Here is a 288,358-nt window from a genome sequence, read left to right as displayed (position 1 = left end):
CCATATACTATCTAATATCCATACAAATTCCCTTCTCCCTTTTCATTACGAAATCCTAGTATCATCATATCAGACAATTCGAAGATCCACTCAGGGGTAAGTTGTCAACACTTGCATAATTGTGATGGTGACACTTCATGTCAGTCAGTGGTCTTATAACTGTAGTGTATTGATAGGCTGTATTGGTGATATTGAACCTATGTGATATTTTGGTTTCAGTTGGAGTCTGTCTTGAAGCAACTACAAATAGATGAAGTGAATTTTAAAGATTGTAGCTACATACTTAGTTCTGTGGCTTGATTAATATGAAAAGTACGAAGAAAAAAAATTACATAGGTAGGTAACTTATATTACCGACTCTACATTTCTACATTTATGTTAAAAATATTTTATTTTATCAATGATGAGGTACGTAGTAGTAATAGGGAACTCCTTGAACCAAGTAGTTGCTGCAAATGTCAACAGTTACCTACTTCTCAAACCTTAGTAAGACCCACCGGAAAAAAAAACGTTCAAAGAGATCCTATCTGAGCATACCCTAACACTAGTTAGTACATTCTACACATTATCGAGGTAATATAATAACCATCGACCATCGGACATCGGCTGCGCTTCCTAATCATATCAACTTGATACTTGCTTCAACCTATCCTAAATAATAAATAGACTGGGAATCTTGGCCATTTGGACCTTTAATATCGCCTTTATCTTGCATCTCTTGAAATCTGCCGTAACCTTTATTTAAAATCTATCTAACTTAACATTATCGCTGTCAACGAATATCATTAAGAAGTTTTTTTTTGTTTCTTTGTAATGGTTACAAAAATACTAAACCGATTTGTTAAGAGTTAAAAAATCTCACTGTTTAGAAGCAACACTTTCGACGATTCGTCATCATATCGTCTGCCAAGCGTATTCTCGATTATGTCGGAATCAACTTCCAGTCTCAACAGATGAACCCTGGGTTGAAGAGATCAGATAAGCAGCCGCTCCATGTAAAACAGTCACACTCAGCTGCATCTGGTTAGAAGGAAGCCGACTCCAACATTTGAGAAAAGTGGCCTTTTCAGCAGATGATGATGTAGTGAAAAGTTTTAAACATTACCTAGTTAGTAAAATGGAAACTATTCCAAGATGCTCCAGATAGACATTTTTATTCGATTCTACCAAAAATGACTACTCAAATATACTTTCCGACCACCAAAGAACATCTAAAACAGCAACACCAAATCGATTTAAAAATAAATCGCAACAAATCGCGTCAAAGAATCGAGACATCGTCTCAGGTAACGTCACTTACGTAAATAGCTGAATGACGTCACAACTTCAAATCCGACCAACTTGCAGCGGACGAAAGTTGCCAATTCGATTAATAATTGATAACGACTGAATATTACGTGTTGCGTTTTCTTTGGTGATGGATTGCTATCAGATTTGTGTGGGGATGTTGTGATCAGCGGGTAAGCGTTCAATTACTGACTTAAAATTTGGTTGTTTACTATAACTGAATTTATGATGTCTATACAGTTAAAGAACAAGTTATTTTATATAACCAGTCCATTTTGGCGAAAAATATATTGAAATAAAAGTTACTCCCAATGGAATTTGTATTTCCCATAATCAGCCAGCAGCTGCTAATAAACCATCTCAAGAAAATATTTTTTTCTCGATCTTCTTATAGGTACATGACGAGAATCTAAAGTTATTTTCAAAAAATATAACTTACTCCCAATATATTTTTTCCAGTAATGAGCTAAGATCTATTAAAACAGCAGTTCATAGAAATAAAGTTTATTCTCAATCTTCTAGTCCACACCGAGAATCAAACCCACACGTACCCAGCATAATACGGTCCCACACAATCTGGGTCATCAGCCTCCCAGTGCACGCATAATCTTTAATTCAACAGGTCATATGCACGTTCAAGTTTAAAATCAACCCTTTGCTGGCTTTTGCATGGCCCTTCCTGCAACGGTGCCTTTTAGTGACAGAATAAACTGTTTTATTGAATTTTTTGTTAGGTATTTATTAATTAAAGTGGTGTTACCCTTGTGGAGTGATAAGCAACAATATCTTTATCGCTTTGGTACTCCAATATCAATGTTGTCCTTTTTTTTTCTAAGTTGTCAACATTTTTAACCGACTTCCCAAAAAGGAGGAGGTTCTCAATTCGGCCGGTATGTTTTTTTTTCTATGTATGTACATCGATTACTCCGAGGTTAATAGACCGATTTTATTAACATGTGTATTTACAGAACAAACTACATTTTGTTCGTGAAAAAATGATGTATGGTTTTACGCCAATATACAAATATCCTGTGGAAAGGAATTGTAACGTTCTATTCAAATAGATCCATCCACAAATCTCATAAAAAAAAATAAGTCTTTAAAGATTTATTTTTCAGTGATATGTTATTTAAAGTCTGAAAGCACCAACCTGCATTGAGCATCAATCCTTCTCGGTGTGAGAGGAGGCCTGTGCCCAGCAGTGGGACGATAAAAAGGCTGATATACTTTAGTATTTTGATAGCAATAGCCTCTACAACACGGAATAAGTATAAGTGTTACATCTATGTATTGTATTCTGTCTGGGTCGAGCTAAAAATTAACTAATCCGCTACAGACGTGAGTGATGTTGACTCTTGTTTGTACAAGACAGTTTCATTTATTGTGACTGCTTCTATAAACTGTTTTGGTGTTAACCACTAATATAGGTAAGAACGTACTAACTGAAAGATGGTGAAGTATGGATACTTATTTATTATAATTTAAAGGACAATCTTAAAATTATAATTATAAAATACCTACTTGTTTACTTTAGTACAAAGGTATTAAACATATTTTAGTTCAAGATTGTGAGTATTCTTCCATATTATTTTACTTTTTCCTCAACTAAAATATTTACACTAGATGTCACATGGAATAATTATAAATTGTTGATTTAAAATAATTACCACCCACCCCAAATAACAACTTACAACATTGACTTCTCAAACAGATCTGCTTATCTGTGTTAAGCAAATCTTGAAAAACACAATATTTAATTTAAAAAATTAAGTCAATGTTAAGCATAACCAAAAAGAAAAAACGCGGGAACAAGAAAAAAAATGGCAACCACGACCCAAAAACTTATAGAATGGGGTAGCGAAACATGAATAAATTATGAGCGACGTTCAAAAAAGAAAAAAATCTTTTAAACAACTCGAGAACAAAAAGTTTTTATTCGATCCTAGTGTTTACAATGCGTAATTATTATTTTAAAATTTGTAACTTAATAAAAATCGTCCGTGGATTTGCATAAATGGCAAAAGGATTTTTCTGGGAAATTGAAATTTTGTTCTATTGTTTTTTATAGGTTATTTTAGTGATGCGGTTTTGCTAGCGAAATAACAACAATTATGTTAGATGTAAATAAATAAAAATATTTAGAGCGTAATCCGTAGGTTTTAAGCTGTTTTGACCGATGCAATAATGTGTACCTAGTTGATGTTAACTGTTTCAAACGTCATCATGAAAATAATGCGATCGGCGGAATCTACTACAGTTAGATATCCACTAGCCTCTGGAATCGCAAATTCCTATTAACTAAGAAGTTCATAATCTTTACTAATATTAAGAATACGAAAGTAACCTTATCTCTCTATCAAGCTAAAACTACTGAACCTACCAACGGCAACGTATGAATGGTATGAACTACTTACCTATTTCTAACTGATGGTTGACCTGAGAAAAGACATACGAGTAGACCAATTTTCAAACTAGAAGCAGGAAGCAGATCCCTCACAACGTAAGTCGAACCACAGGAAACAACTAGTAAATCAATATCTAAGACTTTTCAACCTAGGAACAAAAAAATCAATCTCGAACTTCAAAGCTTTACAAAAAATGAATTGTTTATGCTCCCGGGAAGCTAATCAAAAAGAGCAATGTTTGAACACTATAAAATTCCCGGTACAGCCTAAGCAGCTAAACGGATTTGGCCAAATCGGGGAAAGACAAATCGAACGAGGCTTTTCCATTGCAAACTCGCTGGCCAGTTAAAAGTTTTGAAATACGAGTGTAGATAGTGCAAAACTAAATGAAGTTCTGTTTAATGAAAAAGGTTTTATGGAACATTTTAACTATATTTTTTTTTTGTTTTATAATTTCAGTAGGTCATTTCAATTTAAGTTTATTGTTGCGGTACGTATTTTGGAAGCCAAGGTATTGGTGGTCGCTGCGGGTTGTTCGAAAGAGTTACCGCAGCCCTGGTACATAAAAGGCCCACGACGGAACACGACGGTTTTTAGTCAGTAAGAGTCTGACACTCCCTCACCGCTGCTAACTCACAGCGGGAGGGGTCATTTGATGATTTTTGACGTCGGAAAAAAAAAGGTATTGGTGGTCAAGATAGGTACTTTTTACAAAATGAGCATCGTAGAATGGATGTCGCAAGTTACCGTTACTAGTGCACTAAGATTGCTATAAGAGCACAGTGTAGATATACCTTATCTATACATAATCCAAGAGGAAATAATATGTTGCGATCCAACCTAATTGAAACGCGTAGAGTAGGCCATAATATGAATACCTATCCTAATAACACTAACCGAATTCCTAAGCTTTTTACAACAACACAAAAACAGAAACGATCTAAACAAAAAACAGCGAACAATCACTAAAAACTTCGACCATCCATCAAAATAAATAAATTGGCGAGTTCTCAGTTAAGATATAAATACTTACCTACTTTAAAACGCAACGGGCATCAGATAAACTTGATTAATCTCCCAAGAAAGTTCGTTCTTATTATAATAAACTAATTAATGATGGAAGCGAACAATTCATTATCGAAGCAAAACTGCCTTCCAAACAATAATGATAATGAGTGTAATTAATTATGGGAACTTGGTTCAAGACGTACGTACCTAGGGGGTGAGGGGTGGCACTAGATAGCGGGAAGGAATGGAGAAGGCATTGTCATCTGAAGGTCAGTTATTGTAATTGCTTATGTGTATATGCCAGTAAAGGATTATATGGCTTCAAAAGACTGAAAAAATATGCTGATATGAGATTATAAAGTAAAACATAAAGCTCTCCAGTCTCATGGAATAAAACAATGTTCAAAAATGCATTTATTTCGCTTACAAAATGAAATCATGACATATATTTTTATTGCCCTGTATATTCTTATTGCGACATTGCGGGGCAAAGTCCTATCCATCTTGTCTCCACACATCCCGATCCTTTGAACGAACCTACCAGTCTCTATGGTCGGTATCCAGGTCATTCCGCCATCTCTTCCAGAGCCTATCCCGCTCATATGTTCATCTAGGAGTAGGCGGTGGGTATACAAAATAAAAGATGACGATGAATTGAAAACCTCTTCCTTTGGGAGCCGAAAATGTACAAACCAAAATGCCGCATCAACGCTTACTAGTTCGTTGTGAGAGGGGGTGCGAGACGCTAGGTCAACCCGTTGTCGCCCTGATGGCTTTAATCATTATTACTTATAATTAAAATTTGGATAGAAGTGTCTATTGTACTTCATAGAGACTCTTGTGTTGTGGTGTGCTTGGCCAGATGATGTTCAATTGTATTTTTAAGCTATAGTTGCTAAGAGCAAAGTATGCGTGGAAGTCTGTATAGATGCTCTAAAGGCTTTCGTATCGAGAAGCAGTGCCAGTTACGTTCAGATAGGTCGACTAGCTCTTTTCGATACATGGATGACTTATCAAAATAGTGTCCCCCTTAGTGTCTAATCGCGATCGTTCTGAAGCGACTCAATGAACTGTATGATAGGAAGTTATGGGTAGAAAGACATTGAGATTATAAGTATTTTAGCCTTACCGGTACTTTGGTTGACTATGGAGATTATGTGACGGTATCTTTACGTTAAAAACTTCGGCACTGAGAACAAGATACTTCTATCGAGGCTTGATTCTTCTTACAACTTTATTTGCATTTATCACATCATTTTCATAAGGGGTAAGACAGGTCTAGTTTTCAACAATAATATCATCAACCTAGTAACTACGTTCATAGCAACATACCAAAGCCAGCTCAAAACTCACCGCGCCTAGAACTGCCCTTAACCCTAAAACGCAAACGGTACATTATCTAACGTATCCTAACCAAATCTAAGTACAAGGGTCGCGTAAAGAGGCATAGGTTCGCTCATTAGGCCCGTGGTATCGTCCATAAATACATTATCGCGGGGCAGACGGGGTACGGGGCCAGGGGCCGTGGCCAGCCGGTGGGTTATCGAATTAAAACTTCACTAGCAATAGTTGAGTTGAACAGCGTATTAATACACCATGTATAATTCGTGCGCCCTGGACAAACTTAAGAGTTTTCCAGTGGGTGCGACACGGGTTGAGTTGGTGTTCGATTATTGTTGAATGTTTATTGATTTACTGTGTGAGTCAGTCAATTGTCAACAGACATATCTATTATTAAAAGCTAAAAGATATAAACATAACTCGGTTTTTATATGTAATGAAATTAATACAATCATCTGAAAGAAACACGACAAGACTGTAATGACCGCATTGCCAACTAATTTACACAAAATTTAATACTTTCTCATACGACAAGTACTTAATTAAAATAACACTTCCCTGTACCATTCCAAAAAATCTGTTATTCTCCAAAAATGTTGTTGTGTCGATAAAACGACCCGGGTAAATCGTCACCAGTGGACCGCGCGCCGTGGGCGGCCGACTGGGCGGCGCGAAGGAGCGATCGAGGTAAGGGTACCGGCTACGTAATTAGATTTTCAAAGTCCGAATACACTGCTCGTACTTGTCTTCATAATAATGTGAGCGGATTTAGAGGTTTTGATACTTTACATTTTTTTTTTGTTGTGGGTAAATTATGTAGATCATGCTGCATGGGAAATGTGTTTCAAGTGATCGTTTGTCCTCAATAACATACCCAGCTTGCTAGTTTATTTTTACCTAGAAAACCTATCCACTAGGTTGTGAAAAGGTAAAGAACATGCTGAACTTATCATCTTCAAACTATTTTTTTATATATGCAAGCATTTTGACACAGAAATACTGATATTTGTTTATATTATTTTTCGACACTTTTGCATGTCAATCATCTTACAAATTAAGAATTCCTCACTAAACTAGAAATATAAGGTGAAAGTTAAAATCTAAGCATATCTATTATAAGAGTTCTGGTTGAAAACGTGCAATGGTATTGGAAACAAACAAACCAATATTGGAATTCTCCACACTGCATGCATTGCAGCGTCATAACATGTACTATTGTCTTAATTATGAGAGTTTTTGTCTATTTGCGTCATCAGGTGACTTGTAAAAAACTCAAATAATGCTCATAAAACAACTGTCACGGTCATTGTACGACTAAATTGGGTAAAAATCATTAATTATATTTTAATTATTTTGTCTAAGTTTTATCATTTTCGCATCAAATTAAAGATTCTTAGCTCTTAATTTATGTATCATATGTTCTATTGATAGAATTGTCTGTTTTAAAATTAGCAAAAAATATGAAAAATCTAGCGCAAGTTACGATAGAAACTTAATTTTTTGCTCTATCTCGATTTTTTCTCTAGTGCCGAAAAACGAATGTTATATTTTCAGTATATTACGTACAAACAAAGATACTTCATAAAAAAATATTTTACATTAATCCTTATTTTATACTTAGTATATAATAAAATAATAAAATACATATAATTATACATATAATAAAATAGTTCAAGTATCAAGACACGCAACTCAGCAGTCAACATCGAGGTATTGGATATTTAGTTTGCTTTGGGCCGGCGGGGCGCGGGAGGCGGGGTGCTTAAGTCCAACTATAAATTAGGTAGGGTACAGTTTCATTAATCACCCATACGCCGTTATTATTAATTAACCCCCTTCGAAGTACCGACAGTATTAACTATCGACCCTTCCCCTCCCTCGATGTCAACTTTTAAGTTTCAACTAAAAATTTTTGTTCGTTTAATCGGTGACTCTTTGACTTTGACATTTTTCTTTAAGTTCGTTTTCAGTTACAAAATTTTAAGATTAAAAATGAGTTAGACTTTAAAATGTTACAAGTTTTAAGCCAAAGAAAGTTACCTAGTATGCTACGTTCTAACATGAAAAAACCATGTCGTTAATTACAAAGTTCTCTCTCACAAAATTAACCTTGAAAAAGCGAATAGAAAATAACATCAATTCTTAGTTCATCAACACTTGTTAATCGTTACGGTATTTCTTTCTGACGTCACGTGCGTTACCTAAGCAATTATCATATAAATATTACACCGTGTTAATTCCTCATAATTTTTTAATGTGAGCTATAAAAATTCTATTAACAATATCCATATAATGTTACAGGTGCCTTTGACTTTGCCGACTTAGTTTTCAATACAAGTTTAAAATTACGTTAAAAATTACCGAGCCAGTTTTACTAGTTCACATGTTGTAGAATAATAATTTCACGGCTATCTAATTACGGAAGTTAATGTCTCATTACGAGTGTTTCCATTGTGCTACGTTCTTTTGTTTGGAACGAGTTGAAATATCGTGCAACTTTGTTGGAGGTGACAACCCTAGGAGATTGCGTGAAGATTTTCCGCCACTTTTCGTTGTGAAAGGGGCTTCGGATCGGGTAAAAAGTGATTTTAGAAGAAATTTTGATAGGTGGGATAGATATGATAAAAAAGTTGTTCATTATTATTTTTGAAATTTGATGATTTCTGATTTTTATTGGAACGAAAGAACTTTTTTACAGGTTTTACTATCTGATACGAAACGATTTCAATTACATATCCAAAGAATAATTGGGTATCTTTTCCTTAAAAATTTTTAACAGCCTTCTTTTAATTATTTTCACCAATGAGGCACCACACAAAAACCCATCACTTGCCTTAGTAAACTAACACAAAGTTTGGGCATCGTCATCACATGACCGGTTCTAGCCGGCGATTTGTCGCCATACTGCCGATGTAAATCATTCGGAGCGCCAATCAATCAGTAAGCAAGGCGCTATCGCGTTGACGCCGATTTATCTAACGCATGCTACGATATTATTTTTGTGTAAAAGAGTGTAAATTTTTGGACATCTTTAAGGCATCAATGACAACTAAATATTAAAAATATACTTACCTCCCCACTCAGAGACATTTAATGATTACTTAAGTCACGGAATGTCATACAAATCCTTCACTAAGGAATGGCTTAAGTAACCATTAAATGTCTCTGAGTGGGGAGGTTAATGTTAAAGTTAATAGAGAGACAATATAATTTTTTTTAGAGAAGCGGCACTCTCGTATTCGGAGATTGTGTTTCGTATCCCGTGGTGACTGAATTATTTCTAGACGCATATAGCTGTGCGTGATATACTTGCTTACAATATGAAGCTGCCCCTCTTTTTTATGGGAAATCATCAAATGATCCCTTCCGCTGTGGGTTAGCAGCTTGAGGGAGTGTCAAACTTTTACTGACTAAAACCCACCACCATTTCTTTCAAAAAGTCCCGCACCCCGGCCGGACGATGCCCTCTTAGTTGATGCAAACTATAGAAATGAAATCTAGGTCTAAGATCTAAATCTAGGTGTAAGTGTTGGCGTAAGTATACTGGGTTTTTTCGTCCTGTTTCATGTTTATAGTACCTATATGTGCAAGGTTGCCTAATAGCTGCTGTTTATCGATTAAAATATGATAGATTTGATATATCAAAGATAAGCCTTATTATCATGTCAATCACCTAGCTTACATTGTAACTAAATGAGCAATCAATTTAACAGATAATAAATCATTAAGTAGGTCCATAATTCACAAAATTACAGGATCTTTGTGTTAAGACATCCGTTAAACAATGGAAACTACTACCAAAAAAAACTTGAACGTTCACATTAAATCTACTTAACTCTCAATGTTAGAATAATTAGCATAAATTACGCATAATCGGTGTACTTGTTTTTAATTTGATGGCTGGTAATAGGGTTACCTCAAAAATGTACAAACTCAAACATAGACATAAGTTATTTGACAGTTATTATATGGTGTTCTTATATAGTAGATAGTGTTTTGTTTGTTAATTCATTGCTTTTTAATTGTTAATGATAAGGTGCTTACTAGAGCTGCCGTTGCAATGTTACCTTTTCTTTTTTTAACGTATAATTTGGACGTTTCTAACAGTATGAGTATGACGTGGTAGCAAGGCGTATGTTTTTTGCTAGTAGTAGTAGTTTTAATTTACGTCATATTTGCAATGAGATTATTTAAATGAAAATGGGTTAGTATTATAATACGCTATAGTGACGCACGTAGGTATTATTGAAAGAACTATGTTGCTCACCTAGTCCAGTCTGGTAACACCATCTCTGTTACTAGGATATGGGCTTTAACTTTTTTCTTGGCCTTTCGTAAAATTGTAAATCTCTTTGGAAATCTCAAAGTTTTTTTTTTAGTTTTAAAAGCTTTAGAAAGGGTTACATTAAGTAATCATAATCATTATCAGAAAACAGTCTTTTCTCCGATTATACGTCACTCTTTTCCTGCCTATTGATATACAATTCATCCTGTCATCTAGATCAAAACCGGTATGACCTAGAGTCCACAATGTCTGAAGACGCACAGACTTGCGCCACAATGAGCAACTTCCCTCGATTACCTCACTATTCAGGGGTGGCGATCAGGACACGACTGACCCAGTAACGGACACTTCGTTTATTTAGCAAACATTATTGCTGTGTAAGATAATATCAGTAGGTATTATGTTTTAATTTGTTTACATATATGTGTGATACAACGAATATTGGACATGGTGTTATAAAGGCTGAATTGATGTTGATGTTTTTTTTTTCATTATCTAGAGTGATTTAAATGTCCTGTACACTCTAAGTGCGTGGGTACCTTTTTGGGCCGGTAAATGAGTATCCGAAATCCTCATACAAAAGTTTATTCCGGCAAGTTAGTTCCACACTAACGAAGCTCTCCATCAAAAGCAGACAAAGTACAGCATCAGCTCAAAACAATCCTCTAATATTATTTATAATTAATTAGAAGTTCCGAGCAGCCGTAAACATGGCGAGTGCATTCCTAACTCGTCGACATCAATATTCAACTGAAGCGTTTATTATCATATCTCATTATACAAGTTAGTGCTTGAGCACGGAGATGGTGCCTCCTTGGGTTATGACCTGACGACTAAACACTCAATCCTTGTCTCAAAAACAATCGATAAACAATCCTGATACAAGGAGCTTAAGGTGCAATTTTGGGTGGTGGTGTCCAGATGTAAGGTCGAGATTCGGTTTCGAAATGCAATTTGGAAATGAGATCCGGAGGGTACCCTTTAAGGGGGTAGGAGGTACGGATGGGCGCCTTGCCACTATTATTTATAAGGGTGGGTCAGTCTGCGATAGTCGGCTATGTAGGTACGTTTTGCTAACTGCAACCGCTTACGTTTTAAGCTTATTCGTAGATTGTTTTGTTATATTATTAATTAGCATATCCTGGAGGATTGCTAGTTTGTTTTTGATGTTAACTGTGGGAATAATTAGGACAGTTGGTAGATTTGAGTTGAAGGATTTCGTATTTTTGCTGAAGAGGTCATTCACACGGTGTTTATAAATGGAAATGGACAAAGATTTCTGTGTGTATATTAAATTTGTTTTCATCAGGTTTAAGTAACATAACGTTGAGTTGGGTGCACATTTAAACTTTACCCTTATTATAAAACTTGGTTTTAAGAAGACCCGCTTTAGTCCACTGATTTTGGTCAGGACGGTGGTGGTTTAAAGGTAAGCCGGTACTTTTTTTAAACCACGTTTTATAATAAGGTGGTAAGAACATCATAATGACAGTCTCAGTAGCCTTCGAGTAAGATGGAAGACAGCTAGTGTCAAATAATTTTCTTAAAATACTCTTGCTTTCATAGAAGCGTTACTCTTATGTTTTCTAAGAGGCTGTTAAACATAAACAAAGGGTCTTTTACTGCATCAACAAATATAGAAACTGAAACGATATCAGTGTCATTAAGTGCTGTCTGCAGTTTAATTAGAATTGTGACTGCAACAATCAGACTTAACATAAAGATGCATTAATCCTGTATGAACAATGATCATAAAATGTTCCAAGATTACATTGGAAGTAAATAGGATATTGTGGTCAGCGCCTATATTAAAAGGATTTGCTCTATTCTTCGTTATGATGAATGATTCTAAATACCTACCATCTATGTATAAGTGGAGTGGATAGGTGGAGATTACTAAGTATAAGTCATGGTAGGTAAGTAAAAAATTCAGTGTGCTTAACTAAACTTTCTGAATTTAAATAATAGGTAACATATTTTCTACACGTTTTCCTTATTACAGAAATTGAAATCGTGCTATATTCAAACCAATAACGGCTATAAATACAATAGTGATTATTTATAGTTTACTAGTTTATTAATTAACTGGGTTATTTAGTTTACAAGATACCATAGTTAATCTTGCAATATTCTTCTAAATTCAGATCCACCCAAACAAAACGAGTTCATAACCCTAAAATGATGGACGTTGCACCAAACTCCCACTGTTCCGATGTTTAGCCGAAATCTATCGATTGCCTAATCGATTTATTGGTACATAAAAAGAAATGTCTGCGTGTTAAAGGTCGGTGTCATAGCGGCATCGAAGCGAATCGACTAATACCTCAATACGACCAGCATCGTGGGAATCGAGAAAACTTTTCGAATAATATAATCGAATCACTTACACGTGGTGTACAGGTGTTTAGGTTAAGTGGTCTTGATGATAATAAACTGAGAATTGTTAGCGTGGTGTAATTTTGTGCGAAAGATGATGGGATATAAGGAAGAAATCGAATAGTTTTGCAAACGTTTTTATAAGATAAGCGAAATGTCCTTATAGACTTAATTGTTAGTTATTTAAGTGAATAGTGATAAGGCATTGTTTTTCTATGTCTTTAATGCGCCCCAGGCAGATTTCAGCTAACGCGGTTATCTCATACAAGGAGATCAGCCAGCTCCGCAGGACATAATAATATTGTAGTGCACAAGTATTTGCGCAGACACAGGTGCACTCTCTATTCCTACACTCTCATAGCCCGATGGGACGGTAATCGAATACGACAGGAAGTACCTAACTATCTTACAATAACTGGCAAATGATGAACCACGACCAAATATTTTCAATAAGCTTACGCAATCATGATATCACAGGTAACAATCACACTTAAAACAAATGAAATCAACCACCGACAATAAATTCGTTTTGTAACATGAAACTCAACATAATCTAGAATCTGACTAAATATAATCACACTTATAATAATTGCTATGACATCATTAATTAATAGGATAGTGTGACTCACCCGCAGCTTCGCAGTACAATTATCGGGCCAAGCCTGGTACTTATGCCAATTAATTGTTACGACTTATTTGTGAGTCGGCTAAGACAATGGATAGGCGAGGAGTGTGGAAGCAAATGTTAGTTTTTTTTTAAATTTTTTTGTGTTTTTGAGGATGTTGGTTTACCAGGAACGTAGGTGCCTAATCATACTCCTGTTCATAGTCTTTAATTAATCAAATCATTGTTTTGGGATCACAGTTGCAGTTGTGTCCTGGAATGGGTCTCCTCCTATACTTGATCATAAGATATTACGTTGCAACTGATAAGTAGCTTAAAAAAAAACTTCGAGAAAATATCATGAAAATTCAACTCATGATTTTTTTCCGTTGAGAGATCTTGCTTGCGCGATGCAGACATTACAAAATTCAAAGAATTTCAAAGTGCAACCAACAGATGGCACTCAAAACAATAAATTCACAAAATATATCATGAAAAAAAAGCTTCATATTATTGTCAGCTCTAAATCCCTCGATACACTGCATTGCAACAACAATGGGCGAGCTATTAACACTTTTATGGTGGCGCCTAAACGCGGCTGAGTATAGACCGCGAGGGCTATTGTGATCGAGCTGTTTAAGGCCTGATGATAGGAATTAGTGGCTGATTCAGAGGTGTTGGATGACTCATCTGTGTGTTTGTTTCAGTGTTTAGAGGTTTGAAAGAAATGGTTTTATGGAGGGAAAATTACGGCAGACTCTGATATACGGGCTACTTTTTATCCAGGTTGGGTGCAAGGCAGTTAGAATGGGATGCAGCTGAGACCGCTGGCAGAAGAAATTTTTTAATTTACCTAATTATAAAGCTAAGTGAGGTTCAAAGTTTTATAGTATCGATTATGCTAGCTTATGCAGACAATCTTGATCTAGGGCTCCGAAACAGTTTGCAAAATTCAATAAGTAGTTTTACTTATGTATGCTAAAGCTGTAATAACCTATATCAGTAGTACGGAATAATATGAAACTGTAATGTAAAAACAAACACAATAAAATATTACATTCCTCACTTTACGTCTATTTCCTTTATTTATTTAGGCAAACATACCAGACAAACCACAAGGGTCCTTAAAGCGGCTAGACTCTAGACGAATAACTAACAAATGAAGCGCTTTTAACGTGTCATATCGCTTTGCTGCCAAAAACATCGAATGTTGTTCAGTTTTTGTTCGCGAGACGTCTGATTCGAACAATTAAGCGATTCAAGCGCTGCTTACAGCTATAACCTCTCGTAAAATCTGCATAAGAAGCCAGCCTTAAGGCGGACGACTTGCGGTACGGTCTCTACAATGGGCGCAGATTGTTTGTAGAAATTAATAATTATTTTGGTTCCAAAATTCTATATTTATATTCTATATTTTGCTTGCTTTTATTTATAATTTGGTTAAACTTTGAGACATGTGTAGATTCGTTTATAAACTTACTTACTTTTCCAGGCTCCAAAACACTGCGCCCTGGAATATTACGATCGTACCTATGGATCGAAGGATGTAAGTTCTTATTTAGAAAACTTAATAGATGCAAATATTTTACAAAAATTGTATTTTTTTCCTGAGGCAGGGCAATTAAAGCATATCTTTGTGATTACAAAAACTCACGAAATCACAGAAATATAAAAAAACTTCCACATTGAAAACAGTATGTGACAAGAAATTATAATTACAAAGAAAGCTCGCGACCATTATAAAACAGCCTTTGGCTCGTCGACTCATTACTACGGTTCCAGATTATTGTTTCAAGTCCACACAATAGGATGGGACACAAGTTCGCGCCCCGTCTACGCTCGCTCCACTGTTGTCGACACAGATTCCTGTCGTGTAGGCATTGTGCTTGTCCTTGAGTTTGTCCGATTGTGTCCTCGAGTCGATATGTGGAAATTATCAGTGCAGGCTGTGTCAGGGATATTTTTAGATCCTTGGTTGTATCGATATGTGCCTAGCATATTACATAGATATGCTTCGCAGATGTGTTTTAAGAGTGTAATCTGATGAACTACGGGAATTGTAGTGTGCACCAGCTGTAAAAGTGATACTAGTTGTACCTGTGTTTGATCTCCACGTTTCCATAGAAACCCAAAAGTAGTGATACATGGGGATGATTTGAACTATGAACATGTAAAGCAATTCGTAGAAGGATATCAATAGTTTATTACTTCCGAATTCAAACTTGCATGAAATACTTCAAAATGCATACCTACTTGCATAGGTATCATTGCTGAAATCATTTGACTATTCTGTCATATGGTCTCTCAGATGTATTTGTCAAAAATTAACACTAGTTACTTGTATTGTTACGGCTTAGTTGTGTCGTACCCAGTGGAAATCGCGAACTATTCACTGATGCGCTATTTGGCGACAGTAAGTAATTTACAGTTGTAGCTACATTGTGTCTGTACGGGAGTAATGTGTCGCTTTATTACGCACGCATTTAATGAGCCCTTGTTTTATTGTAATAACTTCTACTGACATGTGACTTTGTTGCGGAGGTTTGGGTCGAAGTTTTCAGTTGCGTTCGTTCAAAGTTGTGTCGTGCGGTAGTTATGTAGTTTTTTTTTTTGTAACTAGTGTAGGTAATATGTTTAATGTTCTGTGTGTGGTTATTTTTGATTGTCATTAGAAATAATACATATAAGTAATTTTATTGTACCAGTAATCAAAAGTTCTTACACATGATACGGCGTTCATTATTTACCTTGGTACAATATCATGCTCAAAAAGTAAGTGCCTTTTTATCCAGTTTCTGTTATTTTTCTTCTTCAAAGAATAAATCTGCACCTGCATTACTGATAATTTTATGCGATTACGATGCTAGCACAAATGAAGAGAGAAGAAGAATGAGCGGAACCTCTAAATATCAACTACATTCTAATATTAAATTAAAAAAAAAAACCCAACATTGAAACTACATACCAGCCAGCAACAGCAATAAAAACAAAAGCCAGCAACAAGGAGTATGACTAGCGGCTATCATCGTCGCGTTAACTATAGAAGACTGGAGGTGGCGCCTGATATGTGCGACCACCGGACTTACGCCGCCCGCCCTACTCACTGGAATTATATAGAGTTGTTCAACTATGTGCTGGGGGAATTTAATGTGTTAAAATTAATGTATTAGTAGTTGTTGATATTATGCTAAAAAAGTCATTAAACTTATTCTCTACAAGATTTTTTATCTAGTTCCTTACGTACGTTCCTTACGTATAAACTAAATTATGTATTTTATTTCACAGAATGTGAGTTAACATAACTCATATTACACTATTATAGCATAGTTAGTATTTTTGATATAAAATAGTAGTAAAGTTCCAAAAAACCAAGCCTCCGAATAAAGAACTTTCTCCTTTTTCGAAAATCGGTTAAAAATCTTCAGACAAAGGACATATTTTTTATATCCTAGCAGACATTTTTTGGCAGAGATATTTTTCAGCACAAAGAGTATAATAATGAACTTAAACTTCATAATTTAAGATGAAAGATTGGTAACTTCTTCTTACCAAACATTCCATTACATCAAAATCATTAAATAATAATCACCACATTAAAACCAACTCAACAGCTCTATAAAATTCTTAATTTCTCCCAAACACGTTTTTATTTGGTCCGTGTAAGTGAGTAGCGTTGTACCGTCCATCTGAGCATGTATGCCGTGTATGTATGCATGCATGAATGTATGCATGTATGCACGTATGCATGTATGCATGCTCGCTCCGTCTTTGTGGTGTGACCTTCACCTCGCGACGTTTGTTTTGCTCGCTCTTATGTTGTTCTGGTTGTTTTATGAGCGATTTGTTGACCTTTTCGAGTGGTGAATGGGATTTTGTGGGGTAGGGAAATGCTTGAATGGGATGGTAGTACTTTTCTTTATGGGATGAGTAAAGGTTGTTTTACTTGGTCATGGGTACGCGAATTTTTGGGTATGGTTTTATTTAGATAATCATTTTGAGGCAAGTAGTTTTTAAGATTTTTGACTGAAACTTTTCAAAGAAACGTGACCCTCTCAATATATCAATCCTGACAAAGTCAGAACACAACCAAACGCTAACCAACGCGTAGGAGATCCGGTTTCAATAAAAAAAAAAAACTGTCACAGCAAACCATTCACACAAACCCGCAACACAATATTACAGTTCAAAACAAATTACGTTCAAGCACAACAATAAAATCATAAAAGCTCACTTCCTGGCTTAGCCATTAAATCAAGGAGTACAGATAGCAACGTCTAGCCATAACTTACATTCAGTCTCACATTACAATTTGCACTAAATTTATCATACAATAACGTTTGTATCAGAAAATTATTATTCAAATCAACCAGCATTAATCAATGCGTTGATAAAAGAAAATGCGAGCGGCGATGCTCCTGCACAAAGTAGGGGTGGGATGCTGTCGATATTTCTTCTTATCGATAGATTTAAAAGTTGTGAAGATTGCTTACTTTCATGATCTCAAAACTTAGCTTGACCCAGATATCAGAATGCTTCAGTAGCCTGTAAATAAATACATTGTTCTTGAAATAAATTAAGCCAAGTTTAAGTTTAACCGAATAACTTTTTAACTATTTTTTTTAATATATTTAGATCTGTAAGGGTTTTTAATAGGCTATCTATATATCTATAGCTTGAAATATGACCTAGATACCAAATGACTCAACACCACATTACTTCACAATGACTCACAAATATCGATATAAATCCATCGACATCCCAACACTAGATAAACCCGATGCGTCTCGCGTGGTCCGACACCAGTGTGCGTGCGCAAGATAATGAACTATCTGCACTAATATATTATAAAGTTCATTATAAACAATTATTTATTGTTAGCGTATGTTTATTAATAAGGCGGCCGATACGACTACTGTGCATGTGTTGGTACCCTTAGGGCTGTTAAGGATTTGATTGGGATTGTGATAAATTTCTTCCTTAAGGATCGGGTTAGTATGAGGTTGTGGTTAATAGAAAACAAGATTCAAGCCTCTGGTTAGTGTTTAGTGGTAAATATCGATAGTTTCCGAAAAGTAAATGAGAGCGTCACTATTTATTTCATTTTTATTATACTTAACTGGATATTTGTGACCAAATCACATTACTTGTTCTATTATCTTAGCTATAGTTATATTGCTCATATATTCTATTGATTATACTAAAATCCATTAAAACTGAATGAAGGTAAATCTGTACGTCCAATAATTAAATTATTTTTTCTGGGGAATCTTTATATTTTCCCTAGTGTATCTTCTGATATCAGGCTACTACTGAAAAAAAAAACACACAAACGCACTATGAATAATCTTATTATAGAACCCACTACTATTGACTTTTTTAATAAAGCAGTCCCACTAAACGAAAAAGAAAATGAAAAATTACCAGCTTACAAAATCTGTCTTAACCCGTTCCCACCTAATCAACTTTACCTCCCTCAATAAAACCTCCTTCATAAAAAGTTACCAGATTAAAAAATCTTCTAAGTGATGCTAATTTAAATTGCTGGCAACCCTAACCCGTCCTTTGGCTGTCAATGCAGCGAATATGAAAGTAAGCACAAAGCCGTTGGCTTAGATTGTGCTACTCAGATTGCAGCCAGTTTTGAACCGTATACAAAATGTTGTACATTGCGTGTTTTGTATGTAACCTGACGTAGTGTTGTGTTGTTTTGGCAGCTATAGTTAGGTAAGGAAGGAGACCCCAACGTATGTAGTTGGGAAAAGATTGGGAGATGATAAGTTAAGTCATTAGGTGGAAGGTTCTGGAAATTGGGATGATGATAGTTGCGTAGTTTAGATAAGTTCGTGTCTCTATGAATTACTTCAGCATAATTCTTAAATGCTGAAGTCATATTAGTGGAAGATAATCGAAGATGTTTAGATACTCTTTCAATCTTAGTGGGAGTAAGGCAGTTTTAAAGCAAAACTTTGTTTTTATCATCACTTTTGTACTCCAAAGTTTTATTGTTCAACACCTTTCAGGTACTTATTCAGGTTTTCAATCAATCAATATTAATGCTGTTACCTTAAAATGTATGTGATAATATCTAAGAAAATTGACAATATGCATTTACATAGTAGACACCTACTTTTAATACGCATCTCTGTAATATTTTCCTCTTAATCAGACATCAATTACATAGGTGTAGCCACGAAACAAATCGTTCTACATTTGAATAGTAATAACCTAATTAAAAATGAAAAGATTAATTTCAAAATTCGAACATAAAATTAGCCAGACACCTTATTAAAAACAGAACTTTCGAACGCAACACCATTCAAAATTCATTCAGCCAATCACACATTCGGATTAGCAATTAACCGTTTTAATAACGGAATAACATCATAAAACATATGAGTACGGACGAGTACGTAACAAAGCGTAGTTTTCGTTGCACAGACAGTTTAACCCTGCATTGGAGTGGTCCATTCGAAGCGTTCGATAAAAAATAAGACCAAAAAACGCGCACCACCCCTAGGCTCGGGCAAAAAAAGCAGATAAAAATGTGCCTGCCCCGTAATTTAAGCGTCCTACCAGTTGTCGATAACCCGAGGTACAAAATTTTGAAAAAATATTTTCCACATTCTCATAATCATTGCAGTTTTGTTAACTAAATGTTGTTGAGCACTAAACTGTGCGTGGTTTTAGTGAATTTGCGTTTGGGTTCTTCATATCGTTTGAAGTTGCGGCGGGAAATGATGCATAACTTTTTCATAAGATCAGGCCCGCTCGCTCTTGTATCTGCTAATACGATTCGGTTGATGTAAATGAGTCCTTTATGTCTCATTTTCACTTTTCAGTTTACGTCTTTCAGTGACGTTGTGGTTTCTATACTTTGACTAAACAGTAGTATTATATACTTTCTTAACTGATCTTCTATTAATAACCAAATTAGTTATGTGAACTTGTGATTAGCTATTGCATTACTATTGACAAGTATTTAAGCAATATTAAGACATTTATGTTCGTCAGCATATTTTTTCGATGTCAGTATTAAATTCCCTCTATAATCCAAAATTCTACCGACAGGCTAGAGTAATACTCACTCCCCTTTGTCTCACTTCATTCGCAACGTAGTACCCAAAAAGCGTAGACCACTGTAGCTAGTTTAACCAGAGTTCTTTTAACGGTAAAAGTAAAAATTTTCACCTGAAAATAGCACTACCTGCAACCTTAGTACCTAGTGCTGATATTTTTTCTAAAAATCCATTCCAATTTCTACTTTCAGGAAACTGTGTTATTACTAAGCCTTTGTTTGTTTCTATCACGTTTGACTCTTCAGGCACAATACAGGTTTCCTGAAACTTCAAGTTCCAAAAATTTCATATATTTTTCTGTTATATTTTTTTATTATTCTGCGTTTCTTTTGTTTAGCAATGCCACTCTCATTACATTATTCTAAATCATGTTACAGTAATTTGGGTTTTTCATAGGAAATCTCCTGAAATGTAATTTGATGATGTACTACATAATTATATAGTGCTGATGTCATCATTTTGTAGAGACTCAAAAAAAGGATCTCTAGGATAAACATCAACTACCAACTGGAAACCGACCCCAACGTAGTTTGGGAAAAGTGCTCGGAGGATGAGGATAAACATCAACTAAATCAAATCAAATCAAATCTCTTTATTTTCAGGCTGCATAGGCCCATAGAAATATAATATACTAAAATACATCACAACATACAACTAAACTCATTGCATCAAACCATACCATAACGAGAACCATTCTCATTTCAAACACCACAAAATCTGACGTTCTAAATCAAAAAACAAAACAAATGATTTAAATAAATTGCCAGCGCGAAAAATGTTGACAACTATGCAGAGACCCGTTGTCTATAGTAATGTACACATAGATTATAGAGTGCTAGTCGCGACGGTGTTTGGACAGATGATAATATTGATATTATGCGTATGCAAGCTCGTGACGGGTTGTCAAGGAAAAGCAAAAAAAGTATTTGGCATTTTCTGTGATGTTAATAAGCCATGGTTGCTAAGTTATTGGTTGTAAGCAAAAGAAAATGATATAGTTTGTGCAACTAATCGCTGGCAGCGGTAATCATCTGGATGAGGACTGGTTAACTTTAAGTATATGCTAGATTTATACGAAAAGCTATCTAATTACAAATTAATCATGGAAAAAATTACCTTAAGATCTGATTTATGTACTGTTCTGAAAGGTTTCCATCCTTACAGCCTTCCTACAGCAGCCTTCTTCCAGCATCCTTACAGCAGTTATACAAACAAAAATCGCCGTTTGTTTTCAAAACTAAAAAATAAACGTCTAATAATTTCTTCTAAGACCCTCACGTGTTTCTAACTCAGATGATCCATCAAATAGACATATCCTTACCCACCAAATGACATACAAAAGCGCTACTTATCTAATCCTCTCATAAAAAACATCCTAAACGCAGCGTGCAAAAATCTTCCACGCCAAATCTAAGACCGATTACCAGCCGTAGATGCTCATAGTGACCCAATAACCGCCGATCCCAATAACTTATCTATCCATTAATTTGATTACTGGAGATATAATTTTGACATGCGAGTAATGACAAATTCCAATCTCCAGTAAGTTATAAAATAGATGGATAGCTTATTGGGTTCGGCCATAAGTGAACTAACATCTCAATAAGTGGATGAAATAGAGTCCAGAGCACCTATCCAGACATTATATGCAGGAACTCTAAACATAGTCACAATGACTAGTCATCATTCAATTGTGCCAGTGGAAATGGCCCGTTTATCTACAATGGAGCGATCATTTTATCATTTCATTGCATTTCTTTAAGTTTCATACATTATGTATGGGGAGCGCGCGGTCTTGTTCTATTTGGCACTTTGGATTGGGGCTAGGTTTTCTTGTGTGTGATGAATAGAACGTGATGATTCGAAGGCAGATACTTACTCAGACTATAACGGATGATTTGCAATGTAAAAAAAAATAATGTTGTAAAGTATTAGCCCTTTAAGTTGCTACAAGGATATCCACTGTCCTGCTGCGGTTTGTATTTTTAAGCAATTCATCGCACTTTATGAAAATGGTGAAGAAAACCACATGCGTCAAAAATCCAGATGCAGTATATAGTTTTCAATCTTTTGAAATAATATTGATCTTTTGTAACTTTTAACAAAAAAAAAAAATTAAAAAAATAGCTCTAAGTAGTATTATTTTCTTATTTTTTTTGAGTTATCGTGACCAAATACCAACTCCCGAACCAAGAACAGCCCAAGATCTAGTCCTGAGTACAGAGCCAGAGAGAGACGGAGCGCCCCACTTAGCTGCAACTCGCTAGCAACGGTAGAAGGTCAGTAGGAAATCGCAGCGACCTTACCCATCCGTCGTGATTGAGCCGAGGGTCCTTAAGAACCGTTGCACGTTGCTGCAAGGATTCGTCTGACGTTCTTCTTTCAAATATTTGAATGTGCTTTGTTTTAAATATAGAATAAGGAATTTAATGTAATAATTTCATAATTATCGAATACCCATCCGTCGTATTTGAGCCGAGGGTCCTTAAGAACCGTTGCACGTTGCACGTTGTTGCAAGGATTGAAGGATGGTGACGTTCTTATTTTGAATATTTGAAAATCGAATGTGTTAAAAGAAGTTTTGTTTTGAAAATGTAGATGTTTATTGTCTTAGGGATAAAGCTATTTCGAGAATTCGGGTTTCCCATCGTGATTGAGCCGAGGGTCCTTAAGAACCGTTGCATATGATGCACGTTGTTGCAAGGATTCGTCTGACGTTCTTCTTTCAAATATTTGAATGTACTTTGTTTTAAAAATATAATAAGGAATTTAATGTAATAATTTCATAGTTATCGAGTACCCATCCGTCGTGATTGAGCCGAGGGTCCTTAAGAACCGTTGCATATGATGCACGTTGTTGCAATGATTGAAGGAAGGTTACATTCTTCTTTCAAATATTTGAAAATCGAATGTGTTAAAAGAGGTTTGGTTTTGAAAATCGAAGAGAGGATTTTATGAATGAAGTTGACAGCGATGCGGATGAATATTTTGATACCTAGTTTTAATATTTCCCTATAATAAGATCATTTTGTAAAATTAAAATAGTAAATATTAGTGAATGAAGTTAAGGAGTAGAGAGTTTGTTGCGATTTTGTTTTAGTAAGTCCCTGAATGCTCTGTAGAAGTTTGTTTTCTTAGGGATAAAGCTATTTCGAGAATTCGGGATTACCATCCGTCGTGATTGAGCCGAGGGTCCCTAAGAACCGTTGCATATGATGCACGTTGTTGCAAGGATTGAAGGAAGGTGACGTTCTTCTTTTAAATGTTTGAAAATCGAAGCTTGCGAATGTGTCAGAAGAGGTTTCGCTTCAGAAAGAAAATGAAGTCAAGAAGTAGACAATTTATTACCATTTTGTTTGTTGATTGTTTTCGGAATTGAATGTTAATTCTTTAGTCTTTAGTGAGTCCTAATAAGATGAATATAGTATTCCGAGCTGTGTAATCGCCAATAGTGAAAGAAAAATGGTTTAAAATCGACAAAATTATTAAATTAAATGGAAAAAAAACATGTTTTGTAATAAGGGAAATGGAATACTACTTTATTTGAACTGAAACAGTTTTGTCATGCATGTTGTTTCGATGAATTCTGGAGGTAAGGAGTTTATGAAAATAATATTAAATAACTGGCAATACATTCGTTCTTACAATTTGCACAACAAGCTCTTCGGAGCGTTCATTAATTTTGCAACTTTTCAAATACAGGCCCAGGTAATACGTGAAAAATAAAATTTGAATTTATAATAAATGACCCGATTACCAACTCGCACTCACACATTCTAACATAATCGAGAATTTTATCGCTCCCTATCATTCGTTTCCAAATAAGTCTCATTTATAACGCGTGGGGGATGAACAAAACAAAAATTTGAATAAGGAGGGCATTATTTATCGCCGCCCCAATGAAGGCCGTTAATGTGATTTTTTTTTAATAAAAAAAAATGCTCGCCAGCCAGCCAAACGAGGATCATGTATCATCGCTTTTTTCGGACAGTCATTGTCCCCAAAAAAATATATTTATTTTTTTATTTATTTACAATCCAGAGACACGGGAAACGGCGAAAGTATACATCAAATTAATTACGCTGTAAATTATGTGGATTGAACTGTTTTAGGCCAATGATGAGGTACCTAGTTAGCTGTTTTTCTTTCCAATGCCAAATTTTTCGTTTGATACTTAAACTGTATTTTAATTGAGTTACCAAATATATTTAAGTTTATAAAAATTATACTGTACCAAAGGTATTTTTAACTCCCAATATAAGGTGTCAACAGAAAGTTGTTATAATAATTTAAATCGATACGAATGATTTGCATACTAAAACCATTATAATTTATTCATTATAATTTAAATTCGCTTGCTATAACTGGACTCATAACAACAAAATAATAAAAAGCGAACAAAAACAAAACACCGAACTCAACCCTTCGTGTGCCTAATTAAAAAAATTAAAAAAAAATCGCTCCCTCAGAACGCGCGTTGTCACGTTCCATATTCGCGCGTTAATTACACGTCATTCTTTTTTCAAAAAGCGCGCCAATGACGCGCGCAATTAAAGCCGTGTACAGACAACGGGAAGACGCGACATAAAGCCGGCACACACAATGCGTCCTCGGCGAAATTCGCCGCAGGGCTAGTGAAATTAACAAGGCGATTTACACTTGACACTAGGCGCCTGTTTTTCATTACTTTTCACGGCGCTGCAGTCTCTGAGCGTCTACATTTAAACAACCTATTTTTAAAATCTGTACATGCGGGGAACGTTCTTCTTAACATGTTGGTGAACTGGTGGGGTAAGCTTGTTTGTGTTCGAAGATTTGTTACTCTGTGGCGCGTTGTGTGGAAAAGCGACTAATTGTGTATGTTCAACGGGTCGTCTCCTCCACATATCGCTGTAATTGTGTGAAATAAAGAGCTTTGTATCATTATTTTCCTGCGTTTTCTTTTTGTTCTAAGAGTTTTTGAACGTATTGTTGGTGTAGTTATTATTTTTGTACTTGAACAATGAAGTTCTTGAAGAATAATAGATGATACCGCACTAAATAAAACTTTGTAATATAATCTAAGTAGTATATTACCAATTTTTAATCCTCCATTTGTAGAAACATTAATCGAACATTCAGGAAAACTTCATCACAAACTTAAATTATATCTTTAAAAAAATCAACATCCCCTGTCATTCCATTTAAAACACACGAGATACGAACACTTACCCAATTATCACTACCGTACAATTTATTTTAATGAAACGCAATAAAACCTCCGTGGTATCAAGCCACAGCCTAACATAATCGCAAATGAGATGGCTTCACACCTCGAACGGGTCCACAGATAATATAATTGATTACGTAAACACACGCGAAGGTAAAACATCAAGATTGTACCTCCTTGATATATTTATAGGCTGTTAAATAGTTTTGTTGTAATTGAAATTAATAGAGGCAGGTGTTTTTTGATGGAATTGTTTCTTAAAATTTAATTTGGATGGTGATATGAAGCTATATATTATAATTATACGTATAAATTCAAGACATTTAAATTGCCCTAGTGTCTGAAATTACAATTACAAAAAAAAATTCAATTACAATATTTTGTTAGATATTTATCATCGACACATCGAATACCTACTTCTAGTAATCTACCATTTAAAATTTACTTTACTTATTAATAGCACTCAATGCTATATACCTAACTTGGTTTAACTTAAATGCCCATAAACCTAAAAAAAAGTAGAGGAAAAAGGTCCTAATAATATTAGGTAGCCAACCTCCTTCTTAAAAAGTTACACAGCTGTCCTTCCTTCATTTTCAAAAATTCAAAAAAGGAACTTTTAAACCATCCATCAGTCCTTATAAATATCACATTCGCATCTCTATTCGTAAAATTAGTGTAGCGCAAGCAACAAAGCGTAGCCGTCGGCAATTCGCTGTTACTTTTAGTTCCTTTTAGTTCCTTTAGCTACAGTTCTCGTCACTGTTCATTATTTATTCCTGTTCCGGACAATGGACTTCACTAGTGATGACAAAACATTTGTGTCAAGATATAAGTAGTTACGTAGTGGTGTCTTATGCTGTTCTTATTAGGGATGGAAGTTTTAAGAGTTTTTTTATCAAAAAGTTTAGGTAATATTTTAAGAGCTACTTATACAATTCTTGCTAATTATGTAGGAATGGTGAAAGAAGCAGAGCAGTAAGGAGTATGTGGTAAGACCTCTGTGGTCTATAGTTAATTTTATGCACATACCTACCTAAATGAAAAACGCTCTACCTAATGGAGTTTTTTTAATATGAAATCTTGTTTGAAATGACGATTTTCAATAAGTTAACTCCTAAAAAGTTGAGCCATTTTCGTAAAATTTTGATGGTTAATGGCAAGCCTAAACTGAAATGTATTTTAAACCTGAAAAAGCTTCTATGAAACAATTGTCTGTTATTCCTAATTATTTGTTAACAAAACTTATCCAAGCTGTTTAATTCCATCTACCCTCATTATGCATAGCCTCAGACTGCAACAGACAAAATCGTTATTGTCAAAACATAAACAGGCCGAACTTATACAATTATGTAAATTTTATGTTACCCCTAATTGCTATCTTATTTAAAGAACTTTCAGTTAATACCCTCAAAGGAGGGTTATCTGAAAAAATATCCTCCCTTCTGTAATCTCATGTAAATGTTGTTAAAAAATCCTTGGGGGTTGGTCAAGCAATAACATTTTAATTAACTTCACTTATTTGATTTAAATTAAGAATTTAATTTTTCTTCTTTTGAAATTCTGATTTTATTTTCTTAGATTTTTTTTTTAATTTGACTGTCGATATATTTAGATTTCGTTCAAGAAAATGACAGAGAAATCTCAAAGAATCTTGATGAATATTGATTGGATGCATCGAAAACGTGCCTACCTATAGTTTTATTTTATAACTACATCTTAATATATGTTTTATAATTACAATCAAAACCAATGAAGGGCTACAATTTTAAAGATTAAGTAACATTTCAAGCAAAATATAAAAAAAATATTTTAAAATTTCAGTTCTTATAAAACATGTCTACCATATCAAGTCTAATTAGGCACTAAACACGTGTAGTGCTTGTAAAGCTTTTACACGGCACTTGTAGGAACTTGACGGCTGGCAGGAGCTGGATGCGAGAAGCCGAAAATCGATCTAAGTGGCGTGCACTTGGAGAGGCCTATGTCCAGCAGTGGACTGCGATAGGCTGATGATGATGATGTAGGAACATTGTGATACCTCTGTATATACGTCAAACGTAGGTAGGTAAGTACGTCAATCATCGTGACTAAGTTTGCAAGGGATGAACATAAGTTGACAAACAATAGCTTACCTATTTATATAATGAGGAAATCTTTCATAAAATAAGCAAAAAGTCACGTGTTTTCTTCTTGTAGGGTGATTTCTGTATTTAGGAATTTTCCTTCCTATTGCTAGAAAGATACATCTATGGCGCAGCGTTAGTTGGTTTTAAAGGAATATAATGGAGTTCGATATTCAACAACGAAACAACGTGTTCTTTTATAAAATTGCCTACCTATTTTAAAATAAAAATGCATATTTAGATTTAACTATTAGGACAAACAATAAAATAATATCAAGCACAACAGCAAATTATTTACATCAAAATTATCGGCGATATTGTAACCAACCTAATTTTTAAATACCGACGCCGAATTATTTGAAATCAAATAAAAACATTTTCATTTTCACTCTCAAGCCGACGAATTAAAAATCGAACGTCAAATTCGAATGTTCCAAATTTCAAATTTCAAACTATCGAATTAACAGGAGGGAGGAGGCGCTAAGGTCAGGGGTACACCACCCTCCCCCGCTTGATCATTTATAATGCCAAAATGTTTTAATTAAGATGCTGTAAAATGTAATTTACATGCAAATTCGGTTTATGTTAATGTGGCGCGTATATCTGTTTGGGTGCGTGCTTGCTATCTAATTTTGCGACAGTGTGTACCGTCATTATCTTGGCTCTAATGAGAAATCTGGCGACGGCTTGATGTTTGCATAATTAAACTTGTGGTTGGGAACGTACGTTTTGATTGTCGCAGTGATAAAACACACGCTTCTAATACTTATAATGCGCACAATACATGCGTTGTATTGTCAATACGAGGTTTTTACTTTTTTGTATGTAGTACAGGAGTAAAAACCTGTAGTTTCGTTACTGTTTACACTAATTATGTGGGTTAATATTGTAATTGAAAATGTATCTCCATTACGCGTCTAGTCACATTAACTTGCCTATCACTTAATTTACATTTAATTAGGTGCCTATTTAAATTTCAAGTACACCAAAACAAACCAGACGGAATGAAATTAACTTTTTTGCCCAAATGACTGTTCGTAGTGATAAATTCTTAGAATTCTCATTAAAATCAATTAATTAAATGCGAAATTAATTCAGGGCTGACATCGAGTCCACAAGACATTCATTAGCACAAGAAAGAACACAATTCCGCTAATTTATTTAAAGAAAAAGGTTTTGACAACCCTTCCAAATCACCCTTTTACTTAAGAGGAATGGGGACGGAGGGATGAGCCAAGAGACGTATTTCACGAAATTCAAATAAGTTTTGAAAAATCAGGTATTAATTACGGCTTTAGAACAATAAGTCTGATTATTTGATTTTTCGTTTGAAGCTGAGCAAATTATAATGATGGAACTCCGATGGTCTGTCCTTAGCCTTAAATGAGGTTGAAATGTTTTCTTTATATAAATCACTGGCCGTTTTCTCGCGGTTTCACTCGCGTCCCGTGAGTACTACTGCTAGTACGGGGATAAAATATAGCCTATGTTACTCGGGAAGAATGTAACTTTTCAACAGTTAAAAAAAAAATCAAATCGATTCAGTAGTTTTGGTTCCAAGTTTCATCTTATATTAGTATACTAGCCGTTTTCCCGCGGTTTCACCCGCGTCCCGTGGTAACTACTGCCCGTACCGGGATAAAATATAGCCTATGTTACTCGTGGATAATGTAGCTTTCGAATGGTGAAAGAATTTTTAAAAACAGTCCAGTACTTTTTGAGCCTATTTATTACAACCAAACAAACAAACAAATTTTTCCTCTTTATAATATTAGTATAGATTAGTATTATTATATTAGTATAGATATTTTGACAGGATTCCATTTTTAAATGACACATACAAACTTTTTCAGGCCTGTCATGTAACCATGTAACAGAATGCATATTAAATAATGATGCTCAGGAATCGATACTGATCGTTTTTCTCGATTCATAATGCTAGTTCTCGTAAGCGATGAATCAATTTGATCGCTAGTGCGAATAAAGCTTGATCCACTTATCGTCGCGACGTTGATCAGATCCTTCCTTTCGCTAGCCATTCATCTAAGGACCGTAGATTTGTTGAGTACTGGATATGAAACGTAAGTTCTACATAACTTACGCTTCAATATAAATATATATCAGGTGCACTCACTATTCCTTCACTCTCATAGTCCGATGGGACGGCAATCCGACACGACCGGATAGAGATCAGGCGTAGGACCGACATTTACTTCCAGACTCTGGGCTGATTTGAGTAAGTTGCTAAACCCCAAAAAGTTACATAATACACGTTATACAATGAGATTTTTTGTCCCAAAATTAATTGTAAACTTGACTATGACGGTGGAATTCAAACTTTTCAAATATAAAAGTGTTTTGCCTATCCATCCGCAATGTATTCTAAATATGTATTTTACACTACAAAAATCCTATTATCATCTCCCGAGCCTTTTTCCCAACTGTGTTTTGGTCGGCTACCAGTCTAACCGGATGTAGCTGAATACCAGTGCTTTACAAGAAGCGACTGCCCGATCTGACCCCCTCAACCCAGTTACCCGGGCAACCCAATACCCCTTGGTTAGACTGGTGTCAGACTGGCTTCAACTGACTATAAAAAAACCTTAACGGTAGTTTTTCCCTTCCAGTTAGTAACAGGTCTATGATCTCCCATATAGAACGTCGCTTCGCAGTCAGTATAATGAACATCTATTTAAGTCTAGATATATGAGAACTTACCTATTTTTCTTTGACTTTACAAAGTTAGCTACATTGGAAAGACATCATATTTTTTATTGGTTTTTAAGGTTGAACATCTTTTTGACTATTAAATGTGGTTGAAATTTGAGTGTCCGGATATTTTCTCTAAATACATACTTACTGAGTGTTCGAATACCTTTAATGCCATGTGCTCTAACTAGAATACTGAGAACTCCGATTGGAATGCTATTTGCACCAATTAGAATATCCGGATAAAGGGTTTTTTTCCTGAGATTAGCGCCTTCAAACATACAAAATTTACAGCTTTATAATATTAGTTAAAATTCAACATAACAATTAATATTAAAATGAATCATTCAAATCATTCTATCCGCAAAAACAACATCACTTACTTATCTCCTATACATTTCCACCCCTTCGTCTTGGTGATTGAATTCGGCAAAATAAACTAAATTATATGCTACTTAAATGAGTGTCAAGTCTGGTGGGGTGGCCTGCAACCCCAGGGTTGAGTCACTTGAAGTTCTCCCCGAGATCCTTCGAAGATTGGCGATGAAACAAAGAATAGGGATAGATTGGGAGTTTCTTTAGGAATAGGGGTATTTTCTGTTAATTTTTTGCATTATTAAGATTTCAAGTCGAAAAATAAATAAACAGCTAACCAATATGTACTTCACTGTAGGAAATCTCCACTTTTACCTACGTTATCTATACTAATATTATAAAGAGGAAAACTTTGTTTGTTTGGTTGTAATGGATAAACTCAAAAACTACTCGACCGATTTTAGATATTCTTTCACCATTAGAAAGCTGTATTATCTGCGAGTAACATAGGCTATATTTTATCCCGGTGCGGGCAGTAGCTCCCACGGGACGCGGGTGAAACAGCGGGAAAACGGCTAGTATCTTCATAAAACTCAAACCACGAATACTTTGATGAAACCTGTAATAAACAATTTTCCATACACAAAACATCAACCACTTCTCAACACAACTCTCAATAAAACAATTAACCCTAAAACATCTAACCCGCACACTCGCAAAACTCGCAAAGAAAACTCGTAAAAGTCAGGGGGAAATCTTGTAAAATCTCGACTTACCCGTTTTGGGTCGGCGACAGCTAAGACAAAAGTAGACGGCCGCCCTCACTGAAACGAATAGGCTGGGCGGCGAGCTTTTCTCACTCTCTTAAATGCTCTCCGTGAATGTAGCGCGGTTCAGAGGGCTTGATACTTGGGGAGTTTATTTAAATTGAATTTTGATGTGTTATTTTTATTTATCGTCGTTTAAATGTCGTTGTATGTGATTAGTAGGTGTGACACATGCTACAAAGAGTGTTAAGTGTGAATGTGGATGGATGAGAGAAGGATTGATTCTATAAAACATTAAGTAGGTAGGTACATATTTTTCTTGTAATAAATTTAAGTTGTTTCCTTATCAATCTTTTAAGAAAATGTGAAGAAACTTACAGATGAGGTTTTATGCGTGCTGAAATACGTTTAATATAGTATCGATGGTAATTTTTATATATAAAATTGGGTAAGTACTTATAAATACACGTACCATTTACCTACGTCTATCGAAAAAAACTTAAAGTCATTTATAAAAATCCACTGCATAGCTTATACAAAACAATTGAATATGGTTGAAAATATATCCGGAACTAAAAACAACCTAATTAAATATCTAAAGTATCAAGACTACACAATCAGCGTAGAGGCGACAAGTGTCTTTTGAGTAGGCGCCGTCCGTGCGACATTGTTGCAGCGTGTATACTGCTAATATAATAATGCTTATATACGTGTAATCTTCATTATACTCAGTTGTCTAACAAAGGTGGGAATTGACCTTGATTTTTAAGTTATGTGGTTAGGTACTTTGTGCTTTAAACATATCTTTAATAATCTGTGAGTAAATTATAATAAAAAGGTGAATTTGTAGGCATGTTTATTTGAGTATTAGATAGCAGCCCATTGATTGTTTTTTTTTTATGAGGGTGCACAAATTGGTACCCACGGGCCACATATGAAACCGCAGGCGGAAAGCTAACACCGATGTAACACTGAATGAATATGTGTCATTTCATGACAAAAGGTACCTTGTGGACTTTGGCGCTTAAGTCATTTGGAGATACAAATTCTACAATCTTGCTTAGACTATAAAAACATAATGTCGTAAGTGCCAACACCCATAAGGTACCATTTACCGCGAACTGACACATATTTCCTATCGGTCCAGTAGTTCTTAAGATTAGCGAGTTCAAACAAAGAAAATAGGTAAACTCTTCAGCTTTAAATATGTATAAGTATAGGTACATTGTCTTTCTGTTAGTTGACTATCAAAACCTCTGACCAATTCGCCCTAATTTGGTAACTAAACCATGAAATGATGTAAGTTAATTAATATTCCTCTTGCTCTATAAACTAAATGTTTACCCTTAATGTTGGAGATCTCGTTTCAAAACCTAACATTATTTGGCTTCGTTTAGGTACGATGTAGATTTGAGCATTATTAGGTATAATATTCTTATAATTTTCCTAAAGTAAAAAGCCAAACTTGGTATAGCCAAGCCTTTCTTGTTTGTAAAGTGTAACAAGAACTTCTAATTTAACTCAAGGGGGAGGTCATGATTTAGTGCTGCGTGTGGATGCAGACTGCCCAAGACTGAAGAAAAAAAAGAGGAAACAAAGTCTGGATATAAAAGTGACAAGACATTTCTTCAAAATGGATAGTCTTTTTACACCACTTAACAGTTATTTGCGTTTGGATTCAATATTTTTACGTAATTAAGAACACCAAAATTAAAATCAGAGCACGCAAACAGATCCAAGAAAAAAAAACATTTGATGGCGAAGTCCTCGCATCGGTAAACAGAGCCAACCCTTCAATAGGCAAATGATTCAAAATTACAGTTAAAAAAGAGAATAAAAAGCTCCGAACTCCATTAGAAACAAAAATAAATTGAATTACAACTCGATCGACATTTTCGATTTGGAGGCCTAACTCAATTAGACGGGAGCGGTGATGGAAAAATAAAATAAATACGAGGAACAAAAAAAAATTAAAACAAAAAAGAGTCCAGATATAATTTGAAATATCTCCGTAAATGCAAAGTGTGAGTGCTGTTATTTTATTCAAATGAGGGCGAACTTTTTTTCAACCCTTTCTCGTCGTGCCATCAAAGTGGCCTGATATTCAATTAAAAAAAGAAGAGCGGGGCCCGCGACTGAAAATTAATCAGAAAAAATGCTTTTAACTAGATCTACATTTTAATGAAATTATTATTGACGAGTATTATATAAATGGGAGTGCTCTGCCCTTTGTACAGATTGTGTTACTAACGTACCTACTTGCTCTTAGTACAGTTATGCTTTTGAATTTAATGTTTGAATTCATTATGCTGGATTCGTGTTCTTATTATAGCTCGATGTTGTAGCAGGCTCCTGAGGTTCTTTCGAATGGATAATAAACTTAAATATTTCATTGAAACGTCGTTTACATATCAATAATTGAGGCCTTAGAAAAGCCTTATTAACTCTTCTACACGGACAATATTATACAGCATTTCTTGCTCAGCATTCCACTACCCATATATTCGGTAAACAACAGAGTGTATGAGTGAGTAACTACCCTACTATCCGAAGCTCTCATTCACAAAAACTAAACTCGTAATATATATTTATAGCAAGATGATTCAACAAACCTAGTTTAACTCACTCACACACTCATTTTGGGCTCCATTAATCCCCAAAACTGACGGCCGATCTAAAGCTAAATGAAAATAGATCTAATTAGTAGTTTGACGGTCACAGAATTAGCTGACAAGTTATAGTCCATATTTATTCTAAGCGTAATCATACGGCATCATTTCAATATGCATATGAGGTCATGAAAAGTGCTTTTCCTGATACAGACATAGGAATTAATTGTTGATCTCCATAACTTTGTGTGATGTTACACCGTGATGTAGCGAAGTTGTGAGCTTTTATTTTTAAAAGGGCGAAGAATGGATTAGCTTTGATTAAAGTTTTTGAAGAGGGGTTTCCTGGCTTTATACCTCTATACTAAATAAAACTTACCTTATATTAAATTCAAAACACAAAATGTCCGCCGTAGATTTAGTAGACTTGCAGATTTTTCAATGATATACCTAGACCCGATGAATCCTTTGATGTCTTAATATGTAGGTCGGGGTGTTATAATATGTATATAATATGTAGCTACATGTAGTTTATCAGTTACCCCTAACACAAGTTAATTATAACTTACCCTGGGGTTAACCAACCGTGCATGAAAATGTGTCCCGATATGTTTAAAAAACATATATATTTGTTTGCCATTGTTTTGAAACATTTCCTTTCTCATTGTTTTCAGTTACTAAAATAATTACCTGTCTTAGAATATATTATGTTCCCCATATAACACTCTTGAATACTAGCGTTACAACACCCGAATATCCCAGCTTCCATACTAATCATTACACTTCGGTGTAACACACAGCCTCTGTAATTCAAACACCGACTCGCCCGTACATTATTATTCACCGACGGAACCAAATGAATTCGTTTTTATTCAAACGCCAGAATGATATAATTAAAATTTGAATACAAGATTAACTCGAGAAAAATTCAATATCGAATTTACGTTTTTTCGAAATTATTCGGTGAAAGGATTGAGGGTAACTCCGATGTGCTTTTGCAAATTTGATAAAAAAATTGGATAGGTTATGATCAGTTATTTGTGCGAGCATTCGTAGTTTTTCTCTTTAGTTATTTGCAGTTTTTAGGTCCTCCAATTTGTATGTAAAAACTTACCTACTCTATTTTATAGAGTTTGTTAAACATGTTAACAAACTTTAAGTCATACATACGTAGTAACTATTATACCTCTAGTAATCTGTGGTCATACCTTACCTACACATGGCTTTTCAATCAAATGTTTCGCCATCGACTTGTCAAAAAAGAGAAGAAAATCTTATATCAACTAGTCTAGTACTTTACCATTAATAATATGTATCTACTATTTCAAGTTTGATTATATTTCATTATTTGACTAAACACACTAATTTGCCTTAGTATAAGTTGATCTATACGAACTCTTTCTTCAAGAATCACTACATCACAATAAAGGCCTATGTTCAATCATGGAAGTATCTCGAAATACGGCCATTTTCCTTAGCAAGCAGGCAGATGACCGAGAGGTTTCCACGCAAACACATTAACCACGATCAGTTCTATACGTAGTGGTGCGAGGGTACGTTACTGTAGGAGCGAATGTCATGATGACGCATTGTCGTTGCAGAAATGGGCGACTGTTTCTTAAAATTACATATCTTACGAAAAAGAGAAAAAGATCAGATCAACATGAAGTACTCAAGTAAAGTCATGATTTCGTTTTTAAGAAGTCCTTAGATAATTATATTTTTGATTAGTCTTGTTTTGATTTGATTGATTAGTTGACTCTCAATTGATATTAGTTTACTTACATATCAAATGCAGTAAATAGAAATTCTATGAACTAAAAAGAAACTTAAATACAAGCGAAAGTAGTTACTTTAACAAAATTGTTAGGATGCTTTTAATAATTACTGCCACGCTAAAACTACAGGATGGATTTTGATGAAACTGCATAACTTAATTAATGTGACTTAAATATCAGAATAACACTTAGGCTACTTTTTATTCATATAGGTACGGAAAACAATAACTCTTACAATAACTTAAAGTTATTTTTCTTTCCTACCAATAATGCATTTTATCAGCTGTTAAACATTGCTCATGATTCTTAATTAATAACTTCCCCTTTTTATATCTTTATGAATGTAAGTAATTAATCATTTGAATGCGTTTAAAGCTTATTAATCTTGCACATTAACACGTGATTACGGAGAAACTATGAGTATTGTAGCACGGAGATAATTAAAGAATGTTTTATTGAAATTCTCCATCGCAGCATTGTAATAAGAAGCGTTTACCCTGTTTTAAATAAATTGAGGCTAGAAGGAAGTCGTAAAGACCTAAGTAGGTGCTGACTTTAGTGCAACACTCATGATTTTTTTGGTTTCATAATAATATATAGTCTCCCTAGACTGCTAGGTATTTTAGGCAAATCTTATGCTAACTTTATGATGACGTGCACATTAATCCAAATCAATTTTTGAATAATTATAAGCACCTATGGCCATGTTATTCTTGTTTTACTAAAATATTGCACCTTGCAGTAAGATTTCTAATAACTAAATATAATAATTGGACAAAATCCTTTTTCGTGTAACCGGGCTAACAAAATGACTCGGCAACCCGCCGAGCCCCGCCGTCAAATGGACAGGCACACATAAATCGAGAAGCCTCCCCCCATAATAGCAGGCTCACTCAAATCTAAGCCTAAGCCCAAAAGCCGGATTTCTCCCAGTAATACACTTAAAACGCCTGAGCTTAAATCATCGTCATCGTTTGTTGAACAAGACTCTCCGGTCACATATCAGGTCGGCGACGGCTGGCCCCTACCCCCCACGCCTCATCCCTCTCACCCCCCAATAATTTTCGGCCTAGCCCCTCTGTAGGCATAGATTTCTAGTCTCAACGTACAAGGTGGGTGTTTTGTGTAGCCTATGTACTACGTAAATACAGAGGAAGGATATTCAGTGTATATTTGATCATTTATAGCATGTAGCCGGACTAGATCGATAAACTATGTAAGGCGGAAGGTTGTTAGATGAACATCGATTTCTGAGGAGCTTTTGTAGGCCTTCTTTGTAGACTGTGGTTGCTTGTACTTCGGATTGCAGACTTCAATTTTGTCTGTTTCTATTCACTACAACTCTATCTTATACGTCTAGGATACAAACAAAACCGAACAAACACATAATCAAAATAAAAAACGTGGTAACCGAACTTAAACTTTCAATTACATAAAACAAAATAACAACTTTTACCTAACTTAAATACAAAAAAAAACTTAATTTTAATTAAAGCTAAGTTTCGTAGATGAGATGCAAATTGAATGTTATCGCTAATAGCGTTGATTGTATAATAATTTCGTGTTGATACATAATAAAGTAGTGCGGTGCCCGGCGAGCGCTGCGTGCGCGCCGATGGGGAGTCGCTCGCGATTTATGTTAGAAATTCGCGTGCGCCCAGCTCCATTTTTGTGCGTAACTGGATTTTGTAGGGCTAGCAGGCTTTTCTAGGAAATATTTGTTATAATTAATTGGAGGCTTTAAAAATAAAGCCAATCTTAAAATAAATGCAACTAGCTGGACTTCCTAAGCTAAATCTTAACCTTTACCTTTCAATCGATACCTAAAACTAACTAAGGGCAACTAAGATACCTGATGGCAACAAAAGTTAAACAATTCAAGAACTTTAAAGAAATATACTCAGGACAAAATAAAGAAAAAACTTTCAATATAATTTTGTTGACCTCAAATAACTGGCACAGGCCAGGAAGTCAATGATGATTCATGGTATACCTATCAATAGATATGAAAGACAATTAATAATCAATGGAATACAATCGTCATAGCCTCGTATAATAAGTGCATATAAGTATTTTATTCCAAGTTTTATTACGTCACAATAAGATTTACCAACAACAACATGAATAATCAAACAAATATTCAGCATCCGAACTATCCAACGGCAGCCCTACGCGACCAGTGGCCAACTCCTATCGACGCTAGATTTATTCCCGCAGCGTCGTGATTTGCGAGACATTATGATAAGTGGGCGAACGGCACCCGAGCAATTAGAACACCGCATATACAGAGCTGCAAATTAAATAAATTAACGAATAGACGACGCGACAAAGTTACTGCGTTCAGTTTGGTGGCATGCAACGTGGTTTGACCGAAACAGAGTTATGATTGCGTAATTAAATGTTGTTGAATTATTTATTTATATTGTCATAAGTTTTCTTTGTTTGTTGACAGATTAAATCAAGACGTTGAGGTAAGGTTACAAATGAAAATATGACCCAGTGAGAATTTCAATTGAATTGTAAAAATTACACACACAAAAAAAAAGTGTCATATTTCCTTCGTAGCAAAATACTCCCACATATGAAATCCTCACAGTCAACTCCATGAATGAACAACAGATTGAATGAACGAACAATAAAAACAAAACAATAAATAAATGTACCACGCAACAAAGTTATTGCACTCAGTTTGGCGTGAGGCGTGTCTCCCGCGCTACACTATTATGATTTCGTAATTAAACGTGATATTCTGAATTACCTACTGTTGGCTTAATTTCTAACAGGAAATGTCTCAATCAGTGGCTATGGTATTATGATTGAAATATTCAATATTGATTTGTTTATTGAATAAAACTACGATTAGTTGTTCAAGACTGATTAACCTAGATTCTTTGCGTTCAATATGCTGTTCCGTCTTAATAACCTTATTAGGTACGTCGAACTAATTATTTTATGGAATACGATTAATGACGGTTATTATGGAAACAGCCACAATTATTCGCTTTTATTATTAAGGCAAATCGCTACATTAACTTTAATCTACTAACTAAAAAACGTAACCCTTTTTGGTACAAAAGTCGAACATATAAAAAGACTATTATAAAATATTGCTGGAATTCTTATTTTCCTAGTTGCTATTACAATTTTCAGATTCACCATAAATTAAGTAGATCAGATCAAAGATCTAGATAATTTAAGTAGACACTGATTTTAGGTGGTTTCCTTGAAAATATCTTAAAACTTCGACACAACCTTGCAACAACGAAACAGCATCAAAACACTAGATCACCTACTTCGACTCAAACTACCGTTAACCTCAAAGAATCTAAAACCTCACCTTTGCTAACTAACCAGTATAATAGATATTTTAGTACATACTATATACTAGCCGATTTCCCGCGGTTTCACTCGTGTCCCGTGGGAACTACTGACCGTAACGGGATAAAATATAGCCTATGTCACTCGGGAAGAGTGTAGCTTTCCAACAGTGAAAGATTTTTTCAATCTGTTCAGCATTTTCGGAGCAGTCAGAAGCCGGTAAGTCTGACATCAGTCTTACCAAGGGGTATTGAGTTGCCCGGGTAACTGGGTTTAGAAGGTCAGATAGGCAGTAGCTTCTTTTAAAACACTTGTACACAGCTGCATCCGGTAAGACTGGAAGCCGACCCCAACATAGTTGGGCAAAGGCTCGGGAGATGATGACTGATTTATGAGCAAAAACATGTAGTGTGCACTTCTTTTGGTACAAACAGACAGACAAATCATCATTCCTTTTTAATATACATATTAGTATAGATTGTATAGAAGTAAGTATAGGTAAAAGAGTATATACAGTAAGCAACGTCAGTTGATTCATTACAGTGCAATTAAGCGGCCGATAAGCGTAGTAATTACGTATGCTAATCGTGAATTTAATTCGATGCACTTGTACTAAGATACTGCGGACGCGGTCGATGGTGACTATGGGTTTGAGTTTGTGGGACAGTTTCCTGATTTGTTTTTGGTGTGAGAGGAAATATTTGTTGGGCCTTTAATTCCTCTACTTGATCTTTAATTCCAGAAAAATATTTTAACGATATTATGTGACTTTTTCTTCAGTTAAGTTGGTTTCTGAAAGCATTGAAGATTTGTAAAATGTACGACGTACGTAAATTGTAACTATCGGTATCATTGAGCACATAAAGTTTATTCGCTTGTTTTTTTTTTTGCATTATTTAAACTATAACAGACAATGTTATTGCATGATGATGATGAGACAGACAATGTACATTAAATTTTTCCTAGTGTTGGACACATTTTCGATTTTCTAATACAACCCAATCTAATCAACAAGACTAGTCTCCACATTTTTCACTACATGGTCACCGTTCTCTGGTAGCTCGCTGAGCAAGTCCTTGTTTGCATTACTGGATATTACCAATATATTATAATTAAATTAAAAGTTTATGTAGTTTGTATGTGAAACTCTGTTCAACGTTTTTGCTAGCAACTTTATCTATGCTGATTTCTAACAAACATGGTTAAAATAGATGTTTTATCCTGTAAATTGATCATTATTATGGGAGATGTTAATTAATGTAATATCTTGATTTATTCTCTTGAGGATAAGGCAAAGATCGTATACAGAAAAAACTTATAGAAAAGCTAGGAAATCATCAGCTGACTCCGCCCGCTTTTGGTGCAACGGGAAGACGGGTCATGCTTTAAGGCGTCGTCCTAATTGGGAGCGATCGCACGATGGCGCGATGCGTTTTTCATCTCACGATCTCACTTGCGAGGTTCAAATAGGACACTCTGATGAAATCTGTATGTTTGAACTCATCGAACGACGAGAACGCATCGTGTCATCGTACAATCGCTGTCAATTAGGACGACGTCTTAGATGAAAAACGCATCGCGCCATCGCACGATCGCTCCCAATTAGTACGACGCCTAAGTGACTTAAACTTACCTCCGTCTTTCTGGACCCCTTTGTGTGCTAGGGCCGTTGTAAGATTTTCAAATAATCCAGCAGCCCCATTGCAATATCTAGCCTAGGTTTACAATCAAAAACAAATCGGAACCTCAAACATGCATATGACCTTTTTTGTATTTGTTCGTTCTATTTTACTAGCGTGAAGTCAGTCTACTTCGGAGATGTCAAATTATATGACGAGAACTTAATATTTTTTTTTTCCAAAAATATATAAATAAGCATTATCCTTAATTTTCTAAGATAATTTCAAACATTTTTGTGTCGCTTACACCCTTCTACATACCTTTGTTATTATTCGCTGATGCGTTACGGCTACGCTTATCAAAATGCAATAAATACTAACTTATGTTGTTATTGTAATTCACACATTAACCTACATTGTTCTCACATAATCTAGGCACTACTGCTTTATGAATAACCGATTTACATAATGTATATGTAATATTTTGTATGCTAAAGAAATATGGTAAGTATTGCAAATATAGACTTATAGCTTCCCATGGTAGGTACATGATATTTAATAGCTTAATATTACCAAGACTTCTGCAGTCAAGCATGAAAATGAGCAAACAATTGATGAATCCTCAACGCAGTTTGAAGTCAAATGGTAGAAATTCTAGAATCTTCCATTATATAGTCTCTTCTGACTCACGCTTACTCTGTTTTTCGACATCGCCCATTTCGTCCTGTGAATAAGTAAATTATCTTTTCTAGTTTAATTTTATTCCTTTTCGAAGCAGAATTAGAATGACCCAAAAAAGCTTATGTTTTTTCCTATTTTCTTAGGCAAAGTCGCAGTATAAATTACGATACATTAAAATATAATGAAATTTATTAAATACCTCAATAAGTCTCGCACATAATGTAATTAAAATACTAGGTTTTATTATTATGTGTACCTACACGTGAAACTAATTTATTATTCCAGTCATTATGTGTTATTCAAAATAACTACATTTACCTCTTGTTTAATGTTTAATTTAAATAGTTAATTTCATTATTTTAATAATGGTTTATGCTTGCGTATACTTAATTATGTTGTAATCTGTCCTAGGTATTGAGTACTTATAAGTCCTTGAATTACCTATATGGAGTAATTATTTAAAATTTGAAATGGTTATGTAAATATAGGTAAAACTATATACTTACTAACTTTTGTTGGCGCTACAATTTTTTGTGGGTCTTGGTCTCCTCTACATTTTTCCAGTTGTTAGTTGTGACTGTCCTTTTCTAGTTGATAAACTGTTGAGTTGAGGAAGTTGGGGACCTTCCTCAACTCTTCTTCGACGCAGGTTTGCCAACGTTTCCTTCCAATTCCAATATTTAATGTCTTTCCTCTCGATATTTTCTAACGCCTACCTAAAGAACCTATTAAAATTATATCTAACTCTAATACTTATCCTGAATCGAATGTCAGTTTTATCAGGAAGACGCCCTGTGAAAGGAGTTATTTAGTCCATAAAATAGAACCCAACTATGTGTCTTCTGAAGCCCTAGTAGTACCTACAAGGATAACCCTTTCCAACACACAGCTCATCATTGGACATTTAAAAATAAGACCGTAATACCTTTCATATATCCCCACAGACACTACTTAAAACCTCCCCAAAAATCCCAAACAAAACACAGTCGCGGAGGCTATTTAAAAAAAAATCAACCATTTCATAATTCAATATTGATATCGAAGTCAACTAATTGACAGTTCAAAGTGTAAACTCAGTTATATCCCTTCGATTCTGTCACCGCAAATTGTTCGTAGGAAAAGCTGATATGAAACTATTCGGCATCCATTAAAAATTAGCTGCGAACGTATTAATGCACCTCAAAGCATCAGTGAGGCCAAAAATAAATTGAACATCGGAACGATTGGTTAGGGGTAGGACCTGGTAACCTGCGGTTTTACATCAGAATTTTGTTGGTTGGTGTGTATGTTCAAAATAATAATTGTACTTCTAGTACTTATTTTGCTTTGTTAATTAGTGGTTAATATTCCGATTTTTCTATAGCCTGAGTTTTTTTATTCAAATCTGGAAATAAAAATAAAAACAAAACTTTCTAAGAATTTAGGTACGCTTGTCTACAAGTCTCGGTCTATCGCCTATATCTATACCTACCTATATGTATCTATGGTGTTGTTTAATTAGGTTCAATGCCAGACCAACAGCTTGATAAACTGAAAAATTGACCATACATTTTAAAAAATATTCACCACGCCTTCAAAAAGTAGAGACACAACGAAAGTACAGAGCAGATTTTTTCCCAGTTACCGTATCCTCGTCGTCAGCAACCCCCGTTAGTAGCGCGATGCTTGTAAACGCGTCGCGGGCGGTATCGTATAAATTCATTATCACTAGCCGCTATTATATGACAAAGTTTGTCCTTGCAACGATATGTTAATTTTTCATAAACGACATCGTGTTCGGTGCAGGCTTTACGGTAGATTGGCTGCCGTTGCATGGTGGGCGTTCGATTCTTGGGTGATGCAAATATTGGTATGATGTTTTGTGATAGTTAAATCAAAGAACTTGTGAAGAAAAGTGTAAAGAGTAGACCTATGAGTTTTCTTTTTTTCAGGTATGTTTCCTTTGGTTTCAGACCTTCAATGAAATATCTTGCATCTTTTTTCTGTCGCTGACTTCCAACGAGTAAAGTTCTTTCCAGAAAGAGAAAGCATTTATTTAAATTCCAGACTTTACTAACTCTTAATTGAAGCAAACAATATCTACCTCTACGTTTAGTACATTTTAGGTACCCTACGTACCTAACTACATTATTGTATAGGCATGTCAAAAAAATCCAGCCTATTCAAAACCAAAAAATACCTATTGCCTACATCAATACACAACACAATATAAAAAAAACTGCAAAACAAAACAAAAGCAGACAACCAATGGAAAAACAACATGATTATCACTAACCGAACCTCATAGGCTATTAAAAAAAGTCCATTGCATTCATAAAAGCGGAAACGGTCAACGACCGCAAAAAACTATCGGGCACTGAATAGAAAAAAAACACAAAAAAATGATAAAAATATGTGAAAAAAAATTGTGAACACTCAAAAAGAGAGTAGATTGTCGCGGTCGGGCCCCGGTATCGTCCGTTATTAATTCTTGGACAGCCAGCTTCGACGAACCGCACTGGACAATCGAAAAATAAAATAACTATTATTCATTTGTGCACAGATCATGTTTACAGAGGTAGCTTCACTGCCTGTTTAAATAGTGCGGTTATGATTGAATGAGGGACGTTTTTTGTTGCGATTGTGGAGCCAGTTGTGGATATGATAGGTTAATGTGTAGGTGGGTTACGCTGAAGTGATGCGCGTTTTGGTAGTGTTAGAAATGTATTTTTTAACAAAATACTGTATTTATTACAGTGCCCATTTAATTACTTTTCAAGAAGAAAATCTTATCGTTCTAACATCTATGCTGTATTTTAAAACTCTTAGGTAAAAATGTGTTATTCTATTCCGCCTCTGAATATGGCATCGTTGGTATCAAAATAGTAAGGTTAACAATAAATAAAAAATATACTTACTTAAATAAATTATTTAAGCAACATCTGCCTTCTTAGGACTTCAGATTTACAAATAAGAGTTTCAAAATTCAACCCATCAACATTAACCAGAAATCAAACCTACACCCACTGCAACTCTTCCACCACTACACAGTGAACCAAGCATACTTTTTCACTATTTTGTAAATAATTAAGCTTAAACCAAAAAATGTCAATGCCAGTTGGCGTCGGTGCTGAGTGGGATCTGATCGATTACACTCACGTGCTTATATTAACGTGCCCTGTGATTACTGCTCTTTGACAGAAGTGTAATTATCTTCGTATTATGACTGGTGATTTTGGTTTTAAAAGTTTAAAACTTTTTTTAAAGGGGAAATCTTTGATACGTAGTGGGTGCTTAAAATCTAGATCTACGATACTGACTTGACTACTTTGTTGAGAAAAACATTACATGTGTGCATTCAAACTGAAATACAGACGTAGAAATATGATCAAAATTCTCATGACTTCACGCTAGAAAAAAAACACTTTTTCACGTAAAACCGCTTCTTTTGTAAACCTTCTGATAATTCGGCTAATAATGTCAACCAACGAACTCTTTGCTTCAGTTCAATATTCAAATAATATTAAAAAGTTTCGAAAAAAAAAAACAATACAGGTGCACTTACGCGAAACAATACATTCCTCATACAAACGAAAAGCAATACAGTGGCGAGCGTAAAAAGAAACGCTTTCAACAAAATCCTTTGACTTCCGCGCCGTTTGATTGGCTGGCCGGTGGAAATGTCTCGATAAAGGACGTTAGGCCCGTTCCTATCTACGGACTAGATTATATTTTTATATGCATACAGGTAGGCTATATTTCTGAGGCTAACGAGTTAACATTAATTTTAAAATGATTAGTAGCAAGTAGTTGGTGTGACGACTGGTAGAGAGGAATTGAATCATAAAAGAAGATATTGCGCCAACCCGAAATAAAATTGGACACAGGGCAAAAAGAAGAGTTTGTGTACCTAGGTATAATTGCGCATATCTGTTAAGACTGAAAAGAATTTGGTCGCTGTATGATTATTCGGAAGAAACTATGAGTAGGTACCTATGTTGGTAACTATTAAGTAATCTGTGCCTAAGAGTAAATCAGAAGATATCATCGATGCGATGCGACCAACTATAAGATAAGCTAGATTGACTACTTTACCTGAATACAGGTCTGTATTAAAAATCTTGTCTCTTATTCCGATTGGACAGCCATCCATCAAGGCCGGGGAGAGATCAGGCGTTGAACTGACAGCTATATTAAAAATATGTTGGCAAAAGCAAATAGGTTTTTATTCCATATAGACCTATCACAGGTCTAACGAAACGTCAAAAGATAGGTGCATGCTTACAAGTTCATAGTCAGTTCTCATTGTCTCAAGTTTGCATGCCTACTGAAGGCAAGATATGTCAAGTGACTTTTTTGTTTTTACCACCTTTTGTGTTAACCATATCTCGGCGAATAAATATTTTCATTTTCATAAAACCCCCTCTTACGTAGAGGATTTTGTATGTTATGTTGATTATGTCGTAGATTTAAGAAAATGTAATTACATAACCAGAGCACAAACGGGTGTCACTATGTTGTAAAAACGGTCACCCAAGCTTGAACTGATCACGGCTGTAGCCTGTCTGTCTTGCCTGCTGGTTTAACCTACATAAAAAATATGTTAGTTCAACATAAATCTTCCAGCAATTCCAATTCACGATTTCCAAAGCTTTCCCTAACACAGTCACAATTACAAGTAATTCTGCTTAAAACGGAACTTGTATAAGTGCACTGATTATAATGAATAATTCAAATGGCGAATATCTGTAAGCGGCCAGCACTGCGTGGGACGGTATTCAAATCCGGCCTTATTAAAGTTATCTTTACTTTTGAATCCATTAAGCTAACTATCAGCTAATTAATTCGTAAGAAATATATAGGAATTTTGCCTGTTTTTGGTTGTTTTGCTGTTTCGTTACAAGCAAACTAAATGTTTGTTAATTACACATTTTCGTTGTACTACTGTTTGTATTGTAGTTTTCAATAAAGTGTCACGTATTTTTGTAGGCTTGCTGTGGTTGGCAAATTGGGATCAGTCGCTGCGTATCGCAGGTTCTTTTCCCGCAATGACAAGTTTACTACAAAGTTTGTGCTCGTCTTGTTTTATTCCCTTGAAGCAGAATTCCATAGAAAAATATACGTAAGAAAGAGCTTTTGATATTTTCAAATAACATGTCGAATTTTTGTAAATTAATAGTTCAAAGTAGAGTCACCGTTTCACGCACTCGATTTAGACCACTTGGGGCCTTTTGTGAAGTCAACATTGGGATATACTCACATACTGGTGGTAGCTGATGTATGCTGAAAATAGGTAGGGTTTCGATCGCTAATTATCATCAGTATTATACAGAGGTAGGAGAAATTCTTGGCGTCTTGTTTTGTCTGACAAAAACTAATTGAAATAGCTTTCTTCATTAATAAGCGTGATTCGATTATCTGCCAGGTACTTTCCTAAGTTTGTCATCAAATCGTGATAGGTTATCCCATCTCTAATAGCTGTTAATAAACAATAATAAATAACAAAACAGAAGCGTGTAATAATCTATACATATAATAAATCTGTAAAAAAACTGTGTCTGTACATTGAATATATTAAAAAAATAATAATTGGGTGGGGTTTAGAAACAGTAATGGAGCACAAATCCAAAAAAAAAATTCTGTCTGTATGTCTGTATGTCTGTATGTCTGTTTGTTTGTACACGCTAATCTTCGGAACTACTGGACGGATTTCAATGATTTTTTCTTTGTTGTATCAGTATTAAGCCTGGTCAACATATAGGCTATAATTTATCTTCGAAACTTGAAGACCTGATGCAGAACACCAACAGACCAACAAAACTATAAGAGATACCAAAATGGTGCCATAGCAAAAATTGTTTCATGTGATGAGCATTTTCAGCTGAGATCATAAATTTTAAGATCTGGAACACCTGATGTGGAACCCCAAGAGCCCAGCTTCTCTGTACCATATACAGGTACGACGTTTTAGCAAAAGTTGTTCAACTTGATAAGCACTTTCTATTGACTTATACAAATTGAAGATCTAAAACACCTGATGTGGAACTCCAGGGGCCCAGCTAGACTATAGCATATAGAGGTGTGACGTTTTAGCAAAAGTTGTTCAATCTGGTAAGCACTCTCTGTTGACTTATAAAAATTGAAGATGTAAAACACCTGATGTGGAACCCCAGGAGCCCAGCTAGACTATAGCATATAAAGATATGACGTTTTTGCAAAAGTGGTTCAATCTAATAAGCACTCTCTATTGACGTATATACATCGAAGATCTGAAACACCTGTTGTGGAACTTCAAGAGCAATACTACACTTGAAATGTATAGAAACGAATGTTATGAAATAGGTATGGTGACACAAAACCAACGATTATCCCTTTATAAACTATAGAAATATGAACTCAAGGACAATCCCCGGTGGACGTCGTTAAAAAAAAGACAATCCCCGGTTCTGTGCTATACCATTGCTAACGTGGATGAAAACTACTTGGGCTATTGTGATGGGATGCTAATGGACTGGAATGGGGAAACTACGGGAACTATGGCACCTGCCGATGATAATGTATTAGATACATGTAAAAATTGCAGGTGGAGACTTCGCCAGTTCACTTACTGGGCCCCCGGGAATCAGTCACTGAATAGCAACAAGAGGGCAACAGGGACATGAGCGGCTGAAGTGTGAGAATACCTCGGCGGATTTTAAACGCAGATTACGCGCTCCCTGTGGGTCACTTACCACGTGGCATCCTCCGAGTAGGGCTACTAACCCTGCTCTAGCGACTCCACTCTGGACGGCCAAGCCAAGCCAAAGGCTTGAGACCTACCCCCGTCATGGTTCACTCCGACCGGCCGGAGATGGGGGCAGTATACTCTCCCTGGAGAACTCAGTATATATAGCCCCGCGGGGTAGCTACTCCCCGTCATCAGCCTCAGATGTCCTGCGGTGCTTATATCTCATTATTATTGTCGTTATTATCTCAAGAGCCTTTGTCCCAATTATGTTAGAGTCGACTTCCAGTCACGATGCAACTGAGTACCAGTGTTTTACAAGGAGCGACTGCCTATCTGACCTCCACAACCCGGTTACCCGCTCAACCCAACACCCCTGGGTAAAACTGGTCAGACTTACTGGTCTGACTACCCATAACGACTGCTAAGAATGTTCAATGACAGTCGGAACCTACAGTTTAACATGCCTTCCAAATAACGGTCATTGGTATCCAAAATATACGTAGAAAGTACTTACATACGAACTTAGAAAAGTTGCATTGGCAGGTACTTGCCAGACCTGGAATCAAAGACGCACGCTCATACTTGAGAGATTGGTTCTCTACCCACTAAACCACCACGACTTCCACTAAGTCACCACGACTTTGTCATCTATTTAATGTTTTTTACGTAATAATACGTGTAATGTTTTTGCCACACACAACTTAAATGCGGACTAATTAGAATCACTACTTTTATCCCTATGGTCGCGTCTATTGCGGTTCAGTTCGCAGCGTTTTGTTTAGTCTGCTGTGTTTTTGCCGTTGAAGTACAAAAATTAAATATATGGAACGTTTCTAATGCGTATTCCGTTGTTTTCAAGTCAACGGGCTCTTAAAATTCTTTGATTTTGCTAACCCCGTAGTCGCTGGCATAAGGGACAGGATCCGCGTACGAAGTCGCGGGCAGAAGCTAGTATTTCATAAATAATAATTATTATGTCTCATTCGTCATTTGTCCTCAGGCGAAGCACGCGAAGTGAATACAGTTATTTTGAACTAACTGGATCCCGCAGTTCCGTCTGCGCCCTGAGCTAACTTCTTTACATACCAGGATAAAAAAAACATCCCACAATTTACCCCAAGTTTCAAAGTATCTCCATGCAAAATTTCTTAAAATTCGGTTCAGCAGTTTTGCCGCAAAAGTGTTACAAACAAACATACCTACTCACATTTGCATTTATAATTACGTATTCTAGTAAGGTTTGCAATAGCTCACAAGTATTGAGCTTAGTAGGTATATGGGTACTGTAACTCAATTCACGAACAGCGACCATTTCTCCATAAGTCGCCTTAAGTTGAGCAATACTAGGTACAGCCTGCGTTTAGTGCAATAGAGTTCTACCTAATATACATAGGGTTATCTTAATTTTTAACAGAAGAGAGTATGTTCGAAGAACCAGTTTTGGAAGTGGAAAATGCATGAAGTTTAAAAACTATTTCACTATAAGATAGCCTTTTTACGCGGGTGTGCAAAGGTGTACGAAAGAGATCCCGCAGGTGAAACCTATGGTGGATGCTAGTATCTACCTACCAACCGATATAGTGTGATAGGTACCTACTATTAAGTTTCCAGCAGTATCTATCTTCCTTATGTTTTATTGAAACCTTCCTGGTTAGTACTTGTACTGTATACTCAATGCAAGGTTATTAAAAATTCCATAATTTAACACGCCTACATATTTAATTAAAGAAGCTCGCCACTTCAACCAAATGCATAATTAGGTCCAAACAAAAGCAAATCATTGCAAATGCAATAAAAAATAACTGCTAAATTATTCATAAAACAAAATCAATATCCATTGCCAATATAATATAATAACTCATTAAAATACTCCAAATGCCACAACTCCGGTTCTAAAAGCAATCATTTAAAATATACCTACCTATCTAGTTTCAACAAAAAAGCAAAATCGTGACTTATTCATACATAGCAACAAACGAGCTTGCTGCTGTCGAGCAAATCTGTCACTTATTGCGAGAGAGACAACCGCTTTCGTGGCATTAACATTTTATTAACATTTCCCGTGCGTCATTAGGGTTGAAATTTGAATATCTGTAGATCGGAAATGCACAAATTAAGCGAGTGATCTGTTCCAGTAATGAGCTGAAAGGTACGTAATGACGAGGACGGAGGACGGAACAAAACAACACTCTTGCTTACCTCAGCGACTCGGTAACGAACGGATAACCCGATGCAAGGAGAACGCTTTCACCGATTGTCTGAGTGGAGCACAGGAAACCACTTACCTTCATGCTAAATAGTTTTGGTACTCGCTAATTATGTGGCATTGTTTTTGAAAATCTCTATCTAGTATGCAATAAGATTTTTTTTGTACTGTTTCGGGAACTCCTTGAGCGAGATGTAGCGATAAAGGTCCTTTGGTCTTACATGTAATACTTCCTGAAAGCTGCCAGTTTTATTCTCTCTTACTCTTATTTCAATGGATATCAAAGCGGTGCAGCAATCTAACATATTACTCTGCCACAAAAATGAAGAATTCAACAAAAACAACAGTTGATCCTGAAAGATCAATCAATTCAATCCAACTAGGACTGGTCATGAAGTGAGACCGTAAAATAAAAACTTCCAACTTAGTACCCCATCCAATAGGATCAAATACAAAAAATATCCTTTTAGAAGTTGTCGCTATTGACATTTTTTAGAGCACATCAGCAAAACTAGTCCAACCAAAGGGTTGCCCGGGTAACTGGGTTAAGGAGGTCAGATAGGCAGTCGCTTCTTGTAAAGCACTGGTACACAGCTGAATCCGGTGAGACTGGAAGCCGACTCCAACATAGTTGGTAAAAAGGATAGTGATCAGCAAAACTAGTCCAATACGCCAAACCCAAAGTCTGCTCCATACAACGTTAGCATCCAATACTCCTTATTAATAAGGAACGGTAGCTCTCAAGCGCACACAAACAGACAGACGGACACACGGACGCGGCGAGCGACATTTGTAATGATACTAAATAGTTGCGCGCGGTAGGTGCCCCGCTAGCGAGTAATGCGTTCTCTGCTCTAAGAGGATGGGTATATGCAATGGTGGTAATGTGGAAGTTATGGGTAGCCAGAGGGCAAGGATGATATTGGAATTGCAAGATTGGAATTGGAATAAGGAATAATTCTTCAGAATATGAGAAGTAGGTAATGTAAGGCAGGTAAGCTTAGTATAGCTGTAAAAGTTTGGATTTAGAAAACGATGTTCTGGCCAGTCAATAGCTGGTAGTGTCACTTTGCCCAAAGAGACTCTTGATCTTAAACAGAAAGAATTTATCTTTAACATCGCTGTTTATTTCTTTGTTTACAATATTTTCGCAATTCGATCCTTTGCATGGGTATTCGTATTTCGCTGTTCTACTTCGCTCATTTCTTCTTCGTGTGTTGAACCATATCAAAATATACCTAAATCCTTCTGATAGCAAGAGCCTTAGCTGAGAGTGACAGTAATTTCAAATCAAAGGGATGGACTCTTTCTCGTCCTAACTTCTTGAATCCCTTAGTTCACATAACGCGGTCCAGTCAATAAGTCAGAAGCACCTATCTGCGTAATGTCTCGGCGGGCATTTACATATTTTAATGAGCACCGCAGGCCTATCTTCTAGGTAGCTACCTACTAGGCGGTAGGTAGTACAGCTCTCACCGGCTTTTGTTGATGGATGTGGCCGATTTGCTTTTTGCTCGTTCAATGCAACGTTTGAGATTATTGGGCATTAATTAGACAGGCTTTTTTGAGTAATGTTTGGTTTTGATTGGTTGGTTATGATGTGGGAGTGGTGTACATAGTGTGTATGTGTGTGTATGGTGCGATCTTAGGTTGTCTATGAGTTGACTTAAGATGCAGCAGTTTAGAACACATTATTCTTCTAAAGGAATATTATTATAGTGAATTTTGATCACCTGATAAGTATGTCGTTTTCTGTAATAACTGTTTTCCAAAGAGATAATTGAACATGTACCATTTCTGCTGTGAGAGGTGCTTGTGAGAGGAGGCCTGTGCCCAGCAGTGGGACGATAAAAAGGCTGTAACAGTATGAATATCTGAATAAATAGGTAATAAATGAATCAATTCTAATAAATCGAAGCTGCTCTAAAAACATTGTAATCGAATGGAACCTACCACTATTTGTGCCGATATCAAATATATTCAGAAAGTAGCTGTTAACATTAGCCTAAGTGTGCTTTGGGGGACTGTCTGATGTCTCGTGCATATTCATCGGCCGTCTGGGGGAACCGCTGATAATTAGAGAACCCTAATTGATGGTAAAATCTATACAGGTTCTTTTACCTTTGATAGAAGAGTCGAGGAGTATTCGTTAGACAAGCTCAAATTTTACCTGTATATAAGATTAGCAAGTTTTAAGCGGTCAAAAACTGCCCCGCATTAGTCATAGCTATAGGGTTCTAAAAGTTCTGTACTAAAGGACTGACATTTATTTTTCGTGGCTTCACTTCTTTTTAGCAGGAATTTTGCTACTTTTTGAGACTCTTGGCCCAGATGATGGCTAAACCAGGTATCTACTAAATATAAGGAACCCTCACATCATACTTTCGCTTACCCCAATGAATAATATCTAAAGAACAATAGGTACAGGTAAATAGGCAACAACAGACGAACACGCAGCAATTTAGAAAAAAAAGCAAACATAATTAAAAAGCATGACGTTAAAACAGACAATCAGACATGCCTCAGCAACATTATTCATTTATACCTGTATATGTACTTGATATATGTGTTTATCCTACATGAAATTCATTAACAAAGCCGCCTAATATCTCCCCTCCCCCCTTCGGTGGGGGGTGGTCAAGGGGGTTGACAAACAGCACCCTGTAATGTGCTACTGTTGAATTGCAAAAATCTCATTATGCTCTAACTGTCGTTATAGGAGTAATTAACTACCGTGGACAGGTCATGCGGTGGAGTCGAGTTGGGTTGTTATTTTTTTACTAAGCTGTGGAAGAAAAATGCATTGTAAAGGCCATGTAAGCACTATTTACGCAAAAGAATTTATGGCTAATGTTTGAAGGCAAAAAGAAAGTTTTAGTTTAACATTTCAGGAAGTGAATATGTATTCCCTTCCATTGCTTCCTTTGGACTTAAAAACCAAAGATCTTGACTGTTTTACCTATTTTAAATTATTAGATAAGTAAGCCGTCATTTCCAAATTGTGACTATTTATATTACCTGCCTAATCAAAGTTGAATTAAGACGCTGCTAGACATACAAACATATACCATTCCCTATCTATATGATTAGCTTCGATTATAATCGTTTATCTACCTTCTCCACAGGTTTCCCTATGCCACGGTAATTGTGTTTCGTTATAACGAGTTTTTTGGCGAGCGCCGCGACTCGACCCGCGGCGAACCTGTGTTTTGCTTTGCTCATTTCACTCTCCATAAGATTGGTGTGTATAAATGTGTACAGGTGACCTGTGAATTGGCTTGATATGATGGCATAGAAGTGCTGAAATAATAGATAGTGCAGGGTTTTTTTAGTGGCGCTATGGATGCATCGGAAGGGAGTGTCAGACTGTCACTGTATGAAATCCACCTCTGTTTCGACTAACCTACAATATTAATACAATCATCGGGCTCTAGCGTCCCTCTAATGGCCAAAAGTGTCTTCTTGTGATTTTTTTTTAAATATGATTCAATGTCCAAGATGAAGTAAGGAGAACTCGGTACTCGCTTTTAGATAAGCGTTCAGAAAAGATAAGCATCTCTATGTTCAAATGTAGGTATAAAAAATAACGTCTATTAGTACAAATTTAACTATATTTTAATCAAAAGTTAAATCAATCATATCATCAATGACCATACTTTCAATTTCTTTATCTTCCTGTTCACTAACATCTTTCTGCTTTGACTCTGGTTCCTTCCTCGTCCAAGTCGGAATTTCTGTCTCCTTAGGAATCGAAGTCGCAATCTCTGGCCCTTTTTGCTTCGAAGTTGAAAGTTCCGAGTCTTTTTGGTTAGGAGTTGATGCTTCTGAGGCTCTGCCACCTACGGTTTTTCTTTTTTTCTCTTTAGGACTTGGTGCTATTGTATTAAGGTGACTTTTCTGAAACAATTAATAAAATTATCAAAATTCGACAAACGATACCTAATTATTATGGGATGTCTGAAAATCACCTTTTATTTCTTGACACCGAAAGGGGTGGGCATTTCTAGCCACTTCCAATTTTTTTGTTGCGAAAAGGGAAATAGTGATTCAATCTCTCAAGTCTCTCTATTGGCTATGTGCAAAGCGAGTAGCGGAGGACAATAACGACCGCAGCGCACAACACGGCAGAAATTGGAAACAAATGCGGATGTTTCAAACCCGGTTTTTATCATTATATTCATTTTACAGTAAAACTATTGAATAAATTGCACTTAAATAATGTCAACAACACTATTTTAATCTTTGGTTTTATTTATATTCGCAAAGAAAATTATAATGTTTACATGGTTATTATTTGACAGCTTCCGCAAATGTTGTAAACGCTACGCGTCGCCACCGTCGCGCACATAGCCAATAAGGACATTAACTTCTTTTTAAAATATTATATAATACATTATAAAAAATATCAGGAACACATGAAACAAAAACCAACCAGCCCTGAACAAACAACCAGGTGCAATGATCCACAAATCGTGACGCACCTACCGATTAGTTCCATCAAACTGCGTGTTGTAATTTGAAGTCAATTAGCCATATCATTTCAACGTGAAAACAGCAATTGCATAAATAAACAGCTCAATCACACAGCTATTTAAAGATTCAGTATCGGATTTAAATTTAAAATCGCTGTTAATATAACTCGGAACCGATTCATGGGGTTTGGTTTTACGAATGGTGACTTTTTTGAAGTGGGATCGGGTTTTAATGATGAGGTGGCTTTGTAATGCGTTTTGTGGGACTTCTTCAGTACTTATGTATGAAATTATATGCAGTATTTAGTGTAGTGAATTTGTGTATGACATATAAACCTACTTATTATGTAAAATATACTTAATTAAGTATACCGTGTCTTATAGGATTCAATGTATGCTTTCGCCTACTCGATTAGATAATAAATAATATACCTACGACTGTCAAAAGCCAGAAAGTCTAACAACCAGTCTTACCATGAGGTACCTACTGGGTGGCCCGGGTAACTGGACCGTGCAGGTCCTTGTAAAACACTGACACTCAGCTGCATGAGCTGCATCCTTTAAGATTGGAAGCCGACCCCAACCCGGTAAAAGTACATACCAATGATGGACATCGTCGAACCAGTAGTTTGACATCTTCAGCGTTTATTGTTGCGCGTTTAGCATGCCTGGAATCAGACTTCAAATTAGCACTTCAAATAAATAAGATCGTATGAAAATAAAGTTACCTATTTAGATAGATAATATCTATCAAGACATCCTTGTGTAACTTTTTTTTAAAGTCACAAACAATACCTAATATATAAGCAAGATATCGCATAGTTAACTTGATTTTATCTGTTTCAGTTAGGCATCATCATTATAGCGCGATGGGACGGTAATCCGTGATTCCTGTCTGCACTGTTAGACCAATTCCAACCCAACACTGGATCGAACCAGGGACCAACCACAAGACCGATGGGGCAATCGAGTTACCTATACCTAGTTAAGAACTTTAAGAGTTTTTAGTAGACTTTAATACAAAATGGGAATGATTCTAAAATTGTAAATTGTACGAACTTGGCAAAGGCTTCTAAATCTGCTCCATACAATAAAAGTTTCTTATAAACAAGTTCTGCAACAATTTCCATAGCAGCCTTTGTTATCTCCAGGCCCAGGAAATGGCAAGTTTCCGTGCCAATACTTCGGACATCCCGATGCAAAGCCGCGCGGGATTTCTGAAATTTAAAATTTAATTCAACGCCATCTATGAAACTATATAGGAATCATCACCTTCTCCATACTGCCATAACAAGTTTTGTAGCACTACGTATTTTAGTAGTACGTTACAAAATGGATAGATGGCGCTGCATACAAAACAGATCTTAATTGTTTTACTTAAATGAACATTACATTATTTAATCGTGCTACTGGCCCAACAGCAATTAGTATGTATGTTCTAAAACAAAACTTACTTGGCTTGACGATAGGCTATCGAAGGATGTCATCTAGACACACGGCAGTGTGTCCGCCAAGTTCGAGCAAAAAAGGCGACACACCGGCCGTGGGTTATATTACACGAACCATTTCGGGCCAAATTCGACCCCCCTGTAACTCAAAATCTATTTTATTTACGCATATCAAATTTCTAGTATCTGTTGAGACCCCCTCACTTATCTAAAATACAAAATTTCATTAATATACCTATTGTAGGTCTTGAGATATTGACGTCAGAAAATCGCTATTTTTACTATACACTCACTGACTGATTCACTGATTCACTGACTCACTCATCAAAAACCTAGGCCACTTCCAATGGTCGTATTGACTTGAAATTTGGCATGGAGGTAGGTCTTTATGTCAAGGTAAAGGGAAAAATCTGAAAATGGCCAAGTGTGAGTCGGTTTCAAAATAATGAAGGTGTTTTATACCCGGTGTAAATTTATGCCCCTAAGGAACTAAAACGAACTAAATTTATCTATATTTATATAATATATCTTCGAATGGTACAAAGGTTTGTATTTAGTCAAAGTAAAGTAAAAATCTGAAAACGGCCAAGTGTGAATCACTTTCGAAAATAACGAATGTGTAACTTTGATCCACGAACATAATATATGATAACATGTCATGTCAGTCAGTTGGTAAATCTAGTCATAGTTAATCTAGTTTATTTCTTTGTAAGAAACATAGTGCATATTAAAAAATCTAAAAGATAGTATAAATGAGACATTTCTTTAACTAACTTCATCATAAGAAAAAAATAAAATAAACAACCTTACAAAAATAAATGAAATCCCACCCAAAACAAAAATGTGAAAGACTGCCAAGTTCGATAATATGGGAATGCTTCGCCTATAAAAGAAGTGAGATCTGAATAAGTACCAAGTTCCATACACATACCTCAGTTAAAAATAGTTACTTTTTAATGATGATTACTTGGCAAGTTTTAATAGAAAATTAAATACTTGATTCATTGCGTTTAGTAGGTTTATAACAAGGTGTGTGAAGACTTGCCAAGTAATATCATTAAAAAGTAACTATTTTTAACTGAGGTATGTGTATGGAACTTGGTACTTATTCAGATCTCACTTCTTTTATAGGCGAAGCATTCCCATATTATCGAACTTGGCAGTCTTTCACATTTTTGTTTTGGGTGGGATTATTTTATCTTGTTACAATGAAAACATACAACCACAACGATATTATTCACAACACCAACTGAAGCCAAATTACTGTAATAAGCATTCTTTTTGTGCTACACTTTGACCCTTTTATTTCTTATGGTACTACAAAAATAATATCTTTAGTAAATCATTTAACTATTTCAAATATATAAACATAACCTCACTTTGGAAACAAAAACAATACGGTGTTTTTAATTTAACTGTCACTAGTGTCAAGTGACAAGTGTCAAAGAGGATGTTGACAAAGGAGTTAACTTTTATTCAGCCAATCTGACTAATAAATGAGTTCATTTCGATTCTCGCCACAGAGTGTCTTTGGTTAGCACGTGTGCCTAGAATTTTCAGCTGTTTTAAGTGTTTTGGTGAACTTTTGTGACTTAGTTTTGTGTTTGTGTGTTGTCCTTGTGTTTGTCTCCAGTGGTGTACTGTTATTTCGGTAACTAACAACTTTTTTACAAGCATAATGGATCAAAATAAACCCCCCGATCCCGATCCTCCCGACATCTCTGCATATGCTCCACTTTCCCCGAACTATCCGCTATCCCAACTCGCTGATGTTGCTTGCAGCATCGCGGACTCCCAGACCCCATCAACCTCGAATACCAGAAAACGCTCCGGAGATGATGCCAACATTGGCGTGTCAACCCCGCCATCCAAACAACAAAGAAACCTAGTTGGCCGCAGCAGGTACTCTGCTACTGATAAGGCACCTTTTATCGTTCATGTCTCTCGATTGGAGCCCCAGCCTAACGCCGGTACCTCTCTACACCCTGTTACATTCGGAATATTCCTACAAAAACATAGCATTACTAACGTTGTCCGAGATGGTGTTAAAAAAGTGGGTAGGAACCGTGTGTCTGTAGAGTTCAAATCCCCTCAGGATGCAAACTCATTCATTATCAACAGCATTTTACACAAGAACCGCTATGTTGCCTCTATCCCCACTTTTAATATAACTCGGATGGGAGTTGTGACTGGTGTTCCCACTGATTTAAATGAAGAGGAAGCCCAAAAGTACTTACAGGTCCCTTCAGGTTGTGGTGAAATCCTGAAAGTTCGTCGCATAAGCAGGAAGGTAGTTATAGATGGAGTGACTGAATTCAAGGCAACAGAGACATGTGTACTTACATTTGATGGCCAAGTATTACCTCAAAGAGTATTTTGCTGTTACACCTCCCTTCCAGTTCAGCAATATGTTTATCCCACCATCCAGTGCCGTAAGTGCTGCAGGTTTGGTCATGTGGAACTAGTGTGTCGGTCCAAGCCTCGCTGCAGTAAGTGCGGCCATGATCACCCTGGTGATGGTTGCAGCACTTCTGAGGCGGAGGCATTCTGTGTGCTCTGCTCAGGGAATCATTTTGCAAATAGCAAATCATGCCCGGAGTTGGGTAGACAGAAGGCCATTAAGACGGTTATGGCTGAGAAGTCCCTTTCATATGCTGAAGCTAGCAAATCTGTCCCACTTCCTTCTCGCAATTATGCTAATGCTGCAAAAGCTATTCCCGCCCCCACTCAGTCATACCGCAAAACTGTTTTCCTTAAGCCAAAGACCCATGCCCCTCTATCTCCCTCTTATGATAAGGCTGCCCATCAGCAGATTATTAACTCCCCTGCACCTTCACAGCCTGATGGCTGCGCTCTGAATAACCCATTCATTGATAATAATGTTTCCTCAATAATAGATATTCTTATTAAACTTCTATCTACAATTCTATCCACCAATAATACCCAATTACCGTCCAACGTTGCCTACCAACTAACTAACCTTTTATTAAATATTAGAAATGGCGCCTCGCCAAGTATTCCTTCAATGGAATGTGAGGAGCGTGTGGCATAAAAAGCACGACCTCATATTCCTCCTCAACAAATTCAAGCCTCTGGCTTGCTCTGTAGCTGAGACTTGGCTCACCCCGAGTCTCAGTTTTAATATGCCACTATTTAATATTCTCAGATGTGACAGATCTGATGGCTATGGAGGGTCGGCTCTCCTTGTTAATAATCGTGTTCCCCTTTCCACCTTGACTCTTCCGGTTCTGGATGGTGATATGAATATAGTTGCGTGTAAAATTGAGGGTATCACTGTTTTATCAGTGTATATTTCCCATCCTCAGCGTAGGTTTTTAACCACCATTAGGGACATTTTGAATAACATAGTGGGACCTGTGCTCGTCATGGGTGATTTCAACTGTCACCACTTTAGATGGGGCTCCAATCGTTGTGATTCGTTTGGGGAAGGTTTAGTAGAAATCTTGGATGATTTAGACCTTTGCATCTTAAATGATGGTAGCCCTACTCGTAGATCCCTTCCAGGACAGCAAAAGAGTTGTGTAGACCTCACATTCTGTTCAGTAGAGTTGGCGGCATCAATTCATTGGGAATGTACTACTCTGACGCATGGTAGCGACCATTACCCCATTGTTGTAACTTTAATTAATAAAACTTATTTAGAGAAAACGTCTCCTCCACTATTGAAGTACAACTTGTCCAAACCTGATTGGTCGAGGTTTGCATCTTTACTGGAGGAGAAAATTAGTGTGCTTCCAAATTTAACTTCAAGTTTCCAAGATTCTTCTGGTCACTGCCATGCTAAGAGCTGTTACGATGGCTTTATCTCGGCCATTACCTCAAGCGCAGACTCTACATTTCCGTTGCGTAACTGTGCCAGAAATAAAATCCCGTCACCCCCGTGGTGGGATCAAGAATGCACATCGGTTATTAAAGAAAGAAAAGAGACCGAAAAACAGTACAATGATGCGATGAATAGCGACAATCTTATACGGTACAGACGAGTGTTAGCTCAATCTCGGCGGCTTCTTCGCAAGAAGAAACGTCGCGGTTGGGTTAAGTTTTGCACTTCTCTATCCCCTTCCACTCCCATTTCAGCAGTTTGGAAGAGCATTAATCGTTTCAGGCGAGGCTGCTCCCCATCTATCTCTTCCCCTATCTCGAGAGAAACTGCTGAATCCTTTTTCGACAAAATTGCTCCAGCCTATGTTCCTTCTTCCTCAGAACTTCTGCTCCCGTCTGTAAATATTGTGGATGATCCTATGAATGAACCATTTTCGTTGGAGGAACTTGATGCGGTATTACGTCATGTTAGGGATTCCGCCCCAGGCATAGACGGCATACCGTACTCATTTGCAGTTCATTTTGGTTTTGAAGCAAAAAAATATTTTTTAGGAATAATAAATTATTGCTATCAATTTGGTTGGGTTCCTGAACAGTGGAAAGCTCAGATAGTAATTCCCCTTTTGAAGCCCGGCAAGACTGCTGATGATCCGAATGGCCTTAGACCAATTGCTTTGTCCTCAGTGTTGGCCAAGATATTGGAACATTTAATTAAAAATAGACTTGAGTGGTTGGTGGAGTCTAGGGATCTACTGCCGAGTAGTCAGTTTGGCTTTAGAAAGGGGCTTAGCACCATGGACAGTGTGGCAATTTTGGTTACTGATATCCGTACAGCCTTTTCCAAAAATGAATCCGCTGTAGCCACTTTCCTTGACATCTCTTCCGCATACGACAGCGTCCTTCTTCCTGTTCTCAGGCAAAAATTGCAACAGCTGAGGATTCCGGGTAAGATGGTACAATGTATATGCGCACTCCTCATGTCTCGCTCTTTGATGCTCAGAGTGCAGGGGGAGGTATTTGAGGTGAGACAGACGTGGAAGGGCCTTCCCCAAGGCTCAGTTCTAAGCCCTCTACTATACAACCTGTATACAGCAGACATTGGCTCCTGCCTTAATTCTGACTGCCACCTTTTACAATACGCTGACGATCTAGTGTTGTATGTAGTAAATCCATCTATTACGGACGCTGCCTCATCTCTCTGTCTCTCCCTGGACTCTCTGCACACATGGCTTTTGGACCATGGTCTCTCGTTATCCGCCCCAAAAAGCTCGGTAGTGATTTTTTCCCGAAAACTACTGATCCCTCAGGTCTCAGTTAACATTCAAGGACAAGATATCCCCATAGGCAACAAAACAAAATTTTTAGGCGTTTTCTTAGACTCAAAATTATCCGGGATTCACCACTTTAATTACTTGATCAAAAGATGCGAAAGAGCAATCTCCATCTTGAAAGCTCTCACTGGTGTCTGGTGGGGGGCCCACCCCTTCACTATGAAACTGGTCTACAACGCCTTAGTCCGTAGTATCCTGGACTATGGGTCACACCTGGTGATTCCAAGCAACAAGGGTGCCTTGGCCGGTTTAGATAGGATTCAGTCTCAATGCCTTCGAATCATCTCAGGTTGCATGAAGTCGTCGCCTATTAACGCCTTGCAGGTCGAATGCGCTGAACCCCCCCTAGCCCTAAGACGTCAGTACCTCGCTTCCCGTTTCCTATCCAGGGTTATACCCAAGTCATCTCACCCCCTCATCCCAAAACTCAGAGAGCTTGACACTCTTTGTCACAGCTCCAAATATTGGGAACACAAAGAGATTCCCCTATTCCTAAAAGCATATCGGATTTTTCAACATTTAGAATCCCCCATTGCTCCACATCCCAGACTTCCTCTATTTAATTACCCTTATGAAGTACTTTGCTTCACCCCTAAAATATTTTATAACATTGGCATATCCAAAAACTCCCCGTCTGCAAATTCGGCCTTTAATGCGGTTTTAGGTGAACGATGGATTGGGTTTCAAAAGTTCTTCACGGATGCTTCCAAATCAAATGGTGGCTGTACTGGAGCCGCGGTTTACTATCAGAACTCTAAAATAATTTTGAAATTCAGATGTCCGAAGGAGTCTTCAGTATTTACAGGCGAGTGTGTGGCACTATTGGAAGCTTGTCGTTTTATAGAGTCCCATGAGATTAGCTATGGAGTTATCCTTACTGACTCCCTTAGCTGTCTCCAAGCCCTATCCCAGAATCCCTTTAGAACTAAACTCCACTGTCCTATTGTCCTGGATATTAAAAAGTCCCTTTTCTCCTGCACTAGGCAAGAGAAAGAAGTGCACTTAGTCTGGATCCCTAGCCACTGCGGTATAGCGGGCAATGAATGTGCCGATGCATTGGCCAAAGATGCGTGTTCATCTGAGTCCGCTGACCTTGCACACTTCTCCCTTCAAGGGCATGACCTGCTAAACCTCCCCAAATTGAGTCTTGACACCTCGTGGCAGGAATGGTGGAACATCTCAGGCAAAAAGAAGGGTAGCTCTTATTTCGCCATTCAAACGGTTGTAAAACCAAAACCGTGGTTTTCAAATTTCAAAAGATACCCTAAACGGGTAATTTCAGTCATGTGCAGAATACGGTTAGGTCACTGCTGTACACCGGTCTTTTTGCGCAAAATTCGGGTGCAGGATTCATCCCTCTGCGAGTGTGGACTGGATGAAGGTACCCTGGACCATATATTTTTTGACTGTCCTATCAACTCATCCTTTGATTTATATGGTCGTCTCCAAAAACTTAAAATCCCTCTCCCGACTAATTTCCGTTCCCTCCTATCCCACTCCTGTCCAGAACTGCTCCAGATGCTGTTGATGTTTATTAATCAAAATAATATTAAATTATAAACTGTGGCATATATTTAGGCCACAGTTTGTATGGTTGTGGTATATATTTTATGTTATGTGTTACTAACATTTTGTTGTTGTTTTTATATATGTAAATGTATTTCTGTTTGTTTCAGTGTCGTCCTACTAACACATTAAGTTACACAAGATCGGCCACAGCACCATCTTAAATCAATACATATATATAATATATATATATATTTTTTAATTGTAAGCACTTCTTGCTTCTCATCCCACTTGTCATTGGCAGAATCGTCGAAGTTGACATCGACACGGATTGCCATATACAAAAATAGAATAGAATAGACTAATAAATTATTATCAGTTTAATTTTCAGTCCTTTTTTTATCTAGAAGCTTGAATAATTTAGTATTCTTTACATTTTCTTTCACGTACCCCAGTTGGTTTATTAATTACGCTTTCAAAAAGGCTATCGCAAAAACGGTCTAACCGATTTGAATATTTGGCATGCATGAGGTTGATGGTGCCTTGTGGAGAATACCTTATAGGTTAACGATTTTTGAGTCTCTCCAAGATATTATTTAAACTAGAGAGTAGGGTATGTCAGTTTCTCTTTGCCATTTGATAATAAATATTTTAAAGTTGATCCAACAATAATAATAGTGTCCTGCCCACGCCGGATTTCACTTTAAACCTTCGTTTGAGTACTTATAGCCCGATTGAACAGATTTACGTGCACACTTCGTACAGGCTGTCTAGCAAGATCCTTACTCCAAACCGCACCATGAAACTACCCTAAAAGCCTTAAGGCGATTTCGGCCTGCTCTGGGAATCGAACCCGCGACCCTGTCCGAAGATCCAATTTTGCAGTTTTAGGAATAATGTAATATAGGTAATTATTTTGCCTTAGCAATGCAAGTAAAACACCATTTTGGTTTTTATATATTTATAATGAGCATTCTGTACAACACAAGTTAACATCCCAGGTTATTGAAAAATAATTACCATAAATCTAGACTGGTCGGATTAGCCATAGGTAGGACCGTAGGAACAATTCTGACTATTTCTATTTGAATTGATGTTTTTCTATAAGCTAAGTATTAAAAATATTTTAATTTAGCTTGCCATCTATTTTATTTTGCTATAAAACAACATAGCGCCGCTCAATTCTACTTTCAAGATAATAAGTATTTCTTCTTTGTCCCTTTTAAAACTAACCATAGACTGAACCGAATACCAATCGTTGACTTAGGTAAGGGAACTTCTCTTCAAATTACAAGTCAGTATAAAAAGAAAAAAATACATTTTAGTTCATAAATAACTAAAACTCTGATTTATTATGATTGTTACATCAATTTAGGGCATTACTGTTAACTTATTTTACGTAAATGCAAATGAATTGAGAAAAATGTTTCAAAACTCAATACAAACGTATTTCCTTACAATATAATTTTCTTTTCCAACAATAACAAAATTTCGAGTATCCAAAGAATAGACAGTATAGAAAAAAGGTTTTAGAATATCATAGATATCATATTTCTTGTATGAATTTCATTTCCATAGAAGTGAGTTCGAAAATGACATCATTTTCCGTTAAAAATAGTCCGGCTTAAAATTAGTTAGCAGCTGTTTTGTCCTAAAACCTTAAATATTTTCCATTAAACAATATAAATCAAAGTATTATGTTTTTAAAAGTAACACATTTTCCGGGTATCATTACCAACCAAGGTCATATTTACAAGCTGAATAAATACATATACAGATAGTTAATTTATTCTTAAGATACTCAAAATATTTAACGTTTATTTCACTCTCGTTTCGCAAAAATATATATTTGTATATATTCTTCAGTATACATTGGTTAGGTTTACACTTTCTTTACGATTTGCACGACGTCCTCGTCGCTTAGCACGTGGTCTATGCCCACTTTCTGCGGCTGATGCTTCACTGACGATCCCCACACGAGAGCACTAAAACAAAAGAATATATTAGTATTTTATACGAGCTTTCAGGATAGGAGCGTCTGCCGGGGCTGTTCAACAGTTACCGCGGCCCTGGTACATAAAGGGCTTAAGAAGAAACATAGTGGGTTTTTGGGGCAGTAAGAGCCTGGTCTGACACTCACGCTGCACCCTCAGCGGGAAGGGTCATTTGATTACTTCCCATGATAAAAAAAACTAGGAAGTGTATTTAATACCATTACATGTCTTAAAGAATACAGTATTTACATCGAAATATGCCAGATAAATTCAAAGGACATCATCCAACTATGAAGGACATAATATTATAATGCACAATACACGGGGATTTTTCCCATATTCTCTCACGAAAAAAATAAAGGTATATAATTAATCTAACAATACAGAGTACCTAATAATTATACAGTGGGATGAATAGTTTATTATACAATTAAATTCTTTTTATAGTATTGGCCAATGTAATACTTAGAAAGCATGCCTATTATTGGGTCAGCAAGTATAGTAACTATGAAATAAACCATACTTAGAATGTCTTCGGAATTTAATTGTACCTACTTATAAAAATGTATTATTATACCTACAATAATAAATAACAATGGAAAAATTAAATATCGATGATATAATGGAACGAATTATATGATATGTAAAGAGATCTTGACGCACTCGAAATGCTAATAAAGCAACTGTCTAAATATTTTCTAAGTAAAGGTAATTCTTTGTTTTATCATTGAGGTAGGCGTAGGACCTTGTAGACTGTTTTAGGTAGGTCAAAAGTATCTGTAATAAGTTAATTCGGTCATTCAAGTTCGTAGACAGGGTTCATTGAACCTATTTAAAACATGTTATTTATTTGGTTTTCATTTTGAATGAAGACAATGCAAAATAAAATTGAGAAATAAGTAAAGGTGCATTCAAACTGATTATTTTCTAATAACAGTCTTAGAATAAGGAAATGTAAGATCAGAAAGGAAAATAAAATTTGTCGTGTCGTAAAAAGTTTCTCAATTTTTCTTTTTAAACTATAGTCTGTTTTTTAATCTCGTAGACTAAATTGACACTTGCAAAATGTCAAACTTCCAAATAATTTTGCTAGCTCTGTGGTGCAGTGTTGTACTTACGATACCGGTTCGTTGAATCGTAACTTTTTATCTATAATAGACGAATTTATTATTCATTCAAAGTTTTATATTTAAAATTCACGTACGTACACATGGCTGTACAACGTGCTACAAACTGCCAGGGATATCTGACCACGCAAAGCCATGCGTAATCATCAAGGATAAGCCCATTATTTCAGGATGACTTATTGTAAAAAGTTACGATTCAACGAACCGGTATCGTAAGTACAACACTGCACCACAGAGCTAGTAAAATTATTTGGAAGTTTGACATTTTGCAAGTGTCAATTTAGTCTACGAGATTAAAAAACAGACTTTAGTAGGCTCGGCGTTTAAAATATTATCGATAGCAGCGCCATCTACTTGGACAGTTGTCCAATAGTGATTAACTATGTATACAATGTGTCCCGGGGATAAGTGACCGCCCGAAATTTTTTGAATATTTGTACAAAATTAAGGATAATTTCCTTTATATTTGGGACTTACCGCCTTTGGTTTTTTTAATGATTTTTAGTAAATACTGTGACGTGCTGCAGTTTTTTTAAGATATTTCCTAAGTTTTTACATCTTTTTAAATTCTTTTTTCTTTATTGACTAGCCAACATCATAGTTTATCAATTAAAATTATCAAACATAACAAAAATGTAATAAAACATTTATTAGAAAAAAAAGAAAATAAAAATTCAAAGAAAATAACGCCTTTTTTTCAGTTTTTTCAAAATAAGTCCAATAAATGCCCCCTTAATATCACTTTCTTTTAATTTATTAATAAACTTCATGATATTTCCTACAATAGCTCACAACAATGTTTGCTGCTATTTCAAACAAATGCAAAAATACAGTCAGTTGAAATTTGAAAAAAAAAGAGCAAAGCCTGTTATTAACAGGCCTGACAATAAAATTTTTTTAATGATTTTTTTCAAAAATATAAATGAAATTATCCTTAATTTTGTACAAATATTCAAAAAATTTCGGGCGGTCACTTATCCCCGGGACACATTGTATATTCTGTTCATGTGGGATACAGGGACAGATTTCCGATGAGGTCCAAAAACGCGAAGGAAGTAATAAGTATATGTATACCGCAGGCCTAGAATTTAAGTTAGCACCTACGTAGGTATGTTGGTGCTGCAAGAAGAACAGCTCCCGAATATGCTGGTTGTTTTTTCCTTATAACATAGTAGACTATGCAATATTTAATCACATGGATTTTGTTTGCACGGAATGCGCATAAATTAGTGTATGAACAAGGCGTTTCAGAATTCAGTGCTGATAACAAGTACAAATTTGCATTTTTTGTCAGTATTTTACTTGCATAATGGACATATTTTCTTATCTTTGAGATAAAAAATGCATAATTCATTTTCTTTGTTCTGGCTTTTTATATTTTTGTGTTTCAAGAAGTTTGTGGCTAAATTGTAATCGTCGGTGGTAAACAAAGGGTTCACAATTTCTTTAAATACGTTTTTTGATTAAAAACTATTGTAACCTAATGTCTAAAATAAAGCTATATCTAAACGGCAGTTATAAAAATGGTCTCACCGGGTTAAGCGTCGTGTCTTGTTCAAACCGAAATAGTTTTTCATAAGATAAAAAGTATTTATTTCAAATTGACGCATTTTCAGTTTCCAAAACCTATTAAGATAATGGTTAAAAGAAAATTGTTTTCAGTCCTATTTAGTTGGCTTCATTAAACTGATTACAAATAAATTGAAAATTTTAAGCGTAACAAAAAATGGACTCATGAAGTTGAATTTATTAGGCGAGGAAAAATACAAGCTAAATAAATGGTGCAATAGATAAAAAAATAATGTGAAAATAAAGTTTTGAAATAGAAATAATAGGCATATATCCTGAACACCTGGTATTTCAAATCTAACATTTCAATGAAGACAAATGATATTAAATTCACGTATGATTTGCGACCGGCAATATTTAAGTAGGTACATAATATACTATTACATGAAAAATAATAAATATATATTTAACATAGGATACATCTGTTTAAATAAGTAATTTGCATATGGAGGCATGGCAGAGGCGCCAAGTTCGAATCATATAAAGATTTTTTTGAAGATGACACTATTGGATTGATATTCCTAACCATAAATCATAGTAATTTAATGGAAAATTGTGAGTCTGATTTAAATCAAAAGCACAGATGCTTCCAAATGAGACAGCATACCTATACGTTATAGTTACAGAAATCGGTAAAAACATTAAAACGTGGTTAATACATGGCATTACCTACTTGATTCCTTGCACGTAACCTACATACAACTATCTCTATTTTTTTTTTGTCTTCAATGTTTGTCACTATTGTTGGTGACGCATACTGCACACCTTTCAATTAATTTTCCAGATAGCCCCTTATCGTAACAGTGAAAATTGTCTACCAGAACTTGGCTAATTTTTCAACACAGTAATTTTAAGACAATATAAAGGCTCGTAAAGTTAGTTCACTAGTCAAAATACGTCGAAAGATTGACACAAAATATTACAAAATGAAGACGTTAGTGAAATTGTTTGTAGTAATTTTGATAGTTCACGGTTCAACCGCTGGCTTTGTGTTTAATGGCTTAAGTGCTTTAAAAAATGCTTCTGAAACAGTAAAATCTTCAGTAAGTGGAAAAATTGAATCTTTAGCTAACGCAACCAGCAATATAAGCGCCAGTATCTTATTGAAAGCGCTACATATTACAGAAAATGGAATTTTAAATCTGAACAATCTAATACAGGCTTTAAGCCTCCCGGGTTCTAACTTAAAAGATATTGTAAGTTCCCTAAATATAAGTGTTTCAGACGACGGCGAAGTCGATTTGAAAGACATTTTTCAAAATATTAATCTAACTAATGTAAGCATTCCGGATGTTTTGAGTTTGCTCAACGTAACCATATCAAACGGGGTGTTAGATTTTTCAAATCTGATAAAAAACATCGCCAGCCATGCAAGTCTGTCTGATTTTGTGAGTGCACTAACCGTGCAAACAACTGAAGATGGTCAACTTGATTTCACTGGACTTGCACTGAAATACATTGGGGAAGTTCTAACATATAGCGTGACCACAGAAGATGGATACATTCTAGAAATATACCGCATACCCGGTAAAGGAAAACCAGTAGTGATATCTCACGGATTAATGTGTACAGCTGACGATTTTATAATAAGAGGTGAAACCTCTTTGGTTTATAAGCTGGCACAAGAAGGTTTCGACGTTTGGATCATTACATATAGAGGCAGCAAATACTCCCGGAAGCATATAGAATTAAATCCTGACACCGATAAGAAAGCATTCTTTAATTACAGTATGGATGATATGGGGAAAAAAGATCTAAAAGCAGTCATAGATCTAGTATTAAGTACTACTGGAGCCGACAGCCTAAGTTTGATTGGACATTCCGAAGGCACTTCCGCTGCTTTCATTTTATTTTCCTCGATAGCTGAATACACTGATGTTATCGACCTATTCATAGCATTATCACCTGTTGCCGATTTATCAGACAGTGGCCTCGCGTTGACTGCAACGATACGCCTAGGGCCAGCAATAAACAAAATACTTTTGGCGTTTGGAGTAGAAGAACTTTTAGGTTTCGATTCGCTTGAAAGGAGACTATTCCAATTTTTATGTTCTCAAGGCAAAATCGGTTATGAATTGTGCTATAACGGAATATTTGGCGCGTTGTCTGGTTACGATCCAGATCAACTGAATTTGGAGTTCTTCCACACATTGTTGGGTCACTACCCATCAGGGACGAGCAGGAAAAACTTGGTACATTATGTCCAAGTGGGGAATAATAATAGATTTGCTCAATTTGATTATGAGTCTAAAAACGAGGAGTATTACGGTTCAGAAATACCACCGCTTTACGATTTGAGTAAAGTGACTTGCAGAGTTAGTATGTATATGAGTCGGAATGATCAGATAGTGGGGTTGAAGGCAGCTGCTAACGTGAGAGACCAGCTCCCTAACGTGGTAGGATATCATATAGTAGAATATGACCCGTTTAGTCATACGGACTTCACATATGCTGAAAATGCTCATGAACAAGTGTATGAGCAAATCATTTCTGAATTATATGGTAATTCCGATTAATTGCAAAATAAGTGGGTGTTTTAAGTGCATATTTATAATTCTTAATTTTACTATTATATATTGTCGTTATGAGAGCTATAAATAATGTATTAAATATTATTATTACTTCATGTTGTTTTAATGTTATCTAAACGTTATTCATAGACAATTACCCTGTTACTTCCGAATCACAAATCAACGGTACAACTGCACTCTCCAGTACTTACATTATGTAAGTCTTTATAATAGGTACTTATGTACCTTTCAGACTGAAAGCAACGACCTTACAAAGTAATATAAAGTAACACTTACTATTTAAATTCCTTGACGATGGACCTATGCAGCTTATTACAAAAGTCTTCGACACTCGTCCGGTCAGCGTGCAGTACTACAGGTGAATTATAATCGGGCAGTTGTCCTTTAGGCTTCGTGTATATCCTGATGAGTTTCAAGTACTCCCACATCTTTTCCAATAAGTCATCAAAGTTCCATTTGTGATGAGCCGAGATGGGCACGCAGTGGGGTATCTTGTAAATAACGTCTAATTCTTCTATGCTGATTTGATCTGTGGAAGCAAAGTTAGATAATGAGTCAGTTTGTATTAACAGGCAATTTGAGTGAATGAGCAGTAGAGTTCCTTTACCAAAATGCTTCGGCTAGTAGTGAGAAATTCAAAGTAAAAAGATCAGACCTCATATTGAGTGTTAAATTGTGTAAAACATAAAAAATACATTTGAATTACCCGCTACCAGTTGGAAGCATTCACCACATAGATAGATTTTGAATGAATACTATGTCTAAAAAGGGTAATTTCTACAACTGTTATAATGGTAACAAGAATTTGAGTACACATAAAAGTTCTAGAAAAATCGTAACTGAAGCCACTTTCAGTCATAAACACTTGACCAGCATAGAAATGACTTTTAAGTTTTGTAAATAGTGCACCACTATGTGCATTAAAAATTTCATATAAGTAACTAAGGTGATAGAATATGTAGTAAATAATATCTTACCAATCTTATTAAGCAGATAAATACAAGGCATATACACCCTGTTCCCTTCAATAACGTCAATGAGGTCGTCACTGTTAGCATCATACCGCAGTGTAATGTCAGCGTTGTGGATTTTGTACTCAGAGAGAATCGTCTTTACCGTTTCTATGTCCAACTCGCTTTGTGGGCACTGGAATAGAAATTAAGAACTGGATTATTATAGAGTTAAAAGAAATTGTTACCACATTGCTGATTCTTGGCTAGACAAAGAAAACCATGACCAATAAATTATAAAATTAAAAAGATTTTAGACAATTATAACCCTGCACAAATATTCTATGCATATGAATATTATTTATATATTCTGGGATTGTGGAGACCATAGAAAGACTAATATAGCATAGACAGTAGACACATAACAGTAAAATATTAAGAACATCTGTTTTGGACTAGAGAGTATTCATTGATTGCTTTAAATATTATATATAGAACACTTTAAATATTATAGATGAATAAAACAAATACTCACAGTAGTATTCAAATTAATTCCACCCTTATCTTTTTTCCTAAAGTGTATGTTAGGTGGTTGCTTGTTTAACCTGAGTCCGAAGCCTTCCAACTCGTGTTCAATCAGTTTCTTATGCTGCAGTGGTTTCAACACGTCTAGGACTATGAATATGAGACTGCAGGTCCTAGCGACGGCGATGACTTGACGACCTCTACCTTTACCGTCTTTTGCACCTTCGATAATACCAGGCAAATCCAGGAGCTGAAGATAATAATAAAGTTGTGTTAAGAAACTGTATCAGATATCAAAATATTAAGATTATTATGTATCATATTAGTGGTTTTCAATATAATTAAAAGGATTTGGTCATTTTTACTGTTGCATTGAATAAAACAGTTTTACATTATATTTGGCATAATCGATTTTTGAAAACTTTTGATATAATATTTGACACTATTTGTTTCAACATTAAATTCATCTTTAATCTTAATTTATTGGAATTTTAATGTGCATATTATGTATTTCTACACAATGAAAATTGTTATTGAATAAATAAATGATGGTAAAACATCAGGTAGTTCTAGAGGGACCTTAGTTTCGTGTTTATTAACACCTTGCATTCCTAGATGGTAAGAAAATGCAGTTTCCTATGTTGTATTAACAATTTTGTGATTAAAAGTATTTTCAACAATCACTGAAAAAGTGTACTTCAACCATACATAATTGATTCCGTTAAATAAATTAGGCACAGTTATGGATGAAATGGAATTTCTTTTATTACCTGAATCTTAGCACCTTTATATTTAATACAGCCGGGCACAGTTGTAAGTGTGGTGAACTCATACGCAGCCACTTCAGAGTACACACCGGCTAAATTAGATAGCAATGTTGATTTCCCTACTGATGGAAATCCTACAAAGCCGATACGGGCGTCACCAGTTTTAGCGACGTCGAAACCTGAAAGAGTTTGTACAAAAAAGGTTTCATAACTGTGGTGCGAACATAAACAGTGTTGGTAACTGGTTGCAATAGCTGGTTGGACTGCCAATTATTTTGAAAACAATGTCTAATATGATTTCTAATGAATCTACTCTTGCGTTAAATCGCTTCCTTGAAGGAAAATGTTTAAAAATATAGTTAGCATGTATGGAGAGAGGAAATAAGACGTTATTGATAACATTATTTATTTACCTTCGCCGGTTGCACCGCCGCCACCTTTGGGAGTGATCAGTTCTCGCCTCAATTTAGCTAAACGAGCCTTAAGTATACCTAAATGAAGTGCAGTGGCCTTATTTTTTTGCGTCCGAGCCATCTGTAAAAAACCGTATAAAATTGTTGTATTGCAACAATAACTATAAAGTGTGAGCAATATAGTTGCTTATTGAGCATTATTTTTAAGTAACTGTTGACGAATTACGGGATTAAGTCAATATTTTGTTATAAAATCATCCTTTTTTTAAATATAACCTCTTCTACCAACCTCGGACTCAATAGCCGCAATTTTCTCCAGTATTGTACTCATTTTTGCGGTTTTTCTCTAACCAGGTCACTAAAAACACTGGGAACAGCAATTAAGTTATAAAATAAGTTAAATGTTTCTACAGTTTTTATAAAAATAGAAGAAAGCGTGTCAATCTCTATTCGTGTACAATTTTCCAGAACTCGGAATTGACAGTTCCTGTCCAACTTTGCCGTGACATTTGAGCGCGCGATCGCTAAAATCTTGCTAAAATTTTCTTCCACATAAAAAAAAATGGATTACGTATTCATTTATTTGCAGAATAATTCAAAAAATTAAGAGCTATTTGTTTAAATCTAAAATAATAAAACAAGTTGATTTTCCAATTGAACAAAACAATAAAACTAAATAGTAACTGGCGCCATCTATGCAAGTTTTATATGTACCTCACGCCGTTCGTTACGTTGCTAGTTTCACATTAGTCTACAAGATGGCGCTAAACCAAAACTAAAATATACAAACGTTATCACGTGGAAATGCTTTTCCCGCAGGTTTGCGCATCGTAACTATGAAGGAAAAGAACAGTGGAAAACTGTTTGCTGGGTATGTTGGAAACAGGCATGCTTCAGTACCACCTTAGGCGCCGGGAGGTAGGGTCGGCTCTTTGCTTCCTTGGCTGACTTAAGTTACGAACGTAAATTCAAGTTGAAAAATGTTTTTACTTCGTATTTGTGATGCTAAAAAATTTCAATGTGGTGTTCAAGTGTTCTTGCTTAATTAGTTAATACTTTTTGTAAATAGCAGTTTGTAAATAAATAAATAAATGTTAGATTTTTCCGGATTTGTGTGTTAAAAAGTAATTAATATGTAATTTACCCACTTGCTAAATTATTCAAGGATTTTAAATAGTGATTCTATTCATGGCTACTTAGTCAGTATTTTTCGGTGAGTATTTTCTGGAAAAAAGTTACTAGTTATTTAATTAAATGCTTACGTAGTTAAATTACAAAATTAAATGACTTTAATATGTGGTTAGGTAAGGTAGGTAGTTAAAAAAAAACCGAAGTTCTTAGGTAGCTAGGTTCAGCTTTTTTTGCAAATACATAATACAGAATGATAAATAAAAAATACAAAACTAGATCTAAGTCTCTAGAGTTCTAGACCAGTTTTTTAATCAAGGCAATAATTTTATTAGCGTCCCTACCCACATTTTTAAATGCCGTCGAAATGTAATATTGCGAGGATAACATACGTATCTACATATAAGTAGGTATGTTTTCTACCCATGTCCCATATTTATCATTTAGGTAGCAGGGTTCGTGACGTAGTAAACGACACATTTAACCAGAGGGGCAACCCTGATTTGAGTAGCAGGAATGTTATAGGATTAATTTATGGGCTTGTTTAGGAATTTCCATTTTCCCATGGGACTTGGGGGAGGTAGGAATACCTTCCGGTGTTCAGAGTATAATAATAACAGGTTTACCTGGGGACAGGTGATGTCTATACTTGATTTAAAATAGAATGATTTGTATCGATTTCATTTAGATGAGGAAAGAATAATAATTTTAATGAATACCCTTTTTTCAGTTTTCACACAGATAAATGAGCTGAAATCAGGTTGTGATGTGAACATAGTTAAGGTTTATCAGGTTTTATGTCTGTATGCAAGAAGACGGATGGGGATGTAGGTATGTAGGTACCTATAAAGAAAAGTTGATCGAGCATAGAAATGAAATCAATTGATTGTTGAAGCTGAGCAGTTTTTTTAACACACTTATTTTAAACTACAGTGGGCCGATTTCTTTGCGCGTTGGATATCACATTTATCGAGAAAAGCTTCTTTCCACATAGGTGCTTAAATAGTTCCCGCTACCTATCTATATGAAAAATTACCGGTAGTTAGAAGCCAGTAAGTCTGACACCAGTCTAACCAAGAGGTACCTATTGGGTTTCCCGGGTAACTGGGTTGAGGAGGTCAGATAGGGCAGTCGTTCCTTGTAAAGCACTGGTACTCAGCGAATCCGGTTCGACTGGAAGCCGACCCCAACATAGTTGTGAAAACGCTCGGAGGATGATGATGATGATGATGATATTATATATGAAAAATTGAGCCCTTAAACTTGGAAAACGTAATCTAGAACAACTATTCGTCAAATAAAGCCTTCAGAAATAAATCAGACATTCTTCTAGATATTACGGCTGTCGTCTATAGAACATCAATGTCTTTAGTCACGATATTAAGGGCTAAGCTTGTCAGTTGTGTCGCCATATTGTAGTGACGTAGGTAGGTAGACAAGTTCTATGATTTATAGTGGCATGTTAGACAAGTGAGGTCGAAAACCTAGGTTTGGTACATGAGCTATTTAAAGTTGTTGTTTAACGATAAGTTTGGGTATGGAATAAAGAATGAGCTTGAGAAACGTATCATGATTTTTAATTTTGTAAAAACCTACTAGCTGTTTCACCGTACCTACTCTGCGCACCCGGATGAAAAGTAGCCTATGGTTATCCTCGACAAGTGGGTATCTAGCTCTGAAAGAATTTTTGATATCTGACCTGTGATTAGAGCGTTCAAGCAGGCTTGGTGATTAACGCTCAATCCTTCTTTGTAGATATGAGAAGAGGCCTTTGCCCAGCAGTAGAACAGTAAAAGGCTGATGATGATAAAGGATTACACATCCCGTAACTATCCAAAAGGGAACTTTGTAACTATGGAGACTTTCAAAGATCAGACTCTGTAATGTTCTGATGAAAGCCAACGAGAAAGCCATCAGTTTCATAATTTCGATTACAAATTGGTTATCATTAATACTGAAATAGTTTTCAAGTGAAAGCGAAAAACTTTTTAATGTTGTTATAAAACTTCTTAATCTAATTCAAGTGAGAAATTGGCGTACTTATAGGCATCTGGGATATCTAGATCTTAAGATGGAGGATTTACCTATTCGGAACAATTTTTTAGGAACTCGTTTGAGAATATAGAATTTGACGTAATATTATTTCATGTAAAACATCGAAATCAGTTCAGTAATAGGTACTACAGACAGTTAAAAATGATAATCAACAGAGAGACAGACAAGAGACCAGCTACTATTGTTGTAATAATTCTTATTTGTAAGGATACTGATAAGACCCCGGCTAACTAAACAATTAGATGTGCATAAAGTTGGTACATGATTGATTTGTCTCTTAATACCTGATTAAGTACCAATAGGACTTTAAGCATACCATGTTGCAGGGAAAACCTATCTCGTCACAGTCTTTTTATCGTCCCACTGCTGGGCACAGGCCTCCTCTCACACAGAGAAGGACTACGACTACTTAATGCGGCTGGTGATTTCAGACTATAAAGTCCAGGTCCAAAAAATATCTACACAATGATATTTTAGATATATAACATACCTAGTAAATACACATAACACAGCCAAACTTTAAACTCAAACGTATCAATCAGGCGTGTTCAAAACATATTCCCTATGGCAACATCATTCAATTAGGTATTACCACTTATGAGAAACTATGGTGAAAATTCGAAGGGTTGAGGGGGGGAGGAGGGATGAAAATCCATTTAATTTGATACACCTGAATGTCATGTCACAAATAGTTTTGGTTCAAATATATTTGATATATTGCGAGTAGAAATAAGGGTTTTCCCCTTTGGGGTTTCCTTAGGTATTTTCGCTACGACAGAATTTTGTGGAAGGGATTAGTTTTTTGGTAATGTCTATTTGTGTGTGAAATCTGTGGAAAATTTATGGGTTTATAGGAAAGGATATTAAGCTTTTTTGTTTCTTATATGAAGTAGTTTTATCGGCATGTGTGGCTACCAATGGATAGAGGGCGTTTTTTATGTGATAAGATGAGCTATAACCCCATAAAATAAAATAGCAAAATTTATTATCAGTTTGGTTATTTTTGAAGTAAAATAGGCGGCTACGAGATAATTATCTAGATTTATATTCCAAAATCAGCGTTTTCGTCACGTTTCTACTAAAACACTTCGAAATCTGAATATTCAGGTCAGATTTCCACTGACTCAAATTACTTTAATAGCTATGAACGTGCCTACAAAAACTGAAATCTAAAAATATTTGGTTCGTTAACCTTTATATATTTTCCCAGTTAACATTTCCAATATATCTTACCTATATAGTTGATAAAGTTAAATCTCATCTTATTAAAAGTTGTACGATTTTATCCATACTTTAATAACTGAAGGGATCGAATACCATAAATAGCTAACTTTTATTAAGTGGGAGTGGAAACTTTATCCATACTTTTCCTTGTAATATTATGTTTTGGAAATTGATTTTGGTATAAGAATGATATAAGCATTTCGATATTATTACCTATCTGCTATTTTTGTAAACGTACCTTTTTTGTTTCAGATTATAATGGGTGTTCATAGCACGTAGGATTGTAAATAAAAAAAACGCAATCGGGTTCGGATTCCAATTAAAAAAACGATGAACAAAACAAAAGCAATGAGAATAATAAAAATGAAAACTGGAATGTCAAGTTCTTGATTTGAATTTCGAAAATCGAATAATTATGTCGTCTGAAGTGTCATTGGAGGGTCGTGAGCGGCCAGGATTGGTGCGGCGCGCGGCCTCGGGTTGCGCGAGAGCCGCTTTCTCACAAATCGGTTTGGTGATTTTAGTGGTGATATACGTACTCCTTGGTGCACTGTTGTTCGAGTATCTGGAGTCAGGACCAGAGGTGCAGAAAAGGTCAGCAATACAAAGATCGAGAGAGGAGTGCCTGAAAGAACTCTGGGCTATAACAGGTAAGAATTTCATTACCTACAATTTATAATCATTCGGTACCGCAATTTCTTCAAGGCTGAAATAAATTACTGGATCTACCTAAATATATTTGAAAGCTTCCATGAATTACTTAAAATATTTAATTTAGCCTTTGAGAGAGGAGCAATTATTTCATTTGCGGCTATCACTCAATTTCGGTTTATATTAACACCTAGGCACGATGTTTCTAATAAATTATATTACTTAATTATTTGTCGAATAAGTCGTAAATGAAACTTTTAATTTATACCTACTAGTTACAGTTACAGCCTTTTTATCGTCCCATTGCTGGGCACAGGCCTGCTCTCACAAGGAGAAGGATTGAGCATTAATCACCACGCTTGCTCAATGCGGGTTGGTGATTTCAGACTTTACAGGTCCGGTTTCCTCAAGATGTTTTCCTTCACCTTTTTATAAGCCACTGGTATCCAAGATATACTTAGAAAGTATGTACATACAAACTTAGAAAAGTTGCATTGGTACTTGCCTGACCTGGAATCGAACCCACACCCTCATAGTCGAGAGGTTGGTTCTTTACCCACCAGGCCACCTCGATTATTGTCTATCTACTTATGTCTGTTATATATCCAAGTTACAAAATCCCAGTTCTTATATATATTCCAATTTCCTTCATCACATAATATGCCATCAGTTCCAATCTCGTCATGGCAGCCTTTTCCAGTCGGCTGCATAAGCTTCCCTTTTCTGCTTTAATTAATTTAATCATATGAAATTCCCGGTGAAATTATCTTTGCTGTACATAATTATAATTGATACTGACAACGTTGTACGAATTTATGTATTACGTAAATGCTTAGATTGCTGGTTTATTGTTTTGGAGCAATGCGGGTCGCTTGCTTATTCTTTACATTATTTATTTGATGTCTACATATACGGTTTTCCGTTGTAATAGAATTCAAATCGTCGATATCGGACAAAGGATTAAAATTGCGCCAAATAACTTTGCAATCCTGAAGTAAGACCGAATGTAGCCGCTATCAACTACACAATATTAATAACAAAAATACTAGGTATACCTACATGCGTGAGGCGTCAAATGCCTACCTTCAGAGTGGCAATCTTATTTGGTACGTACTGTACCTATTTGTCTGATGTTGTTCTTATCAATAAAAGTCCTCATGCATAGGAAGACACAAACGGAATAGTGGAAGTAACTCTTTATCCAGTACCTGAACCAGTGAGACACTAGAATTCCAAATTCAATCATATCCTACCAAACTTTTTCTTCCAGCCTCACTATAATCACCAAAAAAATATACCACAGTATTGCAACCTCTTACATTCATTACGGAGGCTCGTTTCCTACATTTGCGCCTCTTATAAGCGATCTTCAGTTGTAAGTGCCTATTATTGCTTAACGGCCTTTGATCAATGGCATCGGATCCCGACATAATATTCTAAAGATGTAAAGAGGTTCGAGCTTAACGTGTCTCGTTGTATTGTGGAGGATGCTTTTGAAAATGGAATGGAGGATTTTAAAATTCGAGCTACTTACTGTATTTTTGCTTTTAATGTTTTTCAGTTGAAGAAGTTTATTTAGTGATGATATAACTGTAGAAAACTTTTGCACTTAGGGCTAATTACAGCAGCAAGGATCGATAAATCATAAGGTTAAGCAAGCTTGGTGCGGCCGGCCATGGATGGGGTGACTATTGCATGGTCATGACGTCATGATTCTTCAGAATTTTGCTCTCGATTGAAGAGTTCAAAAAACCTGTACAGTTGCTCCTTGTATTATTCCAGCATAGTTGGGAAAAGGCTAGGCAGATGATGATAACGATGAAGAAAATATACGATTTTCAGCAGATCATTCCTTGTCTACGCGGCTATGATTTGTATTTTGTACATTTCACATTTTACAACGGGTCAAGTGATAAATTCCCGATATTTCCAGACATTTAATTAATTTGATAATATAGGCCGTTTCGTCGCCATTTAAAAGTCAGCTTGACCGTTCGAAATTTAATTTCGTTTTCCAAATTTAAACAGAGAACAATTGGCATCGACAATTTATTAATTAATGATGATCAACAGATGTCGTTTATAGGCTTTTGTTCTTTTTTTATTGTTTTGTATGAAGCTGTTAAATCTACGGTAATTTTATGAAACAATATCGCATTTTAAGGATCTTTTTATTTGACTTTTACAGTTAAGAAAAGCCTAAATGTTATTATTTCTGGAACATGCAAAATCATCTTGATTTGTTATTTTTTTTTGCTTTTTGTTTAGTGGTGTTAAGAATTAATCTTATCAGATCTGAGATTAATAAATGCATACTTCTGCTTCTCAAAGTCTGATACTACATACTCATTCTACGTAGTCGGATAAAAGACCTACCTAAGTATAGTATTTTAAATATAAAACTCGATAACCCTGCCGTCTAGGTGGTATTTTTTATTAAAATAACGTGCCAACGGAGGTTATTCGCGTTTAGAAGCAATTTCCAAGGTTATAATACGGATTTTTAATATTCATGTCACATGAGGTTATGATAGGTAATACTAGTACGGGAAAAGATTGGAGTTTTGAGGACTATATTTTACCTGTGGGTATGTCTTGGCTTCTCGGATTGGACATTAATATAATACCTATTAATTCTTTTATTAATTAAAAATAAATAATTTATTAAACGGCCGATCTCGCTAAAGAATTAGTCAGATTTAACCCATATTTTATGATACATAAACTATCTAGTTTATTACCTATCCTTTTTAAGCAGTCGAGCGGCGACCATTTTATGTTTTTCATTGTCACCATTAAAATTCAAACTACCCTCCATTAATCAGACAATCAAGACTTAAAATCTTAACAATTACAACTTTCATCATAACGACTCCATCCACAACCCTTCAACAGAGTCTCCCAATAGGTCCGTGATAACTTATGAACTGCATAATTTACAAGCCAACACAATAGGACTCAGTACAAAACTGTCCCTTTGTCTTCAAAGTGCTTGCTTCACAAAGAAACTTGGGCCCATACTTCGCCTGAAAGGGAGCATTTTTCTCTTCACAGAGTTTAAATTATTTGGCGGAATTCGTTACTGGCACACAAGAGCCTATTGAGGCATGTTAAACATATTCTACTTTCAAAATTGTGGAATACCTTTTGAATGTAGAATTTCAGTTTAAAACAAAGAATTTCTTACGGATTTGAGGGCCTTTGTAACCTCGTGTGTACCTGTGCTTGGTAGGGTTATTCTGAATTAGAAATGGCGGCTTACCTATGTTTAAATTATATTTTGAATACAGTAGCTGTTCATGGAGTACCTATGACTGGAATCGACCGCCGTGTAATAAAGACGGGTCCAAGAAATAAAACGGTCTCTGGGTTGAGGAGATCACATAGGCTGTCGTCAACACTTGTACTGCAAATGGTTAGACTAAAAGCGGTCCTGAATATACTCACTGATAAGTACTCATAAATACTCACTGAAAAGTAAAAATTCTCTGTGGATCAGACTTACCTACTTCTTATGTATGTATCGATAATTATATTAGGCCGTACGATGTCCCAGGTTCGATTTTTGTTAATTGGCCCATTTCGAAATTACGGTAATTGAATATAATCGGTTAGGGAACTTTTAATTAGAGGCCCGATTTGGCAGGGTTTAATGATTGGGTGACCGTTCAAATGTTTCGAGAGTAATTTGTTTAATATTTGCTGTGATTGATTTGCGGTCACAGTTGTAATAATTTCATATTTGCAATTTCAAGTGTATGAACCTTCAAATATTTTGTACGCAAGAATTAAGTATTTTTATTGAAATTTAAATGGGTAGAATTCTATACAAGAAATTCGTTTTTGTTGCCAGTTTTTGGGTAAGAAAGTAGTACAATTAAATTAAAATTAAGTATTTAGCTTTTCACCTAAAAGTTAAACAAACGACGTTTCAACAAGCCACTAAAAGTACTTTAGCCCAACTTTAATATCCCCAGAGATTTGACTAGACTTTACCTGACCTTGTTGACTACATTATAGAACGGTTTTCATTTACGTATTATCTACGTTTTTTTTAGGGTTCCGTACCCAAAGGGTAAAACGGGACCCTTTTAGTAAGACCTTGCTGTGTATCTGTCATCGGGCTGTATCCTATGAACCATGATAGTTAGGTTAGGGAGCTGAAATGTTCACAGATTATATATTTATTGCTGCGTTTACTACAAATGCTAAAAACTAAGTAAGTATTTTAGGTGCTCCCACACTACAAACGTGATTTTTTGTACGGAACCGGCTGTATATTATGAACTATGTAGTTAGAAAGATGAAATATTCACAGATAATGTATTTCTTTTAACACTTAAAAAAATAAAAAAACTATAGTTAAATAAGTATTCTAGGTGCTCCCATACAACAAAAAAGAGATATTTTAACACGCTTATATTAGCTTCACTTGTAACTATGTAGGTATGTAAGAAAAGAAAGTAAGAAAATCTTGGAATCTTAATTTGACCGAACCCAGTCTTCGATTAGGATGAAATTTTGCACAAACTCTTGAGATCTGACGACAATACACGACTAGCGTGTTTTTTAGTTTTTTAAACATATTTTTTTTCTACGGAACCCATGCACATAAAACACCTACCTACCCATTTTATGCTAGGTCATACGCCTTTATGTGCTAACAATTCAAGGTATAATGTATGCAATAATAATCTAGGTGTTGGTAATAAATTACTAGAACTGACGTGCAATTTTTCAAACTATTGTACACTTGCTATATAATGCTAAATACTTTTTTGAAGGAATAACAAACATGTTCTACACTTGGGTACATTTCAGCTTTATTAATATTTGTAGACATTATAATTACGTGAATTAGTATAAGAAGTGACGGGGCGTTGCTTTTACTTTTAGAATTTTTAAGACAAGTTTCGTGTAGACTTGTTTCAAATGCGGTTTTGCGTTTTTGTTCCTACAACAACCGCATACCTAAGTACTGTTACAATCATATGTCCTAGAATCTATTACATCATCATGGTGATGGAATGATGATGACCTACAGTTATGTATGTGTAAAGATTTGAGTGAAACGATAATTTATTTTATTATTAGATATCTTATAGGTGCTTTGACCAAGTAACTCCCACAGCTGCATAATCATACATCATCACATCAATTAACAAAGATGAGAGAACATAATATCAACACAGATTATGCAGATAAGCATTGTTTTATAGCCTATTTGTCACCCAGTACCAAGCATTAAGTATATTGCCACTTCGAAACTCCAAAGTTTTCTCATGAAAACTCACGGATCTTCCATTTCCTATCTCTCAAATATTGGCGAATATTTCATATTGATCGGCAAAGACTATAGACTGAGTGCAAAATTCTCCCGGGACGAGGGTAAAACTTAGATGAGAACAACTAACAAAAGTTATCCGGGAAATACATAGTTTTGTCAAATATTCATACGAAAACTGAGAAGCTAAAATGTCACTTGAAAACTATAAGCTACTAGCTTCCGCCCGCGGCTTCGCCTGCGTAGAGTTCGGTTATATCGCGTTTCCAAGAGAATTCTTCAAAAGTCCGAGATAAAAACTATCCTATGTTCTTTCTCAAGGTCAACTCTATCTCTCTACCAAATTATATTAAAATCAGTTTAGTGGTGTAGACGTGAAAGTGTAACAGACAGACAGAGTTACTTTCGCATTTATAATATTAGTAGGGATTAGTTTCCACTGGATCGAAGGGGATTTCCTGTTTACTCTAAAAGTACTTCAAAATGACAGATTGGTTGACAAGTTCTAACATTAGAAGGTTCTTGAGGGAATATCTTTGAAAAATCTGTGTAAACAGTGATTTGACGTATCTAAATTGAGAAGGAAGTGGTAGGAAACTTGTCTTTGGAAAGTTGGTTTAGCGTATATTTTGCTTCTTTGATCAGTCTGTCAATTTAGGTAGCTGTACCTATTAAAAAATGTTGATGGGTTTTGTTAATTCGGGTTAGTTTTGGATATCAATAATATGACAAACATTTTGTACCTACTATTATAATTATTTACAGCTTTGGATATCATTGTGAAAATCCTCTTCATTTACGTCCCGTACAGCATGTACATTTTTCACTTCCCAAATTATGACGAAGAAAACAAAAAAAAAACAAAACTGCTAATTCCACCATTTAAATTACTAATGTCACTGTCAACACTGACATTTATTCTAACCCATGAACTGGCAACACTATTCCATCAGCGTTAATCCCCTAGATTAACTGCTGCATTGCAATTAATACAATTTAAATTAAGCCCGATTTGTGAGCTTAACACCCACCACACCTTTCAGGATCATTATAAATTAATTATTTCCATTGTGATTTTCATTTGTTTGTGTTGTGTCAAAATCTGAGCTGCTTCAATGGTATTATGAAGGATTTACTTGAAATCGTTTGAAAGCAAACAAAAATGTATCATAAAGCGTTCGGAATTCGAAATTATGTGAGTGTCACAAAGCCTGAGCCAAAGTCTTTTAGCATTTCAGCAAACTTCCCAAAGAGAAGATAGTGACTCAATTAATCGTCAAAGTGAGAGATTTATGTAGTAATTAACTTTTATGCAAACAATATATTTTGGTTATTGTTTGTGAGGACACTGTAATATTAGAGTATGTAAATTAATAAAATTACAAATGCAGCTCGCATTGTTACTTATAATGCCAAGATGACAGTTGGAGATGAGTAGGTTTAAAACTTTAATAAACTATTTACTTAAATACAAATACCACTAAATACTCAATGCCCGATGGTAATCTAGTCCTAAAACATTCCCAGTTATTGAGAATTTTTCTCCCATTGTTATCGACGAGTCTGTTAACGCGCTTCATATAAAATGCAATTTATCATTTTGATCGCTCGATAACGGCAAGGTTGCTATACAAAGGGAATTTATAATTGAAAATATGTCCAATTTCATTGTCACCCCCGTGAATAATTGCTATTTGAATCTGCGTTCAAGTATGTTGAAGTGCTCATAAATTAATGCTTTTTTAGTGTTATGGGAAAATCTCTGTCGGAATGAAATAAAAGGGTTGAAAGACTGGATATCGAGTTGAATTAAAGTATAAATTGAAATTATATAATCCTTATTAATTACGAATTAATTGCATGCGAAAACTACTGAGCTGTCAATTAAAATGAACAGAAGGTACATAGAGAAAGGAACTAGGCGTAGGTATTATTATTCGGTTGCGCGAAGAAGTTCCCACGGGGTGAAAACACTGACAGAAGCTATGTTTAGTCGGTCTATAAATAAGTACATAGATTTGTGGTATTATTTGGACTGTATTAACAATAAATGTGCGCTAGTCTGTTTGATTGGTTCGTCACACAGTCACTGGGGAATAGTTGATCGGGCGAGTAACTCGACTGCGGTTTCAACGCTGAATTATCGTTATTGTTTATCATAATGTTAATAAATAGCATAATTTATTTTGTATTGACCGACTTCTAAAAAGGAGGTTTGAGGTTCTCAAATCTACGAGTTTATTTTTCTACTTCTACTTACATTTTGCTACCCGAGTTTTTACACCTGGACTGATTTAGAATATTACCTTTATGTATGGGATCCCATAGATATCAAGGGCAACTCTGGAAAATTTAAGACACAAAGTATAACGTAGGTAGGTTAACACTTGATATGCTGGTGTATCTCTAGTCTCTGTGACAAAAATAAAGTGGTTTTTTAACGCGTTTGCAGCTGATCAGATAAAGCTAGTCTACATTATAATAATTCATGCAGAACTAACCACAAAACCACACCATCGGGCATCAGATCTACATAAAGCAAACACTACCAGTAACGTCGCACACATAGTAAATCGTACCTACAATAATATTTTAATGTAATTACTAAACGCAACTGTAACATGACATCCACGGAGGATGGAAGATAGCGGAGATGCCATAATGAAGGTAAGTCATGCGCCTTCTTGTAGGCCAAGTAACGTACAGTAGGAGTGATATGAATTAACGCAATATTCGAGTTCATTGTCAAGTCGATACTCAATACTTTATTGCATCCCATAATGCATACAAGCTGGCCTAGTGGGTAAAGGACCAACCTCAAGTATGAGGGCGCGGGGTCGATCCCAGGTCAGGCAAGTACCAATGCAACTTTTCTAAGTTTGTATGTACTTTCTAAGTATATCTTAGACACCATTGACTGTGTTTCGGATGGCACGTTAAACTGTAGGTCCCAGCTGTCAGTGAACATCCTTGGCAGTCGTTACGGGTAGTCAGAAGCCAGAAAGTCTGACACCAGTCTAACCAAGGGGTATCGGGTTGCCCGGGTTACTGGGTTGAGGAGGTCAGATAGGCAGTCGCTTCTTGTAAAGCACTGGTACTCAGCTGAATCCGGTTAGACTGGAAGCCGACCCCAACGTGATTGGGAAAAGGCTCGGAGGATGGAATGCATACAAGCTGGTCAGTAAAATTAAAGAGAAACAATTATGGCCCCTTTCGGGCACAGCAAGTTAATTTTTAGAGGAGAGGATGAAGAGCAAAAAAGATTGGTCTTGATTGATTGGTGATTTTATTTTGAAAGTAATGGTCGAGTTCTACAGAAGGCGTGTAAAGTCGCTCAAACACCTACCCGCATGTTTGCGCTATTTTTTAAGGAGATTTTGCGTTATGACATCTCCGCTAGTCATTTTGTTCTCCATGGCGCCACATAACATGCTCACATATGGAAATATAACTATATTAACAACTTTATTTTATTTATGGTGAACTTTATTATATTCGTGCGGTTTCACTAGTTTATTAAGCCTGTTTTACACTATGTAAAGTCCCTTTTACATGCAGTGAGTTTGTCGCTCGACTTGGGCTGAATATGTAGTTTGAACTAACTCGTGATATTGCAAGGAACAGGATTTCCCGTGATCACAAAAGCTGATAACTGCACAAATACTAAAGAAAATTAATTTGTTTACATTTATAAATTAAATTAAAATTATTTATATTTTTATGATCTTTGGTTTTAATTCTCGTATGCTTATACATGTAGGTAGGTATTGCATACACCTGCATCATACTATTTACCACCACGGCACCAAATAAATCGATATTTTTAAAAAGCACGACAATGTTTCGATCCACAACTTTCACAGTGTAAACGAAACTTTATCGTATTTTACCCTGTTATTTTGCGTATAGTTAGAAGGTAACAAATAGTATTATTACAGTATGCAAATGATATTATGACGAATCGTTGTTGCGTTGTTAGTTGCTAAAAAGCAAGTCGACATGATTATTAGCGTGTTTTCACCTGGCTATTATTAGTAAAAGTTGACGAAAGGTTCCTTAGTCACTGTTTTATTAAATTATCATTCTTGTCTTTTATTAAATTACCATTTTTGTCTGAACTACTTTTTAAAGCGAATCGCCTGCATTCCATAGAAATTTTTTCGCGTATTTGGCATGATAGTAGCCCACAGCCTTGATCTCTGACTGTGCTATTTAACACTGGAATAATTTACCCAATTTGTCTAGGAGGTAGTCCCTGAGATTAGTGGTTTCAAACGAAGAAACTCTTAGCTTTGCATTAAAAATTTTAATCTTATCGCATTCACATAAATTGAGTAGGTAACCACCTGATGTGTTGCTTTTTTACCTTAACCTAAAACGTTAAGAATTGGTACAGATATTCCAAAAAATCTGTATAAGTAAATCAATGGCTATCCATATAATGGCAACACAATAGATAATAGAAAGAATGTCAACCTTCATAAATCTTTGGCCATCTTCTGACATAAACTTTCCAAAATATTGTTAGCCTTGACCGAAATCGATCAATCAACTTGTCTTTCGCAGTCTCAGTGTCCTTTTCAGGACATTCGTCTGTCCCAACTTTTGACACAACACCCGATTTATCTCGATCAAATAGCCTGTTATAATCGATTTGGATTGATAAATCGAGATGATTCGTCATCAGTCGATAGTGCATCATCATCATCAGCCTTTTTATCGTCCCACTGCTGGGCACAGGCCTCCTCTCTCGCCGAGAAGGATTGAGCGTTGAACAAGCGTGTTGCTGATTTCAGGCATTATATTCCAGATTTCCTCGAAATGTTTGCTTTTACCTTTAATCGGTCATTGGTGTCCAAGATATAGGTACTTAGAAAGTTCCAAACTTATATATGTTGTATTCGTACTTGCCTGGCCTGGAATCGAACCCACGCTCATACGAATTTTCTCTGCAATTTCTGTGGACTTGAGCCTTTGCCACGATCAATATAACAGTTATATGATACTAAATAACTAAGCAGTGTTTCAACAACAGTCACCTTGAGAATAAAATTCACAAGTTTGTCATAAGCGATAGCTGTATTATTCATTAACTTATCGATCTTCCAAACTTCATATTTAGGTGACCTCCTTATTCCTCCGGTATTCGGTGTTTAAAGAATCGGTAATTAAATGGCGGGAATCATTGTGACCTATTAATTATGAATTGCTGAATGTCTGAAAATCATATTATTTGGCCGCTCCAGCTTTGGTAATATGTTACTTCTTCTTCCGTCTTCCGGGGTCGTAGCCGTCGTAACTCTTTCAATCAATCCTGTAAAGAATACCAAAATATAATTATAAAAAATACTAAAATAAATATAATTCGATAAAAGAAGAATCAAATTATCTGAAATAGGTACCTATTCTTAAGCAAATTCCCAGGTACTACTATAAGTGAGAATTTTATACGAACGTAGCTGAATTTGCACAAAAACAGCCGTTGTCGTCACAGAAATACTGCAAACTTTATTTAGTTATTTCCTCATCTGCAGCAATCACTCTTATTTTGATTAATTTAATAAGAAACACCCAAAAACCTATGCGGTAACTACTAAAAGTAGTACTAAGATTTACGACTTTTATATTATTGCAACATTTCTTCAAAAAGAGGTTATATTCTGAAATCCTTGTAATACATATAACATCCTCCGAGCCTTTTTCCCAACTATGTTGGGGTCGGCTTCCAGTCTAACCGGATGTAGCTGAGTACCAGTGCTTTACAAGAAGCGACTGCCCTGCCTGACCTCCTCAACCCAGTTACCCGGGCAACCCAATACCCCTTGGTTAGACTGGTGTCAGACTTACTGGCTTCTGACTACCCGTAACGACTGCCAAGGATGTTCAATGACAGCCGGGACCTACAGTTTAACGTGCCATCCGAAACACAGTCAATGGTGTCTAAGATATACTTAGACACATATAACGTGATGACATAACAAAATTATAATAAACGAATTAAGCAAACAAAAATTCACGCACGTAAATAATTCTACTTCAAATTGATAAATGTATAAGCTCAACGCCATTGCCCCATTGTGTATTTGTGAAATAAAAACTTTTTGCACCTACAGCCGCCATTTGTCTTCCAGTCTGCGTATGGAATATAAATAGCTGGTCTTTTTGTCACGCGACTTTAATACGAGTGTTAAATAAGGAAATAAATGTACTTTTTGGTATGTTTGTTTTAATTATTTTTTTAAATTAGTTCCTTCGAAAGAATTTATGTCAATGTATTTTAATCCATATTTCTTTCCACAATCAACTTACCATTGAAATACGAGTAAATAAAAAAAACCGGCCAAGTGCGAGTCGGACTCGTGCACGAAGGGTTCCGTAAATTACAGTTAAATCAACCTATCTCAAAAACTATAAGAGATACTTTGATCAAACCAAAAATCGTTGAAAGAGTTAATTAGCATGCATCACCTCTATTTTTTTTAGAATTTTATACCCCGTAGTTATAAAAATAGAGGGGGGGGGACATACTTTTTACGACTTTGAGAGCTGATATCTCAAAAACCGTTCACTTTAAGAAAAATGTTTTTTAGAAAACTTTATATCATTTTAAAAGACCTTTCCATTGATACCCCACACGGGTATGTACATCGAAAAAAAAAATTTCATCCCTCAGTTACATGTATGGGGGGCCCCACCCCCAATTCTTTTTTTTACTATTTAGTGTCATATTTTTGTAGCGGTTCATACAACACATATTCCCATCAAATTTCATCACTGTAGTACTTATAGTTTCCGAGTAAATCGGCTGTGACAGACGGACAGACGGACAGACGGACAGACGGACAGACGGACAGACGGACATGACGAAACTATAAGGGTTCCGTTTTTGCCATTTTGGCTACGGAACCCTAAAAACCACATCTTAATGTTCCCAAAACACAAAACCATTTAATATTTCCCTCCAACAATAATTAACACCTCGAGTACAAAAAAAAAAAACAAAAAGCCAGCCATTCTTTTTGCTAACCGAGCAAAAAAAGCTGGCAACACCCGTTTAAAAAATGTAAATAACGAAATACAACGTGTGTAGTCAAAATGTAAATGGGCAGGACCTTTCTAAACACACGCACCGTCGCCGTTCGTGTATTAAGCTTTTGAAATTTTAATACCGAGGTTACTATGAATACCGTAAATTTTTATTGCCATTTTAACTGGAAAGTAGGTTATGTACCTACTGATCTAAATGAAAATTTTGATGATGTTTTGCGTTATGATATGCTTTTTGAGTGCTTGTGGATCGAACCTCCTTAGCGGCTGAAGTAGCAACGTTAGAAACACTTAAAACTAGATTATATTTTTTGTTTGCTTGAGCGAGTCACTGATTATATTTTATGTACACTTTTATTATCAGGCAACAATGGCCTATATATACCTAAAACTGACGTAGATATATTATATTCCTTAATATGTTACGGCTGAAGCCCGAACACCTTAAAGGTACCTAATAATAGATTTATTAGCTAGCTAGCACAAAAAACGGTTAGGTATATGCAGACCTATCATAGGTATAGGTATGTAATAACAGTCTTCAACATTCCATTGTTTAAAAGACGCAACATCAGAAACTACTTCAAAATAACTAATTAAATAATTCAAAGAACACTGCTGAAGTTTTCAGAAGACAGCTAGTACAAAATTGTATAAAACGCCATTTTACAAGCATTCTCAGAATTTGTCCTTACAATTTTGACACTCGTTAGGCAGCCTTGTTAATTTCAGTTAACGAAGTGTATAACCGAAACCTGTATTGTTGAAAACTGAACATTTATAAATGGGTCAATAGCTTTATCGGTCATTTGGGCTTGTAATTCTCGTGTTTTTGTATAGAAAATGTGTATTTTTAAAGCGTTTTCTGTGTTTTAGCCGCATCTTCTGGTCAAATAACTCAATTTGTTGTTAGCTTGTGACTTCAATACGACTTTGATGTTTTATTGAAATTTAAACATTATTTCAAAATAAAAAGGAGGCTAGTAAAAGACATCACTGACCAACCATGGTTGCTTCGGCTACTACCTGCATAAGGTGGCTAGACGGGAACCTACCCCCGTGTGCCACCAGTGCGGTAGTAGCCCAGATACTAGGGGAACTCCTGCTACCTGCATTGCACGAGGTGCTGCTGAGATGGATCGCCAGTAGATGGAGGCGACCAGCCACTGCCGAGAGGTCACGAAAGTCGTCTTTGGTCCTCGTGACCCCTCTCTAAAAGGCAGAAGACGGCACAAACGCTGAGGTTTTTAGTGGGTGCAAGCCCCACATAACCTCACCGTCATAACTTCAACTCAGTTGAAACAAAAAAAAAAAAAAAGTAAAAGACATCACTAAAGAAAATTTTCTCATGAAAATTGCAGCAAAAACAAACTATCAAATATCTTGTTTGTCAATAGTAATTTTTCTCGCAACTATATAAGCCTTCATAAAAGCCAGGAAGCTAGAAAATATCATTTATAGAAAAAAACACTGAAATGCTGAAAAATAGGTCTGGTACATACAATAAAATCGTTATGCATCTTGTTCGTAGTGAAAAAAAAACCTTCAAAGTTCTTTGTTTTTGTCCACAATTTCATTGGTGGGTTCAAAAAATGTGTGCCACATTCTATACTCGCGTTCCAATCGCTCTCCGGTTTTTTGAGGAACCACAAAGGAATTTGCACAATGCTCATTTAATATGGGAAAAGCTTGGATGCACAAGATGCAAAAATATTCGGCTGTCTTTGTGAGTTTGGTGTATTTAGGTTTTTGGGTTATAAGTTTGGGTTTTATAATACCATAACGTACTTTATCATAAAATATGAATAATTTTTATTTAAACCCGGCTGCCAACAAAGCTTACGTTTTGCTAAAACTCTAACAGGTTAAATTTTTTTCAAATCTCACCAGTAAGTTCCTGACGTTAACGCGGTCAAGTAAACAAAAAACTCTAGCATTATTACAATATTAGGTATCATACTTTAGATAGTATCCGTGTTTCAAATTTTTCAATAGACGGGTTCACTTTCTCTACAAACGCACTCAAATCCCGTCCACAAATCTACAATAGGTTCCGTTACCAAGTACATTCTAGTCCACAAGTAGCTACTCAATATACTTCACGAAGGACATTCAAAGTTAGCCGACTTTGTGACAGATTGTACCGGGTACATTGCATACAGGTGCTTCAGTGTGTACGGTAGGCTGAACAAGGCATATTCATCATTTTTGTCCGTTGTACACAAATCAGCTTTGCTTTGACAAATATGGCTTCTTCGGATTTTATTTAATACAGCAGATTTTCAAGGAAATATTACGTAAAAAATATATTTTTCATTTTGTATATTATTTTGTCACTGTGATTTGTTAACACAGATAACTACAATGTGCTAGAGTTCTCTTTGAAACGCGATATAACCGAACTTGACGCGGGCGAAACCGCGGGCGGAAGCTAGTATCTCATAAAAGGCATACGTTTTGATAGCTTATAAACTAGGTATTCATGTCAAAAACTTCAAATTGTGAACTGAAATAAGTTGCAACTTAGCGTGCTTAGAAAGATACTAATACAGACAAATGGCGCGTGGTATATTGAATACCTCTATATACCTAATTCTACACATAATCGGTAGTTGTAGGTATGTATAGCACAAATATTAAAACAGTGGTTTCGTTTTCATGTCAAATCAAATTGGGCGAAAACATGTTATTTGCTGTCTCCAAGACACAACGCGATTACCTACATAATGACATGAAGCTCATTTTCTTAATGTCTAAAAATATATTTGTATACAGTATGTGGGTAGAATAGCATATTATGTGAATGGAATATACATTCTGCCATGTGAAAAAGAGTAATATTTTCATTATGGGCTGAATCCGTTATTTAAACTTACAACATTTTCACCGACAAAATACCTACAGCCCCTTGATCTTGAGCCGTTGGGTCTAAGATTTTAAATAAGACGACCCCTTCCATCATTCATAAAGAAGGGCCCAAAAATACACGCGGAAACGAAAAAAGCTAATTTCCCTTATTTATGTTGAAAAAAGCCAAAGCCACCTGTATCCTTTCAATCCATTTACTTTTGTATCAATATCATTAAACCGCCTAATTTATATCCGTCACCCAAACTCCTGCTACCGTAAAACGCGTAACAGTTGTTCAAAACTTGTTAAGGGACATTCCAAACGAATGCACAAGCAAACAAAATTGATACTTAAAACCCAGCAAGAAAGTCCATTATCCTTTACCCAGTTAGCGGGATAATTCGTCCGCGATTTACAAAGGGACTTTGGGTGGAAGACGTTCGTTGTAATGCGACTTGTTTCAAGTGATTTTTTTCAAGGAAAATGCTCACTTTTGTTACTTACAAAGGAGTGGATAATACTGTGAGATATGACACTACAGGTTTCTTTGTGAAGAAGGAAAAGACTTCCAATGAATACAAATCGAGAAAAATCATCCTCTTTGAGGAAAAATGCTATGATAGAATGTTGAAAAAACTTATATCTGAAATCTTATGTAGTTTGACGTAGGCCTAAAATCGTAAGCATACAAAAACCGCAAAAGATAGAATTAATAACTGTAAGTAAGCGTCCGGAAATACGACCCGGCTTAATTTCCTGCAACAGGATATTGTTATATTATTTCAAAACGAAACGAAACCAGCTACAAATCCTTTCAAAGTAAAAAGGCACAATTCAGAAATACAATTTGAAAAACGAAAAGTACATTTTAAAAATCGAATTTACTTGTGAAAATCCTCTTTCTCCCGAGGTTTGCTGCAGAAACGTGTTAAAGACACGGTCGTCCAATTTCTGGGCGATCTCTTAGGAAACGAGTTATCCGTGCCTCCGAATATATTGATTGTCCCATGGAAAGTCAAGACATCTTGGAATCCGCTACAAATTTAATCAGGAAGAAAAATTGGAGTCGTGGGAAATAGGTTTTCCAATTCCGAGGATTGGGAACGCGACGGTGAATTTACATGCGGGTTAAAAGCACGTAGACCATTGACCATTCGAAGTAACGCTTTGTTTAGTTTGTTTTACAGTTAAAAGTTATTGGGGTGCCCCAAAAACTTGGGAGGTTCTGTCCGTTGTCAATGATAGGGTGACAATGTGAACACATTATGGTAAGACAATAATCTCCCAAAGGGTTTTTGTGCTTTTATCTCCTATTATTCAGCAGTAAAGTAAACACAAAAAAGGAAAATTTATATTGTACATTTGTATAAACTAATTTGTCAAATAAAAGCTCCGAAAAACAGCAACGATATTAAGTTACAATTACGTTATTGAGTTACGTTATGGAGGTAACAATTGAATGTTTTGCTCCTAACATAATAAAGGACTAATATTTCCCAGAAATTATACGGTACATTCAATAATCGTGTTACAAAACACAAATAAAACGATGTAAACGTGCCATTAATACGTTTTTTCATTATTATTTCGTAGTCAATTTGCATGAAAACAAAAGGAAACTGACTGAGGGCAGACCGCGAAAATTATTTCCGCTCCTAAAAAATAAGCGGGGATTTTACATAATTCACGGAGTCGAAAAGTCCGCGGCGCATTATTTTTTTAGATTTCGGGTATTATCCGGGATTTGCAGATCTATTGTGGGGTGACCCTACGTTTTAGCTAGCGTTAGTTTTTTTATTAACCAAAAATCTACTCTAAGGATTTTCAATGTTAGAGGTTTATCCAACTTCTATAATATATTTTTATTTGAAAATAAATATGATTTCTGTAGTATAAAATATTGCTGGCGTAGACTCATTACCTATATTCATATCCCATAACAGTTGTAAGTATGTTTATGAAAAAGACAATCATATAAAAAAAAACAGAATGACAACTGCCTATGAGTTCTCCGTAAATAAACGAAACGATTAATGTTGTCTCAAATTCTTCAAGTTTTGAACTACGGACGTCAACCTTAATCCTTATTTGAGTGGAATAAATTAAAACTGACAAAGTACGGGTACGTAGGGAAGTTCAAAAAACCTTTTATATTTATTGCAAAAGTTTGGATGTGATTTGAATAATTATTTCAAATTTTAAACCGTCTACCGACTGATATTATGCATTGAGTTTAATGTTTTAAATGAATAGAATATACAAGGGAGGTGATTTACGAGGGAACTTTCAATGAGATTGTGTTTTGTTTAGTTTCGTAGTGTTGTTGGTTTAATCAGAAACTAATTGCTAAACAATTGATTTTAATCAGTATGAGGATGTGTAAATCTATTTGTCCTTAGGATAATCCATAGAACCTTTTTGTATACAGCATTTAATTCTTGAGTTAGTAGATACTTTGACAAAGTTGTTTTCGCAATTCAGATCAGTTTACTAAAAAACTGTGTCCATCAATTAACTGGGAATACCATAATAAAAATTCAGTGTTGATAAACAAAAACTATAATCTGAATAGATAGATTCTGAAAACCGATGTGAGATAATCCTTAAAACTATTAATTTTATATCCAATCCATTTTAATTAATACTGTACGTGCGATTTTCCCATGCATATTAAAACATTTTCGCTCCCGGAAAAAAAGTACTAGGCTGTCATAATCTAAAAGAGGATAAAAGTGAACAAGCACTCTACCCTGATTGAGACACGTAATCTGACATCCAATCCAATCTTCTGTGGACAGATAAAGCCTTACTTTTCTACCATACATTAGAGAAAATACAATGAAAGTATGTCGGCCACACTTCCGTGGTACCAGGAGCTAAGGAAGACTAAGGAGTAGTTACAACGCAACGCTCTCAGACCAGACAGTAATGAGAACGCGTGAAGTCACTACGTAACGACCTGTTTCAAACAAAAGACAAACACACATGCGAAATTATACCCTAAAATTGGTGCTTAAAAGTTTAATTTGATTTTGTGTCACAGGAGCGTCTTTTTCATTGTGTATCTGCATATCATTAATTAACTAGTTAATATCTGTTACTATTATGTTCAGTTGTAAAATAAACACTATATACGTTCCATAACCGTTTCAGAAGAAAGTTTTACTTATCGTTATTCTGCATTCTTAGAAGTCAGCTGTTACAATTAATGAAAACCGGCACTGGGTACGGTTAAAATCGAGACTTTACACTAAGAACATCAAAGTTGAATACAGATCTACGCTTAAATCGATTTCTGCGTCACATGATTTTAAATCAAAGCGAGCCTGAGGGTCTTATTTAAACTAATAAGCGCTCTGATTCTGCTTTCATACTTGTCAGCATATCGTAATTTTATCTGTGATACGAATGTGAATTTATGTTGAATCTGTAATAATTACGTGACTGTCAACATACTGTGTATTTGTGTAGAGCATTTGCGGGACCGAGTAAAGAGGTTAATATGCCTAGGTTGAAAATTTGTGGCTGTTGGATAACTAATTAGAAGAAAACAAGCTTCTAGGTAAAAGCTCGGTATGTGAGATTGTTTTAGAGACCCTAGAAAAATTTAGGATAGGAAAAAAATCCTTGCATTTTTTTAGAAGTCGGTACCGAAACAAACTGCAGAAGCCTTAATTAAGAGACCGACTTCTAGATCGATGTTCCGTTCCATTACAGCCTTTTTGTCGTCCCACTGCAGGGCACAGGCCTCCTGTCACACGGAGAAGGATTGAGCGTTAAGATCGATGTAAAGATATTTTATCATACTGTGGGTTTGGAGTCAGTTTTTGGTAAAAAGTTTATCTTTAAGCATCGTCATCATCATCTCAGCCATAGGACGACCACTGCTGAACATAGGCTTCCCCCTTTAGATCTCCACAGATGCCTGTTGGAGGCGACCTGCATCCAGCGTCTTCCGGCGACCTTTATAAGGTCGTCTGTCCACCTTGTTGGTGGACGTCCTACGCTGCGCTAGCTAGTCCGCAGTCTCCACTCCAGCACTTTTCATCCCCATCGGCCATCTGCTCTGCGAGCGATAATCTATAAGCATATGACTGCAATTTGCCATGTGGACAGACTCATTATAATAGCATTGAATATCTCAAAAAAGTGTCCATTGAACTCCACATTCGATTACACGAGAAATCGATTCTAAAAACGCCGCACTAGCAAAAGTTAAGTCCCAGCTGAGAATATCTTGGTCTGTTGAACTTGAGACTTAGTAACTTCACTTACTACTTGTTTAACCAAGCATAATAAGAGTTTATGTGTCATCTGCAGCTTTCTACACTGTGGAGTGCATTTATGCTTCTACGCTACGCTCACACGAAGACTTCTTACACCAATTTCGAAGCCAGGTCTGAATGTTTTTTGCAGAATATGGTTGTTACAATATAATTTACACGTGCATTCGGTTTGGAAGATCCGAAATTACATATATTACGATTAAACCGCATCTTGCAATAATTAGATCCGATGTTAGTGTTTGCCAACTTCAACTCTTATTAACGTAGAAATATCGTCAGTACCCCCACACATAGCTAAGGAAATATAGACAAAAATATGGAACACTTCTTACTCATTACCTAAAGCAATTATGCCTAGGATGACTGCCTTACAGTAAGGAACACAGCTGTAAGCCATTGCCTTTTTCCATGACACAGATTTTTACAAAATTATTATCATCATCATCTGCCTAGACTTTCATCAACTATATCACAGTCGGCTTTCAGTCTAACCGGAATGTAAAATGTCATTGACTATAATCTAATATGACATTATTTCTTGTTTCAGGTAAAACCACCATAATAATGAAAGACCTCTAAAGGTAACTATTAAACCGAACCCCAATATTAACCAAATGGAATGCGGTATTTCATAACTGCATTAAAGGCTTCGTTCAGTAAACAAACGATAAATCTGCTCGTGGTTACTCTATGAGGTAGGGACGGCAATATAATGGGGCTTTTTTCCCCCATTTTTCGATAATCGATTCACCTTTGACCGTAATCGAATATGGTTTCATTTACTTTTTGAAGAGCTCATTCATTCCTACTTTGTACGTATTCTTTAGTTCTTTTTTATTCCGAGTTTAAAAATGTATTTTGAATATCGCCTGGTGATTTATGAATAGGTTTAAAAAGCACTATTGTCTTTATTCTGAACTACGCTAAATAAAACTATGTTATGCTGCAACAATGTCACTTTTAACACAAAACAAGATTTTATATTCTTTACAAAGTATTTTTATGGTTCGTAAAATCACGCCTTCGCCGTTTCCGAATTCTTAACTTAAATATCAAAGGAAGCTTGAAAATTGGCTCTCACTAGATTTGAAAGCTCTCCATTTTTAAAAGATTCCTGAACCAGATCGGACTTCATATTGGAACGGCATTGAGCTCAGTTCGTTATTCGAATTCGAATGTTTGTGAATCCGATTCGAGTACAATCGAATATCGAATCGTCTCGGTGAGCAGAAAAGACCGTGTTCACATCCCTAAGCCGTCGTTTTTCAACAATATTAGTGGTGGTAGATCACGAATAGGGTCCATTTATTTTGTGTGAAATTATGATAATAAAGCTATTATATGCAACCTCATTGCATGACCGAGGGGAATTTACAAGTCTACAAAAACGCTTGGTAATAAAATCAAATATGACAGGCCTTTGGATTAATAAGTGAAAAAGTTACGTGGTTTATGAAGAGTTAAATATTGTTACCATTATATCTTTTGTCGTTTGGTAGATTTCCTATATAGTTTTACCTCAAAGTTTGAAATTTTCCAATATTGCTCCTAACTCGCCCTTTTCTATTTACCGTTGACAGAGAGCGAAGTAAAAACTCTTGCTCACCCTAATAAACCCACGTCAATGGAGTCTCCACAGATTTTCCTCGAACAGAAGATAATTGATAGTTAAATATTGACTTACAACGTGCTCATGTAAGCCAAACCTCTCGGATAATGGATCACTATCAGACAGATGTAGAGGGTGTTTTATTGGGTGTATTACACACATTGCTTTAATGTTATAAACGTGAAAGTTTGGATGTGTGAGTGTGTCTTGGATGGAACAGATTTTGATAAAGCTTTGCAGTAGTATTCTAATGGTAGTAGTGGTGGTAGTGGTTCTATAATAATGGCGTAATAATATATTATAACAATGTGTAGGATACTTTTCATAGGTTAGCTTGAACTGATTATTTTTTGGACACAACAAGTAAGTTATTCTTACAATGGTTTTGCTACCAAACTGCTAAGCCAGATTCCGAACTGAAAATCATCAACATTATAATCAACAAAATTTCATTAAATTCTTTCATTTCATTTATTCAGAGAATTCTCACCTTTTTGAGACGAAAGTTCTCATCAAGTACCTTTGCCGCTAGGCAGTTAGTGGTTTGACGCCTTGGCCACTTGCAGGAAATAACAGTTATTTGACAAGAACTATACATACGTTCAAAATCCGATCAAACCGATATGAGGCGGGTTACGAAGCCTAGTACTATGAAAAACAGTTGACGTCTTACAAACATTTTTCTTCTTTCTATCTTCCTTCTTAACTATGCAGTTTCCTACAAGTTTCCTCCACACTTAATCCCGTTTACTTAATGTCTGCATGTTACGATCAAGTTGGTTAAGTCTTGTCATATCTACACTACACGGATATTTGCCTCTGTCTTAACTTGATAACGAATTACGATGGATGGGCCAAACTGGCCTAGTTGTAGGGCTGCCACGTTCTTAAATATTGTTCCTTTGTTTATTTAGTAAGAACTCTTGGCTATCATCATAAGTCATGCTAACTCGATCATAAAGTTAATCAACGCTTGGCGTACGTAGATGACTTGTTAATGGGTGATCATCTTATCATGATCAGTCCCTCTGTTTTCGTAAGGTGCATTAAATTAGCGGGATTCGGCCAGAAAGTCTGACCACCAGTCTTAATAAAGGGTACCGGACAGGTGGGCAGTACTTCACGTAAAACACTGGTTAGACTGACAGCTGGCTCTAATAATAACATAGTTAAGACTCTAATAATAAATTATTTTCTTTCTTCTTTCATAAAGTTTTAATAATTTACTTTTCAGTGTATAGTGACTAACCAAATATACATAGTCATACCTAAGAGTTTTAGTATGTGACACCCCTAAATAGTAAAGTCCTTGTAGTAAGCCGTTCCAGTGCAGAGGCGATGTGGTTTCCTGGTTCGAGGGTTGCTGCAAATATTCGGGTCGGAGCGGAAATAGAATATGTGACCCTTTATTTTGAAGTGAGATTGACGCACATCATTTATAAAACCACCATCAAATTAAATACATGTGGATATGAACTTACGAAGCACTTGAACACATTATTTGATATCTTACCTTCCGCATAAACAACTGCATCTATTAAAAACAAATACTCAAATCGTCTGAAAGCCCGTTTAACAGTTTTTAATCATATCGTGAATAGACAGATAGACTGGCGTAGCTTTAGTCAATAGAAAATAGAAATTAAAATATAACACATTATAATAGTAGTTAAGTTTTCAACTACCTTCCTTCCTTGCTTTATAATGTGCAAGTTCCCGTCAAAAACTTTTCAAACACGCAAAGCGAATTGTACTTTTCTATTTTCCAACCACAATTACTTTTAAGACTCATTAAAATGAGGCTGCAAAACAATAAAATTATACTTTTTTATTTTATTTTTAAACACAATGGTACCTTGGCACAATAGCTAGCGGCCAGTGCGCTCAACAGTCATTTTAAAACAAAATTCGAAATTCGAGGAAGTCATTAAGGTGCTCTCGGAGCAAGCAATTAGGAATCTAGGACAGAATAGGATGGAAAATAATTTGCCATATTTATGCTGAACTGGTGATTCCAAGTATTGTTTTTGAAAATAGAATTCAGCTGCGACTGACATTCTGTTTTCGAATTTCCGAAGAAAATGTTCCGTCTTTACGAATATTAACAGTTTCAAATTCAGAAATGGATCCGAATACTATTTTTGAATTCGATAAAGTTATGTATTTACTATGAAAAAGGTATGTATTATGTACCTAATATTACATTATAACTATTTCCTATTTATAAAATGTTCTGTATGCTACATTATGGAGGTAAAAAAAACGAGGGGAAGTAATTTTTTATTTTCCCAGTTATTTTCACAAGTCAAATGTTGCTGAAGAAATCGAATGAACCATCCAATTAACGCGCATCCAACAATAATAACACTCGATCGCTCAATCAATATTAAGAAAACTTCCATTACTAACTTCTTAGCTATATCAAATACATAAACAAAACTAAGTAAAGTACAACCTACACGGGATTAGTAAGTTTCTGACTAGCAGATCAATCTGATAAAGTACCGTGTCAGACTGGATGTCGGCTCATCTAAACTTCGCAATCGTAGGCTTAGATCCGCTTCTAGTTAAATTTATGAGAACCTATTATCGGCTGGTTGAGCTAAGTATGTTTGCTTGTACTTATTAAAGTTAGTAGGTAATTGGTTATGAAACTATGTGAATAAGGCTAGAAGTTCCATATGTAGATGTCATTGATAAGGGTCGAAAATAAACCACAGTGTTCAGTGATGCTTTTATATTATTTATTTTTTTCGTGACAGCTAGAAAACAGAACCACATGATGAATTAAAAAATACCCACCCAAAACAAAAATGTGAAAGACTGCCAAGTTCGATAATATGGGAATGCTTCGCCTATAAAAGAAGTGAGATCTGAATAAGTACCAAGTTCCATACACATACCTCAGTTAAAAATAGTTACTTTTTAATGATGTTACTTGGCAAGTTTTCATACACCTTGTTATAAACCTACTAAACGCAATGAATCAAGTATTTAATTTTCTATTAAAACTTGCCAAGTAATCATCATTAAAAAGTAACTATTTTTAACTGAGGTATGTGTATGGAACTTGGTACTTATTCAGATCTCACTTCTTTTATAGGCGAAGCATTCCCATATTATCGAACTTGGCAGTCTTTCACATTTTTGTTTTGGGTGGGATTTCATTTATTTTTGTAAGGTTGTTTATTTTATTTTTTTCTTATGATGAAGTTAGTTAAAGAAATGTCTCATTTATACTATCTTTTAGATTTTTTAATATGCACTATGTTTCTTACAAAGAAATGCACTAGATTAACTATGACTAGTTTTACCAACTGACTGACATGACATGTTGTCATATATTATGTTCGTGGATCAAAGTTACACATTCGTTATTTTCGAAAGTGATTCACACTTGGCCGTTTTCAGATTTTTACTTTGACTAAATACAAACCTTTGTACCATTCGAAGATATATTATATAAATATAGATAAATTTAGTTTGTTTTAGTTCCTTAGGGGTATAAATTTACACCGGGTATAAAACACCTTCATTATTTTGAAACCGACTCACACTTGGCCATTTTCAGATTTTTCCCTTTACCTTGGCATAAAGACCTACCTCCATGCCAAATTTCAAGTCAATACGACCATTGGAAGTGGTCTAGGTTTTTGATGAGTGAGTCAGTGAATAAGTGAATCAGTGTATAGTAAAAATAGCGATTTTCTGACGTCAATATCTCAAGACCTACAATAGGTATATTAATGAAATTTTGTATTTTAGATAAGTGAGGGGGTCTCAACAGATACTAGAAATTTGATATGCGTAAATAAAATAGATTTTGAGTTACAGGGGGGTCGAATTTGGCCCGAAATGGTTCGTGTAATATAACCCACGGCCGGTGTGTCGCCTTTTTTGCTCGAACTTGGCGGACACACTGCCGTGTGTCTAGATATTGAGCAAGGCATTTTATTACAAGCTCCATAAAAGCATACAATCTACCGATAAAGAAAGTAATTTGTATATCAACCAAGTTTAGTATTATAAATTGCAGACAATACAGCCTGTAAAAAATATTTTTCTTAGGTAATCCTTGTCATTCGTTCATTGAATAAAACCCAATCCTCACTATTATTTCTACACTAACAATCCTTGTAAATCTGCAACATGACCACTTTCTAATGGCTAGAAACATGGAAAACAAAATGCCTAGCTGAGATGTCTTAACGCAAAATCTCCCCCTCTCTCAAAACTGATCGTTTTGGTCACGCCTAGTGTAGGTACGTTAGTAATAGATAGGACACTACAAGAAGGAGCTTGGTCTACCAGCCTTATGGCATCTCCGCTTATATTTCCTTTCTCCGTGATCAGATACCATCTTACAGTGTTCTTACACAACAGTTTGTCACGTAACTTACCCACCCTGATTACCCCTTGTTATTACACAGAATTATAGCGCACTATTAGCAGCGGTAATCGGATCTTTTGAGATTTTAATAAGGCGATAAACTAAAGCAATGCTGTACTTTTGAATAGGGTGACTGCTGTTTTCTTGGAAATTACTTTTCTAAGACTCTGAAGGGTGCAGTGGAATTTGATACGAAAGCTGACGTAGTTCTTTTGTCTTTAGAGTCATTTTTGTTTGGCAGTAATAAATAATTAAAATAGTTCCGTCATACAGAAATAAGGTACTGATAGGTCTGAAAACCGTTTTCACGGAACCTTTGCTGGTAATTTAGTTTTTTGGGTAGCATTTTATGTTTATGCGTATTAAGTGATTAAAGAAATTGAGCTATAAATATTTTTTATTGCATTAAATACTCTTTTACTTGTTTCGACGTATGAGACGTTTTTAACGCCTTTCTATTATATTTTTTTCTGCCTATTGTAAAATAATACCAGGTATTTTAAAACACAGCGCAAAAATGTGATATGGCGACATTTTTGTTAAAATGTAGGCCAGGTGTCATCGAAAGAATTCGCTAATTATTTAATTTCTTTAAAAACAACGCAAAGGCAGCGATTTAGCAGCGTTGCGAAATCGCATCGGAATTTTATGTTTAGGCCCTAATCTTAACTGAAATTTTCTAAATACGAATCAGAACGCTTTGAAACTCCCCACCGAACATTCCATTTACGTCAAAGGCGTATCCATGGAATGTTATCCGAATTATTCCAAATTATGGTTAACAGTAAGCTTATGAGCACACTGGCGACTAAACAGTCGACCCGATTGCAATTTGCTTTAAAGTAAATCTTAATACCTGTCATAGTTTTCAGTCGGTCTGATACCGGCTTAATATTTGTAGTGTGGGTGCTACCATTCATCTTCATACGTGTTTATGAGCTCAAACAAAGTATCGGCTGACTAAAAGTTTGCAGTGTACGGCTAATAAGGCCATGCGAAGATTAAAAATTAAAATGATGAAATTCGATATTAAAATGTTCATCCAATGGAAAAGTTATTTCGTAAAACTTGATAAAGCTGTGAATATTAAAAACTTTAACGAGTTGATTATTTAATAACCATTTTATATGTATAGGCTAGACTTTTCTTAATTTAATGCTTTCGTTGAACAAATTGAAAATGAGATTGAAATTTTTAATGAAATCATTTATCTAGCAATTTCATTTTATATTGATTTGTGGCCTTTGTCTCACTTTATTGACCATCTAAAAAATAAATAAATACCTGAGCGAAATAACTAGTAATAAGTTATTTTAAAATACCCATTGAAGTGTTAAGTATCTTAGTAATTATTTAGTACTTTACGAAACAACTCAAAAGTCAAATTTCCCTAATTAGGTTTCAGGAAAATCACTTTAATTCATAATCCGTTTGAGTTAGCAGATGTTTCAAAAAGTTTTGACTCGTACCAGTTTTATGATTAAAATTACCTATTTCTGTCTCTCAAAATTTATAATTTAATGTACGAAATTAATTAGCGAGGTTGACTAATACAACTTTTCATTATTCGTTAATTTATTTATGGTAGTAACTTTCAGTTTTCAGAAGTTAAACGTATTGAATTAATTAAATAGAGTCGTTAAAAGGAACTATCGTAAAGGTAATATCGCTTTAAAGTAAGTACGATTACAGTAAAAACTCTAACATTTTGTTGGCTATAAAAATAAAATTCAAATGACTTAATTGAAGTGAAAATTTCGATGCAAATGAAAAGCGGAAACTTAGTTAATTTTAAAGACATAAAAAATCTGGGTCACTAAAATAAAACGAAATAACAACAGGTCAATTTCAGTTAAAAGTCGCCATTAGAGTACCCGCACACTGCAATTTTTTAGTCGGCCGATATATTGTTCAGGCTCATAACTCAGTATGGAGATTAATGGAAGTGCGCAAATTACAAGGATCAGGTTTAAGACGGACTAAAAACTTTAATGAATTGATATCATATCCCGAGCTTTTTTTGAACTATGGTGGGGTCGGCTTCCAGTCTCAGCTGATGTAGCTGAGTACCAGTGTTTTATTAGGAGCGACTGCCCTATCTGGTCTCTTCAACCCAGTTATGGACACGGGTAGCCCAATACTCCTCGGTAAGACTGGTTGTTGATATGTTCAATGACAGCAACATTATGAATTGTCATTTTTCTTTTAAAAAAAAGTTAACCAACTGTCGGCCGACTATCTAGTCTGTAGTGAACGGGTGACTTTTAAAAACAGTTAAACTAAAAATGTACATTTTAAACATTCGTGTTAAATTCCTAATCTTTATAATCGATCAGGTCGTAAAGCGTTATTCGAATACTCGGATACTTAATGTGAAACTAAGCTTTCATGTAAAGTGGAATATTTCAAAAATCAACCTTTTAAAGCGTCAATTTTATTTGCCTACATACAATTGCGCTGGAATATTTGAGGATCGTAGGGTTGTAACGTTAAGTTAAGGGTTCAATTGTTAGTTGTAATGCTGTTGGAAATTAAATAGAATGGTAGATAATTGCCAACATAGGTGAAAATTTTAGATTCTTATTTTTTTTGTAGACGTATTAAATGACAGAGTTTACAATAAATTAATGAAAATATCAAACTCATAATTTTTTTTTTACTAGAATCACGTTTTGATATTTATCAACTGCATTTTTATTATTTAAACTAAATATTGATTTTGCACAAAACTATTAAAAGATTTACAGTTAGTTAAAACGATCGCAATACTTTACATTCAACAAACATTATTACATTCAAGACCATATTATATGCCCCACATTTGTATGCTTTGAACCTAGATGGGGCGTGCATTTAGACATGCCAATGTGAATTTAGCTCTCCAAACTTCCGTCGCACTGACGAATATTAATTACGATATCAATTTCATACCTTTTGTGGTTCCTTTTATCTTTAGCAAAAAGGGAAATGTCACCCGCAATCATATTACGAAAAATTTCAAAAAGATAACTAGATTATTTTGGAAGGTAGGAATAAAAATCTTTTTAAAGGTCACTCAAAAAAAGGTTAATACTATTAGAGGTAGTAGGCGTATATACCTTTCTTATACATATTACAATATACAAAGTAAATAAGTTTTTTTCAGAAAAAAACCCTTTGGTTTTTATAGTGATCGAATTTAACAGACTCACGGCCAGTTTCTTCATCAAAAGTTAAAGTTAAAGTAATGTCTAAAGTAAAAGTAACGGTCAAATTCGCTTTTTCAAGGCTAAAGTAAAGACACAGCAAAAGTAATAGAAAAATTGAATTTGACCGTTACTTTAACTTTAGACATAACTTTGACTTTTACTTTGGCTTTAACTTTTGATGAAGAAACTGGCTGTAAATAGCAATGCCATTTAAAACAGTTTTCATTAAAAGTAAAAAAAAAATATTTGCACATGAAAACAGTGACAGAAAATTGCTAAAAACACATTTGTTAAAAACAATTTTTTATATCAAGTCAAGCCTTTAAAAGCTCCCGCAGGGCACTCATTTTAAAATGTAGAACAAAAAGTCAAGAATCCCACCAAAAACATTAAATGTAAAAAAAGCCAATCCTCTACGCAATTCCTCCACCGTAAAAAGTTTTGAGATCGCATAGAAGCCAAGTCCTGTTCAACTTTATTTGTAATAATAAATCAATATTTTGTGACCATATCAATAGTTTCGTTCACTTTACAATAATATTGACTTGGCCATGAGCACAATAAACTAAAAATATAATACAGCATATCTTGGAGAGGTGAAAGTCAATCATGAAGTTTAATATCACAGAATTAAATACTTTTAGTTTTTTCAATTGTTACTAAATGACCGACAGTCAGTATCATCCAACATCATGAACTGCACATTTACTATGGCGCATGTTTGGTCCATGGTGATCTCAAATTCCAATCAGTCCAATCGTAAAATCATGTCCATATAGAATGTATCAATTCAATGGTATTTACACATTATTTCAGGGAGCGACTATTAACTTGTGCTCATGGCCAAGACAATATTATTGTAATGTGAACAAAACTATTGATATAGTCACAAGATATTGATTTATTATTACAAATAAAGTTGAACAGGACTTGGCTTCTATGCGATCTCAAAACTTTTTACGGTGGAGGAATTGCGTAGAGGATTGGCTTTTTTTTAATGTTTTGGTGGGATCTAATTTATTTTTTGTAGGTCTCCTTCTTCTCTAAGTATATAACAAATTAAATTAACTTACATGCAACTAACTAAATATATAACAAACTAAATATGTAGACCTAAACTAGCACGTAAACAACATTTTTTTTAAAATAAATTAAACAATTTCGAAATTGTCGAATTTTTTAATCGAATATCTTTTAGAATAAAAGAGATTTATTTCAGAGGTAGATGACGCTATCACATGAAATTATTTGTTTTTTTTAACTAAAAAACCGTAGCGCGGCTTAGACCAGGACAACGCCATCTATCGAGCGAGCATGCAGTATTTATCGCACTGCATTAATATGAAAGATTTTATCATTATTCATTTTATTTTAACCTAGCTTTTTTATTCATATGTATGTATATTTAATACATAATAACAATTTACCACACTACGTAACAATAAAACAAATAGTAACATTTTGTACATAAATAAATAACAAAGTTATCAATGCAGTCAAAATTCATACACAATGTTCTTGAAAAACCGCAAATATAAATTTGTTTCCTATTTTTTATTAAGTTTTAAGGTTTTTATAATTTTCCCTTTATATGTAGCCAATAACCTATCTTGGTGCCAAATTTGAAGGTTCTAAGTTTGCTAGAAGTACCTTAGACTTTTGATGATCGGTCAGTGAGTGAGTCAGTGACAAAATGGTGTAACTTTGATCGCTCATAACTCGTAAACTATTTATTCAAATTTCTTGTAATTTTGGGACTGAGCTTGTTCTAATACTTGCTCTTGGTCATCGAAAACCTAAACTCTTAGCTTTGTTCACATGGAAGATACAGGGGGCTGAAATAGCCGCGAAACGCTTCGAGAAAAGATGGTATTCGCTTTGCTCGAGTCTTGGCTGGGGCACTGCCGTGCCCTCAGATAGAGAGATCTCTCTCATATTTAGAACATAACTGAATGTGGTAAGTACCAACATAACCACATTTATTTCATTGTGCTCCTGTCCTTTGGCAAATTCCACGACAATTTATTCCTGAAATTCTAATGACGTTAATTTGAATATTCATTACGAGATTATTTTGTTGATACCTATCTATCGAATATTTAGTACAAATAGATATATACCTTAGGATCAAAGGTACCTACTTATTGAATGTGTAGTTGAAATGTCGTCTGCTAATATCCTCTGACAGACGATTTTGATCGGAAAACTACTCATAACCAGTCTAAGAAGTTGGTTCAATACTAATTTGTTAATTGTATGAAAACAATCTTATCATTTCAAGTTAAAAAAGCGGCAAAAAGCCTCACCCTTTAAAATAAACCTGTCAGCTATTTAAAAACCTCTTAACATTAAGCTGAAGACGCTTACACCCCAATAACTTTACAAACATAATAATCTCACGCCGTTTAGGGCCTAAATCTCGTCCGAGGCTGTGCTTGAGTACGAAAGACGAGGTAAAAACACTCAAGCCAACATGATACCGTGCCGTCGAGAGATTTTTGTTTCCGCACCCACGACTGTACTTGACATCAATTCTGGATCATGGAGTAAGGAAAGAGGAAAGATGAGATATAATGCTGGTAGGTCAGGCGCCTTCTTGTAGATCAACGTACGGTGGGCATGACTAAAACAGTCAGTTCAGTCATGAGTGAACTAACGAGGTGTCCGGGTTCTTTGAGACATCTATCAACGATTTTTTGTATTACAAAAAAATGGGCGGTTTCCAAAGAAGGCGTTAAAAGGCAAAGACAGTAACGTTCCTCGCCCCAGCACTCTCGCATTTTCGCGCGCTACTTTCTTAGGAGATTTTCTGTTATGGCACCTCCGCTAGTAATGTTTTTCTCCATGTTCTGAATAGAAATAAAGGAGGTTCATTTAAAGTCTCTCTTACAAAACGACCTCGGGTTTTTCAGATTTGATTAGCTTTATTTTAAGGAGTATTTGAGGGGAAGTTAGAACAATGGAGACCCATTCCGCTGATGTGTTTCAATTCAAAGGATTTGGGTTTCGGGAATTGGTAATCGCGGTTTGTGAAAACTTATTGATATGTTTATGGGGTGAAAATTTAAGATTTTGATGGCTTTTTAATGATATAGCATAGAAAAATAGCTCAAAGAAATGCAAAATGTCGATAAAATTTATTAAGTTTCTGTGATTTACTTCTTGTTAGCCGTTTTCCTGCGGTTTCAGGTTTAAGCGGATAGAATGTAGCCTGTGGTACCTGCAGATAATTGTAGTTTTGTATTGGTTAAAGCATTTTTAAAGTCGGTCCAGTAGTTTTCGAGTATATTACAAACAAAGGTTCGTAGGTTTTAGATTTTCGCAATTTTTCTTATCACTTTTAAAAGATTAAAGTATTATAACTCCACACCAACAAAGGTCATCGTAAATCTATTTCCGAGTGAGATCAGTAGTGTGACGAGTATAAAATCATCAACCGTCGGATAGCCGTCGGCGCGTGAGTGCCACTTGAAGCTATTCTCGCTATGCCGGCCAAGGCTCTTCTGAACTGTATCACCGTAGGGGATAGTTTCTAGTTTTTTCTGCTTTGTTTGTTGTTTGTTTTTCTATGTATGTTTGACTATGGGCTATGGTACTGTGGATGTTGTATGTGTCTTCATAAGCTGACGAGTGACGTTGACAAGTCTTTTCCTATTCTATCCTTTTTTTCTTTATGGTTAATTGTCGATCCCAATGTCAACGATTCTGCCACTGACCATTGAAATGAGAAGCACATAGTGATGCGAAACAAACAGTCTTTTCCCTTTTCGAGTTTCATCTAAGTGATCAGGTATATTCAAACATAACTGGCAAAATATGATCTTCCGTCGATACAATAAAGTCTTCTTTTATTAATGTCTATTAGCACTTTATTGGTATTTTCAATGAAATGTGAGAACTGAAAATTGAGTGACAATATTTCGTGAGTATGGCTTTTCATATTTTATTTGAACTTTGTAAATAATATATCTCTAATATAACCCTCGTTGGTATACCTACACCTACGTGTAACAATATCTACCCACAATCCATTCATCCGATTAGTAAGTGTCACATCATAATATTTTATTCAATTTTATTTAAGGTCCCGTTTTTTCTGTAAACCTTGTCTCTTTTTATTTCTGTTGTTCTCCTTCGTTTATTTTGTGAGTTTTTCCAGAGACGCCATTAACATAATTACTTGTATTTCCACTTTTCACTGTATTCAAGGACTGTATTTAATTGCGAGATAGAAAACACCTGAAAATGATATCCATGTTCAATGTTCTTGATTATTTTTGAGGTGTTTTTTTTTATTTAGACAATGAGTTGAGTTTAGATGAAATGTTGTTTTGGTGACATATTTATATTATATCTGCGTCAAAGAAAAATGCTTACAGCCTTACTTATAAAGATCATGTAATCATCTTCTAAGCATCATTTTACTAAACATTTTTTTCTTAAACAGCTCTTAAGTATTACTTATTATTTAATTCACGTTTATAAGTAAGGCTGATAGTGATAAGTCAGTTTTGTTTTTAATTGTTTTATAAATATGACTTAAGTAAATAATATTTTACTTACATTAAATTACATCAAGACTCATAATCTATAAACATACCAATTCATAATCCACCGAAAATTCCGATACACTTATCTTCAGTTTCTCGAAGGTACCACTTACCCGATCTTCCCCTCCAAGTTTGTAAACTATTGAGTTTAATATTTCACTACTAACCCCCGTCTACCGGCATCACGGAACTAATTGCCGTGAACCGACAACAGATAATGGACCATCCGTCTTTCGGATTAGAGATAAAAATCGTGTGATACGTCGTCGTTGATTTTTGGGCTCCTTGAATGATGGAGCGAATGTTTTGGATAAAATTAGCTTTATTTACCTTATTTTGAACTATCGTCTAAAAGCTTATCAATTCTAACTGATTAAATATGTACTTTTTCGACAGTAATTTGATGGCACCTATCGGTACATGTTTGGTACATCGGTACATCGGTACACGTAAAAAAATATTTGCTTATGTCAGTTACTTACCTTCACTAAGATAAGAGCATTAACAATGTTAATTTCAGATTAAATAAATCTTCTTTCCTCCATTCAACACCCTCAAATGTAACACATTTCCAACCATTAAACTTTAAGTCAACACATAAGAAACGCAAACATGTAACTCCCAGACTTATATCGCTCAAATCAAATGTAATCTCTGCGTCAACTTTGTAAGACTTGTACCTTAATCTTGGAGCATTGAACAAAGTGGAACCGCCATTAATACCTCTACCATGTGTAAAAGTCTACCAGTTTACGTACGGGTTGAGGCAACGCAATAAAATAATAGTGATAACTTACTCATGCATTTACGTGCAGTTACGATACACACGACAAAATCATTTAACAAAAGCATAAACTTTATGGACATCTACATTATATTTTCTTTACTTATATAATAAAGGGGAAACAATGTTATGTTTGTAAAGGCCACGCTCCTAACTAAGTACGGAACCAATTTGGAAAATTCTTTCAGTGTTGGTGAGCTAGACTATCCCCGACTAACTTAGGCGTATTTTATTGTACGGGCAGTAGTTCTCAAGAGACACGGCTGAAACGATGGGAAAACCACTAGTGTACATACATTACCTTTCGTAAAGCAAAGGCCCGCAGTAGCGTATCTTGTAGTTCAAACTCTCTAAGACCGTGACATAAATTATAAAGGAGAGGAAACTTTTTTCTAGCAGGCACGTTGTATAAGTTGTGGATTTATTATGGCGTTTGGGCGTATCGGTAGATTGCAATACATCTTTTTTTATGGACAAGCAATTAAACTTAGCTGAAGGTTGTTTTGGGTTATTTTTTTCAGATACGATGATTTATCAGAATATTTTGGTAGTTCAATAATAACAGGCGTATGTTGGGGTTACGTATTGATTATAGTGTCCTTGAAACTATTGTCAAATATGCGTGTGTAATTGGAATTCACTCAATAATTGTGTGTCAAAGGAACTATTGAAATCGTATGACTTGTGAAATCGCAATTCAGCTTACTGATTGTGATTAAATATTCAATGCTTATCTGCAGTATAAATAACATAATTTTGTGTTGTATAATAATTCTAGCACTTTCTCAAAGTTTTGCCCGCATTTGGAGGGAACTAGTTCTTCCACCAAAGAAATAACATTCCCCAAATTTAATAAGATAAATGGACCAGCTACAAGTACCTAGCACTAAATTATATCATTATCCTCCGAGCTTTTTCCCAACTATGTAGGGGTCGGCTTCCAGTCTAACCGGATTCAGCTGAGTACCAGTGCTTTACAAGAAGCGACTGCCTATCTGACCTCCTCAACCCAGTTACCCGGGCAACCCAATACTCCTTGGTTAGACTGGTGTCAGACTTACTGGCTAGCACTAAATTATATATGTCGGAGGCGCCATCAGGATGGCTGGCACTATCGTCCGACATCAGGTAGGGTAATCGAGCAAAGAGATAAATCAAACAAACTCAAAACTTTAACAAACTCAAAACTCAAACGTTTATTCAAATTAGCCAGAACAATAGACGTCCCCCAAAACGCCCGCCCTTCGCCACTTCCTATGTGTTTTGGCTTGGGGAGAAGAAGTGGCGGAACAAACTCCCCAGCAACACATCATGTCTGTCTGTCAGGTTAGAAGAACCTTTACATTTGAATCTACAACGGTACTACAACGCTAGGCAATAACACTAGGTACACTAGACGTGACGTAGGGTAGTAACGCCACGAACACTCAATGAAGACTCGACCAAGACTGAACTAAGACTGAACTAAGACTGCGCTCCGCGGACGCCGCGCTGACCGCCACGACTCCGCCAAGCGCGCCAAATTGTTGTTTCACCGAAAACGCCACCAGAGGGCGCGCTTGCGGCTCGTTCAGTGACCGTACTATTGACTATCTCCGACACGGCCATAACTGACATACACACGTCCTCGTGTGGCTACACATTGTACCTGGTGACAGAAGAAAACAAAACTGGAGTAACTTTTCAGCTCGGCCTACCTGACTACACGAGTAGGAATGACAAAATAATTTTAAACAAAATAGAAACGAAATATTTAGAAAGAATGCCACAATCTTAAAATCAATCGAAATCAGATCACACAATCTCGAATCAATGCACCATGTAAATGCTGACTGTCACTACTACGACAGACCTAAGTCAATCAGGAATCGATAGGCTCCAGTGCTTCTCACTGGGCGTGTCAAAGATGAAAAATGATCAGTCCTTCTCACTGATATGATTTAGAATGATCAGTCCTTCTGACTGATATGATTTAGAATGATCAGTCCTTCTGACTGATATGATTTAGAATGATCAGTCCTTCTCACTGATATGATTTAGAATGATCAGTCCTTCTGACTGATATGATTTAGAATGATCAGTCCTTCTGACTGATATGATTTAGAATGATCAGTCCTTCTGACTGATATGATTTAGAATGATCAGTCCTTCTGACTGATAAGTTGTCACAATGACGATATCTTTGACACAAGCATTCCAGTCCTTCTCACTGGAACACTCCTAGGGTCTACCCAAGGGATATCAGTCCTTCTCACTGATATGGTAAGGTAGGAATTGCATCTGAACAATAAACTTTGCAATGGAATTAGTAGCATTAACTTGAAATAAAATCAGCGAAATCAATTCGCACAAAATCAGTCACAATTATCAGTCAGATACAATTATCATGCGTGCACTAATTAGAGTTCGATGAAGTACCTTCGCATGGGTCATCGACCTCCAAATCAACAGCAACTAAATCTAATTCAGTTGGAATCTCAGCTTGGGGCATCCTTCTAATGCGATCATGGGCATACTCGTAGGTTCTATTAAGAGTTAAAGATTTCAAAACATAGCGATCGCCTTCAAGTAACTCAAGAATTTAAAATGGCCCTTTAAACTTAGGGTCAAGTTTAACTGGATTGCGCTCTTAATTTTTTTTTTTTTAAACTAGGTCACCAACTAGGACATCAACGAGACAGATTGCCTCTCAAGGTTATTAGTGTCTTACGACAATTAATCACAAAAATAAACCAAAAATGGATCGGTCTCACCGGGTTTCCACTCAACGTGCGTGACGATGCACACATCGCTATAGCGCGCAGTACAGCGACTTTCGCGAACGTGAAGCCACGGAGATGCACGAGCACCAACACTCCGACCTCACGATAACACACGACACGTTGGGCTCCTGGCAGCTGGCATGCTCCATTCAACGTCGTAATTTTCTCGCCGAATTGCACAATAACCACCGTCATTGTTGAAACATGAAAACAAAGACAAATTCGGTTAATTTTCTAACATACCTTCAATAACTAGCTTGACATTTAACAATGGAAACGATACCATTACCATAACCGTGGTTACCATACTTGTACCTTCGCTGAAATTCTTAATTCAAATTATCGACGTTCCATTTTTTTTTTTTTTGTTAGTGGGTAGACATTTATCTTCGCATGGCGAATTCGAAACGCATGTGGGCATTCGGATTGCATCCCACTTCTGATGTCGGAGGCGCCATCAGGATGGCTGGCACTATCGTCCGACATCAGGTAGGGTAATCGAGCAAAGAGATAAATCAAACAAACTCAAAACTTTAACAAACTCAAAACTCAAACGTTTATTCAAATTAGCCAGAACAATAGACGTCCCCCAAAACGCCCGCCCTTCGCCACTTCCTATGTGTTTTGGCTTGGGGAGAAGAAGTGGCGGAACAAACTCCCCAGCAACACATCATGTCTGTCTGTCAGGTTAGAAGAACCTTTACATTTGAATCTACAACGGTACTACAACGCTAGGCAATAACACTAGGTACACTAGACGTGACGTAGGGTAGTAACGCCACGAACACTCAATGAAGACTCGACCAAGACTGAACTAAGACTGAACTAAGACTGCGCTCCGCGGACGCCGCGCTGACCGCCACGACTCCGCCAAGCGCGCCAAATTGTTGTTTCACCGAAAACGCCACCAGAGGGCGCGCTTGCGGCTCGTTCAGTGACCGTACTATTGACTATCTCCGACATATATTTGTTCCCAACCTTAGCTTGTACCACGACAAACAACTTTTCAGCTTAAAATATTAGTACAGTTGACTAACTTACATTGTAGATGTAAGTCATACGTAGTACTTGTAAATCGCAGTGAAAACCAGGACCATAATACATCAAAAGTGCAAGCAAGTATACTGTTTACATCAGTTGACAGAATGTCGCGTGTGATAAGTTACTGCAAGTCACTTTCATACATGGTTTGCTTACTAAGCAACGTAAGTAAGAATAAGTTAAGTTTCTGCTTTCAACTGCTTTCTGGTTACAAGCGTTTAGCTTTGAAAATTGAGCTTTTAATGGGGAGTGATTAAATTTTTCTGTTTCAAATATAATTGTGCGTGTTTGGAGTTTATTTTCATTTATTTTATGTATGTACCTACCTTTTTTGGTACACTTTATACGAACTATTATTTCTGTATCATCCTTAAATCATTTTCTGCGTCTGGCTTCGGGCTTGCGTCAGTACCAACAGTACCTAACTTTTCAGTCATCCCCAGATTTTCACAAATAGGTACCGTCGACTGGCATTTACATATTTATATTACCCACACTTTCTAAAACCCTAGCAATAAAAATTACTATCGTCTAGCCTCACTCTTACAATTCTGTAGCCAGTTTAACACAAAGGCTGGGGAAGATTTACGCCGGTTCCTATATCTCATCCACACCTCTATTGGTTAAACTAACGTTCTGTGCCTCCGCCGATATTGGAGTACATTTCACAAGAGACCCTTTTATACCCTCCTGAACGTTCACAACTAAAATTGGTTTAAGAATTTTGGAAAGGATTTTATTGGAGTTGGAATATTTAAGAATTAATTCAGATGTTATTGACGTCTTTTCTCCTGTGAGAGAGTTTCTGTATGATAGAAGGCCTATGCCCTGTAATGGGATGATAAAAGGGCTAAAGATGATAGTAAAGTTATTAACCTTAGTGTATCACCTTCCTGCTTTTGACAATCAAGCTGTTTTCATCATTATCCAATATAGGCATTAGCTGCCTCTACTTGTGGATTTTCATTTTCTTGTTTAGACATATAGGTAGGTAGTACCTTACAAATAGGTCACATATCAATGTTCAAAGCTCCTTTTTAAGTGGTATTAGTAGTAATTATAATAAACAGTACTAAGCCACATAACTTCCAATATAACCTACACTGCTTATAATGCTTACAAAGACGCATACATCACAAACTAAGATGAGCTAACTAAGCCATCTGGTGTCTGTCGGTCATTACAATTCAAGCGATTCGTGCATCAGCTAAACGTCACGATACGCCAGTAAATTATTGATATTTCGAACTGAATGTAGTAAAGCGCTTTAGGCTGGATGTATTAATGTGTAAGGACTAATGTTTGATGCATGGTTGCTTGTAATGTGAATGGATATTATAGCTTTTTATTTGTTTTTGGACGATTTTAAAGGCTTAAGTGTAGTGTAAGGACAACATAAAAGACAGTTTCCTAAACACAACTGTTTACTACGAATTTTCACGTTTCATTTTCAAAGTGAGCAACGGTTTTAAGAAAAACGGACGTTTATATTGTCGGTGAAGATGAAATGTCGGTAAGAAAAAAAAGAAAAACTTACCTCAATGGAATGAAAAACCAATAAAAGCCATACTAAATTACACTTATCTAAGTACACAGTTCAAAGGTTTCCCATACTTATTAACTTATAAATTATTCACGAACCGATAAAGCTGTGTACTATAATTCAGATATAATTAGTTCACCTAATAACGAGACGCGATCCTAAATTGTGGGAGCAGACAGTTGTTTACCCAACCTAACCAGACAATTTCCGTAGCTGCGTGGCGTGGTAAGGTATACGATGTAGCGGGATGGAACAATAAAATAAGGTTTAAATTATTTTGAACAATAACAGAACATACAACATAAGGGGTGAATATTTTTAGGAATAGACGCAGAAGATTTATGTCCAGCAATAATGGTAGGAAATATGTTGAAAATCATTTTTTGTTATTGCAATGTGCCTTTTGACCAAATTTCTCCAAAGTCAGCTATTGCAGTTATATTCTGTAGATGGACTGTACCTACGATTGTAGAAAAGTATTCTTGAAGACACTGGTAAAATGACAGTGTTCGCAGGATTAATAGGACCATACTATTCTTTGAAGTAAAAAACTTACCAAGAATTTTATATCCGTCAAAGCTTATCACTTGTATTACACCAAGCGACTATGACTTGGTGGATTTGAGGCCGCAATTGACTAATCCTTGGCGGGTTTAGGCGGCATCCACCATTCATCATGGCTGACGACGGATTACGTACACCACACCACTTAAGTTTTGCTCGCAATGTGTTCGCGTGACGACTGTTTCACTGCTCAACTTGAAGGATTTTAGTACACATGTTTGATGTTCGTATAAGGCCTTAGGCGTAACTTGAAGTGACTGGATGTGGTATGTAGATGCTCTGGAATTGATGTAAAGATTAATGGCTTAGATGTGCTAGTATTTTAGTAAGTTCTGAATAATGTATGTCTTTTGAAGTGGGGGTTATGCTTTAATGTTTTGAAGGTGTTATATTTGAAAGTCTCAGTGATGTAGGTAACATCACTAAGAGCCTATCTTCAAAATATTTCATACATATTATCTTCATTGAAAACACATCAAAGAAACTATAATTCATGAATAACATACTTAAGCAACAAAACTTAAAATCGACCAAAAAAAAGTCCACACAGAGAATCTAGAAGAAAAACTTGTCATTGTACCAACTGATACAAGATAATGAATAGTCGGCTAAGCACTAGTAATGAGTATAACGACCGTCACTGATGCAGAAATCACGGCTCATCAGTCAACTGGTTCACCCGACAATTTCCTCCGACCAATAACAAGCACTCACTCAAGTAATTGTTTCTTTGAACTTCTTGGATCTATTGTGGTCTTTTTTTAGAAGAAAATTGGGTCCTGGAATAGTTTTAGTATCGTCTTCATCGTCAAAAATTGGTTCTTGTTTTTTATTTTAATATGTTATTGAATCTTTCTTCTTCTTTGCCTATTTATGTTGCTCATTATAAAACAATGGAAAATCAATCAAATCAATGGTGTCTCGCGTATAAATGTGCTCCAACATACAAAGGGTTAAAAATTTATGCTTGTATATGACATAATACAGATAGTTACAAGTACGCTAGAAGTTTTAACAGTTAGTGAAATCTATTCGAAATCAAATTATTCTAGAATCCTAAAATCGGAGCTCCAAACAAAAAGACCATTTAAATCTGGTATTTTCAGCGTCGGGAGTGCTAACAAATCACTAGTCGGTTGCGCGTTGCCCAAAGCAATAGAGCGAGCCATTCCGCTGACTCAAATTCCACGATTTGTATGGGTAGACATGTTACCGTCCCACTGTAGCCTTCGCTTTCATTTGCAGATCAACATTCAATAAAACAAACCTCGTGAATAGAGACGAATCGTATTCATATCGTCGTGCATTTTTCTTCTTATTTGTGATACAAACTGGTGGAATTATCCTCGCCAAAATTTTGCTTAAGTTAAAGCTATATGAGGCCTTTTGGAACAGTTTTAAATGTTTTGATTACTGTTCAGTATTTACTTTGAATTCGTTGCGTCGGAAAGATTTTGTAGCCTAGCAGGAGCCTAGTAGGAGCTAACTTTGTTCAGAATAAAATAACACTTTCTGTTGGTAAAAGAATTATGAGTAAACAGCGAATGTAATGGATTATGATACATAAATGATTATGTTTGTAAAGTACAAAAATATGTTATGAAAAGAATAATGCATACAGTTGTGATTTCACCAACCGTACTTTCTCCTTTTTGCTCCGAATCAACGTAAAAATCAGTCCCAAGATAACACTAATTGAATTTCTTTGTAAGCTCATTATCAACCTTCTCGGATTTAAGCTAAGTCTCTTTTCTATTACAATGAAAATTTCAAACCTGTTTCTTTACGCAATAAAGTGAACATTTTGAAACTAAGTGTAATTGAAAACAAACATTACAATTTTGCTGGGTCCCATAGTAGGTCCCGCATCTATGGGTTCCATAATGCCGGATAATGAGTAAGAGGACCCTGAATATTTGATTTAAACCCCGAATATATCCTTGGCATTGTTTTCTTAGAATTTATTCGAACTTCGTAAGGCGTAACCTATGTGATATTAGAGCTTGAAGTAATCCAATTGAATTTATAGCACTAAATAAACAATTTCACACAGTAGCATCGAGAATAGTAATCAGAATTTCGATTTCATTTAATATAAATAGATTTCCATAACATTGTTAATCACATCTATTGAATTCAACTTAATCATAAAGCTTTATGATTTAGTTTAATTTACATTATAATACTTGATAGTAGGATAGTTCATTAGAATTTTGAGTACTTACCTATCTGAATTAACACATAGCTGAATTGTCATCAATCATTACGCTTTGAAATAGGTAATTTAATGATTTTGCAATAAATTAATCAATTCCTCATCCTCATGCGTTGCAATATCAGACATATTAGCCATTCTATTAGAAACAAAATGTTATCGAAATAAATCCTTAAGGTGCTCCCCAGATTTTTTTGTGGGCTGATAGAATTTGGCACATATCCGATAAAAAAACAGGTAATAGTTGTACTTTCAAAAATGTAGGCACGATTCTCTATTTCAAACAGAAAAAACGAAACCCACCATATCAAATGCCTTCGTTAGTTCCACTATCAACAAAACTCCAGATGGACGTCAAAAAAAGATGCGGGCCTTTGTCCATTGTGTTCAAAAGTAGGACATGTCCGGGAGGACTCCTAACGGATGCAGACCCTACGGTCATGGAACCTGTCTCCATCATAACAATTACCGTAACGCTCGGGTTGCTATTCTCCTACTAAAGGCTTGCATTAACGCCTAGTAATTAGTTTACCTGATAATTGTAGGGATTATGAGTTGAGACGGGATTAACCGGTAGTGTTTTGCTTGTCTTGATAGCTGTTGTATCTTTTGTGATGGTTTGAAATTCGATGTTGAGTTGAAAATTCGTAATCAATTACTTAGGGTTCATACGAGTTCGCTTTAGAATTATAGTATGTTGCCATTTCAGATTGTAGTTGTAGGAATGTGCATCCTGTCGAGTAATTTAATGAAAATTTTGGGAATAAATAGCAAAAGTCATGTCTAAAGCAATCTTACCAATAAAAAAACGTTAATAGAAATGGTGTCATTCTCACACATCCCTATCCATAGAAAACAAATGACGAGCTTTTACCATACCTTTCAAAGTTCATTATCCCCTAATATGCTCCCCACTTTATAGCTTTAAAATACCTATCGATGGCAAAGCAAAAGTTAAAAATATCGATGCTAATGCAGCCGGCTTTCCGTTCTTCAGTAAAAGCGTCCATAAGTGCCCCTCGTATCATTAGCGCTTATCTACAGACATCTAGCATCATCTTTTTGGGCTCATGCCAATAATCTGACTTCTGTTAAAGGAAGATCGTTTTTAAAATCTAGTGCAGCTGTTAGTTTTTTAAGCTGAAGTTCGATTTTAGAGACTGGTGGTGAAGAGTAAAATTCAATTTGTGTTTCACATGACGACTTCTTTATTCATATAAAGCATTCTATGCCTTTAGACTAGAAAGTGTGTATTTGACAATGCATTCATTCTGTATGCCAGTTAGCCATGTGTGTAAGAAAATCGAACTGTATTATTCAGTTTTGGGTAGAGAAAAAAAACATCGTAATTTCAGATTTTAGACACCTAGATCAACCAGTCAATCATTTGTTTTTGTAACTGTTACTGAAAATTATTTTTTACGCCTACGGACTGACGTTTAATCTCAGCCTTAATGTCAGAGTTTTTGCCAATTATCCTGACAGCGTTTGACATGGATTGTAATTAAGTATTAATTACGCAGGTAATTATTTGAATGCCTCTCATGTCTAAGTAGGAGACTTCGTGACAGCACATTAATGCTGGTCCATTTAAAGGCTGGCTCACTAATTGCATCACAGCTGTGTATTAAGCACAATATAGCGGCCTAATTATACCGAGGGTTCCCATTCACCCACACTCCCTTCCTGTTTACCCAAATCTTTTGATCAAAGTGATAAGGAATTAGAAAGCCGAAGTTCATCAGTGTCCTGGCCTTCAACCCTCATTTGTAGCTGATGGAATGCTTCCTAAAATCAAAAGGTTTACAACGAATTTTTTGAGGGAAGTTCAATTAGATTTGTGCCCACCATCTCGTCTCTTACCGTTAATTTCGCTTTCCGTTCTTGAATTTTTACCTTCGTTAAATTGACCTCAATTTGTGTAGACCCACACTTACGCGTTCTGAGAAACGAAATCTTCTCGAAAGTATCAAATGTTTTTTTGAAGGCTCCTTGTTACTTAGGGAGATAAATGGACCGATGCTGCTGATTTATCCGTGAAATTATTGTTTCTGAAGATTTCTGATCTTCCTTGGCATCATTCATAATTCTTTAACAAATTCTGTGCGAAAAATTGCCGACATTCAATTATGTAGGTACCCGGCTTGTGATTGATGGAGCTGCCATCATGTCCGCGAACGAGAACTGAACTTTGTACATCGATCATTGGTTGTTCTATCCCAAACAGGTTTTATTATGTTCATGTTTTTCAGCATAATGAACTTGAGCTGAAAAAGCTGGCTTGAATTGAGCCGTCGCGTCGGTGTCGTCGTTAAAGTAGACTTCTTGTTATAATGAGTCATCGCTTTACTTTAAACTGTTAATTACTTAGGAAATTATATCATCCACGATATATTTTCAACGGCTAAATTATAATTGACAGGCGATTTATCATTTATTTCATTAGTGGCACCATTATCCTTATCAAAAAATGTTGTATTTCGAAGACAATGTATTCCTAATAATAGTATCCTGAAATAGACCAGTTTGATGAATGAAAACGATTGGCGTTTGATAGGCGTAGCTGATATTCAAAATGTCAAAGCGAAGTATTTCAGTTATTGATCTGGTCCTGATAAATATTCATGGGGCTATGGATATGTCTTTGGGTCAATCAGAGTTGATTTCAAGCGTTTATATTGCTATTTCAATTACTACGAAGTTTGATATCCTTTTAGTGGCATTCTATTTTTGGAGTTTTAGATTTATGCAAAAGGTTGTTTTATGTATTTTTCGTAGAAAGATAGGTAGTATAAATGTAGCTTGTATATTACATTTCAAAACTGTTACCATTTCTAAAATCTCGTATTTTCAACAGTTAAAACTCAGTTGTTTCAAAAACAAAACACACGAGCTTTGAATCTGGTGCAATCACAAACATTTCAATATTTCCGAAACCTTCAAAGCTCAATGGACCGTAAAAATTCGTTATATTGGAAAAAATATCAATTTTAAACCAAAGTCTACTGTTATGAAGATTCTATCGAAATATTCTTATAGCTTAATCTGCATGTGTTTTCAATTGCAGACCCTGATGTTAATTAAAGTATTGTCTTTTTCTCATAGATCTCCAATAATGTATAGCTATAGTATGTTTCGCGGCATTTCAATAATGAATCCTTATCCTATCAAATTCTTGTAGACGATAACCCTGGGCCTACATTTGTTTGTTTGGCCAAAACTCAAGTACTTACAAACAACGTTGTCCCAAGGAATGGTCCATGGCATTTGCAGTGAAAGGTTCCCCTTGAAGAAAAAGGAAAACTGAAAGGTTTTTTGTACTCCCCGCTTGGAGACAAAAAAGATCTGTCCAAACAAAATTCATTAAGCAAACAAAACCTCCAGTTTCTGTGTATTCAAATACAACAAAGACAAGGTTATGTCAAGGTTCCATTGTGCTATATGCATCGTGCCAAGGCCAAGCCAGGCCACTTGGAGAGCTCTCTGCACGACCGGGACATAGTCGCGAATTAGGCGTGTTGAACCACTTGGACTAATTTTGAAGAAGAACTTGCTATTGTAATGGAATTGTGTGTTTTAGGTAAATGGAGGGAAAATAGACAAAAATTATGTTCGCACGGATTGACACTTAAAAATAGTTGACACTTATAAAGAATTGCGGGGTCGGTTTTAGTCAGTTGCAGCATGATACTCGGAACTTAAAACAAATGATAAACTAATACACATGTATAGTGTGTGATATGCAGCTCTGTGTTGGAACCGCGTACGTGATAATCTGTGGTCATTCCAATCACTCAGCAGTATCATCGTTCCATTTGGCAGATGAATCAAAAAACCACATCGTGTTTATCCCGCTGTGGCTTGAACCTGACCTCTCAAACGACAGAAATTTAAAAAGACCTTTTGCATCGAAACATTTACGTTCTATTTTATGCAGCCCCAAGAAGGATCTTTCACTATCACTCGCATTCCCCATCTGTTTCCGATCCCGTGGGAACTACATCACGCACCCGGATAAAAACTGGCCTATAACCTTCTCAGCTACATGGTTATCTATCATTGTTTTGTCTTCGTTGCTGGTTATTGAGATTAGCGCATTCAAGCAAACAAACATCAATATAATAAGGATCACTTCAAAATATATTATTACCATTATAGTATAACATCCACTAAACTATGTATTATGTTCAGCGATATAATCAAACTTAAGTCAGAAAGGTCACAGCAATTTTGTTAACATTTCGATAAATATACTACGTTGAAATTAATACACAAATGGGCAAAGAAATAGCTCAGCTTTTGACGCAAATTACCTTTGAATTAGCTTTCCTTTTAATACCGGCATTATACAGTTTCTAACCTACTTTTTCTTGCTGGTATTACTCGATTGAAATGTAAATATTATTGACATTATAACTCATAATTATTATAACTTAGGCTTCGTGACTCGAAAGTCGTTAAGTTTTCTTTCAAATGCGTCTTGTTTTATTCGCAATACAAATTCGTTTTGATTGAAGTTTCTGAGTGCAAAATTGAAAAGGTTCATTAATTGGATTGGTCGAGTTTGGTTGTTTCATTTTGGTTCAGTAATTTCAATGGTGACTAATGATTTATTATGAATTAGAAAGTTTTTATTTCGCTGCAGATATTTGACCTAAAATAAAAGAGTTAATACATACTCTGGTTAACATGATGATAGCATTTATCGCAGTCACATTAAAATGAATGGATGACGATGTATTTTATCGCTATAATTTTTATGTAAAACACTCAAACGAGCCGTGGAAGTTGATTTTAAATTCATTCTATAGGAGTTCAGCGAACAAAACTTTCTCAAGAGAACCCCTATTTACCTATCTCAACAAAAACCGGTGTTGTTAAATTAATAGTGACTTTACAAATGAGAATAATTTTTCGTATTTCCGACGGAGTTTCATAAACATAATTAAAAAACCATTCCAAAGGCTTCCGAAGCGTCCACAAGACAATGAGAACTAGATAAAGTTATGGTAAACTTCGAGGAGTAATATAAACTTCATCCAGCCTGAGTATACGGAATCAAGGAAAAATGGCGAAAAAAGAAAAAATATTTCTCCCATAATAAGTGTCTTGATATTTTCCTTTGAACGTTTTAAAGCAATTTAGGAGAACGGTGAAGCCAATGTTATGAAATAACGCTTTCGGCTTGTTTTCTAAATAAAGCTGTTTATTGAATCGTTTTTAGAGTACTCGGGTATAATAAAGTAAATTCAGGAGTTTTTGGCGAGAATTTTTGGGGAAAATATATTTTTTACATAAAGCTTACGTGACGAGATTAATCCACTGCTCGATCCTATTTTCTGTGTGGCTTGCTAACAGGTAGGAATAATGGCTTGACCTCACTGCATTAATACCTACTGAAAATTTAATATTTCTGCACATAAAATATTTAACTTCCGCGCATCATTGAATCCCCATTTACCAATAACACATTACCGGCTAAGTAAATAACCAGCAGTAATACTTGAAATAAAAAAGCTCATTTAATGGCGCATTACACTTACTTCCAGTTTAACGGGAACCCGCAGTAATCTACCAAATAACTTTTATTACTCAGGTAAAGCCAATTTTCCAATATGGCGGCCTAAACTAAGCGGTTTACATTTTTTCTTTTACGAGTTTAGATATCGAACACATTTCTGCGATAGTCAATTTCGAATTTAGAGCACATTCGATATTTGAAAAAGCCTACGAGCTTGCGTTGTTTGGCGGTCGGCCAAGATCGGCGAGGGCATAACGTTAGGTGGTTAGTAGTGCTGCCAGTTACAATGCTGCTAATTTCGGGATTAGAGAGCAAAAGAGGTTCCGTAGCTTTTGAGCCAGTATTTAGCGCTTATCGAAAAGAAGGTTTGAAATGTATTTCAAGCCAGCTTTTGAACTAAGCTTTAGCTTCTGTGTATATTGAAGATTTTGATGTTTCTGTGGAACTAAGCTTTATGAACGCTCAGGGTAAAATCATTTTTGATGTAAATAAAACCTAAATGGCTTAGATATTTTATAGCACATCATAACAATAGTTATTTCTCGTCACGGCACCGTCGCACACAGTTGCATGTTTAATACGAACAATTGCGCCTGTTTCAATAACTTCAAATACATTTGCAGAGCACTCCTGAGTACTTGTATTCCTGGTAACTGGTATTAGAAACTAAACATATATTGAACGTTCTCATTTTACTATTCTGTATAGTTCCAGTAAGTACATGCGATGTTGTTTGTATGTGTGCGTGCCTTTCTTTGTGTGTGTGTGCCTTTGTCGTGTCGCGTTTGTACCACGACTTGTAATGAAGCCTTGTAAGTGGCTTCGGTATGTTACAGAGTAACTGATTTGTGTATAACATAATTGGGACACTAAAGATTTTTGTTTTTATCGCATTATCTCTTTAATTTGGTTACCGACAATACCGGGCGAAGACTAACCATATGTACATAGTGGCTATTTATTAGAACACTGTGTGTTCAAACACGGAGGTTTTCTTGTTGTTACGTTGCATTACCGTGGATAGACTTCAAGTAGATTTGATAAGTAGAGTAGATTTTTGACGACCTCGATGGCGCAATGGTCACCATGCCGGACTGCCGGACCTGAGGTCCCGGGTTCGATTCCCGGTTCGGTCAACATTTGTGTGATGAGCATGCTTGTTGGCCGTGGTCTGGGTGTTACAATATGTATTCATAAATATGTATATATGTAACTATATATATGTAGTTTATCAGTTGTGTTAGCACCCATAACACAAGTTAATTAATAACTTATCATGGGGCTAACCAACCGTGTGTGAAAAGGTGTCACGACATATTATATTATATTATTATATTATATAGATATTATATGGTAAACATCAGCATAAGCTTAATACTTATGCACTTGTATTATCACGTAGAGCAAATCCCTCATTGAAATTAATACCTAGGTACTACTACGACTAGGTAGATACGATCTACGGATATTAACATTTGAATATTGCATAATTATGCTATTCGTTTTTAGAAACAGTCTGATCACAGGATACATAGTATATCCTGAGGCTATGAATAGCGTATCTAATGATGTATTGTAGTATTTTTTGTATTGTAGATTTTTTTTTGCTTATTTGCTATGCCTAATATGCTTTTACTTCCTACAAACTGTGGCTTATAAAATAACACAAAAATAGTTCAAATAGCGAATACTACCTACATAAATACCTATTTATACAGTTTTTTCTAAATTTATTTCATATTTTTTCAACATATTTTTTTCAAAATTTTTAATCAAAGCAGCACAATCTTCCAAAATATGCCTTGAATGCGTTGATTAAAAATATTTTCACACGTTTTCATTTCCTAACCTTACCGAAGTGTTCGTAACGTTTAATCTCAGATAATTGGCGTCTGGGTACTCCCTAAGGCACAATTTATTCGACAATCAGTGTTTCTGTAGCGTTTCGTTTCTCTTCTCATTTTCTTCGGAACAAATGACTGGAGCTCCTCAAAAGGCAATCTAGTCAAACCGTTGTATTAAGTGGGTTTTATCTTTTTATGGATTTGTTGAGATAATTAATTTTTGTGGGTATTTTACTGTCAGTAAAATTGTATTAATCGGGGATTTTATTAGTTTTTAATTGTTCAATAATTTTAACTATTTATTATTCTGAAATCAGAACCTCTGCTTCTTCTTCTTCTTTCGTGTCGATGACATGTCTTATAGTGAGACTACACTTTGTCAGCCCAATATGCCGCCACAGCGAGAGCACGGCCGGATGCGCTCTGCTAAGAACCAGATTTTAAACGCGACGTTATTTTGTTCTACTAGGAAAAGACAAATGACGATCGCTTCTATTATACAAACTTCGACTCAGTCGCCACATCTCTTCAAAACATCCGCATTCCTTTGCCTATCCCTCCCTCTCCTACCTATCTCTAAACTCCCTTCCCTATCCTTTAAACCCATCCTTTAAATTACTCCAAGTAAGAGAAACGTGTTTCAATCATTAGAATTTAAACTATCCGGCTAGCCACCTTAATCTTTTCATTTAGGACACATATGGACGAGAGTGGACCGGGAAATAACATTTCAACTCGTGCTTAGGATTAGTTTGAATAAGGATAGGATTCCACCAAAATGGAGACGAGTAAAGCGAAGCGGAGATGTTTTTAAATAACCAATAGAATTTCTCCTCTTACTGCGGGTTTAATATCTATTGTTTTGCGATTACAAATTAAAACTTTCCAAAATTTGTAAAGATAGTTAATGTCAATATTCAATCTCTAATCGCGAAACAACGGATAGATCGATTTTAGAAATCCACTGAAAAGGATGCCACCGAGTGGGCAGAGATGAAATATTTCAATCGTCATCGTCGTTGTCACAGCTGAAAGACGTCCACTGCAGGACATAGGCCCTCAAGCCGGAATGATTTGCCCATACTCACTTTGCTGGGCATGCCTATTGGTGACCGCATTTAAATAACGAAATTCTATTGGTTGTTTAAAGAATATCTTCGCTCTGCTCTGCTGTGGAATCCGCCCCTAAGAGATTAGCGGCATATGAATGTTCGAAGCGTTCGGTTCAGAGATATTATGTTCTAGTTAATTGAGTTTCAATTTGAATGTGCTTCTGGAATTGATGTGTTCAGATCTTCGTTTGTTTGCTTAAATTGGGGTGCTTCTGTCGGCGAGTATGCAATTTTGTACTCGAATAACGAAAATAAGGTTATATTTTGTGTATCATCGTCTACTCCGTAAGTATCTATTGGCCTTTTAATCATAATATAATGTAATCAATATTATAAATATCTTATTATTAAATGAAATAGCTGGACATTTAAGATAAATTAGCAATCTATGTAATTTATGTCTTGGCCATTTACTAATTAATTTTATCCCTATTTCATACCTGACGAAGCTTAATCCACATTTTAATCTCAGTATTTACAGAATATAAGTCTGCTTTCAGACCAAAATGTGAGTTACCTTCTCCTAGTTTTTCGTGAATATTGCAAGAAATAAAAACAAATACAATTTATTAAAATAATTATTGAGAAAATGGGTGAAATATTATAATAAAAATATAATTGAGGAAACATACAAGGAAGATACTTACCTATTTTTTTATAACAGAAGGCAACATTACTGCCATTTAAAAGGAACAGATCCAAACTTATACAGAAAACACATAACAGATTAGCTATAAAACTTAAATAAAATAATCCAGACAACCATTAAACATTTCACCCAATACCGAACAATCTAGCAACTTCCATTGGTACGCGCACGACCCAAAACTTGGTAGGATTACATTTTGACACCGTTCGCTCCAGTACACTGGAGTAATAAATTTGATTTCGACAAATGTGGCTTTCGATGTCGCCTTGACCGCTACCTTCCCATATATTGGATTACCCTCGGAATGTACGTAAATAAATATTTCAGTTATTCATGTGTGATTTGGAATTTTGGGTTTATCCTTATTTGAGATTAAAGCTGGTTGATTTGATGTTTGACTTGGTTTAAGTTGACAAAAGGCTCGAATTTAGGGTAGAAATATTAAACAGTGTAATTTCGTCAAGTTAAGCAACAAGAAGCGTTGCTAGAGTATCAAGGCGGGTATATTAATTTTGCCTTTTATTATCATAGGCTTCAAGTTAAATAATACCCAACACAATCGTATTTATCCTTACTTGAAAAAGAGGTACCTCTTTATACCATTTTTTGTTTATTTACCCAAGGTTTTTCTGTATAAATAGCCCGTAACTTTTTCAGTAGTTCAAAACAACATTACCGTTTAAAAAGTTAAGGCCGTATAACTGTCGTCATTCTATTACTCATATCATATTAAACTCGGTTGTCGGCTTGTCAGAACTCACGAAGATGGATCTCATACTTGCACGCGTTAGGCTCCACCTTTTCTTTGATTATGGACTGTTCTTATATAATTTTATACTATTACTACCATTCACATGTTTCCTAAAAAACGAATTCAAGCAATTTGATGGAGGTATTCAGTGTTCATTCATTGTTGTGTGTCATTTTGTTCAACAAACATCCACAACCAGGAACGATACTTTCCTACCGCAATAGTTTAAACATCAGGTCATATTTTTTACGCTTCAATGTTCTGTATCTCTACTTACCATGTAAAATTGTATTGTATGTAAAAAAGACATGACTCGTGGTACTGTGTGATACCCTTTAGTCGTGGATCGCAATTCGAACATGAGGATGTAAGGAAGAAGTTTCATCGCGAGTTCAAACTAAGACGTTTTGTACACGCTTAGCTCTTTTCAAATTGTTGAAAGAAGCAGTTAAGAGTATCAACAGTTGGTTTTTTGTCTTCAGTTACAGTCCTGTATCACACCTACACATATTTGCTTCGTCACGTTTAATTTTTTTTTACTACGCGTATTTTTTTATTTTAATTATGGGTATTGTATTTGGAATTTCATTATTCAGAAGTATAATTCCAAAAATCAATGACTACCTATAAAAAATGTGACATTCATTTCTGTTGCAGTACTAATTGGCACTTTTTCACAATGGATCGGAAATGACGCATGGTATTCATATAATGGTGCTTACTAGTTTATCCACATATCTAATTAATTTTTTTTAAATATTTTATTTTAGATTGTTGCTTTTTTTTCAAGCTTTTCTTTGACTTTCGTTTCCTACACTATTAAAGTTAACTTAACCATTATTATTATAGCCTACACTAGATAATTTTAGCCATACTCTGTTACATTATGTACGTTCCAATGAATAATAAGGAATGAAAACTCTTTTCACATTTATTACAAACCCAATATGCTTAACTTTTCATCAAACAAATCTTTAATTTGTTCATGACCTCCTAGCTACCACAGCTCATTCCTCGCTCATCTCTCAACCACACCAGTAGGTACCTACATATTATTAGATACATAGGCACATACATAGGTACCTACTACATATTAGATACATACACATACATACCTACATATTAGGTACGTACATATCATCATGTCGTCGGCGTGCCAGCTATAAATTTCACGAAACCTACAAATATGGAGATTCCTGTTATTATTCAAATTGTTTCGATTATAAACGCAGCTGTTATCTCTTATGATGGAATTTGGGCTTTAAATCGTAAACTGGAAGCTTGAGATTTAATTGGGAGATTAAATTTTCTTTCCTTACGATCTAAAACATTCTATAGCGGGACTGGATTGACGTGTATACTTTTAAGTGAAGCCTATGTAGTTATTTTTGCGTAAAACATAGGTTCATCCATTTTAGTAGTCGTGTTGTGTTACTATGTTTCAGAATAGCTGGGTTCTTACCGACGGAAAACAGGTAATGCCTTTGCTTTATACATTTAAAACAACAGCCATCAACTTAACATCGACTATTTGTTTACTTTATCGAAAACAATATCTGGTAAGTATAATTTTAGACTACCCCGGAAATTAAATCAAAACGAAAATATTTTGAATTCTCGAAATAATGTACATTCATTATTTCTTATTCCTTCGGGAAGTTTCTACTGGTAGCAACCCGATGTCAATCAATTTGACATCAGTAATCGTGCGTAGGAAGACAATATTAATATTATTTTGTAAGGCAGTGTAATAAGCATTTTGGACTCAAATGAACCGAGCTTAATAATATTAATAAGGGGTGGAGAATGAAATTTCCATGACAGCTACATAGCAGTAATAGCACCTTGTACATATTTTATGATATGAATCTGAATGGTGTTAATTTATATGCTTTCACCGTGAAACGGCTGAACCTTTGTACTATAGTTTAACCATTTAGTCCTTTTTTGTGAAGGGAAATCATCAAATGACCCTGGCTGTGGTTGCAGGAGAGGAAATGTAGACTTTTATTGACTAAAGTCCATCTTTTTCCTTCTGAAGCCCTTTGAGTACCAGGGCCACGGTAACTCTTTCGAACGATCCCGCAGTCACTGCAGGCATCAACCTTGCAAAAGAATTTGATTTCCGTGCGAAGTGTACGAAACTCAGAAAACAGCTAAAATTTCGAAGTAAATAATGCTACTACTACACACGACACTAGTCAATCAGGGCAGGACAGGGCGTATTGGCTGAATATCAAAAGGACTAACAATAAACGTCTCAAAGGACCAAATTTATTAAACGGTGTTTTGAAATCGGTCTTTATGAACGCATTAATTTTATTATTTGTTTGATGTCCTCAACGCGTGCGAATTATTTTCATTCATATTTTAATACGACATCCCCAATTTTATTTGGCACGGTAGGTAGGTAAATTTATTCATCCGTATTTGATATAGATTTAACGAAGTGTCTGTATGATATTTAAAAAGCAATTACTCTATATGCCAACGTTAGATCAGGCACAGAAGCCGAAAAGCAAAATTTTTAATTTGGAGCTCCGTAAATAACTTACCCTCTATAAATTTTTGGTCTTTTGATCTTGAATGGAATTCGTTAGACTTAGCATTTTTATTTATTTTTAACTTTGAATTAACTTATGAAAGCCGACATCTATTTGAAGAGTGTTTTTCGTAAACGAGAATGATTTCTGAAATATTTGACATAATTTATAAATCTTGAGTAAAATAACACAAAACTGTATTTTATACAGCATATTAACACTGAAAATGAAACGACCAAAATATGGTAGAAAAAGAGACCAAGTTTTTGTCACAGATCCAGTGTTTTTTCGTTTTAACCCTCGTCGGTCGCTGAGCGCTTTCAAAAAGCCAGGCTTTGTTGATAAAAGCCCGCATGGCACAATTTTGTTTATTAAAACTTGTAATGTTACTGATATCGCACTGCGGGTAAATTGATCAAAAATAAATAATTATTTCTTAGAAGAATGTTTACGTGACAATAACAATTATACCAATGAAAGTTTTACATCTAAATAGCTGCTTGCAAAAGCATATTAATGCTTACGCATAATTAGCTCGGTAAACTATTTATGAATAATAAAACATTAATATACTATTCATATTTTGAAATTCTAGAGTGACCAATGAACTGGCTGAATAATGAATTATTCAATGGTCATTTTATTATAACAAATAACACTTTGTAACTGATTCTATTCGAAATTGACGCATCGGCTTGCAAAAATGCCACAAAATATTATGTTTTGAAAAAGGAATAGTGATACAAGGAGATCGTAACAAGAACTTATTAGTTCCAAATTTAAAAAAAGAGTTCATTGACAGACTCAACAGATAATCAAAGATTTAAAACACTAAACTTTGACAGTGTTCTTAAAAAAAAAAGTTAAGACGCGCAAGAGCTCAAAGAAAATTAGGAGCGGCCATGAAAAGATCTGTAAATCGTTGGCCTTTACATCTAAACGAGCGATTTACTCGGAAGAGTGGGCAATAAAATCACAAGAAAATCTCGTCAGTCTTATTAAAGGGACCCCTCTTGGTCATTACTCTGTTTTGGCGGAAAATTAAATGACTTTGATATCTTTTTGTACAGAACGTTTCGGACTTGTTTTATGACAACAGCTGTATGGTTTGATAAAAGTCAGGTTTTTAATGTGCACCCATTTCTTTTATTGCATTTTTTGGCAAAAAATTCGGACATGAAAATCTCAGTGTGTCATCTTTCATCCGACTTTTCTTTTTGGATTTGATAGTTTTGATATTGAAAATAAATTGATAAAATTACTTAAAAGTGTTTAAAAGTTATATTTATATTATACATAATAAAATACCTAAACATAACAACAATACACACACAATAAATTTTTCAGCAATTTCACTAATCATTTTCCTTCAGGAAACTTAAATTAGGCCATCGCAAGCAAAACAAGCATAACTACTGTTATTCAAACGTATAATACAACTGTGCACTATTTTTCTTCCACAGCAAAAAGTCGAGACTATCCGCAACAAGAAACATGTCTGTGTCTGATAAATGTTAGCCAGTAATTAATGAAACTCTTCCCGTTAAGAGATTTCGTGTTATTTCTTAATAAACCTTGAACATCTGTCTGATTTATTGTATATCTGTGCCTATAAGTGGACTGTTTGAGAAAAACTGAGAACTCTAAGTTATGGCAGACTTTTATTTTCGACTGTCAAAAGAGTTTAGTTTTTTTAGTCCTTTGTATCTCTCGGTAAAAAGTGTAAGTGTGATAGTATCAGTAGATGTAGAAAGTATTTTTTTTTATCATTTAAAACCGTTGACGTTGTTATAAATAAATTGATCATGTAACATCAACTTTTGTCCAAAAAATATGTAGGTACCTACCTACAGTAACTGTTTTTTTCACAATGTGTTATTAAATTGAGATTAAAAACAACATTCTTCCGACCATGTATATCTTTATATGACATAACATTCCAAAGACACAAAATACAAGCCTCCTCCTAAAAATAACAAATGACGGTGCGAAGCTTAGATTTTATTCCTTGAACGTAAAGAAAAAAGTTGATACGTTTCACTCTGAATCCTCTCAGTCATTTGACACGCAATTTTATGGCCCCGTATCAATAAAACGAATTCATAAACGTTCGTTTTGTATTGTTGTATATCGCTACAAGAACCATTTGTTACGTTGTATTTCTTGAAATAAAAATACGAGTACACGGTTATTTTATTGAATGTTTGTAATACTGGTGTAAATGTGAATATTTTGTTGTAATGTTTTGGAAATATTAAAAGATTTTCTCTAATACTTCAACAGTTACGTAATAATAATTGTAATTTTTCACCCAGTGTTTATTTAGTGGAAGTCAGATTATTACCCTGTCGTGTCTGGTTAGAGTTCGTTCTGAAATTCTATTCAGGCAAAGAAATGAGACGAAGTAAATACTTCTCGTCAAAACGTACCAACATACATGCTAATTACCTAGGTTGGCGTTTTTTAAAGTAAGTAAGAAGTTAAATGCAGTAAATTATATTATTTCTTTAACAATACTGTAAAACCATACATTCCTTCATCTCTACACTAACTGCCACTACATACACTATCGTGCCGACAAAATGTACAAAGACAAAGTCAACACAAAATCACAAATGGCAGTCTCATGTTCCTTAATTTCCGAACATTTTCACAAAGCCGACGACAGTCGATCACGATGATGACTTGCAGACGTGGTCAGGAATTCTGCACGCAGCATCATTTGACCAATCGAAGGTAAAATAGCTTCTGACCTATTTAGTTTATTGTGGGTATAGTAGATAGATTTTTGTTTTGAGTGCTAAATTGACTGTTTGTAAGGAAAACTCGGTATGGTAGCTGATTGGTATATTTAGGTTATAAGTTTCAGCTGAATATTGGGAAGTTATTTGATTAGGTTATATTAATAATTATTAATACATAGTTGCGACTCTAATGATGTACGTAATAATTGCATTATTACATTGAAAATGAAGTAATACGAACTAAGCCGATTTAATGGCATAAATAACATGAGTTTCTAAAATTACTAAACATAATTAAAAGCTGCGCTATAGAAGTGTAATTTAAATTAAATGCAAATAATTTAATAGGTAGGATTTATGCCTGTCTGACCACTATCAATAATGATTCTACATGAATTGCTGAAAACATAAAAGATAATGTTGCTTTTCGATTTTTCCATAGACACATCACTAAAACTATCCCAATCCGTATCGAATAAATATGATATTTCTTCTTATTTATATCTTAACCTATAATATCAAAAAGATCCGAATCAAGCGATAACTTCTCACTCAAGCCAATTCACTCCAATCATTCCGGAATTCCGTCCGTATCGTCCGGACTCGTCCGAACTCGTCCGTAACTCGTCCGTAAATTGGTTTACGTATTTTCCGGAGCGTTTTCATTAATCACGCATTTGGTACAGTTCCGAATATAATTGGCTCCGCTTTATCATTGGAACACCTGTTACTGCGAATGCAAATGTAATTATTTTTACAAATATAATATTTTAATGTGCAATTGGAAAATCATTTCTTTGAGATATGTTAATTTGTGCGCTTCGTCAGTTTTTGTTATTATTGTGCTTTTCAATTGTTAATTGAGTGTGGTAACGTTTCGCAGAATAAATGGCTTGTGAACGTAGGTACCTACGGATGAAATATCAACAGTCATTTTGACACTTTCAGATCAAGTAAGCATACAATTATTATCATACGTTTCATGTGCGAATTTGTGCCCCGACTGGGTTAGGTACAATATAATCATAATGAAATATTTCAGTAAGATTAACGTTAGTTTTCAATTTTAAATATCCTTGTTTATACCAGCCATTGCGTCTGCGCTGGAATTTTGAATAGTTGTTTCCGTTTACATTACCCAACTACAGCAACAGTGGTCGCAAGTCCTACATACCAAAGTCGGAAGCCAAACCAGCCAGACATAAAGGGTGTAATCACGAAATTCCCAAAGATAAAGCACAGCAGAACTAGCTAGTTCGTATAAATCCCGGACAATGCACGGTATTACTGGAGCGGACAATCATGCAAGATTAATCGTGTAAAACGCTGTGCGTCCTAAATGCGGAAGAAGGAAAAATAGTGGAGATGCCGTAAGGAAGGTAGGTCAGGCCTTCTTGTAGGTCGAGCATCGTACGGTAGGCAGGATCAGTTACTATAAGTAGCGAGACGTTCGGATTCCTTGTCAATTCAAAACCAACCTGTCAAAGATTGCTCTTGATTGATAGGTAATTTGATTTTGAAAATAATAGGCAGGTTCCATAGAAGGCATGCCAGGGCGGAGCTTGTAACGTACCTCGTATTTGAACACTCATTTTGGCGCGCAACTTCTTACGAGATTTAGGTGTCATGACATCTCCACTAGTCATTTTGTTCTCCGTGCTCCTAAATCACTGCTCACATGTGTGTGTGCTGTTTGTGTGTGGTTCGACATGTAAACTTATTGGGCTAGCCTGTTGGAAGCTGTCAAATCATTTATCGTATGAACGTTGAGGCGGGCTTGTTTATAGTGACGCTGATAAGTGGACTCCTGTCGAGGATGGGTTATTAGCATTATTGGTGGCCTGATGAAGTTGGTTATCGTGTTCGTGGATGAGTGACAGTTGAATGTGCTCGTTGTTTGAAAATATTGTCTACAGTCAATGTGTTTAGTCGTCACATTATTATACTCCAAAGGATCAGCTGTAGTCTACTGTTTTTGTAAAAATACGTTTACAGCTTTTCATAACCTTTTCAAAAGTATTTCTTGATCTGTCTGCTGGTAAATACTCTCGTTAGCTAAAGTTACTGATAGAAGTTACAAGTATCGCTGGACCATTACAGAAGTGCTTGTCAAGTTTCTGTTCACTTTCAGGTTTGTAAACTATTTCAATAAACTCTTGATGTAATTTCATTCAATTAATATTGCTAACTTTGTCTCGCAGAGTTACATGCATTGAAGAGATGAAGATTATTCAGTAGGTACATAAATAGTTTTAACATTAAAAGTAGCAAATATTTACAAAATGTATAACTTGGGTAGCTTACAGCATGTCGATTCTATAAAATATCACAACTCACTTCGACATCACTCTCACTTCGACTTCGATCTAAAGGTAGAATTCCGTGGACGCGACAATAGTCAACCTATGAAAATGTATGGCACCGTTGCCGAGGCCCGTGACAGTCGCGCGCGGCCGACGAATTTCGTAAGCTGCTCGCGGCATTGTCAACAATTTAATTCTGGTTTTACTAAAATTCTATAGATGTTATTAAGCGCTAGACCATGTTGAGAAGCGTACGGCCGCCAGCGGCTCACGAAATTCGTCGTCCGCGCGCGACTGTCGCGGCCCTCGGCAGCGGTGCCATACATTTTCATAGGTTGACTTTTGTCGCGCGCGGCTGCGACAATCGCGACCCACGGAATTCTACCTTAAAGTTTCGTGATTGACATTGTCAAACTACACTAGCGCTTCACTATCGAGCGTGTTGACAAGTTGAACTAAATTAAAGTCGAGATTTTGACAGATCTGCCAAAATCTGTCTATCTATAGGGAGGTAGGGAGAGATGGGCAGTTGGGAGACATGATGAAATCAGAATAAAAGGGGTCCTTTTATTCTGATTTGATCATAGTTTTTATTGGGTAGTTTACGTTACCGACTGGTAACGGTGTTCATCCATAGACTATCTGTCATTTCTGTGAGTTGTCAAGAACAAACACTCGTAAAAGTACTTAAATATTTTGTTGCGGTTTCGGATCGTTATAAAGAGAAACTAATGAAAGGTATGTGTATTTTCTATTATTAATGATTGATTGTCAAAATCTCCAGTTACGATTATAGTAAGTCGATGCAATCCACACCTATTATACCTCTAGAAGAGGTACTACAGCAATAGTTTATGGGCCCCACGTTTTTATTTTAGTCTAATATGACCGGGACCACCTACGTAGGTTGACAGGTAAGTAACTATTTTTTATTTTCTAGTTTTCAGTGCACATAAGATAAAACCGTTTTACTTAAGTTTTTTACTGATTTTTTTATAAACTAAGTCAAAGTGTCCAATGCTCCCTATGGTAGGGAGGCTTGGACATACCATGTAATGTATAATTTGTAAATTTTTGTTCTTCTTCTTTAGTGAAAATTTGTGAGGTTATAAATCTGCGCTAAAAATCCTTTATAGAATCTTGTTTCAGGTACCGTTGCCAACTTGATCTAGGGACTCCATATTTATCAGCTGTTAATTTTATTTTTTAACCTTTTGATACCTCTTGTATTGCTCGTTATATTAAATCTTTAGGAATTTCCCGTCGCAAACCATTATTTTTAACCCCCGACGCAAAAACGACGGGGTGTTATAAGTTTGACGTGTCTGTGTGTGTGTGTGTGTATGTGGCATCGTAGCTCCCAAACGGATGATCCGATTGTAATGCGGTTTTTTTTGTTTAAAAGGAATGTCATTCGGGAGTGTTCTTAGCTATGTTTGGTGGAAATCGGTTCAGGTCTTCAAGGTCATCAGCTCGTTTGTTAGGTGTGATAGGAATGTTACACGCTCAGTTTACTTGCAAGCATATGTGGGATCTAAAATTTGAAATACTAATGTCTTCTGGAACCACTGAGCTGGTCTGCTATTAGGACACGAAGATAGGTAACCCTGAACTGCCTTTTAGTAAACCCATCGAGTTTGGGCTCGTTTAATTTGTCTTGACTAGTTTTCTTCATGTTTCTAATTGACGAGAACCTAATGCTGGAAATGGGATGTGGCGGATGAAACCCTAGAATGATATATAACCCTGGATCAACAAAGGTCCATCTTTATTGTTTCTCAATCTGTGCAATTCTCCCAGAGCCAGTTTGTCATGAGGATTGTTAAACAGCTTCCTTTGGCTGAGATCGCATTAGCGAACCCATCATAAAAGAAGGAAACATTAAGGAGCTCCTTTAAAAACCATGAAATAAAATAAAATTATAAATTAAAAAACCCCGACCCAAAAAGTACGCAATTATTATGACAAAATGTTATAAACGATAAACCCTATAAAAAGCAAAAAGTAACTTTAAACACTACGTAAGTACCAACTAAAGCATGTCAGACTAAACAAAATTTTGACGTGTCGACGGTTTTATTTAAACCGTTTAAATATCTCGTAATGTTGAAACTGATTGTAATTTTTAGGATAGCTCTTTGATTTTATCTAGCCAAACATAAGAAATGGCAATAAAAGTTGATTATCTGTAAAATCTGATTTTTTATGCAATAAATGTGAAAAAGTGCCCATCCCTCCCCTACCTCCCCTAAAGTATGAAATGACATTACGAATCGAAGTGAAATGCGAGTTGTTGATCGAGTTTTATAGAATCCCAATACAGGATATCTGCACATTGGAACTCTTGACAGTATCTACAAGACTGGGTGTCATATTTTTGCCTATCCGTTCTATGTCATACATTTGGGGTTTCTGTAATTTTATGAATATTAGCGCTTATTAATCATAACCGAGCTTCTTCAGTCTATATAATTATCGTTTCCTAATATTGAAGTCTAAGCACTATAATCAGCCTGCTACAATATTTCATCGCTTCCTAATTAATATATCGGGAATTAATTAATTCGTTAGCGAAAACGCCAATTTGGATAATACGAACAGATTTGGGTAACTATCAAATACAATTTAGGTTTAATATTGGTATTTGAATTGATTGTAGTAAATTAAATGTCAAGAACAAAATTGATTTGCAGATCAAAGGCAAAGGATAGAGTGTATCTATTTAAGATATAGAGCTACGAATGTGTAGAAGGATGTATGTAGCTTTCTTGTGAGGGCTGTTTTAGTGTTTGATGTAACTTTTAAGTACTTTGCTTAACTGAATTATGATTTTAAAATAACAGTTATTTTACAGCTTAGTAGCTATATCATTATACATTTAGGAACTCGTTAGATAAGAAATCTTCCAAATAGGTACATCGAAAATTGATAAACAGCTGAAACTACATTTTGATACCACTCGTTTTAATACCAACACATTATATGTCTGCATGTAAGTAAATATGGATGCAGTCCGATCCCAAAAGTAAGTTCTCACTTTAGTTCAGTTATCAGAAAATAAATATTTTAAACAAAAATTAACTTACTTATAAGTACATGTAAATGGCATGAAAAATAACTGTTTTCGGGCTGTTTCATTTAATTCGCGAAACCACAAAAATGTACATCAAACAATTAAGTTTTGCCCGGCAACGTCGAATTTGAATTAACTGAAAGACCTAATTTATTAAAGGTTTCGATATAAAAGTTTTTCGTTGTACACTTGTGTGTGTACAAATTTTATTTATATTTTCAATTTCCTATTAACGTTCTATGTTTTCTTTTTCACATTAAAGTAAATACGTAATCTAATGAGGTTTTAATTAATATATATACATAATATTTATATATTACTATATTACCTGGTACTCAGCTGAATCCGGTTAGACTGGAAGCCGACCCCAACGTGATTGGGAAAAGGCTCGGAGGATGATGTATTTGCAAAATTATGTTAGCAAAATTAATAGACTTCTGAGACACAACAAATTTGACGTCTGTATCGTGTGGACCCACCATTACTTACAATTTTAAATTCCAGATTATTTTTCTTTTACAAGTAATCAGATTGCGAAAAGTGCATCTTTTCGTCCATAATATTTATGCTTCAGTCATATAAAATGAATGGAGCGTACTGATAAGTATTATGTATGGTTTATGATTTTTCCTTTTACTGAGTAATACTGACATAAAGATAACACCTCGTAAACTTGCTACCAAAAGGATACCTGTTACATTTTTGTTGTACTAACTAAGTAGATGTCAAAGTTTCCCATGGAAAAACCACAACATCAAATTATTTTAAGTTTTGTGAAGCATAATGCGAACTCTTAAGGGAGAAGATATATTTATGCTACGGAGCATAATTTATATATTTTTTAAATATATAATATTTTATATCAGTATATTACGCGTATTGACTTGCAACACCCTCGCAGAACTCAATATTACACACGAGTGCAAAAAAATGAAGCCACTATATTAAATTCTTTCCTCACATATTTATATGAGTAACAGAGCTATGACAACACAACAATGAAAGTTTAAAGCTCTATGAAGGCTCGACTTTATAAATGGTCCCTCAACAAAGGCTTGAAACGGTCAGTTGTCAGATAAACTGGTCGCACTTTCGTAAGATATAGCTTTAAAGTTAAGGAAATAGTTCTAACTTTTTGTTGTATTGTGTGAACGTTTGAATTATAGATACGGTGTGAGAAAATATTGTTTTTTGGTCCTGCAGCAGGATTCATTCAGGGATCTGCATTTGATTGCCAGTTCTGAGTCCTGAATTTGAAAATGTGACATGAGGGATATTCGAGAGAAAAGATATGGATTAAATGTTTGTAAGTAGTTTTCTGTAGCAAAAATTAAGAAAATACGTGGCACTAGAATATTGCATTAGAATATCTAACTCTTGTTTTAAAAACTTGATTATGAATTTTATTTTCTCCCGAGTGTAAATATAAGACAAGCACTTAAGAACCTGCAAGAAACACCGTGAACGAATAAAACTTATCTCATATAACGTTATAACAGCATTACACTAACTGGCAACATTATTAGCACACAACCACGATCTGAGAACTTTGAACAAAGCTTTTATCTCAGCTGAAAGAAATGTATATCCACTTAGCATAAAGCGAGGATCGCGTGTGCGCGTTTTATTACGTAAATTGTGTGTTCCAAGTATCATAGATGTTCAGCTGTTTACATTCTGAGAGATGCTTTATGGAGGAATATTTTTTTGTGTACTTTAATTTTGCATCACGCTTGTTGGCCCCGAAATTTTTGGCCTGAGGTGTAATTATGCCGAAAGAGTTACCACGGCCCTGGTACATGAAATGCTTAAGAAGGAACATGATGGGTTTTAGTCAGTAAGAGTCTGACACTCCCTCACGCTGCTAACCCACAGCAGCAAATGTCCTCACATTTGATGATTTCCCATAAAAAGGTGTAATTATAACTCCATATTTTTTGTTACCTAGTTGCTAATTCCATGAGGTGATTGCCTTCAAGTGAGTTAAATTATGTAGCTTAAAAGTAAAGGCTTAAAACTGAAATCTGAATAAACGAATTCATCCCACACGTCTTAACTTTAACAGGTAGTTAAACTTTCAGGCTATCTGTAACGGCTGTCACACAAATCTTCCAATTACAGCTGGACGGAGGGTCGGTGTCATTAATTGGCTGGTTTACTCATCCCTGAATCAAATGCATGTAGATTTTAACTATAATGAGTTAAACGGCATTAATGGCCAGTTTGAGAAGTTTGTTGGTGGTTTATCTATTCATTTCCATTGGTTATCTAAACGCTAGGCTAGTTTATTATGTATGATTTTTTAGATATAAGTTTAACCATCTAAAAGAACAAACAGAAACTACAAACTGATTTATCAATAACAATACCTATTTTTGTTTGTGAAAGTAAAAACGAAAATCTGTATTAATTTCTTTTATACAGTTAATATTTTAGCTTTTACTTTTGCGAATAAAACTGTCCAATTTTTACGACTCTTATTTTTTTTTATATCAAATGCAGCTAAAGTAATACAGAGCTGGATGATTTCATCCGAGTATTTTCACAGATTTATTTGCAGATAGATGTTACATTTAACGCTTCAAAATAAAGTAAATTGCAACAAGTACTTACCTAAACTTCAAAATATCCAATATTTTTGCAGGAGCGCTTTTACTTTTTATCGCAGAGTGATGGAATAAATTCTCCAGAATTCTTTGAAAAAGAACTGACTGCATACTACCTAAAAAATCTACTAAAAAGTTAAGTAATAAAATAGAAAATGAATCATTCTAATGAAAACATCTTAATCTTTTCAGGTAATAACAGCGAGTCGACCAGTTGGTAAGTCCAGCAATTTATAAAAAAAGGACACAGTAATATCATTAATTTGAACAAAACGCCGCGCCTTCTTACCGCGTCTATTTATCTTTTACAAAGAAACCAACAAAAGAAACATTGTCCCGGTCTTCATCTAAAAAAAGGTGAAAAATTCCTTGTGCTAAAGCCCCCTTGTGTTGAACGAATAAACAGTTCAAGAGTACTCTGAATAAATTGAATTGGAATCGGAAATACTTTGTCAAGTTACTGCCTCCTAGACTATTTTTGTTACAATGCTAGAGTTTGCTCTTTGCAATCTCGAAAAAAGGTTCTCTGTACTCCACGTTTTTTGGCATCGCAAAGAGTTTGTTTGGTCAGGATTTGTATCCGTGACCGTTTATTTTAAATTAAATACAGCTCAGCGAGAACATAGTCCACTGTACAATACACGTAGCTTTTCCTTAAACATTTATTGAATTTGAAGGTCTCTCAATTACATTTAAAATTGTGTGACAGTATTCCAAACTCCTAAGAGGAAGATCAAAATTACCATAGACAAACTTGTCACCATTGACAGCTCATCTGTCATTTAATCTGTCATTTTTGACGTTTACGTGAAAATAACAACGTTCCACTGGAGGGCAAGAGAAAATTTAATTGAAATGCAAAGGGAACTCGTCTTACAGCCTAACAAAGTCGTAAACTTAATGTCTCGCTGTCAGCGCCATAATTTGAATTTAGTTATCTTTTGATAAACGGACGTTAATGGGCCTTGCTGGCTGAACGTACAAGTTAATAGTCTGGTCTGAAGAAACTAGAATTTGTAATTTGTTACTAACCTTACCTTTTTAATGTCGTTTATTATTTCGATCTGTACACTTTTTCTCTGTCTACTATTCTATTTTTTTCATGAAGCTTGTTCAAACAAAGTATTTATTTTTCCTTGAAGATCCAGTCATAAAATGCAAATGTAACAATTTGTGAATTGATTTTAAATTGCTGTCGACAATGTAAGGGTTAATAAACACACAGCCTGCAATTTTGCTATCGTTCAATCAATCTGCTGCATAAAATCAACACATTAGATTTTTTTACATGAAAAAGAAAGATATCCGACCTGCTGTTTTGATTCACAAAACTACATATTCAAGTAGGAAAAGGATAAAATGTAAGTGTCTATAATTTGAATAACATGATAGCAATGTATGATGTATGATTATTAATTGAGAAATTTTGGGCGGCCGATTGCCCAAAAAATCAGATTTTCACTTAAAAACACTCTCTTAAACTCCTTGTCAACTTAGGCCTTATTGTAAGCAATTTTCACTGAACTATCATATGCGTAAAATATTCTAAGTAAGCAGTTTCCTATCAATTACTTGTACAATTAGTGTCAACAGATGTTTAATTAAATGTCAACTAACGAGTTTGGGGTTGTAGCACCCCGTGACTTGGTAATTGGTTTATCTAATGACATCTTATATAATATACCTAGGTATCGTCGTCGTGTCGGCCGAAAGACGTCCATTGCTGGACAATGACCTCTACCAAGGCATATATAATTATTAAATAATAATATACATAGGTATATGTAATAATTAACAATGATATCATTGATTTAAACAAAACAGCGAAGAAATACGAATTGTTTTCCCAAAACCGACGGAACAATTTCTCTTCGACACTCGGTTAAGGAAACGAACAAGTGTGAATCGCCGATAACCCATGATTTATTTTGAGGACACTGGCTGAGCAGAATATAGAAGGTTCGAGATAAGTGGTATGGAGTGTTTTAATGTCTCAGCTTCACAGAAAAATAATTGACTACCATCTTTCTTGGGGTTAATTTTGTTAGCTTAAAAAACTAAGGTATTGACCCCTAAAAACTTGATAGACTTGTTAGACGGCAAAAAATACTAAGTGTAATGTATTAATTTTATACTTTTGCAGGACTTATAAATAAGTCAAAAAATAAAAGCCAAATGAAAAATAGCGTTTAACATCAAAAGTTATATAAATAACTGCATAACTTATTACACTTTAACAAGACTAATAACATTATAAAGAAAACTTCAACAATCCCAACTTTGAAGTCAAGATAAAATAACTTACTTTATAAAGTTTCAAATTTTCTAGACACAGTCGAGAAAAACGTTAAAATAGATTAGGTATAGCAAAAAAGTATTCTTCTAAAACCATTGTGTAACAGATTTCAGTGCACATTACTAAAATGAAAAAAAAAAAGAACTGTCATTGTCTCGTCGCCATATTTATATTTTAACCAAGATGGCCGACAAATGGCAGATGCTTAGGAATAAAAGCTTTGAGAATAGCATTATGTTGTAACCAACGTATGTGATGTTATGTAATGGTACGCCCGACTAGATTTTTGCAAACGGATTTATTTTTATATGGATGTGTTATGAAATATAAATGTCACGGCGAATTGTACATTTACCTAAGGGCACGTCACCTACACATTGTTTTGCTATGCCTTATTTCATTGTGAATTCTCATGAAAATATTGTATTAAACACTGTTGCACGATACATTTAATCAATCATTGTTGAACTAGGTATACACTTTATGAATCATTGGCTATTTAGATATAATTTACAATTATAGAAGTTAAGTGTTATACCTGTGTTCAGTTGCGTCCCCACCTTTTTAAAGCAATTTCCGTGCCCTATTATTCACGATTAACTAAAGATCCCCAACCATTCTTCAAACTCCAAGTACGGGGCCATCTCGATAATTAAATCAACAATTCATACCGACCGATACTGTAGGACTCATGAAAAATGCAACACGGCAATTTGTGGGATGCCCCCGATAGACGATAATTTTCGACTTTTTACAGCCTTATTTAATAATGTTTAATTTAATATTTTGTGTTATGTGTAATTAAATAGATTTTATTTGTATTATCTCGATTGTTGTAATTTTAATTTTATTGTATTGTCTGAAATAACACTTCTGTATGTGTATGACACTGTAATATTTATTTTTCATTTTATGTCAATGTAGTATGTACCAGTGTCTACTCGAAATTTGCATACCGATTGAGCGGTGAGATATGCATGTACGTTATGTAATTTACCAAAACACCTGTACCTAATACCGTGTCTCTGCAAATAAAGATTCTTATTCTTATTCTTATTCTTCTATTCTCTTCCAACGTGACAGCATTATACTGCTATCGGAATATTTGGTCTGGATAATGGAGTTTGTTCAGCAAGTGTGTGTATTGTGAGAGAAATATTTTAGTAGTGCCTAGGCCTTTAAAAAATACGGCATTGCGCAGCCCAAGGCCGGCCATCTCATCTTTTATAGATTTTAAGAAAAAATCTCCTTTAATGAGTTCTGAATTCCGATGTTAAAAAAAAACTACTGTATAAAAACAACTACGAAAAATTGCAAAGTGATTTTAAATTGATCTAGCTCATTCATAATCACAAAAAAAAAGTCCAAACGAAAAAAGAACTTGAAAATAAAAAATAGCAGAAAGTCAAAGCGCAACCAGCTCTAGCTCCATTTAAAAAGCATTTCAATGTTCAAAGCACCGTAGCTATCACTGCACGAAGAGATGTAAAGTATCTAGTACGTCATGAATGTTTCATGTGTAGCAGCCATGGCCGCGATGCGCTGCTATTTATGCTATAACCGATACCGTGGTTTTACTTAACTTTGTGCCCCAAGCTAGGCGTAGTTCAGTGCCTCTACTATGAGTTTTACTATCGAGTCATCATCCTCCGAGCCTTTTTCCCAACTATGTTAGGGTCGGCTTCCATGATTGGAGTTTTACTATCGAGTATCGACTCTATCGACTAATAATATAAACCTATTGCTTCAATCCACAGAGGAAGGAAAGGAAACGGTGATGACATAAGGAAGGCTTCTTGTAGGTTAAGTGATGTACGGTAGGTGTGATCAGTTACTAGAACTAACAAGGCATTCGGGTTCCATGTCAAATCAAAACCAACCTGTCAAAGATTGGTCTTAATTGATTGGTTATTTTATTTTGAAAATACACAACGGGCAGGTTCCATGGAGGGCTTACAACGGTGGAGCTAGTAACGTTCCTCGTCTCCCGAACACTCGCATTTTGGCACGCTACTTTCTTGACATCTCTGCTACTCATTTTGTTCTCCATTATATCGACATATACTATTGCTTCAAACTCATAGTAGAGGTACAGAGGTCCGCGTTATGCTAATCCTGAATTGTTGGTGACTTCGCTCCGTATTCTAAGTGCAGTTTTTGTGTTCGGTGATTATTTATGATGTTTAATATGATAAGTAATGTTTGCTTTATTGTAATTTGCTATTCTGTAGTAATAGGCACTTTTTTTTCTGGTATTAACAATGATATTAGAAATTAGCTTTAGGTTCGGTATTGGATTTTGTATGAACAGTTAGGTAACCTTTTAAAAGGAGACTAGTCTGAATATAGGATGTGTATTCATTGTTATAATTCTTAATAAAAAAAGGTTTTTCATCATAAAAAAATAAACTTTCAAAGGGAAAATCAATCTACTTCTGATAGCTGCCGGTAGAAAAATTCATTAAATTAATGTTCCTGGAATATTACGCGTAAGTAAGCCGTTCGATTTCCGTTTTAGAATTATCCTATAAAAAAAGTATGTACCTTCGATTTGGTATAAAAAATAAAATCGAAATAAATTGGATACTCCTAAAAGCGTCAGTTCAATTGAATTCTAAAAATAGATTAAAGAGTTTTAAAAATAATTTAATTACTCTCGTTTTCCTCATACCAATCGTCAGGATTTTTATTTTAAATTATTTGCTATATTTGACTGTCACAGGCTTTCAACTTAAATTGTACGTTGTTTGCTACCTAACAAAAACTATTCGTTCTTTAAATTGGAAGTTCGGGTATCTATCTATGTACACACAATACTGTAGGACCTAAAAGGACGTGCGTGTATTAGGATATGTATGTATAATAAATGAACTACTCCGTAAGAAAAAGATTGTTCTTAATAGCTATAATAAAGTTTACCTTAATCCACCTACATCCATAGCTTAACCGCTTACCCATGTCCAGTTTAATGGTGACATAAACTTAACCGCTATAGAAAAACCCCTAAAAATACCATCAATTAACCAAAAGGGCATCCAAGGGCCTGAAACCCAACTGGGCTTTAATTAACTCAAAGCAGGGTTTATTTTGTTAAGGCAGAAACCAATTAATTATTTTTTGGTCTCAAGGAAGTTTCGAAAAATTTATTGTCCTCATTTTATTTTATGATTGTTTGAAAATGAGTTTGTCCTTTTAATAGCCGATGTTGCTAAGGGATTTACGTTAATTAGTGTTCAGATATTTCAATCCTTAAGCCTAAGTAAATTTAAAAAGTTACTGTGAGAACATCTTAATTTATCCTTGGATTAGCGCTTTACTGTTACGTTGAGAATATTGTGATGAAATTCTATGGTCTACAGAAGAGACATTAACTTTTATGATTTAGGACATTTTGATGAACTAGAATTTTGTTGTTGACTGATTCTATCGAACATTTTTATTTAAACCTATCAATATAAATACCACTGCTTTTGGCACGTGAAGATTCATGTGTTTGTATTTGCTCAAATTAACACGTCATGTTTTTCTACATTTAAAGAAAACTTGCTCTCAATGTTTAAAAACAGAAACCACTTTAAACTTAAAAATATTTATTTTATGAAATGAAAGTTTCAGTAGCATATTTTTATTAAAACTCATTCTTTCACTGGGCAGTCAATTAACTTGCATTATTGCTGGACGGTGTCCTAATGGAATTCCTTTGCAAATATTCCAGAAAGTTCTCACGCCAGCTTTATTAAAATGTTGTTTTCTGACTTCATTTGCCTCATATTTTTTGCTTACTTATAATTAATCTACTTTGGTTATTTATAGAATTTTTAAATAGGTACATGTTTTGCAAAGACGGAAATGCTATTTAGTTTAAATATGGATATACAAAAGTAAAAATCAACTTAAATATTAATTTGAAGAACCTAAGAGTATCACTACAGAGGTGACGTCAGACAAAGAAGTATGGAAGAGGAAAACATGCTGCGTCAATCCCAAATGAATTTGGGAGAAGGACATTGAAACATAAATAACTCTACAATTTGATGATGCGCAAGACTTCAATGAACCTGTTTACCAGTTTAATCGACTTAAATTCTCATCAAACGAATGCATTTATGAGAATCAACATATTACATCGGTAATTTATCAAAAGATGCACGTGGTCTACCCGGGCAACCCAATACAACTTGGTTAGACTGGTGTCAGACTTATTGGCTTCTGACTACCCGTATTGACTGCCAAGGATGTTCAGTGACAGCCGGGACCTACAGTTTAATGTGTCATCCGAAACACAGTCATTGGTGTCCATAGTTGGTGTCTAAGATTGTCGGCGACGGACTACGCGCGGCGAGCGAAACATAGACCCTCGGACACGGGGGTCTCAAGTAGTGGCAGGCAGAGCCATCCACAGTTAGGCGCGCACCGGTCTCCTTCCTTGAATTGTAAATATTTCGTAACTTTAAGTGTCTTGTTTACTTGTTTTATGTAGTAATATTATGTTTAGATTAAGATAAGATGTTATTATTTAATTATTATGTGCCATGTTTTACTGTGATTTATGTACGTATAAGTGTTATGTTGTTTAAGTTTAATGTGTACCTTAACAATAAGTTAAGATGTCTTATATTTGTAAATAATGTTGGAAAATAAACATATTATATTGGGGTGGTTTTATTTAGTCAATGTTTAGGATACCTAGAACTAAGTCGCCTGCAGCATGCTTTGAAGGGCCTCGCCCCGCTGCTGCTAGTGGTGAAAAGGCGGCTTAGTTACAGGAATAGGCGACCTGCTCTTCACCATGGGACGTGATGAGCAGGGTTAGGGAATCCGGTGAGTACCACCACCCTAGGGTAAAACGCCGAGGGATGTCAGCGCCAGAGAGCCAGGACGCAACCTCGTGACCATGAATGGGTCAAAGGGTGGTTGGTACATACGGAGCACAGCCATGTGCTAAGTCTCCAAGGCCAAAGGTTAGGATCACCACTTAGGCTTCCTAGATTAGATCTAGCCTAGAAAATGGTGATCCTACTAAGAGACTTAGCATAGAAAACTAGGAAGGTTCTTATGGGAATAATATATAACGTAATGTATACGTATTAGAAACTAATTATAATTAAAATTGGAATTGTAACTAGAATAAATACATTGTAATATAAGAATTTACCTATGTATGACAAATAAAACCGCCCACAACCGAGCGCTAGTGTTGTTTCAACGCGGGCCCACGACCCGCTCAATAAAAGGCGGGCCGCGGCGCCCACACAGTCAGATTCCACTTCTGACTCTCGTCGTGTACGGACGTGTCGCTCTGCGCTCGCCCGTTTACGACTTTTGTCTTTGTTACGCCCGACGTAACGCTCACCGTAGTCGCTCTGCCGACTACAAATATATCAATCTAAAGCTGCTTTTTTCAAAGCGGCGGACGATTATCCTGTTTCTAAAACGTTTGTGTCAAGTAAATTCAGTTGACCCCTTCTGGGTAAAAGCCACAGTTTCGTGGTTCTCGGTTGAAACCATACGGTGACAACGAAGCCGAGAGGGTGTTGACCCAATCACACCCGCCGAACCCCTTCAGGGCAAGGCAGTTAATTGGACGGGAGCTCGGATTTCGGCCTTGGGGGATCTCCTAGTCGTGCCTTGCATCTGGTTTGCTTTCACAGCTACACACCTGGTGTCGGTTGGGTATCTCTATACCCTTCGCACTAGACTGGCTAGGGCCCGTTCGCACAATAAGACTGGCGAACGGTTTACAAGCTTAGGGCTCACCAATAGGTACTCACCTCCCTGCCTATACCCGGCAGGGAGGGTTACACATCCCCGGGCCCATCCACCCGGGGAGATAGGAGATAGGTTGTTAGGTTTTTATAATTAGGCCCCCACCTCTTTTAGCCCTCTTCCCTCACGGGAAAATGACTACCGAAGTAATTAAGTTCTTCTTTGAGGTCCTCCTCAAGGACCAAGACATCGTCGCCAAATATGGCGACATTATTAGTAACCTTGATATCAAGGACCCGCGCCTAGCGCGCTATTGTGTTATAGATAACGGCTCAACAAAGGAGGCCGGCGCAGCTGTGTCGCGCCCCATTGTCGAGCCTATAATTGTCTCTTCGGGGAAAACTGCCGCATTAGCGGAAACGGTAATCCCCAATACAATGGTCGATGCCCAGCTGCACTCGACCATTGTTTCTAATCCCATTGTCTCACAGACAATGGAAATAACTCAGGCGAGTGCACCTGCGTCAAACGTCGACGCCGAATGCATGGACACCTCGTCCTCCCGCTCTGCCTCACCCGTCCCTGAGGATGCTCAACCCGCCGAGCCCTCCGACTCCTCTTCCTCCGACGACGACTTCACCGTCGTACAGGGAGGTAAGAGGAAAAAGAACAAAAATAACGACAAGGCGCGCAAGACCATCGCCCTTGCCGCATCTCCTCTCCCTAGCCCGCCCGCTGTGTCTACAGCATCCCCCGCCCCGTCACCCTCGACCTCGCAGGTCGCTTCCTCCCAAGGTGCCGCTAAGCCCAAAAGCTCACCTAAAAGCAAACCTCCGCCGCCTGTATACTTACAGGACAAGGCGAAATGGACCGAAGTGTCCAAGCTGTGTGTTGATCGTAAGATCAACTACAGATCGGCCTCCAATACCGGCAACGGTATCAAAATCGTCCTCCCTACGTCAGACGACTATAGGGAAATAACTAAAGCGCTAAGAGCGAGGAACATTTCGTTCCATACGTACTCCCTGAGGAAAACCTCTCCGGGTAGTCATTACCCGTATTCCGAAGGAAATCCCTTCGGATGACATTTTAAGTGACCTTAAGTCACAAAACATCCCTGCGACGCAAGTCCATAGGATGCACCGCGCCCGCAGCGGCCACGCCTTCGACATGGTGCTCGTAGTATGCGAGCCGTGTCCTTCAAAATCCACCCGATTTTTAACATCAAATCGGTGTGTAATTTAACCGGCATCTCAATCGAGAAGCCAAATAGATCTGGCATTGTATCCCAATGCCACCGTTGCCAACTGTGGGGTCACTCACAGCGCAACTGTTTCGCCCAGCCTAGGTGCGTGAAATGCCTAGGCCAACACGGCACCTCCGACTGCCCGCGACCCAAGGACCGCACTCTGTGCACCGAGCCTCCGAGCTGTGTACTCTGCGGCGCCTCAGGCCATCCCGCCAACTACCGCGGCTGCCCAAAGGCCCAAAAACGTCTCCCAGCTGGCCAAGCGTGCAAACGCCCGCCAGCTAAGGGAAAGCCCATCAGCGAGGCTACCTACCGCTCAACTTCCCGAGCGTCTCAGCCCACAACGGCCCTCCCCATGGAACCCTCTCAACCATCAGAGAGCCTTTCCAACCCCGAGGCCAACTCAGCCCCAGCCAACTCCCGCCCCGGTGAATAATTCCACCGCGGCGCCCGCGAGCTTACCTCGCGTCCCTCCCGTCCTTCCCTCCGCGCCCTCCGCGCCCTCCGCGGCTCCTATAGCCGCCAAGCCCGCGCAAGCGCAAGCGATCGCGCCTTCTTCTAGCCCAGTATCAGCGCTCAGTTCTATGAACGTTATACTGAGCACGTTCAGTGTATTTACGAGCGACAGAGCTCAACAACTTTCGAGGGAGATAGTCGCCAGCAATGGCGACCTTATCAAACTCTACTCCGTTATGCAGGAGTATTCAGACGTCGCCCAGGCAGTTCAAAACCTGCCTCACTTTAGGAAATAGAAATGGATAATACATCCAAAATTAAACCCCATTCCCTTAGGCTTGGCTATTATAATGCCAACGGTATTCTCGGCCAACGCGACGAGATTTCCGCCTTCCTACAATCCCATAAGATAGACATTCTTCTCGTACAAGAGACCTTCCTAAAGCCGCGTGTACGCGGCCCTAATATAGCCAACTATAAGTTAATTAGAAATGACAGGATCACTCGCCACAAAGGCGGCACGCTTATCTATTATAAAAGATCGCTACATTGTGTAGAGATCACTCCCCCCCCCTTAAGCTGCATTGAAGCCTCGATCTGTCGACTAGCCATGTCCCAGCACCAGTCGATCACTCTCGTATCGGCCTACTGCCCTCCCACGTCCTCATCCTTTCAGTCCTACGACCCGATCCTTTTCACGAACGATCTCAGAGCCTTACTAGGCCTGAGCGACTCTGTAATAATAGCAGGCGATCTAAACGCCAAACATCCCGCCTGGAATAGCAACACTACTTCTCCAGAGGCAGGTTGCTATTCAATCAGTGTGAATCCTCAACTTCGATGTCATCGCTCCGATGCATCCCACTCACTTTCCTAATATAGTCGACCACCTTCCCGACGTTCTCGATGTAGCGCTCCTCAAGAACGTAAACTTACGTTTACATTCGATCGAGGTACTACACGAGCTCACCTCCGACCACAGACCGGTTCTTGTGGAACTAGCCTCGCGCTCAGGCCCACTCGACCCGGATCGCCCTCCTCCCACCCAGATTGTCACGGACTGGAGAATGCTAAGCGAAAGCTTAAAATCCTCCTCCGCCCAGTTAGAATCAATTCCCGATGAAATCAACTCAGTCGCTGACATGACGGGCGCGATCGGCTCGTTCACCGAGCACGTACAATCCACCGTGGACAAGTGTTCACGTAGAGTTGAAGCGACGAGCTTTCATCGCTTCAAGCTCCCGGATGACGTGCGTGCTCTGGTGACCGAGAAGAACGCGGCTGTCCGTGCCTACAGTACTTTTCCTGCGACGCTAACAAGTCTCACATGCGTAACTTACAGCGTGCTGTAAAGGAACGCCTTGCTGAGATGCGTGAAACGCGCTGGGACAAGACGCTGAGCGAACTCGAGCCGACTCATCAAGCCTTCTGGCAGCTTCAAAGGAAACTCAAATCCGATGAACTAGCTTCCACCCCGCCGATCAAACGCCCCGACAATTCCATCGCCTTCGAGGACGATGAAAAAGCGGAATGTCTGGCCGACAGCCTCGAGGCTCAATGCTCGCCTAGTACCCAATCGGTCGACCCGGCTCACCTACTAAAGGTCGAAGCCGAGGTCGAGCGCAGATCCTCCCACCACACAAGAAGACCCCGACGATCCCTTGCCTCCCGTCACTCCAGACGAAGTGGCAGAGATCATCAAACGTCTCAAACCCCGTAAAGCTCCGGGCCCAGATAGAATAACCAATAAAGTTTTCAAAATCCTACCCGCTTCCCTCGTAATGCTCATGACCGCGATCTTCAATTGCGCCATGACCCATAACCTGTTCCCACAGGCATGGAAAGAGGCAACCGTAATCGGTATTCCCAAACCCGGTAAACCAAAATCAGACCCGTCCAGCTATCGCCCTATCAGTTTACTCAATGTGTTCGGCAAGATCTACGAGATACTTATTTATAAGCGTCTCAAAGATTACGTCGAAGCAAAGAGTCTTATTCCATTAGAACAGTTTGGTTTTCGAACCCATCACTCTTGTGTCCAACAAGTCCACCGCATCGTGGAAGGTGTGAGCCACGGATTCCAACGTGGCCAACTCACCGGCACGATTCTCTTCGACATAGCAAAGGCATTCGACAAAGTCTGGCACAAAGGCTTGATTTACAAGCTTTACCAACTCGGTGTCCCAGACCGTCTCGTCGTCATCTTACGAGACTTTTGTCGAATCGCACCTTTCGCTATCGCATAGACGGCACTCTTTCTTCGGCCCACCCTATAAAGCTGGCGTCCCACAAGGCTCGGTACTCTCCCCCATCCTCTTCACGCTATACACTAGCGATATTCCTAAGAACAAGCATGTTCAATTAGCCCTATTCGCCGACGACACGGCAATCTACTGCTCAGGCCGCAGCCCAGCCGCCATAGTGAGACATCTCCAAGCCTATTGCAACACCCTAGGTGTCTGGACTAGGCTATGGAGAATCGAACTCCACCCCGACAAAAGCCAGGCCATACTCTTTTCGAGCCCCGCCGTAGGCTTCCTCCCGCGCCCCCGTCAGTCACCATGTTTGGTAGGCCGATTCCTTGGAAGGAGCATGCCAAATATCTAGGTGTAATCTTAGACCAGCGCCTCTCATTCGCCGAGCACATACGTAAGGTGCGCTCTAGAGCAGCCTTTGTGTACGGCAGATTGCACTTCTTGCTCAATTCAAAGAGCAAATTATCTCTTAAATCCAAGTTACGCCTCTACGGATCGTGCATACGCCCCGTCATGATGTATGCTTGCCCTGTGTTCGCACAGGCAAGCCATCGCCTCCTTCACAGAATGCAAGCCCTTCAAAACCGTGCCTTACGGAAAATCACAGGAGCTCCCTATTATGTTCGAAATGAGATTCTTCATGTCGACTTAAAATCCCTACCATCCGCCAGTATATGAAGCGTGCCGCCATACGGTACTTCGAACGCGCTGAGAAACACGATAACTCACTTATCGTGTCAGCCAGTAATTACACTCCCTCCCGCATCAGTAGGATTCGCCGCCCTAGGCATGCCCTTCTAGAACCTGACGATGAGATAACTGTCCTCCAAGAGAGTAGTAAACTCACTAGCACCCTATACAAACACAAACCGCGTTCGTACAAACCTCGCCGCCGAGGTCCGCCGCGACGACCCGTTCTCTGTCCTCCCGACCCTTGCTCATCGAGCCAGCCCGCGAGCTGAGCCAGTAGCTTTAAATTCCCCATTTAATAATAATGATCATATGATCCAGCCTGTCCCTTTGCTGCCTCCCCAGCGACGCCCTAAGCCGAGGTCCGACCCCACAGGGGGTACCCTTAGCGCAGTCGCTTAGTTTATAAGTTGTTTTACGCCCCTGGCTGGAGGCCTTAAATTCTAGGCATCCACAGGGAAAAGTCCGGTTAAGCAGTACACGGCCTCCTAGGCTGAACTGCGAGATGCCATACCAAAAAAACCCACACAGTCAGTCATCATCGAGCCTCCGTTGAAGCAACACGACGCGTCCGGACTGTTGGAACCAAGAAATGCTCGTGTTTTATTCCTGAAATCCTGATCCCGAGAAGGCGTATCTGCGTGACTTCGTGTCAAGTTCTTCAGCGCACAGGCAGGGTGCGCGGGGTGCGGCGTAACCGGCGCTTTAACATCTTCTTCGCGTCGCATCAACTGGGGAGACTGTCCCCGCCGCCGACTACTATCTTCGGGTGGCGATAACAGCTGGTCCTTCGAGCCGGATCCTGCAATCGAAGAACTTAACATGCCAGTTACCAGGTCGCAAAAGAGTGTGCCGGTGCGGCCGCCGACACGTCAAGATGAAGAAGCACCCTCATCGGCCACGGGGGGAGCGACGTCGGAAGAGGCGTCGTCCGCGACGGCGTCCACCGGTACAACGGGAACGGAAGAAACATCAGCGACAACGTTGACGGAGACTACGGCCACCACGGATACGACCGTGACAACGGCAGCGTCGCGTCAGAAAAAAGCGACTGCCAAGAAGGCGCCACACCAAACGCCGGAAGTCGGGGAGGAAGAGGCCACCTCGAAGAAGCCGGCGGGCGCAGGTCGTCGGCCAAGAAGCGTCAAGTCAACGAGTTCAGCAGCAAGGCGCCGCGAACTAGAAGCAAGGAAGAACTCGCGCGTCTGGAGCTGGAAGCTGCCCAGGCGGCGACTAACCAGCCCGCGTGCGCCTAGAACTCGCACAGTGTGAAGATGACGACTCAGATTTGGAAGTAGACAACGAAGAGAAGACCGTCCAGGTCCAGGATTGGATCCAGACCTCAGTCCTTAAGGACGGCGCCAGAGAAGAGGCGCGGCGGAAAAGCCCGGAACGACCGGCCAAGAAGGTGCAGCAAGTCACGGCCAAGGAAGAGGCCGCATCGGGAAGCGCGTCGATGGAGGTGCAGACGCTCGCCGCCGCCCTAAGGGACGCCTTCGGGAGGAGCGGCGCAGCAACGGCACCGCCAAAGTATCTTCACGAACTACCGATGTTCGACGGCAGCAGCAGCGAGTGGACGGCCTTCCGGGTTGTCTACGAAGATACGGCGCCCTATTCAACGAGGCGCAGAATATGCGCCTGCGACGCGCTATACGAGGGGCAGCCCGGGACTCCATCAAGAGTCTACTGTACTCCGAGGCGGCACCAGGTGACGTCATCCTCGCGCTCAAGAGGAGATTCGGCCGCCCAGAGGCGCTAGTGCTCGCGGAGTTAGAAAAAGTGCGTGCGTTACAACGAATTAGTGATAACCCGCGGGACATATGTGTGTTTGCGAGCCAAGTAAACAATAGTGTTGCGGCAATAAAAGGTCTGAAAAGGCCACAGTATTTGTGCTCGCCCGAAATGGTAAAACAGATTGTTGACAAGTTGCCCACAGTGTTAAAGTTTCGATGGTACGATTACCATGAAGGTGCGGACTGCAGTGAACTTTCCGACTTGACAATGATCAGTGAGTTCTTGAACAAAGAAGCGGACAAGTGCGGTGCGTTCGCCAATAGTGAAAATGTCAGTGTTCGCCGAGTGCAACGACAGTGCACAAACCACATGGATTGCAGTGATAACCGAGTGCAACGTCAGTGCACAAACCACATGGATTGCAGTGATAACAGGAACACGAAAAGGAACCAGGTATGTCCACTTTGCAATAACACTGATAATGATCACGCGCTGCACGAGTGTCGCAACTTTCTAAAGATGTCGGTCGATGACCGCTGGGAAGCTGTCAAAAAGTCGAACATATGTTTCAAGTGTCTGAAAGACAGACATAGAAAAGCTCATGCAGGAAGCCGCCGTGTCGAATATGTAAACGTTGGCATCACAAGTTACTTCACAGTGATAATAAAGGTGCGCACGACGAGAAAGTCAAGGAAATTTCAACTAACGTGGTCGCACCTGTGCACACTATGTGCACTACACGCGCATATTTAAAGATGATTCCGGTTGAAATATATGGGCGCACGGGTTCTAAAAGATAATGGCTTTATTAGATGAAGGCTCTACCGTCTCACTGTTAGACGCCGAGGTGGCGACAGAGATAGGCGCTAACGGCGAAAAGGAGGAATTATTAATAGAAACAGTAGGCGGTCGATTAATAAGGCATTTAGAATCTGAAAAATTAAATGTTAAAATTCGAGGCGTTCACCAAAATACGAAACGACTTCTAGAGCGCGTTAGAACCATGGATAATTTAAAGCTGGCGCCGCAGTATATTGATGAAAATAGAATTAGTGCATGTAAACATTTGAGCAAACTTGTACACGAATTATGTTATACACCCGAGTCACCACGGCTCCTAATTGGCCAAGACAATTGGCACCTCATAGTAACTCGAGAGGTCAGGCGAGGTCAGCCGGGTGAACCAGTGGCGTCGCGTACTAACCTAGGCTGGGTGCTACACGGAACCGACGCGGGCGCAGCACGCCCGGTAAACTTCATCAACACGATATCACATTTAGTTAATAAAGATGAAGAAATGCACGAGACAATTAAACGTCACTTCGATATAGAATCATTAGGCGTCACACCTAGGCGGCCTTCCACAGATATAGAGGCACAGGCCACTGACATATTGGAAAGTACGTGCACAAGACTAGAAGACGGGCGGTTTGAGGCCGGCCTATTGTGGAAACGCGACGTCAAGTGTATGCCGGAGAGTTACGCATCTGCTTTTAATAGATTGAAAAATGTAGAGCGCAAATTAGATAAAGATAGTCATTTAAAGAAAGAATACTCTGCGCAAATCGACCACCTCATAACAAACGGTTACGCAGAAAAGGCGCCGACATGCGCTGATGAGATAAAAAATGATAAGCAGTGGTACTTACCTCATTTCGCGGTGACGCACCCGGTAAAAAAGAAAATAAGAATAGTTTTCGACGCAGCCGCCAGGTCGCGTGGCGTTAGCCTAAATGATGCATTGTTGCCGGGCCCGGACTTATTAAAATCGCTATTCGGTGTTTTATTGAAATTCAGACGCGGACCGTACGCTGTCGCGGCCGATATTAAGGAAATGTTTTTACAAATAAAAATAAGGGAAAAAGACCGCGACAGTCTACGCTTCTTATGGCGAGGCGACAATAGAGAAGTAACGCCCACTCAATATAGAATGACTTCGGTCATATTTGGGGCGACGTCGTCGCCAAGCACAGCGATATATGTGAAGAACAAAAACGCATTAGAACACGCTACCGAATACCCCGCAGCGGCCGAGGCAATAATAAACAATCATTATATGGACGACTATTTGCACAGTTTTCATTCAGAAACAGAGTTCATAAGTGTGACGTCGCAAGTAAATATGATACACAAGAAGGCTTGTTTTGAATTGCGTGGGTGGGCGTCTAATAAACCGGGGCTCCTGCATGAGTTAATCGACACGAACAGCGCTGTAAAAACGGAAGTGGACCTGGGTGAGAAGGAAGAGAAGACGCTGGGTTTACAACTTCAGACAAATTAGGTTTTAGGGCTAACCTGCGCAACACACCGCAGGACATAGCGTCGGGCATACGCACGCCCACTAAGAGAGAGGTAACCAGCGCAGTAATGTCGACTTTTGACCCATTAGGATTAGCGTCTCCTGTTTTAATACAGGGAAAAAAACTACTACAAGACATATGGCGCAGCGGAGTGTCATGGGACCAGCAGATCGAGAATCGAGAGGACGTTGCCTGGAGAAAGTACCTGCAAGACGTGAAGGTTCTACAGGACTTACAGATTCCTAGGTGCCTGGCGCCACACTGCACAGAAGGGGAGCTGCATACGTTCACAGATGCAAGTGAGCAGGCGTATGCAGCTGCAGTGTATTGGCGGACCAGTACTGCAGACGGCAGAAACCACACGCGGCTGGTGGCAGCCAAAGTCAGAGTCACACCGTTGAAACCCGTGTCGGTACCGAGACTAGAACTGCAGGCGGCACTACTTGGGAGCAGGTTGGCGCGCTCGGTAGAAGAGGAACTAGATTTGCAAGTCGAGCGAAAGGTCTACTGGACGGACTCCAGCGTCGTATTGTCATGGATAAAGACGGACCCGCGGACGTTTAAGACGTTCGTTGCTCATCGGCTGGCCGAAATTGAAGAATCAACGCGCCCACAAGAGTGGCGCTGGGTGCCGACCACACTTAACCCCGCCGACGACGCGACGCGCGACGTCCCCGAACACTTCAATGCTAATCACCGTTGGTTCACAGGTCCCGACTTCCTTGCCTATAGCGAGGACAAATGGCCGGCCAGGCGGTCATTTAAGACCGAGCCGACCGGCGAAGAGAGAGCAGTCGACGCGGTAGCAACGGTGCAGAGCGTCGTGCACACAACACCCGACCCGGCGCGCTTCAGCGCCTGGACGCGCTTGCTGCGCGCGACAGCGCGCGTGCTGCAATTCACGCAACTGTGCCGACGACGCGTGCATGTGCACGCCTGCCACGACCCCGCCTGGCGCAAGGCGGGCCCGAAGCGGGCGCCTACCCGGGCGCCACCCACCGCACAGGCGCCTAGCACGCGCTTTGTGCCACTCGACGCAGAGCTGCTGCGACGGGCGGAGCTGCTACTGCTGGCGCGCAGCCAGCACGACAGCTTCGCAGACGACCTGCGCAACCTCCGGCTGCAGCATCAGCTGGAGCGAGGCAGCCAGCTGCGTCGCCTTGACGTGGTGCTCGAGGACGGCGTCATCAAGCTGCGCGGCCGCATCGACGCTGTGCAAGGCGTCAGCCTTGCATACAGGCGTCCACTGGTGCTCGACGGGCCACCAGGTGGCGCGCCTCATCGTGGCGCATTACCATCACCGGTTCAATCACGCGAATCACGCCACGGTGATGAACGAGCTAAGGCAACACTACTGGATCCTCGGGCTACGGGCAGCGCTGCGTGCTGTGCAGCACCACTGCCAGTGGTGCAAGCTGCGGAGAGCGCAGCCACACGCGCTACCAACGGGCAACCTACCTGCGGAGAGGCTGGCGCATGGGTGCCACCCTTTCACGTGCACCGGCGTCGATTACTTCGGCCCCATGGTGATCACCGTGGGCCGACGCACCGAAAAACGATGGGGCGCACTCTTCACGTGCCTCACCACAAGGGCCGTGCACATGGAGCTGGTGTCATCGCTGTCAACAGACAGCATGATCCTGGCGTTGCGACGCTTCGCGGCGCGACGCGGCATGCCCCGCGTTATCTATAGTGATAACGGCACCAACTTCGTGGGGGCCAACAAGGAGCTGCAAGACACGATGGCTGCGCTGCAGCCTGACATCACCGACGAAGCCGCTAAGCTGGGTCTGCAATGGAAATTCATCCCACCTGGCGCTCCTCACATGGGGGGAGCATGGGAGCGTTTAGTGCGCTCGATCAAGGCAGCGCTAGACGCCACGCTGAAGGAACGACATCCCAAAGAGGAGGTCCTACTTACCCTCCTCTTGGAAGCAGAGCACGTCGTCAATTCGCGGCCACTCACTCACTTGGCCGCGGATTGGCAAGAAGAGGCGCTGACACCAAACCATTTCCTCATCGGGCGCTCTTGTGGTGGAGCACGCATCGGGAGCTTCACAGACAGCGAGCTAGTGGGACGCCACACCTGGCGTACTACGCAACGCCTTGCCGACCACTTTTGGCAAAGGTGGTTGCGGGAGTACCTACCCACGCTACTACCGAGGAAGATCAGCGGGAGAGCCTGCGCTACAGATCTGCGCGTGGGCGACGTAGTGCTCATTGTCGACGGCACTCTTCCACGGTGCACTTGGCCGCGCGGCAAGGTCGCGGCCGTGTATCCTGGTCCAGACGGCAGAACGCGCATCGTGGACGTGACAACCAAGGGCGGCGTGCTACGACGGCCTGCTACGCGTCTGGTGGTGCTGGTGGAGGCGCCGGGAGAGTCGCCGAGCCAGGAGGACGGTGCTACGCACGAGGGGGAGACTGTCGGCGACGGACTACGCGCGGCGAGCGAAACATAGACCCTCGGACACGGGGGTCTCAAGTAGTGGCAGGCAGAGCCATCCACAGTTAGGCGCGCACCGGTCTCCTTCCTTGAATTGTAAATATTTCGTAACTTTAAGTGTCTTGTTTACTTGTTTTATGTAGACTCCACTTCTGACTCTCGTCGTGTACGGACGTGTCGCTCTGCGCTCGCCCGTTTACGACTTTTGTCTTTGTTACGCCCGACGTAACGCTCACCGTAGTCGCTCTGCCGACTACAAATATATCAATCTAAAGCTGCTTTTTTCAAAGCGGCGGACGATTATCCTGTTTCTAAAACGTTTGTGTCAAGTAAATTCAGTTGACCCCTTCTGGGTAAAAGCCACAGTTTCGTGGTTCTCGGTTGAAACCATACGGTGACAACGAAGCCGAGAGGGTGTTGACCCAATCACACCCGCCGAACCCCTTCAGGGCAAGGCAGTCAATTGGACGGGAGCTCGGATTTCGGCCTTGGGGGATCTCCTAGTCGTGCCTTGCATCTGGTTTGCTTTCACAGCTACACACCTGGTGTCGGTTGGGTATCTCTATACCCTTCGCACTAGACTGGCTAGGGCCCGTTCGCACAATAAGACTGGCGAACGGTTTACAAGCTTAGGGCTCACCAATAGGTACTCACCTCCCTGCCTATACCCGGCAGGGAGGGTTACACATCCCCGGGCCCATCCACCCGGGGAGATAGGAGATAGGTTGTTAGGTTTTTATAATTAGGCCCCCACCTCTTTCAGCTCGGTAGCCCTCTTCCCTCACGGGAAAATGACTACCGAAGTTATTAAATTCTTTTTCGAGGTCCTCCTCAAGGACCAAGACATTGTCGCCAAATATGGCGACTTGATCAATAACCTTGATATCAAGGACCCGCGCCTAGCGCGCTACTGTGTTATCACCGATAACGGCTCAACAAAGGAGGCCGGCGCAGCTGTGTCGCGCCCCATTGTTGAGCCTATAATCGTCTCTTCGGGGAAAACCGCCGCATTAGCGGAAACGGTAATCCCCAATACAATGGTCGATGCCCAGCTGCACTCGACCATTGTACCTAATCCCATTGTCTCACAGACAATGGAAATAACTCAGGCGAGTGCACCTGCGTCAAACGTCGACGCCGAATGCATGGACACCTCGTCCTCCCGCTCTACCTCACCCGTCCCTGAGAATGCTCAACCCTCCGAGCCCTCTGACTCCTCTTCCTCCGACGAAGACTTCACCGTCGTACTGGGAGGTAAGAGGAAAAAGAATAAAAACAACGACAAGGCGCGCAAGACCATCGCCCTTGCCGCATCTCCTCTCCCTAGCCCGCCCGCTGTGTCAGCATCCCCCGCCCCGTCACCCTCGACCTCGCAGGTCGCTTCCTCCCAAGGTGCCGCTAAGCCCAAAAGCGCACCAAAAAACAAACCTCCGCCGCCTGTATACTTACAGGACAAGGCAAAATGGACCGAAGTGTCCAAGCTGTGTGTTGATCGTAAGATCAACTACAGATCGGCCTCCAATACCGGCAACGGTATAAAAATCGTCCTCCCTACGTCAGACGACTATAGGGAGATAACTAAAGCGCTAAGAGCGAGGAACATTTCGTTCCACACATACTCCCTCCCCGAGGAAAAACCTCTCCGGGTCGTCATTACCCGTATTCCGAAGGAAATCCCTTCGGATGACATTTTAAGTGACCTTAAGTCACAAAACATCCCTGCGACGCAAGTTCATAGGATGCACCGCGCCCGCAGCGGCCACGCCTTCGACATGGTGCTCGTAGTATGCGAGCCGTGTCCCTCTAAAATCCACCCGATTTTTAACATCAAATCGGTGTGTAATTTAACCGGCATCTCAATCGAGAAGCCAAATAGATCTGGCATTGTATCCCAATGCCACCGTTGCCAACTGTGGGGTCACTCACAGCGCAACTGTTTCGCCCAGCCTAGGTGCGTGAAATGCCTAGGCCAACACGGCACCTCCGACTGCCCGCGACCCAAGGACCGCACTCTGTGCACCGAGCCTCCGAGCTGTGTACTCTGCGGCGCCTCAGGTCATCCCGCCAACTACCGCGGCTGCCCAAAGGCCCCAAAAACGTCTCCCAAGCTGGCCAAGCGTGCAAACGCCCGCCAGCTAAGGGAAAGCCCATCAGCGAGGCTACCTACCGCTCAACTTCCCGAGCGTCTCAGCCCACAACGGCCCTCCCCATGGAACCCTCTCAACCATCAGAGAGCCTTTCCAACCCCGAGGCCAACTCAGCCCCAGCCAACTCCCGCCCCGGTGAATAATTCCACCGCGGCGCCCGCGAGCTTACCTCGCGTCCCTCCCGTCCTTCCCTCCGCGCCCTCCGCGCCCCCGCGGCTCCTATAGCCGCCAAGCCCGCGCAAGCGCAAGCGATCGCGCCTTCTTCTAGCCCAGTATCAGCGCTCAGTTCTATGAACGTTATACTGAGCACGTTCAGTGTATTTACGAGCGACAGAGCTCAACAACTTTCGAGGGAGATAGTCGCCAGCAATGGCGACCTTATCAAACTCTACTCCGTTATGCAGGAGTATTCAGACGTCGCCCAGGCAGTTCAAAACCTGCCTCACTTTAGGAAATAGAAATGGATAATACATCCAAAATTAAACCCCATTCCCTTAGGCTTGGCTATTATAATGCCAACGGTATTCTCGGCCAACGCGACGAGATTTCCGCCTTCCTACAATCCCATAAGATAGACATTCTTCTCGTACAAGAGACCTTCCTAAAGCCGCGTGTACGCGGCCCTAATATAGCTAACTATAAGTTAATTAGAAATGACAGGATCACACGCCACAAAGGCGGCACGCTTATCTATTATAAAAGATCGCTACATTGTGTAGAGATCACTCCCCCCGACTTAAGCTGCATTGAAGCCTCGATCTGTCGACTAGCCATGTCCCAGCACCAGTCGATCACTCTCGTATCGGCCTACTGCCCTCCCACGTCCTCATCCTTTCAGTCCTACGACCCGATCCTTTCACGAACGATCTCAGAGCCTTACTAGGCCTGAGCGACTCTGTAATAATAGCAGGCGATCTAAACGCCAAACATCCCGCCTGGAATAGCAACACTACTTCTCCAAGAGGCAGGTTGCTATTCAATCAGTGTGAATCCCTCAACTTCGATGTCATCGCTCCGATGCATCCCACTCACTTTCCTAATATAGTCGACCACCTTCCCGACGTTCTCGATGTAGCTCCTCAAGAACGTAAACTTACGTTTACATTCGATCGAGGTACTACACGAGCTCACCTCCGACCACAGACCGGTTCTTGTGGAACTAGCCTCGCGCTCAGGCCCACTCGACCCGGATCGCCCTCCTCCCACCCAGATTGTCACGGACTGGAGAATGCTAAGCGAAAGCTTGAAATCCTCCTCCGCCCAGTTAGAATCAATTCCCGATGAAATCAACTCAGTCGCTGACATGACGGGCGCGATCGGCTCGTTCACCGAGCACGTACAATCCACCGTGGACAAGTGTTCACGTAGAGTTGAAGCGACGAGCTTTCATCGCTTCAAGCTCCCGGATGACGTGCGTGCTCTGGTGACCGAGAAGAACGCGGCTGTCCGTGCCTACAGTACTTTTCCCTGCGACGCTAACAAGTCTCACATGCGTAACTTACAGCGTGCTGTAAAGGAACGCCTTGCTGAGATGCGTGAAACGCGCTGGGACAAGACGCTGAGCGAACTTGAGCCGACTCATCAAGCCTTCTGGCAGCTTCAAAGGAAACTCAAATCCGATGAAGTAGCTTCCACCCCGCCGATCAAACGCCCCGACAATTCCATCGCCTTCGAGGACGATGAAAAAGCGGAATGTCTGGCCGACAGTCTCGAGGCTCAATGCTCGCCTAGTACCCAACCGGTCGACCCGGCTCACCTACTAAAGGTCGAAGCCGAGGTCGAGCGCAGATCCTCCCTACCACCGCAAGAAGACCCCGACGATCCCCTGCCTCCCGTCACTCCAGACGAAGTGGCAGAGATCATCAAACGTCTCAAACCCCGTAAAGCTCCGGGCCCAGATAGAATAACCAATAAAGTGTTCAAAATCCTACCCGCTTCCTCTCGTAATGCTCATGACCGCGATCTTCAATTGCGCCATGACCCATAACCTGTTCCCACAGGCATGGAAAGAGGCAACCGTAATCGGTATTCCCAAACCCGGTAAACCAAAATCAGACCCGTCCAGCTATCGCCCTATCAGTTTACTCAATGTGTTCGGCAAGATCTACGAGATACTTATCTATAAGCGTCTCAAAGATTACGTCGAAGCAAAGAGTCTTATTCCATTAGAACAGTTTGGTTTTCGAACCCATCACTCTTGTGTCCAACACGTCCACCGCATCGTGGAAGGTGTGAGCCACGGATTCCAACGTGGCCAACTCACCGGCACGATTCTCTTCGATATAGCAAAGGCATTCGACAAAGTCTGGCACAAAGGCTTGATTTACAAGCTTTACCAACTCGGTGTCCCAGACCGTCTCGTCGTCATCTTACGAGACTTTTTGTCGAATCGCACCTTTCGCTATCGCATAGACGGCACTCTTTCTTCGGCCCACCCTATAAAAGCTGGCGTACCACAAGGCTCGGTACTCTCCCCCATCCTCTTCACGCTATACACTAGCGATATTCCTAAGAACAAGCATGTTCAATTAGCCCTATTCGCCGACGACACGGCAATCTACTGCTCAGGCCGCAGCCCAGCCGCCATAGTGAGACATCTCCAAGCCTATTGCAACACCCTAGGTGTCTGGACTAGGCTATGGAGAATCGAACTCCACCCCGACAAAAGCCAGGCCATACTCTTTTCGAGCCCCCGCCGTAGGCTTCCTCCCGCGCCCCCGTCAGTCACCATGTTTGGTAGGCCGATTCCTTGGAAGGAGCATGCCAAATATCTAGGTGTAATCTTAGACCAGCGCCTCTCATTCGCCGAGCACATACGTAAGGTGCGCTCTAGAGCAGCCTTTGTGTACGGCAGATTGCACTTCTTGCTCAATTCAAAGAGCAAATTATCTCTTAAAAGCAAGTTACGCCTCTACGGATCGTGCATACGCCCCGTCATGACGTATGCTTGCCCTGTGTTCGCACAGGCAAGCCATCGCCGCCTTCACAGAATGCAGGCCCTTCAAAACCGTGCTTTACGGAAAATCACAGGAGCTCCCTATTATGTTCGAAATGAGATTCTTCATCTCGACTTAAAAATCCCTACCATCCGCCAGTATATGAAGCGTGCCGCCATACGGTACTTCGAACGCGCTGAGAAACACGATAACTCACTTATCGTGTCAGCCAGTAATTACACTCCCTCCCGCATCAGTAGGATTCGCCGCCCTAGGCATGCCCTTCTAGAACCTGACGATGAGATAACTGTCCTCCAAGAGAGTAGTAAACTCACTAGCACCCTACACAAAAACAAACCGCGTTCGTACAAACCTCGCCGCCGAGGTCCGCCGCGACGTCCCGTTCTCTGTCCTCCCGACCCTTGCTCATCGAGCCAGCCCGCGAGCTGAGCCAGTAGCTTTAAATTCCCCATTTAATAATAATGATCATATGATCCAGCCTGTCCCTTTGCTGCCTCCCCAGCGACGCCCTAAGCCGAGGTCCGACCCCACAGGGGGTACCCTTAGCGTAGTCGCTTAGTTTATAAGTTGTTTACGCCCCTGGCTGGAGGCCTTAAATTCTAGGCATCCACAGGGAAAAGTCCGGTTAAGCAGTACACGGCCTCCTAGGCTGAACTGCGAGATGCCATACCAAAAAAAAAAAAATGTTTTATGTAGTAATATTATGTTTAGATTAAGATAAGATGTTATTATTTAATTATTATGTGCCATGTTTTACTGTGATTTATGTACGTATAAGTGTTATGTTGTTTAAGTTTAATGTGTACCTTAACAATAAGTTAAGATGTCTTATATTTGTAAATAATGTTGGAAAATAAACATATTATATTGGGGTGGTTTTATTTAGTCAATGTTTAGGATACCTAGAACTAAGTCGCCTGCAGCATGCTTTGAAGGGCCTCGCCCCGCTGCTGCTAGTGGTGAAAAGGCGGCTTAGTTACAGGAATAGGCGACCTGCTCTTCACCATGGGACGTGATGAGCAGGGTTAGGGAATCCGGTGAGTACCACCACCCTAGGGTAAAACGCCGAGGGATGTCAGCGCCAGAGAGCCAGGACGCAACCTCGTGACCATGAATGGGTCAAAGGGTGGTTGGTACATACGGAGCACAGCCATGTGCTAAGTCTCCAAGGCCAAAGGTTAGGATCACCACTTAGGCTTCCTAGATTAGATCTAGCCTAGAAAATGGTGATCCTACTAAGAGACTTAGCATAGAAAACTAGGAAGGTTCTTATGGGAATAATATATAACGTAATGTATACGTATTAGAAACTAATTATAATTAAAATTGGAATTGTAACTAGAATAAATACATTGTAATATAAGAATTTACCTATGTATGACAAATAAAACCGCCCACAACCGAGCGCTAGTGTTGTTTCAACGCGGGCCCACGACCCGCTCAATAAAAGGCGGGCCGCGGCGCCCACACAGTCAGTCATCATCGAGCCTCCGTTGAAGCAACACGACGCGTCCGGACTGTTGGAACCAAGAAATGCTCGTGTTTTATTCCTGAAATCCTGATCCCGAGAAGGCGTATCTGCGTGACTTCGTGTCAAGTTCTTCAGCGCACAGGCAGGGTGCGCGGGGTGCGGCGTAACCGGCGCTTTAACATCTTCTTCGCGTCGCATCAACTGGGGAGACTGTCCCCGCCGCCGACTACTATCTTCGGGTGGCGATAACAAAGATATACTTAGAAAGTTACCTAGAGACCAAAATCGTACAAGCGGAATGAAACATATAATTCTATTTAATGCTATCAATACGTTAGTCTTTAGAACACGTGAATGCATGCAATGCTCTTTGCGATTCCATTAACAAAATTGGTTATACCGCAATTGCGGGATGTTGGTATCAAAGAGCTTCGGTAATGTTCTACAAGGTGATCGATGTAAACATTGCTTCTTATGGAGGAACTGTATTTGTAAATAATTAGGGTTTGAAGAAATATAGAAATATTATGCATCCGGAAAATACCTCACTAGGGAGCTCCTTGGTCTATTTTTTCATCTATAAGTATACATATTACGCTAATATCATACAGCTGAAAAGTTTTTTGTTTGTGTGCTGGAACGCTCTAATACTAGACCGATTTGAAAAAATCTTTTCAGTATTAAATAGCCGGGACACTTTTCACACACGATCGGTTAGCCCCATGGTAAGTTATTAATTAACTTGTGTTATGGGTGCTAGCACAACTGATAAACTACATATAGCTACATGTATACATATTTATAACTACATATTATAACACAAATATCGACCGAACCGGGAATCGAACCCAGGACCTCAGGTTCGGCAGTCCGGCATGGTGACCATTGCGCCATCGAGGCCGTCAATATTAGTATTAAATAGCCTACTTTCAAGGATGGTTACAAGCTACTTTGTATATGGTACTCAAAAACGCATTGGGTAAATGCGGAAATTACCCAGGTCATTGACTTACTCACTTATCGTTCTAACAAATACCAGTTTACACACCACACCGTATTATTCAAAGGAACAACAATACACGCACATACCCTAAACTATTAATTAACTCAGTATTACCATTGCTTAGTACCCTAAACCACAAGTTAGGGTCTAGCATAGTACAATTATTAGTTGGCAAGTAAGAGCCCGGGAGCCCACTACTCGTGAGAGACACTAACTTTCCAAACTGAATGCAACTTGCCCGTTTGAATATGTAAACATTTGAAATAATGTTGTGTTTATGCTTTTCTTATTAGCTTAGAAGCTAGAACAAAGACGTTACAAAGTTAGGTAGCAAATAAAAACTGTTGATATAAGAATCTAAACTACTGCCAAATGTTTGACCTCACGAAAACCGGTGAACCATACTTGGAAATAAATAAATATATGCACATAGTCTTCGTTTGCGTAAGTCCAGATGCACTACAGTAATGGTAATGGTCGAGTCGACGAATCATACAAATACAATGTGAATTTAACCCACACAAGTAGGTATCTCTCACCCGCTTTCGTGAGTCAAAACATCTAACTAAGAGATATTGTCCTGTACGATCCCTTAGTAATTTGACAATATAAAAATATACTGGTCAGTATCCCTGTACATAATATTTAATGAACATAAAGAAGTCACTTTTTCTTCCATAAAGTTTCCAAGATCTCAAGAAATGAGAACTTACTCCACTAGCAATGGCGCAAGAAGATAAATCACTTCATGAAGTTTTTCTTTTTATACCGTGGACTCTATTCTCTAGGCAATAAAGCTTAAAATAAATATGCTTTTTATTTTATAGCCTAGAGCTGCGACCTATTGCCTTTATTTTTATCCTTTTTTGTTTTGTCTACTTTACGTAGATACAGAAAATGCGGAAAGTCTTTAAGATGAGGAATTCTTGTAATTTTGTGTTAGTATGATTGCTTCATTATAATGTCTGTTAGTGATAATCTAAAAACTTCAGAATGATTTTCATTTGTAGGTTAAAGGATTCATAATATACCTTGGATGCGTTGTAAGTATAAGGCCCTTTTCACACGTATCACGGCACGGTCGCCGGGCCGTGTAAGGCAGAATATTATTATGCCGTGCCGTGACCGTATGTTTACTTAGATGTGAAAAGGCCCTAAGTAAGAATATAAAACGCCCCGATATTTCGCAAACCTAACACGTAAATGGCTAGTATTACCATCAAAGTCAGTGAAAAATAACTAACAAAACGTTGAAAAGGTGGTTATTATGTAAATTTCTAGTACCTTCGATTAAGTTATTTGCGTGAATAATACACTTTATAACGCGGCAATTCCCTCCTTTATTAATGGGGTTTTACCGTGATATTGGTGTTTAAACTTGTATAAATAATTGCTGAGATTATTTCGTTATACTTTTACTTCTTTAATAAGTGAGGCAGTTTTGTCATTAAAAATTCAAGCGGAAAATTCGGGTAAATGAGTTCGTTTTCCTCTAAGGTCTTTCACCTTCATATTCTAACTAGCCGTTTACCGCATTTCCACCTATGCCCCGAGAGGAATAGTTCGCGCACGCGGATAAAGAGTAGCCTATGATTTTTCTTTAGCCTTAGATTATCTGAGTACCAAATTCATAATTACTCCAGTAGTTTTGGCGTTAAAGCAAGACGGATAGAGTTTCACATTTATAATCGTGGAGGTGAGAAACGCATATAAAAGCTAGTAGGTATGTAATAATTAAGTGGATTTTTCTACTATCATCATCGCATAGGTAAATAGATGCTATAAATTAAAGCCAGATTCTAAATGTGAATAGTAAATCAAGTAAACATGTAATAAGTATTTACTTCAAATAAGTAGTAGTTAACACAAGAACCTACCTACTACAGCAATTTTTATTACACAACTACTTAAAATCTGACCTAGGTTTTGTATTTAGTGCCATAATTTGTAGCAATATAAATGTTAAGCTAATACCTAATAATAGAACCTAGGAATAGGTCATAAATCTAATATTATAACTAGCCTATAGTTTTAAAAACTTGTAAAGAAAATTAAAACTTGATCTAATGAAATGAGCCTAAATACAAACCAGGGTAAGGGGTTCCGCATCCAGTTGTTCCCGTTTAAGAGAACTTCTCCCCGGATAAGACAGTAGCCAATGTCTTTTTTCCGGCGTTAGAGTATCTACATATGTATTTATTTTAACTAGTTTTGTAGTTTTTGCATGATAGCGCGAACACACAGACTGACTTACCTTCTCATTTACGATTGCCAAAAATATGAACAGTCACCTAAAACATGCATCATTATGTAAAGAGATAGTTAATATCTCAAGTCTAATTAGCCCTTACTAATGTAAGTAATATCTTTAGCGTAAGTAGTTTTAGCCTAAATGTTCAGTGCCAGTATCTATAGAAATAAACCAATATTGATCATTTCTATCTTGGCAAAGTTAGGCACTGATTCAGAGAACCTAATACAATTTCCTGAGTAAGTAAGTTTATATCTAATCGGAGCCGATCTTATATCCGATACAACTTAGCTTCCAACTTGAGATGATCCAATCTTGGCTATGTTAACTACTGTAATGTAATATTTATCAGTGTTTGTTACATTATTTTATGAACTCATAATGTATTTTATTACCAGAAGGTTATTCTCAGCTGTGTGTAATATAATACTGAGCTAAATGCAAGGAAATCAATCAACAACTAGCTTCTACCTGACGTTTCATTCGCATCTCTTCTCGCTAAATAAGCTAACTACAATACCTACTGAAATATAGAATATTTTTTAAAGCTTGCTATTGCCAAAATATGACTATATTTAGCTGTATCCTGTATAAAAAATTGAAGATTGAGGAATTTCCTAAAATCCAGTTATTTTAGTTATAAACTAAAAAGTAATTTATTTCTGTTGAAAACAGGTTACCGAATGTTGAGTCCCAAATAAACTATTAGTAAAGAAATACTTTTAAAAACTTTTCATAAAAATATTTTTCAATGAAGTCAGAGCTACCTAAATGGGTACCTAAATATCGGATTTAGTTCGCAGACTGCTAAAGTATCTATAAATAGACACCTAAATGTTTAAACTGCCTTTTCACGTTTGGCCTAACGCTGTGTATCAAACATGCTTCTACACTTACCCTTATATTTAGAACGAGTGATTATTTTGCTTTTTAGTGCCGTATTCAAATTCAAATAGCATTTTAGAAAGTCCCAGAATATAGAGGACTGGGTATAAATACTAGCATGGACTTCTCTGGAGTTACGACTATCTATGGGCGGTAATTGCTTACCATCAGGTGATAAACTTGCACTAGAAAATATCTGAAATCACCAAACCGCACTGAGCAAGTGTAGTGATTAACGCTCAAACCTTCTCCGTGTGACGACGGACGACGTACAGAGGACGTCTGTACCCAGAAGTGAGTCGATAAAAAGGCACATTACGAGGCGATCTGTTTCCTGCTTTGCCTATCAAATAAAAATGAAATCGTTCACTCAAATAAAATCGATAGAACATGATTTAAATCAAACAAACCGCAACAAGCCAACAATAAAACGAAAGCAAGAAAAACAACGCCATATAATCCGTTTCTTTACACAACACTGACGACGAAAGGGAAAAGATATATCTTTTTAAATTCCGTCAAAGGCCAGATTCGGTTATTTTGTGATCTCCGTTTACTATTCGCTTTATACTCGATACTCGAATTGTTATGGAATCGCAAAATGTTTGCTATCGCCGCCCGTGAACGATGGCGTAACTGAACATCGTAAATCTGTGATACGGATTTTGTAGACACAGCTGTATTACATTTTTGTTATCTTTCGTTCGTAGGCTGAAGAGAATGGAACATTTTCTTTATTGTTTTGGCGAGTTTTCAGTCTTTTGGGGTTATGTATTCGATGTTTAAGTACACGTAAAATTCAGGGATCACTATTATTTTTCAGAAATACACATAAATATTTCACCCACATTTCACTTAAATCTCCGGAGTTGAAAATATGATTGATGTTTTTCCAGTCTTTCCAACTACATTCCAAAATTTTCCGCTTCACGAAGTTGCATTAAAATGGTTGTCTAACAAGCAACACAGTTTACCTTTGACACAACATTCACGGAACTCCAACTCAACATAACTTGACTGGAAATATTTCGGCATACGTCTGCTGCACAATGCACAACTTCACTTCCCCAAAATACCCGTGAAACAAAATTGTTGAACAAACAGGCACGGCTACTTTTAACAAACTCTCATATTTGCTCAAAGTCCATATTACGTATTAACCTAAAGTTAAGTCCCGCTTATAAACCCGTTATGCTAGATTTTTTGTTACATTTGCATTTCGCAAAAACCGTCGACAATCTAAACGACAATAAACGTCCCAGTTCTGCATTCATTTACAGCGGGAAGTGTTGACGTTCGCGAAACAATGGAAGGACTCGCGCGCGTTCCCATCTCTAACTACACAATACATCGACGGTTATTCACCACGACAGAAAGCTGGAGTCTATCTGTGCGACAATGGACATTGTGGTGTTCGATTCGTTCGCTTTACAATTGTCGAGTGCCGCCAATCGCTTCGTTGCGTTCTAATTCAATAGCGGCCTCCGTGAAATAATAAAATGCAGTTGCCTGGTTGTGAAAATGCACCGATGGGATTTGCGATTGTATCAGTGTTGCGGACTTGTTTCACAGCGTTGTCGGCGATATAAACAAAAAATCGATAAATAAATAAAATAATGGAGTAAATGTTTACACTCTTTACTTCGGTGGATGTTTTGCTAGTCAAATAAGTAGTTTCAGAAGGGAACATCGTTCCACTATGCTTCCATTCGTAGAATCTGGATCAATTTAACGTATCGAGCTCCTACGCGACATTGCACGCTTATTGCATATTTTTCTGTTCACAACACCAGCCTATACCCTAAAATAATTTCGCGAGAGGGAGACACCAACCGTAATTTAAACCGTCGAAAAAAAAAAACCAATTGGAATTTGTCATCAACGACCTCTCGTTCCAACACTTTTGTTCATTTAAAACAGTTTCCCAATTTCCAATGACAAAGCAATTTGATCGAATGAAATCGGAAAAAAACCGTGCCGTGTAATATTTGTCCCGTAAATTCTGTAATGCAGATGTCAGGTGCATGCGGCTGCAGCGATCCGAGAGATTGCCTCCCTAGTGGCTTGATATCCATGATAATGCAGCGAATATCTAGGAATCGGAACATTTTTGGATACATTGGAATTATTTGAATTGCGCTGTGTGAAAGTAGGGTAGGTGTTCCGACTTGAACCAGTGTTAATCCGGTTGGTATCTGGATTTAAAATGATGTCAGTATTATGGCTATAATGAAAATGACGGTAAAATGATTTCTCAAAAAAGAGCTCATGAAGTTAATTAAGTAATGTTAACTGCATAGGTTGGCTTTTAATAAGACCTTCAAAACATATATGTTAATTAAATAATTTTACAGTATACGGAATAATACACGGGGTTAGGAAAAGGCTCGGAAGAAGATGATAATATCATCATACATACATATCATATCATTCTACATATTATGCAGAATGATATGTCCCTTACATCACGTCGTTATTAAAAAATACCGGGGATGTATTACATCCATTACCTGATAATGACAGTTGACAATCAATATCCACATCAGACAGGATAGGTAATAGAATTATCTAAGGACCTACTCAATACAATCTGCCTGCCTAATCACAGGCTGTCCACGTCGAGTGTCAAATTGTGCTGATTCTGACCATCGATCTACGTTAATCAAAGACCAGTGTAATGCCATATATAATGGGATAGCAATGCGTTGCTATGTTTCAGGGTAATAAGATGCCTTGGGGGCTGTTGCATGTATGTTAGTTATTGGAGCTAATTTTCCGTAATTGCAACTTATTGACCAAGTCTGGCTGTAGTTGTTTTGGTCATTTTTGTGCTTTAATATATTTAATAGGTAATAATAATTAAAATAAGTAGTTATTTATAGTTATCGGCACGATATCGAATATATACGAATCACTTCTGCGCAGATGTAGGTCAGAGCTCAAGATTCGTGCCGATAACTATAACGCACTAAGTTAGGTATAAACATAATATACATAGGTTTATTTAAATTATTAAACTATTTACTTTGAAATACTGTAGGATATATTTTTTATACAGTGTTTTTTTCAAACACAACAAACTCTCGGGGTACTAGAATTTCAGAATTCCTGGAAACGATTTTCAATACAGAGTATCTCAAAGTTTAAGCCTATGTATGTAGCCATGTACAACCTAAAACTAGGCTTGCAACGAATATTCGGTGTTCGGTATTTGGTTGCGTTCACGATACCTATGTTGCATCGAATATCTACACACTACTACACTATTCGCCGAATACCGATAAATAAGAATTATTAGGTACTCAGAACATTAAAAGCAGCTACCCACAGGATTTGTTATGGTAGGTACTTAATAACAGTGGAATACTTATTTTTAAAAGTATATTTATACATTAAAGTTTGCTACAATATTGCATTGGGTGTAACCTGTAAAGATATTTTGTATGTTTGGAGAGAGTAAATAAATAAATAGCTGAAAGCTTCCTAATAAATTGTTAATGTAAGTCAAGTATTTGGGAACCGCCATGACGACAAAGATGGACAAAAAATACTGACCCTAAAACCTACAGAGAGAAACATGAAACTATATAATTTGTCAGACATTAAAATAAACAATTCAAAACAATTTAATTACCACTACGACGGTACAGTCACTAATTACCAGAACATTATCACACAGCTGTATATCAAACTAGTCTTTGTTGCAACAACTTCGCGCCAATTTACGCGCGAAGCGTTGAACTGTGAGCAGATAATGGCGGTCTTACTTCGCTCGTACCGCAATTAACACCAACACAATTTTGTATTTGTATTTGTTGGAATTGTAGTCGTAGCACAAATGTGTACACAGATTTTCATCATCATCACCATAATTCTTAATGTGATGACAAGAGGGTGAACTTCTTCGAGGGGTTGAATTTCTTTTAAATGTTTGGAGGTTGCTTGTGAGTTTGAAGGAATTAAGATAATGCAACTTCATGAAAGATTAAGCAAGGATATACCGAGAACAAAATAACTTTGGGATTGAGATTAAGTTTCTGTGTGTAAACGTAAAGTTGTTGCCATCTACTGGGAGCAATCAAAAACTGAAATATTCCATGAAACTCTTCAATGACGCAAATAATTTAGATCACATTTTACTATTAACTAAAGAATGACAACATTCATGTATTAACATTACAGCTTTAGTTTATAGCAGTTTAATACTTAACAGTTCTGTAATTAAAATTAAACCATTTCAAGTCGTAAAATGAGTATCCCAAACATCTAACATTTCGTAAACCACGCTTTTATAGTCGCACATACCTACATACATAATATATTAGCTTCAGATCTAGTGCTAGAACAAGCTAGACAATTCACTATCTCTGCATAGCTTGACAGTATCATCGATCTCCGGCCAGAAGCCACAGCTTTAGAACTTTCAATAGTAGCTGGATCATTAACTGTAACCTATATTTTAATCAATGGACTGCAGTTCTAGAAATATTTGAGTTCCTGAGAATATTTTTTTCTCACTAACTTAAGTATTGTATTGTAAATGCTATCGTTATGATGCTAGAGTAAAGAGGTAAATCATCCAAAGAGCAATTTTAGGAAAAGACTTAAACCAATTCACGCTTCCAGGTAGACTATTTTATTAAATAAAATATTATGTAGTTGCAAAAAACAAAACAAACGTACCTTTTTGCAGACTTACAATGCACGTTTCTCGCAATTATTTGAACAACATAATTTATTAAAGGTTTCTATTTGGTACAAACATTTGAGTCAAGGGTTGTAAAGTACCGCTACTTTTGCGGTTCCAGGCGCTTTGAAACTCGAGCGACGAAAATAGGTCACACAACAGTAGTTTTATTTCTTAGAGTTTCGAAAAAATTTAAACCCCTGAAATTATTTTCTTTGTAACTAAACACGGTACATTACATAAAGGGTTTGAAAATTCACTGTAATGCAGATTTTGAGCCACGAAAGGTTCGTCTCCATTTCATTGAAATTGGAGTGGATAGTCAACGAAAATTGATTTCTAGGATTTGGCATACAATTCTGTTACCTTGTGGAAACGATACCAAAAGTGGGACAACCAATCAAACTACAATGCATCGGATAACTATTACAAATCTCCTGGAAACTTAATGAAAAGGACTATAGGAAGTTGTTTTAAGAAAATTGCAGGGAAAATACCTGCTATAGTTAAAATGTAGTTAGGGTAAAAAGGCCTAAAACCTTTATCGACATCCTTCTAATAGTTTTTATTGCAAAAGAGTTTATACCGCGAGACGGGTTAACCCTCAATTGAGTTGATTGTGAAATGGCCCGTATTTTCAGATACGCTTCGAAATAATTGTGTGGCTTTTAACATTATTATTATAATATTAAAGAGACTTAAGATGGCTTAAGATCTATGGGAAATCTATAGAGAGAGATAGTTTCAAAAGTTATAGGAGTAATTGTCAAAATATAAAAAATATAATTTTGATAAGCTTATTGTTGATATCTTTTAATAAAAAATATGAGATAGTAGAATTGCGAACCACCCTTTTTGAAAGTATGTTAAATAGTTTATTTTGTAGCTCACACTTTTTATTACCAATTTTTTTGAAACATGTTATAGCTTCTACGATGATAAAAGAAAACGAGATTTCATAAAACTATGAAGTATACAGTTAGACTCGTACTAGATTTCGGAGAGTTTCATAGCAGGAATGCTCACAAAAAAAAGTAGGACTCACTTCAAACAAGAGGACTGACGTAGATTTTAGGATTGCAGAATCCAACGATACGTTTCTTTGTTTTAGTTTTTAAGCCTTTTGGATGCTACGATTGAAAGTGCTTATCCTATCTGGCATTTTTTTAGTGCTGCGTCAAAATAAATCTACACAGTGTACACAGTTGGAAATAATGCCTTTTTGGACTGGATTTGTTTTTTTTTTTCTATTATTTTGAAAAGCATACAAAAAGCCTAAACCCCTTGTAAAAGCTTTCTGTGTCTGCTCTCAATATCTGTACTAGTAAATGTAATAAAGCAAACAATTTTGTACCTTAAAGGCACCAAAACTACTAATCCGATTTGAAAACTTATTTTACTGTTAGAAAACTACACTATTCTCGAGTAACATAGGCTATATTTGATCTGGGTACGGGCAGAAGTACCTTTGGGAATGCGGGAAAGAAACCGCGGTTAAGCAACTAGTTTATAGTAATCGGTAATATTCTCCTACCGCATAGATTATATCCTTCGCTTTATCTGCCCAAATTCAGAAAATGCTCGGGAGATGATGTCTGCCCAAATTCCCATTACAAACATGTCTCCCTAACACGGAACTTCACACGAATTCGACCCCCAGTAATTGAGGTTCGGACCTAACCCTTTCACTAGCAGATCTTCAAAGTTATACCCAGGGAAATGTGTCGGCAATGTCGACAATGTCAGCAGTGTCGGCAGTGTCGGCTCCAATCGAAACGTCTAGATTAGGTATAATGATCCGTTCAACAGTACTATTGTAGGTTCAACTATTTGTAATTTAGACCAGCTGTTCCCGACAGTTACTTGGGAACAGACAATGTTTTATTCATCTATAGTTCAAGGAAGATTTATTGAATGGAACTTAAACAATGTTAAATTATTTAACTTCACGTACCTACTGTTTTTAACCCTGAACATGCTTCATGTCGTCCTGATGTATATAAAAATATCTAGATACATGTTTGCTGGTTTCTTCCGTCTATATGTGTTTCATTATATCTTAGGTACCTCTACATAGGTAGGTACTTTTTGTTTGTCTGCTTATCTCAATCTCTTCATATAATTTCATTATATTTGTTCGACCTATAAAAAAAATGGAACACACAAAAAAATACCAGAACTCTATAGTCACGCGACTCTTAAAGTTATTTTCAAAAAATTCTTCATTCAGTGGAATTTGTTGATCGCGTTGTTTGGGCAATACGTTCACTTCAGTCAGGTCTTATTGCGAAAGTTTACATTGAGCGGGTACGGGCGTACTGCATAGTATTGTTATCCAAGGAAAAACGGCCGAGCTCTGTCGTCACGCTATTGTTCGAAGTACGGGGCTGTGGGATGGTGCAAGTGTTGAGAGGGGAGGTTTAATTGATTTGCATTGCAATTTGGCTAGATTTTCTTTTTATTTTATTAACATCTGCCTAGCTTTTTCCCTACTATACCTATACTAAGGATCGACTTCCAGTTTAACAGCGTGCAGCTGAGCACCTGTGTTTAACAAGGAGCGACCGACTATCTGACCGATACTCGGGCATCCCAATACCCTTTTTGTAAGACTGGTTGTCAGAATTTCTGACTTCTGACTACACGTCGACTAACTAACGACTGTCTAGAAGAAGATAAACAAAATTATGGAGACCGCTTAAAATCATTGAAGCAAACAAATCTCACTACACTTTCAACATACAAAAAATAACGCCTTGTAGAATGGCAAAGGCAAAATTTCACTCAGAAAAAAAAACACTATCATGTTTATTTACCTGCAGTTGAGAGTGACTCCTCGTGCTTACTAAACAAAACTCCAAAAAGCAAAGTTTCATTTCACACGAAAATATTTAAAATTCAACTATATTTCGGCACGAATGTCGCATGAAATGACTCGTGTAAACAAACTTTGATGCTCCCGAAATTCGGTGTCGTCACAATTTTGCATATGACAGAACTTCAAATACTAGCTTTTAGTTATGACATATATGTATTTGCATAAACAAAATTGTTAAACAACATTACGTTTACTTAAGAGATCTGATGTTGGTTAAATCACGGCGCTGCGTTGCCCATGCTGGGCACTCCGCCAACGTATGCAACACCGAATCTTCGTTGCCGGTGCCACAATGGTGGCATTCGGGCGTGGGCTCCCGGCCTATGCGACACAGGAACTTTCCGAAACAACCATGTCCGGTGAGAACCTGTGTCAGCCGGAAGCTGAGGGCGCCGTGGCTTCTCTCCAGCCACTCCTTCATTACGGGCCTTATCGCCGCGATAACGGCGTGCCCTGCCGTGGGTCGTGCAAGCCTCTGCTCCCACTCCGCCATTAACACTTGGCGGAGCTCAGCCCTACGCGCCTCAACTTGTCGAGGTGCGAGACGCTCGCCCCGCCCCACCGCTTCCTCGCGCCATGTATAGAGTGACGCGAGGACTCTTCCGTCCATGTCCCACGGCGGAGATCCGGCTAGGAGACATGCCGCTTCGAACGAGATCGTTCGGTAACCCCTTATGACCCTGATGGCCATCGCTCGCTGTGGTCTTCGTAGCGCTGCGCGGTTGCGGGCCGCCAGGGTGTTCGCCCACACTGGCGCGGCGTACAGCGCCATCGCCCTCACGACCCCCATATAGAGCCTCCGGCAGGAGGCGGCGGAAAGGGTGAGAGAATCTGCTACCTCTCTCCCCACCCGCAGCAGACGTAGGGGGCGTCGCAGGGTGGCTGATCTCCGGCCACCATAGGGCGCGGCCTGCGGACGACAGACTAGGGGCGTCTGTCGTCCGATCAGAAACAGGCCTCGAGACGGTGGCGTTGTGTTGCGCGCGCCTCTCTCAGTGAAGTTACTGTGGCCGCTGGGTGACGGCCACAAAGGGTGACGGGGCCCGCCTTCGAACATCTGGCGGGCCAAACCCTGTCGGGGGTGCGGAAGAATGCTTTGGCGATACCCGTGCCCTCTGACAACAGGTAATTGGAGGCAACACCAGGTAGGGTTTTTAGCCGGTAAGAGTCCGGCACACCCCTCCACCTGCCCCAGGTGGAGTACAGTCCATGAGGATTTTCCCCCCTGACAAAAAAAAAACTGATGTTGGTCCGGTACAACAAAGGATTTCGAAATTCAAATTCTATGTCTTCTCTCGTGCTTTTATTATGAATCATGGTCATTATAAAATGTCATATCTACCTGCTTACTATTGTTTTAGCGCTAACTTTTTTTTCAAACTTTTTAGTATGATTTATTTATATTTATTTATTCAGGTATTAATTTATTCAACCAGAAATATATTTTTTAAAATATGAACTAGTAATTAATCATAATCATAGTGCTCAATTATCTTATTGTACTTTTGTCAACTTTTATTTTCAGTTTGGACCACGCCCCAAGTAACGATATGCAAGTAACTTAAGGAAATGAAAACTATTTGTATATCTATACGAACACTTTTGTTCCAAATAAAATTCTGGACATTTTAAATGGTGGTAATGTACCTAAAGAATCTTTTTTAAACATTTACCTAAGAATTTCAAACTGTTACCATTTATCTAATCTAGAATAAAGTCAGCTAAACTAAATATAGTAAATTGGAAAAACAATGGACCATATTATTGCATTATACACATTTTTATATAGATATATAAATGCAAATTGGATAAATTATTAATAATCCGTCTAGTTATAAAAATGAATAAACCCATCATATGCTACTTAGAAATCAGGCCAGGCTCCTATAAATTGAACTAATTAGAATGATCAATCTTGAACATTTGAACCAATATTGAATCGAAATGGCTTCACTTACAGTACCTATTTCAAAGCTATAACTCTCTTTCAATTCTCCGTTTGGAAACATAATCGCAGTATTTCCTTGCTTTTAATAATTTCCTTAGTAAACGAGTCTGCGAAATGCAAAGCCATTTTTAATATAGTTTACGTTATTTTGCCTGACAGGTATGCAATATTCAGGATCGCGGTGAAGGCAGTCATATCTGTGGAGTATAAAAAGTAAATGTAAAAAAGTTTTAATTTACCTAATTTCAATCTCGGATAGGTTACTATGTTAGGTATAGATACTTGCCAAAATAATTACAGCTTTTTTATCGTCCCATTGCTGGGCACAAGCCTCCTCTCACACGGAGAAGGATTGAGCATTAATCAACACTCTTGCTCAATGCGGGTTGGTGATATCAGACTATATAGTCCAGGTTTCCTACAGATGTTTTCCTTCACCTTTTTTATCAGCCATTGGTGTCCAAGATATACTTAAAAATTACATACAAACTTAGAAAAGTTGCATTGGTACTTGCCTGAACTGGAATGGAACTCACACCCTCATACTCGAGAGTTTGGTTCTTTACCCACTAGGCCACCACGCCACTAATGTGGTTCACTTACTGTCGCAAAATAAAAAAATCTGTAAGGCTATAGTGATATTGGGCTTTTTGATACAGGATCCCAAGTAAATCCACGTTAGTGAATTGAAATAAAAAACATTTCACAGCGGAGTAATACCCCTGCCTATTCGTAGAATACCATATGTAGCTTTCAAACAAATTGTGTAACACAATAACTGTGTTATATTACGTTGGTTTTCCCGTAGGCGTACGGATTATTTAAAAAAAAGAGGTACTATAACCACCGCAGAGTAAGCTTTTGATTGAAAGTAATACTTAGTTAACAAATACTTGAAACACATGCTTTCATAAATGCACGTAAAAATCATCACATTACTTTCATAACAAGTACAAACACAGCAACAACATGATACGACGTTATCGCGACTAAGACGCCATCATCAGATTAGTTCAACAGTACCATTTATAGCATTGTCATCAGAATAACATACAGATGTCAATTTTCATGACGTTACGATCCTTGGCAGATGGTTCATAAGTTACCTTAAATTCCAATACATAGATAGTTATATATAGGTCGACCTAGCAAAAGCGTCTAAACTAGCACTTCATTTCTAAAAATATTCAAACCAAATTATTAAATGTTATTCATGAAATCCCACTGAATCGACAGTAACTGCAAAATCGCGAGCTATCTAGTTGACCCACTGATTTCTTCTCTACACATTAATGGGAGCGACGTGACAGTGCATAGAAATTAGCCAGCCATTTGAATGTTAAATAAAATGTATGAATTTATTTTATGGGAAAGTCCTACTACGTTCAACGCTTCATGTGTTTTTATGGCTTAAAAAAAATGTAGATCTATACAATGTCCACATGGATAAAAATAAAACCTAAAAAAGGGTCCCAATATACACAAACAACTACATCAAGTCAAAAAGAATAGGTACCATTCATACAGGTTTTAACAAAAAAATACTTTTCGAGTCTTCATAAATAATGTTTGGTTCGCAACAAGGTCACGGATCCATCATAATGATCCCCTCGACATGATCAGGCATGACATGACAGTACATTTTTCTCATACTTTTTGTCAAAGCCTCCATTTTTGTTCAAAGTTAATTTCCTGTGAAATAAATCCTCCATCCGGCGACCTATTTTCGAATAATTATTCGAAATTGAAAGGCCATCGAGATATCGTCTCGATGCTTCTCGATTGTTTTTTCGATTATTATTCGATGTGTATCGATTGGAAAATTGATAATGAAACTCTTTGATTTCAATATTTGTTACAAATTGCTTGTTATTGTTTTCTTATTTGATGAGTAAATAAATGTTGGAGTATCAATTGCATATTGAACGATAAGATCCGCTTGTTTTATGAAAATAATAAATGAATACAATGTTTTCTTTCTTGAATTTTCTTGACAGTTATTAAAATCGGGAAACCATAATTGTGAGTTTTTTACTGATTGCCAGGTTTATTGGTTGTGCATTATCTACTTCTGTATTCTTAGCTCTTTACTGGAGAGAGTATATGCTTTGCGTAAAGCTCAAAAGGTTTAGGCTCATTCTCATTACAATTTGGGTTTTAAAGCCTAAGTTTGCCCACAAGAGAAACAAAATCCTTGAACTAATCTGTATTCACACTAAGCTTACTTTACAAATGAATTTTTCACCATTAAACCATACACCCGAATCACCTTTCACCAGGGTTCTAAACCACATTATCTCTCTTAGAGCTTCTGCACACTGCAAACTTTTAGTCGGCCGATAGTTTGTTTGGGCTCATTAATCAGTATGTAGATATATCGTAGTACAGACGGCCTAAAAACTTTGATTGGAATCAAGATTTTCGGTGTTTGTTTGTAAATATAATTTTAACAATATTGTATTGAATATATTTGAATTGAAATAGACAGCTGTGTTGCTGGGAAGTTTGTTCTTCACCGCTTCTTCTTTCCAGCTATAACACTAGGAAGTGGTGAAAGGGGGCGTTTTGGAGCTGCCAGCCTTTTGTTATTTTGACGTGAAAAAATTCTGATCAATTAGCCTAAGTACTCTCAATAAACGTTTTTGACATTGACTAACCGTCGGCCGATTATTTAGTCTGAAGTCTGCACCCTCTTAATCTGTTATATCTCCGTCGTAGGGTGTATTATAGCTAGCAAATTGAAATCTCTAAGCGACTGGATCCCATAGCGGGCTCTAATCTGCTAAATAATAGCGTTTGAAACAATAAACCGAGATTTGAAATAACGCACGATGTTACTTCGGAGGTAAATGGTTTAGATAACTAAGTGTTTGTCTTGGGTTTGCTCGCGTTTTAAGGGTAATTTATACCAATAAAATAAAGGGGAAATATTTTTTTGTTTGTGTTGAAACTGCTGAACCCATTTAAAAAAATGATTCTTTGTTGGAAAACTAGACACATAGGTTACATTTTATTTGGGTACGGGAAGAAGTTTCCCCAGGGCTCGGGTAAAACCGCGAATAACAGCTATAGTTCATGATGTCTTTCGATGTTAAATATCTTATAAAATATCCATACGTCATTATTAAATAGACATTATTATTCAGCCGTTTTATTGAGAGAGTATAACAACAAATAAACCAACAAACTATTATTTATTTTTAGTTGGGATTGTTTTATTTTCTATGGCTACAGTTGTTTGTAAACCATAGGTGTTTGTCTGTGTAGCTATTAGTAAGTAAATGTCAATAGTGTATATCGTTGTGTTTATTTGTACCTTCTATACTCGACGGAATATTTGTCTAATGTTATAGAAGTAAATAGAAATGGTCAAGTTACTGGTATGTACGTATATGCTATATGCTTTTGTATGTAATTCTTGTAAATACACAGCCAAGTTACGGACTTGTAGATAATGTCTTCTTGTAGGTTCATCATCATCATCAGCCTTTTTTCGCAGTCCACTGCTGGACATAAGCCTCTCCAAGTGCACGCCACTGAGATCGATTTTCGGCTTCTCGCTTCTTGTAGGTCATTTTGTCACATCTTGTTCCGCAAATAAATTGCAGCACTAAATACCACTATTAGTAGTTAGTATTGGAGTACCGTACATGCATAATTATGATAACTTTGTTATTGAAGTTTACGAGTGCCTATTGAGGATTGGCAAATTACAGGATATCTCGCAACAATTATAATGCTGTATTGTAATGCTTTAATGATTTTGATATACCTAGAATCATCGGCACGAATCTTGAACGATGACCTTCACTTGCGCAGAAGTGATTTATTAGCAAAGAACCAATCCCGAGTGACGGCTAGGACGCGATGCGCTGCGGGCCAATCACCGCTTTCGCCCGCCCCCGCGCCTCACTTCATACCACAAAAGGGACCCAATAAATTACTTCTGCGCAGGTGAAGGTCAGCGCTCAAGATTCGTGTCGATGATTATATCTACCTATTTAAGTAACGAGTGGATTCGGAGAAAGAACCGCCCTCAAATAAAAATGTATTTCAAGCTGCATGTCCCAATTCTAAAATACAGCGAGGATATTCATGCCCTGATGAAAGGATCCCTTGAGGACACTCCTTCAATACAGAATTTGTGAATGTAGCTGTGAATTCCAACAGAATGTGTGAATGTGCTATCTTTAGATTTTCGGCTGCGATATGGAACTGCCCAGACACCTCTCGGGAGTTTTCTGCGAAATAACCAATGGTATAGTCGGATTTTCTAGAAAGTTCGTACTTCTCATTTTAAAATGATTCCTCATATAACCGTTATAGATCTGAGCGTTTTAAGAACGTTGCTTTAACAGTTTCGTAGCTGTGGATAAAATACAAAGTTGTATTTTTTGCTCTTTGCTACCTATATTACGTTTAAACTATGCGAATAAATAACACAAGCATATCAGACATCATTTTTCTTAAATACTGAATTTCATTCAACAACCAGACACTGTCACAACCAAACCCTAGCCCATAACATAAAAAACTACAAACCCTAACCCCTTTACTGCTACAAAAACATGTAAAACCACTCCAAATATTGACCCGACCGTCAACCTGTCATCGCGTGGACTCCAAGCATTATAATGGGGTTCATAACGCTCTTCATAACCACTCCACAACTATTGTGTTCACGTTAGCCAAAGTTTACCCTGGCCCCAATATGGCCGACTTAAATATTAAAGCTGGATAAAGTCATTAAGCGGGAATCGATTAATTTTGCCGATGAATGATGATAGTGCGGTTAATTGGATGTCGTGTTGAAGGATACGTGCCATATTTTGGTGGGTTTAAGTATTAATAATTAATTTATTTATTGCCCTTGTTGATAGGCCACTTTGCATACAGAGGGTAGTCAGTGCTGATTGTACCTATAATAATATATCAGTCCCCTTAAGAACCTGTAGATGAAATATGCAATGTACCTCTATAAAATATGGAAACGCCCACAAGACTTTTTTAAAAGCTGTTTCAAAGTGGCATAAAAACTAAAAACTAGCTTTTTATAAACTATATTTTATTTTTATAAAATATTGAATTCTAGATGCTAGTTCCATTAAAGTTTATAGGTCAGAAAAACTCGCTGCTGTAATAACAAGTTTAAAACTTAAGAGCAAAACAAACGTGACATTTAATTACAAACAGTTTGAACTGACATTTCACTGAATATCTGTGGTAAAAAATGTACTACTTTGTAGAAAAATATATAACTTGAAAGTGGGATTATTTTAAACTGCTTTGAAAATTAAGAGTTCTTGTAAATAAGTAGCGATTTACAAACATCAAGTAGTTAGTCCATGAAGGCCGCATAGGCTTTTCATACAGCGCTGTCAGTGTGGGTGTTGCTATTTCAAGGCATTCACCACGAAAACTGAGGATTAACATTATACTCAAAATACAGTCTTTTAACTGTGACTTCAAGTATCTATCGTAATTGCGTATCCACACAACAATTATTGCAACACAATTTGAAACAATAATTTTGTTTATGAGTAGGTATACTTTGGACATTCCACTTGCCCCGGTTATTATACTACTAGCTTCCGCCCGCGGCTTTGCCCGCGTCAAGTTCGGTTATATTGTGTTTCCAAGAGAACTCTTCAAAAGTCCGAGATAAAAACTATCCTATGTTCTTTCTCAAGGTCAACTCTATCTATGTACCAAATTTTATTAAAATTAGTTCAGTGGTTTAGACGTGAAAGCGTAACAGACAGACAGACAGAGCTACTTTCGCATTTATAATATTGGTAGGGATCTGGCAGTTACGTATTAGCCTGACTTTGTTAGGTGGCGTTGCAGGCTTTGAAATGTACATTTTCGCATATGGTTTTTTGGTAAAACCTACCTATGTGTCGTGTCAGGTAAAAGGATCATAGTCATGTATTCCCAGCCTATCTGTGTCTGTCATGCATTCTGTCATGCATTTTTATTTACAGAGCCAGCTGTGTAGTTGGCCAAAATAAAAACTAAAGATGGTTGGCCCATTACGTTATTAAAATTTAGAAGTTAGAAATTATTCGAATCACTTGATATAGGTAGGTTCATGTAGGTATTTTTGTCTTATAGACAGGACCTTTCACAGAAAGAGTTTTTTCCTGTATATATCTAGTGTGCCCATAAAATATTGAAAAAATAATTTGCTCATACATATTTACCTGCCTGATATAGCACGTAAAGGTTGTAAGAAAACTCGGAAAGGGTTCCTGAAATGATTTACTTATTTGGGTACGTTTTTACTTGTAATCACTGAACTAGAAACTAGGGTCCGATATATTTGTGTAGCCTGACAGTGAAGTGGGTTAGCTAAGTGAAAGAAGTGCTAGAAACCATGTTTTTCTAGACTATTCTATAGAACCCTAGTTTGCCTAATGTTTCTAAAACCAACAATGACGTAGGCAAATGTTCTATTTGACTTTTGAACTGGAGAAGTTCTTGTTTTATTTGTTTTTTTTTTTTTTATAGGTGTATTATAAATTGCTTTTCTAAAAAACCTCAACATTTTTACTTAATTAACCCTTAAGAATTTGGCTTTAATATTTATTGAGTAAATACATATACTTACATATACATATAGTAAATACGTATAAATATAAATACATATACTTCAGTATTGTGGCAATCAAAGCATTTTCATCAGATAAAGACTCAAAGACAATCGTTATCAACCATGACTATCTAAGGCGATTTTTCATTACCGAATAACCTTCAGCAAGATATAGGACCGTAGTGAAAGTAAACAGTGAAAACTTACACAATATTGAAGTAAAAGCGACAACGTTTACTGAACAAATATTACACTTCCATGAATTCCCAAACACGGTATTCCGGTGAACATGCAAATATTGGATGGCAAGTATCGGGGTTCGATTCAAACTAGATTTTGTTATATTTGCCGCCCCGCCCGAGTGTTTGCGCGGCAAATTCGCGCGGCAAACACGACAATTGACGGAATTTATTGATAATTCAATAAGTATGCGTGTTTGGTTCAAGTCTAAATTAGTAAATTGACGTGTTGTCATGGTGAGTGTGAGGTGATTAACCTGGGCTCCTTCCTAAATATAATTTAGTCGTATTCCGTAGTTCTACGCTCGTCCCGAGAGACCTATTTCCCGCACCCGGATAAAAATAGGCTTCGTTTTTTCACAGGTTCTGGACTAATTGATAAAAATACCAACCGATTTTCGATCATGACACGTGTAACCCAAAAATGATAAAACTAGATATTATATAAGATTGTAATTGTACTTAAGGAATTTTCGTTTACGTACCCTACAGGATTGGAAAGTATTAACGAACTTCATACAAATTGTCATAGGAAAGCAGTCGATGAAATTCGACTCTAAGTAAACAGCCTAGAGTTGAAAATTGAGTATTTTCTCTAAAAGAAAACGGTTCCACTAGGAATTAAGTTGGTAAGCTAAAGATATTAACTTTTCTTATTTGGCAGAATTAATGATTGCTGTCGAATCATCATTGATTCAATAACAATAAGCAATAGAGATATAACAAATAAATACTTTTATCATTATATTGCGATTGTATCTAAAAATACCACTGATGTTATCTCCTGAAGAATACATTGTCATTTATCTATTTAATCGTATTATTCAAACTACATTGCGTCAATTGTGCATCGACAAAAAAATAAGAAATAGTCAACAAATACCTTACAGATTTGCAATAGTTTTTGAGCTCCAAAACTCAAACTGAAAAACGTTTATTCAAATTAGGCTGATAAATCAGCACTTTTCGAACGTCAGAAACAAAAGACAGTCCCCAAAACGCCCGCCCTTCACCACTTCCTATGTGTTTTTGCTAGGAAGAAGAAGAAGAACGATACACCAGAAACGAAACAAATGAAACAGTATTTTTACTAATTAAAACAAATGCCATAACCTAACTTAAAACTTATTAACCCCAAACTATGTTCATTTGTTTGTTTGCAACGAATAGGCTCCGGATCTACTGAACCGATTTGAATATTTGATAGTAACCTTGTATATGTATAGCCATTGTCAACACGTAGAGAGTGGCTTATGTCGTAATATTAAATATAAACGTAATAATAAAACATTAAAAAGCGTATTTTTATTCTTAATTAATTACGACAAGGTTTATTTAAGGAAAAAGATATTTGAAAATAAATAGCTATCTATTCATTTAAATCAAACTTACGCACGTGCCTTTTTCACACTGATCAATGATAATTAATAAATGTCCAGTATCTATTATGTTTCATGTAAAACTAAGCCTTATTTACACCGTAGATAAAATCTAAATTTCAAAAATGCGTAAGTAGGTAATTTGTTAAGTGCAAGTCACCACATCTTGCAAAATAATAAAATAAAAGCAATTCATTATGATACTGGTTATTATAAGCATATTATACTGTATTTCATAATAATTTCACTACATGTGAAATTACAAAATTAAATACATAATTATGTTGAAATTCTTTTTCGACTCATATTTAAAAAAAATATTGCGCCATTAATTTTACGCAATTTTGAAGTATCAAACGCATATATTCTCAACATATTATTATCTAAATACCTATTCTAACAATATTCAAAATGTACAATTTTTAAAAAATTGGTATTTAACAAAAAAAAAATATAATTTTAAATAATCTTAAATTATTTGAAATACCTAGAAGGATAAGGATACACTATGCAGTTACTGTGGGCAAACACTGACTCCAACTTCCATTCAAAAAATAGCATTGTCCTTTAAAACAAACCATCACACCACCATACATTCTAAAATCTATGTAAATAAACTATAATTTTATTATATGTTGCAGTTTACTAGAAAAATAAATAAATAAAAAACCGTTGCTATTTATTATTATCTTAGTTTATTATTATTCTTTATTTCATAATAATTTCATCAAATGTGAAATTTCAAAATTAAATGCACCATCATGTTTAATAATCTTGGAGTTTACCTATTCGTTCGCACATGCACGAAGCCATTAATTTAACTTAATTTTGAAATAATTACATTAATGCACCATCACATAATATTCTTAACAATTTTAAATATTCTAATAAGAAAATAACATTGAAAATAAACAAAAATGGTAAAATACAAATAAAAAAATACATTGAAGAAAAAAAAAGTTTTTTAGTTACCTGTTTGTCTGCCTCGCTATTTAATCTTGCAACAAAAAATAGGTGCCTACGTCTATGCAACTATTATATCAATATGTAGGTATGTTCCTTAATGAGAGTTATGACTTTAATTTTGCAACAAAAAACTGTTGCCTAACTTATACAACTATTATCAATGCATTCCGAATGAGTCTTAGCTCTGAAATCAAAAGCAAGCCATCGACAGTAACAGCAAGTTTAGCTTCGTGTGGTCATAGATAAGCACATCGCTGGAGGCTAAGCTCTCACTCCACTCGTCCACACCTTTCCTTTCATTTCCTTTGCCAACACGCACGACTAACTATTTATGTTTGTGCTATAAATTATTTTTGCACTTTAACTCTGTGTTTGTTTTAAATATTTCTTGGATTAGATTCGCTGGTGTTGCGTTTTAAATTCCTTAACAATTGCAAAGAATGAGTGTGGGTTTTGTAGTAGTGTCGCTTGATCTGGATAGTAAATTACATTTTAAGAATTAACACTACGGTCAAACTATAAAATTAGAAAATAACTGGAAAATATTGATATATTGGCATAATTATACAAAAGAAAATGCTTTTTTTCACAAAACTCATCTTCAATACTCGTTGATCCAAAGATTACGGCATCATAATGTTACATAGTTTACCTCTTCATACCAATAGCATAGAAGCGTAGATTTAGCCCAAACCACGTCTATGTCGCTATGTAATATGTTTTTTGTCGTGTAGTATTAGAATTTCGTTGTAAAGTCCATTATACAGCCGCGGGGAGGTACAGGCAGTTTGTTTCTCCAGTGAACTACGCGATTATACAATGGGATGGATTTGGAGAAAATTATTTTTACATAAATATTTTGTATTCTATTCACGGAAAGTGGTAAAAGATAATACGCGAATTTATTTATCTATTTATTTAGGTTAACTTTTTAACTTTTGCATATTATAAGTACCTATATACGGATTTATTTAATTATATTCTATACAATGTACACACTATACATATATACAAACTTAAACTACTTACCTATCTTTATACAAAACTAAAAATAAAATACTATATACAAAAAATATATAAACATACAACACAGTACCTATTGCTTGCTTTATCTATAAAAAAAAAACAATAGGCCGATACGAATACTTTCCGCTAGAATTTTCTATTCAGTAAAAAAATATTAAATGTACAATATTATTCAGCTTGATACAAACTAAATATTATTAACATTTAATAGTGCCTGCTACTAATAAATCGTAAAAACAGGTATGCCATAAAAATGTCCCCGAGAAACGGAAAAATAAACCTCGCTGTTCCGGAAGCAATAAATACAAGGTGTTGATTTGCATTTGTGCCATAGTTCAGGAGGAGGACATACAATACGTAAATAATCGATTGGAATTACAGTAGATGGGAAATAACTAATATGCACTGCTTTTTTTGTCATTGTAATGTCGTGGTATTTCCGAAGTAATCCAATTTTATGAATGAAATTTATGAGTGATCGTTGCGTATGCTTTGTGTTTGCGTTTGTGTGAGGGTGCAGCACGGTTTTAACGCCAGTAACATACGCGCCAAGTTTAAATAAGTCTAGATGACATTTACGGAATTCCGAAAAAAAATTAAAGAAAAAAAATTACATACCAATTTTTTTATTGATTTGGGTCGAGAATCATTAGCATAATCACCTCCTTGAATATGGCACGGATGCAAATCAACAGCTTGTATATTTCACGTTAACAGATAAACGTAGTACAGGCTAACGTTTTTATTATATTTTGACAGGAGCTTAGGACGTTGACCTTTTAAAGTGGGTACTGATTATTTTAGTACGATAATATTAATTAGGTACAAACATTGTAATAATAAATTTTTTTTAGCAGTCGATTAAATATAGGTATTTGCCTCATATTTACTAAAGTTTGTGTAATTATTCATACATCATACATACATCTTTTATTTTCACATGTGCGATCCGAAAATAAAATACAGATCTGGCTAAAATAGTTTTTATTTGCAACGGTAAACTTTTCTCTAAGAGTACAAAATCGTGTTTCAAATCTGCACATTTTATAAAAACCGGTTTTTATAATTATAAAAAAAAACTCCTAAAATAAATAAAAAATCGTGAACAAATCGCAAAAAAACTTCACCCAAATCCGTCCCTGGTTCACAAATACGCAGTAGGCGTAAACGTCACGCGCCAGGCCCAATTTATCCATCGCTAAATAATTGATACCGCGTTACTGAGTCGCCTTGTTTCCCTTACAATACACTGTTTTTCTTTTAGCCGACATTATAAATGGCGGATTTTGTTCTCTGAATTCGCAGAGGAGTAATTTAGTTATTTTAGAATATCGTGTCAATTATTTTATGAAGAAAGATGTGATAACATTTGTAATTTTAACGATATGATATCTATACTAATATTATAAAGCTGAAGAGTTTGTTTGTTCGTTTGTTTGTTTGAACACGCTAATCTCAGGAACTACTGGTCCGATTTGAACAATTGTTTCGGTGTTAGATAGCCCATTTATCAAGGAAGGCTACTTTTTATCCGGGTTCGTGCAGAGGTTCCCACGGGATGCGGGTGAAACCGCTGGCAGAAGCTAGTGAGCAATATGTAGCGTATATCATATACGTAGTTAAAGGCTTTTTTGCGCAAGAAAGAAGTGTATGTAAGAAATGATAAATGAATGCTTAATCAATGTGAATGATTTTAAAGCACGGTGGTAGGATAGCTGACAATAGCGAATGCTTTAAAATATGCGTAATAAAAATGCATTCAATACAATTTCAAAGAAACCAGAATACAAGAGTCCGAGAATTGTTGTATGCTAGCGATTTCACTGAAAACGTCAAGGTATAATTATTATTCCGTTCCCTTTCATAACGATGAGGAAAAATGTACCCATCCATGTTGATGTTATTGTGAAAAATTGCAAAATTGGAACTCATGTATCTACAGAAAAATTACCTACATTCCAAGGTTCAAAGTCAATATTTTATCGGTCAATTATAATTTTAAAAAATGTTATATTTAGCTAAAGCATAGTATTTAAATTTTAATTCTGCTACATTGGAATTACTTTCAGGATGAGTGAGAACGCTTTGTGTATTTTAGACTTTCACGCCCAGAGCCTGGAAATTGGTGATTTATACACCTGTGCATCGGAGAGCACGTAAATGTTGGTCGTGCGCCTGATCTCTCTCCGGTCGTGTCCGATTGTCGTCCCATCGGGCTAGAATAGTGAGTACACCTGTGTCTGCGCAAATGCTTGTGCACTATAATATGTTCTGCGCAGTTGGCTATCCTCCTTACATGAGAACAGCCGGACATCACAATCCAGACAATCAAACTTAATGGCGTTATTGAATATCGCAAGAATCACTGCACAGTATGAATTAGAAGGAGCACGAGGGACACGGCTACATGCGCTCGGAAGCTAGTTGCTATCTGCCATGAAGTTGGATTCCTACTACAAATACCTATAAACATACAAATTACTAAGTCATAGCTATTCACAAAACATACACAATACAGCAAGAACACATTAATTAAAGTTACAGTCCAGTTGTAAACTGTAAGCGGGTTTCTTGCCGGAACATTGTCATCGGCGTACAAATGTTCTACCAGCTTAAATAGAAATACTGGTGCTGTAATGCAGGTTTACGTCTTACTTTCAAAAAATAATATTTATCATGGCGTAGTTTACCTGTTCACTTGATTTTATAGTTTGGCAAACTTGACTTTATATTGACTTAATATGGTTTTCACATGACGTAGGCAGACGAAGCGATGCTTATAGTGAGCCTATACATAATACTATATTTCTAATCTTATCAGTGTGATAGTAGCTTTGTCTTTCTGTCTGTTTGTTGAGCTTTTAGGCTAAGCCCACTGAACTGATTTCTTATGTTTTAGTTTATTTTATGTACAAGTCTCGAGAAAAACTGGTAGTTCTCTGATAGATCTTTGATAGTTTTGTTTAATGAGTTTCTTTGATATCTTTTAGGTGTCCAAAGATTATAATTTTTCATTTAGCTATTTTTGACAGTTTAATTCTTTATCAGATAAAATAAAAGCCGAAACCTTTCTAAGTCCGTAAAAAATGCGACATTTCTATGCTCAGAGCCCCCAGTACACCACTATAGAAGTACAGTCGGCAACAAAAACATAAAATCTTATTGTGCTATGTCCCTCTTTCGCATTAAATATTACTATGGGAGCGTCGGCGACATCTTCAACCCGTCAGTGGCAGTCGTTACATGCTTTGAATAAAACATTACAGGCGTATGCTGCAGAATAGTTGTGCTCGACTGTACTTACCTACTGCCAATTTACTCTGCTTAGTCATTTTTGTCAGTATTAGGTGAATTTGGATAAAACATGTTTAGAGAGTAATAGGTTGATAGTTTTAGAAGATAAGTTGAACGGTTTTAACTGAAAGTGCGGCGTAACACCTACATGTGTTGTATTTAGGAACGTTTATTTATGCTTGCTGATATTTTAGCAAAACATTTTTTTATATCGATACATAAGTAAATACTTGGAGAGGCCTATGTCCAGCAGTGGACTGCGATAGGCTGATGATGATGATGATGATGATACATAAGCAAAGATTACAGCCAATTGAGAGATGTAAATAAATAAAGCACCATATTTTTTCAAACAAGCTTAACAGTCCCAAAGTTGCAGTATAGTCACTCTCAATCTCATCATAAAGATTTGTCACACTGATGTCAAACAAAATGTAACCAAATGCCACTGTTTCAAAATAATGTTGTGTTTTATCTACGTTTTCATGTCTAGACCAGATTGCACTACGCTTGAAGTTTCAGGTGCATTCAATGCAACTTGAAGTTCAGATAAAAAACACACCCTGTGATTGAGACGTGGTGTGTTTCGAGTCGCATATTTGTAGGTCAAGAATAATATCAATTTTTTATATTGTATTTTATCATTAGTGTAATTGATATTTCGCACAACATGTAGTAGTCGTTTCAGCTGAAAGACGTTTACAGATGGAAAAAGGCCTCATGAGGTCACCTAGTTAAAATCCTAATAGCAAAGTCCTGCAATTGTATTTCATCAAAGTAAAGAAATCAAAAAGAGGTTCCCCGAAATCCTTCTAAAAAACCCACGTCAACCGCTTTATTCAATTCGATTCAAGCAAATCCGTTAAAAACCAAGTCTATTAGACCATATTTCAAGCCTTTACCGATAATCTCTATATAACATTATTCACAATTCTCCATTTATAAGCGTTCGTACTAAAATATATTCCGGTTTGAAAATGGTAGTCCACGAAAGGCGACCGTCATTATTTTGCGGTGTAATAAAAATGCCATCGGGGATGCTCGATATTTTTTATAATACCGTATAGGGTGGCCTTGTTTTACCTGTGGCTTGGAGTATGTATGTTACAGAGGTTGAACTCGGTCCCATTGTGGTGACCCACTACGACGTAAAAATTCAGTACCCACGCGGAGTATCGTCTGTTTTATTTATCTCTTTTAGGGGTCTATATTTTACCCTTCTGTGGCGGATCCACTGCAGTGGACTGCAGATATCACACTTCTTCTTTTTGGTCACTTAATCCCGTTGGACCTTATGTCCCGCCCCTATACAATCAATGCTAAGGACCTAGATGAATTACCTTCTCCTGGACTATTTTTCGCACTCTTAACCTTCCATACATCTATATTATATACCATGTACTCCCCTATGTACTCCCTTATTTACTCCCGTATATTCTCTCCCTACATACCCTTACAATACAATACTTAAAGGTACGAAGTAATATCTCCATTGAACTACCTGCTCATTGGCTTCATGGTTCGTGACTTCTGAACGGAAAACTGGTAGAAGGAATAATAGAAATTGTTGGGAGGTTCACGGTATATTTGTAGCCGGTCTAGGCAATACGTCTTTTTGCTCTCTTTTGGTTATCGTGACGTATCGTTATTGGTACAAAGATTGTTGGTTTTAGTTTTTATTTTGCTTTCGTTTATTGCAAGTTAAAGTTTGTCGGTAGTTCGTTTGGAATAAGTCAGTTAGGTGATATCAAATCGCATTTATTTATTTTACTAGACACGTGGTAAAAACCCTGTCATATTAAGAAAAAATCTTTGATGGAAGACATCATAAACCGTTTTGCTGAAGATCCTTGAAAGGTAAACTCAATTTAAGAATTAGTTCTCAAAAAATCTTGGGTGCCAAGCCCAGAACTTGTGATTGCGTGCGCCCATGTTGTAATCACTGAAATCTAATATATGGAATATTTCTCCTTCTTAACTTTAATAACATGCTTTCAATCAATCAAGCTCCTTTCAATTAACTCTAAAATGTGTTTTACCTTCATTGTTGCCATATGATAACAGCATATTATCTATAGTCTCGTTGATGAGAAGACACAAATACCAATGAGTCATCGTCTGCCCTTACCAGCCCTTTGAACTGAACTTTATGTGACAAATGTGACCTCTTGGGTCTCAAATGACGTTCACACACAAAGTATTCAATTTCGATATCGTTTGTAAACTTAATCGATGTGTACTTACTTAAATATTTATTCGATCAAAAAATGTAAACCTTAATTCGAAATTTTAGACTTTATTATACTTTGAAGTGAGCAGTGCGTTTGAGGATCACAAAAAGGTCTATTCGATTTTTGTAGTCGTGTTTTTTTAGTTTTTAGAGTCAAATGCTTAAAGTTGACGAAACTTGAGTAAGTCAAAAGCATTATCTTGTTTAAGAATATTATTGTAGTATTTAATATCTGTTATTAGCATTTTGTCTTATTAGAACCTTGTATTACGCCTCATTATTTAACACCAACTCCCTTTACTCCATTCTCAACCACGTCCACGTATGATCCTTAAAAAATAAAATGGGATAAACATTTACTCTTAAAGCATCACAAACTTCCTCCATAAACTTGTAAGCAGAAACAATAAATGCTAATTTTGTAATATAAAACAACTTCGTACATCGCTCGTCAAACACAGCGGAGATATGAGAAGTTTCTTATGAAACATTCAATGAATAAGTTCGTACGTGTTGTTTAAATTGGCGGATAAAATGAGATAGAAGGTGTTTGCATTTGGAAAAGATTTTAAGCGAGCAGTACACATAACGCCTTTAGGACCATACTATACGATAGCTACAAAAGTATGCGAGCATCCACAATACCTAACAAGCATTAGGCTCTTTCTAGTAAGGGGACTTAATTTAAAGTACGAGAAACTAAGCTAAACGATAAACCCAAGAGTGTTCTGTTGTCAGATTACCAACGGTGCAGAATAAAAAATCCAGAGAGAAGTAATGTGTTTTTATAAAAATCCTTCCCACTTTCGAGCCGAGGCTACTACTTACCTTTCACATAAAAAAGGCAACAGGAAAAATAAAACTACCTTTTTTAACAGGTCAACGAGTTACTAAAGAGTTTATAGGACGCGGGTGCGTTGTTAGTAAATAGTGCGAAAAATAATATTTTATCAACAACGTTACCAGTGGACGGGTTGCCGACAAGATGGCCGATTTAGGAGATAGACGTTTAGGTACACGGCTTAGGCTTGGGATGTTTTTTGTCAGCGTCTTTGGGAAAGGAATTTGTGAATGTTTTATTATTGTACCTATTAGAAATGGTAACTTTGATCCGATAATAAAGGTACATCACATTGTTATACTTCTTAAGTTTCCTCCAACACACACAAAAGAGTAGAGGTCATGATTGGTTTGACATTTTGTTTACGTAATTCCACTAAACGACTCAAAGACTCCCCATTTATTATTTATTTTTATTTACAAAGAAAGTAGGCCTAGATTAAGCAAATCCCCACAAAACCGTAATTGTTAACAACTTGTTTTAAAGTTAAATTACTGTACATGAAATCTCTGATGAAATAACGTTATTTCCTGCCAAATAGACTATGCGCATATACTACTGAAGTTTGTCGCTGATAGCCTGCTCAAATGCTTGTTAGTGACCTTTACAAAATTCCCGTACCTAGTCAGATATTTTCTCCTTTCGTTGTGACACAGCTGCGTCATAATTGTTCCGATTCAAAACGTCACTACGCCACTACACACAGGAGCAACAAGCATGAAGTGACGGTAAATTGGACGCGAAATATCCGTTTTTCGAAATCCAATTAATGTATGCGAACATGCGATGTTCGATACCGAACGTAGTTACATCGATACCGTCCGATTTATCGATGTATCGATGTATCGAATTCTGGTTTTAATTAAACTAACAGACACAGGAATTTGGAAATCGAATATTCAAGAAACAATGTCTGCGTTGCTGGAGGATATCTGAGGTGCAAGTTTCGAAATGTAGGATCGGTCACGTTGATATTTTGAATTAATGTATAAATGTGACGAGTTTATAGTTTGAGATATGTTTTGAAAACCCTTTAATTTTCAAACTGTTGAAACTATCGTTTTGAATTGTAATTGTTGTGAAAGTAAACTACTAGCGCTATTTAACTTATTTGAGAATTAAGGAAAAAGAAAAATCATAACAAGAAATTTAAGTTATCAAAATTACAATCGGTAAACCATTCATAACTAGCTGTAATCTTTCAAATAGCTTTCAAGTACCTACATCAATAACAAACAAACATACAAAACTAAAATCTTTATTCTAAATTATACATAAATAATTATTCCGTCTGGTCTTCGTCCTTATTTTCTAACTTACGTAGTCAAATTAAATTCAGTATTGTTTTTCATGTTTTATCTCCCAAACAAAAGGCAAATAATGTGAATACGCCAATCGCATTGAACGGGTTAATCGACACTTCATCAATAGCATTTATTGTTAACCAGGACTGCATTTTCGTACAAACAATAATTGGTAGAGTACCCGAACACTGCAAAACTTTTAGTCGGCATATAGTTTGTTTGGGCTCGTAAGTCAGCATGAAGTTTAGTATGCACATTACAAAAATCGGGTAGCGCTGATTAATATTTTTAAAATTAATTTGATAGATGTTGGTTTTATGCAAAGTATCTTATCAGAGCCTCTTTTTAAACCAGCCATCTTAGTATTTAAGATAATAGATGAAGTGTTAATGTCATCATAGTCTTAAGTAGCATTACTTGTATTAGGCTACAATGGGGCTGGCACGGTGTTATTGCGACCAAAAGCCCTTAAATTAATGAAAGATAACATTAAAAAAACAGGTATTTTGACCGACTGAAAAGTTTAATTGGAATCTAAATTTTCTCTTCAATTTTTTTTGACAACTATCAGGTCAAATGTCGGCCGACTGTTTAGTCTCCAGTGTGCACCTTTAATTATCTGCATAGCAACTGCCTAGCTGACCTCCTCATCCCAGTTACCCATGCAACCTAATACCGCTTGGTAAGACTGGTTGGATTTTTTGGCTTCTGCCAAAACAATTTTCGTTACCTACGTATAAGAAAAACCGGCCAAGTGCGAGTCGGACTAGCTCACAAAGGGTTCCGTACCATTATTTCCCTAAACGGTAAAAAAAAACGTTTGTTGTATGGGAGCCCCCCAAAATATTTGTTTTATTCTAGTTTTCAGTATTTGTTGTTATAGCGGCAACAAAAATACTTCATCTGTGAAAATTTCAACTCCCTAACGTTCTTGGACGGACATAGGAGCGAAAACAGTAGGGTCCCGTTTTACCTTTTGGGTGCGGAACCCTAAAAACACTTTTACACAAGCATATTTGACAACGGATCTTGGTTATCTGAATAAATGAGTTATTTTTTTAATATATTTTCCTTACAATATTTTTTATCTTCCTCAGGTAATCAGAACTGATTAAGAAAGTCAAACAAGTTTGTACAGGTTGAATCTGCCGGCTTAGTAGGTAAGTATTACATAATATTAGTTTCCATTTTGTCATACGAATGTAAATTCTCAATTTGGGTTACAAAATGAGTCACACGATGAATATCATATTTATGCTTCATAGCAGATGGTACAGTTTGCAATTGTCGAGTGTTTACGCTTGGTAATTATCAACATTTTCTGCGTTGCTATTCTTCATAATTATGTTTTAATGGCTATTAATAGTAGTAGGTATATTATAGTCACGGTAAATAGTAGGTACTTTTGTTGAAGAGGTTCTTCAAATCGAATAATTATTCTCAAGGTACTAACAACATGAAACATTTCAGACAATTCTAAATTATTTATGTAATTTACTAAGATAAACAGAATACCGTTACCGATAGTTTTGATCAATAATCTTCAGAGTATTTTTTCCCAACAATGTTGGGGTCGGCTTCCAGTCTAACCGGATGCAGCTGAGTACCAATGTTGTACATGGAGCGACTGCCCTATCTGACCTCCTCAACCGAGTTACCCGGGCAACCCAATACCCTTTGGTTAGACTGGTGTCAGACTTATTGTCTTCTGACTACACGTACCGGCTGCCAAGGATGTTCAATGACAGTCGGGACCTACAGTTTAACGTGCCATCCGAAACACAGTCATTGGTGTCCAAGATATACTTAGAAAGTACATACAAACTTAGAAAAGTTGCATTGGTACTTGCCTGACCTGGCAGCAAACCCACGTCCTCATACTTGAGACTAAGCCACCACGACTTTTTTCAGTTTTGATCTATAATAAGTTATAATTTGCTATCAAACCATAATTATAAAGAATAGCAAGGCAGAAAATTCTTGATACATTAATTGTCATTAAGTCCGTAGCTTACAATAACATCCCATTATCACTAACAAATGACGAACCAGTAATTGCCTTAGCCTTATCGCTAGCCAGGAACAAAACAAGATCAGCTATTTCTTCAGAATCAGATATTCTTTTCAGTGCCGTCCTGTCTTCCATGTGTTTGAATCTAGCTGCTTCTTCTTCCTGTGATGCACCCATATTTTCAATAATATCAGTTTTCACGGGTCCAGGATTCACAGTATTCACACGAACACCGCTTGACGCAAGTTCAAGTGCCACAGCTCTACTGAAATGATCTAAGGCTGCCTTCGATGCGGAGTATGCAAAGACCTCTGGCATAAGAATTCTCAACGCAGCCACACTCGATATGTTCACAATATTACCTTTTGTTTTCACAAGGTGGGGAACAGCGAGATGAGTTAAATAAACTGGTGCACGAAGGTTTGTACTCATTACTATATCAAAGAATTCCATGGCATTATCAGATGTAATGGTGCTAGTTCTGCCAATGCCAGCATTGTTTACCAAAACATCCAGTTTGCCAAATACTTTCACAGTTTCATCTACAATTCTTTTAGCGTCTTCTTCTTTAGTGACGTCAGCGACGAACACTAATGGTTTGCCGCATCTCTTAGCGACGTTGTTCAGTTTCTCCTGGTTTCTTCCTACTATAGCGACCTTCGCGCCTTCTTCTGCGAATTTAATGGCAATGGCTGCTCCAATACCAGAGCTGCTGCCAGTCACAATAACCACTTTATTTTGAAAACTCATCGTCAGTATCCACCGGGTTAAGTTGAGTAGTTACTAATATTTTTTCGTCTATCGACTTATATTTAACATTTTCTATCTAATCTATGAAGTAGTCTATGATAAAAATAGAAAAAAATGCTGATAAAGAAGATAATGAAAGTACGTGACATTTAGCAGGCGAAGGTCGGATCGAACCAGATTTCTGGAACCAGCAAAACATTAATAATAGTAGTATAATATAGTCATGTTTAATTGTCCTTTGCATTAATATGTGGTTTTTCAAATCGAACCATTATTCTCAAGGCACTTACATTATTAAACATTTGAGGCAATTCTCAGTTCTTTATTTTATTTATTGAGAAAAACATAATACCATTGATATTTTAGTATCTATCAGATTTAATCAGTAATAAGTTATAATTAACGTTTACTAGTCCCGGAAATCTGGTTCGATTTGACCTTTGCTCACTCAACGTCACTCACATTCATTATCTCCTTTATTTGCGTTTTTTTTTAACAGATAAGATAGTCAATGTTAAATATAAGTACATGGATGAGTTAAACTTAGTACACACTGAACTTTACCCGGTGAATACCGACGATGAGTTTTCAAAATAAAGTGGTTATTGTGACTGGCAGCAGCTCTGGTATTGGAGCGGCCATTGCCATTAAATTCGCAGAAGAAGGCGCTAAGGTCGCTTTAGTAGGAAGGAACCAGGAGAAACTGAACAACGTCGCTAAGAAATGTGGCAAACCATTAGTGCTCGTTGCTGATGTCACTAAAGAAGAAGATGCTAAAAGAATTGTAGATGAAACCGTGAAAGTATTTGGCAAACTGGATGTTTTGGTAAACAATGCTGGCATCGGTGGAGGTTGTCCCATTACAGCTGATAATGCCATAGAAATCTTTGATAAAGTAATGAATACAAATCTTCGTGCACCAGTTTATTTAACTCATCTCGCTGCTCCACACCTCGTTAAAACAAAAGGTAATATTGTGAACATATCGAGTGTATCTGCGTTGAGAATTCAAATGCAGGGGTCCTTTGCATACTCCGCGTCGAAGGCTGCCTTAGATCATTTCAGTAGAGCTGTGGCACTTGAACTTGCGTCGAGTGGTGTTCGTGTGAATACTGTTAATCCTGGCCCCGTGAAAACTGATATTATGGAAAATATGGGTCTATCAGAGGCAGATATAGCAGCTACACTCAAACTGATGGAAGACATGACGCAACTGAAAAGAATATCTGATTCTCAAGAAATAGGCGATCTTGTTTTGTTCTTGGCTAGCGATAAGGCTAAGGCAATTACTGGTTCGTCATATGTTATTGACAATGGGATGTTATTGTAAGCTACGGATTTCATGACAATTAATCAAGAATTTTCTGCATTGTTATTCTTTATAATTTTGGTTTGATAGCAATTAAAAGTTGTACATTATAGTCATGTTTGTGTGTTATGTATGTCCTTTTGTTCAATGTGAGGTTCTTCAAATCGAACAATTATTCTCAAGGCACTTACATCATTAAACATTTCAGACAATTCTCAACTCTTTATTTTATTTATTGAGAAAAACAGAATGCCGTTGACATTTCAGTACCTATTAGTTTTAATCAATAATAACTTATCACTAACGTTAACTGGTCTCGGAAATCTGGTTCAATCTGACCTTCACTCACTGAACGTTACATAACTTTCATTATCTTCTTTATCTGCAATTTTTATTTTTATCAAAGACGACTTCAGAGAGATAAGATAGTCAACGTTAAAAAGTGCATGGATGAGTTAAATTTAGTACATACTGAACTTTATCCGGTGGATACTGACGATGAGTTTTCTAAATAAAGTGGTTATTGTGACTGGCAGCAGCTCTGGTATAGGAGCTGCCATCGCCATTAAATTCGCAGAAGAAGGCGCGAAGGTTGCTATAGTAGGAAGAAACCAGGAGAAACTGAACAACGTCGCTAAGAAATGTGGCAAACCATTAGTGCTCGTTGCTGACGTCACTAAAGAAGAAGACGCTAAAAGAATTGTAGATGAAACTGTGAAAGTATTTGGCAAACTGGATGTTTTGGTAAACAATGCTGGCATCGGTGGAGGTAGTTCCATTACAGCTGATAATGCCATTGAAATCTTTGATAAAATAATGAGTACAAACCTTCGTGCACCAGTTTATTTAACTCATCTTGCTGCTCCACACCTTATAAAAACAAAAGGTAATATTGTGAACATATCGAGCGTGGCTGCGTTAAAAATTCTCATGCCGGAGGTTTTTGCATACTCCGCATCGAAGGCTGCCTTAGATCATTTCAGTAGAGCTGTGGCACTTGAACTTGCATCTAGCGGTGTTCGTGTGAACACTGTTAATCCTGGACCCGTGAAAACTGATATAATTGAAAATATGGGTCTATCAGAGGCAGCTATAGATGTTACATTCAAACAGATGGAAGACATGACGCAACTGAAAAGAATATCTGATTCTGAAGAAATAGCCGATCTTGTTTTGTTCCTGGCTAGCGATAAGGCTAAGGCAATTACTGGTTCGTCATATGTTAGTGATAATGGGATGTTATTGTAAGCTACTGATTTAATAACAATAAATGTTTACACAATATTTATATATGACAGTGGCTCGTTTGAAGTCCTATAATAAAATATTAACTCTCAGGGGATGTTTTTTATTTAAGAAAATAAAATATAGTATTCATAAGTATAAGAATAGTTAATACATAACTATGTCGGTCCTTCCCCTGGCTTGGTATTGTTGCATTTTAATCCTAAAGTATCTAGACACACGGCAGTGTGTCCGCCAAGTTCGAGCAAAAAAAGCGACACACCGGCCGTGGGTTATATTACACGAACCATTTCGGGCCAAATTCGAACACCCTATAACTCAAAATCTATTTTATTTACACATATCAAATTTCAAGTATCTGTTGAGACCCCCCTCACTTATCTAAAATACAAAATTTCATTAATATACCTATTGCAGGTCTTGAGATATTGACGTCAGAAAATCGCTATTTTTACTATACGCTCACTGACTGACTGACTGACTGACTGACTGACTGACTCACTCATCAAAAACCTAGACCACTTCCAATGGTCGTATTGACTTGAAATTTGGCATGGAGGTAGGTCTTTATGTCAAGGTAAAGGGAAAAATCTGAAAATGGTCAAGTGTGAGTCGGTTTTAAAATAATGAAGCTGTTTTATACCCCTAAGGAACTAAAACGAACTAAATTTATCTATATTTATACAATGTGTCCCGGGGATAAGTGACCGCCCGAAATTTTTAGAATATTTGTACAAAATTAAGGATAATTTCATTTATATTTTTGAAAAAAAATCATTAAAAAATTTTATTGTCAGGCCTGTTAATAACAGGCTTTGCTCTTTTTTTTCAAATTTCAACTGACTGTATTTTTGCATTTGTTTGAAATAGCAGCAAACATTGCTGTGAGTTATTGTAGGAAATATCATGTAGTTTATTAATAAATTAAAAGAAAGTGATATTCAGGGGGCATTTATTGGACTTATTTTGAAAAAACTGAAAAAAAGGCGTTATTTTCTTTGAATTTTTATTTTCTTTTTTTTCTAATAAATGTTTTATTACATTTTTGTTATGTTTGATAATTTTAATTGATAAACTATGATGTCGGCTAGTCAATAAAGAAAAAGAATTTAAAAGATGTAAAACTTAGGAAATATCTTTAAAAACTGCAGCACGTCACAGTATTTACTAAAAATCATTAAAAAAAAACCAAAGGCGGTAAGTCCCAAATATAAAGGAAATTATCCTTAATTTTGTACAAATATTCAAAAAATTTCGGGCGGTCACTTATCCCCGGGACACATTGTATAATATATCTTCGAATGGTCGTACCGATCTGAAATTCTTTACAAAGGTTTGTATTTAGTCAAAGTAAAGTAAAAATCTGAAAACGGCCAAGTGTGAGTCACTTTCGAAAATAACGAATGTGTAACTTTGATCCACAAACATAATATATGATAACATGTCATGTCAGTCAGTTGGTAAATCTAGTTCATTTCTTTGTAAGAAGCGTGCTTATTAAAAAATCTGAAAGATAGTATAAATGAGTCATTTCCTTAACTAACTTAGTCATATGTAAAAAATAAAATAAACAACCTTACAAAAATAAATGAAATCCCACCCAAAACAAAAATGTGAAAGACTGCCAAGTTCGATAATATGGGAACGCTTCGCCTATAAAAGAAGTGAGATCTGAATAAGTACCAAGTTCCATACACATACCTCAGTTAAAAATAGTTACTTTTTAATGATGCTACTTGGCAAGTTTTAATAGAAAATTAAATACTTGATTCATCGCATTTAGTAGGTTTATAACAAGGTGTGTGAAAACTTGCCAAGTAGCATCATTAAAAAGTAACTATTTTTAACTGAGGTATGTGTATGGAACTTGGTACTTATTCAGATCTCACTTCTTTTATAGGCAAGCGTTCCATATCGAACTTGGCAGGTTTTGGGTGGGATTTAGAAGAGCACATTCCCGGCTATTACATACGTAGGTATAGGGATTTTCTCAAAGAAGTAACTTCTGTCGAAGTTGCACCATACAAGAAGAGTAATACTAATATCATCATGACTACGCATATTAAAACAAATTCAACAGATATGTTCTTCACTTATTTCTTTATCTTATCTGTTATTACTAGTATCTCTAAGTGTCCGCCGGCTGACTGAACTGAGTTTTATAATATAACATTATTTGTGCACCTACCTAGGTGGAACACCTGATGATATTATTTTACAACAATTTACAATGTTTAAAACAATCAGTACAGTCCATAATACAATATTTGTTTTTCTCTTTGCCACTTAGCGACCTTTTTCTTCCTTAGGCATGTAATTCTTGCATTCCTTGAGTATTATCCATTACGCATTTTCAGATAAAGACTGATAACTGCTACTATACCTAGTCGTTTAGTAATGATATTATCTTCAAATCTCAACTCGTCCCAACTCACATTGCTGATTAATATTTTTTTATGATTAGATAGTCGGCTTTATCACATTATTTAAACTAGGATTCATAATTTGTTCTCCCCAGTGTTAGACTGAGTTGTGAAATACGAGTAACAAAATGAGTTTCCAAGACAAAGTGGTTATTGTGACTGGCAGCAGCTCTGGCATTGGAGCAGCCATTGCTGTTAAATTCGCAGAAGAAGGCGCTAAGGTTGCTATAGTTGGAAGAAACCAGGAGAAACTGAACAACGTCGCTAAGAAATGTGGCAAACCATTAGTGCTTGTCGCTGACGTCACTAAAGATGAAGACGCCAAAAGAATCGTTGATGAAACGGTCAAAGTTTATGGAAAAATTGATATATTAGTAAATAACGCTGGTATCGGTGGATCAGCCGGCATTCAAGCTGAGTACGCAATGGCAGTATTTGACAAGGTAATGGCTACAAACCTCCGCTCAGTGGTTTACATAACTCATCTTGCTGCTCCTCATCTTGTGAAGACAAAAGGAAATATTATCAACATCTCAAGTGTTGCTGCATTGAGAGTATTTTCTAAGGAGTCTTTCGCATACAGCACATCGAAAGCAGCTCTGGATCATTTCAGCAGAGCTATTGCACTTGAGCTCGCATCAAGCGGTGTCCGCGTAAATACCGTCAATCCAGGCCCTGTGTTGACTGACATTATAGAAAATATGGGTGCATCGAAGGAACAGGTAGAAGCTGGGTTCAAACGTATGCAGAATTTGACAGCATTAAACAGGATTTCTGAGCCTGAAGAAATAGGTGACCTTGTTTTGTTTTTGGCTTCAGATAAGGCCAAAGCGATAACTGGATCGACGTTTGTAACCGATAACGGAGTGTTGGTAGATAGTAAAGGCCTACAATAAATAATTACATTTTTATTTTTGTTTAATTTTTCATCTGAAATAAAACTCTGATATATCCCATAACGCTTTTCTAACTGGTAGAAGAGGTAGTGATACTCGGACTCTTCTGCATACCTTCAAAAAGTCTTGTAGAATAGCAAAAAATATTAGATTACAAATATAGAAAACAAATTAGTGACGTCCAATGAAAGTAATTAATTCTATCTTTGTAGTATCTTCGTTGATAAAATAAAAAAAATAAAGCGAGCTCATTGTTGCTAATCTAAAGATGGGCTTATTTCTTTATAGACCTTTTTGTTTTTCTCTTGCTATTCCGCGTGTTGACGGATCCGTAGTTACATGGAACGTACGAACCGCGACCCCTTGGAATCTTTTTCGACCTCCCACCAAGCCATTTAGTTAGTAGCAAAATGTCTGTCCCTAACAATGATAGAGTTAAGAAAGGAGCTCGTTAGAACTTACGGGTCATAGGTTAATCTGGTACTGAAATTATGAATAAGTCTTGTCTGTGTTTATGAATGTAGCACTTTATATCCTAACTACTGAATCTATTTAAATATCATTTGGTATATACAAACCGTAGGTATGTTCCAAACCCGCACGAACCTAGCGATGTCGCTTGAGTTTTCCGCTCGGAAAATCCGCCAGTGTGAAAAGACTAAGGCGTCTCGAAGGTTAAAAAGGCTTATGATGTTGTTATGAATTGTAACGGGAACAAAACGTTAAATTACATTATCCATAATTTACTTTTCTTATAACATACAAAAAATGTTGCGTCAATTACATCACACTTCGCTTTGTCACTTAAAACTATCTAGTTATTAAAAAGGTGACAAATATTAATGATTGATTAGATTATCGGTTTCGTCATTATTTATAGCAGGTGACATATTGTCAAATCTGCAGTAACAAAACGATATTTGGTGAATAAACAACATGAGTTTTCAAGACAAAGTGGTTATTGTGACCGGCAGCAGCTCTGGTATTGGAGCAGCCATCGCCATTAAATTCGCCGAAGAAGGCGCTAAGGTCACTTTAGTAGGAAGAAACCAGGAGAAACTGAACAACGTCGCTAAGAAATGTGGCAAACCATTAGTGCTCGTCGCTGACGTTACTAAAGATGAAGACGCCAAAAGAATTGTGGATGAGACTTTAAGAGTATTTGGCAAACTCGATATTTTAGTAAACAACGCAGGTATTGCAAATGCAACCGGTATTCAGGCTGAACATGCAATGGCCGTATTTGATAAAGTTATATCGACCAATCTTCGTTCTGTGGTTTACTTAACTCATCTTGCTGCTCCTCACCTTGTTAAGACAAAAGGGAATATCGTGAACATTTCCAGTGCTGTAGCATTTCGAGTATTTTCCAAGGAAGCTTTTCCGTATTGTACATCAAAGGCAGCCCTGGATCATTTCAGTAGAGCGGTTGCACTTGAGCTGGCATCAAGCGGTGTACGTGTAAATACCGTCAACCCAGGACCTGTAGTGACTGATATAATCGAAAATTTAGGCGCAACGAAAGAACAGCAAGCAACTACATTCAAACGTATGACGGATATGACAGCATTGAACAGAATTTCTGATCCTGAAGAAATTGCTGATCTTGTTCTGTTCGTAGCTTCTGATAAGGCAAAGGCTATAACTGGATCTTCGTATGTTTCTGATAACGGTGTGTTGTTGGAAAATAAAGGCACCTTTTAAATAATCGATGTTTTGCTTTTGTAGCTAGGCGAATGACATTTCTGGATTATAATTTCTGATAATGAATATTGTTGGGAAATAAAAGTCTGTGATATGTAATCAAAAACTTGTTTTTATTTTTGGTTGATGTGCATATATCTTATCAAGACGTTATCTTCATCACGAAAATTTCAATTTATGTTCTAATTTTCCTCAATTAGATTTTGTTGCTATGTGTTCATCTATTTATTGAAGGTTTAGAGTCTCATCATTCAGCCAAGCATCGGATTTTATAGGGTAAAAGACTGCCGGGGCTGCGGTATTGTTCGAAAGAATTACCACTGAAGAAGGGACATGGTGGGCTTTAGTCATTAAAAGTGACACTCCCTCACACCACATATACGTCATTTGATGACTTCCCATAAAAAAAGCTATTTTAGAAAATTTAAACAAGCACAAAAGTTCATAAGAGCAGTTTGCTAAAGCAAAACAATATCAAACATCTTATCCAGTTTTAACAAAAAAATACCCACTGCGTTATTTTCCTTCTTAAAGACTATTTATAAATAAATGTATATTTTTTTAAAGATAAATAGTTTCTGGTTGGAAATATAGTATACATATTGGATAGGATTAAACACAATAAAAGACATGATAAGTAACTTATTCATAATTTATGTTTAGCAAAAATAAAACTTGATTAAGTGTTACACTAATTAATCCTTTGAGAAGGATATCAAATAGGAAGTAAGTGAATGTTGGAAATATTTTAGTCAAGAGAGAGAGACGTAGATCCTACCGATGCACCATTGTCAGTCACAAAATTAGAGCCAGTAATAGCTTTGGCTTTTTCACTGGCCAAAAATAATACTAGATCAGCAATCTCCTCAGGTACTGAAACTCTTTTTAGAGGCATAGCATCTCCTAACTGTTTAAGGATAGCTGCTTCTTGTTCCTTTGATGCACCCAAATTTACAAAAGCATCTGTGTGCACAGGTCCTGGATTGACGATATTAACACGAACTCCACTTGATGCCAGCTCAAGTGCAATAGCTCTACTGAAATGATCCAGAGCTGCCTTCGACGTGCAGTATGCAAACATTTCCTTCGTAATTACTCGGAATGCGACAACGCTTGATATGTTCACGATATTCCCTTTTGTCTTCACAAGGTGAGGAGCAGCAAGATGAGTTAAGTAAACCGCTGAGCGGAGGTTTGTAGTCATTACCTTGTCAAATGTTGCCATCGCGTCCTCGGCTTGAATAGAGCCAGAATGAGCTACTCCAGCATTGTTGACTAGAATATCCAGTTTGCCAAACACTCTCACAGTTTCATCAACAATTCTTTTATTATCTTCATCTTTAGTAACATCAGCAACGAGCACTAATGATTTGCCACATTTCTTAGCGACATTGTTTAATTTCTCTTGGTTTCTTCCTACTATAGCGACCTTAGCACCTTCCTCTGCGAATTTAATGGCGATGGCTGCTCCAATACCAGAGCTGCTGCCAGTCACAATAACCACTTTGTCTTGAAAACTCATTGTGAAAATCCACTGAGCTGTACAGTTCAGTACTGATTTACTACTAAGTTTGATTTATGAAAACTGAATATGGATATAAATAGACGTAAAATCTTATCGTCTAAATATTTATCAATATTTATCGTTTATCAAAATATAATACGTTGCTTTTATTGTTTTGAAATATGATCCAGCAAAATTGCTTAAGTGTGAACTAACCTTAGATAGAGGATCCCGTAGCTACTTTCGTTCTTTTTGAAACAGAAGAAGTTAATAATGACAGATGCACGTACCTCTGTTACAACTGCCCGGCATAGGGTTATATAGGGCGGCAGATTTAAGTACCTAGTGCACAAAATATCACCGAGGAAATCTATCCCACAACGACGTTAAACAGCGCGGACCGACCTGGGGCGTTCAGGGCTCCGCAAAATTCGTACATATTTACCTAAGATCTTACTAATAAATCTATTTCTTATAGACGTCCAAAATTTATGACTTCACAAGTTTCAAAGAAAATGGTTCTTTTTATCTACAGAGGAACCCTAAATTTTTTACATACATATATTAATTTCGGGATGAATCATTACTCAGTACTCAATATTTTTAAAGTTGTTGAAATATAAATAAGAAATCCATAGCTAGCAATCTAGTATGATTCGGCAAAATTACGGGGCATGTTACAACCTGTTTGAAAAGATGCCGTTGTTCAAGGAAAAAGTATATGGTGACATACAAATTTTGCTACGCAATAAGCAATTAATATATTTATTTTACATATAAAAGTCATATTGGAAAATGAATTAAGTAAACTATAAAAAACTGTGGATACAAAAGTGTATTTTAGAATGACGGTTTGTGTTAGGAGGCAGAGATAGACCGAGGAAAAGATGGATTGATTGCCTGACAGAGAATTCAAAATGACTGAGGACCACTCTTGCGCAAGGCTTAGACCAGGAATTAGGTCGGCCCTGATGTTTATTTTCACCGCTAGTCATGGATATCCTGGAGAAGAAAGTACTAACACATCATTAATTTTTATTTTAATTAGTCGTTAATCTCACTCGTAGACTTGTACATGGGAGGCAGGTGCTACTACTTGCCGCTTGGTGAGAAAGGCTATATTTTGTCCGGGTACGGGAAAGTGAAGCAGAAGTTTCCACGGAATGTGGGTGAAATCGCGGGAAACCGCTAGAAATAAATATGGCATCAAGATTTTTATTTGCATACATACATACTTTTTTATTTTTATACATATTTAGTTTTAGCTATGTGGAACACGTTCTTCCACGTGCAAACCAATGATAGCCTAACTGATCCAAAAGAGGTAAGGATAAAATAAGGTACGGAATCCTTTCACGTTTTTGCATTATCTTAACAATTATTTTTGCCATCCCCGATCAATATTATTGAAGATAAGATTGCCTGTGTAAACCTATTTATATGCTGATCCGAATAAAAATATATTACAGTATTGTCTCATTAGTGGTACAAGAATTAATTCAACATGAGTTTTAAAGGCAAAGTGGTTATTGTGACTGGCAGCAGCTCTGGTATTGGAGCAGCCATTGCCATTAAATTCGCAGAAGAAGGCGCTAAGGTCACTTTAGTAGGAAGAAACCAGGAGAAACTGAACAATGTCGCTAAGAAATGTGGCAAACCATTAGTGCTCGTTGCTGATGTTACTAAGGATGAAAACGCCAAAAGAATCGTTGATGAAACGGTCAAAGTTTATGACAAAATTGATGTATTAGTAAATAGCGCTGGTTTCGGTGGATTTGAAGGGATTCAATCTAAGCAACCAATGGTACTTTTTGACAAGATAATGTCTACGCACCTTCGTTCAGTGGTTTACTTAACTCATCTAGCTACTCCACACCTTATCAAGACAAAGGGGAGTATTGTGAACATCTCAAGCATTGCTGCAATTCGGATTTTGTCTAAGGAAGCTTCCGCATACAGCGCAGCAAAAGCTGGTCTGGATCATTTCACTAGAGCTGTTGCGCTTGAACTGGCATCAAGTGGAGTTCGCGTTAATGTCATTAACCCAGGAATAGTTTTGACTGATTTTGTTGAAAACATGGGACATACAAAAGAAGAGCAAGAGGCTTTGTTTAAACAGGTAGGAGATTCAACGCCTCTTAAAAGGGTTTCGGTTCCTGAAGAAATTGCTGATCTTGTGTTATTTTTGGCGAGTGAAAAATCTGTAGCAATTACTGGCTCTAATTTTGTGAGTGACAATGGCATGTTATTATCAGGTGGAGGAGATACTTTCAAGAATGAATGAATAAAGTAGAAATTCTTTCAAAGTCCAAGTTATTCATCATTATTAAAGTCAGTCTACACTTTTTCAATATGACCTACGTGTGACCTAGTGTCTATTCTTACTAACTTTTTATAATAAACGATAATTTTAAAAAAATATTTACTTATTGATTAACCTTTTAATAATTTACTATTTGTTCCGTAATAGATTATATTACATTGGTCTAGTAATATACGGTAGGTAGGCGTGAACATTGAAAGTCAAATCAAAATCAATCTGTCGTAGATCTTGGTTGTTTGTTTTTTTTTAATAATACTAGGATTCCTCATCCCCCGGACATTCTAATTTTGGCGCGCTACTTTCTTAGGTGATTGTCTGTTATGGCATCTCCGGCAGTCATTTTGTTCTCCATGCGTCAGCCTTACCTCGTATAGCTCACTTAAAAAAGTTAAGCCTTTTTTCCAACTATGTTGGGGTCGGCTTCCAGTCTTACCGGATTCAGCTGAGTACCAGTGCTTTACAAGGAGCGACTGCCTATCTGACCTCCTCAACCCAGTTACCCGGACCCCTTTTTTTAGACTGGTTTCAGACCTACTGGCTTCTGACTACCGTAACAACTGCCAAGAATGTTCAATGACAGCCAGGACCTACAGTTTAACGTGCCATCCAAAACACAATCCTAAGTGTCCAAGATATACTCAGAAAGTACATAATGTACAAACTTAGAATAATTGTAGTCGTACCTGCTTGACCTCAAATCGAACCCACGTTCTCATACTTGATAGGTGACTCTTTGCCCAATAGGCCACCACGACTTAATAGTGAAAAAAATAATTCAAACCGGTACCTTTGGGAGTCCTTTACAAGCAAACAAATAATATTTCCTTTTTTATTATATTACTGCATATTTTAAACATGAACTGTTACTTCCCTGACTCAAAAACTTATTTATGAGAGGCAGAAATGCGACCACTTCGCTACTAGGACTTATTACCGTCACTGGCAGTGTCGAATGAGATTGGTATGAATATATATTACTAAATATCTATCTTGCAATGGAAAATCCAGAGGCGATAGATAGTAATTAGTTATATAACAACAGCTGATAAAATCAAGCAAACGGAAGGATGACTTTTAATTTGTTCCTCTGTTAGAGATATGTATTAAAAGGTCCTTTTCATCACTATTTGAATATTTTTTCCAACCAGACCCATTTTTGATAACCTAGACTGATATTATTTATTTGATTGTTTTCCCTAGATGCTCCGACTATTCAACTAATTAAGTTGTGATTGATATTTCACTGTTAGCATGCAATACTATCGCTTGATGAGAAAGGTTATATTTTGTCCAGGCACGGGGTATTTCCACTGAACTCACCCGCATCCGAAAACCGCTATTAATAAATATGGAATCAAGGCTTTTACACGTTCTTCCAGGTATAACAGATGATAGCCTATCTGATCAAAATAGGTATGGATAAAAGGAGGTACGGAATCCTTTGTGTGAGGCTGGTTTGCAAATGAATGACGTTTTCGCATTATCTTAATTATTATTTTTGCCATCCCCGATCAATATTATGAAGATAAGATTATCTGTGTAAGCCTATTTATATGCTGATTCAAGAAAAATATATTACAGTATTGTCTTATTAGTGGTTCAAGAATTAATTCAATATGAGTTTTAAAGGCAAAGTGGTTATTGTGACTGGCAGCAGCTCTGGTATTGGAGCTGCCATCGCCATTAAATTCGCAGAAGAAGGCGCTAAGGTCGCTATAGTAGGAAGAAACCAGGAGAAACTGAACAACGTCGCTAAGAAATGTGGCAAACCATTAGTGCTCGTTGCTGACGTCACTAAAGATGAAGACGCCAAAAGAATCGTTGATGAGACGGTCAAAGTTTATGGCAAAATTGATGTATTGGTAAATAACGCTGGTGTCGGTGGATTTGAAGGGATTCAATCTAAGCAATCGATGGTACTTTTTGACAAGATAATGTCTACGAACCTTCGTTCAGTGGTTTACTTAACTCATCTAGCTACTCCACACCTTATCAAAACAAAGGGGAATATTGTGAACATCTCAAGCATTGCCGCAATTCGAATTTTGTCTAAGGAGGCTTTCGCATACAGCACAGCAAAAGCTGGTCTGGATCATTTCACTAGAGCTGTTGCGCTTGAACTGGCATCAAGCGGTGTTCGCGTTAATGTCATTAATCCAGGACCAGTCTTGACTGATATTGTTGAAAACATGGGACGAACAAAAGAAGAACAAGAGGCTTTGTTCAAACAGCTAGGAGATTCAACACCTCTTAAAAGGCTTTCGGTTCCTGAAGAAATTGCTGATCTTGTGTTATTTTTGGCCAGTGAAAAATCTGTAGCAATTACTGGCTCTAATTTTGTGAGTGACAATGGCATGTCATTATCAGGCGGAGGAGATTCTTTAAAGAATGAATGAATAAGGCAGAAATTCTTTCAAGGTCCAAGTTATTCATCATTATTAGAGTCAGTCTACACGTTTTCAAACCAAAACAATGTTTGTCTTAATATTTTATGTTTGCACTCGGCTGGGTCATGTTGTGTGTGTAAGAGAGACTTAACATTATTTTTATAATAAACGAGAATTAAAAAATGCATTTACTTATTGATTAACCTCATAATAATTTACTATCCGTTGCTTTGTAGACTATGGCTGAGACGTTCTATGGCTAAGGTGATGATGATGAATAGACTATATTATGTAGGTCTGGTAATGTACGGTAGGCGTAATCAGTTAAAGTCAAATCAAAACCAATCTGTCAAAGAATGGTCTTGATTGATTGTTTTTTTTTTAACGGTCTGGTTCCTCATCCCCCGAACACACTTATTTTCGCGCGCTACTTTCTTAGGTGATTTTGTGTTATGGCACCTTCGCCATTTACATTAGGCATTTTGTTCTCCATGCGCCAGCCTTACCTCGTATCTTATAGCTCACTTAAAAAAACTTCTTTCTGGCCCTCGTACTAACATTCATGCTGTGCAGGCGAAAGTCATTTTATAAATCTTGGCAGTTATATAAGAAAAAAATATTATTTAGAGGTAGGTACATATTTGACTTTAAAGCTACCTACGGTCAGTGTCAAAATCTTTTGATTGAAGGTAAACCTTGCAACTTGCTATATATGTATCTAGCAATAAATAATTTTATTCATAAGATCTTAATAATGGGAAAGAACATAATATAGTGCATAAGCAATTTTATTGCGCAGACACGAGTGTGCTCTCTATTCCTTCACTCTCACAGTTGATGGGACGACAATCCGACACGACCGTAGATAGATCAGGTGCAGGACAATCATAAACGTGCTCTCAAATGCACGGGTGTATCAATCACCAACTTCCAGGCTCCGGGCTGCCTTGTGAAAGTTTCTAAACCCCACAAAGCTATTTCAGTCCGATTGACCCGCGCACAGCAGTCACAATATACGAAATCATGACCAACGAGGCACTTAAATAGAAACTTATTTATCAAACAGCAACTAAATATGATGTACGATAATATAAATATTGATGCTTTAATTGTGACTATTCAATTGAGTTTAGGTACAAATAAATTATGAATTAGCAGCCTTACTTATAAAAATCAAGTAATCATCTTCTAAGCATTGTTTTAACTAATTACTACTTAAGCCTTAAGTAGTGATTAATATTTTTTATACCTATAAACGTTGCTTAAGTAATGAACAGATAATGACATAAAAACATACTAATTTCTCAGCACTACCTGAATGTTGGTAGCTTAAGAAAATATTTGTCATCAAAACGTTGTGTAATGGCAACAATTACATCCGTAAAATATAAAATTAAAAAGTTGAACTGTCAATAAACCGGATATGAAAAATCAGCTGGTAAAGATCCAGCCATTTTGCTAATTAGTGGGTTAAACAAGGGTGTGAGAAGAAAACAGGAGAAACTGGCGGTCTCAATTTTGATGACCGAGCAAGCGAAGGATTTTAAAATTGAAACACGAGCGTAGCGAGTATTTCAATAATTAGAATCCTGAGCGATAGCAAGGGAATCAAAAGAGCACAAGGTGAAAAATCTTTGCACTCGAGTGCAACACGTAACTTTTCATCCCACCTCATCGAGGAAATTTCTAAACTTAAAAAAAGAAAATGGCACGCACGTCGCACATGGCAAATTAAAAAGATGTAACTATTACAACTTATTTATGCAAAAACTCAGTTTAAAAATGTAATGAGGTTTAAAATCGACCGCAAAACAATAAAAAATAATAATTTCTTCCCACTTCATCGAAGAAATTACTAATTGCAAAAAAACAAAATGGCGCGCACATGCATATAAGTATCAAATTAAAAAGAAATACCTATTAAGGTTCATTTATTTGAAAACTCAGTTTAAAAATGAAACGAGGTTAACAATCTATGTAAAAACAATAATAAAAATTACTTAATTAATTGTATAATTATTTTAAGCAGTATTTGTTTGAAAAGTCTTATCAAGATTGTCACAAATGGAGTATTTGCACACAATGTTATGCTAAATTCATATCACTTTGCCGCTCTAGAGGATAAAAACGGCTTTTGCGCTCAGATATCAAAGGGTAGAACTACTCTTTCCGATGGTGGGATGAAAAAATATTTTATAAATAGCCACGGTGGCTGTTCTCATATTTATCCAGATATATCTTATTGAGTTTAGATAAATACAATCATAAATTCATAGATTAGATTATGACTCTGAGTACCTACACAATATAATGAACAACTTATCACTGTTTTTAGAGATCCTTTTCCACATTGTGTCCACCAATCGTCAATGAACGAAATAAACTGTCTTACTTTGGTACATAATAATACGAGAATATGTAATATTAACTGCATATCGATGTATATCGTAAAAGAGTGAGTGAAGTTACGGAATCCTCTGGGCACAAAAACGATTCTGTAGTAACATATTTATTGTTATCTTAAAAATACTCTTGACATTGTGTGACTTTTGTTGTAAGTGACTGTCTATCTAGATAGCAAATAATGCTATATATAATCCTGCACAAGAATGACAATATAACAGTACTGACTCAGTAACTAAATTATCAACATGAGTTTTCAAAACAAGGTTGTTATTGTGACTGGCAGCAGCTCTGGTATTGGAGCAGCCATCGCCATCAAATTCGCAGAAGAAGGCGCTAAGGTCGCTATAGTAGGAAGAAACCAGGAGAAACTGAACAATGTCGCTAAGAAATGTGGCAAACCTTTAGTACTCGTAGCTGACGTTACTAAAGAAGAAGACATTAAAAGAATTATTGATGAGACTTTGAGAGTATTTGGCAAACTCGATATTCTAGTGAACAATGCTGGCATCGCAAATCCAGCCCGTATTCAATCTGAAGACGCAATGGCAGTATTTGACAAGGTAATGACTACAAACCTCCGCTCAGCGGTTTACTTAACTCATCTTGCTGCTCCTCACCTTGTGAAGACAAAAGGGAATATTGTGAACATATCAAGCGTTGCTGCCCGCCGAATATTTTCGAAGGACATGTTTGCATACAGTGCAGCGAAGGCGGGTCTGGATCACTTTACTAGAGCTGTGGCACTTGAGCTAGCATCAAGCGGTGTTCGCGTAAATACCATCAATCCAGGACCTGTTGTGACTAACTTAATGGAAAACATTGGAAAAACGAAGGAACAGCAAGCAGCTTTTTTCAAAGAATTTGAGAATACAATGCCTCTCAAAAGGGTCTCAATCCCAGAAGAAATTGGTGATCTAGTGTTATTTTTGGCGAGTGACAAAGCTAGAGCGATTACTGGTTCTAATTTTGTGTGTGACAATGGTGCTATGCTATCAGCTGTACTTCTGGAAATCTTAGAGCCTAAGCAAGCGTAAATAATTTTTCACAGAATTACTATGACTTAAGAACGACTGCACGAAATCGGGCTTTGTTTTTATAATAAATAAATTATATTTCCGTTGATCGAGTGTTTTTGTTTTTTTTTTGTTCGTTTTCCCAATATATTTGGGGTCGGATGCTAGTCTAACTGCAGGCAGCTGGGAACCAGTGTTTTACATGGAGCTTCTGCCTATCAGACCTCCACAACGCAGTTATCCAGGAAACCTCCTTGGTAGGACTTTATGTCTGTCTTTTTGCCTTCTCACTACCCTTAACGACGTTTTAGTTTTAGTCTTTAAAAAAATCTTCTTCTAATCATCATCATCTCCACTGGTTCATCTACCTCTATTCATTTTGCCTTAAAAATGAAAAGAGGTAGTACAATTCACGACAAAACGTTAATGGTAATCATGTTCACGCCGCTCTAGATTTGTACTCGACTGTTACCTGAATACGGTGACCTGGATCCACGTAGATTTTAAATCGACTGGAAATGATGGCTTGCTTTAGTTCTACAAATATATATACTTTGTAGGTGTTGATTGAGTTTATATTTGTGTCATTATTTGGCTGTACATAAATATTTAAACAGCCGATTTTATATTTACAGTAGACATTATGATCTTTAAATAAATTAATCATAAGCTATAGGTTTAGTAAGAAATGTGGCAAACCATTAGTGCTCGTTGCTGACGTCACTAAAGATGAAGAGGCCAAAAGAATCGTTGATGAGACTGTCAAAGTTTATGGCAATTTTTTTTTTTTTATGGCAAAATTGATGTATTTGTAAATAACGCTGGCGTCGGTGGATTTGAAGGGATTCAATCTAAGCAACCGATGGTACTTTTTGACAAGATAATGTCTACGAACCTTCGTTCAGTGGTTTACTTAAGTCATCTAACTACTCCACACCTTATCAAAACAAAGGGGAATATTGTGAACATCTCAAGCATTGCCGCAATTCGAATTTTGTCTAAGGAGGCTTTCGCATACAGCACAGCAAAAGCTGGTCTGGATCATTTCACTAGAGCTGTTGCGCTTGAACTGGCATCAAGTGGTGTTCGCGTTAATGTCATTAATCCAGGACAAGTCCTGACTGATATTGTTGAAAACATGGGACGAACAAAAGAAGAACAAGAGGCTTTGTTCAAACAGCTAGGAGATTCAACACTTCTTAAAAGGGTTTCGGTTCCTGAAGAAATTGCTGATCTTGTGTTATTTTTGGCGAGTGAAAAATCTATAGCAATGACTGGCTCTAATTTTGTGAGTGACAATGGCATGTCATTATCAGGCGGAGGAGATTCTTTAAAGAATGAATGAATAAGGCAGAAATTCTTTCAATTTTCAATTAAAGTCAGTCTACACGTTTTCAAAACAAAACAATGTTTGTATTAATATTTTATGTTTGCACTCGGCTGGGTCATGTTGTGTGTTCTCTCTTAACATTATTTTTATAATAAACGATAATTAAAAAATGCATTTACTTATTGATTAACCTCATAATAATTTACTATCCGTTGCTTTGTAGACTATGGCTGAGACGTTCTATGGCTAAGGTGATGATGATGAATAGACTATATTATGTAGGTCTGGTAATGTACGGTAGGCGTAATCAGTTAAAGTCAAATCAAAACCAATCTAACAAAGAATGGTCTTGGTTGATTGTTTTTTTTATGGTCTGGTTCCTCATCCCCCGAACACCCTAATTTTCGCGCGCTACCTTCTTAGGTGATTTTGTGTTATGGCATCTCCGCTAGACATATTGTTCTCTTTATTACCTTGTATAGCTCATATACAAAAAAAAACTTCTCTCTGGCCCTCGTACTATCATTCATGCTATACAGGCGAAAGCAGTTATATTTAAATAATTATTATTTAGAGGTACATATTTTACTTTAAAGATATGGTCAGTGTCAAAATCTTTTGATTGAAGGTGAACCTTGCAACTTGCTATCATGATCTAGCAAAAATTTGTGTGTATGTAAAATTACTTAATAATTTTACATACACAATAATTTAATTAATTTACATACACAGCAGACATAAAATAGTGCATAAGCAATTGCGCAGACACAAGTGTACTCTCTATTCCTACACTCTCATAGTTGATGGGACGACAATCCGACACGACCGGAGAGGGATTAGGAGCAGGACAATCATTAACATGCTCTCCGATGCACGGGTGTATCAATCACCAACTTCCAGGCTCCGGGCTGCCTTGTGATAGTTTCTAAACCCCACAAAGCTATTTCGGTCCGATTGACCCGCGCACAGCAGTCACAATATGCGACATCAAGACCAACGAGGCACTTAAATAGATACTTACTATCAAACAGCAACTAAAGATGATATATGATAATATAAATATTGATGCTTTAATTGTGACTATTCAATTGAGTTTAAGTACAAATAAATTATGAATTAGATCATCATAGATTAGATTTTTGGTTACACACAATAATGCGCTACTTACGATAACCATTTCACGGTTTTAGAGATCCTTGTCCACATTGCGCCGCCACTCGTCAACAAGACTTGAATTGCCCCTTTTTCAAGAACCCTTTCCCAACTATGTTGGGATCGGCTTCCAGTTTAACCGGATGCAGCTAAGTGGCAGTGTTTTACAAGGAACGACTGCCTATCTGACCTCCTCAACCCAGTTTCCCGAGCAATTTAAGACAGGTTATCAGATTTTCGGGCTTCTGACTACAAGTAGCTACTGTCAAGTATGTTTTAAGAATCACAGTCACTGGTGTCCAAGATGTACTTAGAAAGGAAATACAAACTTGGAAATGTTGCATTGGTACTTGCTTGACTTGGAATGGAACTCACACGCTCATACTTGAGAGGTTAGTTCTTTACCCACTAGACCACCACGACTTTCTTTTCAACTAGAATTGAATCATGTGATATAAAACAATATCAAACAAGTATTGTCTAACTTTAATACATAGAAATGAAAAGATAAAACGACATGGTAACATAATGTGTGAAGTTACGGAATCCTCAGCACAAAAACGATTCTGTAGTAGCTGGCATATTTAATGCTATCTTAAAACAATGAAATCATAGAGATATAACTTGCCTAACTTTCATGACTCTGACTTTTGGGCTAAGTGATTGTCATTTAAGATAACAATCAATGCTATTTAATCCCGTATAAGAATGGCAATATAACAGTACTGGATTAGTAACTGGTGAATTATTAACATGAGTTTCCAAGACAAAGTGGTTATTGTGACCGGCAGCAGCTCTGGTATTGGAGCAGCCATTGCTGTCCAATTCGCAGAAGAAGGCGCTAAGGTCGCTATAGTGGGAAGAAAACAGGAAAAACTGAACAATGTCGCTAAGAAATGTGGTAAACCATTAGTGCTCGTTGCTGACGTTTCTAAAGATGAAGACGCTAAAAGAATTGTGGACGAGACTTTGAGAGCATTTGGCAAAATCGATATTCTAGTAAACAATGCTGGCATCGCAGATCCGGCCAGTATTCAATCTGAACACGCAATGGCAGTATTTGACAAGGTAATGACTACAAACCTCCGCTCAGCGGTTTACTTAACTCATCTTGCTGCTCCTCATCTTGTGAAGACAAAAGGGAATATCGTGAACATATCAAGCGTTGCTGCCTACCGAACAGTTTCGAAGGACATGTTTGCATACTGTGCATCGAAGGCGGGTCTGGATCACTTTACTAGAGCTGTGGCACTTGAGTTAGCATCAAGCGGCGTTCGCGTAAATACCATCAATCCAGGACCTGTTCTGACTGATGTATTCGAAAACATGGGAGCAACAAGGGAACAGCAAGCAGCTTTTTTCAAAGGAGTGGGGCAAACGATGCCTCTCAAAAGAGTCTCGATTCCAGAAGAAATTGGTGATCTAGTGCTATTTTTGGCGAGTGAGAAGGCTAGAGCGATTACTGGTTCTAATTTTGTGAGTGACAATGGTGCCATGCTAGGATCTGCGGGGGTAGAAACCTTAGAGCTTAACAAGACTAACTAATTTTTCACAGAATAACTATGACTTTAGAACGACTTCACGAAATCGGGCTTTGTTTTTATGATAAATAAATTATATTTCCGTTGATCGAGTGTTTTTGGTTTTGTTTTTTTTTTCGTTAGTTTTCCCAATATATTTGGGGTCGGATGCCAGTCTAACTGCAGGCAGTTGACAACCAGTGTTTTACTTGGAGCGGCTGCCTATCTGATCTCTATAACGCAGTTATCCAGGCAACCTCCTTGGTAGGACTTTATGTCTGTCTTTTTGCCTTCTCACTACCCTTAACGACGTTTTAGTTTTAGTCTTTAAAAAAATCTTCTTCTAATCATCATCATCTCCACTGGTTCATCTACCTCTATTCATTTTGCCTTAAAAATGAAAAGAGGTAGTACAATTTACGACAAAACGTTAATGGTAATCATGTTAACGCCGCTCTAGCTTTGTACTCGACTGTACCTGAACACAGTGACCTGGATCCACGTAGATTTTAAATCGACTGGAAATGATAGCTTGCTTTAGTTCTACAAATATACTTTGTTGGTGTTGATTGAGTTTTTATTTGAGTTATTAAATTGTATTATTTTGTATTCTAGAAGATTGTCTGCTTTATTAATGAGAACAGAAAAAACAATATCTACTAATATTATATTAGTAAATGATTACAAATACACTGGATCGAATTTCAAGCCAGTCTTTTATAATTTGAATGTCACAGTAGAGTTGAGTTTTTTCGAAAATATATGGCATTTGAAAGAAATGGTAATAAGTATAATAAGTATGTAGGTACTATTCTTAGTTAAAGTTTTTATTTAGATGGTATTTTATTCATGTACAACAACTACTTTCTACCCTGACTGTTAATAATAGCTGTTTAATTACAAATCACTATACAATAGAAATCAAAGAAATGTAACCGATTCTGTTTTGTAAACTTCTGCAAACTAACGAACAAACAATGAAAGCTTGCCATTTAATAACAATTCGAGCACGATCTGGTTTTGTGCTCGACTGTACCTGAGTGTTCTCTGACCTGAATGCACGCAGGTTTCTAATCGACTGGAAGCGATGGCTTCGTGTTGTCAGATAAAAATATTAAGAAAAAAAAATGTAGAGGATTAGTAAATGCACACCCAGTTTGAGAAAATTTTGATTATTCGTGACAAAAGTCTTCAGAATGAACGACTGACGACCGTTCAAAATATTCTATAGTTCTCTTTTTTGCTTACTACACTTTTTGACATCACTTGTAAGATGGATTCTGCAAAAGACGATATTTAGGTAGCAGATGGAAAGAATGTTACTTGTGAGATGACGTCAGACAGAGAAGTATGAAAAAAAAAGAGATGAATGAGAGAATTTTATCATGCCGATATTAAATAAACTAGCACTACTAGCAAGCCTAACTTTTGTTAAGATATGAGATGTCAAATGAAAGAAAATGTAAAGAAATTCAAGTGATAGACCCATTTATAACTATTATCTATATAAATACCTAAACAGCAGCTAATTTGATAATTAATATTTACAGTAGACTTTATGGTTGTTAAATAAATTAATCATAAGCTATAGGTTTAACTACTTAAAGGATCGAAACCTTTGACATTTTATACCCTAATGACCTTAGCACTTGACTTTTGCTTGATTACCTAATTACGTACTTAGGAGACCTAAAAGCATACTTATTGGATAAAGTGAAACTCATTTTAAATGCCTCAAAATACTTTAAAGTGTAATTTAATTATAATTTAAGAAGCCTCTTTTAAAGTTAAAGGTTAGGCAAACCCAGGTGTCACTTTCAGTCTCTTTTGATATAAAATACATAATTTCATATCTAAAGATTTTAGGGATGTCCAAAATTCGTTGGGAAGTCGTGGTGGCCTAGTGGGCAAAGAACCAACCTCTCGAGTATGAGGGCGCGGGTTCGATTCCAGGTCAGGCAACTGCCAATGCAATTTTTCTAATTTTGTATGTATCTACTTTCTAAGTATATCTTAGACACCAATGACTGTGTTTCGGATGGCACGTTGAACTGTAGGTCCCGGCTGTCATTGAACATCCTTGGCAGTCGGGTAGTCAGAAGCCAGTAAGTCTAACATCAGTCTAACCAAGGGGGTTGGGTATTGGGTTGCCCGGGTAACTGAGTTGAGGATGTCAGATAGGGCAGTCGCTCCTTGTAAAGCACTGGTATTCAGCTTTATCCGGTTAGACTGGAAGCCGACCCCAACATAGTTGGGAAAAGGCTCGGAGGATGATGATGTGCCTAAATTCAAGTTTATTCGTGTTAAAGGTACATTATATATAATATTTGTTGGCATTTGGATATATATATATTTGGATATAGATAGGTAATTAATATCAATTATGATTTAGCTCATCATAGATTAGATATACATATTTTATGTACCTACACAAAATAATGCACTACTTACGATAACCATTCCACAGTTTTAGAGATCCTTGTCCACATATGTCTGCTACTCATTAACAAGACTTGAATCATCATCCTCTCAAGAGCGTTTTCCCACCTATGTTGGGGTCGGCTTCTAGTCTCACCGGATGCAACTGAGTACCAGTATTTTACAAGGAGCGACTGCCTATCTGATCTCCTCAACCCGGGAAACCCAATACGCCGTGGTAAAACTGGTTGTCAGGCTTACTGGCTTCTGATTACCTGAAATGACTGACTGCCAAGGATGATAGGGGTCATTATAGTTCATACACAAGAAACCTCCTTAACGCCCTCGCACTACCACCATTCATGCAGTGCAGGAAAACAACATTCTTCTTATAAATCTTATAAAATAATGGCTTCCTAGCGGCCTAGATGAAAGAAGAATAGATATAAGAAGTTCAGCCGCATGGGACGTATTTTAGTGCGCAAGCATTTGCGCAGACACAAGTGCAAGCTCTATTCCTTCACTCTCATAGCCCGATGGGATAGAAATCCGACAACATCGGAAAGAGATCAGGCGCAGGACCGACATTTACGTGCTCAATGAACGAATGTATCAATCACCAACTACCATACTCCTACTTGGACAAGACCAACGAGGCAGTTAAATGTTATGATGTAATAAAATTATAAAACAACGGTTAAATAATATGATGTTTGTAGTATTGAAACTTCAGTTGTGACAATTCAAGTATCTTATTGTGTTTAGATAAAAACAAATCATAAATTCTTAGATTAGATAAGAGTACCTTCACAAAATAATGAACTACTTACGATAACCATTTCACTGTTGTTAGAGATCCTTGTCCACACTATGTCCACCAATCGTCAACTAGACTTGAATCATGTGATACAAAACAATGGAGAAAAAACTGTCTCACTTTCGTACATAATAATATGAGCATATTTAATATTAGCTTCATATGTATATACGGAATCCTCTAGGCACAAAAACAATTCTGTACTAACATATCTAATGTTATCTTAGAAATACTCATGTCATAGATATAACATGCCTAACATTCATGACTGGGACTTTTGTTGTCAGTGATTGTCTATCTAGATAACAAATAATGCTATATAATCCTGCACAAGAATCAAAATATAACAGTACTGACTCAGTAACTAAATTATCAACATGAGTTTTCAAAACAAGGTTGTTATTGTGACTGGCAGCAGTTCTGGTATTGGAGCAGCCATTGCTGTTCAATTCGCAGAAGAAGGTGCTAAGGTCGCTATAGTAGGAAGAAATCAGGAGAAACTGAACAACGTCGCTAAGAAATGTGGCAAACCTTTAGTACTCGCAGCTGACGTTACTAAAGAAGAAGACGTTAAAAGAATTATTGATGAGACTTTGAGAGTATTTGGCAAAATCGATATTTTAGTGAACAATGCTGGCATCGCAAATCCAGCCGGTATTCAATCTGAAGACGCAATGGCTGTATTTGACAAGGTAATGACTACAAACCTCCGCTCAGTGGTATACTTAACTCATCTTGCTGCTCCTCATCTTGTGAAGACAAAAGGGAATATCGTGAATATATCAAGTGTTGCTGCCTTCAAAGCGTTTTCGAAGGACATGTTTGCATACTGTGCAGCGAAGGCGGGTCTGGATCACTTTACTAGAGCTGTGGCACTTGAGTTAGCATCAAGCGGTGTTCGCGTAAATACCGTCAACCCAGGACCTGTTGCGACTGATATAATCGAAAACTTGGGCGCAACGAAGGAACAGCAAGCAGCTATGTACGAACAAATGGGGCAAACGATGCCTCTCAAAAGGATTTCGATTCCTGAAGAAATTGGTGATCTAGTGCTATTTTTGGCGAGTGACAAAGCTAGAGCAATTACTGGTTCTAGTTACGTGAGTGACAACGGTGCTTTGCTAGGATCTATACCATTTGAAAAGTTAGATCCTAGCTCTAACTAGCAAGATAAGTAATTTCATACAGGATAACTATGACTTTAGAACAGCTGCACCAAATTGGGCTTTGTTTTTATAAAAAATAAATTATGTTTCTGTTAATCGACTGTTTTTCGTTTTCTTCTTCCTCGTTTTGTTTATTCACTAGCTGATACCTACGAAGTCATCCACGTGATCTATTTGTACAGGATATTTTTAAAGCAGTGCAAAAAAATGTGTGGTTCAGAATTAGTAAGAGAACAGAGAACGACTGCAGTATATGTTTAGTGTTTTATTATTATCTGCATTATAATGTTAACATATTTTTTTTATCCGCACTTACATCTTGCGAGTGGGATCCATGTAGTCGCTGCACGTGCGGTCGGCTCCAGGGAAGACTAGTAGTCTGACTTTCTAGCGTCTGACTATCAGTAACAACTGTCAAAGATGTTCGAATAACAGCCTGGTTTCCCCAGTTTATCGTGCCTTCCTAAACACGGAAGAACTCGTCATGACAAAATAGTCATCCACAACCGATTTCCCCAAGCTTCGCTTAACCTCATGTGTTCACATGTATGTGATTTTACCTGAATACACGATTGAAGAAACAAAACCTTAGTACTTTACGGATAGCCGTTCTTTACCAAGTTTATTAAAAACATGCGTAATTTAAGGTAACATCCATTAAAACATGATCATTAAACGGAATACAGTCGCGTACACAAGTGCTCACAACCTGGCAACGCTATAATATTGCATAACTTTTATGCGTTGCAAATAAAAGTCGTCACAACTTTGATGCGTTGTTTGCAGCCGCAGTTGAGATTGCTCTTCACGACTGTACCTATTATTTTATTACCTGTGTAACAGTCACTGTTACCATGTTTATAAAGTCGTATTTTATTTGTAAGTCATTTTTTCTGGAGACTGACAACCAGTCTTACATAGAGGAATTTGGTTGCCCGAAATACTGGGTTGCGGAGGTCAGATAAGCAGACGCTCCATGTAGAACACTGATTCTCAGCTGCATTTCGATAGACTGGAAGCCGATCTCAACTTAGTTGGGAAGAGACCAGGCTAAAGAATTCTGGACTTTATAATATATAGTTTTACTTAAAGAATTTAACAAACATATTTCTGCTTAATTTAAGTAAGAATACCAATTCTAAATTTAGCCCACAACCCTTTGTGGCTAATTCAATGGTTTGACCTTCAGTAGGCTCTTGGGGACCCTTGGCAACAAAAATTGGGTCTCGTGAGCCCCAAGATGGGAATTTCAGTCGGGTAATTTTAAAGGCAAGGAAAATAGGATCATTTGGGAACAATTAATTTAGAGCCCATGTGTATAAGGATAGGAGTATAGAGTTAATTTACTTTGTTTGGGTCATTTATTCGCTTGCGAGTATTTTCGCTGGCATTTGTTTTTGACTTTGATGTAAAAAGTATATCTCTTTAAATTGACAGAATGAAGCCGAGGCTGTTAATTTTCAATCGATTTTGAATTTGAGAGGTAATCTACTAGACTAAGGCAAGAATTATGCTGGTTTTGGAATATCGATAAAAAATATTGTAAATTCTATAGGTAAGATCTCATTTCCCAACTTTACCAATTTGCCACATTAATACACCATAAAAAAATTACTCAAGCAAATTCCTTTCCATATTGCCATTAGGCTAAAGGCCAGTATGAAATCTCCTTACGATAATGTGCCTATAAACCAATATATGGCTTCTACCCCCATAAAGGGTTGAAACAGAACATTAATTTGATACAAATGTCCTATTATCGGATAGTGTACTATCTAAGATATTACTGTTATGGTTAAGACGTTGGTTACGAAATTAATGATTATAATGTTCATTATATTATTGGGAAATTGGTTACACATTGTCCATTATTAGTAGATTATATAGAATTGGTAATCTTACAGAAATGAACCCACAAAAAATGCAAATCATGATGAATTTATTTTCCCTATTTCACAACTTTTTGTAATTAGTTATCGCGGGAGAGGTGACGGAGATTTATCCCTTTTCCTGTATGTACTTACGAACTTTCTATTTCATATATGTATGTATTTGTAACTTTGTCGTATTTGCGAGATACTTAACTACTGTTTTTAGCTCTACTTTTATTTTGGATCTTGTTGTCTTCCACACTTCTCTTCAAGATGTCATCTCACAAGTAATATTCTTAACATTCATTTGGTCTTTCCTCTATTCCCTTATCTTCCATAAAAAAAAATATAAATCAAACATGCGCCTATTACTAGCTCATCCAGGTAGGTACTATTTATTAAGGTAATACCTAAACCTATATATAAATTACTTCGCACCACGTATAACTAGGTATATCGATTCCAGCTAATCACTCGATTATGATAATTATAATCGATCTACCTACCCAATGATTTGGAAACAATTTATTAAGTAAAGTAAGTCTATCTAATTTCCTAAATTACGATTGAAATTGTGAAAAGAACGTTTTCGCTTTGAAATGCTTTTGTAAATCAAATAATTGTAGAACTTACAATAGTTTGCGAATGACTTTGCTGCATTGAAGTTAATCAAAATGGATTTTGCTTGTTATGTTTATGGAATAATCAAATAATATTTGTTTAGGAATTCAATATTTAATGAAAAGGGTTTTTGAAATGTTGTTGGAAATACAATTTGTATTTGTGCTATTGAACTTGACAAGCATTGGAGATAATAGGACTCCATTACATGCAACCTATTGTATATTGACCTTGTTCGACGTGATTCGTGAATGAATGACTTCCAATGTAAACATTATGTGCATATAGCATGCACTGTTCGCGAGAACATAGAGTTAAAAAAATTACGCACCCTTTTTCAGCACTCTTTCTCGCAAAGGTATAACCGACAGTACCGATCGTATAAATTAACAAACCCACACGAATCCCACAATTTCACACGACGTTGCACAATGGCGGTGGTTTTTTGAGTTCCACAAAATCAAAAGCCCGATTCGAGCCCAGTTCGTTTGATTTTACCTCCCTGTGTGCCAAACGGTGTTTCGACGAAAATCCCCTATCGAAAACATGCGAACCTCACAACGCAGTCTCTGGTGATCACACAATGCATATTCTAACGTTTGTCTGTAATCCTGTGAAACTGGGAACCATTGTTTTTTCCAAGAATAAAGTGATGGTTAATAAATAAATATATATAGTATAATAGTGATTTTCCTCGTAGGTAATCCAAATGTATGTGGGTAATTATCTGATAGAAAATTTTATAGAATGCTCGCGCCTTTATAACCTAAAAAACTATAGAGTTACGAAAATACGAAGTTTTATGTACCTATAGTGCCGGTTGAAACCACCAGGCAAATAAAATAAATAAATGACAGTCAAAGGTTACACAGGTTTGTGTAAAAACTACTACAGTAAAAACAATAATAAAAAAAAGGATTTCAGGTCGTGCCAATTACCTCGAAACTAGAATATGTCTAGCATAACCGAACTCGCGAAAATTCTGTAACTGCAAAATATTTGCCTGTCAAAGAGTAAAATGGGTTTTTCGTCAAAACTGAACTAGAAACAACAGTAACATTGTACAATAACAGTATATGTTTTTGTACAAAAAAGTTCAATACTTCTATTTTACATAACTATTCTAATTTTTTCTTAATAACAAATATTCATACACTTAATTACTACCAAAGAAAATTATACAAAGTAACACTTTTTTAACAACGTAATTTTTATTTATTTTTTCCAGACTCAAGTAATTTGGCTGTCTAAATGTATACAGTAACTTTTTTGGTTAAATCTTTATGAACCGCAAAAGATAAAAGGCGCGTAGTTAAGTTTTTTCTCGGAACAATTAAAGGGCAACTTAACGTTGCCAGTAAATAAAATAAAGTTATTTAGGTAAATAAATGTACAAAAGTTCATTTATTCTTATTCTCATGGAGCTAGTCGTTTTACTTATTTTTGTTCTTCCATGTGTAAAAGTCTCTATTTTTATATACCAACATAGAATAACGGTACTTTATCCATATAAGAAAACAATTAATATGTAAATTCTGAAATTACTAGACATAACATCGAAGACTATGTTTATGGGCATAAAATACTAACGCAGCTAAAAGCAGGAGCAGCTCTTTTCTTCGTTCTTTATGAACAGAGAAGTGCTGTATGTAAGGTACTTACTTACAATCTCAGGTGTCCAGGATTAGACTACAAGAATAAAGTTTACTACAAAATCTAGGATCAAATAAAGTAACGTCAGCTTAACACAAACTGAATCCGGGCACCTGTCCCGGATTACGCAGAACAGATTTGAACTTCAACTTGAAAAAAAATAAAAAACCCTCCACCTTTATTAACGAAACTGAGAAAGTTTAAATCAAAGGCGAAGTTTTTAATATTATAACACCAGAGTTACAAAAAGTCATGAGTCTTAAAGATAGCTGAAGATTTGCTCTAATAAAACTCGGCTTTGGGTGGCAAAATTTTGATTAGGAGAGACGCAATAAAAACTTCGCTCAAGTTTTATACAGCCCAATTAAAGTGTCCGTAGGGCTTTGAAATGACAAATTCATTATCCGTCTGATTCGTTAAAAATGTATTTTATTTTTGCTGAAACAAATGTTTGCAGAAAATAATTTAATCAGTTTGTTTGAGAACTGTAGACTTGGTCCGTGCTGAGGTGAATTGTTAAAATGTTTTGTGTAGCCTCTTGTTAATTTTTTACAAGCTTCTCCTTACGCTGGTTTTATTTTATGATTGTGAGAGCAGTTTTCCGCAGTCTCACTCATGAACGGTTTCAAAATATTCTGTTCCGTTCATAAGATTTTCAAATGCCTGATGTCATCTAGATACCAACAAAATTTCACCTAGGGGTCGGTTCATTCTCTATCTCAGAAATACTTTCACTCTAACGAACTGTTTAAATATGACCATTCGACCCTAAAAAGTCATCTACCGTACCTATTCCATTTACTTTCGTCAACCGCACTATAATTTGCTTTCAAATCCACACCAGCATTCTCACTCAAGGTTCCCCAGGAATTCACATTGAAGTTTCGCAGAGCAGAACTTTACGAAACTAATACAACTAAGTTAATATGTGTGTACTTAGTCAACCAGAAATATCTGGTGCATGGAGTTGAGATCAATCAGTGATTGCAATCCGCACGCTACATTGTACCATGGAGTTTATATTGCTTGGAAGTGGTAGGAATGCTTAAAGAGAATGCACAATGCAGTTTAAACCGCTGAGGGTTGGTCTGGTGGTTAGCTGGTGGTAATCACAGGGTACTACTTGTATACTCAAAAACAAAACATACTGCGATGAATAGAGAAGCTGCTCCTTCTTAGGAAGTCGGTCGTTAAAGTTCTGCTATATTGCAGTGATTCTCTCTTGTCTTATTTTCGTTCTTATTTTGCTGACCGTCAAAATTGCTGTCACTCCTCGTAGATTTCCCACGAAATACTTAAAGCGACTTGCTACCTAATTGCTACCAGCTGCCATCAGTTGCCACCATTTTATTTTGGGAGACTCACAACTTTCCATCTACCGAAGTCATAAAATGACTAGCAAGAAACTCTAAGGATAAAATGTCCTTCAAGATCCTGCACCTTCCAGTTCCCTAGATCCAGATGCCTAGTGTTGCCAAATAGAACGTTGCGTAGTTCCCATTTACATGACTAATTAGTTGGCAGAGCGCCAAGAACCGGTTGCTTGTATGCCAAGGTGGTACAAAGAAGGTACGTATGTATTCATTGATTGCCTTCTAGGGCGTTTAGGTTAACAGGTTTCAGGGGAGTTTTTATGTAGATGTTGTAACTGGGATTGGTTATATGATGTGGTAGTGTTTAAATGTAGTGGTATATGTAGATATCATATATGTATAAAAAAATATGTATTTTTTCGATGTAATTGTATAACTCAAGAATGGGCTCACCTATCCAAACCAAATTTTTTGACTTCATTTAGACTATGTATGTATATAGTAGATGGTTTAAATGTGAAGTTTGCACAAAATCGGTCAAGCGATTCTTCATTTATACGTAGCGAAGCACATATTGGTCATTAGTATTTTTAAATTATTAAATGTGTGATTCTAAAATACTTAAAAATGAAACTTAAACATGAAAAACATGCAGGATGTTCGTTTTAAAATCCCCAATTCCTAGAGGCATTTGTGTATTAATCCGTTTTCACGCAAAATACATCAAAGCCAAAAATCAAAGAGATAAGAGAACACAAAGGTAGGTTGTTTTATCTGTAATGTCCAGCAAGCCTGAAACATAAAGGGTTGATAACAGATTTAGATACGTGTTTGTTTTCGACATTATATTTTTAGAATCCTTGAAAACCAGACTCCAGACAGATTTCGTTTTAATATAGTGTTTTCTTAAACAGATAGTTGAATGCTTTGTTTATAAAAATAAGAGTATTAAAAGCTTAGTAAATAAAGAGACAAAATAACAAGAGACAAAAGAACAAATAAAATAAAAACAAACCTCAAAACAAAAAAAAACTGAAAGGACAAAATAAGTTTTAATAACATCACGGCAACTAAATACCAAATATTTTAATAAAAAAGTTCTACAAAATTGTTGACGTCGTGAAAATTTTCGAAAGCCACTGTTTTGGCTTTTGTTAATATTACACTGAATATTTTTAGTTAGTAGGTATTTTAATATCAACACGGTCATATCTAAACAGGGGTCCCGTTTAATCTGATAAATACTCGAGGTCGTCAACATTGAATAATTTGAATAAAATATTACGAAAACGTGAGGAAGTTAAATTTTTCCGTTGTTATTCAGTTTCTTTTATTAGCTCAGTATTATGAATGATGTATTGTTTGTTTTTGTAAAACAACAGTACGTACCTACAAATATTTTAATGTTAAGGTAAACGTACCAATAGTCGTCGGATTTCGGAAATCACTGACTTTGAAGCGCTACTGTGTGTTAAATATTCAATAGAAAATGAAAATTTTTGCATGACGTGATAGAGTATTTATTCATTATTCTAAGTAACTAATGTTTTTTTAATCATTTTGATGGGTTTATATACTTATTAAGGCAAAAGTAAAAAAAGGGCGATTTGTACCAATAGTCGTATGATTTGTACGGATACTCGTCAAATATTCCCAGTACTCGTCAATTTTTAATGCTAATGTAAACTCTCTGCTCTTGAACATAAGGTTCAAGTTATGTACATTTTTTTTGTGCTTGAATTTGTAAAGCATACTTGTGCTTTTGAAACATTAGGTAGGTAGATAGATAAAAAACCAAATTCCTATTACGAATAGGTCATAATCTGTTAGAAGAGCAGGTATTCAATAAAACAGATACATGGTTGCATTTTAATTTATATTCCTATCTATCAAACGCTTGGAATCACAAAACCAGTTTAAAAAATATATGTTATATTTCTTAATCATAATAACCATGCAGTCATGTGCATATGTAGCATGAGTATAATAATTACTTTTAAAATATTTAAATTGTAAAATAAAATATATTATAATTAGTATTCACAAAAAATACAAGCCACATTCATTTATATAGCTTTCCGCGAAATAATTACTAACATTTATAGATATGTAGGTAAGGTTGTCATTCATCAAAACTTCTGAACTGCTTAGCGCATGTTAAGTACCATTTGCAAAAATCTCTATAGACAGTTCAAACTGTCTACTGTCTTAAAGGTACCTATCAATCAAAAAATAAAATATGATTAGGTACAACTAACCGTTCAAACCCAATAATAATAATATCTAATAACCCTGTGCCCGATATCAGTGGCAACCTATTTTTTATATTTTTAAATGTTTTTTATTTTTATATTTAATATTTAAAAAAATAATAAATATGTGCAAGAATAAATAAATGAAAAAAATATCTAATAAGCCCCACAGGGAAAAAAATATCTGAGGCGGATGACGGGGAGTAGCGACCCCGCGGGGCTATATATCCGAGTGCTCCGGGGAGAGTATACTGTCCCCCATCTCCGGCCTGCCGGAGTGAAGGTCTCCCGCCTCTTGGCTTGCCTTCATTGGCCGACTAGAGTGGAGTCGCTAGAGCAGGGTTGGCGCCTCGTGGTAAGTGGCGAGTGGGCCGGTGATGCTGGACCCACAGGGAGCGCGTGATCTACATTTAAAGTCCGCCGAGGTATCCTCACCCCTCAGCCGCTCATGTGCCTGTTGCCCTCTTGTTGCGATTTAGCGACTGATTCCCGGGGGCCCAGTAAGTGAGGTGGCGAGTTTCCACCTGCCATTTTAACATGTATTTTATACATTGTCATCGGCAGGTGCCATAGCTCCTCATCATCACCATCAGCCTTTTTTCCCAACTATGTTGGGGTCGTCTTCCAGTCTAACCGGATTCAGCTGAGTACCACTACTTTACAAGAAGCGACTGCCTATCTGACCTCCTCAACCCAGTTACCCAGGCAACCCAATACCCCTTGGTTAGACTGGTGTGAGACTTACTGGCTTTTGACTACCCGTAACGACTGCCAAGGATGTTCAAGGATAGCCGGGACCTACAATTTAACGTGCCATCCGAAACACAGTCATTGGTGTCATTGCAGGATATACTTAGAAATTACATACAAACTTAGAAAGCCTGAACTTGCCTGACCTGGAATCGAACCCGCGCCCTCATACTTGAGAGGTTGATTCTTGGCCCACCAGGCCACCACGACTTTTTTTCCAGGTGCCGTAGTTCCTATAGTTTCCTATATCCTAATCCACTAACATCCCAACGCAATAGCCCAAGTAGTTTTCCTCCATAGTTAGCAATACTTTAGCACAGAACCGGAGATTTTCCTTGGGTTTATTTACATAGTACACAGGGATAATCGTCGGTTTTGTGTCACCATTTCATTAAAGTTGTCTCAAAAGGGCGTTTTAAATTTTCTTGCCCTTGATTTCCAGCTTTTATGACTTTTAAAAGGTCCTCTTGCTTGTAGTTTCTTTCAGTCATGATCTCCTATTAAAATTACGATCATGGAATCACTAAATACAGACAATTTTAAATAAAAAAATCTTACTCTTTACCCATCAATATCGAATACGATAAGCAAAGAAGTGAGTGATGGAAGCTATGTCATCTTAGTTTTAAAACTGATTTTAATATTTTTTGCGTCAAAACTAGTTGAATGACATATTTTTTATACAGGCGCTATTAAGGCACGTTAGGAAGACGCGTGACGAAATGCAATTATTTCGAACATAAAGCATAGTGTAAGAACAGTCAATTTTTGTTTGCCACAAATTGTAATCCAAGCATAGTAGAAACAAAGGCTAGCGCTAGACCTGCTTGTACCCAAAGCGGTAGATCTTAATCGAATGGCGGAGGCCTACAGCGGCCAATATATACCTACCTGAAAAAACACTCATAGAAAGTTCATACTTATTGAAAACAGGGGATTTAACCATTAAGAAACATATGAATTGAATCGAATAACATGGCTGTGTACGTGCATATAGAACCAGCAGAGTAAAATTTACCCCTGAGAAAAAGCTTAAAAGAAACGCATTTTTATGAACAAATGTAGTCTAAACCTTAAATATGTTTGTTCTAGACAGTTATCAATTTTGTTAAAGTCCCGATATTAGCTATTTATTCGGCTTTTGTACTGTAAAACACAAAATATAATCATTATGACGAGTTTAGGTGCAACTTTTGAGCATGACCCAGTAGTCGTCATAATAATTGTAAAATTGACGGGTTTTGGGACAAATGGGAGTTTTGAAGTACCAATAGATGTCACATTAAAAAAATATATCTTCTATGTTAAAAGTATTCCAAATTGCATATTACATCGCTAGCAAATAAACTTAACTATCTAATTAAACAAAGAAACATACCACAGACTCCACTGGAGTTATGTAAATCAAAACACAAACCACGTGCTGAGTTTCACTTTTGACAGCTGAACTTCACGAAAAAACGATTTTGTTAGGGCACACACGTTTCAAATAACATATCTTAGAAGCCGTGACTGTTAAAACCCCGTATTGTTATTTCAATTGTGCAATATATTATCAAGAATATGTTGATCCCACCAAAAACATTAAATGTAAAAAAAAGCCAATCCTCTACGCAATTCCTCCACCGTAAAAAGTTTTGAGATCGCATAGAAGCCAAGTCCTGTTCGACTTTATTTGTAATAATAAATCAATATTTTGTGACTATATCAATAGTTTTCTTCACATTACAATAATATTGTCTTGGCCATGAGCACAATAAACTACAAATATAATACAGCATATCTTGGAGAAGTGAAACATGAAGTTTAATATCAAAGAATTAAATACTTTTAGTTTATTCAATTGTTACTAAATGACCGACAGTCAGTATCATCCAACATCAATGAACTGCACATGTACTATGGCGCATGTTTAGTCCATGGTGATATCAAATTCCAATCAGCCCATAATCAGTCCAATCCTTAAATCATGTCCATATAGAATTTATCAATTCAATGGTATTTACACATTATTTCAAGGACTTTTAACTTGTGCTCATGGCCAAGACAATATTATTGTAATGTGAAGAAAACTATTGATATAGTCACAAAATATTGATTTATTATTACAAATAAAGTCGAACAGGACTTGGCTTCTATGCGATCTCAAAACTTTTTACGGTGGAGGAATTGCGTAGAGGATTGGCTTTTTTTTACATTTAATGTTTTTGGTGGGATCTAATTTATTTTTTGTAGGACTCTTTCTTCTCTAAGTATATAACAAATTAAATTAACTTACATGCAAATAACGAAATATATAACAAACTAAATATGTACACCTAAAGTAGGACGTAAACAACATTTTTTTTTAAATAAACTATAAAGTTTCGAATTTTTTAATCGAATATCTTTTAGAATAAAAGATATTTATTTCAGAGGTAGATGGCGCTGTCACATGAAAAGTATTATTAATTTTTTTTTTTTTTTAAGTACTACTTTAAGCTTTGTAACGAAACCATAGCGCGACTTAGACCAGGACAACGCCATCTATCGAGCGAGCATGCATTATTTATTGCACTGCATTAATATGAAAGATTTTATAATTATTCATTTCATTTTAACCTAGCTTTTTTATTCATATGTATGTATATTTAATACATAATAACAATAGTGGTATATTGTACGGTAGACCGCACATCAGTGGTAACTGTCATGCACCTTAACTCAATAGTAATAAGTACTATTTTCCTATAAAACTGTTACCACTGACCTGAAGCTGACTGTACTACGTAACAATAAAACAAATAGTAACATTTTGTACATAAATAAATAACAAAGTTATCAATGCAGTCAAAATTCATACACAATGTTCTTGAAAAACCGCAAATATAAATTTGTTTCCTATTTTTTTATTAAGTTTTAAGGTTTTTATAATTTTCCCTTTATATGTAGCTAGTAACCTATCTTGGTGCCAAATTTGAAGGTTCTAAGTTTGCTAGAAGTACCTTAGACTTTTGATGATCGGTCAGTGAGTGAGTCAGTGACAAAATGGTGTAACTTTGATCGCTCATAACTCGTAAACTATTTATTCAAATGTCTTGTAATTTTGAGGCTGAGCTTGTTCTAATACTTACTCTTGGTCATTGAAAACCTAAGCTCCTAGCTTTGTTCACATGGACGATACAGGGGGCTGAAATAGCCGCGAAACGCTTCGGGAAAAGATAGTACGGCCGTGCCCGTTTTGCTCGAGTCTTGGCTGGGGCACTGCCGTGCCCTCAGATATATAAACCGGCCCATTTTAAGTTCAGTAGAAAATAATAATAAAAGTTTTAAGATTAATTGACGACTATTGGGGCATGACGACTTCACCCGCGTTTACCTTACTCTGTTAAAAATAAATAATACATTTTTGTCATTGAGTTATTTATGTAAAAGGTTTCTCTTTTGTTTTTTTGCAACTGATATTCAATATCCGGATTTTTCCGGATTTCCAGTATATGGATTCGAAGAAATTCTTTTTTGTAATATTAAAGTACATACGGACTATTTGTCACCAAACCGAACACGAACGACATGCCATAAAAATGTTTTTCGTTACTCTTTAAATATTTATCAACCAAAAAAATATTATCCGAAAGAGGCTTTACCGTGGAGAAATATTTTATCACTGTTAAGGTTATAAAATAAATACAAAAATACACATAAGAATTGGCAGTTTAAGTCGTTTTTTTAATCACATTACAACGTCCGTATTAAAATTTGCTGTTACTAGTAACATCTTGACATAACTATATATGAACGTAACAATTCTACCCCGGTTCCTCATCTCACATAACCCTGAAAGTTGCTTATAATAAACAGTTCTAACCTTTCTTCCTAGTTAGGACACTTTTCGGAACAATTTGGGGCGATCTGCGGTTAACCCTTTGACATGTATGAGCAAATTATGAACCCTTATGGTTACCTACATCAGTCTATATTTTAATGCTTACGACTTCAGTTGTTATTTGTTTGTTTGTTGTGATCATACTTTGTGTTCGGTTTAATTTATTCAATTAGCTAAGATAATTTCAATGTAAATACATTGATTTTTTGTATAGATTTAGAGGGGATGATAACTGTTTCATCATTTCATTATATTCCGGATCTAATACTTTTATTGGGTAGAAGGAAAAATGTATGTTTTTTTATGTCCAGTTGATAGCCAAAGCTCAGCCCTTCTTTCAACGGACTTTACGCAACTGATGAAACACATATTTACTATACCTATGGGGATGTAAGTCGTAGGTCTTCCAAGCATAATAACCCTGATTTTATGTTCTTCAATTTCATTTACGAGTTTTGTAGCTACCACTTATATTTCTGTTTCAGACATTCAAGTTAAAACTGTAATTGTTCTACCCAACTGAACTCTAGCAAGATTTATTATTCTATTCATATCACGAACAGCCGTTTGCGTTTTGCACTAATTCTCTATTTTAATTCGGAGTGCAATCAAAATATTGTGCTCGCCGCTTTATTTGCTACTTGCATACAACTGCCCTATTGTTGAATGCAGTAAATGTATTTCAAATTGCATTACGGTAAGATAGTTAATTGAATTTTCAACTGAATTGTGGCTAATGAACTAGCATGATGGAATATTATTTTATTCGCTGTAGGAATAATCCTTTGTTTTATTTTACATTAAAAATAATGGTATTATTAATGTACCTTTTTTGTTTTGTTTGTTTTACAAACAAGAACAAAGGTATATTTTAGCTGCGTATAAAATACTAATAAAATGGTAATTAGACTTATATAATTCAACGACTTGATGTATTCGCTGTCATTACCAAACCAAATGATTACGAAAAATCTTGCCATCTAGAAAATGAGTTTCAAACATCAAAGTGTTTTACCCTTTTTTCATCCCATCACGAACCCTAATAAAGGTTTTATATTCGGGCAACAGGCGCCGTCCGAGCCGTGCCCGAACCGGACGTTTAGCGATTACCGCATGTCGAAACCACCCTGTATACGTGTTTACACGAAACACGCTAGTTCTGACATTATCCGACACAGGAAATCCGACTTTAATTTCATCGGGGTAAAGTTTAATTCTCGGTGATCACGTTCGTCGTCGCTATTAGGCGTGATCGGTAAATAGTACGTTAAGGCTCATTTACACAGTGCGAGCTGCTGCCTGGCCAGTAGACAGCTACTCGGTTTGTCTACTCGTACGCCAGTAGCTCGGCTTGTCTTTGCTATCTACACGACACCTAGCTACTGCTCAGTACGAGTCGTGTCGCGATGTCGAGTGAACATATAAAAAAACAAGGGTTTCACTCACAACTGCCCTGCTGGCACTGGCGAGTTACTGTCGAACGCGTCCAAACGATGCGAGCGACTCACGAGTCGCTGTCATGTGCGAGTTGCTGCCGGGCGAGCAGGCGAGTGAAAACAAAAAATGTTGAAGTTACTCGGATGCGAGCTACTGTCCAACTCGCACTTGCGAGTTACTCGTAAGTGACGTCCAAACAGTGCGAGTTATTGCAGTGCAGCTACTCGGCAGGCTGACTCGCATGCTAACTCGTACTGTGTAAACCAGCCATGACATGTGTTTTACACAATGCTATTTTCGAATTGTTCTTTTAAATGGTATGGAAGTAATCGCTATTGGTAAATGATTGAGTAGAATACAAAACGGCAATATAAAAATACCTGCAGCAGATGGAAAAATAAACAGAAAATATGAAAGAGTTGCAGTCAACTAAAGGAAAGTTGTTTGACAAATATCTAGAAAAAAGTAAGGATCGGGACGTCGGGGAAAGTCAAATTGACACTCAACAGGCAGAGGGAGACTGCAGTGGCAAGAGCGTTAAGAAGAATTGCTTTGAGAAATAAGTTTGTAAAAACTCCGTGTTGGAACTTAGGTAAAGTGAAGTGAGTGCCTGTCATCGCGGTAGTTTTTCCGCGTTGTTTAATAAAGTTGAATAAAACTGATGTGAATGCTTGCAAAGCTGGGAAGAAGGAAAGTCATAGGATGGCATAAAGTTTTATTTCATTTTATAACTCCATATTATTATTCTAAAGATATGATAGGTATGTATAGGCTTTCAGGCAAATAGACGAAAATTCAGGAAACAGATATTTCCATGTCTCACCCGCGCAATCCAATGGAAGTAGGTATACTATTTATCTGTGTATAAGAAATCTAATTTAAATCGGTTCAGTATTTTTAAGACCAGCAGATAAATATAATACCAGTAAGGATAAATGGTGATTTCATAATTTAATATATATCCTAGTTTCTGATATAAGATTTTACATGTTCCGTTATTATAATAAGTACAAGTACGTTATTAAAGTTTATCGTTAAATGTTTGTTAGTAGGTAAGCCCTGTGATTCTGTGTTCTTAGAATCGGCAATAAGTTAACCATACATGCAGAATTTGAAGTCTAACTGGCGTGAAAGGTTCCGAGAGTAAACTCTAAACATTTCGAGGAAAACCTGTGTGAAAAATTATATATGAATTTTCCTTACATGGTACCATTAAGGAAAAACCTTTTTTTATTTTGATATTGCTTAATGGTTGAAACGAAATCTAGAAAAACGATGACTTTATGGTCAAGATTTTATATTTTCTGGTCTGCTTATATTTGACGGATTTTATTACGTAAAGCAGTGTAAATCTTTCAAGCCTCAAGACAAACTTTTGATTATCAATATAGTTGAATAAGGTATGTAGTTGGCGAACAATAAGAATATTGCCTTTTATCATCAACTTCTACTAATACTTCCTATTTTTTTGTCTTTAAATCATAATTTTAATACACAATTACACACTTATTTACTAGATTATTAAAAAAAACTATTTAAATTTTTCTACATAAAGTTTAAAACTCTGATATAGGCTAAACCCATCCACGTTAGTCAGTATGCGGCCGGCAGTTTTCATGAAAATATGAGTTACTGGCTTTTACAGGAACTGCTATAAAATACACCAAACTGAATATTTTTTATTGCTTTCAATGTGTCAATAAATAAGTTATTCACTATCCAGTATTCATTTTACCTACTAAATTCCTGCATGAGAATTTTGTTATAAAAATAAAAAAAACTGTTGTAGTGATTTCAATTTACCCGAATAAGCCACTGTGAAGTGATAATAACATCAATATTGGTTTTTAAGCCTTTTACATAAAATATATGGTTTGGTTATTAACGGTTTTATGGCAAATGTAAAATACTTTTTCATTTATTTTTGCGTACATTTAGGTAACGAAATAAATGAAACAATTTTTCAAGGGTTAAAAATTTCGAAAAGTTTTTTTTTTATTTACTATTAGGAGGTAAGATATTCAGGAATACCTAATAACAAAACTCCATTGTTAAACGAGTCAAAAACCTTTAAAATATTAACTAAAATTCTTGCCTTAACAAAAGACTTAATGATCTGAAAGAAGAACTTTTAAATGAAATATTAAATTTTAAGATAAGTACATTGTTTTAACGTAACTTAACACTTTTGATTAATGAGAATTTGATATCTTTAGAAATAACTTTGGATCGAGTAGTGAATGAATTTGTAGGTACTTAAAATTATTTTATTACCCTCATTACTTGAGACACGAGTTTGTAAGGCTTTGAATGAATATCGTACAGAAATAACTTTCCTCAAAGAGGATACCTTTAACACAACTTTAACTCAACGATATTTTTACTTAATTAAATTATTTTCCATAAATAAACATAATAAGCACACACACACACACTAACTAAATTACACACATTTAAAAAAAAACAAAATTATTGTTAGTTGGCATCCCGCTGAGGAGATATCTCTGTAAGATATCTCTCCTGTCAAAGAGGCCATAAGCATCTGCTACCGAGGAATGGTATAGTGTTCCTCACCTATTTTACTAAGACAATATTTTTTTTCTGTAGGTAATACATAAGTACCTTCTTCAATACATAGGTACAGGTACTTCAAGTGTACAACGGTGACGACAAGAAACAAGAAAATACGGCACAAAGCAGGCAAAGATGGAGCGTTGTATCGCGTGACCGTGAAAACGTATTGTGAAACTGTTGGAAAATATTTCCAAAGGAAATCTAGCGATAGATTCTAAAGTATCGGAGGACTGAAAATATTGGTTTGAAGCACAAATAGTTTGAGTAATGGTTATTATTTTTGTTGTATATAAATTAGGATTAAAAAGTAGGTACTAAAAGTATCGACACGAAGATTTTGTCTGTTTGAAAGCTCTTTGCTATATTTAAGTGATAAAGCGATCTCGTATGTCTCAATAAACAAAACACTACTATGCACTTAAAACTGGCACTGAACCGTGTTGCTAAATTGGAACACAAAAATTATTAATTCAAGGTGAACTGAAATTAACTAAATGGCACTATTTGTAGGAACGTCATTAAAAAGTCAACTTTATCGATTGCTTTAATCATGAAGATTCAAGATGTTAAATAATGTATTCTTATGTTACGTCCGCTATAAATATAAATTTTATTTTTATCTGTGCTTTTAGAAATCAATGAAAAAGGGACACAATAAGACACGTCTCATGACTGAACTGATGACGATGATGATTAATTACAGTTTTTTCTAATATATTTAGCTCAATAACAGAAAATACATAATGGTCGATACCTACCTAAAGCTTAAATAATATAACCTATTTAAAATGGTAAAAATAGAAACGATTAAAACCAAATTCGTCAAGCCTTTTTCGACTGAACGCGGCAGCATATGAAACAGTTCATCAACACCACTTCATACTCCACGAAAAAGCGTTTAAATCACACTTTACTAAATCGTATCCACATTGCAGGATCGGTGGCATTTCGCAAAATGGCCGGACGCGTATCAGCCGCAGCACGCTCGAATGGGTACGAAATAAAAATCGTTCGGGAATAAATCTCGAACGCGAGCTATATAAGTTGCAACCATGTATATGGGAATATCCATCCGTTGGCAACACCGTATCGGAATTTGGAATATCCGAATTGATAAAAAACATTTTTCGCGTACTCTTTTTTAGAGCATACGAATTTTTGAACACGGAGATTGGAGATTTTTGGTTTTAAATCAAGAATCCTGATAAAAGAACGGTTATTGACGTGAAATAATAATAATTGATCGTACTTGCTTGTTACCGGTAAAACAAAAGGATAAAGAATTTGATGTGAAAGTTTCAACCTTTTATGGACGAAATGTAAAATCGCATTACAAATAGGTATTAATAATATCCTTGAACATACATTAATTTTGCTGACTGAGTCACAATCATAATTCAAGAGCTCAGCAATAGATGCCTACATAATAATGTAGGCAAGCATGAAGTTCCGAAAAGCATCTGTGGCAACATTTTTATGGACGATTCACTGAAGAGCTTTCCAAACCCCACCTGGGCAAAGCCGCAGGCGATAGCTAGTTTTCCAATAAAGCACAACATTTTAAGGCCACGAATAGATGTTCCGCACAATATTTATTCTACGTTTCCTATGACGAAGTTTCAAATATCGCCGCAAGGTATAAACTTTATAGATCCTACGTTTGAATTCACGACCCGAACGATACCGTCCTCTTTTATGTTCAGATATCGTAAAACAAAATATAGGTTACCTTTGCACACTTTGTATTTCAAATAATTTTTATATTACACTTTTTAGATGGCAATATTAAAGTTTATCGTGAATAAATTTTAACACGAGTTTTATTTCGTGATGTTCATTTTATGAGAGGTTTTTAAATTTTAAATACTTGGTATAAAATTGAAATTGTAAAATTAAAATATTCTCTGGAATTAATCGGCTAAGCATGTTTTATGCATAGTGCTTTTATACTCAGTTTTAAAATCACCATAAATTAATAATTCCCTCCATTTTGAAATTAAATAAAACACGATATGAAACTTACATACAACATACAAAATACCTACTTACAAATAATTTAAACACATCTTTGAGAGCCCTGTTTTTATTAACAATCCATAAATCATTTTCACATAACCCCACTTTTTATACCCCACCAAAAATTCACATACACTTAAAAAATAAGTGGTCCTAACATTTTTACCGTGAGGTTTAATATCAATTATGTTTCGTTAACGTGACACCCCTGCGATGCGAGGTCACGAACCCAATCCGGTTGGAAACCGTATACAGATCGAGATAGGGCTGTCACTGCGCACTTATCTGTTTGAAGCAGGATTCTTCTGCGCAAATCGACGTGCAATGTCAACAGGCCTTCTTGATTGAATTTTTGAATCAAGAAAAAATGAGGTGATAGTAAAATTTTATACCTACTTACTTAGGTATTTAGATTACAATCATTGTCTGCATTTAAAGTGTGTAATCGATTTTTTTATCATGTCTGTTAATACTTTATAATTTTATAGGTACCTATTTTAAAATAATTTTATAAATTATTATAATTTTAAGACTTGTGTGGATATAAAAAGTTGATGTAAAAATTTAGGACCTAAATAGATAAAATAATGATAACTTTTATCAGTATAACTATACTCCTTATGGATAATCAAGTTACCTTTTATCCCTTTAATACAGGTATTCCTTTTTTAACAAAGCAAACTTTGAACGTCAATTCAATTATAGAGTACAATGATGGTGTCAAGTACAAATCGAAGTCACGGCGAGAATCGAGCTGCACTTATTTGATATTCAAATAGACACTCCGACTCCACGTTCTATTTGACACGTTATACGTAGTGAAATCGATTTTATCTCGATTTCATATTGGATTCTCGAGTCAATATTACCCGTCATAATCGATAATATGATAGTAGGGATCTGATGTTATTGTGTTGTTAATTAACGCTAGATTCTCGCTGTCTGTAGGTATATTTACCTAGTAGAAAAATGTATAGTGGCATTGACATAGTTTACCTACTCTTTGAACGCTGGAAGGAAGTTTCTTATGTATTGATTCGTAAAAAAACTCCCCATGAGAAATCTCTAACTAATCCTGGTGTCTGTTTTGTCTGCATTGGATTTTTTTTTATCTACAGTGGATAGATAGATCCATCAACAAGATATTTCTATTCATACCAGTAGTCCCGGAGATTACCGCGTTCACGCAAAAAAAAAGTTTTCATTTATCTAGTACATCATCATGTTTTTAGACAGTACAAAAAATTTGGCTACTTTTCATCTGATTTAACTACTTACGCGAAACAACAATAATTATATATATAAAAAACTGTAATTATGTAAAGCTAATAAACAGAGCCATACAAACGGTTTAAATTCCCTAAGAGTAATTTCTTTAAGTACCTTTGTACTAAGCACTTGATTGAAGGTGAGTTCCGCCATTGAACACGAAACCTTCCTGAAACTGAGAAAAGTTGGAAACTTATCCAGTTGAGCTCGCTTTGAGATATTTAACCCAGTAGCATCAGTATTACTAAATAGTTTTGTAAGTACTACTCTCTTTAGTGCTGCATTTTTATACAAATTTGCATTTGCAAATGGTTTAATCTTACTGTTTTTATTGAATTTAGATAAGGACTTTTATTTCTAATCGATACACCTTTCTTGTTTTTCATAGAGATAATCCCAGAAAAAACTTTCTCCTAACAGTAAAGGAGATATAAATTGTAAATTTTGAAATATTACAATTTTGAACAGCCGAAAATCGATCTCAGTGGCGTGCATTTGGAGAGGCCTATGTCCAGCAGTGGACTGCGATAGGCTGATGATGATGATGACAATTTTGAATAATAACACATTAATTGAGATGATTTAAAAACTTTAAATATGCATTCAACACACTAAGCATTCCGAAAGACAGATAGTGATTTTTTTACTCTGAGTAGTGGATAGTCAAAGCAGTCAATAGTAAAACACACAGTAAAATCAAACACGTTTTATTTACAAACTAGGTCTAATCTAATCACGAGGAATCTCAATCGCGTTAAGAACTGATCACGCGGAAATAATTAGCTTAATGAAAATAGCTTTCGAAACTAGAATACATATATCTATTTTGTGTTTGATCTTGATAGGATTTTTCTGAAACATAAGTACTTATTTAGGTATCGCAACAATTTCAAGTCGCATGCTAAATGGGCTATTTAACACTGAAATATTTTTCAAACCGGACCACCAATTATAGCAGTCAAACAAACCCTTTAGCTGTAGAAGTAAGATTACTAGATAAATTCTTATTTTCTCACGAATCGATTGATAACATGTGGGTGACAGAACTTCCTAAATAATTATATACAGAAACATATAATTCATGCTCAAGGCGACAAGTTTAATAGGTCAACATTATTATTGTACATCAAAACTACAACAAAGATATTTAAACTACCGTCTATCATCCTTGTAAATGTCAGATTATGTACGGATTTGATAAATAATGTACTACTGGGAAATACTTGGCTTGAACTGCTTTACATAAACACACTACATAAATTGAAATAACTCCAGACAGTTCGGCTAATTGGAACTTTCTAGACAAATTGTATAATATTCTTCTTGGAAGCTTAATGATCCAATTTATTGTTAACCGAAGGAACTGATATTCTTTGTTTTGGATAAAAATAAAATAAATTTAGGTTTTGTATTTTTACTTGAAAAATACTTATTATTCTAGTGCCACAACAATTTATTCAATACTAAGTTTCCATGTTTTTTTAAAAATCAATTTTATCGTTCGTCGAAATTGCTTGAAAGCTTATCTGCCTTTGATTCTAGATTTGGCGCATAATAGAATAAAAAGCCAAACAATTTGAAACTGTTTTTTAATACTCCAGTTTACATTTTACTACACCGTCTTTATGATTCACCTTTTAATTAATTCTTTACTGGAACATTGAGATGAATAATTTACCTACAGCATTAAATGTAACTGGACATTGCTTTGATCTCTAAATTCTCGGTATTTCGTGTTTATTCAATAATATCCGTTTCAAGTAAGTTCGCTCACAACTATCATAGGAACGCTTAGATGAACAGAAAATCTCTTATTTACCAAACAGTTTATTTGTGTTGTTTTAATCCTGTAGTATAAGGTACGAGATAGAAAAAACATTTCACAGTAAGTATTTACTTAATACTGAGCTTTCAAATAGGAAGGTATTATCACACATTTTGACTTGAAAGGCAAGATACATCTCAAGTCTTGCTATGATGCGTCGTACATCTAACATCGTAAGGTATATGTGAACTTCTTAAAGAACAAATCTTGCTTAAACTCCAAACGACTCTTTTAAAAGTACCTACTTAAAAACCTGCGACCGTCGCCTTCAAAATTCTACCCCTTAAAAGTTAAATGGCACTTTTCACTTTTGATTAAACTAAACAAAGCTTGATTGCGGGGCTCGTTAATTTGAGTTCTCTCCCATCGAAATATAATAGTCTATTCAGAGGAGATCTTATCGGGAGTACTTGGTGCCTGATGGCCAATTCTCGCTTCGGGTTAGCTGTTAATCTTCGTAATAATTGTAAATGTTTGAGACCGTTTTACGTATTCTTGATTGTAAATTGGCAGATGTTTTTAGTTGTGAGATGAAGTTGGGCAGGTTGTTGATCCGTTTGTTTGTTAGATTTTAGTGTTAATCAAAATAAAGAAAGCTGCTATAATAAAATTGTACGGATTTTGAGTTCAATGATCAGATTTCTGTCACAGGATCATTTTCTGTGCTTAAGAAACAAAAGTGTTATAACGTTTCTGCTTTCATACACAAAAGAAAACATAATTCAAAAGCATAAGAGCTACACATACATATGAAGAGGTTAATATTAAAAAGAAAAAAACAAATTATTCCCAAATTAATTCACACTCCTATTACTTGTTTCAGAACGTCTTAACGTGCTATACGAGCGCAACTGGACACGCCTTGTCCACGAGCAACTGCGCAAGTTCGAGTCATCCATCGTGGCAGCAGCGAGGCAGTCGCCCGAGGCTCAGCCCCCTGAGCTCGCCATGGACTCCAAGTGGACCTTCTCCGGGGCCTTGATATATTGTATCACGCTTATTACTACCATAGGTAAGATTCCTTTTTCTTCTTCTTTTGGTGCTTTGACAACTGCTCAAGTCCGCGCCAATCTTCACCGATGTCGTTCAAAGTCAAATATTTTTATTTCAAATAAGCCTTTGCAGGCTCCTGTGAAACGTCACCTAGTTGCACGGTTCTAAAAAGTTGGTCTCATGCAGAAGAACCGGCAAGAAACTCGATAGACACTGTTTTAAAGAAGATTATATGTTCACAAAGACGTTGATGTAACTTTATCAAACGGTTTCTGATGATACAAATTCCAATGGACAGACCTCATAAAACCTGTAACATCACGCTCAATTGTGGAGTGCGCACGGAACGCCACCAGCAGGGAGAAGTGGAGAGAAATCGCAAGGGCAGCCGCCAGAGACAATCCATGATCACGACCACTCTGTCAAGAGTGTCCGATTAAGAAGAAGAAATTCCAATGCATACCTGCTTGAAATTACGTACTAAACAATAAAATGTTATTCAAAATATGATAATAATAAACATTCTCCTACAGGATACGGTAACGTGTCACCGAGAACAGCTGCCGGGCGTGCAGCCACAGTGGCGTACGCCGCTGCGGGGGTACCTCTCACACTTGCCTGTTTAGCCGGACTCGGCGCGTCACTTGCAAGGCTGGCCCGCCTGGCCTGGCTGAGGGCCACTAAGAGAAAAGTACCTAATACCTGGAGGAAGGATGGTGAAGTAAGTATCGTAAAGTAATTGATAGGGATTGGGTCTCCAAGAACTATAAGCATATTTACAATCGTATGGCTTCATTACTGGTATAGCTTCTGTTCATTTCACGAACATGTACCAAATGTCTTCCAACTTAGGTACCCTGTATTTTTTAACACCAAACACTTAAAATATAATTGTTGGAATAATAAACTCGAATAACTTTGAATAACCACTTTTACGTAAAAATACGTAGGTAGCTGATAAAATTTAAAAAAGAAGAATATTTTGACACAAAACTCAGGTGCGAAAAAACGCCATAATTTAATAGGCAGGCACTTAAAAATATTCCCACACAAGGTTGCAAGAAATAGCCCCGCAATGAATTACGAAATACAAAATTGTATTTTCCTGACAGCGTGCTCTATTACTCCGAAAAATGCGCGGTAATTTAAACTATATAATATTCTCACACAGAATTTTATAACAATGGAGCGTTAGTGAAACGAGACGGCTCTTTAAAACACTGTAACAGCCTATTAATGTTCGTAGCAGAGCCTCCTGATGAACAATGTGTAGTAGTTGCCTTAATCACAACGCCAGCGGTCCACTGTAATTACACGGCACAGACTAGATTACAAACACACGAACCTACGCCAACCTCACACTTAAAACAGGTAATTAAGATATAGCACAATGAAAATACGTAATTAAAACATACAATGACAATAGAAAGTACCAACATTAAAAATAATTTAAAAATGTCGTATCACATCTCAGCTTTATAAATTCTAAAGAATAGATGATAAAAAGCGCTGCAGTTGAAAAATAAAAACTTTTCCCACTGTACAGAAGCATCTCTGTCAAGCTTTAAAGCTTTAGAACTTTGTATTGTTTCATTTCATAATTTAAGACTTTTATAAAAACTAGTTTTGACTTTGCAGAACACGCTGACCTTTTAAAAGCTTAAATGAGAAATTTCCCTCCCATTTTCCCTCGTCCAGAGCAAAAGTGATTATGAAGAAAATTTAAATCTTCTTTTTTCTTTTTAGCCTGAGAACTACCTCCAGCTCCATGAGCAGCAAAGGCTTCTACCGCAGCCGACTGAACACAACCAGTACACGTCATTTCCCCCTCGAAGCCACCGGTCTCCTGGCACCGTGAAGGCGAGAGCGGGAGATAGGGGCCAGTACTCTCAGGTGTTCGAACGAGCCCCGGCCAGTCCCAGAGCCGCCACCCTAGGTAGGGTGAAGCGCAGTGCCTTGGCTGATGGTGAGTTGGGACTTCACAATTATTTTTTGTCTAAAAGTACGCCTATTGCTTTTAGAATGAGATCGTCATCATCATCTCCCGAGCCTTTTCCCAACTATGTTGGGGTCGGCTTCCAGTCTAACCAGATGCAGCTTAGTACCAGTGTTTTACAAGGAGCGACTGCGTGCTTTTGAAATGGAATATTTTGTATATAAGCATTGAACTGAATAGAATTAACTTCAAATTGATAAGAACTATTAGAACAGCGAAAAAACCTCATTATCTAAATTCCACAAATTGGAGTTTGGTCACCAATATGCCAACATCGTCCTATTGTATCACAATTGATGATGACACATTAGGTGCGTTTATTTCAATAATAAATAACCCATGCCTTCCTATCTCCAGAGCCACACACATCATCATCACTCCAAACTCAGACCCTGGACCGCAAGAAGTCCATGAGCAGTTCGAAGTGCCTCGCCACGGTGCACGGCCCCGGCCGAGGCAGAGGCAGGTCCACCATGCAGAGGCCTCGAGGAGCAGTCATAGAACAGCTGATAGCTGAGGAGTGTGGGGAGCTGCAGATGAATAGAAGCCAAGATGATTTAGACGATTCGGAAGATCCTGATGAGTCGTAAGTAGTTTTTATTTAGGTAGTTGTTTTATTAGAGTAGGCCTTTTGTTTGATAAGGTAGTGCCTAGAAGAATTTTTGAAGAGTCGTTTTTTTCGAAGCTACGATGATGTTCCGAGCTTTAATCAACATGTTTTATTTTTGAACTGTAATAATTTATATCATGTCCCAAGACTAATTAAATGAGTAGGAATACTATATATATTTCACTGTACTGCCGGGAAAAAAATTGCAAACCAAAAAAACAAAATAACTAGTAGTTGATTTCTATGCAATATTTTTTAACCGTCTATTTGTTTAGTTAAAAATCAAGCTTTACACAACCTTCCATATTGACACATGTGAACATTTGTGCAAATAAGATTGCTATCCAATATTGACTGAAGCATTGTGACTAAATTCCGCAGTTTACAAAAAAAAAGATTTTTATTTTCAAATCCAATTCCAACGTTTGATATTTGTTACAGAATATGTCCACACGACACACCGTCACGCGTGCCTTTGATTTGGAATGAAGAGAATCATAAAATGAAGAGTTGTACCGTGCCCAGCAGCAGTGCATCCACCAGCGTTCAGCATCACATCCACCATGGCATTGAACATTGTCACATCCCCGTTGGCATCGTTCTGTTTCTTCTCCTCGCCTACATCTGCGTTGGAGCTGCCATCTTCTCCGCCTGGGAAAACTGGAGCTTCCTCGACGCTGCGTACTTCTGCTTCATAGCATTAGCCACGATAGGCTTCGGGGATTTCGTCCCTACCAGCTTCCTAACAACGAAGCATAGCACCGAGCACACGAGGAGCGAGTACGTACAAATGATCGCGTGTTGTGCTTACCTGGTTTTTGGACTAATATTAATAGCTATGTCGTTTAGCCTTCTACAAGATGAGGTAGTTGCTCGATGTTCGCAATTAGCTAATAGTTTAGGGCTCTCTCGTCAATGACAGTACGAGAAGAGTGATTGTAGCTCAACAGACAATCACTTAAGAATGTTATGATCGTTGTTGTAAGCAATTGATTTAGGGTCCATAACATTTAATTTCTCATTGGATCCATATTCTGTACTTAATGTAATCCATGTTATCATTGTATCATAAATGAAAATTATTTTCTCATATCTACACGAAATTGTAATGATTATTTTTCCGACCCAAATATCGACCAATAGAATTGCACCATTCGACGTCACGTGGTACAACCTACATGGTATTATACTGAAAATTTTTTGAATATTTTCTCTGGTCGTTGCTACGTCAAACTGACAGGTTGTGGCCGACATTTGGGACGGAAAAATAATCTCCCGAATACCACACGAGCTTCATAATTATCTGGCATTTCCCTCAAGTTCCTGCAAACAAATAAAGTCGTCAAGTTTTCAGGAAAAATCACTCGCGCTTCGCGCTCGTTATTTTTTAACCTGAAAAACTTGACTCCTTCATTTGTTTGCAACGAACCTATCGGAAAATACCCGATAATTTTGAAGCTCTTGAGGTATTATAAGTGATAATTTTGAATAATGAACAAAATTTGAAAATCTAATAAAAAACTTTTTACGGAATTTGTACTCGAAAAGGAAGAGGTTTGTGATGTAAATAATGTATAAAACTATTTATAAAAGCAAGGCTGAAATTGTAATGAAACAATAAAATTGTGTTGAACTATTCTGTGTTTGGTTTTCTCTGGTGACTGCGGGCCGTTTACATTGGGAAATCAGATAGTACATTCAATTGCTCTAATTAGGACACAGCGAACCGAATGACTAGTACAACTGGGATCTGAAACGATTCTGGACACATTACATCAGTTAACTGGACGGCTAAATTCTCCAATTTTCCCGCGTAAAACCGTCCCTGGTGGGATTACGTGCGGTCTGATACGGGACAAGTGTCCTTGAATTACAACGGTATCGTCCTTATATGGGCCATAAAGTTGGACGTGAAATTTAAATAAAAAACGCTCAAGTAGGTACGTTTTTTGCTTTGATGTATGTACGAACTTTTTAGTACCTACGGAGATAAATTACATACAGACTTAATTAATCCTGTAGTAGCATAGGTATCTGAAATTAAAATCTTTGTTTAAATTGACCTTGTTAATCGAATAAGAAAAATGTTTCCTAAGTAATTATCTTTTTAAGCCTCGTTAATGAAAGGGCTAGAAACTAGCTTCAACCCCTATTAACAAGAATCACTTCAAAATTTGCATTTTCTCTCATTATCCGTGTCCGACTCATATCAGACTAGAAAACAAAAGTACATTAGCTATTAGAACGATTAACATTAACCTCAGGTCATACAAATGTTTAGCCATTTTGCCGTTTGGCCATTTAACCATTTAGCCGCCGAGCCATTTAGCGTGTGCACATTTTCTCTTCACATTACAACTACGTGAAAATGTTTGCTGTCATTTTGTTAAATATAACTATAATAAGGGCTTACATGTGTTGCTTATGGTCTACGGATTAATCGGATGAATGCAGGGAAAATCGGTATGTTTTAAACGTCTCAGATAATAAGTTAATTCCAGAACAATTTTAGGTTTATAATTTCAGTATTCTTGAGTTAGGTACCTACTGATCGTAGTGATCATATTTCAAAGCAATTGTCTTTGGATTCACCGTTTTGCTTCAAAATTCTGAGCTTAAATAAATCACTTCGCGTCTGGGATTGAAGCTGACCTATATAAAAAATTACTGTCATTTGTCTAAAGCCACCATCACATTGAGGTTCTTAGATTTCAGTTCTTAGGTCTTAAGACGATTCAATTGAAAGATGAGCTACTTTCTGTAATACGAATCTAGAAGTTCCTTTATAAAACAACAGATAGATACTCATCGACGATAAAATATAGCATCTACAATAGCTTCGAAGCGATACAAATTTCCAATGCAGACGAATGAATAAAACAGCGTTCACCCGAGGCGTCACAATCGCCCGAAGTTCAAACCAAACTAGTTTGAAATTCATAAATATCCTGCCTTCCCACCTGTTTTCTCTCGCTCTAAGGGAACTTAATAAAACTTCTGAATGCAACCTTCGGTGGGGGAAAGTTTGCAGTGCTGACAAAAGATTGCACAGATTTATGAGCCAACAATGTGATAGTTAGTTTAAATTGAATTGGCTGGAACGTGTGAAGGTGTGGGACATTACATACATGGGAGTTTTTGGTGCAACTTGGTTGCAGGCATTTCAAATGCCTTTGTGTATAGTAAGACTAGGAATGCACCTTTTTGCGTTTCAACGTCTATGTTTGACATACTCCCGACTCCAAATTCAAGTTCTTATTTTTATTGGCAATGAAAGATTTTTTCGCTGATTGTTAGAGTTGCCATTGTGACTTCAGTCTTAGGCCTCAAATTATTCGTTTTGTAAAGAAAAGGGTAGTTTGTGAGCAAGATTAATTAAGGTCTGCGCTAATCAATTCGCGGGGTGCGACGCGTCTTACACAAAAGATGTGCTGGCTTAAATCTGGCCTGAATCAGCTTTTCTGGCTAATTATTTTCTCTTTACACCTGAGGTTTCTTCGTCTTAAATTAGTAAAGGTCGTTGTATATTTTAAAATATTTTTAGATAAATAAGTTTCATATTTTTTTTTACTTTACCTGAGAAGGAATGTAGACCAGTTTCAAACATTATTTATGTATTTTATTTTTCTATTTTTCTCTATATATTTGATTTTGATTCTCATTGTTATAAAGATGGCTAACAGTTCTGTTGATGCTGTCGTATCTTGCCTTAGTCAACGGTCATTACAGTAGGAAAAATGTTTTCTAGAGTGCTCAACCACCATACGATCTATAAATAAATACCTATTCAGGCTTATCATGACGTATCAAACGGGACATTCCAAATACGAGAATTCAGAGTACCTTAATCCCATGATAAAACCTTAAATAGAAACAAAAGCGAGTTGAATTTAAATAAATACACGGACCTACAGATAACGATATTGGTCCCCGGAGCCGAAACATTATCACAATAAATTATTTAGGTAATCTAAAACTGGAATACTTGAACAACGTGACTGGAATGAAATTCGGGGAAATAATTTGTCTCTAAAAATAGGGATCGATTTTAAAGGATGTTCCGATATTTTATTTTTAATTTGGAGTTGAAAATCCGACAGTATAATTGGATATCAATAATCCGGATATACAACTATGTTGATGGAAATTCAGAAAAACTATTCAGTCTGACTTTAATATTATTATTTTTTATGCATCATTGTAGCAAAGACTATCGAGTGTAAGTCATAAGTATCTGATATAAAATATAGATTGTCAAGGCTGTGACCCATCTCTATGAGCTAATAAATTGTTTGTATCACGATGGAAATTATTTCCGAATGGATGTTATTTGAATACATAATAGATTTGAGACTAAATGGGATTAGGAACAATAATGGCAAGACGGAATTGATTATTAGGGGTAGATTAACCCCATAAACTGTTTATCTAAAATCGGTCATATTATAGTAAACTTGTGAAATACATATTTGGTCTAACTCCTCCGAAAACGAAGACCCATTTCTTAAATTGCAAGAGTAACCAGTGACCTATCGTCTGTCTGTCGTGCTTTTGCGTCAAAACTATTCAACCGAATTTAATGAACTCGGGTACCAAGATCGACTAGAACCTGACAAAGTAAGTATTTCCTACATTAAGTGGGTGAAACCTGGGAAAGAAGTTCATCTTAATATGTGTGATTTCCACAGAGCGGCTCGGTACTATTGGTTTCATCTTAACTCCTAAGTTAACTTTTAGTAACTAGGTACATTAACTCGAAATGAAAATAATCTGAGTTTATGTTATAATACCTGAGTAATTAATTCAGGTCAAACCGCAGAAACGTGAAATCAATCTCTAACCATCCAATGACAGTTAGTACGATGAGTTAGTGAAATCGTGCCTTTAGTTTCTCCTTAACAAGCAGATCAAATAACCGGATCAACGGCCCGAGGGGAGGCTTTTAAAAGCAAGTACTATGGAAATAACCTCCCAACTCAAGGATATAAACACAAGTCTAATTGCTCGTACTATTGGCATGGCGACCATTTTAGTTAAGAGTTAAATAAATAGTAGATAAAGTTAGTTGAAAATAACATCTATTTGTTTTTAACTGGATGAGTTAAGCCTTTTTTTCCAACTAAGTTGTGAGCTTCTAGTCTCATCGATCTTTTTATTTTTAACATAAATGTATAAATAAATAAAAATAGGTACATTAAACCACCTTTTTTTCTGGTATTTTAATAAAATAATTTCCATACAAGGTTAAAAAACATCGTTGAAATAGTGTGTTGGACTTTCTGGCTTCTTCAAGCCATGAAAACATTTTTTAGACATAATTAGCACCTCAAACAATTTGGCATTATTGTTTCCTTATTTACAGTAAAGTAAAGGTAGTACACACAGATCGATGGCTGAACTGTTTCATTTGTCTTCCTCCGTGTAGACGCGGCCTTACAAAAACTTTGATCGATGTGTTCACGTTTTTATAAACACCTGTTTAGCCCCTGTTTATTGTTTGTTATTTTCCAACGTGTTTTTCGAACATCAATCTTTGTTGGAGATTTGACGGCGAATTAGCGAGAGGGCTTCGAGGGTGAGGGGAGTTTCATAAATTCTGGTTAGTATGTTAGTTGTTGTTGTGATGTGGATGTTTTAAAGACTTTTTGGATTTATTGTGATATTTTTTGATAATTTTGCGGGCTAAAAGAATTTCATATGCATGGACTGTGAGACGGAATAACAACTATAATGACATAAATTATCGTTAAAATAAGATAATGTTTGCTAACAGCCAGTTTCTTCATCAAAAGTAAAAGCCAAAGTAATGTCGTAAAAGTAACTGTCAAATTCGTTTTTTCAAGGCTAAAGTAACAGCAAGACAATAGAAAAAACCATTTTGACCTTTACTTTTACTTTATAACATTACTTTGGCTTTACCTTTGGCTTTAACTTTTGATGAAGAAACTGGCTGAGTACGAATTTGAAGATCAAGTAAAAGTACTTAAAGAACGTATTCCTATTTATTACAAAATAATCGACTGCTCATGATCTAAAAGTGAGTTCAATAACCTCCACAAATAAAATAACACAACAAACATACAAATAATCTTCAACCGCATAAAAAATGTACTATCAGAATTCCATTTGTATGAGAAAGGTTCACAATGGACCGCAATATCTTCACTAATCGGATCCCTCGAATTGATTCAAATATGTCAGACGTAATCCTCAAGGGAACTCTAATACCTCTATGTTAGTACATTAATAACGTTTACTGATTCCATAGTTGAGGAAATATGAGGATTTTATTCATAGTCAACATTTTATATTGTTAGATAACGGTTTTTGTTGTCAGCAGATTTCTGGGAACCTGTAGCATTGGGAGAGGTACAGTTTTCCTGTTTTTGTATATGAACAAACTAACCTTAAAACTTTTAGGAAGCGGTCTCTAGTCATTTACTGACTATATGTTACTGTGTGTCTGTAGCCCATCGCAATTCCGTCATTGCTACGACAGCATAGTTGCCTTAGCAATGCGTAGCGGAATCAGCTACGCCGTAGCAATGACAATGCATGCGCTAAGCTTACTACGAACAGTGATGTAGTCATAAAATAATACACATTTACGTTGAAGTTCTATCATATTTCTAGAAAAGCCTCAATATTTGAAACAGGATGTACCTATGTATGGTCAAATGCATTGAACAAAAGTAGGTGCCTATCCGTACAGCTAATAAAACACAACGCCACAATCCTCGATTCTCCACTAGATTTCAAGTTCCAGTTTCGAAAAAAGACCACTCGGACCATTTAAACCTGCAAATGACTCCGCAAGCCCGATGTCGACGTGGCTTCGTCCATGTTCCCCTTAGTATGTACATGGTGAACGCACCAAATGTGGTTTCATCGAGGCTTGCACATCGCTACTTCATTTAAGGGTTAAAGTATTTTTAGAAATAAAACTTTTTATCTATGTGTATATTTAAATTTTAATAAGGACAGTAAAATTTTAGTTCAGATTATTAACATTCAGAAAAATATGTATGTGATAAAGTTTAATATTGTTTTAACTAATTTTAGCACCCGTTTTCAGTATAATGTTCAAGTAATTTGGATAAAACAATGTTTGTAACATTAAATAACCACGCTCCGCAAAAAGGACCCTATGTCAATATCTCTCGCCAAAATTAAATATTAATATGCATATCACCTTCATACCGCATAGTCTGGCCACACAATCAACCGAAATGCTTAAAACCGGCCGAAATAAAGAGCACCAAAGTCACAGTAGAACCTACTCACTAGGGCGTGCTAATGTATTCCATTGTCAAACAACGCCCTCATTTTCTATTCCTTCGACAACCCTAGCCCGCCACCGGACCACAGAAAAAAAAACACGGCCGGCAAATTTTATTGACACGCTGCCTCCCGAGTTCATTTTCCGCGCAATATATTTTAATCTGTGTTATTTCGTAGGGACCAAAGTTTTACAAGACCTTGTTAAAAGCGTGTCTTTAGTAATTTCGGTAAAAGGGGCCGGCGCGGGTCGAGTGTCACATCTATATGTTAATTGTGATTTCGTGCACCTTCGGCCATGGTAATAGAGGCGCACATGTATGGAATTAACCATGAAGGGACAAAGTAAATAGGACCTCGTGTTTTCACGAATGAAGTGTTTTTTTTCGGCCTCTTTCGAATTCAATTGGCGTACTTGTGATGAAAGTGCCTTGACTTACCAAAGAGTTGTTATATGTGTAGGAATGGTTGAGAAAATACCTTTTGTACACATTTGATCTCTTTTTGTTTTCTTTATGGTATTGTATATTTTTTGGTTGAATGTGATGTGTGGGTGGCGTGGACTGGAGGTTTAGGCATATGTTATTGGACCTTTAGCTCAAACAGCCCACGGCAATTCGAAATTATATTTTTTCGAACTTAGTGTGCCTTTTTAACATGGAAATGTAGCATCTAAAAATAATATATGATAAGAGCAGTACCGTTAATATCTTTGCTTAAACCATCATACTCATGTAAAATACTTTCAAAGTGCACACACTGAACAGCAAAACAGCGCCACATTTTCCCACTTCTCCTGTCAAAGTCGTAACGGCTCAAAGTGTCTATAAAAAGCGATATCAATAACTGTACTTAAAGTCGGTAGTGAATAGACCGAGCGCAGCCGTGAGAGGGTTAGCCTACACTTTAATGAGACCGAACGCTCGTGTTATTAATACTAATGGTGGCTGTGAACTCAGGATACGGTAAGTAAATAAGGCATAACTTTAAATCTTTTATGGAAGGCCATTTTAATAAATGAAATACCCAATATTTTTTGTTAAACTGCTGTTTTAGTTTTAGATTCGATTTGTTGGGATTTTCGAAAGTTGGTGCATAATGCTTTTCAGTGGTTTTTCTTTTGTGTTGGTATTTTATTTATACTGGAGTTTTGTTCGCTTGGTTTTTAGGTTTTCAAAAGAAGGTATTAATTGTTAAGCATAAAGGGAAGTATTATATTGTTGACCTAAAAATGGTATTCACTCATACACACTTAGGTAATGTTGTTATTGTGCATATAGAAAAGCAAAATACTTCACTAAACCAAATTAGACTTCCCTTTTATAATTCCACTACCAAATTCTCACTCAATGTTGACTCGTTCTGACATTATTTCATCAAATCATAGAACTGAATTGTAACATTAACACTCACTGTACACAAAGGGGTACAATTTATCACTGATCACCTCAAAAGGGTTCATGCTCAGTAACCTAATACTACAAGCGTAATATAATAACCTGAAACCTATTTTTAGGGGAAAGGAAAGGCTTACACAAATATCCTGCCCATTGTTATCACCCGGTAGGTCATTGACCTCACCTAAATAGGGTTGCAACAAGGAGAAAGAAATAGCAGAGATGCCATAAGGAAGATAGGTCATGCCTTCTTGTAGGTCACGACAACGTACGGTAAGTCAAAGATTGGTCTAGATTGATTGGCAAATAAATTTTGAAAATAATGAGTGGGTTCCATAGAAAGTTACGTTCGTCGTCTCCAGAACACTTGCATTTTTGCGCGCAACTTTCTTAGAAGTTATGACAACTCTGCTAGTCATTTTGTTCTCCATGGGTTGTGCTAAGCGATAACTGATTTATTCGTGCCGTCTGTCGGGTAGGTCATCTGAAAGTTTTGATAGCTCTTTATAAAGGCGATCCAGATGTTGCCCTGTATACCCTGTATACATATATGTAGTATGAATTTTACTATAGGTTGTGATGAGAAAGCTGCTGTGCGGGCCGTTAATTGAGAAGAGAGAATTTAAAGACGGAATTGTAGGTAGCATAGTAGGAACTATTCAATAAACTACAGTTTTAGGTTCAGTATACAGTTCAGTTCGATAACCATTTTTGGAGTAGGCTCAATACAATTCCCGATAATAGGCATCTCAATTTCCAAATGGTTTATTATAGTTTCTAAATTTCAAAGAGTTGTGATTGCAAAATTTTTGCAGCGTGAACAGATAATTACTGTCCCCGAGCACAAATGCAAAAAACGGCAAATTATTAGTAAATATTTGTTATCATTCACTTTCCTATATTTTGGGATATATTTCCTAAGGACACTAAGGTAAAACCTCAACCTCGCGATATCTATAGCCGCACGCGCAAATTAGGTACTCATTCACAAATCCAGTGACGAGGGTCACACGATCACGACGTGTGGATTATATCGCTGATCCCGGTACCTATTGTTGAACTTATCATATTTTAATACACCTTTCACATGGATACTGAAAATATGTAGAATATTTTTGACGAGTCACTTAAATTGGGTAGCATAGGTAGAATATTTTTTTCGCATTTTTGACGACTCACTTATATAAATAGTTTAGGATTTTTTAGCTCAGTTAAGGGTCAAAAATTAGGTAGGCACTGGAACATATACATTGTGAAACGGGATTTGGAACAAGCCAACACAAGAAGAGGTAAAGTAATGTAGAGAATCATGCTACGCATACATACTTATTATATGGCTATCTATAAAACAGTGAAAACGGACGGCACAAATATTTATAAAACAAAAGCGAACGCCGTTTGAACAGGTTATTCTATTCTGCCTTATACGTTTAAACCCATTTCAGTAAAACCGTGTATACTAGTGTGAAAGTGCACTAAGACGTACCAGTAATTTTCTTTATGGTGAAAATAATAGAACCGGCACGAGATACAACATATTATGTATTTTTGATCAAGATAGTATGTGAGATACACGTTTCAGTGTAAAGGAAATTTAGCCAGGGGAACGATAAGAATTAAATAAGCGAATCGGAACACACTCTGCCGGAAACATTAAAAGCTATGCATGTAAAAACGTGTTGAATCTGAAAATTGGAAAGTGGAAAATTTCACCACAAACGAGACATTTAAGATTCAAACAATCACAATAGAAATGAGGGATTTAACATTCAACATAACGAAAAGGTTTCGTCAAAATGAATCGATATATCCCAATCGAGTACGAAAACGAAACATAACTCGATAGAAAAGTGAGCGAGCACAAACATTGTATAAGACTTGTTAAAGAATGGCAGAATTCTGAGAACCTCGTACCGTCAACTTGTTTCCACCTGAAGACAGATTGATAGGCTGAATGTGTTTTGTTTTTCTTACTTTAACTACCTATTCTAGGCTTCTTGGAAAATTGGATTTCTTGTGAGGCTGGTTATTGATTGAAAGAGAGCGAGGTCGACATTCATAACTGGATTTTTCGCAAATTATGTATGACTGACGAAATATATACGTTGTGATTGTCTATAGATATGGTTCCTGTAATTCATACTAGTGGCTATTGACAAAAAAATGAGTGTGAATCTTTATGTCGTTTTCGTAGAAGTACCTAGCTGTGTCAAATTAGGCAAAAAATCTTGTAAAAAATAAAAGGAATTTAGCTGAAAAACTGGCAACGGTAATTGTTCCAATTACGCTAAATGTACTTCACAAAGTATTTGGCATTAATGTTTCTAAGCCACAAAGTAACTTTTGGAGTGGCAGAGAGGATCGTTGACCTTTCACCGCTTTGAAGAATTGAACAATCCCCTTCAGAAAATTTGGAAGTATGAACTACTGAAAAGGTTGCCTGATACCTATACCTAATGTTGTTGATTGCCTACCTGTATTTATTTTTGCAAAAGTGACTGACATTTACGACATTTACCAACGGACCAGAATTTGCTACTCTTTAGTAAAGATAAATGATACTTTAACGACATGTCCATATTTTACCTTCGCCCCTGTTTCCCCTTATAAAGATGCATATCATCAGAGGATCATAATTATCATATGAGGTGATCTGCCCCACAGTCAGCACTCTACAATAAACAAATGCCAGATGAAACACGAAACAACAATTTTCAACCTAAAAACGCCGCGCCGCAAAACATTATCTCGCCAAAATCTCCATACCATTGGGATTGATCATTAACCTTTTTATGTATTCACCAATAAATAAGGCTTCACATTAAGTACCTAGTTAGAAACCCCTCGGCTCCCAAATACCAAGAGGAACGATTTCCAGATATAAGCGGATACGAATAATTGGCTTTTCGCTTTTTCCAGAATTCTCTAAAACCGCTGCTGTTTCATTTTTTTAATCTCATCCGCTTCAGTGAGGGGCAGACTTTATTTCTAATTTGTTGTAATTTTAATCTTGAGATTTTGCAGTCAGCGGCTTAGCATGGAAATGATAATGAGGGTGTTTAATACAATTCAGTTTTCTTTTGTCATATTTATTTATTCTTATTGAAAATTGAAATGTGCTATTTTTGCAAAAGATTTTACTGTAACTTAGATATCAAGACGATTCGATGTTAGATAGATTATACTTATATAGGCCCGAAAGAAACTTGTAATGAACCCAAATAACTTGATTGGCATATGAACAAAATCTATATCCAAACTATATTTCAGATGCACTAAGGCAAACACCCTTACGCAGCTTACAGAGTGTTCACTTAATCATAGAAAATAATAACCTGCAGATCAGAAGTGGATTTCAATATAACAGAAAACCCGAATAACGAGGCACTCCAATAAAATATATTTCTCTTCAAGTTTGCCACATTTATTTGTGTAATAACCATTTGTACGTAAAAAAATGTCACAGATTTCGAAATAAATTGAATTACTATCACTACTTACCTAGAAAGTGGGCAAATCCTTTTATGAAAGTTCTAATGTCTGTACCTAGAAAACCTTTACATTACCTCAATACATTACTGCCCTAGGTATAATGCTTCATATAAGTACATAGTATTATTGTACTAACCTAACCCTTTTTACCTAATTTATTTCAAGTGTTTTTGACTTAGGTTCTCTACTTTTAGAATAAAATATTTTAGTTTAAAATATTAAATTACTTACTTATTTTGCTTGACCGTTGTCTGGTGTCTGAAATAAATAAAATTACGAAAGATATATATTTTATCAAAAAGAAGTTTATTATAAAAAACACTTAATAAGATAAGACAACGTACACAATATATCTGTTGTAAATAAAGAAACAATTGGTTTTAATAAATAGTTTATTTGAAAGTAATACCTAATCTGACTTTACCTCGTATTGACTTACCCTTTACCTTACTAACAAGATGTAAAGGTAGTCTCGTGTAAACATCCTCTTCATTCAATCATAGATAATTATATGGACAAAACACTAAAGCGTCGACAGGTACCTTCATAACACATCAATCACGTATTCATTCAACGAACTAAATAGACACGGCACTGCCTTCACCAAGAATACAACTTTCTTACACCTCTTAAACCACACCAGCGTAAATTCAAACCTTATTACATAAGCATAAGGTTCAGGATATGAGGATAGGTCAAGTTCAGCGGCAGATGTAAGTTTGCAAAACTGTTTAAGAAAGTTTTTCGGGTGTAGAAAGGGACTTTGAAAAATATTTCCTCAGTATATAAATGGGGAAATGGATTGTACTAACATTATGTGCCGTTTCTTAAAAATTGGTAATAATAATGGATGGCAGCCAGTGCGTTGAATGAACGGTAGCCTTTTCAAAGAATGTGATGTTCCACCTGAAACATCATTTTACGTGATTTGTGTAAAGTTTGCTGTTATTTTTCAGTATGATAATCTGAACTAAAACATAAACTGTTGATAAACTTATACAGATCTTTTTATTTAAAATAGGTACAAGTCTCGACTTAATATTCCACTATCAGCTTCTATCTCTAAAGCTATTCTTTCGTCCGTGCCTTTTAAAAATCTCCGGAGACAAAGACCGGAGGCTAAAGCTAAATTGCGTGAATAAAACAAACATTTATTCCTATATATTCAGGAAGGCATCATTAGTGAAATACTACAGTTCTTGTAACCTACTTCTCTGCTTACCTAATTTCCATTCAACATGCATTAGGAGCCTATTACGTTGATTATTTATTTATCAACGTTTAGTTGTTGTTTTGTTCCCTGATTAGTCGATGTTACGTGCTGCTAGCAATTAGGAATAACGAAACGTAATGAGAAAATAGGTTGTGTGATTGGAAAGTTAGAGTTTGTATTTAAAACTGTTTAATATTTAGATAGGTTTAACTTTTCGATTGACAGTGCTAATGTGTTAATGGCTTCTGAGGTATATAAGTATGGTAGGTATTATACTTGATTCAATGTTTATTTTATAGAAAAAAGTTTGATGATTTGAAAATCTTTAAATCGTTCGTGAAAACGGATGTAAAAGGATATGCTTTTAAATATTTTTTGTCGCAGTCATAATACCATTGCACGTTTTCACCGACGTTTTTTATTTCAATATTACTATTTAAAAGTAACAGTATCATTAAAAAAGTAACAGCTCTAAATATAGAGAATTTTAATATTATTTATTTATGAATACAAATCCTCATTCACTATTTATAGTACTCATGTAATATTTCACTAAAACTAACGATCATTTTTCAATAAATACAATTTAACATTTTTGTTTTTAATCAAAACTAAATCAGTTGGCAAGCTATCGTTTCGAAATAGTCGTTTTATCTAAAGAGATTGTAAAGTAAATGAGATTCTTTCACAAGTACACATGAAGTGTTTCGCACACAAAATACGGTAGTTGCTTTACTCTATAGATTTGTTTTAAATGGTGATAGTCCAATAGTGTTAAAGCGATTGCGAGACTTTGAAATTCGGAGTTTTCTATTTGCTTCGTAAAAACCTTTATTTGCCAAGTTAACGTAGGCATTATCTCTTTGTATTTTTAAACGACGTATTGAAATGAAATCAAAATTTACCTTTGGTGAAGTAGTAGTTGAGTAGGTATTTATACTCAAAACAAAAATAAGTTACAGAGTTACTTTTCTGTACTCAACGAGGGTTACTGCCGTGTTAGGTTAGGCCGCGTTACTTTACAAAATAAGTAAAATACAATATTCTAGGAAGTTCTCCAAGACATAATAAATTAAAATATCTATAACAGTTTAGATACCCAAGTAACAAAACTATATGTATCTCAAATGCCTTACACAAATAAACCTCAACAGAACTCCAGACTCCAGAATAAACATATCTAGCAGAAATCCTCACTATCAGTCCACACGCTCCATTTCATTGAGCTCGCTCTCACCGCGCGGAGCCGTGCCGCGTCACAGAGTAAGGAAAGATGAGGATTTGCCATAATGCAGGTAGGTCGGGCACCTTCTTCTAGGTCAAATATACAGTGGGCATGAAAACGATCAATTACGAGTAAAGTAACGAGACGTTCGGATTGTTTGAGATATTTGTCAACGGTTTTTGGTATCACAAAAAAATATCGGGCCAAAGAAGGCTTTGCAAGGGCGAAGATATTAACGTTGTTCGTCTCCCGCACACCATATTTTGGAGTATTACTTTCTATTTATTTGTTTGTTGTTTCTTGCTTCATTTTTGTGTTGAATAAAAGGGAGATTTTCCGTTACGGCACCTCCGCTAGTCATTTTGTTCTCCTTGTGCCGCGTATATACGTAACGGACGCGCAACGCATACGTGACGGCCTAACAGAATCACTCCACGATTTTCTATGAGACATTGTCGAAATCGTGACTGTTTTGCGATAGGTTTTTTTGGGGAAATTGTTTTGGGTAGGTAAGTGATATTTCGGGGTCGATTTTAAAGGAAGGGAAGGCAGTTTTTGGGAGATGGATTTCTATTTTTCTTTTATTTGAAACATTATGTCAATCAAAAATACCAATCGATTTTGAGTCTTATCCTATCAGTCTTTTAAGAAAGCGAAAACCAGTCATCCTAGAATCTGACAGCACTTTCTCTTAAATATTTAATGTATAACAGCAAAATCAACTTAAACTCTCAAGACCGTTCACTAATTCAATAACAGTGATGACTACAATAACATTGCCGTTCACCAAAAGGCCCCAGTATTCCCACAAAAATATTTTCCAATCCACCTTACCTAACCCAGCGTGTAATATTTTCACGAAACACCAACTTTCTTGATGGATTGTACCGGGAGCGATTCACCTCACAGAACAGAATAAAATTCACTTACACGAGAAACGAAACTTAAATATTCTTCCCTCGTTTGCTGTAACTTTACCAACAGAGGATACATCAATTATGATATTACACGGCCTACACGAACGCATGTTCACGTTTCGGAGAAAATCCACGACTTTTTATCTAATAAGGATACCGTACGTATTACCTACCTACGTATTAAAAGTTTATCTTCATAATTTTATCAGGTATTCTTTGTCAAAGTTTTGTGAAGTTTCTCAGAATAAAGTTATTTATTAATAATTTATGAGATCCCCATCTCTCTCGGGTTAACGCTCGAGTGAGTTGTGGCTCACTCACACGGCTACAGTAGCCAATTAAATTATAATTGTTGATGTTACATAAACTTTCTGCTAAAGCCATAAATATCTCCATTTGTGTCGTTGAAATAAGTGTCAACCTTAGAAATCGAATCTAATAATATCTTTGAACTCAAATTAAAGCTTTTAAAAAGTAGGTTTCTGGACAACTATATCGTGAATGATCAACTTCTAAACATAAATAAGTGGAAAGAATAAGTGGCTGTTGTAGAAAACTTAAGATTCCTAAAGGCATATCATGTGAACTCCCCTTTACACTATTAATAATGTAAATACGATGAGTTACGTCATAAACTTGGATAGTTGAGAGACAACAGTTGTTACCGAGAAATGATAAATTGTAAGAAATGATAGATGTTCAACAGTTTTGTTTCTTTATTTAGATTTATTTTATTGAATGGTTTATTTCACTTTTAACCTTTTCACTAAAAACAAACAAATCAAAAATATCATAAATTGGCATTGAAAGTTCAGTCTATTTTAAGATTATGATTTATTTTCACTTAGCATGTAACTTTACCAAGATTACATAGAAAGTCACGACTACCTATGTTACGCCTACACATCACAACTAAAGTGAGAAAAAGACATACTCACGTAAAGGAAAATTCTAGCGGACCTTTCTTAGGACAGGTAAGGTTTTCTTATTTATTTTAAAGTGGAATTTCGCAGTATTATCTAGAATCTAGTGCAATACATTTTATGACAATAATATTACCCCAGATTTAACCTTCTTCACATTAACTAGTATTTATGAAAAAATACAGATGAGCTGATTGTCTTATTTATGTACTTCCGCCTAGTCTTTATTAGCCTGTCATACAGTCCAATTATACTTATGAACAATTACTATGAACCACACCACAACCACTTAATCTAAAAACAACCTATTTCAGTACTGTATTTAAATAAAAACTCTAAACATACCTACTTAACAAACTGAACGCACACACATTTGAGGAAGCCGTGCGGAAGGCACCGTACAACTTGTGAGTGCTAACTAGCTCAGCACATAATCTTGATTACGTGTTCCCTGCATCTCCGCTCACTTTAATGCTGTTGCGTACTAGAAAACTTACTTATCTTAACGTTTGGGCTTTGGAGTTAGCGATTTAAAGTATTTTCTGACGACTACAAAGGAGCGGTATTATATATTTGACCACTAGGTATGCGTGTCTATCTGTGTAAGTATCTGTATGTCCGTCTGTGGTATCATACAGTTTTAATTGAAATTTATAGTTTGATAAATATAAATTGAATAACTGAATATAAATTGAAGCCTGAACGTATCCTTTTGAGAAGTCTCAATCATTTCGACATCGATCATTAGGATTGTTGTCCCTTGAAGGCGCATCAAATAATCGCATACTTATTTACAACATTTTTCAAGATTTAAAGTTACACAGGAATTACATTGGTACATAGATCGCAAAATAACGACTTTATAATAAACCTATATGGACGTGTCAAAGGCCATTCTTATTATCACTAAGTTCCGTTTACAACTGACCCCAACTCAGTTAGCAAGGCTGTATTTACAATGTGTTTCATGGCCCCACACAGTGGTGCGAATCGGTGCACATAGAACGCAGTGTTTTGAGAAATTACGCTATGTTTACACAGTGTACCTGAGCTCTAGTTCCATATTATTATGTCTTATTCATGCAATCCTTTTCTACGTAAGCTTTACAAGATTATTAATATAAGAGACGTTTGTAGAAAACCACTTCTCTTGTTTTGGTAATCGTTGTGAAACGCTATAAAAGATAAATTGCTATAATTTCCGAATGGGCTAGTATTTAACACAATTCACCGACAGTTTTAACAAAGTAGCATTTATGCATAAATAAAATAACGGACTATTTCACGTCATCATCATATTCTATCCTTCTTATCAAACTACTGATAAATTGTCCTCTAAATTAAGCTACTAAATAATATAACGTATCATCATCCTATCCCGAAGCTATCCATCTCGTCGCTTAAAATAGATCTCTCTCGAAAATTCCTAAACAAAGATGGCTGCTTTAGTTAAACGTCGAACACAATAGCCTGTGGCTTTGTGCTAAATCCTTTCGTTTAGGGCCGGTAAGATAATATGCCAAGCATCCCATTTCCCGGTTGAAAATCATCAATCTATTGATTGGTAAGGGAAAATTAGTTTTTAGGGGGCGCTAATAAATTGCCTTGTTGAATTTTTCGGTTTCTACAATAACGTTACCTAATCGAAAATTTTGAAAGAATTAATATTTCTACAAAAATGTTAAATTAAACTTCAAATTTTATTTTGTATGCCAGACGATTGAACACAAGCAACTAAACAATTTGTAATCTAATACAGCGTCAATTTATACTTTAGACAAAATCCTCGAGTCAATTATGACCACAAAAAGCTGGAACCACGCAATAAAAAGAGCAAAACTTAATATCGAACTCACCATAAAACAACTAGAACTACATCTGGAAAATACGATAAAACTTCTCAAGTTTGAAGGAAACTTTGTCCCAAACAATGACGAGGCTTGTTGTCACCAAATTTTGTTATGAATTTACTTCGTCGACTCACTTCGAAGTTTTCTCATATTGTTCTGTGGTTCGGTGTGTGGTAGCAAGTATGTATTTAGGTAATGGACTGACTTAATATTGTATTATTTGTATGCAAGGGTTAATGAAAATTTGTCGTTGTAACTTTGTAATGGCTGTTGAGATTTTTGTATCCGTCATTACGTCTAGAATTTTGCCAATATTTTTTAAAATCTTCAATTTAGTTACACATATTTTCATATATGTAAAAGTGAGAATTATTCGTCAAAAGCCGCTTCTTACGTTTACCAAATAACAAACTACTTCCACACGATCACACCACCAATAATGATGTACAACCAAAAGAAATACCCCACGCAAAACGGCCATCATTAATCGGGCAAACAATGATCGAAACAAAAGACGTCCGCTAAGAAGACAGCCGGCAATCAAAGGGCAATCGGCCGTGGCCACGAGTGCCGACAAATGGCCAATATGTGGTAGGGCTATACCTCAATTGTCTTATCTACCGGACTGGTAGATATTGCTAGTTTTGTTTGCGGAACAAAGGGATTATTTAGGTGTAGTGACACGTGAAGGACTTGCTATTTGCGTGTGTTTGGGTGAATGTTTATGTAATTGGATGTTGAAGACGTTTTTGTTAATACGTATCTGTTGTTACGTGTTTCAATGTAGTTTTCAGATCAGACTGGTTCATTGATCAGGACAAAACATGATAAATAAGAACTCTTAAGCTACCACAAAACAATCTAAAACAGTCTTAAGAAACAAAGCAGCAATTTCAAACCAAGCGTTTCAATTTCCTAATATTTACTTTCCATTGACAAACGTGAAGGGATTTCATACAGATCCGATGCAATTATAGTCCAAATTGTTTTGGCCCTATTTCCTCCGAACACTGGAAGGAAGAAGTAGATAATGGGGTATTACTCAAAGTCGTATTTCTCTCATCCACCGACGATTAAAGGATTATTGTATCATTCCCGTTAAGCCGGTCGGAATACGGATACTGTCGAACAAAATTAATGTTTTGTTTTGCGGGAAGTGAGAACGACATTTTTGTTGTTTATTTCTTTTTTTACTTTGCGCTTCAGTGAGCTGTGGTTTTAAGGAGGGGTGTACTACACATTATCTGATAAATTTTCTTTATGTATACGGAAAAATCTACAGAGCTACTTTTGGTCATACTGTTGAATGTGTAGATTCATCATCATCTTCTGTCCAGCTTTTTCTCAATTCTCAATTCTGTTAGGGTCAGCTTCCAGTCTGCAGTCCAGGGTCAGCGTTCGCAGCTGAGTAGCAGTATTTTACATGGAGCAACTGCCAATCTGACCTCCTCAGCCCAATATTAAATAACAAACTTCAAACTAGGAACATGCGAGCATTAAATAATTTAAACAATCATGTAAAAACTTTTTATATCTGACAAATTCATCCTCAACATCTTAATTGCACTTCTAACTGGCATACTAAGCATAAGCAACCTTCACCACAAAACATTAATGCACAATACGCACCCAAGAGCAGTGCAACCATTTGCATGACGCGATCAAGTGTCGAACTTACGTTTACGTTCCAACTTGCTATAGTGGTTATAGGTGGAGCTTTGCACTCTGACCGTTGTTTGGTCAAACTGTATGAAACTTTGCCTTGTTACTGCGTTGGTATTTACTTGTCTGTACTAATATTATAAGCTGAAGAGTACTTGGTAGTTTTCCTGTTAAGTTGTCTCAAGAACTACTGGACCACTTTGAAACTCTATTGAAAACACACTTTTGAAAAAATAATTCAGTTTTAAAAAATCAATCCGTGGTATCTTTTTGACCGCAGGTATATATTATACCGACGCATAGTTTTATGTTAGGACGTTTGCTTAAACCCTTCAATATTCCGTCTAAATCTAGCCTAATCTTGACTAAAAGTAGGATATTATTCTCAGGCAATCCTGAAATGTTATCCAATATTAAACGTTAAATTAGCTTCATTTTATCTTTATTTATTTCAGAAATAAACAAAAGCAGCTCTTGACACAATATTCTTAAACCACAATAAAGTGGTTAGAAAGTTCTAGACACTGTTGTCAAAACACACGTCAAGATGTTAAAACTGTTAAAATTAAAACAAATTATGACGAAATACAAAGAGTTTATATGTTCTTGTAAAATTGTGCAGAATAAACCAACTTTGTAACGATGTCTGCACAAAATTAAAATGGCTGACATGTCACGAAATTAAGCTATAAAGTAAGTCAATCTAGGAGACTGCCCGGAAAACCAGCAGCTGTCTTGGTTATGAGAAATATACGGCTTCAATTTTGTTAAAGATGGAGCTTGTATGATGGTAAAACTGGAGTGCCTAATAAAGTAATATTGGCTTTTTGTGTTATACCACAGATTATATAATAGTTACTACGTAACAGATAAATCACTCCATACAAAAAAGTCCATACCTACTGTTATAAGCACCTACAAGTTCCCCAACTACCTACAAATTCCTAGCTGCGTTATAAAATGAACCTTAAAAGCTCGAGCGCTTGACTGTTATTCCAATGCGATAGCGCACAGTTCAGTGACCGTAACCGTGCCGCGGCCGTGCTAAGGGTTGCTTCTTACAATTTATTAATATTTAAGTAGGAAAACAAAGTTACGCTTATTTTAAGATAACCTTTTTTAAAACTGAGTTTTAAAATAAAAAGTAATATCAAGAATATTTTTCTACCTACTTACACTCGAGATGTATTTGATCTACAAAACTCACAATACAGTTCATATAACTAAGTAGCTATCTAAAGTAAAATAAGTAGGTACCTAATGATCTCTGTTGTTAAAATCATAAAGTACCTCTAGATAAGTATTAATTTATTTAAAAAAATTGAATTAGGTACTAGATAAGTTCATAAATATAAAATGTTTCTAAATCTTACAATAGTCGCATATAAACCAACACAACTCAAAATAATCCATCAGTTTGTTAGGTAGCTTAAAAAACCTAATAAAAACCAACAGCATAACATGCCACGAAATAAAAATAATAATATTGGAGCGCGCGCGGCGCGTGTGACTATTGAAAGCCCTGAGCCGCGTGGGGCTACCGGTAACCCAGCGAGCGGTAGGCATTTATCGCGCGCAAGTACGTCGAGTGAAAGAGGCCTGGTTATACGAGCATTGTTTAATTATTGGGATTTATATAACTCTTCTGCCTTCAGGCCACCTCATACTTAAAGGTAATACGTTCTGAACGATTTTCTTGCAAAACGATTGGGCATTAACTGAAATTCATAATTCGTTTATAATGACAACAAAAACTAATTATTATATAAAGTTTATTTTCTACACCTCCAAAACTAGAGCCTAAAACTATTTTATTTCTAACACAACCATCGACTAAATTATAAATACCAACCACCATAACTTAATCACACAAATTACCAGACCTCGGAAATCGTTCACCAAAAACGATCAAATCATCGAAATCTCGGTCGAAAATTGCCAAAACGTACTAAAATTTGTCACCGGTTAATGAAATTCCGATCGTTAGGCTGCAAGCTGCGTTTCGTCGCCTCGTCAGTTCGTCACCGTAATCGGGTCATTCCGACCTGCCAATTACAGTGACCAGACCGATGCTGATTCGTCACTACGTGTGTCGAGATGGGAGTGGTGGGAACAATTTTATGTTTATTCGATGTGTTTTGGATTGGTTTGCGATGTTTTGGGAATAGAATTTGAATGATGGGAACTAAATTGTTTGATGCAAAACCTAAGTTGATTTAGTGTTTTCTATTATTCCTTGTTGTGTAAAAAATAAACAAAATAGCTTACAATATGTAAACTAAAAATGCAGCTGTTTAAAAAATTACTAACGCATAGAATGTTTTACAGCTAAGAGAGACATCCACGGTAACAACCTAGTACATTAAATATTGAGTTATTTAAAAGGGAATCGCAACAGAAATCTGTTGTGTTATCCAACTCGGAATAGGAAACACGAGACAACTTGTTGTACAGATAACGAACTGGACTGGTTTGTTACCGCGGCGGCGGTCAGGGCTACCAGGTGAGGTATTTGCTAAATAAACTAACACTTCTAATGTGGAAGTTGGGTTTGAGTGTTTGGGAAACTCTGTGTTTGGTTGTCAATCACAACTTGGTAGGGTTATGTGGAGCTACATGCATAGCTTTTAAGGCTTTACGGATCGCGTAGTGATCACAAAACATGGGTTGCGTATTAATAAAAAATTACTTTATTTAACTTTTACAAGGTACTTAATATTATTAATCTAAAACCATTTACTATCAAAATTAAAAGAACAAGCCAAACACCTTTGTAATAGTTAAGTTTCGGATTGTATCTATTGTATTGTAGGTAAAATTCGGTAGTAAAATATTTGGTAAATAATTAAATAGAGAAAATGTTTACGAAACTTCTAATTACCAAAACAAAACCATTGTTCTAAATTATCTTTTACCTTTCTCGTTAGAAGCGTGTTTAGTTTCAAAAGTTATTTTCATTATGGTAATAAAATCTTTTCCACGTGATCAGTCTTTTAAAGGGCTAATTAAGATTCCTACCGATTAGCCTCTAAATTAAGGGTGATTGATTCTACTTTGAATACTTTTTACTTTCAGCTAGTTTGATCCTACTGAAGCGGGGGAAGGGAAAAGATTGGAAAAAGGGTGAAGATAGAAGACGCATGCAAAAAACCTCCCTCTAGCAGCGAACTGATTTGAGCTGATACTTCATTCCATCATCTACTAAATTCATTTCGATGTTAACAGTAAATTGTTGAGAGATTTTTCCAGCAGGTATTTTTAATAGCAACCATATGGGCCGTTCAGTAGGGTCGCCAGTCGCCTCTTCAACATGAAGATAGTGGAGTTCGTGATTTAATTTTTTCTTCAAAAGGCTTGTTTTAGTTTAAGACTTAATTGCTCTAGTACCAAAAGTATTTACTTATATGTTTCGCAGGTGACTGTCAAGAACCTTAATCAAGACCATCAATAGAAGAATTCTAATTCCTTTTACTGGTTTTCTGTTATAACATGATTGTCATTCTTTAAATTTTCAATACTTCAATAAACATCAAACTATTCTCCAAGAAGGACTTAACACAGGTAAAGTTGGCAACCCTGTCCAGTGAAACAGTTGCGCGACTTTGTTTATTAACATAGCGTGGAGTTTGTTAAAGTTTGAATTAGATACTGGCCAGCGATGCATGGCTTTATGGCTATAAGCGAAGTTATGAAGGTGAGCAAAGGCATTTGCTGACGTGGTTACGGCTTGCTTAAAATAAATAGTATGGTTTATTCTACGTACCGTTTAAATGCTCTGTGGCTTGAAGTGAGAATGTGAGTTACTTGAGCTTCTTTTGATGAACTAATGCCACAAATGTGCTTCAGTTGAGATCATGATGATGATGTCGAATTTAAGGACTTTTAGTGAGTCGCAAAAAAAAATCATTTAAATAAATGCACAGGCTATCGTTTCATGTACGTTTTCTGTAATACTTCTCAACTACCTAGGCCATTACTAAACTTGTCTTTAAGCCTAGATATAATATCCCCGCCATAATCCACCATTTACTTGAGCCATGTAGAGATGACAAGTAACAGACTACCTACTAATGACCAGGACAACAGTAATGTAATGAGATGTGAATTACGTATGAGAGATAGCCACAGTAGCCTTTGTTTCTATTGTTTGAAAAGCTAGGATATTATAGTAGACCTTAGAGTTGACCTCGTAGTGTCTAGAAGCTTAGGGTTCATGGGTAGATGTCTAAGCTTTTTGTGCAATTAGTTAATTAGACTTTAATGCCACCACTGTTACTCATGTAGAATCCTTTGTGCATTTTCAAAGTACATAAAGGATATTTATTCATCTATGTATATCCACAAACCTTATTAGTTTTAATGAGCTAATCTCGGTAGGTACCTACTACCTCGTCGATTTGAAAAATACTTATTTCTAACCAGGTGCGTTAATTAGTTCCCACCGATGCGGTTACTTTTTAGTAATAAAAAAACACATTTTACTTTAAACAGTTTGCGACAAAACTAAATACTTACAGATAGCGAACTGAAGCAAGTACTACAGTTAACAATAAAATGACTGCGGATTTACTGAACCGCGGGTGAAGCCACCAGGAAAAGCCAGGCCACTGCTCTCAAACCTACAATTAAGTGCAAAAAAGCAAAAAAAAAGCAACCAGTATACAAACTTTGTGGAGCACGCTAAACTTAAATTACACTGTATTTTCTATAAATTTCCGTGTTCCTATAACAGTTATTTATAATGTCATTACAATATTTTATGTGTACACTACAACGTATCAAATTCGGTTTGGTAACCAAGTGAAAAGATTATAATCGTAAAACGTTTCCGTAGCCATAAAAATGTAAGCAAGCGTTATAATTGTTAGCCAATTAATGTTGTATTAATAATAGTTTTATTTTACTGTTTGTTTTAAGGGTTTTACTTATCATGCCTTAAAAAACTTCCGAGCAATTGTCACGGAATTAAATAAGTTTGTATACCAGTTCAACCAAGGGGTATTGGGTTGCCCAGGGTAGAGGAGGTCAGATAGACAGTCGCTCCTTGTAAAGCGCTGATACTCAGCCGAATCCGGTTAGACTGGAAGTCGACCCTAACATAGTTAGGAAAAGGCTCGGGAGATGGAGATGGATGGTATACCGCGGTCCCACGTTGGGCGCCAGTATTTCACCCAAATAAGAAAATAAACATACCCACTACGCTGACAAATTCATGGTTTCTATAAACAAAATTAGCTTAACTCCTGACTTCAGCAAATCTGGAACCCGTCATAACAGTTTCCCCAAGTCATTCGAATTCGTACCGATGCGCCCCGAATATAACCGTTCACGGATCATTAAGTTCTTTCGGCCCGACTATAGGACCACTTTGTACTTAAGGACCAGACTATATAAATTATATATTTTTACCTTGGATGTGTAGTGACCTGAGACGAGACCCTTCCGGATACTAATTTATGGGGTACGGAAGATGGTAAGAAGATTTTGGGTACTGTTATTTTATTTTGACACAACTATTTTATGTAAATCTACTACATAAGGAAAATGTCAAGTGATTAACTTTTTGGTGACTTATTCCACTTTGTACATTTCCCGATTATATTATGTAGGCTAGGCGAAAAAAAAATAAATGAAATATTTATTTCTTCCTTACTTTTGTTCCAGAAAAAAAAATACAATTCAGCAACCACTGTTATCCTTTTGAAATCACATCCGCATTATTTCTCAGACAAAGCCCCAAAAATCAAAACGCAAACATTGCAATTTTCCTTTCTAATTTGCAATAAAAAACCAAGTCCTTTCAAGCGAGATAAGCTGAAAGATTTATTATTAATTTCTCTTATAAAAATATTCGGCGATAATGTAGGTACAAGTAACTTATTATGTTTGAACAAGTCAAAGATTGCAACGTTTGCTTGTTAGCAAAAACGCTTACAGAGAGAACTTACACGGTTGATTAAATTTTAATCAGAGTTTATTGGAGCTACGTCAAGCGGGACTCGGGTTAGGTTCATGCATTAAGCATCAACGCTGCAATGTGCTCATGTTTTTTTGAAATACAGGAGTTTTTAAAAGCTCTGGTTGTTGATGTGTTTTGTTTTGTCAAACATATAGATAACTAGCTGTGCCTCACGGTTTTAATTGGTGGGAACTTCTGCCCGTACCGGGATAAAACCTACCTACCTACCTACCTATGTTACTCGGAACTTAGGAGTACAGACAAACAAAAACTGTCCTCTTCAATTTATTAGTATAGACTAGCTAATCCCCCAGGTTCGGGGTCGCGACTTCGAAGTCTGGAAGAATGGAAACGTTTTGCACACTCAATGGCGCTATAGTTATCTAAGAAGATTGTCTTAATTAAATTTAAAACTCACATCAAACCAGAGAACAATTTATACAAATAACTTTAGTCTTACAAAATTAAATACGCAGCCAATTAATTCTACATGCTTTAATTTCTTAAGTTACGTCCAAAAGTTCGTGGTGGCCATCAAAAGGCATCAAATGTTGCCTTTAACGCGGCGTAAGTCCGTTAATTAATTTTTAATCAGAATCTATAGCCTTCGTGAACGAGGGGGGCGGGGAGGGTGACAGGGGAGGGGGTAGATTGAGTTTGTTCCACGGAATTTTATGAAAGTTCATCCCGTCGGTAATGCCTTTATGCTGAGCATGGAAACCCTTGATCAAGCTCTTTATTGCTCCTTAAATATATTTAGCCTGGCACGCTGGAATAGGATATTCATAGTTGAAGTTATCGCGTCGGTGATGTGATTGCAGGATCGTGCAGACGGGAGAGGGTAAGTGTTAGATCGTGTCAAGAGATGTTGCTCTTTTTTTTCAATTACTAAGAGAGCAAAAAATCTCACTCTAACCACCTAAACGTTATTTAGTTGAAGGAATAAGAACTTATTTTGAAAACTGTCTTGTTGAAAAAAACAACATTAAGAGCAAACCGATCAAGACTTGGAAAAGTATGATGAAATAATGGAAATGACATAAATATGATCAAGTGTAAAAACAAACAGCCAAAACAGTAAACCCTAAAATACCCTATAAAATTAAAAACACAATTTATTAACCCTTAAGACCATAGGTGCACTCTCATAACACCCCAGTCCCTTAAGCACACATTAAACACAAGTTACCTCGGGTAATGCAATTTACCTTAATTAACTCATTAGTCCAAAAATTGCCGCCTTAAGGAAGGTAAAATCCATTGTTAGTGTAGGTAATTGTCTAATTTAATGAAATATTAATCTTATGCCTGTGTACTTAGACGGTCGGTTCATTAGGACAGATAAACTCGGTTTAAGTGGCAATTACTGTTATAAGTGGTTGGTAATGGTCGGCTTGTAAGTGGCGTTAAATTACTTACTAGCCACAATAAGCTCTGTTTGTGGTGAAATTATATAAGTCACTTTGCAAAGAGGATCTGAGGGTGCGGTCTTGTTTTAAGTACCTAATCATTTTAGGACCAGTCGTGTCTAGCTTAGATTGGAATGTGACCTTCCCTAACGATGTGTTCATATTGACGGATGCGGACATAGAGACATGACCGGATCGGATATTTGCAGGAAACGTTTCAGAAAATTCAGTCACAATATAATTTCGTAGTATGAGTTCACACTTTTATAAGTTCACACGTGCATTCAGTTTGTAAATCCAGCAATGCATACTGGCCAAATCGTACCCTGTAAAAATGTGATCCAGTGAATGTCTCTGTGCGAACCTTCCGTTCGGCAGATACTATTTTTAGACTTTTTTACAACAAAACAATAGGTTTGAGTCCTCTGGATGATGTATCAGTAGTTAAATTAAAACTATCCTTAATACTCCAATACTATGAGTACGAACTACTTTTCAATGAAATTCATTTTTAAGCCAAGTAAAATTCTAGTAACTATACTATAAGAATTTTTTACCGTCACAAGCCTGATTAAGGCGTAATCAAAGTCTTAAGAGCTGCCAGATTCCGTTGAGATTGCGCGAAAAAGCGGAGCGAAGGAGTGCGCGAATATAATGTAGATAGAGAATTCTTTTCAAAGAATAAAGATAAGTTTGTTCGTCTGTTGGATATGTTTGGGGTAGAAAGAATGTTTTGTTATATTTTTTGCTAATTTAAAAAACATGTTGATTTCTAAACGCATCATTTGGAGCTTAATTCAGAGACCTAGACAATAATTCCCTTTCCTAGGTATATCATAGTTTATAGATATTTAGATTCATAATAAGAATATTAATATTTGTTTTCAGAAAATAGAGTAAAAGGTACAATGGTTTTGACCTATCCGTGTGGATAAAAACCTTAAATTAAAATAGAATAAAAAAAAGTTGATTAGTCTACTCACATTTTTGTAAATTGTCTTTAATAAAATGAATTATCAAAAGAAAAAGGCTTTCGGTTGCCCACTTAAAACTAATACTATAAATAATATGAATCTAAGAATGATCTGTAGATGGGTATGTATGGGTTCGATACACTTTATTAGCAGGTCATAGTGTTTCCTAATATTAAATATAAACGCCTTGGTAACATATGACCACAGATTTTCTGCTTAGATTCTGTCTAACACTTCGACAATTTGGGTGACACATGACTTTCCTTCCAATAATGGGACATTATTGTTTATTATTACCACAAAAAAAAAAAACTATTTATAACCTACGCAACGCATTCAAACGCATAAACTCATATCTACACCCCTGGTATACACGCATATAGCTACAACAATGCATTTTAAACATAATTAAAGTTGACGAGTCTCGCTTGAGGCCGCCATTGTTCGCGCGTATTGTTGATTTATAATTGTTACCGTGCTATTTTTACTCATTGTTTAAAGAAATTGCTCTCACCCCGTTTGGATTTTAATGACTTTTCTTTATGGTTAATGAGGGGAACGTATAGAATGTCTGGTGGTGCGAGGGGTAAATATTCCCCTTATTCTGCTTTAAGTCCTGAATAGTGCAGAAAGGACGATGAATGAAATACCTAAATCTTTAGCAATAAGAATAGACATAATACAAACCCTGTATATTATGAACTGACTGTGATTCGGTATTAAAAAAATCTCTCGATCAAAAATTGATTTCAATATTTGCATAAGGTTGTTTTATCGAAAGCAGTTGATTAGTTAGTTTTCCACGTCAACGACAACCCAAAACAGATTTCAAAAGCAGATGCGACTGGCAGGTATATTCAATAATAAATCGATTTCACGAAAATGAATATTCGATTCTAGTCACTACAATAAAACCACATCAATAATCGATTTGAACTCGAGTACCAATAATTTCGAATGGAATCTACTTCAAGCCTTTCCTTTCACGATAATGGGATCAATGACCTGAACAATTTGATAAATGATTCTGAATGCTTTAGTACATTTATTTGACCTGCCTTTCCATTTCAGAGTCATTTGATAACACATTTGATTTTGGAGTCGTTTTTATTCGCAGAATTTATATTGGTGTCACTGGCTCATTGTTCGTTGTAACAGTTTATTCATTTGTTTTAGTTCAGTATTTCAAAAAGTCGAAAGTTAAAGATGTTCTTAAACATTTCAATACAAAATACATTGAAAGTGTACTTTACGGAGAAGATACTAACAGTTGCGAAAATGGTTTTAATTTTAAAACGGAGAATGAAATATTCCAAGGAAGCCTCTTTTCTGATAACGTTACTCTCAAATGTTTTCCGAATGGAACAGAATCATAACACCAAAAATGCGAAAAAAAAATGCCAAATCGTTCCATTCAAAAAGTCTTATTTAGTTTGGAATAACAATTGAATTCGCAGAAAAACCGCGAAAAACGTTTATTAATTCCGCCAATTAGAAAAAGAAAAGGTCCCTCAACAATTTACGAACGATTTTATCTAATTACTAGATGGGTGAACAATACCAGGAAATAGGGATTAATCTTAATTAGCGAGGCGTCTCAGTCCGAGCCGATTAATTTATTTTCTTCATAAAATTGTGGGTGACGGCTCATTGTTGATGCTGATTTTCTAACTTACCGAAGAACCTAAGACAGTTAAAAATCTTTTTTTTTTTCGGGTCTGTCATTTACCCAGAGAAGGTTGTATGTAGTGGTATCTAGGACGGTCCTACATAGACTGCTCGAGCATTTACTTATCTTATTTTCAATATACTACTAACCTGTCTTGCAGTCGTAGCCAACAGCGACTGGACTGCCCAATGAATCTCTGGTGCGCTACTAACTGTTTGAAACAGTTGCCGACGTATTGGCCAGTCTGTGTGAAGAAAACTATATAAGACGCCGTCGTTTTTGCGTCGGGGGTTAAAAAACATCACTCGCATTAAAATAATTAATTTATTAAATAACTAATCAACGCAACTTTTAACAACTATCTCAATAAAAGTTTGATGCCAACAGTGGATCATTTTAATATATCTGAAATGAAATAAGTATACAAAATACCAAAAGTTCAAAGAAAATTCGTTAATCAATAACGTCTGACGCTCCTTTAGACTCTATTTTGTAATTAAATAACAAGTACACAAACTAATAGATCTTAAAACGTTGAGAGACTTTCATCCTCACTTCACCCCAATTACAAATGGCTGTAAGACGTCGAATTAATTTATACGGTTTTGATGGCTGTTCATTTGATGATCTTTCTATTTACCTTTAAGAAAAACGAATAAGTAGGTACATTATATTCAAATAAATATAAACCACGAAACTTTATTAATACATAATGGGTATGAATATTTTTCTTAGCTGTCCAGTCAAGTCCTCAGAAATGGATTCTAAAATTGATAGTTCTTTCACTGCGTACGTCAAAATAGGAAAAAAAACTACCTACTCATCTTTCGGCAAACAAAAACAGCTTCAAACTCCCAAGTTTAATACCAGCATTGTTAAAAAACAGTGGAACAAAGTATTCAAATACATATCACAAGCATCCAGTCCACGTCAATATGAATTACACAAGAAAATAGTCGAATAAAAACCGTACTGAAAATGCGAAACAAAGTTGCCACGTATGCAGGCTTTGCGGCGGGGGCTATTCTGTCATACTGCGGTACAAAATACGAGGGTAAGCCGAAAAATGGTAGATTTTTTCTGCACTGACGGTAATTATTTATTTGATGGTAGGTTTATCTAGAATCTGAATATTGGCACTGTGTAAAAAGATTAATATAAAAAACCCACGATTTTGTCTGTTAGAAAAATATTAATACCTACTTACTTTGAAAAACTGAGCAACTTGCTTGATGCATTTACTACTGCCAACTTTGATTACGGCTATTACCACTAAGATCCAAATGTGGGAAGTTGTGTCAAGTTATAATTTCTATTACACAAGAATATTACATCAGCTGTGCCGAAAACAAGTTGATACATACAATATCGCACAATTTAAATACAGCAGTATCGAATGACACCAGAATAGGCATCACCATGTTTAACTTTTTTGCTCAAACTTGTGCCGAAGTGCTCACAAAGAGGGGGTATTTTAGGAATGATGAATGCCCGTTGCGAGATTAGCACGAGTGTTAAAAATGTCTTAGTCTTTCACGTTTTCCCTACATTTTCGGTGGAATCTATGGAGAATTCTGCTTTTTGCAGTCTATTGTTGTCTAGTCGGATTTATTGCTACGTGCTTTGCTCGGTAGTTGGGGTTTTTGTGAAAAGAAGTAGAAAGTTTCACTAAGATGAATACATTATGTTTTGTACTGTTTCTTTTTTTCATTCTACTCAGGATTTTCTTTCACGTGTCTATGTTTCTGAAGAGGGTATTTTGCTCATCATTGAGTTTAACGCGTCGAAAAGATATGTATTGCTAGATACAGGCTATGAGATAAAAAGGATTAATTGCTAGGTACTTACTGGATGCCCGGGAACAAGGGGATCACAACACCATAATCACTTTTTGTCGTAATTCACTGTTTTACTTTGGTTTTTCACCGCGCGCGCAGTTATTGATGCCGGGCGGCCATTGCTGAGATTCAAACTAAAGTCTTTTGCTTGAGGTCAATAGGTGGCGCTAGAGATGCGCAGTTTTGGTGGCGCTCGACGTTTTGCATAACCACGTAGAAGTGAGGAGAAGGATGGAACGAAGGGAAGACTTCTAAAGCCTGTGCAACTCTATTGATGTTATATACCTGTTAGCAAAATAATATAACTTGAATTTATAAATACAGATTAAAAATGTAAATGCTTACAGTCACAAGTGACGGTATTATGAAACTTGGACGTCCAGCGAGGGTTGTGGCCCACGATTATTATTCAAAACTTAATAGTTTACTTACATTGATGTATAAAGGACGGCAAGATATGCCTTTTGGTTACTTACATATTATAATTACTTTATCTAATAACTTAAGTAATATACAGTCACAATTTACTTAAGAAATGAATACTTTATTTTAAAACTCTTAAGTTCCATTTCAAGGCCGGCTTTAATGCTTATGTAGTTATTTTTACACAGTACCAACATTCTCACCAGTGACTATAAATATAACATTTGTGTCACCAGTCACATAAGTTACGATGTCGAAAGTACTATAAGAAAACTACAGAATTTAAAATAACGCTATCATTATTATAAACAACCACGAAAGCCCAATCCAGCAACAATACATCAGTTGCAAAAGGCGAGAAACTTCGCGTTGGTCAGTAGCGAAATGCTGACGATTCACTGCGGGCGCCAATTAACATCTCATCGGGCTGCAATCAATACCGCCTTTTAATTAAGTAACTTTTGCTACACGATCTTTCATTGCAGAAGTCATAATTTTCCGTTGCCAAGTACCTATTTGATATTGAGTTTTCGCAGTTTTCGATGCGACAGGTAAAGACAGCATTTTTTGTGATACAATTTTTTTTCTGATATTATTATGTAAAGTACTAATTTAATGGTATGAAACACGGCGCTTGTGATAAGTTTTTTTAAGGTCAGCATTAATCTCTCATTTACATTAATTTAGAGGTAAACTATAATTCATATTTACGCTAAACAGTAAACCTTTAAATTTTAATTATTGTATTAAACCTCAAATGTTTAATTAATTTTGTTGCCATATAAAAGTACAAAATCATTTTAATTGTAAGCTATCTCTTTTGAGAAATTATCTCTTTTCGAAGGAAACGTTAAATAAAGAATTAAGACCTTCTTTAGAGACTTTAGTTAGGACGGAGGCAAACGCCCTTTGGCATTGAAATACAGACTTCATGAATAATTGTGTGAATATTTCACGTAAACAGGAATTCTCAGGTAGAGATTATAATTTCTGTGACTACTTTCATTGTTAATAATTATTAGTAAGTTATTATGTAATAGTAACCAAGGTTTTACCTGAAGCATTTACATTTAGATATTTATCTTATTGTTTTGATAATTTAACAACTCGTGAGAAAAACAATATCTGTATAAACGAAGCTATGTATGAATTAGGTAAATTTTACAATAATTTATCATTAAAATTAAAAACACAATAGGTACTTACTCAAATCAAACTGAAAACAAAGATAGTCAAAACATACCATAAAGTCCACAAATCGAATCAAAGACAAAAGAACACTTCAAAATAGCTATCACCCGAACCAAAACCCAATTTCTCAAAGAGTACACTCACCAAAACCACAGTTTAAACATAGTCTCTTGTAACAGTTGTGAAGCTGTGTACTAATGTTCGTAACAATATCACTTACACACGCATGTGCTCGATTCACGACACTCAGTACTCACAGCACCAATGGCGCCGCTCAAACCTCGTCGATGTACATGCTTGTGTCAGTAACATTTTTACAAACGTTAGTAGATACCTTCACAACTGTACGTTTTTACTCTGGGCTTGAACTTTAGAGGGAACAGTTACAAATTCCATTAGTAGTGCATCGCGTAAGTATTTGTTTTACAAGACAAAGATGGCGGTACTGCAACGTCTCCCTGAAGGATTCAATACAGCGTTCAATTTATTGTGGCAAATTATCTCTGAATAAGTGACAAGGTATTGTGAGCGATCGCCCTCCCTTAGGTATTGGACGATCAATTTCTGTTAACTTGTGTATAGGACGATGATAGGAATATTGGCTGTATAATTGTACAAAGTCAGCAATGTAGTCCTAATTATCATAGCTTATGATGACATGTGTTAATCACCACAATTCCCATTGCAAATTGGTGATATCAGACTTTTCTCATTTTCCTCGAGATATTTTCCTTCACCTTCACGAAGACATGGATGTAGAGGATATACTTAGAAAGTAGATATTACTTAGAAGAAAAATGCATTGGTACATGCCTCATCCTTGAGAGGTCAATGATCTAACCACGACCTTAATTGATAAATGATATAAAAATCTTTTCCTAGGTATAGGCTATTGAAACCTAATAACAATAGTTATAACAATAGTTATTAGGTTTCAATAGCCTAGGAACAATCATCAACATTACCCAATTAGCCTAACAACCATTTTTAGTCTGGATATTATCAGATACTAATGCTGCGGTCGCATATCTGATAGCAACGCATTTGTCAACGTTGGACGGGCTTGTACTA

The 288,358-nt window shown here is 36.5% G+C and overlaps 14 protein-coding genes across 14 annotated transcripts; 10 read left to right on the top strand and 4 right to left on the bottom strand.

Moving 5' to 3' along the window:
• Positions 1-54,034: 54,034 nt before the first annotated feature.
• On the bottom strand, positions 54,035-56,663 carry LOC110372237 (centromere protein S). Its single transcript, XM_064035911.1, has 4 exons — positions 56,352-56,663; positions 55,957-56,114; positions 55,499-55,565; positions 54,035-54,322 (listed from the first exon to the last, which is right to left on the bottom strand). The coding sequence occupies exons 1-4, from the start codon at positions 56,382-56,384 to the stop codon at positions 54,041-54,043; spliced, it is 540 nt and encodes a 179-aa protein (XP_063891981.1). The 5' UTR covers positions 56,385-56,663; the 3' UTR covers positions 54,035-54,040.
• Positions 56,664-63,969: 7,306 nt separating this feature from the next.
• LOC110372209 (GTP-binding protein 128up) lies at positions 63,970-73,379 on the bottom strand. The gene is made up of 7 exons (XM_021328789.3): positions 73,191-73,379; positions 72,902-73,022; positions 72,492-72,667; positions 71,732-71,971; positions 71,224-71,392; positions 70,523-70,775; positions 63,970-65,010 (listed from the first exon to the last, which is right to left on the bottom strand). The coding sequence occupies exons 1-7, from the start codon at positions 73,230-73,232 to the stop codon at positions 64,908-64,910; spliced, it is 1,104 nt and encodes a 367-aa protein (XP_021184464.1). The 5' UTR covers positions 73,233-73,379; the 3' UTR covers positions 63,970-64,907.
• A 410-nt stretch (positions 73,380-73,789) lies between these two features.
• On the top strand, positions 73,790-255,181 carry LOC110372223 (potassium channel subfamily K member 18). Its single transcript, XM_021328811.3, has 7 exons — positions 73,790-74,114; positions 77,561-77,958; positions 251,092-251,280; positions 251,795-251,982; positions 253,008-253,227; positions 253,615-253,843; positions 254,309-255,181. The coding sequence occupies exons 2-7, from the start codon at positions 77,724-77,726 to the stop codon at positions 254,784-254,786; spliced, it is 1,539 nt and encodes a 512-aa protein (XP_021184486.2). The 5' UTR covers positions 73,790-74,114; positions 77,561-77,723; the 3' UTR covers positions 254,787-255,181.
• On the bottom strand, positions 202,418-203,260 carry LOC110372232 (uncharacterized oxidoreductase TM_0325). Its single transcript, XM_021328818.3, has one exon. It carries the CDS (start codon positions 203,207-203,209, stop codon positions 202,460-202,462), a length of 750 nt encoding a protein of 249 aa, XP_021184493.3. The 5' UTR covers positions 203,210-203,260; the 3' UTR covers positions 202,418-202,459.
• On the top strand, positions 203,745-204,737 carry LOC135117231 (glucose 1-dehydrogenase-like). Its single transcript, XM_064035899.1, has one exon. The coding sequence runs from the start codon at positions 203,790-203,792 to the stop codon at positions 204,537-204,539; it is 750 nt and encodes a 249-aa protein (XP_063891969.1). The 5' UTR covers positions 203,745-203,789; the 3' UTR covers positions 204,540-204,737.
• LOC135116657 (uncharacterized oxidoreductase TM_0325-like) lies at positions 204,823-205,855 on the top strand. The gene has a single exon (XM_064035900.1). It carries the CDS (start codon positions 205,017-205,019, stop codon positions 205,764-205,766), a length of 750 nt encoding a protein of 249 aa, XP_063891970.1. The 5' UTR covers positions 204,823-205,016; the 3' UTR covers positions 205,767-205,855.
• Positions 208,265-209,097, top strand: LOC110372230 (uncharacterized oxidoreductase YxbG). The gene has a single exon (XM_021328815.3). The coding sequence runs from the start codon at positions 208,315-208,317 to the stop codon at positions 209,080-209,082; it is 768 nt and encodes a 255-aa protein (XP_021184490.3). The 5' UTR covers positions 208,265-208,314; the 3' UTR covers positions 209,083-209,097.
• On the top strand, positions 209,973-210,794 carry LOC135116633 (17-beta-hydroxysteroid dehydrogenase 14-like). The gene has a single exon (XM_049838275.2). The coding sequence runs from the start codon at positions 210,019-210,021 to the stop codon at positions 210,784-210,786; it is 768 nt and encodes a 255-aa protein (XP_049694232.2). The 5' UTR covers positions 209,973-210,018; the 3' UTR covers positions 210,787-210,794.
• Positions 211,421-212,371, bottom strand: LOC110372228 (17-beta-hydroxysteroid dehydrogenase 14-like). The gene has a single exon (XM_049838284.2). The coding sequence runs from the start codon at positions 212,306-212,308 to the stop codon at positions 211,535-211,537; it is 774 nt and encodes a 257-aa protein (XP_049694241.2). The 5' UTR covers positions 212,309-212,371; the 3' UTR covers positions 211,421-211,534.
• LOC135116612 (3-oxoacyl-[acyl-carrier-protein] reductase FabG-like) lies at positions 213,765-214,694 on the top strand. The gene has a single exon (XM_064035877.1). It carries the CDS (start codon positions 213,795-213,797, stop codon positions 214,572-214,574), a length of 780 nt encoding a protein of 259 aa, XP_063891947.1. The 5' UTR covers positions 213,765-213,794; the 3' UTR covers positions 214,575-214,694.
• On the top strand, positions 216,192-217,150 carry LOC135116645 (17-beta-hydroxysteroid dehydrogenase 14-like). Its single transcript, XM_064035876.1, has one exon. It carries the CDS (start codon positions 216,230-216,232, stop codon positions 217,007-217,009), a length of 780 nt encoding a protein of 259 aa, XP_063891946.1. The 5' UTR covers positions 216,192-216,229; the 3' UTR covers positions 217,010-217,150.
• LOC135117226 (17-beta-hydroxysteroid dehydrogenase 14-like) lies at positions 219,610-220,528 on the top strand. The gene has a single exon (XM_064035875.1). The coding sequence runs from the start codon at positions 219,652-219,654 to the stop codon at positions 220,438-220,440; it is 789 nt and encodes a 262-aa protein (XP_063891945.1). The 5' UTR covers positions 219,610-219,651; the 3' UTR covers positions 220,441-220,528.
• On the top strand, positions 223,622-224,535 carry LOC110372224 (17-beta-hydroxysteroid dehydrogenase 14). The gene has a single exon (XM_049838261.2). It carries the CDS (start codon positions 223,655-223,657, stop codon positions 224,444-224,446), a length of 792 nt encoding a protein of 263 aa, XP_049694218.2. The 5' UTR covers positions 223,622-223,654; the 3' UTR covers positions 224,447-224,535.
• LOC135117246 (17-beta-hydroxysteroid dehydrogenase 14-like) lies at positions 227,987-228,919 on the top strand. Its single transcript, XM_064035960.1, has one exon. The coding sequence runs from the start codon at positions 228,034-228,036 to the stop codon at positions 228,820-228,822; it is 789 nt and encodes a 262-aa protein (XP_063892030.1). The 5' UTR covers positions 227,987-228,033; the 3' UTR covers positions 228,823-228,919.
• Positions 255,182-288,358: the final 33,177 nt, after the last annotated feature.

Source organism: Helicoverpa armigera, chromosome 8 (genome assembly GCF_030705265.1).
Source record: "Helicoverpa armigera isolate CAAS_96S chromosome 8, ASM3070526v1, whole genome shotgun sequence".
NCBI classification, from domain to species: Eukaryota; Metazoa; Arthropoda; class Insecta; order Lepidoptera; family Noctuidae; genus Helicoverpa; species Helicoverpa armigera.
This window is presented reverse-complemented; position numbering and strand designations above follow the sequence as displayed.

Bases quoted from the DNA above. Each gene is read 5' to 3' on its own strand.
- LOC110372223 (XM_021328811.3), top strand. From the start codon at position 77,724: ATGTCGTCTGAAGTGTCATTGGAGGGTCGTGAGCGGCCAGGATTGGTG. The intron at 251,983-253,007 runs GTAAGTATCGTA...TTTTCTTTTTAG, and splicing joins CCTGGAGGAAGGATGGTGAA to CCTGAGAACTACCTCCAGCT. The intron at 253,228-253,614 runs GTGAGTTGGGAC...TCCTATCTCCAG, and splicing joins GCGCAGTGCCTTGGCTGATG to AGCCACACACATCATCATCA.
- LOC135117231 (XM_064035899.1), top strand. From the start codon at position 203,790: ATGAGTTTTCAAAATAAAGTGGTTATTGTGACTGGCAGCAGCTCTGGT.
- LOC110372228 (XM_049838284.2), bottom strand. From the start codon at position 212,308: ATGAGTTTTCAAGACAAAGTGGTTATTGTGACTGGCAGCAGCTCTGGT.
- LOC135116633 (XM_049838275.2), top strand. From the start codon at position 210,019: ATGAGTTTTCAAGACAAAGTGGTTATTGTGACCGGCAGCAGCTCTGGT.
- LOC135117246 (XM_064035960.1), top strand. From the start codon at position 228,034: ATGAGTTTTCAAAACAAGGTTGTTATTGTGACTGGCAGCAGTTCTGGT.
- LOC135117226 (XM_064035875.1), top strand. From the start codon at position 219,652: ATGAGTTTTCAAAACAAGGTTGTTATTGTGACTGGCAGCAGCTCTGGT.
- LOC135116645 (XM_064035876.1), top strand. From the start codon at position 216,230: ATGAGTTTTAAAGGCAAAGTGGTTATTGTGACTGGCAGCAGCTCTGGT.
- LOC110372230 (XM_021328815.3), top strand. From the start codon at position 208,315: ATGAGTTTCCAAGACAAAGTGGTTATTGTGACTGGCAGCAGCTCTGGC.
- LOC135116657 (XM_064035900.1), top strand. From the start codon at position 205,017: ATGAGTTTTCTAAATAAAGTGGTTATTGTGACTGGCAGCAGCTCTGGT.
- LOC110372224 (XM_049838261.2), top strand. From the start codon at position 223,655: ATGAGTTTCCAAGACAAAGTGGTTATTGTGACCGGCAGCAGCTCTGGT.
- LOC110372232 (XM_021328818.3), bottom strand. From the start codon at position 203,209: ATGAGTTTTCAAAATAAAGTGGTTATTGTGACTGGCAGCAGCTCTGGT.
- LOC135116612 (XM_064035877.1), top strand. From the start codon at position 213,795: ATGAGTTTTAAAGGCAAAGTGGTTATTGTGACTGGCAGCAGCTCTGGT.
- LOC110372237 (XM_064035911.1), bottom strand. From the start codon at position 56,384: ATGACATCCTTCGATAGCCTATCGTCAAGCCAA. The intron at 55,566-55,956 runs GTTCGTACAATT...GTCTGATTCCAG, and splicing joins GATTTAGAAGCCTTTGCCAA to GCATGCTAAACGCGCAACAA. The intron at 54,323-55,498 runs GTATGTACTTTT...TAATTGTTTCAG, and splicing joins TTCGACGATGTCCATCATTG to AAAAGTCACCTTAATACAAT.
- LOC110372209 (XM_021328789.3), bottom strand. From the start codon at position 73,232: ATGAGTACAATACTGGAGAAAATTGCGGCTATTGAGTCCGAG. The intron at 72,668-72,901 runs GTAAATAAATAA...AAACTCTTTCAG, and splicing joins CGGCGGTGCAACCGGCGAAG to GTTTCGACGTCGCTAAAACT. The intron at 70,776-71,223 runs GTAAGATATTAT...TTGCTTCCACAG, and splicing joins TTATCTGCTTAATAAGATTG to ATCAAATCAGCATAGAAGAA.